Source organism: Anser brachyrhynchus (genome assembly GCF_964034855.1).
Source record: "Anser brachyrhynchus genome assembly, chromosome: 2".
In the NCBI taxonomy this organism is placed as follows: domain Eukaryota; kingdom Metazoa; phylum Chordata; class Aves; order Anseriformes; family Anatidae; genus Anser; species Anser brachyrhynchus.
The window spans coordinates 44,280,702-44,569,059 of NC_137695.1; the positions used below are offsets into that span (position 1 = coordinate 44,280,702).

Below are 288,358 nucleotides of genomic sequence, written 5' to 3' on the forward strand. Positions count from 1 at the left end.
ATAAAAGCAAAACCTTTACTGTTCTAAACTGCTTAGATGAAATATCTCCTCGAGACGGTATTTATCTATTACCAGAAATCCGTCAGGCTACATTTTGAGAAATAAGCATTTGGAAAAAATATCACTAAAATACACTGTTCAATTTATAGCCACACTGACAAAATGAGAGGGCAAGGGGGCTTTCACTCCAGTAAAAACACAGGTGGGAGGAGGGCAAAATCCTCCAGGCCAGATCATTTCAATCCCAGGATCATCTTTGCCCTCTTGTGGGCAAACTTCTCTCCTGCAGCTTCTCAGCAGATTTACCAGCCGTATGCAGGCAGCTGCACCGTGTGGACAGCACAAACAGAATGCAAAAACATTACTGGACTTCCTCGTGTTCCCTTTAGCAGGCCAGGAATAGCTATCCTGAATTCAAAGGGAAGTCAAACCCACAGCCCAGCCACGTAGTTAACCTCGCTCGGTTCCTGCAGAGAAGTATGAAGAAGGCTGTGTGATAAAACAGGTAGCTGTCGTGCTCCTCGCTCTAAGGAGAAAGCCCACCTGAGAGCAAAGAAACATGGATGTGCATTGAACAACAGGCAGGCAGACAGCAGCAACCAGGTGCTGCCTGTGCCACTCACAAAGGAAACCTGCAGACTACTAGCCTGTGTTCTGCCCTGCTGTAGTGTTAATTTACAGCAAATTAATTTGGATCACATTGCTGAGAAAGGAGCTGCCACAATTCTAGCAGTAACAGGACTGAAACTGTGTGATCATGCTCCAAATTATTCAATCTTTCTCACGTTTCTTAGATCTTCTCAGTTGTCTTCTCAGGCTTTGTAAATCCACCACTGACGTACCCTTTTAACACAACATTTTGCCCTGATTGCTTGCACCTCATTTTCAAATTAAATTTAATTAATAGCATTAGAGACCTTTTCCCCTTACAATTATGTTCATCTCTGGTGACTTCATCAAGAGAATTTCACCTTTAATATATGATATACAGAAAAATATACTGTGTCTTTCCAATTTCAGTGCTGACAATTAAAAAAGTGCCGTTCTCCTCCTGCTTATAAGATATACAGGTAATAAGCAATCTGTAGGATTATAAAACAAAAAAGCTACCCTGCCAGAAAGCACACAAGTTTATTTCCTTTTCCTCACCCCCCACTACTGACAATCAAACAAACATTTTAAAAAGATCCAGTGGCTTCCCCTCAACCTAGTAACTCAGTCACCTGCATTTTTCTACACCAGAAGATAGGATTTGCTTGTGACACCTTTTCCTGGTTTGTGCTACTGCCTTTAACAAGCCCACCAGTTTATTCAATTTCTCAGCTCCAACTTATCAAGACAATATGAAACCAGCACTTGAATTACTCTTGTTGCAGTAACATATAGACCATGGTAGGTGTAAAGTCTGTTACAAACTAGTTTGGTTGGACCCCGTGGGATGAGACAACACCAACCTTATTGGAAATTTCCTCCTGGAAACGTCCACTGAAAATACTCGGCTTTGCAGATTTGCAAGTTGGACCCTCTCCCCCAGTAACAGGCAAACACAATGCAAGCTCCTTCCTCCAAACCAGGAACAAAGAATGATGTTATTTCCTATGGTTTGTTCTGGGAGAACTATATACTGACACCAAGCACTAGCAGTAGAAACGAGAAACACATATTTAACTAATATTTTATTTTAAAAATGATTACAAAATATTTTTAAAAGCTCTTAAGTCCAAAAAAAGCATAATACATCAAAAAGACCACAGGTTTAGAATGGAAAAGCAGTTAAACATTTCAAAATTATTTTAATGGAAGTTCAAGGCAACACTGACTACAAAACTGTAAAAAAATTATTTTACACAATATATAAAACCACTGTGTTATCATCCTGATTTAATAATCATTAAGTCACTTAAATTCTCAAAGGTATGAAAGCGATAGTTCTGAACAGCATAAGATTTAATCTAGATGATTAATTTAGATTTAATCTAAAATTTAATCTGCTGCTGCTTACAGCAATAAAGCAGAACAAAGATGAATTTCCATCTTGAAGGCACTACCAGCATTTTGATTGGTGACAATTTTATATAACCTTTCTAAAGTCTCACCAAATGCTTCCCTTCAGTGTAGTAAGTTTGGTATTTTTATTGCACAAATTTGAACAGAATGAGGATTACCATGATGGCCATTATGCAAAAACATCTTGTGCAGAGCTCTGAGACTTGTGTGAGACAACTGACTGCATTTTCAAGTCGGAGGGTGCAACGGCAGAACTGAATTGTAGAAGACCTCGATCCTCCCCTGCTGTTTTTAAAGCACAGAGCACAAGCAGTAGGGCACAATTCCTTCACATACTTGAATCCAAAGGGCATTGCTAGCATCATGATTTTAATGTGAGCCAAATGCAGAACACATAAAAAATTAATAATAATCTACATAATGCACATGCAGATTTTCGGAGAAACTCTCAGACCAACCTCTTCACAACAAGTCCTCACACGTCCTGGAGAACCCTCTGCACCGATTCTCACGGCACTGTAAACAAGGCCCGAAATTCAGTGCAGAGCCTTTGAGTATTTTTGGACAGGCTCAACTGGAAAAGGCTATAGCTTTTAATGTGTCTGAGCAGGCTCACGACACCACTGCCAAGCACTGCGGTGAAGACGGGAGAAGACAACCCTCAGCTCGATGCATGCCCAACTGCTCCTTTCCGCAGGTTTTACTGTCAGCTAAGATTGTACATGGATGGTTGCTTTGCGAACAGTAAGAGAAATTTAAGACAGTTCCTCGTAACTGCCCTTCTGCCAAAGCTCCCACCACTGTCCTGAACAGTCCCTCATCCATTTCAGTCAAAATCAGCCGACTTAAATTTAAGCAATTAAAAAACTGCTTCAAGTAAAGCAGGCTGGTTTCATCAGAAACAGGCTGGGAAACGTGCAAACCACTTTGCTGACAGAGCACGGGTGGGTAAAAGGCATCCAGCCACACACACACCTCCCGCAAAAACAGACGTTTCATCCAGGTCCAGGGCCATCCTCTGGGATTGGTCCAACTGAGAGACACTCAAAGCCTGGATCCAACACCAAAAGCATGACATAGGGCACTTCAAGACTGCAGGGGGCCACTCTGTACAGCCCCCACCCCACCTAGCCTGCGAGGGCAGAGGTGCCAGGAGGGACACGGGGACAGCTTCTGCCCCTTCATCTTGTGGAGCTGACAAAGCAGCTAAGGACGCCGCCTCCCAGAAGCAGGGAACAGCATACATGCAAGCAAACTTCATTCTCAGCTGACTTTAAACAACAAAACCCTTCAGCTTAAAGCCTGGGATTAATAGTACCACCACATAGAAACCATGTTGTTAGCCAACAGCTGTTTTGGCAGCAATAGTTTAGCAGTTACCTTAAGCCTATAACCAGCATGTGGCTCAGCTGCTTGTGGTATTTAACTGCTACACGACAGGTTAGTGCCAGGTATGCAGTGTCTGGGATGGAGCGCTATGTATTGCTTTAAGAACAACAGGTTCCCCGTTAGTAACTGTGACATGGAAAACAGAAGTAACCAGTTTCCAAAAAAACTACCCACTTGTCGTTTTCATTAGCTGACAGCAATGCATCCCTTTCAGTCAGCGACAGAATTGGATCCTCAAATCCATACAGGGATCAGTGAGTCAGTGAGAAAATGGGTAAAAGCTACTTGAAACAGCTACAAGGAAAACGGCACACTCAGTTTCTTTGTAAAGTATCATAATAATAAGCACTTAGGTGGAGAAAAGTCTTACAGAGAAAGCAGTCAAAACCCGTAATTCCCTTCACATATTTTCAACGAGGAAAAAAAAAAGGAAAAATTACACCATGACACAATCCCACCATAGTGCTGCATCATTTAAAAAATATCAGCAACACTGTGTTATTCTTACACCATATTTATAGCTTTTAATTATATATCAAGATTTAGAAACTACAGGCATCTTGATGTGCATTGATTAGGTAGAATGCCAGGCAATAAAAATAATTATAATTAAGAAAAATAAAAAATAAAATAACCCACAAAACCAACCAAAACCAAACCCAAACTTAAAATATTAATCATAGCTGTGGACACAAACCCCAAAGTAAGACACTGCAAATTGCAGCAGAGATATTTCCCACTGTGGCCAGTTTGGTAACCAGTAACGTTGCTTGTAAACAAAAACATCGCTAACCTGCCCAGTTTTCAGACACAGCTACGGCAGGCCCTGTACACCTACACCAAGATCAAGTGTTAGTGCAAATGGACACTAATAAATACAAGGAAAATCAATTCCAATCTAAGGAACATTTCATCCTCACAAAGCAGGAAATGACATGAAGGAAAGTATCTATTTTATGCATGGTTCTGAAACCAAGCTACAGCTTAAACCTCATGATTCACACCAACTGTCAAAATTGTACTCTGCCCAAGCGACGTGTAGTGTTAAGGTTAGGTCTCAGAGCTTAGAGAGAGAACATCACAAACTCACATTCATCAGAAAGTAGCAGTACTGGGAGGAAAAAAAAAAAAAAAAAGGCAACCAAAAAAAAAAACCTTTGACCTTCTTTTACAATGCTTTGTCTTACAATGACTTCCTCATCCTTTTCCAAATATAGCTCTCAGACAATTTCTGGAGGGCTTACTCTCAATGCTGCCACAACAGGTTACAGGACTATAAATTTGTCAGACAATGGTATTGATGAAGTGGAGTTAATGCCTGGAAGACACGACAGATGTCATGAGAACTCAAACAAGAACTGTTTTTGCATAATCAGCTTTTTCTCATTTGCTTTGGTATTTTGGAACGTCTCTTGACTCACAGCAGTTCGCCCTACTTTTGAGGGCTTCCCTCTAAATGAGGTTTAGCAATTTTGTTTCTACCTCAGACATCTGCAAAATGCCTTTTTTATTTTTTTTCTACCACTTCACTTTTTATACAGTAGCCATCAACATCTAGTCTGATAGGTCTCTCACTGGTCTGATACACGTTGCATCAGTAGTGTTTCTTGCAGTCTCAGGGCCCCTTGCTTTTAAGACAAATCAAGGTTACAAGTGCTTATTTACCTGTTCACCAACTGAGTTAGCCAGCAGCAAGAAGTCTCATACTAGTGCCATAGATATCAGCACAGAAAATGGTGCTGTCCATAACCATTCTGGTAAAACTCACCATTACCTATGCATAAACAAGCTGTGCATGGTATTAACCCTGCAAATTATAGCTGATATTACAACATGCTGTAATCTTTCTCCCACTGATGTTCAAATTGCTACTTCTGGGTGACTTTGTGAAAACACTTAAACTTTTTCCTCTCACAGATGCCACTTCATTTTTTTTTCCCCTGTGACTTTTGTCACTTTTGAAATAGTCTGAAGGAATATTTTGGCATACAAGTCTGAACTTGAATAACCATGGGGTGCAAAGCTGTCTCCTTAAAAAAAAAATATTATATTACCCCCTGCATAAAAACCCTAAGCTATTTCATTAAATTGATCTCCACAGACAGAACTAAAAAGTGTAATTAGTAAAAACAAACCAAAAACCCTTACATAAAGATAAGCATTTTTGTAAAGCTGCAATTTGGTATCCCTTTTACACTTACCATTTGACCAGTAAGTACAAGAATGAATTCTACCATACTAACTTGTAACTAGTAGAAAATATATTTGGTCCAGTTCATATACAAAATGTCTTTAAGGCATAACTGAGACTTTATGCACCACAGATTATCCTTTAGTAGTCACTCCTTCCAAAATCGAATCAGCACACTGTTGTCCTTGTGTTATTCTATTTGTTATTCTATTTAAACTTTTTTTTTTTTTAATGTATGCCACCTAGAGAGGTGGCAGGACCAGTTACCTACAAAATTAAATAGAACATGATGTTCAAGATGATGTTACTTAACCTAAGGATCTATAAAAATTTGTGATAAGCAACATGTAAAAAATTGATTTGAAGGAAGAGACAGAAGTTATTACCTACAGAACACTGAAGCTTCATTTTAGTTTTCTCCACTGAAAAAAAAAAGGAACTAATTTCAGAAAGTTCAGCTTTACTTATTCAGTAGGGAATCTTCTGCAGTACCCTGAGTGTTGCCTGAATTTTGAGGGTGTTCTTTGGTGCTTCGTTTCCGACTGCCCCAATACTCCATCACAAACTCAGCTAAAAATGCCCCACTTGCAAAAAATCCAAATACCTGTGAAAGTGAAAGAAACATATGAATTTAAAAAGTACAAACATTGACAGTATTCTACGATTTTGGAGAGTTTTGCTGCACTATTCATATATGTTAATAATGCTCATATATTAGATCAATGGTTCAATTTAAATTAGCAGCAGATCAGAAATCTTAATTCTAGCATATTCAATGCAAAAGTTGTTACAATTCTCGTTCTCTTAATCAAGCGTGAATCTTAGGATATGTTCTAAACAGATCTTAATAGCAGAAGTATATTCGTTATTTTTTTTTGCAGTAAAATTAGTAAAGAAGCATGGCACTAGTGGTATAGCAGACTATTTATCCAAGAGATATCTGCCGTTTAAAGGGACTAAGTGAAGAAGAGTAACCCGTGGAAGGTGAAGGGAGATAAATAAGCAGAGCTTAAGCAAGTCCTTACTGCGTCAGCAAGGGGGGATGACGTGACCTTTTGCTAATGACAACTTTCATTATTAGTCACAGCAAAGTAGTGGTAAGCAGACGGTTGGTTTTAGCAGCTTCTTTCAAGCAAGGATGTAAACGCACACGTTTACACTAACTTTTAAATAAAATTAAGCAGCAGGTTTGCCCCAAAACAGTTAGATACTATGAAGTCTTGAATCCCGATATTTTTGTTTTTCCAGCTCCAGGAGAAAAACAAACAAAAAAAACCCCACCACCACCACCAAAAAAAAAAAAAACAAACAGAAAAGGAAGACTAATCAAACCATTAGGACTGTATATATCAGCATCACAACAGATGACCATACAAAAGTGTGTATCTTCAATAGCTCGCGCTGAGTATGAAACAGAATTCAATTTTTATTCATTGAAGAATAAAACAAAAATTTGGTCTTTAATCTCACATATTCACAATTCCAAAGTTATTCAAAAAGAGCACCAAATGAGTAAGGAACTATGACCCAAAGCTTCTACAGTGCCTTGTCCTGTGCCTCTCCAGTGTTCCGTGGGAGATGCATAACCTGTTGCTCTTCTATTTTTGTCTCTGAGGAGCCTAGCATTCTTATTGCAACCTTTACAAGCCAGCATTCTCTACATATGCTTTATAACGTCTGACAAAAGATGTGGTTTCTTGCTGACTTTGCGAGAGGGCAGCATTACAGGAGCACAATTAAGGAAAAAAGTTGGCATTTCAGAGAGGCGAGTATCAGAGAGCTTGGGAGGCTGTGAGAGATGGCAGTGCCATTAACAGTGACAGATGACAGGGAACAGTACAGAGCCAAGGCAGTGAACTTCAGTGAGGAACCAAGAAGCGAGCCACAGCTGCTGGGGAGCCACAAGCAGGACTGCTGGAAAGCCCTGCATCCGAGGAATGCCTACTCTTCGGATTTCCTAAGCTAAGTTTCAGAAGCTCTGAAACAGCTAGCTCCTCCTGAAACTTGTAATGCACTGAATTCTCTTCCCTGCCCAGTTTTTTGCCCGTAGACTGGGTGAGGTTTAAAGGGTAGAGAAATTAAGATACAAGATAAATGCAAAGTAAATGATACACTTGTAAGACTTACGCATGCAATAGTTTCAGAAGCCGACGCAGAGCTCGTTGCAGCAAGAACTATTGAAGCTAACAGGAAAATGACACCTATGGCTAGCATGGCCCACAAATTCTGGAAATATAAAAAATAAATGTTACAGAATTGTAGATATACTACCTGAAAAAGAACAAGCATCCTAACAGCAACCAAATTAATCTGCCAGTGAATTTACAATTTGAAACACTGATGCTCATGGGAGCTTCAGAAAATCATAGAATGGGTTTGGGTTGGAAGGGACCTTAAAGATCACCTGGTTTCAACCCCCCTGCCATGGGCAGGGTCACCTTCACCAGACCAGGTTGTCCAAAGCCCCATCCAGCCTGGCCTTGAACACTTCCAGGGATGGGGCATCCACAGCTTCTCTGGGCAACCTGTTCCAGTGCCTTGCCACCCTCACAGTAAAGAATTTCTTCCTTATATCTAATCTAAATCTCCCCTCTTTCAGTTTAAAGCCATTCCCCCTTGTCCTATCACTCCACTCCCTGACAAAGAGTCCCTCCCCAGCTTTCCTGTAGCTCCCTTTAAGTACTGGGAGGCTGCTGTAGGTCTCCTTGGAGCCTTCTCTTCCCCAGGTTGAACAACCCCACTGTTGGATTTTACTGCTATGTATGCCAAACAATATTCAATATCATCAACTATTTTTAAAAGTCTAATTTACACACTCCTTTTTTTTTTTTTTTTTTTTTTTTTCAGTGTTTCATACATTACACCAACATTCATACACCAACATGGGGCTTTGGGCAACCTGGTCTGGTGGGAGGCGTCCCTGCCCGTGCAGGAGGTTGAAATTAGGTGATCTTTAAGGTCCCTTCCAACCCAAACCATTCTGTGATTCTATGATTTCTCACAGTCAAATTCAAGTGCAGGTCAATTGTGCTAGCATTATTCTATACGTAATACATTTGGGAAACTACAAACTTGTAAGTAAACTTGCTCAATCAAACCTTACTACACTCCCTTTATGTATGTTCATGTAAAAACGCTACTGTTTGCACTGAAGACAACCAGGAAGGGACATTCATACAACAATACAATATCCTCCCTGACTTTACAGAGCAACTCTGTGCCACCACAGTATCGTCTGAAATATAAAAGCATGAACAAGTACAATTATTACCAAAAAGGAGGTAGGATACACACAGGAGAAAAATAGATACCATAAACAGGCAAATTCCAAGTATCATGCTGGTAGTAAAGTGTGTTCCATATGCATACATATATATTGTGATTGTAGTAGTATAGGTCTTTGTGAAAGACTTTCACACAAGTCCTAAAATCCTGCATGTAACCAACATGACAATTTAGGAAAAGCTGCCAAAAAAAAAAAAAAAAGACTCTTAAAGTTAACTTATTTATTAACTGTAATATAACCTATGTTAATCTACCCTTTAATTAGAGAATAATAAAAGATTCACTCTGCATTGCCTTTTTACTCCACAGTAGTCTTTAAGCACTTGCATTAAACAGTTTGTTTAAAAAAGAAAAAAATCTTACCACTCTCTTTACTTTATCTTTCCCAAAGGTTTCATATGCAACAGTGCAATACACACAGAGGATCAGGAGGCTCAGAAGAAAAGCACTGCAACTTGTGAATTCAAAGAAGTAAAGTCCACCACAATTGATACAATCGTCCACAATTTCCTCAAAAATAACAGCCAGAAGAGAGAGAAACTGCAAACAAATAACATACTTGTGTTAGATCAAGTCACCAATATCTTAGCAAACAGCTGTCTCCAATATTAACATTAATGAAGGCAGATGTAAAATTTAAAAAAAAATCTAAAAAGAACTTGGTAAGGTTCTGCACTATTTTATGGTTATTTACCATTACTTACCTATGGATAACACAGGTAGAAATATAACAACACAGTTTAGGCTTGATGTTAACGTCAGTCAACAAAGTCCATTGGGTTAAGCTGAGCACACACCACCAAGCACACGCCTTTAGCTAAAGACTACCACTCGTGGCTTTGTGCAGTAGGAAGCAGAGCAGGCAGACAGCACGAGACACACAGCTTCCAGTCAGAACAAGCAAAATGCTATTGCTTACCACTTACAACCACATTTAGTTTTACATGCATTTGGGATTGGGGTGGATCGGAAGACTCTGACCCAGTCAGCTACCTCCCTGAAAGCCTGCAGCTGGTGTTATCTCCCTCGATAAACTTCAGAGAAAGTATAGCTAATGGCTTGTGTGTTTATGACCAGTAACAACAGAAGCTCAATTGCAGGAATCAAAACTTCAAACTATGTTTAAACCACGTTTAAGCTATGTTGGACAGTGTTTAATCTCTGCAGAAGCTTATGTTAGCCTCCCTGCAGCAGTATTTTTTGAGGAAAGAACATGAGTTAATTCCCGTACAGACACCAGGCATCTGCTGCTGGATCTTCTACCATCTTACTGTACAAGAAAGGATATTGCTTTTTTTTAAAATAGTCTCTCATTTTGGCCACTTCTTGCTGATTTTCTTCATCCTAAGAAGTTGACAGAGGATATAGATCCTTGCAGTAAGGAGTTCAGTGAACTGAAACAATTATTAGGAATCAGAATCAGCTGTAAAATCAAGACTGATACAGGGATGATGATCCTATTTTTAATGATAGTATGTGGGCAACAATGGAGTTGACAGCTCTTCTATGAAAAAAATCTAATTCTAGAATTCAGAATTGTCATTTTCCAGTTACTAGCATGTCAAAACAGCTGCAGATGCTATATCTGCATCTTATTTTGGAAAAAATGACCTGTCTTCAGTTTCAGTTTTCGGACAGTAAAAATAAGAAAAGTGATTTAGCACGTGGGAAATGTAAATTCACCAACTAAGCAAGACCTCAGAAAACATCGTGCTTTGAATACGCATTGGTGTAAAGTAAACAGGCTCTCAGAAAGGGAAAAACGCACGTTGGGAAACTGACACATTACAATCAGGCCGCAGCATACTTGCCTTCTCTCTTGTGCTTGGCTAGCAAAGCAAATTTCTCAGAAACCCTCACGCCTAACACAGTGATTACTACAGATGCCCGAGGAATATTTTTCTCCCCCTCCCTTCTGGGATTTATATTTCTGCCTCCTTATATCAGCACTGAAAACTGAATGCCATCACTATCACCAGAGACAGAACAGAAAGGAAATAAAAGGTCTTTTTGGCAACCTGCCCTTAAAAGGCTTTAGAAGCCCAGGTAACCATAATATGGTCTAAGTAACCGCAAACAACCCTCTCCACTGAGTGTGCAAATGAGTGGGGAAAAACAAATCACATTCAAGGAGTACTTTTAAAGGGTTTCACGTCAAAAAAATGGAGAAGGGATGATTGAGGGGTTGATCTGGCGTCCTTTGTGGGACTTCTCCAAGTCAGTATTCAAATTTTTATTAATGAGCCGAATAACAAAGGAGAGTTCTTCACATCAAAGCTTTTTAATGATGCACTCTGATTGAAGTAGTATATCAGCAGCACATCTATAAGCTGCAGAGAGTTCTGCCTGGGTTTGTTAATTTGCTTCTTGACATCACCACAAAAAACATAAGAGGGCTCTGTTGTTACGTTTTATTCAGTTTCCCAGTTCTGCAAGCACAGCCACCTTAGGTCATTGTTAGTCCTGGGATCAGCGCAGACTTGTACAGGCTTACATTAAGCAGTAGAAGCTTGTTCTGTCGTATTTTTATGTTTGCCATCTCCACACTGAGCCTATGGAAACTTCCTAGTGGCAAGCACACAGAAACTCACTATGGTTTTGTTTGAGCTGTCAGTAACAAGCGGAGAGAGGCAGCTCAGGAGCTCCTCATTTTCTTCAGAGCTAAACCTTCAGGGCAGAGCCTCTTCCATGCTGAAGACCGAGGAAGCACCTGAAGACACAAACAGGCAGCTGCTACCTTCCTTCCCTCTCGTGCAGAGCCCTGCATTGCTGTGGATGTGTATTGCTGCAGATTAATCCCAACTGCCCATACATACACCAGCAATTAAATAACTCCCTCGGTCCTTTGCCGGCAAGAACTTTTCATTGACACTGACGTTACTGCAAGTTTCTGCACAAATGTCGCGTTTCTCAAGTAGATTTAAGAAGCGAAAGGCTACAAAGGAATGCTACAAAAATAAAGCAAATCAATGAACTTTCCAACAGGCCTGTGAAAACACAGAGCAGTGGTGTTCCCAGTACAAAACCTTCCCGTTTAGAAGGGTGCATGAATTAATTCAGTTTAGCAGTTCACCCGTGTGATTATCAGTGTGCAGTCCCAACAATAACAAACAATCACGGTTCTAACACAAGGCTAATAGATGTTAATGACCACCACAGTCACTGGGACTTCCAGTCCCAGGAACATTTCCCAGGAAATTTCCCAGGAAAACAGGAACATTTCTCCTACTGGAAATGTTGAGGCTTCCACCTTCAGTAATTTCTGGAGCTTGCTGTAAGTGCTTTGGCCAAGATCTGAAGATCTGTGCATTTTGGTAAAGGGAAAAAAAAGGTGGGGAGGAGTGGGGAAACTGTTGGAAATGAGGAGGGTGAATGATGACAATTCATTTTTTTCTCTTATTGAAGGACTGCTATAGGCCATAAACTCCTACTTCTTTAGGAGCCTATCAAGCAGCTATCTGTCCTTGCTAAGACAGGCCTTAATAACTTACCTTTTTCCTTCCTAGAAAGCTTTTTAAATAAAGCCTCTGCTCAGGTAAGCAGTTGAAGATGTTGCTACACCAGTAAAGTTGCATATGCAATTGTTTTATTCCATTAAACTACTGATCTGTAATGATCTGTTTGTTTGGGAGCAACACCCAGCAGATCTTAATTAATTAATCTCTAGAAGATGAAGTAACATTTTACATCCTGTTGTATTTACTTATAGCATTCTTGGGTGTGATTAAAAAAAAAAAAGAAAAACTCTTAGAAAGCTTTACTTTTGGCAGCATTAGCATTACCAGCACTGCTTTCTTAAGCTTTCAGCTGGGGCTTTTGACTCTGCATGGGATAAAGTTTAAAAACTGAACGTCCTCTTTTCTGCACAGGGAGTTAACAAGAAAGGGTTGGAAATCACCTATGATTCCTCCCAGCATGAGACATCTGACTGAGAAGCCACTTCGTTGGAAAATGTTCGCTGACACATTTACAGTCAGCGGCCCCTTGCCACTGCGGTTTCACTACTCCCTGCTGGTACGTAGGACCAGTGCTCCTCACATCACTACCAGCAAGCCCACACCAGCGTGCTTGGGAAGAGTCCGTCACTGAGTATGGAAACAAACAGGAGCGTGATTCAGGTGTCCCGGTGCTGAGCACATTCAAGAATAAACGTTATGCGTGGCAAAAAGCAAGCAGAATTATAAGCCCCCAATTCCAGGTGAGCATGGGACCGCCCGGTATGCAGCGAGGCACTGCAATGTCACACGCACATCCAGGCCGGCCACCACCCAGGTCGCATGTTTTGGTGTGATTTCTGCTGGGAGGTTTGCTGTGGGAGATGTGCTCCCCGAGGCGGTGGCGCACGGCGCAGCCTAGTACGCTCACAGTCGGGCTGTGGGGGCGATGGAGGGGGACCCAGCAAGCCCTTCCCAGTCCCACAGCCTTACAAAGGTTTCTACTGCCTGTTTTCATCCAGCGAGGCCCTAGGACGAGAGTACTGTTTTCTGTGAGGATTGCCTCTGATTTTAAACCCCGAGGACACCGAGCAGCGGACCCACGCTGGCCGCAGCGTTTAACCTCGGTCACGCGAGGCACACAACCACCAGGTAGGTGCTAGTACGTGCTCCTGCAGCCAGGACACGAAGAAGAAGAAGCAAGCCCATTAGTTCCTCACCACAAAACAACCTCAACCCGTCCAAAAGGCAGTGCCACCGCTGCCACCTCAGCCTTCAGTTACCAATTTGTGCAGCTTAGCAAACAACAGCAAGCGCAGACTTTGCCTCTCCTGCGCTTGAAGCCAGGCTTTCTGCTCAAGCGAGCTCCTTCCTGACCCACAGAAATAACCCCTCTGAGTACGGCCACCTCCGTTAGCCTTCATCGGTGAATATTTTAATTTTTAGGCTCGGGGGAGCCTAAAGCTGGAGGTTATGGGAAAGGGAAGGGAAGGGAAGGGAAGGGAAGGGAAGGGAAGGGAAGGGAAGGGAAGGGAAGGGAAGGGAAGGGAAGGGAAGGGAAGGGAAGGGAAGGGAAGGGAAGGGAAGGGAAGGGAAGGGAAGGGAAGGGAAGGGAAGGGAAGGGAAGGGAAGGGAAGGGAAGGGAAGGGAAGGGAAGGGAAGGGAAGGGAAGGGAAGGGAAGGGAAGGGAAGGGAAGGGAAGGGAAGGGAAGGGAAGGGAAGGGAAGGGAAGGGAAGGGAAGGGAAGGGAAGGGAAGGGAAGGGAAGGGAAGGGAAGGGAAGGGAAGGGAAGGGAAGGGAAGGGAAGGGAAGGGAAGGGAAGGGAAGGGAAGGGAAGGGAAGGGAAGGGAAGGGAAGGGAAGGGAAGGGTCTCACCGGTTGCAGCACTTTGGCCGGCAGCCTCCAGCCCTTCAGGTGCTGCCGGGTGCAGCCGCAGGGCCGGTGGGGCTCCTTGCAGTGCGGCTCGGTGGTCTCGTTGTACACGGCCCCGTTCTCCATGGCCGCGCCGCCGCCGGCTGCCGAGTTGAGGGAAAACCGAAAGCAAAAGGGCGAGGCAGGAGGGCGGGGAGGGAAGGGAAAGGGAAGGAAGGGGAAGGGGAAGGCGGAGGCGGTGCCTGCCGGCCGCCGGCCGGCTGCCAGCCCGGAGCGGTCCCCTGCCGGCCTTCCCCAAGGGCCTGGCCCCGTCCCCGGCCTCGCTTGAGGAGGAGCCGGGCCGGTGCCGGGCGCTGGAGGCGGCCTGGGGCTGAGCAGCGCCTTGGGGAGCGCGTGGGGCCCGGGATGCTTTTTAGGAAGGGTTTGAAGAGTTAGGAAGGGGTTGAATGATTGTTTAAGAAGGGTTTGAAGGACTGCTTGCCTCCCTGTTGTCACAGGAGGGTGTGGGTTGGAAGGATTTAAACCACGGCTTTTGGTGCTCAGCCACCGTGCTGGCAGTGAGGTAACCACGGGTGTCCCCCAGGTCCCTGTGTCGATACGCTCCCACGCCTCTGCCCAGCTCAGATTTGAAGGGAAGCTGCGGCTTGTGGTGCCTACAGAGGAGCACGTGAAACCCACTGTATATAAGCACAGGTGTACTGCGTTCACCATTATTATACTGTTAACCTGTCATCCACAGAACTGCTACCGTCCATCACAGTCAAATTCGGGTACACTTCACTTATTTAAGTTTCTGTCAAATGTAATATAAATGGCAATTTGCTTACTTAACCTCAGCTTTGTACGCACTTCGGTTAAGTGAAGTGTATGCTCAGGAAATCAGGTTGCTCAGCCCCGTTCCTGTTCCAGAGCCAGCACAAGGAGCGGGGAGGACGCGTGCTGCCACCTGTGAGCCCCGGTGCCATTCGTAACTCTGCCAAGAGCCACCGGGACGGACAGGTAAAGTAGGATGGCCCTGTTGAAAGCGGTTGGTTCATGCTCTGTGTTGAACATTCACCAGCAGGCCATAAGCACGATCCCTCCCAGTAAAGAAAACACAAGCTAGAGGAACACTGCAGGGCCCCTGGGCAGGGCAGCACAGACTTGTTTGTGCCAGAAACAATGCCTGCTGCAGGAATCGGCTTCAGAGGCAAATGAGGAGGGCAAGGCCCATGATTCCCAAGGCATGGGAGTTTCCAGTAAAATAAGTAAGGTACCGCCACGAGGGCAGCCTAGCTTCTGCCTGGGGTTGGGATGAGTTTAATGTAGTTCTGCTGGCAGCATCCCCAGAACGCAGGGCTAGGCACATAACATTTACTGTTACCACTCAAGAGTCTGCCTTGCCTTTATTGCTGTTTTTTACATTAGTACACTATAAATAAGATTATATTACAGAGGCTGGCATCTCGTTTCTGAAGGAATTTCCCTTGTTTTGTTTTCTTGCTAATATTTTGTGTGCGACTAGACTGTACTTTGGTCTGAGGGAGACAGGACTTAGGGAGATAGAAGAAATTGTGAGTTTTCCTTTTAAGGTGTTCGGTAGCATCTAGGGATATTTGCATTTGTTCCCATCTGAATCTTTACCAGTGTCTTACTGCAGCATTACTAGATTATGAACAGAGATTTAACTATTGATGACAACTGTCCGAGTCTGCTTTTCAAGGAGTCATATAAACACTATACAAGTCAACAAAAGATGAAATATATTGCAACCTTTTTCTACTCCCTGTTGTCTTTGAGTTGGCTTTTCTGTTCAGGCCTTCTCCAGAAAGTACATATCAATGATGCATGAATTATAAAGGTTAGCTTGCCACCTAAATCCTAGCTTATTTAGCCCACTTTATTTATTTATAAGGGAATTTATGAAAAGCAAAACAGTAACAAAGTTCCAGTAACTGTAACAAAGAAGGAACAAAAAGCAGACCAGGTAGGGCATGGTAGCTTAAAAATACTTCGGGCATTGTGTTAAAACATACAAATGCTGCTATGCACACAAACTAAAGGCCCTTTTCATTAGAACTGTCTTTCAAGTACCTCACTCTCCTTTAGAGAGAACGCAGATCAAAACAATAGTTGCGATACATAACATGCCTGTTTAATGCAAATAACTGTAATTACCTGCCTGTGATGCAATGGAAATCCCATTCCAGATGTGCATCTACTTCCTTCTGTTTACGTACTGATGGAGTTTTCCCAAAACAAAGTCTTTCTTACCCACACAACCTGTGCCAGAATGGCAGAACCAGAGCTAAAAGCAGGACATTGCAGCAGAGAGGCAACCCTGGAGTTAGATCCTAAACTACCACAACATCTCCATTCAGCCAAAGAGCTTGAAGTTGGTGGAAGCAGATCAGTGATGAGTGACCTAGTTTTCTCACTCATTGCATCTTCACCACCATAGTGGCCAAAAAGCAATACTTATTAAGTTGAGAAAGCTACCTCATTAGGGGAGATTATAGTATAGCTTTATGACACGGCTATCACCCCTTGCTGCACTGAAAAAAACTTACTTGTGTGACTGGAGCTCCTTGAAGCAGTTGAGTAAGTGTCAGCCACTGGAATATAATGGACACAGACCAGGGCTGCATCCCTATTCTCATAAAGTGAAGCCCCAGTGACCCTTCAGAACTAGCTTCGTACTGTATTACAGATTTACACAAATTAAGCTAAAACCAAAGTCCCTCACAAACAAAATTAGCAGCAGGGCTCCACTGACCTGACTTGTCACAAATTCTAATTTTCCCATGTTCATAAATACAATTGTGTCTTTTTGTTTTCCTTCAAGGAGGGCAAGAGAGAAGGAACTATAGGAATGGGAAAGTAGTTTAAAAGTCCAAAGAACTGAAGGAGACAGGCTCCATTTCATTTGACGGGCGATGAGGTTCATCACCACTGAACAATTAAATCAGCCAGTTGGAGGCACAGCTCTCCTCCTGGTCTCAGTTCTGGTATTCCCACGCAAGCATCTAACAGGTTTCTTTCCTGACTCTGGCCCTTCTTGTTGCGAGCATTAAGTACAGTACAACTAGCTAGCAAAGGGAATAACATAAGTACTGTGACAAAGAACTCAGAAAAGACTTGCACGTCTTGCATCTGCTGAAGATTCCTCTGCTCTCAAGGCTGTATTTTTGGGCTCAGTATTGCAATTGAATTCACAACCCCTGATCTTCATGCTGACCAGCTAGAGTGTGTGATTTTTAAACAGCTGAAGGTTAAGAATTAGCATTTTTAATAGCTATGTCTAAGTATCCCTTATGACACAAGAAAACAAACCCTCAATGCTCCACATTTCCCAAATGTTGGGTTAAGGTAACTCGTCACTGTTTTTCCACATTTATCTGCATAAAGAGAATCACAAAGCCATGAGGTATTTGACAAGTAATGGTTCTACAGGTGCAGGTGTCCTACTGCAAGTTAAGTTTGCTCCCCATAAAAGGACTGCAACCCAACGGGTTGGTACTTAAGTTCCAGATGAACCACTAGAAACTTAAAAGTTAATGTGGTATGGTAGCTAGTCCATATAGCCCAGGTAGCACATACACATTTCGGAGACTGCCATATTTTCAGCTGAGAACTAAGAATTGTCTGGAAAGAAAGTGGTCTATTAACCAAAATTTTCAAGCTTAAAACTGGTAGAGTAAGCTTATTACAACCAGTATTCTCAAAGAACTGATGTAGGAACATGAAGGAGAGAAGGAGGAAGAAGAAATTTGTAAAAATCCCCCCCAAAACATTCATTTTGGGGCTAATAGTTCCTTATCTACAGAGAACTAGCTCTGAAAGTACAAAGGAATTTACTTGGTTTATTTACTTTATAGCATTTTTGCAGTATTCCACAAAACATTGATTTTATTTTTTTTAAATGAAAAATCATCTGTTCTTCCAATACCATCTCTAATTTCTTGTGTACTAGACTAAAACCTTGGACCCAATGACACTAAAGGCATTAAAGGCACACAGAAGTGATTAGAAGTTACTCACGCTGTTATTCCTTTTAGAATCAAGGTCATAACAAACCTAACACATCTACAGGTAAGGCATTAAAGCACAATAAAGGATAACGAAGTAGTATCCTTTCCAAGCATCCTTCTGTTGTTTTACCCAACTGGTAGCTTTGGTACCTAAAAGAATGAGGATTAACCAGCTCTACATTTTCTGAAAATAGCCTTCTATTACATAGGTTTGTTTTGCATGATAGTCCTGGTGACACCTTCATCTTGACACTCTTGTCAAAGCAGTAGACAGGGAAATTTCAACTCGAGGCCAAAGCCAGCAGCCAAGCAGTCCTGGTCTCACTGAATGGAAACACGAAGCCAAAGCCACCAGGCTAAATAGAAACAAGTTCTCATTTTCCTTTTGTCATAAAAAACCTTTAAAGTCTTTTTTCCAAAAAGCACAAAGAAGCTGTGGATAGTGACAGCAGCTTTAAGAGAATTTTAACTTTAAGGAGGTAGGCTATGTCAGTATAGTAGAATATAAAGGCCACGTAGAGAGAATGTTCTTTAAAGATTTTTTTTTTTTTTTGCAAAATAGCTAAAACAGCTAACAGGGGCTAGGGAAGAAATAAATTTAGAAGTTTTAAATTTGCAGAAGTGACATTTATTTCTAGAACTTTGTTTTATGAAGTGAAATTATAATGAGTCATTAGTAAGGTTTTCCCCTGTCCCTGCCTCTGAAAAAAAAGCCACCTAGTTCAACAGTTCCTAATATGTTGTCTAGTTTTCCAGAAATATACGGAAATAAAACATGTCCGAGTTTCCAGCTTCAAAAAGGATACTGGGCTTTGACAGATGCTCAAATGAATAAAAAAAATGCAGAAGCTAAAGTTTTGTTTCCAAAAACCTGAGCAGTACGAAAGTTTAGGATATTGCCCTAGAGTTTCACTCCACAAACACTTACCACTGCAGCTGCATGTATGAAAAAGCATGCTGCTGATGTTAGGAACAGCACCTATTACCTTGAGCACACTTAGAGTTATGGTTCAAGAAGTTTACATACATAAGCTACTATCAGAAATGTACTGATAGCGATGCATTTCTCCATGTGTCCCCTTTGCTGAATCACTGCCATAAGCAAAAAGTTTCAGTACTCCAGTTTGAACAATTGATCAATAGCTAACAATCCCTACTGAAACGTGGGATTCAGTCCACAGTTCAATACTCTGAATCAATTGTAACAAGTATGGTTAACAATTTAGGGAGCTTAATGAGAAACAAAATATGTTGTTCTTAAGTGAATTTAGGTATTTGGAAATAACAAGAGGAGATTCACTAGAACCACTACACTACGCAGGTATTTAAGGAAAAAGAATATCACCATATTCACAACAATGGAGATCTACCTCTTCTTCATCAGGAGGTTTCTGAAGTTTTCTAAATAGTTGGAGAAATTAATGTAAGACTATTTAAAGACCTAAACCTAAAACAAACAACAAAAACCCACCCTGAACACAGAAGAAGTCACATGGCAATTATTCGATAAGGTTATTCTTTTCACATTTACTATTCTGTAGCTGCAAGTAGGAAGCGACCATAAGCTTAAAAGAGATCAGTAAAGGGATGCTCAACATCTGTGTACTGAAAGCTGAAGTAAAGCCCTAACCTCAGTCAACTACTTCTTGTACAACATACCGAAGGCATCAGCAGGATTCTTAGTGTAACTAGGGTGTTCTCAAAATACATTACAGCAGAATCCACACACGTCTGATAAGCTAGTGTTACTCCTAGCAACAAATGCGGCAGACTTCAGGCAGTTCCTTCCAGAAACAACGTTTTAAGGAAGTTTAAATCTGTCCCAGTGATCTTATTCACAGAGAGGTAAAAGATAAAAAGCATGCTTTAAAAAATTTAATTATGTGGTGCAAAACATAACCGTAAACAAAGAACACCGTGGCTTCAATGAAAGTTATTTAAATTTGAATGCAGAGAATACTTTATTAACTGATTACAGTTTTGATGACCAATTTTAAACCATAATTCATGTGGGAAACATAGTGGGGGACATTAAGGCTGAGCCATATATATATAGACAAATCTGGATACTGATTATCTGTACATTTAACCTCTGCTTTTTCTTTATACATCGTTTATTCAGTGTCTGAAATTAATCAAACAACCAAAAAAACTGGCCGCTAATTTGAAGTCTTATATCTGGAATGAAATTTTTGCATGGGTTTTTGAACGCAGTGTTAATCTCAGGGGAGATCAAACAGATTTGCAAACATACTCCAAATAAAGTCTTCAAATATATTTGGAGTTTATTGTTGTTGTTACAGTTTTGTGCAATTCATTTTCTCTTACAAAAACTAGCAGTAGTTCTCTCCTTTAGAGGTTAAGCTCTACTTAAGATGGTATTCAACCTGACCACCAGGTCAGGAAATCAATATAAATTAAGTGCCTGTGGTGTGTATCAGTTTCCTGCTCTAAGCAACCTTTACCTGATAAGTGGACATACTTGCCAGTTTTACAGAATTATGCTGACTTTTCAACAAAACCGAGAAATTAAATTTACTATTCTTGCACTGTGAACAGCAGTCCTACATGATGTGATACCATTTTCCATCTGTACAGCTCCCTTTTGTTAAGTTGGGCAACACATGAAAGACAGACAGACATAAACTGTTTGTGTTCTGAAAAGATCTTTCAGTTCTTTAGTTCCAGTCACTGAAGGAAGAGGCAGAGGCAAGTTTGAATTATCCCAGAAAACTGAACAATTGGTTTTATTTGGTGTCTTCAAGATGCTTCACCTTCTGTGGGAGATGTAGGGGTTGTAGGAGAGACCATGTCAGGTTTCCGTGAAATTCTGTCCAATTCTGCCTGAACATCTGTTAAAACTGGCTTCTGACCTACAAAAGAAATGCACGTCATTCAGTCACGTTTATGAAATGGTTTTGGGAAAGCCTGTAGTATTTAATACTCAAGAAGCACCTGTTAAACTAAACAAAAAAGCAAAATGGAAGAACTACATTTTTGCTTCAGACAAATCCTAAAAATTGTTACTGGATACTTTGGGTTGCAAAGTAAAGACTTAAGGCCAAAAATCAACAGAGATAAAGTCACATCCTTCTGTATTTCAGATTTCTCAAAATGACTTCCATAATTATAATATAAATTGTCAGCATATGAAGAGTTAATGGGAGGTTAAAAATACGTATCATTGTTTAGAAGGATTCATAACTGCTAGAAAATACAGTATTCTGTATCAGCTGTATTTTACACTAATTCTGAACGGAAATCAAGGGTTTCACCACAGACCAGTAAGGTCAGTTTCACACACCCCGTCAGCTTAAACCTGACACTGCTGCAGCTCGGCGCATGCACGCCCTCGGGTGGCAAGTCCCTCTCTCTCCTCACCTGCTTACCTCCTTCGTATCTTGGAATGGCACAGACATTTATGCAAACACACTTAAGACCTGATTCAAGCTTAACTCACACCATTTTTTTCCACCAGGTCACTCTTAACTCTCATCGCCCAGTCTAGGTTTCTATCCTGCCATGTTCTACCACAGGAGAGGAAAAGACAACATAGGAAAAGGCAGTGTAGAACTAGAGGCTCTCCACAAGTAGGCACAGTACCTCCATCTGTAAAGGACAATTCTGACATACATGTCGTTTTAGCAATGTCTCAGCATCCTTGCTGAAGATCCAGCTTCACAGGAACTACCCATACTGCTAATCTAAATGTACCCTGCTGCTCTTCAAATCATACTCAGATCCCAAACCACCATCTTAACACCCAATTTTCAGATGAAAAAAAAAAAGTGAGTTTTATCAGTAACACTAAACGCAAGACAGGAAGTACTGAGGAAGGTGAGAAGGTGACATCTAAGCCAAGCTTACTTGTGTTTACGGTAACTCCTTGAAAACCTAGCTGCATGCCACGTTCAACTGGCTACACCCTAACCCTTCATTTGCTGCACAGTAGGATATTTCTGAGAACATCTTTTCCTCCTTAACAGTTTCATTTTATTCTTGAAATTTGTGCCACGGCTCTGACGCGCCACTTCTCTGGAGTGCTGCCCCCACCTGGCTGAATTCACCCAAACCACCTGTCAGCCTCTCCCACCGGATTTTTCAGCAGGTGCTCGCTGCATGGCACATAACAGCGCTTGTTACGACGCTCTCCATACGCTGCAGACTTCCCACTTAGGAAGTACTTCTACACTTTGCTCAGCAAACTGAGCTTTGCATACAGAAAGAGGAAGTGTACACATGGAATAAGGCTTATCACAGGGTCAATCTACACAAAATGTTCTTGGGAAGCCAGGGTTTTTTTTTACTCTTGCTGTCTAAAACATTAACATCAAGCACCAATGAAACACAAGCATTCATACTTCTGAAACTCTACTAATAAGAATGATGCATCAGTCACAGTTTAGGTCAGAAACTGATCTTTTATCATACCTGACTTTTTTGCTGATGGTGGTAAATTGCTGCCAGCACCTCCAGTGCTGCCACCTCCAGGACTGCCACCAACACCCCCAGGGCCACCAGGGGAACCAGTTTTCTTACTCAGCAGACTGTTGAAGAAGTTAGCCAGGACTCCTTCGCTAGTAGCTCCAGCTACAAGGCGGAGGGGGAACACAAAAAACACACACAACATTTCTTAGGTTTAGGAACACTGATTTTAGTGTTTCAGTTATTTATGCTAAATAAGCATATTAAAGAAAGGAAGTAAAACAGCTGTTTTATTTCCCCAAACGCATTTGTGTTTTCAAAAGAAAAGGTACCTTTCATATTGGGATCAATTTTTTTGGACCCAGTAGGGATAGGTGTAACACTGGCAACGTTTGATGACACAGATCTATTTGGTGTTCTAGGAGATCCTCCAGGAACTCTCGGTGAGGCATCCTACGCAAAGAAAGAGGATGAGAGAAAGAAAAATAAAGCCAAAGCTTGAAGTAGTCAATTTCCTACAGAATTAAATCATGCAGCACATGAAATGAAGCACTTGTTTTGCAGTTCTCTTTTTTTTGAAACAACGTAGTATCCCACACAGCTGAAATGACACAATTTTCTTGAAGCATGTGATTTCTTCCACACTTGTATGACATCATTAAAAACATTAACTTCAGTTCAACTAAAGCAACTAGCGAAGCTTACTCCCTCCCCACCTCAACAAAAAACATTAAAATCCACACGCTACTCAGTAGTGCCTCTGACCATAATGAAAACTGTACTGATGAGATCATAGAGGAACTATTACAACTTCTTGCAAAGACAACGCATGCCACTGATATTGTGGAAATGACTAAAGGTAGTCCAATTTAAAAAAAAAGAAATACTGCTTCAAAGATAACAAATCCTGTTGCTGTAAAATCACAGTTCATCTAAACAAGATAAAGCCACCTTTAAAATATCACATGCTCTCCATTAAAATTACAACTTTTTAGTTATTTTAATAGCATTTTAAATGTAGTAGTTGTCATAGTTCTCATTTGACTTTTCTTTTCCAGAGTCTCAATATTCTTAGAGAGAGAGTGCCAAATTTAGGAAAAATTTCACCAAGACAATTCAGCTGACATACCATTTGCTCTCTGGCACGCTCTTTGGATGGGAAGGTCAGTCAAGTAACTGCTTAGATGTGCTTTAACATATGAGAAGTAAAGCCCTGATGTTTAGCCCTTGCTGCCAATACAAGTTATGTCTAGCTGTGAAGAAGTGCCATGATTTTAGAGCAGTGTAAGATGTAGGCTTTCAACGCTATGTAGTTTAAAAAAAAAATCAAAAAATATCTGATAGAGAGTTGCTTGCTTTAACTGCACTAAACATATGAGTGTGGATCATTTTCATGTATGGTATTTAAAATTCTTATTACTAACCACTGGCCTTCCTGCAGCAGTAGGTGGTTGTTTCGCCAACTGTGACTGCAAAAGAAAAAACAAACAAACCCATGTAATGTTAGATATTACAGTGACTAAGAATACAAAACCAAATTTCTATCAAGGATCTTGTTAAATGGCTAATTATTTTATAGACAGAAAGTTACCTGCTGCTTCATAAGAAACACTTGGTCATCCTCTGCAACAATTTCTTTCTCATGAACAAACTGCAATACAAAAACCATTAACGTCATTTTAACTGAAAGAAGTATTCTTTTTACACCTCCAAGTCAGTATGACCAAAGCATTCAATAATGAACAAAATGTGATCACCATGTTATATTACACATTTTCTGTATTTAAGACTGCTACCTTGTAATTCCATTAAGTTACATTAATTAGAAGTGAAATGGAAGGATCATTTAGTCCTTTGACCTGGCTGACATAAATCTGTAGATATATCTATGGAAAGATCCATTTTACGTTCAATAAAAGAGGAATGACACAAGTGACTACAAGGTACGTTCAGGGGGTGTCAGGATCACCAAGAATACAGTTTAAAAAGGCATTTAAAGCGTGATACACAGTTATGTTTCTGGTCACAGATGCACACACTCCACAACACACTCCCTGTCTCTGTTAACTTATCCAAGCCTGGTGTTACTGTTAGTAACTTCTGAAAAAGTGATTCTTCACCTGTACTACATTAGACTGGTCTATAAAATGGAGAGAGATCTTAGATCCCAGTTTATGCATCAAGTCGCAAGCACTTTTCCTCCAAATAAGCTCACCACAAAAACTTTGCCGAAACAAACATGGCAAATACCAACACCAAAATTTATAATCCATGCCTCAAGTTTAGAAGCATGCAAAAAGCCCGCCAGTTGTATTTTCCTTGGACACTTAGTATTTTAGATACTATTGTATGTCTTGATATCTCCCCTAAAGATTACAGAAAGGACATAGTATTAATTTTCCTGGCTAAAATAATTCACATACGGAAATACCGATCCCAAATTCTTAGCTTTGTTACAAAAATTCACAAAAATATTTGCCTTGAATAACTTCTGTACACATGGGGTCCACTGCTGCTGGCTTGTAATTCTGTCAAACTACATACTTAAACAGCATAAGAGAGAAAACACACTGATTATATTGTGGCAGCTGCATAATCACATATAGAGCGTTTTGTTTTGTTTTTATAAATAAAGAAGAACTTTGAGAACAAGATAAGCAAAAATAAGTTTATCACAGTCTTGCCAAAAACTGGAAGCGAAGTCTCAAAGAAACACTCCAAAAGCTGACAGAAATAAATTAGTACAAAGCTGAATGCCAAAATATTAGGAATATTTATTCTCTTTTTAAAACATTTTAATTTACCTTTCTGACTGGTGGTTTTCTTATGTTATCTTCAAAACTGTCTTCTGCTTTTAGTGTTTGGAAGTTCTCGTGCAATATTCCTATCTTCTTGTCATTATCCCAACCTGCAGGACTAGAAAAAGGATCATTTGGCTTTAAATTCTATTGTTACTGCAGGCTATTCTAGTATGCAATCCTCAACGGCACAGAGCTGAAAGCCAGGAAAGTTGTCATCCTTCCCTATCTTCCATGTAATCGGGTAACTGACTAGTACAACTGGTTGTGGATTGGGGCTGGTTCACCGTAACAGGGACGAAGCGTTTCCGGGATTAACATTTCTTTTTGGGGCACTGAGTATTTCTGATTTCAGTCCACTGGCACTCACCAAACCCCTGCTTGTGAGAATGTTACACTGAGCTTTAAAAAGCATAAAACAAAAAGAGGTTCTAAATGCTGTTATGCATAACAACACAGGTAACTTACATAAATACTGCATCTTTTTCCACAACAACAGCTGGAACATTGAAAGGAAACCCATACAACTTCTGGACTATGTATTTATACACTAAATCAATGTTTTTGTTCTCTTTTACTGAAGTGTAGATAAGTGCTGCCCCATCTGAATAACCTTGTTAAAGAAAATTCAGTTTTAGTGGTTAGTAAGAGATAGTAAAGTGACCCTTTTTTGTTGCTTTAAAGGTTATTTCCTCTGTAAAATTTAAAGGGGGAACGTAAAATCATACAGGTCAAACAACTACCAGCACTATTTTTGAAATAAGCTTTTTAGTAATTTAAATCTCTCTTCCTGCATTTATTTTAGGGCAGCTCATCTGTCGCTTTTAAAGTACAGGCTTTTCTCACTTTCAAAGCTTCCCTGTGATGTCTTCAATACCGTTTTTGTTTTTCGCGTAGGAAAATTTTCATGCCATATCCTTATCTTGTCATTATCCCATCCTGCAGGACTACGTAGAGATGTGATGCACACACTACAGCATTAACACTCGTAGCTTCAAAAATGCAAAAGGTCTTCACCCTCCCAGCTGTGTTTTTAGAGGACTGAGCTCTAAGAGAGTGCTTAGTATTCCAACTTGTTTCAATATTAAAATAACACTGTTTATACACAAGATTAATAAAAGCAGCCAGAGAAATTTTAAGTAATTTTTACATTGGGATTATAAAAATGCCCAATACCCTATCCTAACACGTATGAAATTCAAATTCTGAAAGGAGAATGCAATCTAATGTGATCCAATTCCCATTCAGTGAAGTTATGTATGGCATATACAATTACTGGGACTAATTCCTACTTGTCTTTCATATTCTTCCTCCATCTACAGGTAATTATAATCAGTTTTGTAACTCCATTTTGAAAAATAGGTCTTAAAAGCTTTTTGAATGAAGTGCCATCTCCGTACTTAACTCAAGTCCCAGGTTCTTGAACTATTTTTTCGATCTGTTAACTGCTCTCTCCCCCCACTGCTATTTAAACTTCCCTCTACCACAGCACAAATGATAACATAACGAAGGCATATTATTAGCATTTAAAATCTAGTTCTTGGCATGTCTAGCTGACTAAATAACACTAACCAGTGTAATATACATGTTTAATTTAAAAAAAAATAAAGTAATAATATCATAGTGACAGCTTATGTATGTTGCATCTGCACCAACACAAAAGCCAGTGGATCTTTCTTACAGTAATTCAAACTTCTTTTCCAACCTTATCACCTTATCCTGTGGAATCACTGAACACTGAAGGGACCGCATATTTGGTCAAAAAGAGTAACATCTTATGCACATCTGATGTGATTTAATGCTTATGTGAATTTTCTTGTGTTAGGGATGTGTTGGCTTAGTCTTGTTGGCTAAGACTTGCTGATTTAGGAAGTGACTCCTAAATATGGAAACGAAGGCAAGTAAAGAAATTCATGGTAGGGGGACGTGCTAGACTCTTGCAGGACTGTAAAAAAATTAAAATCAATCAACAGAAAACAGAAGAATTTAGGTCAGCAATGTCTGCAGAGGGGTAACTGAAGCAGGCTTCCAGCCACAGTAAAGGAGTTGTGTACTACTTTGGTACAGATGCAAATACTCTTTTAAGCTGGTCATAATGAAAAGATTTGAGTCTTTATCGTCTTTACGATGCGTTTAAGGATACATTGTAAGCAAAACCGTCTGATATGTGATTGAATGAAGTCAAAGTGTTCATCTCTGTAGTCATGCTCTTTTTCCAGAACACTGATGGCATCACACTGTTGAGATAAGCACAAAATTAATATACCACCTTCAGTTATCTGTTGAAATAGCAGTGCTGCTGCACGTCCAGTTCACAACTGGGGAATAAGGGGTAGAGTGGGGTGAGTGGCAGAGGGAAAAACAAACACCAAAAACCTGCTGAGATAATTTAAAAGCTGTAACTGAGCAAAATCTCTTAAACCAATACATAAATTGGCATGCATGTACTGTGATCAACATTAAATTGAGAGATTAAGCATTTGCCACTTTTCATTCTCTTACCTCCCGCCACACTATATGATAAAGTCTCTGTTGAACACCGTCCCATTGAATGATACCACCGTTTTCTGCACAATGTTTTTACACAGTGGTATTACAGATCATCATCTTTTTGTCCAGTTACTTTGCAAAAGGAGGCAAAAGCAAGAAATATGGAAGCAAGAGGGAAAAAAAATGGTGCTGGTGGGGAATAGAGAGAAAACGTGCTTTTCAAATCAGAGGGTTAACCTTCCAGCAAAGTAACAGCATATGCATCTAAAGGTTTACTTTCACTGTGGGCCAGAGGCTGAAGATGCAGTATGCTTAATGCCAATGAGAACTGAAGAGCTGGGGGACACACAAGAGAACCACGGCACTTTCTTTTTAGCATAAAAATGTTACGTTTTGAACACAAACCAAAACAGGTCACAGAAACACCATAAGAACTGAGAAAAGTTAGTACAGCAGCACCAGAACCCTGAACCTTCTTCACAGAAAGAACAAAAATATCTAAAAATCCAAAACATTGTTTGCAGAATAAAGGAGACCGTGGAAATTAAGGGGAATTTTAGTTGTTTACTGACTAGCTCACTTCCGTGCACAAAACCAGGGCTGAAAAATTTCTCAATTCCCTGAAAACTGGCATAACCGCAGGAAAAACTACTCCCAAATTAACATGCAATCAGGGCTTCCAGAAGATTCCCAACCTTCAACATTAAATGTGTTTTAAAGAATTCTTATCCAAGGTATTCAGAATGAACTAAGAACCATGCGTTTCCCCACCCCAAATCCAGAACTGACAGAGTTCCTTAAATAAAATATGCAGAAAAAAACCTAAAATGTGAAACAAACCTTTGTACAAACTACTACTACTGGAATGCCTAAGTTACATGTTAGTGTATCTGCACCCAGGGGTAAAATCACACTGTCATCTTTGTCTTCCTGTAATGAAGTATTTCTTCTCTGTGGAGAAGCTGGAAAATCCTCGCCTGGTTCTACATATTCCTGGAAGTCTCTTACCACTGAAAGTAAAAAAAGTTATATTAAAAGATCAGCTACTTTATTATTTCAACATTGATTTCCACTGCCATTGAGCTCTAGCACTATTGATTGTATAGTACTTCTGCTTCTTTATGTGGAAAAAATTGAACATGCACTGAGCACCACCCATTTCTTCACTTTGCGTAGCACGAGAGAGAACTAGGAAGTCAGATCTGCTTTACTGACAGACAGAAGAACATGACCAGATCAGTGACCACAAGGACAACACTAACACATTTTTATTTTATCACTGTGGAACCACTAGGCAGTTGCTATTAACCATTATTGCTTGATATGTCTCCTAAAGAACATAAGTTTCCTTGCATTCATCTTGGTGAAATTAATGAAAGTCTGTTAGAATAAACATAAGAAAGCCTTACACATTACTTAGCTGCTATCTTATACCAGGTTTGACCTAAAAATCCCTTGTCCACACTTCCGTCTGTACAGTCAGTCTACACTACTATCAAACAAACAAAAAATTAACTATTGACTAGATGTATTATTAGCTAACAGTATATTAAATATTTGGCATGATTTTCACAATAGATCAGATACTACTTCAAAATTTAGCAAGGAGGATAAGTTGGAATATAACAAGCATTAGAAGGAAAAAAAAAATGAGGTTGTAAGTGTAACTTTTGCAAGGTTCTTCTGCAAAACACCCCAGCCTCTAATTACAGGGTCACTTAATAATCCTACTGTCAGGGATGCAATATTAGGCATCAGATGTTGTACTTTCACATCATGTGTCCAGTTTCACATGGCAGCAGCAGTATTTTACCCAAAACCACCACTGATTGCTTTTCCATGAGTAGCGCTCCCTGATTCAGCTAAAAACTCAGGCAGCAAGACAAGTTTAGCTGTATCATGCAAACCAACAGCTAGCTGCTCTAGTACTTCCTCACTGCTTTGTCCTGATTTATGTTAATCCATCCTTACTTCCTCTGAACTGATTGCAGCCCTCTGAGTTCATACCTAGAGAATTCAGTTGACTTAACAGAACACGGAATTATTGGAGGCCCTGGAGGAAGACATGAGACTGAGGTTATTCCACTCTTCTACAGGTCTCAAAGTTCACACTAACAAAAAGCACACGTACAGATTATCATCTCTGCTACAACAGTCAACTCAGGCTCTTATTCAGGGAACACTGCTGCTTCAATCTGATCTGAGCGCCTCCCAGATCGATCATATCTTAAATCCTGGTATCTTCTCACCAAGATACGTCAGCAGTTCACGGGAGCCTCTCTCAAACAGCATCCTGTCTGTTCTGGGAAAATTACACGCTAAAATAAAAATCACACTACTCCAGTGCTGGCAGTCCTCTGGCAGATTCCCAGAACTGCTGCTGTGTGATCATGACATACTCGTCTTCATTTGGGTACAAAAAACAGGAGAAGAGATTAACATTATATTCCACAGCCTTTGAGCTGTGAGATGTTATCTCAGGTCCTCCTTAGAGGCACAGTTAAAGCAACTAGGCAATGGGGCTGCTGAATTCAGCAACAGGAAGAGCTCTCACAACCCTTCACATATAGCTGCTACATATCCCTTAATGCCTTCCATACCAGTCTTGGTTCTCACAGGGTCCCTTCCTTGAGTAGGGTTCAGTTGCTAAAGCTGGAAGACAAGCACAGCAGAACACCTTCAGAAAACTAGACGCGCAACCCCCTAGTAGATTTCAGCCCCATTAGCAAGTTAAATCAGCTCACAGGAGCCTCTCATGAGCAATGCGCCTAATACAAGAATAGGATTATGTAGCCAAAACTCAGGCAAGCAAGATTCCTCTCTCCTCCTTTTGACAGCAGCAGCCTGCTACCCACCTAGCGATGCATGAAGTCACATCACAGGAGGCTCAAATTCATATTCCAATTCATGTCTGGATTGTGTCCAGGGTTTCTACTATACCCTGCACACAGACCATCAATATCTTTGAGTATTAGACGAGAAACCAAACTCTTAATGGCTAGCTGGTTTTCTTGACTCACTTAATCACTTATATTTTCTAGATTTTGTAAAATTTCACTATTCTGTTCATTGTTGATGTTAAACTACCACCTACACATTTTGACAGCAACGTTGTGCCCTTACTTTCATCCAGTAAAATCATACCCTGAATGCCTCCCAAACTGAAAAACAAATAAAAAAACAAACCTAAAGGTGCTCTTCTCCTCCAAAACAAGCTCCCATTGTGGAAGATAAAATGATTCTGAATGAAACTCCCTTTAGAATAATCGCTCTCTTAGAAGAATAAAAGCTACCTATCCTCTCCTCCTCCATGCCAGAGTATCTACCACCGTTATCTTAAGGGCTATTTTATCACAGCACAGCTACATCCTGCATGTCTGAAGAAGCTATTCAGCAATCAGGCCATCAGTTGCTACAGAACATTGTTCCAGAGGCCAATTTCAGACTTACAAACAAAGTTTAATCATGCTATTTGATCTTGACATACAGCTCTCCCAACTGTTCACTCCTGTAGGAATTTCAAGAGGGGAAGGACTCATGCTTAGTACCCCAAGTGAAATACAGTGGATGCCCAAAAGTAATACGTAGTCATGACGTTGGTCAGTTCCGTCAAATAATTTAAGGAATCCTGCAATAACTTTGTGCTCTGTATATTTAAGCTGAAGAGACATGAAACTGATAGAGCTACATAGTATCTATGCTAAAAAACACACACCATATAGCTGCATTAGCATCAATAATAATATAACTCTTCAAATAGAAAGGGCCCAATCATTACTAGGCTATAGTGAATCCTTTCAACATCTACACCTTTTGTTAAGCAGAGAAAAGATTCAAAATTCTCTAAGATTGACTAGTTACAGGAACAGGTAGAAGACTGATGTAGTGTAGAATGACCAAGATTTGCCTCTACAATAATTAAATAAAAAAATAGAAAGCTATGATTTTTTTTCATTTGTCAAATCTTACCTGCAAAAATCTGTAAGAAACAAGATTGTAAACTCAACCTAGCTGTGCTTGCTCTGAAAGCCTTTTGTTTTTTTAAAGTACTTCCATTAGAAAGAAACACTAGTATTGAGTACTGTTCATATAGTTACTTAAGACTTATCTGAAATTTGACTTGCTTGGATCTCCTAGCTTTAAGTCACCTTTCCGAACAAGAAAAAGACTGCAATGGAAACATTCAGTGGTGCAGAAAGCATTAAGCATATTTGATTTAAATGGATTCCTAAGTATTTGTGCAATACTCACACTTCTGTTCCATTTCTTTCATTTCTTCAGGAGGAATTTTTAACTTGTCAATGTGTTCTCTTACAACACTTGCCCATTTTTGTAAAGAATCCAGTGCAGTCCAAGGTCTAGACATGTCTACTACCAGCATAATTAGAGTGTCCTTTAGAGAGCTTGCATCCATTGCAAATTTAAGAAGACCTTTGTGATACAGGTCACCATCCAAAATCCATACATTACACCTTGTTTGGTCTACAACAAAAGCAGAAACATTTTATGAGATTTACACGAAACAGTCCACTACATAGTAGCTATTAAATCTCCATTAGACGTGTAAAATACAAAGAAAAAAGAAAATGACATGTTTTATCAGTCAGTTGAACACACATATTTAACAACAGAGCAAACTGCAGCTTGTGGAGACCTGCCCCTCGAAAACCCTGAAGTTAATAGAATACAGTTTCATGGTTGATAACTGAAGATCTGAAACACATTACCTGAAAGTGAAAACCCAAAGACAGAACTCAACGTTTCCATTTGAGAGGGAAAATGGGTTGCTTCAGGAAACAACTTAGAAAGGGGAAATTGGAGTTTTGACAGGGAGATGGCAGTCTTTGACAGATGAGCAGACCAAGGGCTGAGAAGAGATGGCTGAATTCACCCAATGTGATATGTCTATATAACTCTTAAAGAACACAAGGTACCTTGACCTGTCAGAAACCTAGAGCACAACTGCAAGTTTTTCTTTTAAGATTTAATGAATTAGATGGAGAGTGAAAAGACAACGAAGTTATTCTTGAGGTTTGCAAAAGGACAATCACCATACGAACAGAATATCTTCCCTCCAAAACAGTGTACTTCTATATCCTATAGACACAACTTCAGTGATAAATCAAGAGCTGGCAATTCAAAATTAGATAGCTTAGTATAATTACATTTTGCCTTCAGTTAAGCTTTTATCACTCATTACACAAGTTCTGGGGAAGACGTTCAGAACAAACTCCCAATACTCTTAACCTTGGTCAAATCACCTTTGAGACCAATACCCAGACACTATCCATTCCATCAGTGTAGGTATTTGGCGTCTCGAACTTAAAACACCTTTTCTTCTAGGTCTGAGAAGTATGCTTTTGCCTAGCATCCATTCAGAACATCACAATAACACTGTTTTCCTGGTCTTTTCAGCCTTTTCACTGGCTCCTCTCCTTTCATGATACATACTAAAGGAGATTAGAATGAGAAACTGTCTCATGCTATAAATCACTCATGTGGACTAAGCTGAACTCCTGCAAATTATCAAGAAAGCAAGCCATCCACTTTCATTCCAAATATCACACTATTGAACTATTACTTTGGTTTAAGGTGTTATTACAAATACAAACTTACCATCTCGATCTTCATCGTGCACATTTAAATACAAATATTCCATTCCTCTTCCTTTCTTGTATTCCTCTATTCCTTGAATTTTTCCTATTAAGCTAGTTTTACCTGCTCCATCTTCACCTGGAGAGACAGAAGTTAGAAACCACTCAATCTTTAATCTCAGTTACATATTAAAAAACACTTGTGGCAAGAAGGAAACACCGTGCTAACAAGATGACTGAACTCATTAAAGTTTCAAAATATAGAGGGTTTTGCCCAACTCATCCATTTGTTCAAAGTGCATGCTCTTCCTTCAAGTCTTACTTCTAATTTGTTGTAAATGTAATTATGATAGTGACTACCCTATTTGAAACAAGGTTTTATACACATTTTAAAACTTGTTTAACACTCCAAACAACTTCATTCTTTTACCAGCAACTGAGGTAGCAACAAAGTCTTTCTCGAGTTCATGTAACAGTAAGCTCATCTTACAATCAGAAGAATACTATTTACAACTCTCCCCAGCAAGCAGGGCAGGACACCAGGCTGAGCAAGGCAAAACAGTTTCCTTCTCATTTTATGGGTGCTTTCTTTGAACCTTCTCTTCTACAGCTCTGAAGAAACTTTAAAGAGGTGACAAACTGTAATCCATTATCTTACATTCTGACCAGAATTCATATACCTTGGTACATACACAGCCTGCAATCCGCATGCATTCACCCCACTGTTAATGCCCACCTATTCTCTCCCCCAAAAGGGAGCTCAGATAACTAGTGAACCTTACACCATAAGCAAACTGTAAGCAGCTCAACTCCTGCCAAAGACTCTTCTTGAAAATCTTCTAAGTATACGTCCTAAAGCTCAAAAACTTTATGTGCTATTTTTCCAGTTTGAAAGAGTAATCAAACTAAATTTGAACTCAGATCAGGGTTCTGCTTCTCTAATTTAATAGGAGGATGGGTACATAAGAGTTACTGAAGACAGACATTAGTAAGTTCTCCGAACTCACTCACAGGTTATAAAATTAAAACCAGGTTCCTAAGAAGTACCTTATCAGCTTTATGCCAAACAGAACATTTTTTTCCCCAAGACTCTCCTATACAGCAAAACTGTAACTGTAAACACTACATAAAAAAAGAAAAAGTTCAAGGACAGTAATTTTCACTGTTACACATACTGAAGTTTCCTCTTTAAAGGGACTTGACCATCATCTTCTAGACAACATTATGGCTACATTAAATATACCATAGATATAACCACAGAAGAGAGCAGAAAAAGATAGCAGATAGACTGGCATTGAATTTACCCAACATAAAATTCCAAAGATAATCACATGAAATATCCAATTTAGAGTTCAGGCTTTAGGTTCAGACTTGACTAACAGTATAGAAGCTACCAGAAAGCATAATACTATTTACTCTAATTAACCTGAAAGACTTTTCTTTAAATACTAATTCTTTCCATTGAGTAAAGAGAAAATATGACCAGAATTGAAATTTAAGATCTGGATAACAGCAGAGAAGTTAAAACTGAAATATGAAGTTGTATCAGTTAAACTCTATTTGAAAAAGTTAGCTAGCTAGGTCCTTAAGTTTATTAAATCTAGATGCACCTAAGATAACACAATCACAGGTAATTTTCAGGAAACGCTGGAAAGCACAGCTATTTTCAGTTCATCAGTGTTCTTCTTGTGAGAATATCCTTTCAAATAACAAATTCTGCCTGAAAAGTGAAGAACTCAAGCTTCTTCACCACAGATGAAATATAATTCCTGCCTTACCCTCACCCAAGTACTCATCCAAATTTCTTGTATTTGTCATCCAGAAATAACTGAGGAGACGCTATCAAGAGCTGTTACACTGGCAAGCTATGCTGCTGAAGTTGCTGTTACTTTTGCCAAGGTATCTGTACGAGTCATTCTGTCGTTTCACCAGGTAATAAAAGCACACAAGCAGGTAGCTTCAATTCATTTGTGCCATCAGACTGCTCAAGAGACAAAACAAAATGTTATTCCTTTTAAAGAGGATTGCACTTCACAGCTTTCCTAGTTTCTCATAATAGCTGACATCTAGCTAAGTTCTCTTGCATTCTACTTTGTTTTACGCACGTGGTAAGAAAGATTACAACTTGTTTGTGCTGGGAAAGTTTAGCACTTTCGGCAAAGTACATCTGCCAGTTCTTAACAGAAGTGCCTGAAACTTAGATCTAAGAAACATCTGCGGTTATGAGAAGTTCTAAACATTTCCAAAGGTACACTTCAGCAGTCTAAACTAAACCATACTTACACCGATGCCATCCATACAAGTTTGTTGTTTTAAAGAGCCCAAGCTAAACAATACAGACAAACTTGATATATCCATCCCACAAGCCCCCTTTTCATGGCTGGGTGATCTGCACACACCCCCGTATTGCCCAACAGCTGAAGTAAAGAGGAGTTCAGTGCTGTTAATGCTGTTAAGGTAAATCTCCTAAGGGAAAAAAGATACGTTATTTTATTTTCACTCCTAACGTTTTTCAGTAATTATCTTCAGAGCACACACACAAGTATCAGAACAGCATAGGACAGGTTGACTGGATGTAAAATTAGTGCCTTTGGACACATGTGCATGTACAGTATGGAAACATAGAATCATGAAGGTCAGAAAAGACCTCCAAGATCACCTGGTCCAACCACCCCCTACCACCAATGTCACCCACTAAACCATGTCCCCAGGCACCACGTCCAGCCTTTCCTTGAACACCCCCAGGGGCAGTGACTCCACCACCTCCCTGGGCAACCCGTCCCAGTGCCTGACTGCTCTTTCTGAGAAGAAATGTCTCCTCATTTCCAACCTGAACCTCCCCTGGCGCAACTTGAGGCCATTCCCTCTTGTCCTATCACTAGTTACCTGTGAGAAGAGGCCGACCCCCAGCTCCCCACACCTTCCTTTCAGGTAGCTGTAGAGAGCAATAAGGTCTCCCCTGAGCCTCCTCTTCTCCAAGTACTTACTTCAACCTCTCATCATGGAATTAGTTAAGCCTAATCTCTTCTGCAACAGACTCTACTCTCTTCCGCTTATCAAACATCCACCCATTTCAAAACACCAAGATCAGGCAGGTGAATCTCTGGCATATGTAACTGTATCTTACAAGTTTCTGCATGCAGAGAGTAGTGCTTATCATTCACTACAAAACCAGAATGATGCATCAGTGGGGCTTGAAGGGTTCACGATTACTTTAATTCAGGTAAATGAAGAGAATAGTAAAGTTTGCAGATGATATAAGGGAAACCAAAATATACACGGAGAAAAGCATTAAAAGGCATACTGACAACAGTTCAAAACAAGCAATGCATAAACTAAGTAGTCTGCAAATAGGACTACCCACTCTCAAGGGTGCAAGACAGCTGCCTACCCAGATGTGCCCTATTCCACAGGTGACCCAGAGTTCTCAAAAGACTCATAAACCAAATTACAATCAATATTCTGAAACAGCTGTCAAAGTAATAACAGGACCATCACATATTACATAAGGATTTTCTCCCCTTTGCCTACACAATTCATCATAACTAGGAAAAGGTTACTTAGCCTTTTAACAAGAGAGCAAACTAAGACTTGAGGTTCCGTCTACCTTTTTTTTTTTAGCACATTGCATACACTTTTAAAACCTGTGATAGCTGTAAAAGCATATTTGTATTTTTGCTGCTTTTTTCCGACCTAAAATCTTCAAAACAAATCTCCTGAAAATTCAACACGTTCTGAATATACGAAGTCATGCTGGGAAACAGCAGCATATAATTTTGCTTTGTAGTTAGTTTTCAGCATGAATATTAGAAAGGAAAAAAAAATCTTAAAACAATGCTACTCTAAAACTCCTTATTAGAAACCTCATTAGCAAATTAATTCTATTTGTATGCAATGCTAACTTTTAGGACCTCTCAAAACTCAAGTTTTTTACGGTAATACTTTTAGTATGTATGAAGCTTCTCTCTGCCAGAGGGAGAGGAAAGTATTTGTGATGAAATTAAAATCTATTAGCTCTTTTAGGTTTGATGGGTAACGCACTGTAATGCAATTAGTGTAAATGCTGCCAGGCACTTATAAAAAAGTGTGCATATACTCATTTATTCCTAAACAAGACTACGTATATAAACACACACATATGGCATGACGTTATGAACGCGAATATACTTAAGAATATCTTTTTTTTTTTTTTTATCTCCGGATGTCTATGAAGTACATGAAAAAGCAATGCTGCTTAGTTTCAAACAAAAGGGAAAGTTTGTTCTCCTAGGACTTAAACAAGTTGTTTCACAGTTGTTTTTAAAAGCTCTACTGAAATACTACATAAGACTAAGGACTAAGCACCTCCAAGGTGAGTAAGCATCACACTCCTCTTCCAAGATTGAGACAGAAAATCCTTTGGCTTCTTCTTTATTTCTATAGCATGCAACAATAAGATTAACAACCAACTTCTGCATGCAAGCTCACAGAGCAAAACATTTCCAACACACAATTCCTGACATAGAACTGCAAGGTAGAATAAAATGCAAGAAGATAGACACAAATTTAAGGTTTCGCATCCTGTTTTTTTAACAAAGATGATCTTCCTTTTCCAAAATAAATCTTTAAGAACTAAAGCTCTCCATCACATCAAGCTGCACTTGTACTTTAATAAAGCAAGGAAACAGAAGCCATGCTTGCCAGCAAGCGGTGCTGCACACCAAAGCAGAACACAAACATGAAAGAGACAACAGATTTAATTTTTCTGGAAAAGTCAGACTAGGAAGCAGTTGAAACTAAGTCAAAACAATTTGTTTACACGGTGTTTCACTGTCTTGTTAACAAAATGGAAAGTCTTTCATTCAATTAAACAAAAGCCGTTTCACTTCTCACCCCATACTGCTCCTTTACTCCTCCAGCTTGGTTTTGTGCTTGTCAAGGCCTCTCTCTCCACAGTACTGCTCCTGCCAGGAAGGGCGGTGTGGTGCCCATCCTTGTGCTCCTGGCCTCCAAGAGAAAGGAAGCACACCACGAAACCCTACCCAGCTCCCTCCTTTCGTGCCCACTCCAGGTGAGATGTGTGTGTACTGAGCAGAAAACGGGCTATCACCAACAGTCCTGGTACAACACACAATTTGGCAGTGGTCACCCGCAAAAGGAAAGGCCAGACAACGTGGAGAGCAAATTGTCTTCTCTGAATATGGGCAGACAAGCACTCACCTAGGAACTGCTACTTATGCTCTTCAACCTTAAGTTCTCTCTGATGAGATAGTCTGAGTTCTGTATTACAGAACTTCCCCTCAATTAAACATTTTAAAATTAACAGTGTTTACTACTCATACTATTTAGTTTAAAAAATAAAAGCAGAAGTAGATTTTCACTTGTCTTAAAACAAGCAAGACATTGAATTCTCACAGAATACATGGAGCTGCCATAAATACATTGATTATCTCCAGGACAGCCATTAGACTTTTCATTTAGATTTTCTCCACTGTAAACTGTCAAGTGTGATTAAAATATGAGAAGGCAAAGAAAAAGTGAAAAATTTCCCTTCTGTCAGTGGCACTGTTGGTCCGTCTTTCTTCCATTAGGGGCTCTGATTTTTTTCAATAACTTTGGAAAGCCATGGATACATCCAACGTGTGTAATCATAACGGCACTGGCTCCTTGATGGATTTTGTTGTTGTTGCTTGCTTTCTAAAAAATATCAATTAAAATCCAGCCTGATATGGGAATTATACAACTCATCCCTAAAAACAATGTTCAGGCACAGACAAGCAAAACTACAGACAACAGTCCTAGTGAATCCTCTCCCTCCTCTAGAAAAAGGTTATCGTTTTCTTTTTGCAAACTATCTTTACGCTTTTACAAAAAGACGACAGCTTCTGGGTAGAAAAATTCACAACATTTAATAAAATACCAAATATTTGTACTGATAGAAGAAAACCAACCTTACCTAAATGTGATAGAGCAAAGTCGTCAAAGCTGAAACTGAGTTATCAAACAGCCTTCCCAGAATCACAGAGCGACTGATCTCTGTTCCACACCTTGTGGAATTTCTGAAGCTTAATCCAATGGAGTGGAGACACAACAGCCTTCCCGCTAGAGTCAAGGGCATGTGTACTACAGCTATGTTCAAGATAAACACTTCTCTCAAGCACAGGCTAATAACTGCCTTTTCCACAGCCTCATATTAGTGGAAGAGACTTGTTTACACATACTATACTATTTGAAGAATGCCTTTTGCAGAGCAAGACCAAAATAATCAGAGTAAGCCAAATTTAGTTTGCTTTCAGAGAATTGAAGAACAAAATTAATTATGCTGATGAGATTCTTCCCCAGAATTCCTCAAAAATGACACACAAGTTCGCAATAAATAGGCCCTATCAAGTCTTCAAATAACTTGCCACTAAATTAGAATTTGTTAGACAAAAACCTTCCTCCTCTGAGTTTGTTTTACTCCACTGAACGCACCTTTTTCCTCACACATCATTCACTTGCCTTTTTTTTTTTTGTGGCAGCACAAAATTAAACCAGGAGCACATTAATTGTGCTTCTGCGTAACACAATAGAAAGCAGACCGTAGACAACTGTTCCAGCATGCCCTTTGTCAAGTCCTGCAACACAAGAATACCTGGTCTGACCGTGGAAACAGGTACAGCAGTGTTACTTACTCTTGGAAAAACCTAAGTCAGAGAAAGCCAAACATTGTAGAAATTTCTGGAATGAGTATGAGCAGCACACATCTTGAATGCAAGCACTAAGCCACCTGTAACATCATCTACTAAGTCCTGTAAGTCATCTAGTGCATTTTACCCAGGCTCGCTACTGAAATAGAATAATCCTGTGCTACTATTGAAGGGATGTCTTTATTGGTCTTCCTGCCACTATCCTACCTGGAGAACTCAGAAACACAATTCCTTTCACGGTCCTCACCTTCAGAGCTATTTCTGAAAGAGATCCAGTAATCAGCAGCACCTCTGGCAAAGCAGGCAAATTAAATAAATGCAATTCAACAATTCTAAAACTTCCCATGCTGTTCTGACTAAATACGGCTTACTACACAACATTCATTTAATTCTGGGTTTTTGGAAATGTATTGTAGCAGGAAGAACATTCCCCAAAAGTACATTCTAGTTCTAAAAAACATAGCTGCAAAACAACTGAAATACCATCTAGGTCAATGTCCCATCAAAACAATTGACACTTTAGAACTGTAACTGTTGACTGAAATAAAACTTGTCTTACATCTGGAAGGCTTTCATTTCACACAGAGGGTGGAAAGGTTGCAAGTTCAGATTTGAAGAGGAAGAAAAATTATCTGACAAGATAAAGATAAAGATCTGACTAGAGAATTAAGAAGCATTTGAGATGAACAGGAGATTGGATCATTGAGATGATCAGGATTCTATCAACAAGCAATGTTTCATCAGCTGTAATGATGAAACGATCACAGTGAAACTTTTAGCTATTTGAACAGGGGAAAAATCAAATGGAAAAGTAAATTTGTGCTCAACACTAAAAAAATAAGTAAGCAGATTTCATATTGATTTTATATCCTCTCATAACAATTTGCTGTTTACAATTAATGTTGAAGCGTGCTACAGTTCAAGGGTCCGCTAAAAGAAAGTGGCAAGTTGGAACAGCTCCTTGAGATGCGCCAGCTTTCTACAATAACAGAAATTTCCCAAACACGTGCACACAGAAAAGTGTACCTGTAAATTAGCTGTGGACTGCGGGAACTCCTCGAGCATCCTGACAGCCATTGGCCAGGAGCAGAGCTCAGAGATTCAAACAAACAGGCCTGGCCCTGCAAAGTGAGATGTCTGGGGTAAAAAAGAAAATGCGTAGCCTGATTGAAAGCAGCCATTCAGTTCACTCGCAAGCGAGGGAGCCTGTTTTCTTGTGCATCCTGGAATGATTCTGAATATTATTGCTTGAATACATGCTGCAATTGATTAAATTATTGATTAGCCTCGGTCTCTGAATTCATTCCTTCACACATTGTGTAGTGCTATGGATTCCATCCATAACACCCAGTCTTGACTTTTTAGCTGTTTCATCTATTCCACCTGCTGATTCAGGTGTAATTATAGCAGGAAGGGAATGAGCAAGAGCGCTGCCAGTTGGCAGCATCAGTTTTGTCATCATACTTGACAAAAAACATCGCTCTCTTCTATCAGATACCTTTAGTACGCAAGTGAGCAGAAAAAACAATCCAGCAGAAAAGGGAAAAAATATATCCCAGCAACAAAAGCCACATGCCTTTGGCTATCTGCAAATAGTAGCTAGAAATGACACCCCATTTCCTTAAGAGAACAGGGTCTGTCGTATGTTCTCTACTGGTATAATTTACTAAATGAGGCAGCTATCGTCACTATGACGGAGCTGCCTATGAATCAGAGCATGCCTGCTGTACAGAAATGTTTAGGAAAGATTGCATTTTTATTATTTGGTCATACAATAACAGAAAAATGCTTTTATGCTACATGTACTGCCAATCAAAGTTTGAAGTCTCCACAGAAAAAAAAAATGAAACAATATCAGAGATGTACAACTGTAAGTTGGCCTTTGTTTGCTTTTTGCCAGTTTTGAGGAGAAAATTGCCAGTATTATGTTGACTTCACAAAATTTGTCCTATCCAGAGATTAACATTTGGCATTCTGCTTTCCTCTAGTTACTTCTGTGATGTTTTAAAACATTTTCCAGGTTCTTAAAAATGAGATGTTAACAAAGCTGAAAATAAATAGCTGAAATAGCAGAATTAACATGCCTGCCACAACCAGGTTCCCAGAACAATTAGGCGTACAAGTATATATAGTGTTTGAAAAATATAAACGCTGCAGGCAAATAAAAAAAAAATGTCCTGGCAAATGAAAAAACACTAAGTGTGGGTTGCTGTTTTTTTTTTTGTGTGTGTGTGTTTTAAGATGCAGTTTGTATCAGAAAGCATTACTTTGTTACTACAAATCACGTTCCAACTGGGAAATTTTGACAAATACACTGTTTATACTGTAAATACTGCAACTTCTCTAACACAAAACAGTGAGAACTATCAATTCTCATCATCAGCTTTACAACTCCTGCTTAAAAGTATTCCAAGAGTGATGAAACTGGAAATAGCCATGACAAGAAGTGATCCACACTAAGAACAAAAGTTAGTATAAAACTAATTAAAGGAAGAAAGCTTAAAAATAGAGGAAGTGTGAGATAACAGAGAAATTGCAAATACACAGCTCAAGAACCTGAAGAGACAAAACTTCACGTACTGTACACCTGAATCTGGCCAGCACAGAATATATATGATCTCTCCTTTTCCAGAGGCAGTGTACTTCAGGGCCAGCACGCTGGCTTGCAAATGAACAGCCAAGAGAATACACAGATTACATATTCATACAAAAAAACACGACCACAATCCTCATTGGACAGTCCTCAGATCTGATGCTCTTTTTCCTAAATACATGCCAAACTTTTTTTTCTGGACCGCATCCTTCTAGAAAATACAACTCTTGAGAAAGCACTAGAATTTCTTCTACAAATCTGCACATCTTGTTAAAAAAAAAAACACAAGAAAAGCATGAGTTAAGTGCTACATTTAGTCATTCTGTAAGCTCTACATAAATGAGGGAACAGCATTTTTCTATGCAGCAAATTAAACATAAGCTAAATGAGTGCTTGAAAACATTCTATGATACCCTCTTTAGTTTTGAAAGAAGTCCAGTCTCCATTTGAGAATTACAGATTGCCAGTATCCCGTATGCTAGCCTACGAAGAGCCAAAAAACCAAGAATGTAATCTTCTTGGCAAGAATCACTGCTTGAAGAAAAAGGAAATTCAAGTTTCAAGAAGGACAGTTGTCCAATTTAATTTCAAAGTATCGCATAAAAAGCTGTCAATTGTTATGCAACCTTTCCTTTAACATCACCAGAACCTTTCAATCTCAAAAGCCTCCTTAGCTGTACCATATAAAAAGCAACAAATAGAGGGTGAGGAGTTCTGTAACAGGTTCACTAGGCCATCCCACAGTCCTTGCACAAATTTCTCCTTCACAAGAAGCTTCAGGCCTCCACTTGACTTCTCCAAATAGGAAGAAAAGGGTCGCAGCGATGGCTTTAGGATTGTGGAGGGAAAAAAAAAAAAACACACTTGAAAGAACTCAAGAACATATAAACCATGAGGCTACGGAGAAACAGCGGGCGCACAGAGCCCACGCGACCGTGTGTGCAGGGTTGCGAGCGTGTTCCCAAATACTGCCCCAGAGCTCCCTGCAGGGCTGGGAAGGCTGACAATGGAGGGGCGAAGCAGCTGACTAACTAATCCGTCCAGCCGGATCCACCAAACTGCCTGCCGACAGCAGCATTCGGCAGCCCTCCCGCCACCACACCCGCACGCACACACAGACAGACCCACGACCGAGGGCGCCCGCTCCCCCCCTCGCCCTCAGCGCTCCCCACATCGCCTCTCCCCCTCACGACACCCCCTTCGGCCACCCCAAACCCGGCTGGGTGCGGACGGGGGCGCACGGCGGCTGCCGGCGGCCGCCAGGGGGTGAGGAGGAGGAGGAAGGGGAGGAGGAGGAGGAAGGCACCGCAGCAGGTACCCGGGACGAGCGGCCTCACCCAGCAGCAGGACGTTTTTCCCCGAAGGAAGCTTCGAGCGGGAGCGCGTGGACACCTCGCTGAGGATGCAGGACCTGGTGCGGGGCGGAGAGACGGCGCTCAGCGGGGGGCCGCTCACACCGGCCCCCGCCGCCCCCCTCAACGAGGAGGGGAACGGGGGGCCGCGGAGGTGCCCCCCGCCCGCGGGAGGTTTGGGGTTTCGGGGGGTTTCGGGGGTTTTGGGGTCCCCCCGCCCCGCCCAGCCGCCCCCCCCCCGTTACCAGAGGTTTTGCCCATCGTCCTCATCGCCGCCCGCCCGCAGCTCCGCGGGGCCGGCGGTGGCTGCCCCGGCGCCGGCCGAAGACGACGAGAAGCCGGCGGCCGAGCCGAGGCCGGCCGCGGAGGCACCGAAGGAAGCGGCTCTCCCCGCCGCCGCCGCCATCTTCGCTGCTGCTGCCGCTGCCACCGCCCCCCCCCCCGCCCAGACCGCTCCTCCCCGCCCCGCCGCCTCCCCGAGCCGCCGGGCGGGCGGCGGCGGCGCCAGGAGCCCGGATGTCGGCGGGGCGGGGCCGGGCCTGGAGCCGGGTGCTCCCTGAGGCGGCACCAGCCCAGGGGGAGGCACCGTGCCTCCGGGGGAGGAGGGGTGGTGTAGGCTTCAGGCGCGGCTTTTGGGGGACGGGGTGCTCGCACACCGCCTGAGAAGTAGCACGTGAACCGCTTAAACGCCACGCAGAACCACCATACGCATTCGGCAAATGAGTCTTGGCCCTTCGATTCAAGGATGTAAACCATGGACGTTGCCTTGTTACACCTCTTCACTCTTTCCAAGAAGGATGCGTGGTGGTGTCGCCATCCCTGGGGTTGTTCAAGGAATGGTTGGACCTGGTGCTTAGGGACATGGTTTAGTGGGTGGTCCTGGTAGTAGGGTGGTGGTTGGGCTAGATGATCTTGAAGTCTCTTCCAACTCTAATGATTCTGTGATAGCGTCAGCATTAGCAACTTACACGTGCCATTTGTATTTTTTTTTTCTCGCTGACCTGCTTAGTTGTTCTTTTTTGCCCTGAAACAACTGCTTTTTTATCTTCAGAAATAATCCATATTTTTACCCGTTTCTATTGCTTTGCAACCCAAGCTATGGATCATAGAATCATTAAGGTTGGAAAAGACCTCCAAGACCATCTGATCCAACCGCCCCACCACCACCAATGTCACCCAGTAACCCATGTCCCTAAGCACCACGTCCAACCTTTCCTTGAACACCACCAGGGACGGTGATGCCACCACCTCCCTGGGCAACCCATTCCAATCCCTGACCACTCTTTCTGAGAAGAAATTTCTCCTAATTTCCAACCTAAACCTCCCCTGGTGCAACTTGAGGATGTTCCTTTCATATGTTGTTTTAGTAGAGATCAGGTGCAAACTGGAACTTACAGGTCACAAATCATGACAATAAATTTTGACAAGGTCCCTTAGGTAAAAAAATAACTGAAACAATGAGACCGGCATACTGAGTTCCAGGTACTTGTCATAATGGATGGCCAGTTATTGATTAGATGTATTTTGTTGTAGACAGAGTACAGAAAATGGCAAAGTTTCGGTGGAGGTGTGTCATCCATTAAACAGTGACCAGGAAACAGAGGAATGCTGCTGAAAAGCCACCAAGAAAAAACACTTGCTGCATGAGCTAAAGTTTTCCTAAGAGAGCAGAGCATTTTAACATTTCACAACCAAAAAAAGGAGTTTCTGCTCCCATCTGTTCCCCTCCCTCCATATCATTTGCCATGAATCGTCTTCTGTTATTTCTGGTTTTCTTCACTGTTGTGTGAACTGATATAAATCACTAAAATAGCAGAAAATTGATTACTAGAATGGCAGAACTCTTCTAATTTTGTGAGTTAAATCAGCTTGTGGAAAGGGTTTGACAAGTGGTGGAGCCAGAGCAGAGGGCAAGGAACAGAATTGCCTAGAGAGTAAGGAAAGTGGGAAGAGCAGAAGGCAGAGGGAGGGATGAGTTAAGGGAGCAGTGGGGTGGGGATGTCCTTTCAGTGATGGCGAACATCGGCTCAGCTCAGCTGCAGGTGAAGTTGCAGTTTGCAGCGAAAGGAAGGAAGCCGTAAGAGTAAGGTTTATCTTATAGAGAGAGCTGGAACTGTAAGAACATAAATTTCTTGTTTGATTTCTGCTTTACTCAGAGAAACAATTCTCTTTATATCCTTTGTAAATAACTTAAAACAACAAAACAGCAGGTCCTGTTATACATCTCTTAACTGAAACAACTTCCAAGCACCCAAATTTTAGCTATCTACTTCAGCCAAAAGGGATAATACTGGTTTTAACACAATTTGTGTTTTGTTTGACAAATAAATTGCTACTTAGCCCGTTGCATGGTCTTGGAATTTTGTGAAGTGGAAAATCTCTAAAATTCAGTGAGGTAGGTTTTAACGCCTCACTCCCAAAGACATTGAAAATAACAAGAGTTTTAAATTTCTTTGTGTTACTCATTATTTTAAATGATTTCCCATATATTGTTTGCATGTGACCTATATTAAATTGAGGTATGTAAATGATATTCCCCTAGGGTTTTTTTGTTTGTTTGTTTTTGTTTTAAACAAAATGTGTATGACAGCAATCAATACTTAAATATGTGAAAGTTATAGAAAATAAAAGACTACATGGAGGAATAATAATAAGAACATATTGTTTTGTGCTGAGCAGGGAACATATTGATGTTGAGAAAAGATGGTGCAGTTTTCCTGCCCTTCTGTTTTCATGGAGGTTAATGTTGCTAGCTGGAAAAAAAAAATGTATCTGGTGATTGCAAATCTGCCAAAGCTTAGTCACAGTGAAAGAAAGACCACCTCTTTTCTTTCTCCCCTCCTCCTTCCCCTGACATCCATTCACTGTGGAGCCTTTTTAAGGTGGCTTTCACCGTCTCATCCTCTTGTAATGGAGGATTTTGCCGTGTGCCTTTGAAAGAGATGTGTATAGTCAAAATTCTCTGAGGATTCACGTACCAGATTTTCACACCTGACAGTTCTGATCATGGTTGACTGGTGTATTTGCTACCTTCACCAGAAGCAATCCCTCCCTCCTATTATTCCTCCTCTCCGTTTTATTTCACTCTCAGGAAATACAGAAAAGGTGAAAAGGGAAATGCTTGGTCATTCTGCTCTCGGGATAGTTTGGGAAAAAAAAAAGAAGAGCGAGGTTGAAACAAACATTGATAGAATCAAGTCTTCATCGACTAGGTGGTACGCTGATACAGCATCTTGAATAAAAAGCAGGGCTGCTGTGCAGTGAGTGTTATTCATACTCAGCTGTGCGCATGGTAGGAGGAGGAAATTTAGCAAAAGCCTGTAACAGAGATGAAGCAGTGACAGAATAAGAAAGAAAATCTATAAAACATTATTTCCTTTCTTCCCCTGTAAGATAATTTTCTGTCTGCCAAAGATGATCTTGTGAAAATATGTGAACGACCACTCCGTGCAGCTTTTACCCCAAAGGAAACTGCAAATAGGAGCTGATGATAATGATGTCCAGCAAATGCAAAAGCCTCATTTTCTGTTGCCTCACGTAACCTGTAGTGATTTATCCAAGCACATTAAATATCTTTCCCCAGTAACAAATTGTAAGTTTTTATCAAATTCTATTTTTTTAAGTTACATGTTTGGAATACATTTTCTTAAAATATTATGTCTATGTATATCCACATGGAAAATTACCGTTCTGATTTGGTATCTTATATCCAGTCACTATTATACTTGCAGGGGTAGCTCTGGCTATGCAAGATATACAAAATGAAGAATCACATCCATCAATTATGATGACTATTTCATTTCAGATGTTGAATGTTAGCAACAGTTTTAACGTGAAAAAGGGTTTGTCCATGGCTTAACAACAAGATCCACATCCCTCTGTGAGCTGCCCTGGGGTGATGCCAGAGTGCAGACCCTGAGAGGACTCAGCTGTACAGCTTTGAGCGAGATGCACTGCGCTGACCAAGGGGGGACCATCAGGGGAAGACACCTCCTGTGCACAGTTGTTAGTGTTCACAGGAGTGGGGTCTTGGTTTCTCATGTATTCTGTGCCTTTCCCAGTTTCTGATGTGCGCCGGTTATTCTGTGTTCCTCTGCTTGTTCTTAACACAGGGCTCCTCGTTGGCTCTCAGTCTTCACATAAAAAAACTTTTGTCTGAATTAGCATTGCACAAAATCCCAAAAGTAAAGGTCCAGTTTCTCTGTCTACATGTATTGTCAGCGGCCAAATACTATGAAATTGCTTGCGAATTTAGAAGGCATCTTTTTTCATAAGCCTATGGAAATGAATTGTTACAGTTCAATTACATTTAAAAGATCCGTTTTAGGTTGTTGGAGAGATTTTGCCTTTAAGGCAAAACTGTCTTCTTAGCAATGTTGACCTTGTTGTTGAAATCAAAATCATAAAGGTCACAGCGCTCAATACGCACTAGTAGTTCGCTGTGCAGAAAGCATCTCTTTGAAAAGGCAGCAATGAAGAAATAAGTAGAATTTCCAGCAAGATATGTTGTTGCCTTTGGCTATAGTTTATATAAAAGTACAAAACCAAACCTTTAAAAGAAAAAGACGAGTGTGATTTGTCATCATTTGTTGGTGTGAATTAGTGTGTGATTAACATTCAGGCAGCATTCATGAAGATGTTAAATGATTTTTGAAAGTGCTTTTTTGTTGTATTAACAGCTAGTCATCTGAAGCTTAATCTTGAAAGTGAATCACTGGTTATTTTCTTGTTTACAACGCTCAAGTTGTTCCTTTAGGAAATGAAAAAAAATACTGTTTGACTTAGCTGAATAATTAACAATAGCACAAATTGCAAGTGGACAACATCAGCACAGAATGAGTATTTCAACCTGAATGCTGAAATTTACTATTGTGAACTGTATGGATAATGCTTGGGAATAACAACCACATTTGGGGAGACTTAATGGGATTAATCCATAAGAAATATGAGACGATGACCAGTTTTGTCTAACAAGTTTATGTTTTTCTTTTGACCAAGTACAAGTTGTGTTACTCATCCAGTAATGTGTTTTTGCAGGTTGGTGATCTAAGTTCTGTAGAGCGTGCAGCAGTGTGGCCACTTCTGCATTTCTTCTCTGCATACTTTATCGTGAATTTTTTAAAATGTGTGTGGCTAATTGTAATTTTATGAAGCAGAGTATTATGGTGTGCTGCAAAGGAGACAAGGGAGTTTCCTTTCACAGATACAGTGTTTTATTTCTTTAATCTAAGCTAGTTAGCATTCTGCAGCTGATGTAGTGGAGCACCTTAAACATAGTACACCCTGAAATTTACTTGGAATCAGTGGGATTTAAGATGTGCCTTACATATCTGTCTGACAAGTATAAATATGTGCTTCCTATGCATGCATAGAAGACAACCGGCCAAGAGTTGAGTGCCTTGCCTGCCCTTTGGGACACCCAGTACATTCCCCCTCAAGGCACATTCAGCTCCTTCAGGGACACCCGGTATGATTGCTCCTTTGGTCTGAGCAGGATTGTTTCTTCAAAGAGAGAGATGTCTTTGTTATATATTTTTTTCTGAATAAACAGTATTATGTAAAGAAAAATATATACAAATGAGAAATTTCTCTCCTTACTGTGGAGACAGTCAGCACTAGGCACTTCCTTGTGCGTTATTTACAATTCTGCTCCTTTATTTGGTTCTTTGCCCCAAGCAGTTTAGTGACTGCTTCTCAAGTAGCTGGTTTGCTTTGTACGAGCCTTTTTGGTTCTCAGATGGCACGGCTACAAAGACAGGTTACCGTGAAACAAGGAAGGTGTTTATGGGCGGTGTGGTAGCTACTTCAGGCAGGTTGTCTCAAGGCATCCGTGAAGAAGTTTGTGTTTGCTCTGTCTTCAGTGGGAATGAGGTAAGGTATCTTCCAGTTACTGCAGAATAAAAATGTTCATAGAGATGACTAGTACAGAGAAGCTAAAGAATTGTAAACCTGTTCTCTGGCTACTTTGCAATAATTAATGCAAACGTGCCTTTCCAAGTAGGGGTTGCCAAACCGTCAGCCAACTGCTCCGTTGTGCGGTCTGAGAATCTCTCATCCACAGGGCTTAGTTTCTAATCGGTCCTTTTCCTGGCCCAGATCTTGGCTGGTATTTCCAGGACTATTTAAAAAAATCTTGAAAGGAGCTAATGCTTCAAAACCCATAGCCCTCCTTAGGAGATAACGAACATTTTAGCTGCCACCAAAGCAAGCATTCTACAGTGCTGGAAATAAATATTCTAGTTACATATTCCAGTTACGTATTCTAGTTACATAGTACTGTATTAAATGTGTTGGGTTTATATTTTCATCATCTCACTACTATGATTTTATCCTCTGCACAGGAAGCTGTTACTTGCTGAAAGACATCCCTATTTTCAGTTTGGAATACATTTAAAAATACATGTAAAATCATAATATATATATATATGTATATATAAATTTTGGAATATGTTTATTTTATTTACACAAACCTGTGCTGTTCCTTCCATATTTTTTTTCCTTTAAAAGTCTAGTCATTGGAGGTCTACAGAGCTCAGAAATACATGTCTACTTCCTTAAATTCCTGGGTTAGAAACTGCTATTTTAGCTAAGTGGTATGTTGTTTCATATGGTGGCGGAAGATACTCTTTTCTGTATTTCTATTTCTCTGAATTGTGAGTAATATCTCAATTAAGAATTATGTCCTTTTCAGTAGAACTGCCTGTTAAAATCATCTTCATCCTCTGAACTGAACAAATGGATTACTTTGGTTAATATAAACAAATTGTGAATGTAATCTGATAATTGATAGAAAAAATATAGCCCAATAGAAAACAAACAGAAAACAAAAATTGGCAATATGGGGAACGAGATGATTAATAGTTGATTTAGAATTGCCTCACAGTTCTTAGGAAGTGTTTGGGTTTTTTTGTTTGTTTTTTTAATGCTTTTAATGTAATAAGAGAAGTAATACTAGCAGTAAGAGTTCTCACTTGAAAGCAAACCTTGAAATATATCTCTATATATTCAGTAAACAGAACTATGAAGGTTCTTTAGGGTGGAAGGAGGCTTATGTTTTTTTGGCTTTTATTTAAATCCTGAAGAAATGTATCCTTATGTTGTATCGAGAGGTGCTATGTGCAAAGTTCTGCTATGTAGCAGGTTTGAACCAAGTGCGCCAAGAAGATATATATTAGAAATGTGCCTGGCAATGTAAGATAACATTTACAAAGTAAGGGGGAAAAAAATCAAAACATGAGTGGGAAAAAATCAGATCTTAGCACCAGGCGTTTGTAGCCATCCTTGAGACAGAGTAATGTGATGGCCCTTTGTCTGACTGGCTAAAAATAAACGCTGTGCACTCTTCGTATGCCTCTCTCCCCTTAATGTGTGGGAGGACAGAAAAATCCCCACAGGAACAGATGCTTCGCTCTTGTCCCTTTCCTAGCACCTGCCAGTTTCTTCTCCCTGCCCTTCTCTCGGTGAAGCTGCGCTCAAGGAAAAGGCCTGGGTTTAATTCTTAAACCCTACATGATGGCGGCAGGTCTGTGGATGTGGATGAGGATTAACTGGTCTTCTAAATAATGTTATTTTTTTATCTGAATTTAAAGTTTTCAAAGGTATGTGATTGAATGTGGTTTCAAAGGTATGTGATTCAGGCTTTAACATCAAACACCCCCTTTCCCCCACCCAAACCAGAATATTTCATAGATTTATTTACATTTATTTACTCACAATAAAAGAAAAGATCTTGCACCTCATGGCAAAATAAAATAATTTCACCTTACTTTGGCAAGAATCTTGACAAGGTGAAGAAAAAGGATCATAGGATTGTATTTTACTTCAGCGAAGTACTGTGCTATGAAACTCATTCACAGCAAACCTACCTGACTGAGTAACAGTACCAAATCAAATAACGGAAGGAAAAAAAAATGTTTTATTCAACATGACATGTTTATAAGAAATTCGCTTTTTTTCCTGCATTCTGTTTCTCACTGGACGTTGCTGAGTATACTTTTTTTTTTTCCCTAGTTGTTTACAAGACGCCGTGTTGCATTTGTGTTTAAGATGATGATTTATGGTGGAAACTTGCTGACCCCTCACTGTAGGAATACAGTAACTGTATTTCAGCCACATATTCCTAAGGTTTTGAAACAAATATTAATGTTTATTAACACAATGTTCAATGTTTTGGAAAGAGATTAACAGCAGCACTTCAGCTGAAGAATTTGTCTGGCTCATGTCATTCAGATTGCACCTGAAATCTCTGATTGCTTTGTTTTGCCTCTGAACAGACATTTGAAATGCCAGTCGGGAACATTAGGGGTGTATGCATAGGTATATGGATTCAGTGGCGGTGAGACACATCGTGGGGCTGATTTTTCTCTTGTACTGAGTCAAGTGAAACCTCCTTTATGGTAGATATATTGCAGCAATGCAAAGTAAGCCTGAAAGAAGGATTAATCACAGAGAGTTTCTGCAGGCTGCTTCCTCTTATTCATTCATTTCTTCGGCACGTGAGGAACACAGAAGCCAGATACAGTGCCAGGAGGACATCCATCACGACAGCAGAAACGGAGTGAGGAAGGAGCACTACACTGCTTCCTCTGCCAGGCAAACACAGATCTCTGTCTAATTACATAGTCTGATTTCAGGTATGTGTTACAAATTTCCAAAATATATGATAAAGCCTGCAAGTTGTAGCCATAATAAATTGCTTTAAAAATAAACATTTTGTGGTTTTATATTGTGGTAAATGTATGCAGTCCGCGTATGTGACTTCAGTAATATTTTATCTTACTTCTGTAGGAATAAATATTTCATATACAGTATTCTTGTTATGTGGTTATATCCAGTACCTACATTTAAATTTGAGCAGAAGGCCAGATTTTTAAAAATGTTTCTCCATTTAATTCTTTTCCAATATAACCTTTTTCTTATTCCACTGAGTCTTTCACAGCACTTTTCCTCTCACCATTCTAATTAATCTATAAAACATAGGAATGTCCCTCATTTCCTTGTCCACCAAGTCACTCTGAGCCACTGGCGTCCTGGAGCTTCTTGTGCTGTCTTTGCATTATGATAAAGTTCTTCCTGCTTCCCTGTGTTTTGGAGCCCTTTTCTGCCCTCAGATTTTTCTTTTTTTAATTCTTATTTTTAACATTTATGCAGATAGTCGTGCTGGTCTCCCCTTCATGATTGTGTCAAAATAGAGCCTGCTGTCCAAGCAATTGCTCTCGTTCCCACTCCTAGACCACTGCCCTCCCTCAACGTGAAGGAAGCACTAGCTATGTGAAAGTGAAGAGTTCATTCATGTAAGCGGCAGGCTTCCTGAAGCCTTGCTGTCTGTGCAGTATCTGTTAGTAAGAGTGACTCGCAGTAGCAAATCTGCAGTGTGGAATAGAGCCAGAGAAGGAACTAGCCTAGTCCAGGCTAGCTTGGCAAAATGGACTACGTAGGGGAAAATTGGAACATGTGAGGAATTAAGATAGACTGTGTTTTTATTTGTAAGTAAAAAAAATAATTAAAAAAAAAGCAGAACCACTGACAGGTGTTCAGTCAATCTTCATTTCCTGCTGCTTTAATTGCATTTCTTCTCATCTCAGGCATCTGTTAGGAACCCTGCGATGATGATACCAGTCTGCATTACTATATTAAGGAGGTGTTTCTTCCAGAATGGTAAGAAGTGATGTAATTCTCACAGTAGAGTCGTCACTAAACTTCAGAATCATTGCGGTGACTCATGGGGCTAAGATTTCCAGCAAAGCTGTCAGTTCAAACTCATTGAAGACCCAGGCAAATAACATCACAATCTTTTCAGTCTTTTTTGTATGTCAGAGATTGTCATAGAAACATTAAGAACTTGATATATATGAGAAAATTAGAATCTGTTCTGTGGAAATTCTGCATTCCTGAAAGACAAATCAGAACAGAGGCAGTAAGGAGAAAGACAGCGTGGTGACCCATGGGATTAGAAGGGTACCACATGAGATAAGGAGCATAGTTGCACTACACAGTGAACTGTGATACAGAAATAACTGAGCTAACCGCCACTGAACTATTTCCAGATGTGAATCTGTACGGTGACACTAGTTTGGCATTGAATACACGTTGAGAAAGGCTGTCTGTCTTGGTGACGGGGCTTATGGCTTGAAAGGAATGTGCTAGCACATCTACACAGCTCCTAGAACCAGAGGTGCGTGAGTACAGAGTATCTGCACTGTGCTGCATTGACTAGCAGGGTGTCCTGATGTGCTTGGACCTTTTCACATCACGTACCATGCTGTAAGATAGTTATGCTGTAAAAGTTTGACTTCATTACCCAGACAAGATGAAGAGTAACAGCAGATATGATTTCTTTCTTTTAATATACCAATAGAGAGAGATAAAAGCACTGTTTAAACTAGGGAACAGAATTGGTATAAGAGCATAAGTCATAAGCATAAGACTGACTAGGAATACGCTGAGTCTAGAAATTAGAAGACTTTTCTATGAGGGCAGAAATGCTCTGGGACGGCCATCTGATCGAGCAATTATTAAAGGGGATTTGGTCGGTTTCTGAAAGGGATTAAGTGATATGACTGCAAGCATAAGACTGGATCATTCAAAGTGATTCTGGAGTTCCCTTCTGACCCTATGTTCTCGTGTTTCCTGGTTATGTTCAAGGGGCAGAGTCAAAACTGAATTCCACTATTGAATAATCTGAGAATAGCAGGGTCCTAATTATAATCTTAATAATCTTCTTTTATCATTTTACATATATTTCAGTCATTGTACATATATTTCATTTAACAGAACTGAAAGGTGAAAGAAGAGGGTTCTCTGGTAATCAGACTATACAACATTAAAAATATGTTGGACACTAGTCTTCTTCAGCTGTACAGTTCATGAGACAATTTTGTTCATTCTTGATTCTCTTTAAGTAATAGTGAGAGAACTGGAGAGGTCCTGGACAAATTTCTTGTAAAAATATGCCAAATGGTGTAAGTCATTATTTCATTTATTCTAGTCACGAGGACTTGAGAACTGCTGAATTCAGCCAGATGAAAAGCCCATGTAACCTAGGATCCCATCTGAGTAAGTAGGTATTTATTTCGTAAAATAAGTAAAGTTTTGTAAGGAGGCAGTCGTGCTTGCAGTGTGTTTTTTTTTTTCTATCATGTTCTTCTAGCCTTCAGTGGCTAGGAGTCTCTTTTGTTTAATAGTTACCCTGGACTACTGAACAGAACTGCTGAATTCATGAAGTCATGATTTTTTTTGATTCATGTACAGTTTGGGCCTTCATGATATCTAGTGGAAGTGAGTTCAGTTAGTTTATTATTACTAGAAAAATGTTCATGCCTTCCAATGTTTTTATTGTGAAAGCTAGTGGATAATTGTTCCCAGTTCACCTTTTCCATAAAATTAGTGATTTAATACATCTTTATCATATTTTCCCTTACTTTTTTTTCTAATTCAACCACAACCTTTTTGATAATTGAAGGACCAAAACTGCATATGTTATTCAAAATTTGTCTGTGGCCTGAATGTATACAGGGCAAAGACTTCTTGTGTTTGTTCTCTGACAATTTTTAGTAATTTATAAGTATCTGTTTGCCTCTTTAGGCACTGAGATATTTCCAGATTTCTTTCCTGGTGATGCTGACTAATACCACATGTATATACATATGTGTATTTTCCCTTCCTCTCTTAATGTGCACTACATTTACCGATACCAAATAGCCTCTAGCATTTTATCACCATTCAGTATTGAACCATCCTCTGAAGCTTTTCATAGCCAGCTTTAGATTTCCTCAGGCTAATAATTTTGTGTCATCTGAATTTGTCTTTTTGTTATTACTTGTCTAGTTTTCATTTATGAATATGCTGAAGAGCCCAGATTTCTCATAGCTTGGTCACTGTCAGTGAATCCCGATGCATTATAATCTGTGAATTTTTCTCTGTGAAGAATAAAAGCAATATAAAATCTGACCTATTAAAATCAGTTTCTTCCTTTTTTTTTTCCTTCTTCCCAAAATAAATCTTTACTTGTTTAGTTTTATTTTTTATTAAGTGCATAAGTAGATGCATTTTTAAATTCATTTTCAGGATATAGTTCTGTTTTTCAAAGGATTTACAGGATAATGGGAAAATAAGACACCAGAAATTCACTGGTATTTGATGATTTAATTATCACACATGTTGAGTTTAATGTCTCTAATTAACATTTTTATTTAATCTCAGTAGGAGATTCTGGCACATATGGACAATCAAGAGTGATTGTCAGGCAAGAGTATGTATATATTAAAAACTGTTCTTTTTATTTTATTTTATTTTATTGAATATGAGCATGTAAAGGTTGTCTTTAGAAGACTGGCTACAATCTTCTATTGGCTTAATCCACTATGCTTACTTATTAAGCTATGAATACCTGCAAATCCTTTAAAGGATTAACTGTATCTTCCTGCTAAGCTTTCAAGGCAGTTAAAAATAACTGCAGGCTGATTCTACTGACACACTAAAAATTGGACCTACTCTACATTTTATGTTGTATTTGCTGCCGCTTTGACAGATGAAGTCCTGTCTGTAGCTGCTGAAAACTGCTAGGAAGATTCAGGTTGACCAAGTACTCTTGAAACCCTCCTTTTAACTAGCAGCCATTTTCCATTACAGCCTGTAGAGAAGCAATGTTTGTTTGTCTCGTGAAAAATGCCAGTGACCAAGGACATATAAGGTGGAAACAGAAATTCAGCTTCATACAGATGTGTGAAATAAAGGTGTCCTTCTCTGTAGGAAAGGCCAGGGCTTACAGAAGTTGGTCTGACCAGTTACTGCAGCGCAGTCCTTTGTGTATGGTATGGCTTTTGCTAGCTCCTGGCATTGACCTCTGAAAATGTAGATCTTTTCCGCATTTGTAGGATTATCATCACATTCTAATGCAGTATGAGCATGTGTTCTGGATGCTGCTAGATATTGTTAGGAAAGGAGCCAAACAGACAAAATGCACTATAACAGAAGACTTAAAGGAATGTGCAGTTTCTCGTGGTGCTCCAGTGAGCGCATGACAAAGCAGTACATGGAAATGTGTACTGTCTGGCTCTTGGCTCTATAATTCCTGCTGATTGTCTGGGAAGAAGAGTTGGCCATCCCTTTCTTCATAAGTCAGAAAAGTTATACTGTGAAGTACATGAATATGGAAGCTTTGAGACAAGGCTTTTTGCAAGAGTGTTAGAAGAAAGCAGTGTTTGTGCCACTTCTGGTTCCCTGGGCTCCCTTGAGCCCTAGGTTTTAGGTCATCAGGTGTTACTTTTTCTCCCTTGGAACCTGGCCTAACGCTGTCACATGGCAGAGGGATGTAAGCCAAATTATTCCTTAGCATGACATAAAATATATGTGCTAACAAAACTAGAAGGCTGCTCTTCATAGAAGATGAGGTTTCTCTTTGGAAAAAGCACTGAACTCGAACTACATGATTTTAGCTCAGAAATGAATAGAAACAACTTTTGTTGCCAAAACGAAATGAGACATGCTTATCTGTGGTGAGAAATATAACTTGCTCTTGAGAAACTGCCAATCTATTACTCTTCATAAGTGCAAACATTCCTACCAAAGACAGAGGATGAGCAGAAATCTTAAATCGGGACACTTGCTCCCCTGTGCTGACAGTAAAGCCCTAAGAGTGCTTGCTGTCGCAGCATGGTTCACCTCATTTGCCAGATATTTTCTCTCTAAAGTCTTGTAGTGGTACAACAGAAATTCTGGGTTGTAAACCAGTATCGTGCATGCTGGTACCTTCCTTCTTGGCAAAAGACAGAATGCCTGAGTGTCTTCCTTAAAAGATTCCATAGGTTCCTGTAAATAAATTGAAGTTAGAGTGTACATAGCAGCTGAAACTGGCTCTAGTAATTATAAGAAATGAATGAGCATAACACTGCACAAAGCTACTTTGCTCCCAAATTATTTAGCTCTCAGGCTAAATAATACTTAGGTGGAGGCAAGAATCCTGTGTTTGTTGTGAGATGGTGAAGGAAGAATATTGAAAACCAAACACAGTGACATGTAGGTATTCAAGGCGTGCAACTCTGTCGGCATTGCTTATCACTTATTACAGCTCCTGGCTGTAAAGCAATACATAGGTCATGTCTTGACAGCTCTCGGTCAGAGTACAAAGCGTTGACACAGGTACAATAGGAAAACTGGATTCATCAACGCTGATTCAACTTTCAGTCCCCAGATTTTTATTTATTTTTTTAATGCAGAAAGGCTGATGAATATGAAATGTTTAGAGAACAGCTACTCCAAAAGCTATGTACTAGTTAGTTACTTAATTGTTATACTGTTTATCAACTGAAAGGCTGTAGATTTACCTGCTTTTGTAAAAATGTGAGCAAGCAAATACTGCACAATCCAAGCTGAAGGATCTAGCTCAGATACAGTAAGTAATATAATCTCATTAAAATTAATATGTGCTACTATATACCTAAAATACTTCTGGAGACTGATTAAAGTTTGTACTGAAGCAACTTCATGCTGAACTGAATTGGAACAAGTTTTCCTTTCTACACATTCTAGCTAGGGGAAATCAACAAACACTGGGTGACTGATAACATTTTACATTCGTATTTGTAGTCATTGCTTGCCAATGGCCTTAGCCTGCCTGGAGAAGTGCCATGTTTAAGCAGATTCATTGCTTGTGATATTTTGATATTTCATCTCTTTAGTCTCTTAGCAGTAGCTGCAGAATTCCTACAATGCACAGCACTGCACTAGGCAGGCACTAGCTGACACTGAGTAACTGGGTAGATTATTTGGTTCCACCTGTTTCAATGTCAATTGTTCTAATTAGGCATTTGTTGCTTAATGTGTACTTTTGTCTGAAGTTGATGAAAAACTGTCAGGTTAAATTTTACGCTGTGCATTTTGGGGGGAGAAAATGGACTTTTATAAAATGCACTTCCTAATATAAACTATTTAGTACTTTGGTATGAATAGAATCTAGAATTTTTATGATGTAGATAAGGAACCCTGTGGAACCCGAGCTTGTCAGATTTGTGTCAGAAACTCTCTGGTTCCCTGCCAGCTCATCTACCCATCCGTTTGGCAGGTTGCCCGTCCTTCCCAAACCTGCAGCTGCCTCTGTGTCAAGGATGGCAGCACTTCCAGGGCTGCTGGCTCCACAGCGGGTGGCTGGGTGGACCTCCTCGCAGGTGCCACCCAAAGGGTCCCCAGCATCCTGGGGTGACGTGCCGTGCAGACAGCCTCCAGGCAGGGAGCTGGGCTGAGGAACTTTTGGGTCTGGGGATTGTCTTGTGACAGCTTTTAGTAGTTTTCTGAGGAAGAGGTTTATCCGTGGACATATCCATTGCTGTCACTAAGGAAGATCTTGTATCTGAGAAGAGGGGTGTATGCATTCAACGTGCTGCTTTGTAGCAGTCTTACTTTCATGGAACATGTAGAAATGACACAAAATGCAATTGCATGTCTAGAAGAATGTTACTTTTTATATCATAATTTGGCTTCTGACAGAGCATTAGATTTTGCTTGGATCTTGCTTTTTTTTTTTTTTTTATCCTAACAGACATTCCTGTTTCTCCTCAGCAGTATCTTATGGACTAACATGCACTTTTTAAATCAGAGATTCATGGTAGTTGATACACCATTTATATTAATAATGTGCTGTGGAAGGAATGTAATGATAAATAAAAACTGACCTTAATAGATTTTCTCCTGTCTTGTCAGTGCTGAGAACAGTACAGTTTAATAGCACAGAGCAATGCTAGTGAAATTTTGGGGACCATAACTTTTCGTGTTTGTATAGAAGTAAGTACTACCAGATGCACCTATAAATTAAATAAATAAATAAATAAATAAATAAATAAATAAATAAATAAATTTTACTGAAGTTAAGTAACAATATTGAGAGACACAAAATTAGTGTAATGAAGCAACTATGATACAGCAAATATTTATAGACTGTTGTCTGGAGGTGATACATTTTTTATAATTACCCTCAAGGAAATGTAATAAAGAATTTTTAATTAACGCAATACACTAGAGCATAAGATAATGCATCTTATAATTAATTTGTCCATTAGAAGTGACGATGTTAAAAAAGATGAGATTCTGACAGATCTGCTCCATCTTAGTATTAATTTGCATCATATATTGTCCCAAAAGTTATTAGGTCCATTCCTGAAGTTCCTCATCAGGCAGAATAATGGGTTCAGAATCTAGATGGATAATCTTTTCGCTTTATGTAATACTGAAAAATCAAACCCTGCCTTCCTTGGTTGGAGCAATGACTTATCTAAATCAGTACAGTTTGAAGGATGGAAGCACTACAGTTTAAAAGTTAAGTTATTAGTTCTTGTGTTTCATAGCTAATGTGATATGCTGGAGTGGAGAGGGTTGACCTTGTTGTGCATTTAGCAGATGCTTTCAATAAGTCGTCAAAAATGAAACCAAACTCAATCGATTTGAATCTGTGTTACCCCAGCTTGATGTGTATTGAAAGCATTGGACCTGTGCTAATAATGAGAATGAAGCAGAGATAAATCATATCCACCGGTTCTTGCTGAAATGATGACAAGTAGTTTGCCCTTGATTTTATTTCTTTTGTACCAGTTAATATCAACATTTTGCTAATATGTTTCTCACAAACCTACATACCTCAACACTTACAGACTAAAAGTAGTTGCATAGTTGTTTTCTGCCTGCAAACTTAATAACAACATGACTGTATAAAACATTATCATGACTGTCATGTTTTCAGCTACAAACTGGCATAGCTCCAACTGCATAGCTGTTGACTTCACGAGGATTTAGATATTTAAAGTTAAGCATGGGCCTAAGTGCTTTGTTTAAGTATCTCTCTCTCTTCTTCCTCTCAATATCATATGCATGAAATTTAGCTCATGCCAACATAGAAGTGAACGTTCAACAATTTCTATACATTTTTTGAAGACCAAAGTGTGATTGATTTGCTCTTGTTCCAAGCCTAAACAAAAGGCTGGTGTAATGACTTGGTATATCCACCGTGACTTCCACCGTAGTGTGTTGTGAGTCTTGTATGTGTATTTATATATATGTATGTATGTATGTATGTATCCATTCTCAAAGGCAATGTATGGGCTGCTCATCTGACCAAAGCCTCTGTAATCAGATAGATTGCATTTCAGAGTAAATCCTTTCTAGCGTATCTGCTCCCAGACTCATGATCTTTTGCAGCAGATGTAAGTGAAGTCCTCTTCTTTTGTGGCTTTTGATTTAAATCGCTTGATGTTTTTCAAAGTTATTAATACTTGTTTTTTCATTGTGTTTTAGAAAGTTTACAGTAAAATTATTAGTAATAGTAGGAAAGATTTAGAAAGTGAATTGCATAAGAGCTATTTTATAGCCTGAGACTATGTCATCTTCTATACAAGACATAAACGTTCTTACACAAAGTATACTATAATTATGGCTGTAGGCAGTGGCTTTAATAAATAGTGTAGGTCTGTCTAATACTTAATAAACTAAGAGATTTTACTGGAAGTGTAACCTTATATTTCTGTGATTTATTTGCCTTCTTCCCCAAAATAGTATTCATCTACAATAATACTTAGCTGGGCATTTATGCCTGACTAAACTAACGAGTGTGATATTAGACTGTCAAGAGATTCATGAATGTATTCAAATAGAAAGATTCCTGAGTGCTTTAATTGTCTTGACAAATCAGAGGCTAATTGAAAATATTAGGAAAGATTAGAATAAAAGATGTTTTAATCGTATTTCCTTAGATTTTATATCCTAAAAACATTGATAGCATGTCCATGTATCTCTTCATATTTTTAGTATTTGCTAGATATACTGTAGTTTCTCCTGGCATATGTGTCCCATAAGGCAAGGGACAACGGAATCAAGAAATAAACATATGACCATGTCACAAATCCAATTAACTCTGACAAGGCTAGTAAAGTCAAGTGAATAACAAGCAGTGGTGTCTGGAAGCAGCTTTGTATTTCAGATCATACTGGAGATGGTAGGACACCAGCTGGACAAAGCAAAACCACTCCAGGCAGCTGAATTTTCTGCATCCAAGAAGACCATCTTATACTCTGACGAGATCACAAGCACTGTAATATTATCAAGTGTCAGCTCTCATCTCCAAGTGGTAGAGAGGACAAGAGAAGCATTCCCCTCACAGAATGTAAAATATGTGCTAATGTCGCTGCAAGGTAATGCAGTGAAGCAGAAACCACAGTTAACATCACACAGCCTCTCCTCCTGAACTCCCAGCACCATGTTTGGTTACGATAATAGCCTCCATTTCAGTGCAACAATCTTCAGACAGAAATTCTGCTGAAATACTGGTGATTGTCTAATCCCGGGATCTATGCATGTTAAAAGCAGCTTTCCTTTTTCTAGCTGTTGGCATGTAATTACTCTGTGTCCCATTTAATGAAATTGAATGGTTAAATGAGTGCTTCAGTACTTGTGCTTGAGACTCAGAAATGTGAGTGAATTTCTCATCTTGAGTGTAGCAGTGTCAACCTAATGATACTCCTTTGATGTTAGCAAAATTATGTGGATTTAGCCTGAGTTGAGAATCCATTCCCTGACCTTCTGACTAGAAATCTAAATTCTTCATTGTTTCCATATAGAAAGGAAATAAATACACCATTTACTTTATTTTCGTAATCAGTCAACACTATATTACACTGGAAATTCTACAGCTTTATCTCTCTTCTCACTCAAACCTAATTCACAGTCATGCAGTACCCTCAACTAAAACACTTGCTTTCCATTTACACTGGAGTAATGTAACAAATAATAAAGACCCATCAAATATTACACATCATTCACAATTATTACTGTTAACTGTTGATATTTGCAGCTCATAATAACCTATTTTTTCTAGTTGTCAGAATAGTCAAACATATAGTTTGACTCTAATATGGGCCCTAAAACTGTAACCAAGAGCTATCCTCAACTTTGAGATGTAGGAAGGAATGTTTCTTTTGGAAACAGCATGGGAATTGAGGTTAGATCGTATCTCGCAGCTAGTTTGTGGCTGACTGGTGTTGGAAATTTCCCATCGCTTTTCTTATTTTCTATTTGATTGAAACTTAAATTGTACTAATTTCAAAAAATGTTTCCAAAGGGAGATTTCTCAGGTTTAAAATAGGTTTTCTAGTCTATAAATAAGAAACAAATGCTGTGACTTTGTTGTTTGGTTATTATATGATTAGATTTGGAATTGAAATTGTCCTCTCCCTTAATCCCATATTTCTTGCCCACAGGGTACATGTTAGCATGCACTGCATCTTTCGAATCTTTTTTTCTATGCAACTGAGCTTTGTTCTCACATAGAGGCCAAAAAGAGTAAAAACAAAAGTTTTTCCGGAATTCTGTAGTGTTCGTTTTCTGGTTAATCTTAGTGTTGGTCCTGTCTTTCCTGACACTGAGAATTTAACAGGGGGTGAGATGGGTAAATTTATTTTAGCTGTCAGGATGTTCTCAGAGGCCACAAAAAGGAGTAAGGAAAGAATAAATTATGTGTAAGGTTGCTTCTACAGATAATTAAAAATTAAACATTTTGTCATGCCTGTGCATTTTTCTAACTGCACTGAAACTTGATCTTCTTGCTACAACTATGAACACAAATAGAATTTAGCAAGGGATATAGGCTGTACGTGCAGCACAGGCATATGCTGACATATGACTCCCATATGTCAGTCCGCAGAGATTCTACAGCTCCTGAAACATGTTTAATTCCTTAAATAGATTTCCATCTTTTTAACATTTTGGACCATGTGACTATTTTCATTATGTTTTTTACCTCCATCCTTTAAGGCTGCATTCATTTATAACTGACTTGGATTAGGCAAAAGGACAGACAGAAAGAAGGTAAAACACCTTTCAGAGATTTCTATTACAGTCATATATATTTGGAACTTGAAAGGCCAACATGAACTGTTGAAACAAAATCAAAACTGCATTAATCTTTATAAGTAAATAAATCATGATATGGATGGAGATTTTTGTCCTGGATTCATCCAGGGTCATACACAGTATTTTATTTGCAAGTTAAATTGAATCAGTTTTTAATTATTAATTGTTGATTAATTTACTCAGCAAGTTAAAATTTAATCCAAAAAAGATAAAGCCTTTGTATTTAATAGCGTATCATTACATACGGAAGTTTCAACCTGAACTGGAGGCTGCCTGAGTCTTACAGTCTTACACAGAGTTTAACCGTAGTAGCTGCCAATAGTGTATTTCCTGTTGGTTTTCTCAACAAAAAAATTGGGTATCTTCATGTGATCTGCAGATGTGCAGTACGAAAGCATTTAGATGCGAGTTGTACAGAGGCCTACTATTTTAGGCAAAAATGGATAAGCAAACCTTCTCTCTCTTCAAAAAAAAGTTCCATCAGAATAGTCTAACATCTTTCAGCAAATTGTGTGACCTATAAAATATACTCAGGCTTACATTCCTAAACTCATAAAAGTTTTGGAAGAAAAAATATTTCAAGTTTACTTAAATGCCCTTGAGAATTAAAAAAAAGAAAAATAAATAGTATTTGTCAGCAAAATACTTAATTTGTGTCTTTGGAGAAAAACAAATTGCTTGAAATGTCTCAGGAAATAAACCATCTCTTTCTGAATGCTTGGAGCAATGCTAAGAATAATAACTACCATAAATGTATAATTAGTAAGAATTTACTTATCTTTTCTGATTTATAGATTGCTCCTGTCTGGAGATATAAAAGTTTCTCAACAAACACCAGCTTCCTAACTGTTGCAATAGCAAGGACATCGAGTGTTAGACTTCCTGCAGTGTATGTATGAGCTTAGGCTGGCACAGGAAGAATTAAGACTGGGCTAAAGAACCAGCATTTGCTCAAGGTCTCTGATTCAACACACGTACATTCACTTTCTATTTCTGCATCTCAGGGTCAAAGTACTCTGCAATGTGGAAGGGCATAAAGTAGTGCTTGGTGCATTGGACAGTAGTCAAGCAGACATCTTACTATGATGAATAAATCAGTTCCTGCTTGTGCTAAAAGTCACTGATGTAGTGATAAAATGATTTAAAGGCCTGATCCTTTTCCTCTTAGCAGTGTCACACTGGAAAATTTGCCCCCTGTGAATTAAGGATTGGGCCTCAGTATGCTTCTGTTGAAATAAATGCTCTTCTTGTCAGTTTAGGATTTAAGTGGAAATTAAAGTTTCATAAGCTTTAGAGTAGCCTTCTCTACAGAAAAGTAAATAACCCAAAAAGTACAGTGATATGCGTACAGTTTTCCTTCCATGACCACGTTGATTTTCAGAGAATTGTAATTAGATGCACAATTGTTTTCTGGATGACAATGGAGAGGGGAAGTGACAAAGATGGTGTAAAAAACATGTTTCATTTCTTACCTTAGGAAAGAAAGTCTGACAAAATAACGCAATTTGGGTGAGCCCAAAACTTAAAGCTATTAACAGAAAAAGATAACGAAGCTATCACAAAAGCCAAATGGAGAGAATATACATAAGAATTGCCTACACAAGCAAAATCAGAGCCGAATGAGGCAAGGGGGCGTTGAGAGATGCCATGAAGGAGTTATTTATCAGGTACTTCAACGTGAGGAAAAAAAAAAAAAGGAACATCTTTTCAAAAGGAGAATCATAGAAATTTCTTGGGGATATTGTAGCACTGTTCCTCCAACTGCCTTAAGCTGCACTGTTCTCTGTTTCCCAGTGGTACCTCCTGCACCTAGAAGCTCTGCACCCACTGCTTCTCTTTCCACACCCCAAGGATGCTGAGGTCCTATCAGCCTTGGCTTGTCTCCCGGTATCGTCATCTATATTTGACTGTGAGCAAAGATGTCATAGTGGTAAGTGTTGCCTTAAAGGTATTCTGCCTCTCCTTTTTGTCTGTGGAAACAAGGTGTAAGAAGGGTTTACTCAGGGTATTTTTGGGGTACTGCTGCTGTGGCTGCAGGATGAATTCTAACATTCTTCCCCTGCACCACCAAGCAATGCAAATTCCAGCATCAGTGTGAAAAGCAGGATCAGGAAGGACTAAAACAGTGTCTTTCAGAAACTGCAGGAGTGAGAAAAGTTAGAGGACTCCCACTTTTATGTGGGGAGTGAAGGCTGATGTGAAACTTACCTACGTGAGGCAGACGGAAGGGGAGCATGCTGCTCCCTACAAGTCCCGTGGCTGAGGATGTAAAGTTTTGTGAGATGGCTGTACCTCAGGGAGTTTCAAAATGTGCACTGGAGATGTGTGGTGCTGGGCCAGCCTCCACCTGATTCAAAATAACCTGTGAGAATATACGAGAGATGTGGGGAAGCTCAGCACCAGCTGTTTACAGCTATCAGTCTACTGTTGCTCCAAGCGAATTGCTAAACACAGCCAATGCTGTTTTATTCACTGCTCACAGAAAGAACAAAAACTATAATAGTTTGCAGTGCACCATAATTTTCCAGGAAATATATTCCATAGCACTCTGAAGGCACAAATACTGTATTTAAATGAGATTCATAGCAGTATATTTTATTGGCTTTGAGAGGTAGATTCAGAAAAAGAGGATTACCAAACTGAGACTAATAGCTGCATTCAACATACTTAAATTTACACTAGTTTACATTTTAAATAAGAACTCCATCTGTGGGGGGAAAATATAGTGCCTAAACATGCCTTATTTTATTAAATAGTGCCACCTAGGGGTTAAGCGCTTTTTAATGTTAGAGGGGCAAGGGATGGGAAGCCCTATTAATAGCAGAAGATGTATTACATAAAATGATCTGTATTTTGGAATTTACTAGGAAAACAAAGTGCTGCCGAGATTTCTATATGGTTGTATCCGGATAAAGAACTGTAACTTTTACATTTCCCTTTGGAGCTGGCTATACTTTTCCCCTTCTTCCTAGCCTAGCAGTGGTGGGGGATGTTGTAAATCCTGATTTTCTGCTCTATGAGATAGGTTTTGCTGTATGTGAGCAGCAGAGAGGTTATCTGCTGCTGCAAGGCTGGGTAGGAGACTGCTGTCTTGCTGGTTTTGAGTATGCAAGAACTTAAAGTCTTTAAAAGTTGCTTGCTTAGTGAGGCCAAAATCAGAGAGGAAACCCTGGCCTAGTTAACCTCATATACTAAAGGAAGGTACTGCATGGGAGAGGAGTGAGATGTTGGGACTACACTCTGGCCCTAAGCAGACATGATTTATTCCTCTGAAACTGCCTTATTCCACTTATGCATTACAAATTACAGTTGGGTCCTTTTTGCTTGTTTTGACATAACCTAGAAATAGGCAAAAGAAACCTAGAAAAATCTGCCCATCTCTGTTCCATGCTTGTTTTTTTTTCAAACGGAACTTTCAGCTAAAAGCCTGAATTGGGACTATTTCTTTCCTGCAAAAGTAAATATTTAAAAAAAAAAAAAAGTGTGGTGTTTTTTTTTTTTTTTTCCACACGTTTTTTATTCTCTCAAAGGGTATTTGAGTTTATTCGGTATCTTCCACAGCAGATGGCGTACCTGTCTTACTGAGCCCAGTCACAGGTTCTATTATCTGCTCACTTGACAAGATCTACTACACCTCAGGCAGAATGCAAATTGTATGTACATGCATTCAAGAAATTCTCTCCCCTACCCTTACAGGAATATAGTGATGTTATCATAGTATTCATTTCTGAAGGAAAAATGTCAATGACAATTTTGATTGCATGACTGTGTGCTTGAACTGCAATGTTAACAAAGGGCATGTGTCTCTTCCCTTCCTTCAGTACCTTTCATGCACATAAGCAAGTAAGATCTGATTATTAATAAAAGGGGGAAAATTATTTTCTTTGTGACAAGTTCCTTTTAAAAAAATCATCCATATTGATAAATGGGGAAAAAAAAATCAAGCCAGCAAAAATATCTGTGCCTTAGAAATTGAATGAATATTTTGATTTTGGAAATACAAGCCACAAACATGGGAAAACAATGCTGGAAGTATACCAAAAATTGCTGCAAGTACCCCTCAGGTAAAGAAGCCCCGCAGTAAATTCATAGCATGATGGATAAAGCAAATTACTTTGACTGTCCTCTAGACATCACGTTGTAGAAGAGATGAGAAGCTGGATACCAGTGCTGCCATGCTTCAAGCTGAATGAGCTTTGACAGGACTGTCAAAGAAGAGGTATAGTAGGGAACAGCGAATTCATCGTGGTGCCCATCTATCTCGGAGCAGCATGCCCTGGGACTAGCAGGCTGCTGTTTTGGCACTGGTGACAAACACAGTAGCAAACCTGAGAGAGATGTACGTTCACATTAGACATTCTTACTCTGGGAGGGTGGATTTTTGGCAACTTTCTTGTTTTAATAATAGTCAGAGAGAATGCACAGTTACACTAGTAGTAAAGTGCTTTTGCTTTTGTAGTTTCTACTGCTGCTTACCAAGCCAGAATATACCAGCATAAATAATTAATAAGACTAGTAAATATATACGCACATCAGGAGGGCTTGCTATTACAACTTTATTGGCAGTTGTTGTCTAATACAGGTACGGGCTAACAGCATGGGCCAGCCGCTATTTCTCACAAAAGAAATTCAACAAATTCAGAGGCTTGGAATAAAATGCTTATGTATATGGACTGCAGGATTTTCTCGTATATGTGTACACATGTCCATAACAAAGTCTGAAGATCAGGGTAAATTGAAGAGGATTTGCAGAAGTTGTGATTAACAGAACTCATAAAACAGAAGTTGGAATATTCAGAATTTTAACTACAAAATAAAAAATTCACCCTGATCTTGAAATTCCCAAACTAGCGTTTTCAAAAATTTGTCAGTTTACACAGCTTGGCTCCTTAAAAGCAGTCATAGTCTAAAGGTGTTCAGAGCTGGTGTGTCTACATGTGTGCTTATTTCTTTCCAACTGTATCCCCTTGTTAAATAAAGTATCACCTCTCCTTACAAACCATGCCTCTCCCATGTGTGGAACAGGAGAGTTAAGAAGAATAAAGTTACTGGATGCTTATGACAAGAAGACCAGTAAGAAATCATGCTTCCAGCAAACCAGTTTTGCGGTCAGCTTCCCTAAGGACAGATTTCATCCTTAAATCTTTATCTAATGTGTAACAGGCATGCAACAGGTGTGGTATGCTTTAGATAGCCTGGTCTCTCTTGACAAATACTGTCAGCTGGCAACAAGGTCAAAATCATATAATGTGGATCTACAAAGATCCACACTTACTGTTGCAAGAAGAAAACAAGCTGATGTTTAGCAGGAATAGATGTGGATGGAGGGAAGTCTTGGAGAAACAGATCCGGAGAAATAATACAATAAACTGTTCCCATATTAACAGATGATAAAATTATAGAAGCAGCATCTTAGAGGAACCGCCCTGACACAGAGGAAGCAGACGGGGAGCCCAGCGATGGAAAGTCACGTGCACAGAGTGGCAACTAAAGTGGACTGTCCGTGTGTCCCCAGGGACACCAAGACAGGGCCGCCAGGCTGCTCGCAGCCTTGCCCCCCGTCCTGCAGGTACCTGTGGGTGGAGGTGGCTCCTCCAGGCCTGTCTGCTGTCCCTAGGACAGGTCAGAGCTGTGCATAGCTGCTGGGCATGCAAAGACCTCTCTTGGGGGTCTTGAAATGCTTCAAGATCTACAGTATGTCCAAGTCTTTAAAGACGTTTAAGAGTCTTTAATATTTATGACTACTCCAGACACTGCAAATCACATTTACCTCATGTCTTTTACCTCTTGTTGTCTTGTACACCTTGTACTTTAATTACAAGGATAATGGCAATGATAGCAAATGTTAATTGGAGTCCTTTACACCAGAGGACAGTGGCCTTGCAGCAGGAGGGGCTCCCAGCAGGGTTAAGCTGCTGCCCAAGCAGCCATCCAACAAGGAATGCAGGCCGCAGGCGCAATGCTGCCTCATCCGCCCTAATGGCTATGGCGATAAGCACCCCAACAGCACTTCAGGTAGCCAGGCAGATAATCCACACAAACTAATAAATATTTTGAAGTGATTAATGCAAAACCAAACTGAAACTCAAGATGGATTCTTCCAGGAAAACCCGCTTATTTGTTGCACTCCTAGGCAAAGAATGAAACAGCAGCGTGAGCAGTAGGTAAATAATTGAATTTTGTGCTGGAGTGCTGAGGGGAAAACCCTTCTCCTGTGCGATGTGGGAACAAAAATGTTGTGTTTTTTTTTTTGCATCGGAATTGGTAACATAAGCATAGGAAATGCAAGGCATGTTGCTTCCTGGGATTGCACAATGTATGGGGGGAAACAAGTACTAGATTGATATGGAGCGGAAAAGCACTGGCTGGGTGTACGTGACCAAAAGGCTGAAAAGCTGTTGAAAACAGTAAGGAGGTTGCAAAAGATAAGAAAAACAAAGGGAAGAATTAAAGGTTGATAATGTTTGTATGACACTAGTAACAAGCGTGGATAGGTTGTGAACCTGTAGTACTTGGCCAATGGGGAACCAGGGGAGTTGGGAACCAGGACTTAAAAGGTGTGAAAATTGAGTCCATAAGCGCTCTCCTGCTTGTCAGATGCCCACCACTGCAATCGCGAATAAAAGGTTACTTCACTGAGATCCTTGCCTGAGCCTGCGTTATTGGCCAACGAGTGTTTCTCACAACTTGGGAGCTCATCTGGGATCCAGTGGCCTACCGTGGACCCCGTCACCGCAGCAGCAGGAAGGTGCACCCCGCTGATTTCAGTGATCCTGTGCATCGACAGCAGTGGTTCTAGGGAGAGCTGACAGAGGGCCCGAGACTGGTTAAAGAAGCAAGATCCATGAAGTACTGGGGAAAGGAGGCACTCTGGGTTTGAGAATTGACCCAGTAACTCTGTGCACAGACCAAGGTAAGAAATATTAAGTATTGCTTTGGGAATTGGGTGAGACTCTTGTGTGACGTGATTGAGACGTACTTTTGTACGAAGCGAGTGTGGAGTCCTGATCTGTGGTTCTGTAGCTCCATGAGGGGCACGGCCAGAGACAGACAAAGTGTGAGAAAAGAGAGAGAAGGGAAGAGTTTGGGAAATCTGGTGTATATACCCCTTGCACAGTAAAGTGCTTGGCAGTACACCAGGGAATCTGGTAAATCCATAGATGTACAGTACCCCTTGCATGGTAAAGTGCTCGGCAGTACACCCCCATTTTTTAGAACCAGAAAGTTAGTGTGTGGTACCCTGCAGGAGGAGAATTTCTGTAGCAGCACCCTAAAGGGGACTAGGAGAAATGGCAAATAAAGATTCCAGGGAACAGGGAGATACCCCTAAGGTAGTGCCTACTGACAGTCCTGTAGGAAGAATGCTAAGAAATTGGAAGAATAACCACAAAACTAAGGGAAAAGATAGGAAGAAAATGACAAAATATTGTTTTAGTCTGGACAAAAGAACCAAACAAAGGAACTGCAGTATTTTGGCCAAAATATGGGTCCAATGAATATTGGGTATGTCAGGCCTTAAATTTATACGTTAATAACAAATCTCCACTTTCAGAAGAAGAATCAGATTATGCTGCTTTTTGGATACAAGAAACACATTTGTTTTTGAGCAAAGATCAGAATAAAGAAGAAGAGAAAGAAGAATAGAGAAGTAATGAATGGGACCCCTTAGAGAATTTATCTTCCTTGTAACCCCCAAGCTGCAGCAGCAGCAGCGGCTGCTGTAGTAGCTGCTCCGGAAGAAGAGGCAGTAACTGTGAACAAAGTTAGCTCCAGAGGCAGGAGGTACCCCAGGCTTGTAAAAGAATGAGAACAATGTAGAAAAGATCTTGAGAATTTTCCATTCCCTAATACTAACACTATTAACACTACTGAAGCTACTGAAGCTGCTATGTATCCTCTCAGGGAAGTTCCACTAGGACCTGGACAAATAGAGTATGTAAATGCTCCTCTTACTAGTGGAGAAGTACAAAATTTTAATAAGGAAATGAAGTCCCTCATTGAGGACCCCATTGGATTAGCAGAGCCATTTCGTCAATTACATCAATTACATCAATTTCTGGGACACAATTTATATTCCTGGGGAGAAACGATGGCAATTCTGAATCTGCTATTCTCAGGCGAAGAATGAAGAATGATTAGAAGAGCAGGAATGCAGGAATGGGAAAGGGATCATCCTCCAGGAGATGGGGTGATTCCAGCAGAGCAAAAATTTCCAAATGTGGACCCTAACTGGGACAACAATAATGCTCAGCATAGGGTTAATATGACAGACTTGCGAGAAATGGTATTTAGAGAAATTAGAGAAGCAGTACTTAAGTCTCAGAATTTTATTAAAGCCTTTGAGGTTCAGCAGAGTAAAGATGAAACTCCGAGTGATTTCTTGGAAAGGCTTAGAGACAGGATGCGAAGGTATTCAGGAACTAATCCTGATGACCCTGTAGCACAGCGGCTTTTAAAGGTTAATTTCATGATGAAAGCATGGCCAGATATACAAAGGAAACTTCAGAAAACAGAAGGGTGGAATTAACAACTATTAGAAAACCTTTGGAATGGGAAGACCTAGAAATAGTCCATAAACCACAATGTAGATGGACTGTTTTGCCTCAGGGATTCACTGAATCCCACCAATTTGTTCTGGCAAGTATTGGAGAAGATTTTAGAAACATTTCAGATACCAGAAGGGGTGGATGTTGTTACAAATGTAGGTGATTTTTTGATATCTGTGGTAGAAAAAACCAAAGGTAAAAGAAGCCACAAATGAACTCCTGATTTATTTATTTATTTATTTATTTATTTATTTATTTATTCATTCATTTATTTATTTATTTATTTTAGGAGAACTTGGGCTAAGGGTATCTAAGAATAAATTACAATATGTGGAAAAAGAAGTCAGATATTTAGTCTCTGAGGGCAGATGGAGAATAAACCCTGAAAGGATTCAAGGAATTGTGCAACTTCCTCTCCCTTGCACAAAGAAAGAATTAAGAGAATTTTTAGGTTTAACTGGATATTGCAGATTATGGATAGAGGCATATGCACAGAAAACAAAGGTATTATATCACAAATTATTGTAGGAGAAACCCAATATATTGAATTGGACAGAAGAAGAAAAAGAAATAGTGGAAAAACTAAAACAGGATCTGATTACAGCACCAGTCATAGCTCTTCCTGCCCTAAATAAATAATTTTATCTTTTTATAACTGTAAATGAAGGTGCTGCTTTGAGGGTTTTAACCCAAGAATGGGGAGATACCAGAAAGCCTGTAGCATATATGTCTAAATTATTAGATCTTGTATCCCAGGGATGGCCAGTGTGTTCATGCAGTAGCAGCAACTGCCTTACTGGTAGAAGAGAGCAGGAAATTGAGCTCTGGGGGGCAATTGATTGTTGTTATCCCTCACCAAGTGAAGACTACCCTTACTCAAAAAGCAGGAAGATGGTGGACAGACTCTAGAATACTAAAATATGAAGCTATACTGATTGAAAAAGATGATTTACTGAATCTATTTTGAATCAAATAGATCAAAGAAGCCATTTTACTTCATATATTTTACAAGGATTAATGAGAACTTTGGGAATAAAATGGGAGTTTCGTACTGCATGGCACCCTTCCTCCTCTGGGAAAGTGGAACAAATGAATCAGATATTAACGAAACACCTGTCAAAACTGGTTTTAGAAACTAAACTTCCCTGGACAAAATGCTTACCTTTAGCTCTTCTCAGAATTCAAACTGCTTGTAGGAAAGAATAGAGGAGTCTCACCATATGAGATGTTTGGATGACCATACCTGGGTAGGAGCAGTGAAATACCTACTCCTGAAACCAAGGATATTTTTCTCAGAAACTGTGTATTCAGGCTGTCTTCTTCTTTGACTTCTCTTAGGATTCACGGACTGTTGGCTGAAACACCGCCCTTGGAATTCCCAGTATACCCATTCATTGCAGGAGACTGGGTCCTGATACACACCTGGAAGGAATCAGAGCTCCAGCCTGAAGGGGAAGGACCATTCCAAATACTACTTACTACTGAAACAGCTGTAAGAATGGTGGAGAAAGGCTGGACTCATTACACACGAGTAAAGGCACCCATCAATCCCAATACCTGGGAAGTTGTGCCTACAGAAGCCTCATTGAAGATCAAAATCAGAAGGAAGGCTTCATGATAGACTCTGGGTAGAAGCTCATAACTGTAAATCAACGCATAATTATTTGAGACTTATAGCTTAAAAATGTCAATAGGGGAAGGCCAATTATTAGCCTTGATCCTGGTGGCTATATGCCTTAGAGAGAACTTCTGCCAAATAACCACTTGGCAAAGAGGTGATCGGGAAATAGGAGCAGTGGGTTATCCCGTCAAGATATGGGTAAATGTGACAAAGAATGAATTACCACAAAACATCACGTTTGATGCTTGTGAGGTGTTGACTTGTGGGAACTTAAATGCCCAACGGCGATTGAGCAGTGAGAACAAATATCTTTGTCATGAACCTAAGACTAGTGGATTGTTTAAAGGCCTCCCTTGCCCAGGATGGAGTAATGTATGGTGGACGACCACTTACAAAGGGTGGACGTATACACCCAGCTCACTTAATAGCCTAGAAGGGTTAAAGAGCCAAATTAGCATATTTAAAGGAACTGCTCAGCCCACCTGCCAGCCTCTACAATGTAATCCAACAACTATAACAATTAATAAGGCTGATGACCTTATTAACTGTACCTTTGGTCTTGGAGCAGATGTGACTGGGAAAGACCCAACAGTCAGGTTCAGGATAGCTCTATGGGAATCGTCCCCTAAAGTCACCCAAGATGGGCAGAGACTCTAGAAGGAAACCGGAGGTCCTCTTCAAAGTCCTGCAGTTGTCACAGTTAAAGAAATAAAAAAGGATCTCAGGCAAACATTTGAAATTGAAACAGGGTATGGGGATGTGAATGCCTGGATAGAATGGGTCAAATATTCCATCCAGAGTCTCAACCGTAGCAATTGCTATGCTTGCACCTCAGGATGACTGACTGCCCAGATAGTGCCCTTTCCATTGGGGTGGACCAAGGATTCCCAGGGGATGCAATGTATGATTGCATTGTACCAAGAGAGGACTGCCTGGGGAAATGAGACCTGTATCATAGAAATCACAGAATGGCTTGGGTTGGAAAGGACCTTAAAGATATCTAACTCCAACCCGACTGCCGTAGGCAGGGATGCCACCCAGTAGATCAGGTTGGCCAAGGCTCATCCAACCTGTCCTTGAACACCTCCAAGGATGGGGCATCCACAGCTTCTCTGGGCAGCCTGTTCCAGTGCCTCACCACCCTCAGTGTGAAGGATTTCCTCCTAATGTCTAATCTAAGTCTATCCTCTTTTAGTTTGAGACCATTCCCCCTTGTCCTATCATTATGTACCCAAGTAAAGAGTCCTTCTCCATCCTTTTTATAAGATCTCTTTAAGTATTGTAAGGCCACAGTGAGGTCTCCCCAGAGCCTTCTCTTCTCCAGGCTGAACATTTCCAGCTCTTTCAGACTTTCTTCATATGAGAGGTGCTCCAGCCCTCTGATCATCTATGTAGCCCTTGGTCCTGGTTTTGGCTAGGATACAGTTAATTTTCCTCCTAGTAGCTGGTAGGGTGCTGTGTTTTGGATTTAGGATGAGAAGAGTGTTGATAACATGCTGATGTTTTAATTGTTGCAGAGCAGCGCTTACACTAAGCCAAGGACTTCTCACACTGTCCTGCCAGCGGGCAGGCAGGGGGTGCAGCAGGAGCTGGGAGGGGACAGACCCGGGACAGCTGACCCAAACTGGCCAAAGGAGTATTCTATACCATATGGGGTCATGCTGAACAATTATATGGGGGTCTGGCTGGAGTGGGGGGACTGGCTGCTCGGGGATAGGCTGGGCATCGGTCAGCAGGTGGTGAGCAATTGTATCGTACATCACTTGATTTGTACACATTATTATTAGTAGTACTATTATTATTATTATTATTGTTTTCCTTTCTGTCATAATAAACTGTCTCTATCTCAACCCACAACCTTTCATTTTATTTTATGTGTATTTGATACGGCGATAAGCAAACCAACAGCACTTCAGGTAGCCAGGTAGATAATCCACACAAACTAGTAAATATTTTGAAGTGATTAATGCAAAACCAAACTGAAATTCAAGGTACGCTAGCAGCAAGTGTCGGACAGGTTGTGAACCAGTAGTACTTGGCCAACGAGGAACCAAGAGAGAGAATAAACATCAGGAACCAGGTCATAAAAGGTGCGAAAAGTGTGTGTAAAACTCCTTGGGAGATGGGGGTCGGCCTCTTCTCATGGATGTGAACTAGTGATAGGCCTGGAGGGAATGGCCTCAAGTTGCGCCAGGGGAGGTTCAGGTTGGCAATGAGGAGACATTTCTTCTCAGAAAGAGCAGTCAGGCATTGGGACGGGTTGCCCAGGGAGGTGCTGGAGTCACCGTCCCTGGAGGTGTTCAAGTAAAGGCTGGACGTGGTGCTTGGGGACATTGTTTAGTGGTGACATTTGTGGTAGTGGGGTGGTTGGACCAGCTTATCTCGGAGGTCTTTTCCAACCTTCATGGCTCTATGACTGTCTGCCGGGACCCCCCGCCCCCCGCAGCCCCCCACAAGATGGCGGCGGCGCGGAGGCGGGGAGCCGCCCTGCCACCATCACCGCGCCCCGCTCCCCCGCCCCTCCCGAGGCGGAGCGTTTCGGCGCCCTGACGTCAGACGCACGGTCCCCAGCAACGGCCGCACGTCGCGAGCTCGCCGGGAACCCGGAAGCGGCGGCGGCGGCGGCGGCGGCGGCGGGCGGGCAGGGTCCGAGCGGCGCAGGCGGCGGAAAGTAGTCCCGGGGGCAGCGCGGCGCCCGGCGGGAAGCGGCGGCATCCTCGGCAGCCCCGGCCCGGTAACCCCCCACGGACCGCACGGCGGCGGCGGGGATGGCGGCGGACAAGGCCGCGGGTGAGCGGGTGCGGGGGGAGCCCGGGCCGCCGCGGCGGAGGGATACGGTCGGCGCGGTGCTGCGGCCGGGGCGGCAGGTGTCCTTCCGAGGGTGCCTGAGGGGGCAGGAGCCGGGCGGGGGGGGGCAGGCCGTGAGGTGCGCCCGTCACCGGCCTGCGTGCTCCTTACGCTCGTCGAGCAGTGCCACGCTAATGCTGCTATTCGCAAGTACTCGGTGGCCACTTGCAACCCTTGAGAGCAGGAGTGCTTTATTCCCTCCCTCGTTGGGTAGCGGGCTTTAGTATCTTGCACCAGTCAGGTTTTAGGCGAGGTACCTCTGGTGGTGCTCAGCTGGAGTAACAGATTCTTCTTTAACCAGGGGCGGTAGGGTTGCAGTGGGTTAGAGGGGCCTCTAGCCCTTTAATGGGTGTTAAATGCATTTGGGCAAAAGGGGTGAAGAGTGGCCAAAGTGGTGTTCTCAAATAAAAAAGCCGTGCTGTGAATTGCTCCGGCTGGACTTCAGTATTGGACCTTCTCGATAAGCTTCCAGTTCAGATTTCACAAACTTGCTTTCCTTAATGCGTTGTAGTAGATGCGCTTCATCAGTTTATGGCCATAAATCACAGAATCACCTAGGTTGGAAGAGACCTCCAAGATCACCGACTCCAACCTCTGACCTAACACTAACAAGTCCTCCACTAAACCATATCTCTAAGCTCTACATCTAAACATCTGTAAAAGTGACTTTTTAGAAGGAACAGCCCCGCTTTCGTTGAGAATAGTCTCTGCTTTCTTTTCTTTCTTTCTCTCTTTTTTTTTTTTTTAACCTGTGAGCAGATTTAGAGGCATGGTAAAATGCGTTTGTAGATCCGTCCTGATTTTTCCCTAGGAGATGTGCCAAGCAGCATCTAACATAGTAAGTGGTGCTTGGGCAGCTAGCGGTCTCTGTGGTTTATCTTTCACTTCAGACATTTTACTTAAGGATTCAGGCCTCTGTAAGACCACTATCACTGGAAATCTTTGTTCGATAAGCTTTTATAGGATGGTAGCAGTGGGCAATGCTGGTTTGGATGGCGCTCCTGAGAGGTGAACCTGTACGTGAGGAACCTCTTGACCAGACTGAGTCTCATCAACTTCAAAGCTTCTGGCTTCTCAAGTCTCTGCATTGTCGTTACTTGTACTAGCGTAATCTTAAAGGCCTGCTGAGCAAGTAAAGCAGATAACCTATCTGTTAGCATGAAAGTTGGAGGGTAAAACCTGTTTGTTTATTCACTGCTGTTCTAAAGGTCCTTGGAAGGCGATAGGTTTTTGTTCAGCTGCGCAGCTGTAAGGGTTTAGATCTTTAGATGTTTAGCTTGAGGAGAAGTGCTTCTTGTTCCTTTTCTCTTTTGCTGTGGGAAAACCATGGCATGCCAAAAGTTTCCTGGGCTTTTCTGACTTTCTATTTTCTGTTCTGCCTTTCCTTTCTAAGGAAGAGGCAGCACAAGTGGCACCGATAGCTGCATAATGTGCAGTTGATTTTGTAGCAGGTGTGTATAGTTCTGTAACACCCTAAGGATCCATCCCTCCTGAGTGCTGAAATTGCTGAACCCCAAATTTTGTCCAAGTCATGGTAGGTTGCTTTGTAACCAGCTGGTGAAAGATTGTTGAGATTTTAATATCTTCTCTGGCATCTTGATGCAGGATGAGGGACACGGTTCTTGCGGAAATGTGTTGTTGTATGGGACAATGGAAGGGATCTTGCTGTCCTCCCAGCAGCAAGCACAAACCATGAATCAATTTTTAACTCTGTTTTATTCCTACCCTGGATGTCACCTGATGAATATTCGGAGGTCTGGTTAACCCTTACTGTCGTTGTCCATAAACATTTACGGTTTCATGGTTGGTCAGTAGCAGATGATCTAGGTACACTGGTGATGAGGGGGAATGGATTTTGCAGTGGAGCTCACAGGGAAGTGAGCATCATTTGTTTGATGTAAGAATAAAGTTAGCAGAGTTTGCATTACCCCCTTTAAATCTAGGGAGAGAAAGAAGACGTTGAATATACAGTGCCCACCTACCCTACTAAAATGGAAAATGTAGGTTAGAGCAAAGCTCCTGCTGTGAAATTCAAGAATTGTCTGCAAAAGTGGAAACCATTGCAGGTTTATAATCTTTGCTTCAAAAACATTAAATTACTTAACTCGTGCTGAAACATAGGAAATACTTCTAGAAGTATTGCTTCTAGATACAAGCTGCTCTGGTGTGGTGCTGGTGATTGTTTTATTTTTTTTCCTCCAGCAGTTTATGTTCAGTAAAAGGCAGGGATTGGCTGTTATTTTCAGCTGCTCTAACATGGAACATCTGTGCTGTAGTTCAGTGCAACTTCACTGAACTCTTAATTACATGATGTCAAAAGAGTTCAGCGAGACTCCTTCCTGAACAGTAAGCTCAGCAGTGACCAAAAGGTAAAAACACGTTAGAAATTCTGTATAAAAGAAATTGAAGACCATATAAAATGAAAACTATTATGTAAGTGCTCAGAGAGGCCACCATCATAAATGCTACATGCTGTTCTTCTCGTCTTGATCCGGAAAAGATATAGTAGAACTGGAGAAGGTGCTGGGGGAAAAAAAGTGTGAGGAAGATGCAAATTAAACTATGGCTGCTCACCTTGGAAGAGACATGGGTCAGTGAAAGACCTGCGAGATCAGGACTGAAGCTGATGAAGCATATGGGCAGCATTTGCTTATGGCATCTTGCTGTATAATCACTGGATAGCATTTGATAGGGTGGGCTTATTGAAGAGTGCAAAAGTATAAAAAGTTTAAAAAATAAATACTAGGTCTGTTGATGAATATTAACCATGGTGGTTTGATTGCAGCCTTTCTTTTAAGGAGACGTTGTTCAAAAGCAGGGAGCTGGGTAAATGATGCTGCGTGTTCCTTTATTTTTTAATGTTCTTCCCAGAAAACATCCCTTCCTTGCTGTGTAGGAGGCGGTATACGGGATGCATGGGTTTTTTGACTAATGCAGTGGGGTACTTATTTTATGGTATGTAATCTTCCCTGCAAACTTTTATGTAAATACAGTCTGTTTCTAGTGTCTGGTTGCAGCTTTTAAGATAAATCTAAAATGTGTGCATATCCAGTTAGCTTGCAGGACTTTGGTTATTGATTGAGAGCGCGGTAATGTACTTAGGATCGTTGAATAACTGGAGATGTTTTAGTGAAGTAGGGACAGAGTGCTGCGGTTATTTGGAATATTATTCCTGCTGGCAGGTGGATCTTGAGAACTGGCAGAAACAATGTTTGTAGGCTGAATAGCTTTTATCACATTTGCAAACTTTTCTGTAATCGTCTGTCCACTTTACAGATCAAGGTACTGAGAAACATGAAGGAGCGGGTACTTCAGGGATTACTGATCAGGAAAAGGAGCTGTCGAGCAGTGCACTACAAGCTTTTCTGGTAAGACAAAGTCAAACCCATCCTTCTAACTTACCACGTAACTGCTAAACTGGCTTATATAATTGTTGTTCCTTTTTTTTTTTAGCACAGCTGCAAATGTATTAACAAGCTATTATAACAAAAGGGGCATTGGTTGTGTTATAAGCCAGTTCTCGTTCTGTTACAATGTAAGACAGGCGGGGGGACACACTTGAATGAAGTGTGCAAGTGCATGTTTAATCTTGATTCTCAAAATTTAGTAGCCACAAAAGATATATGATGAGTTAATTAGAAGCAGGCTGCTACCCTGTATCAGCATTGGACATACAGGAAGAATTAATGACTTCAAGCTAAAAATGTTGTTAAAGGATTTAAAGGAACCAAGTGTATTTAAAAAACAACAACCAAACAAATCTGGGTCATTTTAGGCATCTTGCTACATTCTAAAAAGGTTGCATGCTATTTCCTCTCTTTACATTAAAACATTCAACACGTGATACCTCTAGGCAGTATTAAATATGTGACTTGTGCCTTTTGGAAGATTTCTTTTGTGTGTTAAAATGCAGGTACCAGGTCTTTCATTTTGCTTCTTTCTTTGTGTTGCCTCCTGATTTTATTTAGTGTAGCAGGTGACAGGAAGAGTAATTGCTTTTTCTCGTAATTGTTGTGTCTTTATCTCTACATTGACTTACATAGTTTAGTTTTGGATATTTTAAATAGATTTCAGGTAAAAAGTTAAATACTGCTTTCTGAGATTCCTGCTTGTGTGTTTTATTCATCATTACTTTTATTTTTCCTTTTTTTTTTTGCTTCATCAAGTGCGTGTAGTTGGTCCTTAAACTGACTACAGCTGGTGTCTCGAGTTTGTTGCTCAATTTTTCTTTTTCAATACTTTTTTGCTGTTTGACTTTTGATCCTGAGAACTGAAGGTATAGGAAAGGGTTTCCTGTTTTCCAGCTTAACTACAGATACCTAAAATACTCTTGATCTGTTGACAGCTTCATCTTTAGTCTTATACTGGTCCAATGCACCTTGTTTATCTCATGATCTTTCTCTTGCTTTAAGAGCTCTCTAAGTCTGCAATGCTCTGAGGAGGTGGCAGGTGGGAGCAGAATTAATAATGTGCCTTGTTTGTCAGTTTTACTTTGTATTGAGTTGCTCTGCGTATCCTTGTGGACTGTCTTGCATGCTACGTTATCATGTTGCACTTGCAATTTCTGTCTTGAGAGAATTACTATAAAATACATGTATAGTATATTCTAGATCCTATCTAATGGAGTAGAGTAAAAGGACTAGTGGCTGAGAAAAAACACCACAAAATAAGCTGAGCATTTAAAGGTTCAAGGTGTTTAGTCAAAGCATGTTTAGAAGCCTTGTGGCTGTGATCTGAAAGCAACTCCTGTTGAAGCTCTGAGTGTGAACACATGAAGAAGACCGTTGGGAGGTGACTGTCCCACTTACAGAGCATGCCAGCAGTTGAGTTGTAAATTCCTATGTTTATGTATCTCCTCAATAGGAAGTCCATGGTGTTGATACAGAGTTGTGGAAATACTTTGTGTCAATGTCCTGCTACATCTCTCCACAAATTGTATAATTGCTGTCATAGTAGAGTGAAGGGACGGGGTACGTCTCTTAAGGGTAGCTGCAGAACGGCCGCTTTCTCAGGAAGAACAAAAGGCTGGGCTCCTCCTGAAGGCCCACGGAGGATTTCTCTGCAGTGTAGGTTTCCTCAGCAGAAGGAGTTAGGTGCACGGAAGAAGCTCAGTGTAACAGCACTTAGAAAAGGAGGAGAACGTGTCAGTGGGGAGTGGTGGTGGTAATCAAAAGACAGTTTTGGGTTGTGAAATGTTGACAGCTGGAAATGATTCTATGTATCTGACTGACCAGATTGGAAGCTGACCTGATCTGGAAGAGGTGAAGGGGATTATTTGTGCATATCAGTCAAACGTTAGAAAGCAAAGAATTATTTAGGCTTGACTTAGTTGAAAGACTCTGGAGTTCTTTCACTACTCAATATGACTAAACTCTTACTGCCCAAAGGAGACTTAAAAGACAGAAAAGACTAAAACTGAAATAGATCAGGTGTTTCTGAAGCCCTTAAAAATAATTTGCCTATTCCTGAGGTCAAAGAAAGGAATGTCTTCATTAAATCACATCTCAGGAGCGTTATGCTTGGGTCATGGTTTCTCTTAAGCATGTGTAGGTCCCCAAATGTTTGAATAATTCATTGAACAGCTAAAATGTGTACGTGTTTATATATATATAAACCTGTCCTGGGAAAGTGACCCTCCCCTCTTTTGCCAACCTGTCTTAAGCAGACTTCAACAGACTAAATCATAATTTTCCTCACTTCCTCTGGAATGAATGTAAAAAGGATGTGTTGAGACTTAGATAAGAGCTGCAGCTGTTCAATGTACACGTGATGGGGAAAGATTAAGAAAACAGAGTAAATGATCTTGAAACTTACTATGATGAAGTATCAGAATAATGATTTTCATAGAAACATCTGTTTATAACCGTTAACTAATCCATTGTCTTCCTCTACAAAATTCTTTTTCAGGCTTTGTTACGACCTCAACTTTTTACCTTGCTTCTCATACCTATTAACCTGAATAAAAATGAAGTATGTGTGTAGCTGTTTAGCTTTAGTTCACTCCCTGTTGATGAAGGAAATACATTTGTAGACTTATACAGAGGATACTTTCATTAAAATTTACAAAGTCTAAACTGTCTTCTAATACCTTTCTGATATGTGCCATTTCTAGGCTGGAAATTATGATGCTTGTTTGCAACACCTAAATACCCTTCAAGACATTAACAAAGATGACTACAAAATAACACTGAATACTGCTGTTGCAGAGTTCTGTAAAAGTAACCAGACTACAACAGACAATTTGAGGCAAACCCTTAACCAGCTGAAGAACCAGGTAATGCAAACATATTGATGTGAAAGGTGATATTTGAGTACTATTAATGGTGATGGGATCTTCACAATTGAAATAGAAAGAAAAGTTCTGCCCCTTCTCCCCTTGACTTGATAAATGAATAGAAAAGTAACATTACTTTTAAACCTTTGAGTCTCTTTAATCATTTAGGACACTGCTTTTATAGTTTTCAGTTACTGTTGAAATTGATTTGGACCTTAAGCGTTTCAGAGGTTAACTGTAGAAAGAACTGCTACGTTCTTTGAATAGATAGTTTTTTAGCCGGAAAGTCTAACTACTCTCATATAACATAAAAAGTGGAAATGTTACTTTACTACTCAACTGATGGTTTTCTATTTCAGTATAAATCTTTCACTGCATATATGTTGAACAGTGAAGTTTATTAGCTTGTAACTCTAACCTATCTTCAGATGAATTAATACCTTTGGATTCTTTTAAGTAAAATATTTGACACTTTAAAATCATAAATATGGAAAGTTCAATGAAACAAGTGTTTTTTTGTTTTTTTTTTTTACAGGTTCACTCTGCTGTTGAAGAAATGGATGGTTTAGATGATGTTGAAAATAGTATGCTTTATTACAATCAAGCTGTTATTTTGTACCATCTGCGTCAGTATACTGAAGCTATATCAGTTGGAGAGAAGCTGTACCAGTTTATAGAGCCTTTCGGTGTGTAGACAGAAGAGTTTTCTTCACGCAGTAACAAGAACGAGTAAATGATCTTTCTGTAGTTATCAGAAAAGTGATTTGTAAATCTGCCTAATTTAAAAAAAAAAAAAGATAAACTTAGGAATGAAGAATATGTTTTACTTACATCAAGGGCAACATTTGAGTTTGGGGTTCAGAAGGTATTTCAGAGATATTTAGCGGGCAATAGTGAAACTGAAATGGATATTTGACAACTTTAAGAGGTATTTATGAAGTGACAAGTCTGAAGTATATGTTGTGTGTGGATCTCAATAAATCTAGTAAGTGATGGTGTTTTTCTTTGGATTCCTGCCAGTTCTTGGGATACATATTTGGAACTTACTCAGTGAAGCCTGAAATGCAGAGATGTATGGAATCCTCTTAAGTAATATGGGATTCTGTGTAGGCATATGGCTTCATCTGTTTAGACATTGGATCTTTGGTGCTGATTTACTTAGACCAATTCTCAAAGTCTATAAATGTTAAATACATGTTAAGCTGTCTATAGCCTTTGCTTCCATACTAATGTCATTTGAATGAATTCCTTTTTTGTGTTTATGTGCACATCCACAGTATGTTGGTGTCTGCATTTCATTTTTCTTATATAATTGTAAAGTCATTTCTACTTCTTTGCTTTGCACAGAAGAGAAGTTTGCACAAGCTGTGTGCTTCTTGCTCGTGGACTTGTACCTGCTAACTTACCAAGCTGAGAAAGCCTTGCATCTGCTTGCTGTTCTGGAAAAAATGATTTCACAGGGCAATAATAACAGCAAGAATGGAAAAAATGAGGTAAGCTTACAATCACATGAATGCTGCTGCCTGTTTATCAGAGGTATGTTTTTACTGAATCCAAAATTAGTCTTTTAAAGTAGTTCAGAATTTTAGAACTGGTAGAACATCTGTAACTTCAGACAACTTCCACGTTTTAGTAGTGGAGTTAAGTGTGTACAGCAGCTGCCTATTCCTTCCATTCCACCGTTTTCTCTTACCGTTAAGGAGCTAAGAGGCATCTCTGAAGTCAGAGACTTGCAATAGCAAGATGGTTGTCTTTGGTGTCAACTATACTTAGTTTTTCGTATGTGTCTTGGATTATGACCATGCAAAACCCCCAAGTTTGAAAGGAAAATCAATGTCAAAGGAATTGACATAGTGTGTCATAGTATGTGAAATCAAGCATCTGTTTGATGTAGTTCCTGAAAGGATGAGGTAAAATTTCAAATGAAATCTTTGGTATGTGTCTTTTGGAAAAAATAATAGAATGAGTAGTGGCTTAGAAGTGAAAAGAGGACATTTTTTGTCTTTTCCTATTGATGTCATACTTATATTTTATTTCAAAGTACATAAAAATTCTATTGGAGATAATATGAAAGAGAGAATCTAGAATGTACGTATTGTCCTTTTGGGTAGGAGAATTCTTAAAATGTCTGAATGCCATAGCAGCATAACACTATTGTTAACATGGAACTACGTGCTTCATAGGCTGGTGTGGTCATTCTGTGATTTTGATCACAAAGCTCATGTTTCAATATTTGGTGGGATATGTGTTTTTTATTATTAAATAACTTTTTTGCCTCATGAGTGATAAAAATAGCTGAAGAAGGAATCTGTAGACTGAATGTTAAGAGTGATTAATATTAACACTTTCTCTTTTTTTTTGTTTGTTTGATGCTCAGTCAGGTAATAATACAAATAAAGACTCCTCTAATCAAAAAGCTGAAAGTGGAGCTTTAATAGAAGTTGCTAAATCTAAGATACATCAGGTAGGTGTCTACATGTGATTTATACAAGAGTTATCAGTTCAGTCTTTCTTAAAATTGAGTACCACCTGCATAAAATCTAGTTAAGCATGAATTGTGATACCATCCTTGAATTTCATCTTGTAAAACAAAAGAATAGATTTATCTAACTCTCCTGTAGTAAGATCCATGTACAGGAGAAACTGACTTAACCTCAAAAATCCCGACTTTAGTTCCTGCATCTTAATCATAGTTTTGTTAAACTGCAATTAGCTCTGCTGATTTTTGTATCAGTTTGCAAACAGTCTAAAACAGCTGAGGTTTTATTTCATGGTACTGTTCTGTGGAGAAATATGTGAAGAAACAAAATGCTTCTCTATCAAATTTTGCTTACTGGCATTGTCAGTTGAGCAGGTAAATATCTGGAATTAAAAAGCTCAGTTATTTTAATCAGTCTCATTTTAACTGCTAGTATCTTGGCATTTGAATATAGAGTTGCTGTTGACCATTGAACAAAACACACTTCTGCTTCTTGTAAATGTGAAGCCTATAAACTTGTTGGTACTCTGAATAGAATTTCTTCCTTGGAAGGGCTTTTTGAACAGCTTTTTACTGCCTAATTTTAAAATGTATATAGAATGTTTTGTAACAGATCTCTAGCTATGGTTCATCTTGCGAACCTGTATAAGTTACTGTTTTTAATTAACAAAATTATTTTTTTTAACAGTATAAGGTGAGAGCCTATATCCAGATGAAATCACTAAAAGCATGCAAAAGGGAGATCAAGTCTGTTATGAATACAGCTGGAAATGTAAGTATTCTTAAAGTTCTTGTTTCTGTAATCTAGGTCTGTTCCCTCTTTTAAAGCTGAGTTTACTAACTTGTTTTACAAGGAAAGTCGTCTTGAGGATGGATGTCTGAAATAATAGTGTATATAGTCAGTTGGGCTTGTAATCATTTCTATAAGTGTAATTAATGTAGGATTTTCTTATTTGCATTGTTTTCAGTTGCTCAGAAAATTGCAGTTTATTTTTAATGATAGGAAAAGAAGTGAAACTATATAATAAACAGGTCAAGTTTGGTTTATAATTTAAGCAATGGGAAACAAGGTTTAGTTTACTATAAATGCTATGGGAAATAAAATCTGAAGTCACTGATTTAAACTACTTAACTTAATTTTTGGGGTACTCGGTGTCTTGTTTTTTTGTATTTGAAGTTTTTTGGAGGCTTATTTCTTGCTAGAAAGCAGTTTCCTTTTTTACGTAGGAGTTCTTAACTCAGAATTACGTCCAACATCCCAGATATATTCTACATTAACTGAGGAGCAGGGAGTAGGAGGAGAGCACTTCCCTTTTGTTGCCAGTCTCAACAGCTGCTAGTTTGACAGAAATCTTTCTGGATCATGATGTCTGTGGCAGGCCAGGAAAATCACAGCCCAGGAGGAAGTTGTTGAACTCCGCAGGGAGGGAAGCATGGGGAGGAGTGTACTAGAAGACAGGCTGGAGAAAGATCCTCTTAAAAGGGAGATTCTCTGCACTTGGCCACTGCCATGACAGAGTTCTGTAGCATAACGTTTGGTTTTAGAGCAGTAACAACAAAAAATCTGTATAGATTTGTAGTTCAGGAGAGGTAAGTGTTCAACAAAGAAATGCTGCTTCATGAAATTGGTATGGCCTAAGCCCATCTCTCCTTAAAATGGCAGCAGGGGCAAGCTGATTGTGGAGTGATTTAACATTAGTAGTAGAAATCATAAAATGAGATAATTAACTATTGTTTTCTCCTTCACAGTCAGCTCCTTCTCTCTTTCTTAAGAGTAATTTTGAATATTTGAGGGGCAATTACCGTAAAGCAGTCAAACTTTTAAACAGTGCAAACATTGCTGAACATCCAGGCTTCATGAAAACAGGTAAAATAAAATAAAAAAAACTTCATTCTGCAAGTACTTAAATGTGTGGTACAAATAGGACTACTTGTTGATATTAATTTTAAGCATATTAATAGTTACTTAGAGGTAGACCCTAAATGTCATGGGTTTATATCCTAGGTATGTTTTCAACTATATTGTTGTGCTTCTGCACTTAATGCTGTTGTGGTTTTCATCAAATGTTCATTTAGTCACTGGATTATGTATCTATGCATCATGTATTATTTATCTAAGAATTTTTGAAGCTGTAAATGTAATGTTTGCAAGGCTTATATTCAGTTCTGTAAATCAAGACATAAAACAAAAGGCAACATTCTAGATCTAGAAATGAGATTTTTAGATTGTACCCAAATATGAAATTATAGCAGTTATGATGATTATCATGGGGAAAAATCAAATGTTTCATGAAGTGTTAAGGTTTGGCTTCTGTTGAATGCCATTTCAAGTTACTTTTATATCTAGAAAGTATGTCTGTGTATACATGCACAGAAGGCATGTGTATGCTCTTAGATATAGAGTTATTTGTATAATAGAAATACATACATTGTATGCATACACACACTGTATACTGACTTAAATATGTTTGAGATTTTTAGATGTCATCTGTTAAAAAATAGAGAGAAAGCTGTCTTATATTAATAGAGAGTGACGGTTTCAAAAAATACTTAACCTAAAGCTATTAATAAAGCTACTAAACATCTTTACTTCCACTTGCTGGGTCAGTGCTGTTTTTGTGATAGTACTCTTAAAAGCCCTTATAGCACAAGAAATTATGTACGAAATGTTGTTGCATAGGTTGCAATTAGACGATAGAAGTCGCAGAATTGGCCCTGGGTTTATCATAGGACTAAAGATTTTAAGAAAGTTCTGTATTTTCAGATAAGTTTCATGATTTAGAAAACATACAAAATATTTGCAGTAATGCCTATTCTGGCATTACATTTTGAAACTTTGACATTCGCTGTAACTTATTTTTTGGCAATTTTTATGCTTAAAGTATTTTCTATAGTTCAGCATTTTATTAAAAATATAAATATATTTTAAAATTACTATTTTGTGTAAGCAACAGTGTAATGTTCACTTAAGTCTCCCAAAATTATGTTTAAAATAATGTCAGGTTAATTTGTTTGTTTGGAAATTACCTGGGTTTTCGTTGTTTTGATTTGTAGTGGTGTGGGTTTCTCTTTTCTTTTTTTTTTTTTTAACAATAGTAACACACTAAAGCTTCAGTTACCAGCAGATAAGTCAAAAGTTTATTTTTCTGTCCTTTATTGTGTAGAAGGAGCTTCTTACAGTGTTATGTCAACATGATCTATGTAGGAAGGAGAGCGCATTTCCTGCTTGTAAGGTTAGCTTAACATGTTTGTTTATTTTGTAAAATGTAGGTAGATAACGCCATTAAAGAATTTCCTTTTTACAAGAGCCATCTGTTAGGGAAAAAAAAAACTAGAAGTGTTTATATACACTAAACACTGAAAAAAATCAGATAAACTTACTTCAACTTGCAGTTTGTCAAATTGGCTTTATACCTGGGTGTCCTGAAACATGATGCATAAGATCTGAAGGTCTCTGGCTGCTTACTTGTAGGTCAGTTTGGGTGAACTTTCCCAGAGAAGTAGAATGATACACAGAAATGCAGGTTATTACAATACTTGAGACAGGGACATAACTGCATAATCCTTGAACATCTTGCTGAAGAACATATTTAATAAGCTACCGTAATAATACCGATGCATGAGTGGTAGAAATGTTTTGTGGGTTCGGTGATGTTTTTCAGTTTATGAAAACAGTCTTTTGCTCTTCTTTCAGGTGAATGCTTAAGGTGCATGTTCTGGAACAATCTTGGCTGCATCCACTTTGCAATGGGAAAGCACAATTTAGGAATTTTTTACTTCAAAAAAGCCTTACAAGAAAATGATAATGCGTGTGCGCAGCTAGGAACAGGTAGCTCAGATCCAGGTAAGACTTGTAAGAGATGAAAACAGATGGTGGAAAAGAGATGGGAAAATGAAGAAAATAAAAGCTTTCATTAATTGCCACCAAAATTCCTGTTCCATCTCTTTTGAAGTGTGTTCATTTTTCTTGTTTTCTTTAGCATGCTGTGGGGCTGGGGCAATTATTTCTATCTTATTTTTAGTCTTTGACTATCAGTCACGGAGATCTGACAAAACCAAAGTTTCTGTGGCATGGTATACATCACTAAAGACTACGTTACTTGTGGTCCTGCTAACAGCAGATAGAAAATGAATACTGTAAAGTTTCTTGCTTTGATTAGTAATACTTAATCTTTTCTCTTCCAAATGATACTGTGATGAAGTGATAGCCTGCTCATTTCTTGTTTACGTTATAATCTAGTTCCTATCACACATTTTATTATTTCTGCTGTTTCCCCCTACCTTTTTAGTGCAGTCTTAGATACCAGTGTGAAGACAGAAAATGTTTTATGTTTGTTAATAGCAAAGTGGATTTCTTCTGGAATTTGTAAGAATAACAAAGACGTGTATTCTCATAAGTCTGGAATTCAATAATATTACCTAAAATTTACAAGGTACCTAAGTGGTTAGCATTTAATTTCTTCAGCCTTTATTGATATGATGAATTTGTCTTGAGTATCAGCTTTGATGTGGAAAGATTTATTTATTTTTTTTACAGAGGGAGGCTAGTGAATTCTGTAATTAAGTTTTTTTTGTGTGTGTTTTTGTTTCTATTTTTTGTGTGTTTCCCACAGGCTCCCTCCTACTTTTCCTTCTTGTCCTGCACTACAGGAGGTCACAGTATCAGCTCTCCTGAGCTGCACATCCAATATTATATATCTTTTTCTGCAGGTAAAAAATTTTCAGGGAGGCCCATGTGTACGCTGCTGACCAACAAACGGTATGAGTTGCTCTACAACTGTGGAATTCAGCTCCTGCATATTGGGAGGCCTTTAGCTGCCTTTGAATGCCTGATTGAGGCAGTCCAGGTTTATCACTCAAACCCTCGCCTTTGGCTGAGGATAGCTGAATGCTGCATTGCTGCCAATAAGGGGGTAAGTGGATTTGCAAATTCCTTATTTTGTAGTTATGAAATTGTAAGATTGTATAGCAATCTTAGAGCAATAAGATTGTAGTTATGAAATATATTTTGTCTTTGAACATAGGAATTAAACTTTAAGCCCCCTTCCAACCCTAGCCATTCTATGATTCTTTCTGAAACTTAAAAAAGCTATTCACAGCAGTTTTGTAGATTTACTTATGCACCAATTTCACAGACGCAACATCGAAGTTTAGAGAGTGTGGGGTCCAAAATGCCTTTGGTTGTGTATGTGTTGCCCTATAGTTCCAGGTATTAAAGCATAGTGAAAGCAGGAAGAACAGCTTGCTTCATAGCAATTCTGCAGTTTTCTGTGTCTACCTTACTGGTAACAAATTATACCTAAAGAACACAGAGCTGATCACCTCTAGTGGAAAACTGGGCATGGGAGACTTAATTAGCGTAGATTTAGTGGCAAAAGAAAGAAAGTTAGGAGCCTGTTTACAAGAATAGTGTTTAACAGTTTGGAACAGGGAAAGAAAGTTAGGGGTCACTTCTTCACTTACTGTAGACCAACTAAAGCAGTAGATCATGTCAAGCACCTGGAGCTTAACGTTCTTCCTCCTACAGTTGTAATATTGTATGGAGTACCAGAGAGAGTGAATTTGGGTAACAAAAGCAGCTTGATGTTTCCCAAATTCGTAATCTTATGAGGAAGAAGTTAACTTTGGGTGCTGTTAATATTTAAAGACAAAAGGGAAGTGTTCTTAAATTATAAGATAGATTTGCGACATGACAAGTGAGGCCTTAAAACCAATGGTGTGTTTAATTTGACCTTGTAGCTCAATTTACAATAATATACCTTGATGTCTGTGGATTCATATTTATGCCCTGAACATCCTACAGAAAACTAATTTCACTGAAGCTGATTTTCACTTGCTTTAGTATTTTAGTTTATAGGATATAGATAGATGATTCCCTCACTGCATCTTTTTAACATTTTTTTTCAAATTATTATTTTATGGTAAATGCCATTAACACGTTAATATTCTTCTTTGGATTCTGATAACTTTTTCTGAAAAGTGATGCCTATTTACTAGCATAAGTTTTCCTTACAACTGCAATTCTTTGTCACTAATTCTACTTACCAATGAAGTTGTTAAGATGGCTTATAGTTTTTTTCTGTTTGTTCTTTTAAAATAAGTGTGGTGTGGAGATGATTCTTGGGACTGATACTTAGTGTGTTAAATTCATTTGATCCCTAGAATATCTACATACACCAAAATCTGTTTAACAAGTTAATTTAATGTAACTTTACATATGTTGTAGTTCAGCGTTATACTCCCCATGGAACAGTTTGAGAGCATTTTGAATGTTGCGTAAGCAGGGACAGAAGATGGCAAATTATAGTGACAATTCTGATGTTATTTGGCTGATCATATGATTTTTTTTGATATCCTAGCAATTCTTCTAATGCGACTTAGTTCATTGTTCTTCTGCTCTCAAAACAGAGGAGAAACTAGGTCAGTAGGCTATCAGACAAGCTGTCAGAACTAATCTGTGAAAACACTGTGTGCATTTAAATCCCTCTGCAACACAAGGGCAATAGAAAGTATCTGATCATTCATGGTACTTAAATTTAAAACTGTACCCATATGGGGGGGGGGGGGGGGGAACTATTCTTGCATTGTAGCTGGATTTGAATTCTTCCAGTCTTCATGTATTTTGCAAAGCTCTCATTCAACAGCCATGATATTTTAGTCCTCCTTTTCTTTCTTTTTTTCCCTTCTTTTTTAGACTTCAGAACAAGAGACTAAAGGTCTTCCAAGCAAAAAGGGAATTGTGCAATCTATAGTAGGTCAAGGCTACCACCGTAAGATAGTCCTGGCATCCCAGTCAATACAGAATGTTGTTTATAAGTAAGTATGTTTTCCATGGGTCGTTATTTTATCACAGCTTTGTTAAGGAATTTGTATTTGTTCATCAGGACTCTTAAACTGTCACGGAATAATTGTGTGTTCATTTTGGAATTACTCATGTAATGAAAAGAGAGAGGTATTTAAAATGCTTGAGTCCTACTTAAACATCATTTGGATGTCTCCTCTGTTACGGCCAGCAGAGGGCTTAATTGTGTATTTATTATAACTAAGAGTCATTAAAGCTTAAAATTGATTTATCTGAAACTTGCGTTTCTAGTTAGCTAAATCAGTCATCTTTTTCTCACTTTAAAATATATATTTTTGGTAATCCACTCTAGAAAATTACAGGTGGAATGTAGTTCCTCTGTCATAAGACTTCAAGAAGTGAATTCAAGCAAAACAAGAGAACTTCTTGTAATTGCCATGTAGTTGAACCCGCGTACTTTATTTGGATGTCGTGGTATACTTTCCATATATAAGAATATCAGGGTGTATATATCTTCATAAATAAGATTTTCTCTGCATCCAGGTCTTTCTGGAGCTCTGCTTTCCCTTTTAAATTTAGTAGGATTGGTACTCACGAGCTATCTTCTGTCTCTCTTTAAGTGATGGGCAGTCTTCAGCAATACCTGTAGCCAGTATGGAATTTGCAGCGATTTGTCTAAGAAATGCCTTGCTGTTACTTCCAGAAGACCAGCAGGAGTCAAAGCAAGAAAATGGATCTAAAACTAGTAATCAGCTAGGTGGAAATGCAGAAAACAGTGAAAGCAGTGAAGCATGCAGGTAATCAGAATTTTGAAATACTTTGAATTACATATAAAACTTTCCTTTTGTCCAAAACAACTGTAGGCTGTGTGCCTGCTCAGTTAAGTTGCTTGTTATTTTAATTACTGGTAGCTAATTTAAGAATTAAATGCTGAATTGATTCCTGCCATGAAACCACTTTAATAAATGAGACAGTGAAATTTTTTTTTTCCACTGGCCATCCTTTTTTTTCTGTTTTGTTTTCCCACACACCCCTGCATTACCTACTGGTATTTTTCTAATCGTAAGTGAAGTTTCACATTACGCTGATTTTTGTGTGCTGCATGTATGTTATATGATTTAATATATAAACATCTAGCAACTCAGTTGTAAACGTTTCCCTGTGATCCGATTTGGCATTCATCAGCCCTAGTATGCTTTGGTTTTGTTTCAGAGTAGAAATAGGAAACAAGATATAGAAGATAAGCAACACCTCTACACTATTTTCCTTAGTAATAAATTGCATTTTACCAAAAAAAAAAGTTAAACTCTCTTTCTTTAAAGATTCAGAAAAAGTAACTTACATATGTCAAATGTTAAATAGTGAGGAAGCGTTTAACTTTTTCACTGCCCCTGAGCTACAGATACTCTTCAGAAGGAAGTTCACAATGTATCTTTGTCCATATCCTGCACTTCCATGAATGACCCTTATGAGAAGTTAAACCGCTAATCTGGAAAAAGCTTTGAAGCTTTACATTAGAGCTTGAACTGAGAATAATTAAAAAACATAATTTTTTTTGTCAGTCAGGAGTACAGCTAAACTTTTAAAAGATCTTTGTCAGATGGCAGGATTTACTGCACGAATGTTGTATTGTGTGGGCACAAGGTGCATCCCTGTGTATTCTGAGCTTGCTTGATGACAGGCTAGAAATGGGAGTCAGTGGCTGCTGCTGCTTCAACAATATTTGAAGGTTCTTCTCTCTTACCTTTCCTCCCAATGATCAGCTTTCCTGCCAAGAGATTAAATGATTTATAAAAGTCTGGGCTGGTTTTGTGTGGTTTTTTTTTTGTTAATATTTTTTTGCTCACCAATGGTGGTGAACATTGTGAGCTAACTTACCTGTCAAGCTTTATGCAGCCCATTGAAATAAAGCTCCTCTGACTTAAGCTCACAGGGGCCAGTGAGGGGCAGCAATGAAAACAAAATGGTGGCCCAAACACAGCCAACACCTACTTTTTGTTTGGTTTTGCTTTGCTTCCTCCTTGTAGGAGTAAGGAAAGAAAAGCATGCCCTGTACAGGAAAATCCCTTACTACCTTCTGCTTTCAAAAGCAGATGCTTCTTCAGCTTAAAAAAAACCAAAAAAAAAACAAAAAAAAAACCACTCATCTCTGTGGTCATTGCTAATTTCAAAATATCCAGGCTCTTCTTGAATTTGTGTATCACGTTCTGAAAGGCTCTAAAAGGATTTGTTGCCTCTGACAAGGGACCCTCTGTGAGAGAGCAGTAAAAGATATAAGGCATTTGAAGCAAATCCCACTAATTGAACAGGCTGACTCTTGGGCAGATTCCTATGTTATTCACAAGACAACTGTGAATACTTCCAGTGGTTACAGGTATTTTTTAGATCTATGTTTGGCAAAGGTGTCACATGAAGTACCTTCACTACAACAGTGTCAAGTATAGGTTCCCTTCAGTGCTGTTGTTTGAAGGTCTAATTTGGAATTATCTTACCTGTTTGTAACAGACACAAAACTGTACTTCAGTGGAAAAAGCTCTGTACTTGTTAAATGGACAGAACTCATTTTCAATTCAGATTGTTTGATCTGTTTGTAAACCATCTCTCTGCCAAGGTGCCACTGTTAACCTTCTCTTCCTGTTTTTCATTCTGGAAGGAGGTTGTCTATCAGCTTACTGGGGAGTGAAATCGCTTATGTTTAAAAATAGAGGGAATATTTGCTCCCCAAACAAACCCCAAGCCTAATTTTAAGAAAGTGGTGTTTCGGTTTTTTTTAAGGTGTGTATTTTGAAGTAATAAAAATAAAGGGTAGCTAGAAATTTAATGGAAGCTGTAGTACTTCGTGAGTTTTTTCTTTATAGAATATGTATCTAATTACTAAGGTGTCTAGGACAGCAGCTAGTTTACTGCTTTTCTTACTGGTTGAAGGAGAAGGTTACAAATGCAGTAAGTTCTGCATCTCTGGAGTTTAAAGTTGTCATACTACATGGAACTTCAAAAATAGCTCAAGGCCGTGGAAAGTGGCATGTGTTGTTTGGTGTGTCAGTCAAGTCTTTCCCAGTAAATGCTCCTGTTTTTCCTTATCAGATAGAATGGTTAGGATAAGAGCATTTGCCTCAATTTTTGCATAGCTTCATTTCCCTGTTTTTTAGGGTATAGAATTCTTGCAGTCCTTTTAAATGAAGTGAATAAATATCAATGCTTATTATGCTGAGATTTTAAAAATTATTTACAGTCACTCCTTCTAATTAATATACTGTTTTTATTCTAGCAATAAAAGTCATGAAGGGGATAAATTCATTGCAGCTCCACCTTCTTCACCTTTGAAGAAACAGGAATTAGAAAATTTAAGGCAAGTAAATAACAAAAAATATTCACAACTAAATGAGCCCCTTCTTGAACTGTGCTATGATTCTGGAGTCATTGCTAGTTTTTTTGTTTTTTTAATGGTGTGGCACTTGCAGTATTGCATTGTAGTTGTTGATGTAAGGATGACTTTTTTTTTTTACGTGTGTGTTCTTCCTTTCCTCAAGGCTTTGAGTCAGAACAAGTAGAAACCCTGCAGAATTTCAAATCGGATTATAGATAAGTCTGTTTGATCCCGCTATTATAGGCTTGCCGTTAAATATTTGGTAAAACCAAAAAATCAAGGTCTATAAATGACAAAGCTAAAAATCTGACAATGGCTCTTCTGACTAGCAGAAGAAGGGGAAATTACAGTATAGTACCTTTACCTTTTAAAGACTTGGTAAGGCTGGTTTGTGAAGTCAGCCCACAATATTACGTTCTTCAATGTTAAATTCTTGCTGAATGGAACAAAAAATCGAAGTGGTAAAAGCAGCTATACTGCTTTCAAGTCAGAGTGGTGCTCACAAAGAAGCTGAATCAAAAGCTGACTTTTTTTGTGGAAGTTAGATATTAAACAAAACCATGCATTTAATTGAAGAAAGAATAAAAATCTATTGAAATAATCCTGTTGGTGACTTTATTTCCTTTACTGTAATAGATAAGGCAGGATTTCTAAGGCCGTTTCTAGAGTAGGGTTTAAGTTTGATTTTGCCGTGTGTGGGGAGAAGAGATAGGATGTAGGGGTGGGGTGTTGCTGTTTGGTTGTTTTTTTATTCTCCCCTACACAGTTCTCATCAGGACTAGGGATGAAATCTTTAATAATCCACCCTTCCCATCAGTTTATTCTTTCTTCCTTCTCCTGAGTATGGCTTAGACTAAAACTTTTTTATTTTTAATTAACTTACTACTATCACTTTTTCATATGTTACTTGGCTTTTAAAGTACTAAATATTCTAGAATTACTTTAATACCACCCCAGTTACTGAATAGCAAGTGATGGCAGCTTTCAGGTTGCTTTTATACTTTTTTAGATGTTTCGGTTCTAAATAAAGTTTTTCCATGAGCGATAATGAATTACTGTAAGATGATTCTTGGCTTGTCAGATCTCATGGATTCTTTGTCTCAGTTTTGACTTTGCATTTTGGAAGAGATACTTAAGAACAAGGAATCTTGCACTAAATATTTGCAGAAGTATCTGCAGTTTGGAGTTTTTATCTTCCTAGAATTTATTCAACATTATTTGGCCAGCTGTTATTTTATAATCTAGATTTTATAATCTATAATATTGTATAATTTTCAGTTCAGATAACCTAGTCTTCTCTGGACTCTTCACAGCTATTTTTTTTCTTTGCTGCAATACTGTAGAGACGACTAAAAATAGATCTAAGACAAATGTGCGCCTGACAACAAGTTACAGGGCTAATTAGACAAAATAAGCCTAAGCTAGTGTGCTTGGCTTTGCTTTTGTAGCAGGCTAGTAATATGTAAATGCTTCCACTGTTCCGTGTGATAGACAATAATTTGTGCTGCAACTTGATCGTTGTTCTAAGCCTTAAATTTCTTGGCATTGTAGTGCAAACAGCCATTTTGTCATGTAGTTTCTTTTCACAGTTTAAACTGTTATTGCATGTTATGTACAGTTCCTTCTGTCCCAGGTGACATTGGACAGTGATGGCAAAACAGAAAAATCCCTGTCATCAGGTAGCTTTTCCACCTGAACCAAATCCATAGTTTGCCCAGAATAGAAAGAAAAATTGCCTTTGTCCTGGCATTTGACTTCCTTACCATGGAAGAAGATGAATAAAACTTGACTGCAGTGTTTTTGCATTCCCAAAGATCTTTGAACTACTTATTTGGAGGAACGTAGACTACCAAACACAATAACTCCTATTTGTCCAAATGAGTACTGTGTTATCTGAAATCTCTTTATATTTCCCCAATAAGATCATCATATGCTGAAATGTTAATGACATTGTTCAGGTGGCTGCTAGCCCATTGAGGATCGCTTACTATAATGCTCGCACCACCTCTTAAAAAAGAAATCTGTTTTAAGTTTCCATTATGGACAAAGCATACAGTAATTTCCCACTTAAACTCTTGAGTAACACTTTGTTCCAGCCTAACCCCAGGTAACCTGTGTTTTATAATGACCAGTGTAACCTTTACTTTGCTGCATTGTATATGGCAAATCTGCTTTTATTTGTTTAAAGGCAACTTAGCAGTAGTCTGTGAGGAGACGTTACTGAGACCTTGATTATTTATTCTGCAGTGATGCAAGAGTATACTCCTTGAAATAGAAGGCAGTGGATTAAAAACAGTGTTGTGGTGTGTTTTTGTTTTTTTTCCCTCTCCTGACTTGAAAATGTGGTTGCCACATGTCAAAATTACACGGTGTCACATCATGGTTTTTTTAAATGCATAGCCTTTTCTTTCACAATCAGCTGTTATCTACTGATGAAACCTGACAGCCTGTCAGGAAAAACCTACCAGTTTAGCAAGAGCTATACTGCTTCTGGTAAAGAACGTCATGTAAAGAAAGGAAAAGCATTGATTCTGGTTTTTTTTTGCAATACTTGCTTTGACTGCTGGTTAAATCTGTGAGACTAGACATCCTTAGAGTGTGACTGTGCTAAAACTGGTCCTAGGTTTCTGCAGATAGCTATGAAAATGTGATAGGCTCAAATGTTAATGTATTACTGTTGGCTTGCTCACTGAGCAGCTAAGTGGGAAAGTTAAAATCCTTGTCCGGTCAGGAAAAATTAAAAGAGAAATACTGAAATGGCAAGGATTGTTCTGAGGAATAGTTTTTCCCCTTGCTGACAATCACTCGATTGAGAAATCTCCACTGCTTCTGGTACCGACATGGAGGACTTAAATGTTTGGGATTTATTTACAGGACTTTGTACAGTTGCACATCCTAATACGGGTTTAAAATGACTGACTTTGCCCCTAAATGACTCTTCAAAATTAAAAATAGCCTCTAAGCAAAGCTTAAGTGTTGGGTGTATTGTTTGGCACTTGTGTGCAAATTAGTTGAACAGACTTCTCAGGTTAGAGATGTTCTCCAAATGATTTGGAGGTATCATTTTTACGCCTTCATGGTAAGTTTTGGAGGAGTGGATTTGCTCTGGTTAGCCTTTTTTTCCTGTGGAGTAGGCTACACTGAATATGTAGGTTAGGTTGTACAAACTCACAGTCAGTGTGGGCTGACAAATCTCGTTCCCTGAACCTCCCAGGAGGTTGTTTGACATAATCTGGCAGTTTAAAAAAACATTTTTCTTTTTCCTAGTGCAAAGGCAGTTTTATTTAGGGAATGGAGGGGCTCAGTAATGCTGGAAGTCTCCAGTGCTTAAAGACGACCTGCGGAGTTTTGTCAGAATCCTGACCGGGGTGAAAAACTAGTTTCTTTTCCCTTGTGGTGCAATTCTTCTGCTCTGATTAGCTGTCAGATCTCGAGTGTTTGGTTTGGCTGGTTCAACAATGAATCCAAGTGCGCAGTAGTATTGCACGTAAGAAAATGTGAATGTTTTCTTCAGAAGACTTGTGCTGAAGAATCTCTTCAAGGTCTTAAAGGGCTTAGCTGGCAATGAATCCTTCGAGCAGAGGAATAGGTTTCCATTTTGTCGGACCTATCTGCTGTGTGATTGGAGCATGCCTTTTGTTGGAATTTATGCTTTCAAAAGCAGAAATAGTTTTAAAATGCTGTGGTGAATAGAAGGCTTGTATTGACTTAAAGGGTAGGAGCAACCAACTCTGCAGGCCTTGACTTGTGCATAAAGGTATTTAGCATCTCTGCTTGTTGAAAAGTTGCACTTCCTTGAGGTCAAGAAGAAAAGAAGCTGGTTAGAAGCAGGCCATTATTTCAGGGATTTTTTTTCCCCGTTTCCCTCCCCCTCCCCACAGTCACAACCTTTCAGAAATATTTTAGGTTGGGGACTTGAGCTGGGGAAGCTTTCCCCTCTTTCTTGAAAGCTTTTGTATGTGCTCAGATTTGATGTGACATCTGGGCATGGTAAAGAGGAAGTGGGGGGTAGGGAGAAACACTGGAGAAGTTTCTTATCCTGCTTGTGCATAATTAAAGAGCATGCCTCCTGGGAACCAGGAATAAAGGCACCCCAGGCCCTGCCATGAATTACATGACTTACTGCTGGACTCAAAGTGGGCTTGACAGTTGCCAGAAGGTTGGCGCGGTAATAGCCCACCTCCTGGCAGGAGAGTCGAAGGCTCTTCTTGCTTCTCTCCCAACGTGAGACCTCGCTAAGAGGATCCACTCGTCCTCCCCGGAGGAGAACAGAGTCCGTGCTCACAGCAAGGCGTCGCAGGGCAAAGCGGGCACAGGTTTGTGCCCTGAGGGAGGACAAGGCGGCCTGCGCTCAGCGGTGCCTTGCCAAGTGGAAAATAGCCCCATGTGCCGCGCTTGGGGAGGGAGGGGGGCAGGGACACGGAGGGGAGTTATTACCAACTGTAAAGCTTGGCTTAATGATGGCATCCTGACGTGGGATTCTTGTTTGAAGATGGAAAATGGGAGTAGTTCAGATTTCGTTACAAGAACTGTCAGATTTTTGGGCTTTTGGAAACACATGAAAGTCTGTGACGGCAACAAAATGCCACATAGCAAATCAGGCTCTTGGCAGAGGATTGCAACTCTCAGTGTAACACAGAACTGGAAACAACAAAATTTCCTACAGTTTTGTCTCCTTGTGTACAAATGTTGTAAAATACAAGAGTGAAATATGTTAAAACTTAATTGACTGCAACAACGCAGCTGTAGTTCAAGGTGATTTATAGGATTGAGAGCTACAGAAATCTGTTACCCTTTGTTGCTGGAAGAGGGGGAGGGCAGAGAAACGCAAATGAAAACCTAGAGTTTAAAGAATAAGAAGAGGGCAGGAAAGTCCATGAGAAAAATGTCATGTGTGGTGAAGTCCATCGGTTATTAATGGTCAAATTTCAAAATCGTACTGTGGTGATCGCAGTGGTGATCTTTGGTTTGTACGGGTAGAACACAGCACATGCATCTCCTCATTCAGGGAACGAAATTGAGGCCCCAGTTAAAGAAAGAGCAGCTCCTTTACTTTGTAGTTTGATGTGAAGATATTATTGAAGAGTTACGATTTATTTCCTCAACACTTAAATGTCTTTCATTTTGAGTTTCTGGATAGTTGGTGAAAAATGGAGGTCTTTGCATTTTATGTTAGTAGAAAACTATTCCATCTAGTGACTAACTATGTTAAAGCTAATGTAATCTTTTGCATGTTTGCTGTTGCTGGCTTCTGGAGCATGCTGTAAGTTTTTTTTTTTGTTGTTGTCTTTTGGGTTTTTTTGAGGTATAAGTTAATAATTCCAAATATTTTTCCTTGAATGTAAAATAACTTCAAGTAAGAGCTGAATGTGGTGTTGCTGTATGGCTGTTAAAATTTATATGTAGTTAAACACTTGTGTATGAGTAGTTAATATTTTAAGCTATTTGTATTGTATATGAAGTTTCTTTATTGCTTTTATCCTGTATAAATCAAATCTGAAATGTAGTATGAAAACAAAAGTTATTCTTAGTAAGACCAGAATCATTTTAAAGATTATAGACTGTGCTGTTTATTCCTGCTTCCGTTCTTTTTATACTGTGTGTAAGAAATGTTATATGTCTTTAACAAATGTCCAGCAAATCCACATAAATGCAGCTGTAACATTTCTCCTTTGAAATCACAGAATTTTCTGTTTAACATATTGGTTCCCTCCTTTTTTTTTCTGTCTTTTTCCCCTCCAGGTGCTCAATACTTGCCTGTAGTGCTTACGTGGCTCTGGCTTTGGGTGATAACCTTATGGCATTGAATCACGCAGATAAACTCCTTCAGCAACCAAAGCTGTCAGGGTCTCTTAAGTAAGTCTGACGTGGCCGTTTCTTCTTTCTCAGCCCTGCTTTTTGCTGGAGAGTTCTGAGTTGAAGCTTCCAATGTCTGTAGCTGCTTGCCCATTCTGTATCTGATGCAAAGAATTGCTTGGCGTGCTCCTGTTCTTGCTGAAGCTCTGACTAAATGTTCATTGACACGCAGGAACGTGAGTCCCCTTGTTTGTGTATGAATTCCGTGTAATTCAGAATCTATTGCTGCTCTTGTTGCTATTTGTTAATCTTCAGCTGCAGTTCCCCTTCAGTGGCAGGACTGTCAGGTCTCTGTCCTGGTTCGCTGTGGGGCAGCACCTACTTGTGTTGGCATAGCACAGGGGGCAGGAGTAAGCAGCTAGGTGCGGACAACTGCTTGAGCCAGCATGCAGCTGAAAACTCGCTTACGAAGCTACAGCCTCAGAGGGGTAGGTTTGCTCAGAGAGCAGGGCACCAGGCCTTGGATGTGCAGGATTGTCACTTCACCTCTTGCTGTTGCTTATACAAGTTCCGTTCTTCAATTTCTGTTTTTCAGTTCTAACTTGGCTGTTATCTTTCCAAAAAGATACACAAACCTCTTCCTGTTTCTGCTCACCAATTCTGATACACCTCTGCAAATTTGAAAAAAGGAAGCTCTGGCCCCATCCTTCTGATCTTGTTTGTGCATTCAGTTCCTGTGTATGACAGGAATTGAATAAAATATACAAGAGGCTTTTATGGTAGTAATGAAATTTGGCAAAACTGTTCACATACTAACAGAGAGCAAGCTAACTTGTGCTTATGTATGCTGGCAGCATTCTCTAAAATTGTCCGTGTCAATTAATTTCTTTGGCTCCCATGCTTCAAACTACAGTAGAAGCTCATCTTTCTGCGCAGTCTTTGTAAAAGCAAGATTTTACAGGATTTGCAAGGTAACCCGTAATTTTCTAAAGGCAGTGTTACTGCTATGTGATGCAAGAAATTCAAGGTGACAGTTGTTTGCAAAGATGTAGAGCCATGTATCTTGGTCTGAGGAAGCTAGGCTTTTGTGCAGACTGGGAATACTGAGTTATTCCTGTTTTCTTAAGCGAAGTAAGTTAGTTACGTGTAGGGAGTTTTGCTTGTTTTAACAGTTCTAAATTAGAGAAGTTACTTTGGATGAAATTTTACTTGTTTTTTAATAATTCAGTACAACCAACTGTACAGTTAAATTGAAATCTACTGTATGCAGCTACATACTCAACTTTTGTTGCAGATTAAGCATCAGCAAATGATGTTCTCAACTAACAGGATTCTTTCTCTTCCAAATTTGAAAAGAAAAGCCGCTGATTAGCTGAGGTGAATGATAAATGTCAAAACATCAGAATTGTTTAGCACTTTTGTGAAGACTTGCACTTGGAAAGGTGTTTGTGCCCTGTGGATAGGTCTGCTTAGTTGGTCTTCTTAAAAACCTCCAATGCAGATATTTTACAGAATTAGTTTAACTTTTTATTGAATGTGAAGTCACTTACACCTCAAATTTGAGGTGTATCAATATTGTGAGGATGTTTTTGTAAGCATTTCTTTTTTAATTCTTTGAGATGAAGCCATACTGAAGTACTGTCTGTCTAGAATGGCTGTTCCTGTGCATGAATTAGTTGGCGTTACTCTTGTACAGAATTTTTTGGAACACTAGGGTGTAAACAGCAGATGTCAGAATGGGGTATTACACAAGCAAGCTTACTTCATGCATGTGCATTAAGTAGTAGTCGTCTTGTGCTTAAGTTAAAAACTGAATTAATTTGGTCTTGCATAAGAACAGTGAATTTTGGGGGTGGTTATGCTGACATTTGTACCTGACCCTTTTCCGTTGTAGGTTTCTCGGGCATTTGTACGCAGCAGAAGCTCTCATCTCTCTAGACAGAATATCTGATGCCATCACTCACTTGAACCCTGAGAACGTCACTGATGTTTCCCTTGGGATCTCTTCAAATGAACAGGATCAAGGTTAATGAACCCACACTTGATTAGAACTGGTCATGTTCTCAGCTGCTTTCTTCCTATAACTTTCTGTGTATAAATACAATGATGATTAACACTGCTTGTTTTAAGATGCTAGATTGTTTGGGGTTGGTTTGTTCCTCCAGGCTTTTGTTCCTGCTTTGATTTTGTTTTGTCTTTTGCATGCCCGTCCTTCCTTTGGCATGTCTAATTCTGTAATATAAATAGAACTGTATATTGTAGTATTAAGCATAATGTTTTAGAACTCCTTTTGCTAAATATGCAGTTGTGGTTAACTTGTACTTCATAGTTTCTCCTCAGGCTTTTTAGTCTCTAAGCCAGGGCTTGTGTGAGAGATAGGAGTAGGGAGAATGTAATCTGTATCTTGCAGTGCTTCCAGTTAGGAGTGTGTAGTCTGTAACAAAAATACTTCAAGAGCCCACCTGCATAATTAAGACTACAGCAGCTCTGATTTCAGTCAGATGACTGCAGTTTACACTTCATTGTTCCTATTTGCAAATCTAAAAGTTCTTAGGGAAACAAAACATAACTATGGGAAGCCTCATGTAGCTTAAACTGTAGAGCAAACTGATGTGTTTTCGCTCTGCCGTGTCAGACCATGAAGGAAGAAGCAGATTTGTATCTGTTGACCTGTAACTATAATTTTTGTAATGAGCTTTAAAAAAAGCTCACAGAAAATGATATCTTTGTGTCTGTTTTTACTTTGTAGGGTCTGACAAAGGAGAGAATGAGGCAATGGAATCTTGTAAGTACCAGCCAGCATATTCAGCCAAGTACAGGAACTTATTTGGCAGCTCCGAATAAAGGTCTTAAAAAAATAAATATTTTCTTCAATTGCAGCTGGCAAGCAGACCCCACAGTGTTATCCCAGTTCAGTCACATCTGCACGAACAATGATGTTGTTTAACCTCGGAAGTGCTTACTGCTTGAGGAGTGAATATGACAAAGCTCGAAAGTGTCTCCATCAGGTATGAAAAACAAATCTTAAGAGAGCTCTAGGGACAAATGTACGTCCTTCAAAGTGCCATTTAGATCACAGCAAATCCCAGTGATTTCATAGCTCAACATTTATTTGTTGACTGCTGAGATGGCAGCTCTGTTCTGTCGTAATGAACCAACCTGTATTAGTAACGTAAAGGAATTCCAAGTTATTACTTGTAAATAGTTCAGTACTGTTTTTGAAAGCATTTCTTTTAGATTGTGTCAAAACAGTGGAATATGACTACGAAGCCATTTTTCTAAATTTTTTAACAATCCAGTAGTAATTGTTATATTCTAGAGGAGAAGGTTCTTGAGGGCCTTGAATTTCCTTGTCTTTAATTAGTTAACTCACCATCTAAGCTATGAACTTTAGGGCTGAGAGAACAACTACAATCTGTTGGAGGTATGGTTCTTGCCTGCCTGATCTCCTGGTGAGATCAGGTCTGTTGGGGGCTGCTCGCTCCCCTTCTTTCAGTGGAATAGACCCAGGTTACTACTGGGTGCTGAATTTGAACTGTTGGATGTGAAACAGTATGTAGACCACTTTCTCTTGAGCAGGTTTAGTGGATGGCTGGATCAGCCTGTATTTTATTTAGCTTGTTAAATAAGTGGTTTCTCCTTGGGGAGCATCTCCACCATCTGCTTCTTGTAGAAGGATGCAGATACCAGGTGCCACTACCAGGTAGCCCTGTAGCAAATGATCTTGCACCTCTTTTTGATTAGGAATCAGTCCTGTTAGCTTTTCACATTTTGTGCAGATACATCCTTTCTCAGGAAATGGGGTTGATCTCAAACACAGTTTACTTCTACAGATGTATAGAGACAAATATGTGTTTTTCCTGCCCTCTGGGTTGGGCCCTTATAGAAAAGATAAACTTTCAGGATTCAGCCTTACTGTCATCATAGGAGTCATCCTCGTACTAGGATTATCAAGTGTTCACATTTGATAAATAACTGAAAATAGTAAGTTTCAGAAGTGGGGACAAATTCTTTATTATTTGTCATTTTTCTTGTTGTTCAAGGCTGGGCTTTACCCTGCAGAACCGTTGGCTTGGTACTTACATACCAACGTGATGATATCCAGTGACCTGGGAAGAGGGAAGGCAAAGGATAAGGAGAGAAATAACATTTTCCTTTGAAAGGCCTGGTAGCTCTCCTCCATCTTCATACATTCTCCTCCCTCTCCTGGTGAGATTCCGGAGAGCCCTTCTGTTTGAACCGAAGGGAAGGAGCAGCAGTCTGATGCTTGGCATGACTCCCGGCATAGAAGCTGGTGAGACAGAAAGCAGGGACTTGTCTGGGGACTGCTGGAGGCAGTTCTGCAGGGCTCTGTTATTCTGAAGGCTCGTGGCTCTGGGCACGTCTCAGCTGGAGCGCAGGGACTTACCTGCAAGCCAAACGAAATCAAGGGCATGTACCTAGTGTGCAGGAGATCAGGAGTAGGGAGTTAGATCTGGAGCTAATATAGAAAACAGCATCATTGACTTCATAGGTGAAAACACTTGTATGTTTGCTTATGATGATCCTTGTTAACTTTGTATTCTGAACTTCGGAGCAATGGAGGTTACCTTCACCCGTCATCTCAGCAGGAAATCGCAGTAAATTGGCCCAAGAATGACAGACTCGTATTGACATAAGCATACAGCAGATGGTGCTGCTAATTAGTGTGAAACAATCTTGCAAGGCAGACAATCTTTCAACCTCTCCTTGCATGCATGAGTCTAATGGTGTGTATTAGTTTGAAAAATCTTACCTTATGGATTGTTATTTGCTTTTGTCAGCTAAGGTGATGATAATGGTTTTGTCAAGAGGCATTTTTTGAGCTGGATATTTCTCTTAAGCACTCTTTCTTCCCTCCCGCCTTCTTTTTCAATAAGGCTGCTTCATTGATCCACCCCAAAGAGATCCCTCCAGAGGCTATTCTGCTGGCTGTATATCTTGAATTACAGAATGGTAAATATTACTTTTTTTTTTCCCCCAATATTAAAAGCCCTAATTTAATACATAAAATTAGTATGTAATGTTGAGTGTAACATTTGTTATTTATAATGTTTTAGATCTTTCCCTGAAGTTCACAATTAACACAGGGAAAGCATTAGAACACATTTGTAAAGTTGTGAAGTGTTCTGTCAATTTGTTCTGTAGATTTGGGATGTATTGGGAAGAACAGTTGTCATCATTCCTAATCTTTAGAGTTGTGCCAGCATTTTGAGTGATATCCTTTAGGCCCTATCTCCATTTTACACTGCTATGGATCTATGTATCTGTACCCTCATTTCCATGGAGCAATTACTTGCAAATGGGGGTTTTATAACTTCATAGTGGTTAAGTGTTTTGACAGAAGGCAGTTTATCTTAGTTGGCTGGCAATTCCTGCTGTTAAACCTGTAAAACACACACGTGTATAAGAGCAGGACTGCAGTAAACACCTGACATTCTACAAATGCATCTTCTGAGCCAAAATCTCCTGTACTTTGTCCAGAAATTAGCAGTCTTGAATAGGCACAGTAAAACCTGTGATGAGGTTTATACTCTAATAAGAGGGCTTCAAAGGTTTTACAGTAAAAGAAAACTCAAGTCTAAGTTCCCAAAGAAGCTATGTCAAAGGCTGTGCAGCAAGTACTCAATGAAAGAAAGCTCGTACTATTGGTAACTCTTCCAAAATCCATCCTTTTCATGAAAATGCAGTGAACTTTAAAAAAAAAAAAAAAAAAACATAATGGGAAAGCTTGTACTTGGATTCTGCAGTGTGAGCAGATTGAATCTCTGTACTTGTTTCCCTTTAGGTGTCTTGCGTGACAGGGAATCAGAGGACATGAGCTTATTTATTCTGAAAAAAAGTTTTCCTTATGAAAATGTTTCTAAATTGGAATTTTGGAAACGTTTCTTTTTGCAACAAAGAAGCACAGAACAGAAGAGAATACCAAAGGGGCTAAAGCTATGTTTTGTTCTAAGAATGGCAACAAAAAGGCACTTCTCTTCTGAAACTAAAACGTTAGTGAAAGTAAAATATTTGGGAAGAGGAAAAATGTTCTTTTCAGAACTAAACAGGTTTCCTCCCACAATTATAGAGCTCCAAGTACATATTTATTTGATGGGCCATGCATACAGTTGAAAAATCACACTTTTTTTCTTCTAAAAACAGATTTTTATATATATTCTTGACACTTGCATTCCTGTTCCTTAGTGTGACATTGTGAGGGCATTTTGTGTGAGAGAATCTCTCTGCTCTAGCTATAGGAGTGCGAAGAGGTGCCTTCAGAAGTTCAGAAGGGGCTCTGGCACCTTCCATTTCCAAGGTTAAAGCTTGATGTCTTCAGCCAAACAGAGGTAGAATCGAGTACTAGGATTCCAGATTTACTTCTGTTAGTGCTTTTAATGGCTGTGTCCTTCACTGAATAGGGAGCTTGCTTGTGTATGTGGTCTGGCCACAGGGCTGACAGGAAATGATGCCAGGGCTCAGGCATCACTGTTGATGCACAGGAGCTGAAAAGTCATACAAAGCTCTTACAACTTTATTTTTGAATTGCAGGTAACACTCAGCTGGCATTGCAGATCATCAAGAGAAACCAGCTTCTCCCTTCTGTGAAAACACTCTCTGACATGCGGAAGAAGCCCGTTTTTCAGCCAGTCCATTCAATCCAGCCCATTCAGATGCCAGCTTTCACCACTGTTCAAAGGAAGTGAGGGTTTGATCGAGCTTGCTGCTGCCCTTTCTATGAGGGCTTGGGATTTTGTATATTTTTTTAACCTAGGACACCTGCATACCCGGGGTTGCTGGAGTGTGTTCGTTTCTGTAAATTTTTAATAAAACACCTAAATGCCTCTAGTCATGTCTTTTTGTTTGCAAAGCTTGTTTAATAGAGGAAGAGATGTTGGTATCTGTTTCAAACAATGGCAGTTGACTTAGCAGGAAGGGGGGGGTGCTGCGGAACAGTGTTGCTTTAGCTAGTCCATGTGCCTTTGTCCTAGTGGAAGATGCGATGGTGCAGGTACAGTTGAAGAGTGCCTGTCTGTAAGAAAAAGCATGGGGTTTGTGCGTGGTGGGTCTCTTGTTTGTTTGTTTAATGTTGGGGTTGGAGGACTGTATTTAAGAAAAAGTTTTCTGCCTTTTGCTCAGATGAAGCAGGTGTACAATAGCCAGCAGTGTGAACTTTGCTTATATACTGTGAACACCAGAAAGCAGATGCGCTATCCTACCTTGAGCCTTAATCCAGCAGTAAGATAATCAGGGCCCAGTGTGGAATGTAGCCACTCTCTCCCTCCCCCGTTCCTGGCTATTTTGTGTTGTTTCAGCTATGCTGAGGTGATCAGCGAGGGAGAGCTGGGATAACACCGTATCTCCCTGTGCTGTGTCTCTGCTGCCATTGTACTTTGTCCTCAGGCCCTTCAGAGGGCCCTTAACCCTGCCCCTCCAGAAGGTCACAGAAACCAGCGGCTACGGGGAGGGAGCAGAGCCTGAAACGCCTGCTCTCCATAACATGAGTTGTGCAAAGGCTTTGCCACAACAAAACAAGCCACAGCTGCAAGCATGTCAGCAAGTTTATTGAAAAATGTACTAGTTGCAGAATGAGTATAGCAGTGGCTATCCCTTCAGCGGGAATACTGAAGCAACCCTGTTAACATGTCTCCTCTGTTAGATGACAGCCTTCCTTAACATCATTTTAAGGCTTTCAGAGTACTGATGCAATGGCAATTTCAGCAACTTTTTTCATCAGTTGACATAAGCGGTGGCACCCTTACTGGCCTCATGTAGGGGTATAAAATTTTTTTAAAATTCTTTAAATTCTTTTTTAAGAAAGAGAACATCTCAGGATCACCTTTCTAAAAAGGCAGGAGCCCAAAACCTGATCCATCGTTCAAGTAGAGTGCCTGATTAAACACAAAAAGGTTCAAGATGCTCGCTGTGTGGTCTCAGGTCTTGAATAGAGTAGATTCTTCTCTGCCCTTCCCAGCCCCCCGAGGAATGCAGGGCATTCACATGCAAAAAATGCTAATGCAGCGCCCAGCTCCACCCCGCGGCATGCAGCGCTGCCCTGCGGCTCGGGAAGGAGGATGGAGGTGTCCTGCCCCAAGCCCCGCGCCGCTTATCGCAGCTGCATTTGCATGTGAGCAGAACCATTCATCCCCTGCTCTTGAGAAACCAGCAACGGTGCCTCTGCCCTAGGGAGGGCTTCGGGATTTATTTTTTTCCCCCCATCAAGAAGGGTGAGTGGTGGCAGTTTTCAGCTGCTAGGAGCATGAAGCTGCACCACCACGATGGAAAAAAATTATCAAAAACACCGGTGGCCAGGGACCTCTCTTCTCTGGCACTGCCATAATCAGTAGTGCCCTCCGTTTCTTTTTAAGATCCAACAAGTAAAAAGTGAAGGTTAAGTAAAAGAGCAAGCTGGCCTGGAGTGAAAGCATACAGTCCCAATTGTGTTTGAGTCTGTGAAGTCAGTGCAAGTTACTGTTTCCTGAAGGGTGCCTGTACCTGGCGCAGGAGCCCAAGCAGGGCCTGTAGAGACCCCTAGCACCAGCCCAGGAGGAATGGGTCCCACCTGGTGCTGTATCAGACCCCTGGAGCTTAGGTGGAGATTTTGTCAAGTAGCAGCTGCATTCAAGGGGGCCCAAAGTCCTCACAGGCTGCCTCTTTCATTTCCCAATGTTTTTCTCCACAGCTGGATCAAGCACAGAGCCTGGCACAGTGGTAATCTTGAAACTCACCTAACAGCCTTTTCCTCCTCTGCCAACTTGTTGTGATCTCTGTACCCCTGCCATGGTGCCAGCTGCAGAGGGATGGTCTGGGCAGAGGGCGAGGAGCACAGGGCACTGCTGAGCAGCCCTACAATTGTATACAGCTCAGAGCAGAAAGCATTTCAGCTCAAAAGCGTTTTCAAGTCAGTGCTTTTAGAGACTAGGATCTACTTACACTTCTTTCCCCACTGGCCATTCAGTCCCTGGCCTTAATTCTTGAACCTTTCCTCCCGTCATGACAAACTGATTTTTAATAAACCAGACAAATAAGAACTTGGCAACACATCAGAACGTTTCAGGAACAGAAACAAAAAGCCCACACTTTCTCCTTAGCACTTAATTTCTCCTTCCCTTTCCACTCAGGCACCTTTAGTTTAAGAATTTGAACCTGGCTGTCTCCAGTTGGTAATAGTACTTTTTACATCCTGGAAGAAGAGAAGACTGGTTGATTAATACAGAATAAAACATAGACAAGTTTGCCATGAAAAAACTCATCACATTTATTTGATTAAACAAAAATAAAATAAACTGCATAGGAACATTTTAAAGTCCAGAGAGACACTGACTTTGTTTTAAGGCTGCCAGTAGCTGATACATCATCTCCTTGCTACATCCTTCAGCCTTCCCTATGGACCACAGAGATACATTCAGAAGCCTCCATTAACACAAAAAGAGTTCTAACATTTTGCTCACTTACTCTACATAAAAGTTTGCACATAACCTGTCGTGCTTTCCTCTCTGCAGTACTCAACATCCCACATCCAGGAATGTTGCTTTTTGTCCAAGTAGAAATGTGATGCCCTTCCTGGAGCATGGCAGTTCTTGTCACAGCCTGTTTCATTATCAATTAGATATAGAAGCTCTGAGCAGCTCATTAAAAGCAAAGCACTGTCTGTCCTGCTGAGACATTTTTATTATTATTAGGAGAGCAGCATGATTAATCACTAAAGAGAAACAACTGCAGCAGAACAGGAAACTACAAAACCAATTGTCTCAAGATGCCCAACATCCAAGGGCTGACAAAATCATTCTGGATCCCGATGTGAGCCTGCGTCGAGGCAACACCAGTTATACACTAGTAATGAAGTTTTATTGGATGGGGCCATACATATACAGTCAATTAAATGAGGGGAGAAAATCCAAGTTTGTCGCACCGGTTTCAAGTGCGCGACCTCCATCTTGTCACAGGCTTCCAATTTCTACTTGACCAAGGCCAGAGCGCCTCACACTGCAGGCATGTGTTTGACACCCTTGCTGCGCCGACGGATGGCGCGCCAACCCAGCAGCACTTGACAGGTAATGCACAGCACGAACAAGAGTCACGTACAGTAAGATACCCCCACCAACTTAGGTGACTAACCACACCTTACAACCTAGTTAAAAGCTTCAGTCATTTTAGAAAGGAAACTAAAAACAAAACCCAGAAACAGACATATCTCCCTCTGAAGGAAAAAACTACTACGTTGTCTGAAAAGTACTCTACAAACCTATAAAAGGACTTTTTTTAAACTAGTCTGGTAGCTCAAAAGGAAGTTACTTAACTACATCACTACACAGACACTTAACATTCAGTCAGTAAGGCTCCAAGAAAAGAGCTTAAAAAATTATCTACCTGAGTTTGTAAGTTGATACAATCATTTAATAGAAGGTCTAAGACCATGCAGGTACACAAAGCATTTTTAGAACCATTATTGGTTAAACAATGATGGAAAAAAGATGCCACTCTGGCTTGTTAACCCGTAAGATCACTTAGAGACATCAATGTACATTTTCCACCATAACATTTACCAAACCCAACACAGCCTATCATTATTAGGGAGTCTCTGTACCCGCTTCTGTCACCCCTGAACGTGGGGAGGAAAAAAGATCTTTCAATACAGTGATCTGAAAATGTGCTTCTGCAACTTTACTCCACAGGTAAAACAAGGGGCACGTTGCGTGTTGCCATTAAAGTTGCGTAAAAACCCAACACACTGGTTTTAAACTGCCTCTCCTGAGAATATCTGAACTTAAACCGCCCTCCAGGAATAGGAACTTGGTTGCCTTGTCATGGTGGAAAAAATCCCATTGTGTCAAGAAAGCTACTAATACAATCACCAAGTCAAAAAATCAGTATCTTATTCCCTTCAAGCATTTGGTACAGCATTGTGTTTACAGCAATCATAACATTAGTCTTTCCACACAGGAACAGGACATACTTGTAGGCATGCATAAAAGTTTCTCTTGTAGAGAGAAGACCTTTAGGTCTTATCGACATAAGAACACTGCAAATAAATGTGAAGTATGTCAGCTAGTAGTGTCATAATACTGAAAGGAGGTTACATTTCCATACTTCGTAGTGAAAACGGATCAAACTCAAGTGTTTCAGGTATCTCAGTCCTGTTTGCCAGAGTATATGAACATTTGGTTTTATTTACAGATTCTCTAGCAAGGGCAGCTTAGTATTTCCATGGGCAGGCAGAAAAAAAAAACAAAAGCAAGCCACCATATTGTACACATTTAATATCTGTTTCAGTTAAATGCTTGTCCGAAAAGCAGGATGAATCCTTCCCCCAGGCAGATTCTCAAGTATTTTTTCAAACCTGTCTGATGCTAAATTGAGGTAGATGATTAACTTCTGCAAAGTGAGGTAGAACTTCAAGAAAAAGATAGTGGCATCTTTAGTTGTGCATTTTGTACCACAAACTGGGTTTCAAACTCCCAAGGACAAAGACCAAAGGTACAATATTTGTCTAACGCAAGTACCAGTGTTCATTTTTTATACAGCTCCAAACTGTGTCTAAATATCTCTATTTTTAAATACCCTCTTACCTTTTGGCACCATTTGGCTTACACTCCTTTAAAAAAACAAACAAAACACTTTGGCACAATTTCTTTTAAACCAGAACTGAACAGAAGTCTTATGATCAAAGACATGGCCAGATAAGCCTATAAACCTGCTCTCTTCCAAAATTAATTTTGGTTTAACTGTAACAAAACAGACCGAGCCCATTTTCCTGCAATTACAAAGGAAGGCCACATCCAAGTCACCTTGTTCTTCTTTCTCCCAGCTTGGTTGTGTCTGGCCCCAATATGCATTAGTTTTCAAGTGTTGTCCTCATTCACTAAATTTCTTTGTAGTTTGGGTTTATGGGCTTCAAATTACTTAAAGGTACTAAATAAAAGGAGTGAATTATCTGAAGGACCTGCATTATCAAGTACTGTGTCTGCTGCGGTTTGGGACTGAAGTTCCTGCTTAACTGAGAAGGGACAAGATTGTTTCATAGGCTGAACCTGGAACAGCCAAACTGACCGCTGATAACATTGTCAAGCAAAAAGTTTGCTTGAGAGCCACTGTTTTAACCTGGTGTAGTGAAATTCCTTTGGGAGTTCTAGCAGACAGGTCTGTTACCCACATCTCATTTGCCAATGCTAGAGCTAAGAGAAAGAGGCACAAGCTCACCTTACCCTTCTCCAGGCCATCATCTCCACTGGTTCAGAAGATTACTCTGACCACTTAGGCTTGTTTGGTTTGCAATCAAGCTTCAAAGCCTTGCTTTTTTTCCCTCTGTACACTTTCACCATGTATATTATGATACCGGGCCATTAACCTTAGAACATTCATAGCATGAGAACATGTATGGGAAAAACAGGACAAGGTTTGAATCTTGTTAATTAGCTACATATTACCCTATAAGGAACTTTAAAAAAGTGTCTGATGTTGGCATTGAACTTGTATATTATCGCTACTCATTTTCATTGCATATAAAACACTCCATTTTATAAGCTACACTACTGCTTTTCAGTGAGACCAAGTGTGCTTAGCACTATCTATGACAAAGATAAGGAATTAGTTTGGGTAGCTAAATAGTAGTGTTTTTAAAACAAAAAAAGCTCCCCAACACGTGAAGTCAAACGCTTGAGGCCTAATGGTTTGGTTTGTGAGCAAGTCCACCGAATTATGTAGACAACAACTTAAAAGTTAGCTGTTCTCCCTGACAGAGCTGGACTGGTGGTTTGTGCAATGGCTCCACACCAAATAGCAGAGGGCAACTTCTGTGTGTCACCTTCTACACAGTGCAGGCTGGAAAAAGGCAAGAATATTTCTGTTCAACAATGCTGAACATACGCTTAGCCTTTTTTTTTTTAAGGCCTGGATAACAACTCCCTTCTCCCAGCCCCATAGAAGAAACCCAGTAAGCACTAAAGCAAAAGAGCATTTCTAGCACACTAACGTCAACAGCCACTCAGGTCAAGATATCAATACACCTGGCATTTTTATTAAGACATGATAGGTTAAATGCAAGGACACAGCAAACTAAACATTAAAGCTTTTAAAACCAATTTTCTTTGGTATCTAGATCCTGCAGATATTACTTTTCACAGCCCAAAATTGCAAATAACTCTTGGACTGAATAATATGAAGCAAACACTGACATCTGCCGTAAATGTTGGCCACCCCCAAGACAGGAGTCACGTACACAAGTAGAACTTGAAGTTGAAGGTAAACTAGGTTTCTCTCATACCCATATGATGAGTGGCCACACAAGCTTAATGACAGACATCTGTATAAAAGATTATCCTTTTGAAGACTGTTTTTAAAACATGCTATTCTAAGATTAAGCCCAGCTGAAACATACTGCCTTGAAGAATTTGCTTCCTTGAGGCTTTGGCTGAAAGGCAGCACAGTTATTTAATTTAGGTGTTTTTCCTCACCCTTCTTTTAAAAGGTTTTGCCATCTCATTGAATTTGTCTGTTTCTTTCTGGTCTTTTAGTTTAAGCCTCCTCTAAGTGGAGGAAGTCTATATGCAACACATCAGGATTTCTACAAAACCCAGAAAGTTAACACTCCTTGGAGGGGAAAAGCAGCAAGAAGGAAAGTGCACCTTGTGATTTCTCACAAATTTATAGAGAGCCTTTCAATCTCAGGTTACTTTTGTGCATGATAGTTGGCAAAGGGATGAACCCTTTCCTCAGAGGATGGTAAAGGCCCTTCAGACATTGACCATGCTTATGCTTCAGAGATCTTCTCTTGCAAACAGTAATATAAATCCCATAGCATTTCCAAGGCAAAGACTACTGATACATGAATCCTTCTGTCACTGAGTGACAGAAAAGCCCTGTGCTCCCTAACTTTAACCATTGCCACTAAGTGCCTTATCCAGAGGATAAAGCAACAACTCCAGAGACCATACCTGCACTAACAGCTATATGTGAACTGAAAAATTTGAATAAAACTAAAGCTTCCAGGGCCTCAAAGTCCCTCATTTATTAGAAAGATATCTATTGTCCCAGAAAGTTTCTGCTTCTCAAAAAAGCATTTTTTTATATCCCTGAAAGGGCTAATTTCCCCCTGCCTCCAAGCTTTTAAGGATCATTAGTTTATTTTTTTTTTTTACACAGAATTCTTTGGTACTGCCCTGGAAAAAAAAAAAAGTTTCATCTTGATACAGTTTGCCTTAGGCTGGAACGGGTAACTTTTCATTTGGATCTGTAGCAAGAGCTACATGGAGCTACAGGCTCACCCCACCTGAAATACTGAAGTAGAGCTTCTGGACTTTTCCAGTCCAGCTCCCTGGGAAAGCCAGAGGATGAAAAAAAGTTTCATCACTGATAGTTATTGCAATCCTCTAAATACAAGAGACTTGATTTTTCCAAAACTCACCCTGAATCTCCAAAGCTGTGCTTATTTCTTACTTTTGGAAATAGGTACCACTTCTAACAAATCCATTGAACTTTTTCCCCCTTAAAGTCTCTCTATGGGGAGGGCCAAAAAAAAAAAAAAGCTAGTCATTTCACAAAAAATTAAATCAAGGGCTTGATTTTTCCCTGTTTCAATGCTCCTCATAACTTCTTATCCAGATCAGGCATACATACTGATAAAAGAAAAAAAGAAAAAACTTTAAAACTAACTTAACTTTCAGATGAAAAGAATAAAAAGAAATACTCAAGGACAAGTTACACTAAAGGAAGCCTTGCTTTGTCTAAACTTTTTGACAACTGAACTAAGCCACTAAAATGAACAATTTGGTTTCAACTCAAAAGAATTTTTGTGCATTTTCATCAGCTTCTCTTTGTGCTGTTGGATTACTGTGTTTCAGAAAAGTACACAGAAATGCCAAAAAGATGCAAACTTGCTCTTCCTGGCAAGTGAATCCCACTCACTTTCACAAAAAGTTCAAAGTCTCCTGGGAACAAGACACTGTGCTCACCAGTAAATCAAACACACTGAGGTATAAAAAGGAGAACAGGAAAAAGTTCTCTGCTGCAGCAGCAATTCAAAAAAAAAATCCCCCTCCCGTGTCCCCACCCACAGAACTGCAGTATGGTCAAGAACACAAATTCTCTACAAATACCTACTACCATTTTCTCCATTAAAAAAACTTATAGCGCCTTTTTGGCTTAGCCTACAGAATATACCACACAAACCACCTAATGTGCACAGCAACATGTTTGTGCATGAAACCCCATGGGGGGAGAGGTAAAAATTTTCTGAACTGTGAGTGTGTTGGGACGGGGAGGAGGAGAGAAACTGGGGATGGAAGGGAGGACAATGAGGTAGATAGAATTTAACTTTACAGGCTCACTCCCTGCAGAAAAGATAAGTACATTCATCTGTAAAAAAATTAAAGATGAGGTAGGTTTGAATTAACGTTGTATTTTTTCATTTTCTCTTAGAAGAATTTCCCTGAGACAGTTTCTTCCTAATTCAAACACAGATTAGAAGACGAGAATTCGATTGTTTCCAAAGTCGACCACAACAATCATGCCATCAGGGGTGACGGCTATACCTGAAGGACGGTCCATCTGACCGAAGCCGCTTCCCTGAGTGCCAAACTTGCATAAAAAGCTACCATTTGACTCAAATATCTGCACCCGGTGGTTCCTGGAATCGGCCACAATGATGCGCCCCTCTTGATCCACCGCCACTCCCTGCGGGCGCAGGAACTGGCCGTTCCCGCTGCCCTCTGAGCCCAGAAAGCGTGCTGACTGGCAATCTGCGTGGATGACCAGGAGGCGATGGTTGTTGAAGTCTGTCACGACCAAGTGGCCCTCGTGATTGAAAGTCACACCTCTGGGGGAATCAAAGTGCTTCCAGAGTGCCCCTTCAAAGCCATACTTGTTAAGAAATGCACCATCAGGCCCAAACAGCTGAACGCGATGGTTCCTTGTGTCAGAGACCAGGATCTTGCCCTCTGCATTGACAGCCACATCCCATGGGTAATTGAATTGTCCGTTCTTTGTTCCTTTTTCCCCAAACTTCAGAATGAACTGCCCTTCGAATGTGAAGATCTGGATGCGATGATTGTCCTTGTCAGCCACGACGATCCTACGCGAGATGTCACAGGCCACACCAGCAGGCCGATCGAACTGGCCAGGCCGGGAGCCCAGCGTGCCAAACTTGTGGTGAAAAGTCCCGCATGGTTTGAACACCTGGATGCGGTTATTGCTGCGGTCAGCCACAATGATGTAGCCTTCTTTGTCTACACTAACCCCCCAGGGGCGACAGAGTTTGCCATCGCTATCTCCCTCACTGCCAAACGAGAGCCCAGGTAGCCCGATACCTATGTAGCTGCGCCCAGATTTCACCATGACTTTGAAGGGACTGTTCTCAATGTGTTGGTTGCACATCATCACGGATACCAGATGCTCTCCCTCTAGCTGTGGACGGTAGCTGACCAGGTAGGTCCCATTCTGTTGATCACTGACATCTGCCCCAAAAAGGTTTCCATCTGGACCCATCACCACTGCAGAGATCATGTCACCTCCTGAAAGGCGAGGCTCACCATCGTGGTCATAGCCTATCACTGTGAAAGAGGCTACTTTGCCCTGCAGTGCGCGCTTGAGGCCTTCCCCAGTGGCTTTGGTCAGAGGAGCAAAAGCCCCACTGCTAACAAAGCCCATTGATTTAATGGCCATATACAAGGCCTGGTCAGGGGGCGTGAACATGATCCTGTCATCCTCCTGTGGCTGGAGAAGGCCCCTCACATTCTTCAGCTCCTGCACCTGAGCCAGCATACGGTCCCGGGCCAGAAGAATATCCATGGTACGACCTTCCTCCAGGACCTGCTGAACAGCACTAATGGTGTTGTCCAGCTTATTTAGGTTCTGACGTAACTTTTCAACTTGCAGGTAGAGTGACTTAGCCTTGACTTGACGAATCTTTTCCACCTTAGGGGAGGAAGGGGGAAGAAAAGCACACTTATCAGGGAAAGACAACCCATGACACCCAAACACTTCCTAATGTTACTTCTACATAAACAGTTATGTAGTTATTGCAGGATGCTGACACAGGATGTGATAAGATGAACTGTAGAACAAGCCTTTAGAAACTATGGCGCAGAAGAACAGAAGTGAGGAAAAGCAATTATTTATCCAAATTCAGATGATTGTTTTCTCCAGTCCTCCAGTTAAAATCATACATTCTTGCTCTATGGAACTGCTGCATCAGTATTCTATTTGTTCTATTTGAAAGATTTGCTTCTTTAGTAGATAATGACGACTTGCTTCCTTAAAAGCTATTCTACCCCCTACCTGCAAGGTACTTGACAGATCATCAGAAGGCACATCTTATTTAGATTCTGAAGACTGAAGTTATTGCAGCTCTCAATAAAGAGCAGAGTCCAAGGCATCTCCAAGAGGAGAATGGAGAAGAATTTCAGAGTGTGGGCTGTTATCACACAAGGCTGATGCTGAGTTGGCATCAGCTAATGGATATGGGCTCTCCTCATTCCCTTGCCTGCCCAAACTGTTTCCATGGGACTGGATAATATCAGACACCTATCTCCAGGAATTTTTAGGATCCAATTATTTTAATATTTTCTTCCAAATACTGGCAGTCACGCTGAGCTACTACTTTACAACAGGATGCCATAACGTCACTTCAAAGGACAGACAATTGCTGCCAGCCCCCACTTGGGCTGGAAGCTCAACCAACAATAGTTAGTTGTTTTTAAAAAACATGCTCATGTTTGTCTTTACTTGTCAAAATCACTTTTGACATCTGGCAAATACACCTGCCTTGTAAAATTAATGAAATAATTGCTTTATTGTTGCAAAAATGTATTTCTTTATGCCTGATACTTGTGTGGCTGCAGAACAATACCAGTGTATCTTGGTGAGGGACAAGTCAGTGTATAATGAGTCTTCAGACTTCACAAAATGAGCAGTTAACAGATGTACAAACACGCCATTTCATTTAAAATTAAGGGATAAATGTTTTTACATAACTGCTTCCAAAAAAGTATCAAATATGACTGGTAATCTTTTGGAAACTGGTGACTTTAGTGAGATATTGGAGGAAGCATAAGTACTTTGACCTCAGCTTTGGTACCTAGAATTATTCACTACCACTCTTCACATCAAGCCTAAATATGCATTCTGCTTTTTCTTTTTTGCTAGAATCATTTCTCACACCAGTATGCTATCAAGACCCATTTTTCCTTCATAAAAAGAAAACACTGTTTTTATAACTCAAAGAGAACTTGTTCTCAGTGCAGGCTTTTTTTTTTTTTTCAATGCACGTATGCTGGGATACAAACAGCCTAGGAGCATCTCTTACTTCTGTACTAGTAATACCTCAGAAGAAAAGGCTGCCAAGTTTCTTGGGAAAGGCCAAGAGTGGAAAGTGAACTTATCTCCCTCAATCCAAGTATCTCAAGAAAGCAGCCTTCAGACAGTAACTATCACGTTTGTTTCTATAAGAATGTCTAAAACCAAGAGAACTACAAAAACACAAACCTCTCCTTTAGGAGATTAATCTCACTGTGCCTACAGTACAGCCAAGAAATAACCCTTACCATTAGAGTGGTCATTTTGCAGGCAACAGATTAAACCAGAAAATTACTGTTCCAGTCTGTTGCAGGAGAAGAGGCAGGGCAGAAATAATTTAGCAGAATGTCACTGCCTCTTGACATCCAGTACCTCAACCATGTGTACAGGCCATCCTGACCTGCACATGCTAATACAGGCAGTGGCCACACAGGACTTTTTTTTTTTTTAACTATACTTCATCCAGTGCACCTGCTGGTTTACACTAGCACTTGAAATTTACTTGTAAGCTTTCCCACCTCTTTGCCACACATATTTGCTCCTTCCTCTGTACCAATTTTAGCAATCTTGCTGTCACAGAGAAGTTCGTTTGACTGGCTGGTCTAAAAGAACTAAGCCAACAGCAGAAAGAGCAGGTTTGGTTTCTGCTCAGTTCTGCATTGGGACCCAAAGGACCACTGCTGAACACTAAAAAAGCATGACCACTAAGTTACCTTTCTGGGTACTTCCCCCGTTGTTGTGTTCCCCCACCGTCCCACCCTGCACATTTATCACAGCTGAAGTGAATGCAGGAGTCTGAGATTACTCAAAGTACTTGAGTGCAGATACTGTTGCTGGGAAATATTTTTATTCTGCTAGTAAAAAAACCAAAACCCTGCCATATTACCTAGTTTCATTAATCAGAGGGGCAACTACACTTTTTATACAATAAGCAAATTCTTGGGTGTGTTGAGAAAGCCAGTCTTGCCAAATTTATACTAATTTGTTTCTAAGGACACAGCATATACAGCTTTACTCCTTTTCCTTTGTGTTTGAGAAGTGGATCCTTCTATAAGAACGCCCATATACTACGTACTTAGTTATACAGAAACCTCTAAAATGTTTTAAAGGGACATTCATTAAACGAAGTGTGAAGGACATTCTATTTGTTGTTCAGCACTGGAGATGTGATGTATTGCTGCTGAGCCAGCAGGGGGGGGTGCCCACCTTACTTGTGACACTGAGCTTGCCTCAGGATATAGTAGTTCCTACCAAAAAACAGGTTTAAGAGATATCTCCAAAACAAAATCAACCAGTGCCAGAATCCAGCATCCTGCTTCCTAGAAAACAGTATTTCAATTGAAGTGGTATTTCAATTCAGTGTTCCAAGGAAAGATATTTGAATCTAGCCCTGTACTGTTAAAGAACACATTTCCAATTTCAAGTGTACGAAGCACAAATGTTTAAGTACATACCTTCCAGAGCAGCTCGCACTCCCGCTCTTCCAAGGCCTTCTTGTGTCTAGTTGTCACTGCTTTAACTTCAGACTGTACCACCTTAGCTTTCATCTCAACTTGCTCTGCCACCGCCTGGGCCTGTTCAATACTCAACTGGAAAGAAAAAGACACATTTAGGGAACAACCAAACCTGTAAGAACTGACATTTAACTACACCTTCAGGAGAAGGCACAAAGTGACACTTCTAAAGTTTTACCAGGCCTTCACCCATTTTGCACTTCAAAGCCTGAAAACAGATGTGATCTTTTTCTTTTAATAAATTTATTAGGCTCCAATGTCCTCCTTGTGCTGGGGGTCCCGGAGCTGAATGCAGTGCTCCAGGTAGGGTCCCACAGGAACAGAGCAGAGGGGGAGAATCCCCTCCCTTGCCTTGCTGGCCATGCTTCTTTGGGTGCAGCCCAGGATACGGCTGGCTTTCTGGGCTGCAAGTTCACATTACTAGCTCATGCTGGGCTTCTCATCAACCAACACCTCCAAATCCATCCTCCACCCAGCCTGTATTTGTGCTTGAGATTGCCCCGACCCAGGTGCAGGACCTTGCACTTGGCCTTGTTGAACCTCATGAGGCTCGCACAGGCCCACCTCTCAAGCCTGTCCAGGTCCCTCTGGATGGCATCCCTTCCCTCCAGTGCGTTGACAGCACTGCATAGTTGGTGTCAAAGTTGCTGAGGTAGCACTCAATCCCACTGTCCATGTTACTGACAAAGATGTTAAAATTGACATACACAAAAAATCCAACGCCCTACCAACAATACACACCACTGTGATGGCTTGACAAGGAAGAATTTTACTTGTTGGCAGATGAGAAAACTCAACTTCATTTTCCACATTGCATACTGAAAGCCATGGAAACATCCATGACTATTTGTTTTTGAATGCGGAATTCTGATAGATTTTATGATTCCTTTTCCTCACTTTGGTTTGAAAGACTGGTACATTTCAGAACTTCCCTAAGCTATTTCAGACTAGGTGGCAAGGGAATGCTCTGGCAGAAAAATTTAAGTTGTACTTTGTGTGTAGTGTTACTCAAGATACCTTCTGAAATGCAGAAGATTCTGCATTTCAGAATCTTTTTACAAATTCTTTGATTTGTGATGATGATCTTTTTACAAATCCTTGATCTTTTTACAAATCCTTTTAAAGAGCACCCTGTACGCCATGCTTCATAGCATAATTATTCCAGTGCTTGTGAATGCAACAGTTAACAAGTTCACATGCTTCAGAAACTGGAGACAAGGACTGTGTTTAGGAGACCATCCACCAGTTCAGTTATCCATCACAAATTCAGTTACAACTACCATGGCTTCTGCTGTTGGTAGATACAGTAAGTTGCCTAATTGCAGCTTGCACTCACGTGAGTACCCAGGGGCCAAGGTAACATGACCAAGATATTTCCCATTCTGTTACAGATGTCACCAATGCCTTTTGTTGCTTAAAATAAAATTAAAGAAAGGACTTTGCAACGTATCTTGCAAACTTCAGACTGAAACTAGTACTTCCAATTTGTCGTATTAAAATTCAAGTAATGACGGAGTGTGTTTAAGAGCCACAACAAATGGAAGCCTTGCAAATCAAGGTTCCAGGGGGGCAGACAAGCATGCTTTCACGATGGAATGCAATTCAACCCTGCAAACATCCATCACTGGATGCTGTTACCAACCCATTTCAGAATTTCTTGTTCTTCTCTATAAACCTACCCAAAAAGCAACACAGAACACATTCAGCGGAATAGGACAATGGCATGCAGTTCTACCTGTACTTTCAGATTACAAAGCATTTAATGAGGATTATTAAGTGCACAAGTCTCCTGGTCTCCGGACATTTTGTACAAGCTGAAAAAGACAACTCCATTGAACCCTCAAGGTAGCTATACCTATCAATTCATACAGCATTTTACATCATATTAGTCCTGGCTCTGCACAAACACATCAGTGACAAGTGTCACTGGCAGCCAGGGTGCCAGACCTGCATACAAACTGCTAATTCAAACATTCCTTTTCAGGGCTAAACTGGAAACACTAGAAACCCAGATGTGCCTGGCTAGTTTCTATATGCTCCAACCTGTCCTGAGTAAAAAGGCAGAAACAGTTGTTTTGAATCCCTGGTGCCCTTTAGGACACCTCTGCGAGCTCCCCTTTAGCTACATCTAACAACCCGCAAAAAACTTCCAGTAATGATCTTGCTACAGCGGTTCTGATGTGACAACTGGTTCTGCAGCACAAAGTCACGAGGAGCTGACTGCAGGAGTCAGAAGCAGAGAAGTAGTATGAGAACTTGGTTGCGTTTCTGGATATCTGGGCTGACTGTGGAGGGCCCCAAAGCAGGATTTGCCATTTTCTGTTTTCAGCAGTTCTCCAGATTTCTTATCTTCTATTGTACATTAAGAATTGGTTCCACCAGGAATCAGAGCCTAATGTTAATGAAAAGCCTTCTGGAATTTCATCTTTGCTTAACTTAAGTTTTCCTATAACACATTTAGAAGTATTTTTCTAGAAATCACTGCTTAAGTTTTCACTAGTGCCACTTTTTAAAAGTTATGGCCAGAAGTGTGCAACACTCAGTGAGAACCCTCACTGTATGAGTTTCTGCAGCCTGCTACCCTAGTTATCTGGGTACACTCACAATTAGGTCCGCACAGTACACAATTAATCAAAGAGGCCAACCTAGGTCTCAAACAGAAGAGCCTCTTAATCCAGATGCTTAGCCATGATGTTGCGTCTGATCAGTTCAAAAAGTTATCTGTTTGAACACAGCTGTACAACACTGCACTGTGTAGAACACGACTGTGGCAACACCATGCAACATGTAAAGGAGGTTTATGGTAATTGAATTGCTAACCATCAACGCTAAGCTTGCATGAGTGTTTAAAAGGTCCTTTCACAGATAGTGGATAAAGAACCTTAAATACCCACCTCAATATGGAAGACTTAAACCTTAAACACTAAGGAACTTAAGAGCAAGTTTATCCTACTTAAAGGATGGGGGGGAGGGGCTTTTTTCTTAGGAAGAAAAGCTTTGAGATACTCTGGCAAACCCTCTCTAAACTTTAAAAGCAACTTAAAAAAACCTAGGGAAGTCTTTCTGCATAACTCAGGGTAGCCCTCTTCTACCACACGCTAAGGGTGTTCCACCCATAAATATTTTTTGTTACCACAAGGAAGTGAAAACAGATAGAGGGCTGGTTTTACAGGATTTTTCCAATTGCTTAGGCCATAACAGCCAGCTTTCTCCATCAAGAACTGGATATAAGCTTCCTAGTGTTCCTCTACTACAGAAACTAGCTGGAGATCTTATACAAAGTATAGCTACAGTAAGAATGTTAAGATAAATAGGCTTTGCAGTTGCTTTGAAGTAATATTGGTGTGGCCATAGCGCAAATCAGTTATTGGGCCAATTTTAAAGTTCATCGTGAGAAGTGTGAACGAACTAAGATATTCTCACTTAAAGGGGTTAAGGAATCTGAAAGAGTTTTGACACAGGGAGGGCTAGAGCCTCATGTTGCTGAGGTTAGCTCATGGCAGACAAACTAAACCACTTCAGTTGTAACGGGATTTTTGCCTAAACTTTAAAGGTAGAGCAGTAGCATGGACTTACAATGTAAAGTACCATGGAATTAAAACATGAAAGTCTGTCTTCCCTGGTAACTATCTTCTTGTATATTAAACTAAGAAATTCACTAAAACAAGGTGCAAAATAACGAGTACCTAAAGAAATTCAGCCTCTTGATATAAAGGCTAGATTTACATTAAGGACTTAACCGACCATTTGTGAAATTGTATTCTGTTCTATATTTCCTTTCATCTGGGCTGCTGGAAAGAGTCAATTGTGCTTTTCTGTTTTGTTTGCTAGGCTTCATTTTTAGATTCTCCACCTGGCAAGCCTGAGTTCAAAGCCATGCACTGGGGTGTTTGAGCTTACTCAGTGTGATAACACCAAAAGGATGCCTTGCAGCACAGCAGTGCCATCCTTCTCAGCCAGCGGCCTCCCAGCAGCAGCACAGATTCCATATGGGAACCCACAGGGAAGCTCCCACTGAAGGACAGAGGCTCAGGATAACAGATCAGCTTCCTCCTCTGAAGGACCAAGTTTCCTAGTTACATCTCTCCCCCCTTCTCTGGAGGGAAGGTGCTCAAGGTCCACTTCATCTATTTCATACCACCTCCCCCTAATTTATTCCTGCAAGAAGAGACACTGCCTTAATGGCTGGCCCTCCTTACCAAATATCAAGCGTTTGATGCTGGAAGGCAAGTCACTTCCTTCCACGCTCTGCTAATGACCAGTCCCATGGCAGGCTTCCACATTTAAATTAAAGCATTGCCAAATACCCCAGCAAACACAGCCATAGGCTCAGCTACAATTAAAAAAAATAGCTATTTTTAAGACAGCTGACATACAAAGATCAAACTGTATTTTAACATGTTCACCTGGAAATTAACCCTAAATGGGAGCAAGCACTCAATGCTTTACTGTTACTCAAGTGCATTAAATTACACACACATACATACGTATATACAATTACACATGTATAGATGTATTTTAAGAACATGACATTTTGAAGAAGCCATCTATCTATCATCATAACAGATTTACGTTCAGTTTGTGGCCCACTCCTTGGAAAAAATTCTGAAAGAAGACAGCTAAGTGTGCACTCTGATAAGGTAAAAGCAAGTCAGCAGGACAAGCTGATGGGTATCAAAAGGGAACAGTCCAGTGTGACACCCCCACCCCATTAATCTGATGTCAGCTTCAGCTTTCAGACCCTTATATGAATCAAGTCACTGAAAATGCTAGAAAATTATCTCTGCAAGGCGGATAGCTTTCTGATGAGATATGCCTGCTCAGAAAGAGGTCCTACAAGCAACAGGGCTGGGGGGTTCTGCTCTACTCCTGGCATCATCAGTCCCTGTAGCACTGTAGTGAACCGGCCTAGGGAGCTGACTCAGCCAAAAGAGTAATCCTACCGAAAGGTTATCCTCTCAGCTGGATCGGCTCACCACTCAGTTACACATGCACAAGTTCTTGTGTTGCGGATGGGCTTAGAAATGTACGCTCCAAGCCAGGACCAGGGCAGCACCAGGCGAGCAGCTTTCCTTTGCTGCAGAATCAATAAGGGGGGGGAAAAAAGCAAGCCTCATGTTGCCAGGCTTACTGCTTGTTTTGGAGAAATTTGAATCCTTTGAGGAGTCAGGTTTGTTCTTTTCAGCATCTTGATTCACTGAAGCTTGATCTGGTCAGTCAGTCCTGAAATGTATCCTAACTCACAGCAATTCCCCCCACCCCACCCCCCCAAGTCTGAAAAACAATCTTTCCTCCAAAGCCACAGGAAGAGTTTAAATAAACATTTCTTCCTAAAAGCCTTCAACTTTGGTTAACCAGATACTCTCCAGCCAGTTGACTCCTGGCTTGATTTCCCCTCTCCTGCAAGGCCCTTAAGAGTCCACCTTTTTGCCTTTCCTCCCAGCCACCCCTCTTCATCCATCCTCAACACTGCATGTCCAAGAGGTATCACTTTCCTAGCCTATTAGAAAAGTTACTAATACAGCATTATGAAACAATCCCACTAAGAAGTGTTACTGCACCATATTACTTTTCAACCTGCCTTAGAACGCCAGTGTGTTCCTCATATTGCAGCTTATATTGGCACTTAGTTCTACAGACTGCTTCCAAGCTTTAAGAAAAGCATTCAAGCCAATTTATTTTAAATTTAGAGTCTAGTTAGTTCAGGGTTTGTCCTAAATTCATGCTGACATGCTGTCTCCTCCCTGGGATAAACACATAGCTTCACAGCCCTACTGTCCCAAGAACAAGGAAAGCTCTGCTCTGTAAAATTGCCTTGTGTAGCAGGCTCACTGCACCAGCCCTTGAGTCAGACACCTCTGCCTTTAACTGTGTCACAGTTCTAGTTGCTGCTGCTGTCACTTAGGTAGCAATACCAGAGTTGTAGTCTTCCCACATTCACTCAGATTACTACCTCAACTTTGTCACAGATATGCTCACTCAGTACCCCTTTTTTTCTCTGCAGAGTGGTCCAGATTAAAAGGACCACTGCATTAATAAGTCAGTTACTGAAAAACATCGTTTATTTCACAGAATTTTTCATACAAATCGCACAGTTAGCACTTCCAAGATGCCTCTTAACCTGCATGGACAGCATCTGGACCATGGCAAAACTAGACAAGCGTAATTCAACTGAGCTATTTGCTTGAGTTACATGAGCAGTGTTATGGCCACCCACCCTTTACCTGTGCCATCATAAAGCAGTCAGCTCATCACAATAGCAGAAGCCTCCAACAGAAAAGCCAGAAGAGAACTGGGAAGAAAGGAGGAGAGTAAACCCAGTAGGAAGCGCGGAGGCACAACATCATGCCTGCAATACTAGCAGAGTGATACTCAGTGTTATTCTGCTAGTGTGTACTCCAAGAGACAGTCACTACTTAGATGATTTATCCAGACCAGTTAAATGATTAAGAGCCCGGGAGGTCAAAAGCAGTAATTTAATTACTAACAGACAAGCCCTTGTCCAGGACAGCCTGGAGAAATTTAAAACACTACACTACTGAGGTTCTTTAAACTAGTATAATCCCTTCCTTCTTGCTCATTCTGGGGACATGCTAAATGTTTCAGTATGGATTCTGCTTAAGAGCCTTACAATTCAGTTTAAAACAAGTCTTGGAAGGTAAGGTTTGCAGGATTCTGTGTTGACATGCAGTTTTAAATTAGCCATTCAGTTCCAAAACTTTTGCATTTGCTGTTCTGGTGTATGTAAGCTGTTAACACCAAAAGTTGAAGGGAGGTATCAACAGTTTAAAATCTATACCATCACAATACTTATTTCATCCCACAGGTACAAATTACAGAAAATTTAGCTGCTCCTGATCCACTGAACAAGCTTCCCTAGAAAAGGTTATAGCTATATGACAGGATAAAACTTCGGGTTTATTCTTACTTATCAGCGAGGCAGGAAATTATCGTCTCACATCACAGAAAGGGATCCCAACTTCAGAACAGCCAGCCCTCTAGACACACAAGTCCTACACCTGCCCAGAGTACGCAGGAACTCTGTAGCACCACAAAAGAGCTCAGGAACACTGCTATTAGCAGTGACCACTCCCTTCAGAGGATGAGATTTAACAGATTTAGTAAAAAAAATTTAAAAAGACCCACCCAAATACTCGTCTACTGGAAATAAGCAGTGATGAATGGAAAGCTTTTTCCTGTACCATGTATTTGCAAGGAAAGCACATCCAGTTGAGAATGCTTACTTCCTTCTGGTAGCGTTTACTCAAAGAAAAGGTCTTGATGGTTAAATCTCACATAGAAGTGTTGAGTATCCAGCTCAAAATTAAAGCATTTAAGGCTGACAGAACTAGATGGTAGTAGAGCAGAGAGTAGCATCACACTAAGCCTACCCTGTCCAAAGCCTCTTCTTGCAAAGAAAACTACTGATAACATTACAATTACTAGATACTACACAGCACAAGTTAGTTATCCACATATCCTCAGCAGGTTAATTCCCTGTGTAAATTCCTTCTGTAGACTGAAGCACTGTGCTATGATCCTTCTGGTTCTCACTCAGTATTTATATTTGCATTGTAAAATAGCCGAGGTAGGATGCAGTATGCACCTGTGTAGTCAGAGCAGTCCTTGTATAGAGATAACCAACCCCTTCCCCAGGCAGATTAGAAGTTCCACACTAATCCAAACAGCTGATTAGTACTTTACATTTGGTGGCAACATGAACACACATCAGACTTACAGGTAGTTACAGTACAGATGCCGTACAGACAAGACAGACATCTGAAAATAAGCCTCAACTGTAAAAACAAAAACACGCTCAGCACTGCTACGTAAGATCAGAACTTGGTTCAAAATGCTTCATGCTCAAGTGTGTTTGGACAGATCTTCATATATGTTATGATTTGCATGACAGGATTACGCTGCAAGAATGCAAAATTCTTAACAGCACTTTTTTCACCTACACAGCAACTTCTGTCAGTTCTGGGAGAACAGAAGGGGTGAGAAGACTGACAGAAGAAGCAGAGAGCTTTTTGCCTGACACCTTGCCCTGTAACAAACAAGCTGTGGGGGAATAGAAGAGAAAAATCAAGCACTTCAGTTGGGAGTATCTTACCTGAATAGCTTGTCGTCCTTGCTGAGCATCTGCCAGGAGCTGGATGGTAAGAGTCCTGGAGTCCTGAAGAGCATCTTGGAGGTAGATAAAGCTGTGACCCACATGTCGTCCCATGGTACATTCCCGACATATGGGGACAGAGCAAGTATCACAGTAGAAATGCAGTACCTAGAAGAGAAAAACCTGTATCACTGTCTGATGAAGACTTGAAGGCAAAAAAAGGGACAGGAAAAAAAAACAGACAATTTAAAAAAGGTGGTTGAAGGCAGTAGCAATGGGCAAAGACTTCACAATAGTTTCTCCACAGAGGAAGAGCAATCCCTCCTAGTAAGCTCCAAATTGTACTTTAACAGTTAGATGGAAGTGTCATTGTTTTCTTTGCAATACAATACTAGGAAGAATGTCCACATCAGCTCCTCTTAAGAACGGAAGCCATCTGCCAACACTTACAGATTGGAGATGTCATCTATGGCAAGTTTCAGATGAAGACTTTTCCTGCATACACAACACTACATTCTCTGAAGTGGTCACAATAATCGCTGCGATGGAGAATAAATAGAGCATCCCCACCTTTCCCCCTCCCAGTGGAAAAACATTACGCATGCCAAGAACCATCCTCTGTTTTCTGAAAACATGTAAACCACTTCTACATACTCAGGGCAGCGACAGTATTAGGCAGAACTCCCTCCTGCCACTCCCAACTGCAAAGCAACAAAACCTTTGCTCTGCCACAGTATTTCTACACTAGTGATACTTGGAGATGCTTGAGTTGGAGGAGAACAAGACAAGACAGTAGCGTGCCCAGAGCATTTTTGTGTTACGGGGAACTCAGGGTAATAACTAAATCCCATTCTACTCACAAAGCACTTAAAAAGTATTTTGAATTCACAATGAAAGTCTTACACAGGACATCAGCCCAGCCTAATAGGTGGATCCATTCACCAGCCATAACAGTTTCCATTCCATCCAGTAGAGGGAAGCAGCACACAAAAATAGCATCTTCCATGGAACTGTTTTCTTAGAAGAAAACATCAGCTGGTTTGTTTCCGAAGACACAAGTAAGGAAATACAAAACTTCAACACAAGAAAGTCTCTAAGAAAGTGTATGTTGCTAGGAGTAAGACTTTGAATAGTGTTAGAAAAATCTAGGCTACCACAGAAGAGTCAGAAAACCACTATGAAACCTTATTTGCCACTGTACAGTACAAATAATTTTTCCATCACCAGCTATTTAAGGTCTACCTCACAAAAGGCAGCAAGAGTAGAACAAAGCCTGGGCAAGTATTCGATATGCCTGTCTCCTCACAGCTGTCATCCAACCCCTCTGACTCCAGCTAACAGCCTGTGATACAGCGCATGACATCCCCATTTCCCTTCTCCCACAAAAGAAAGGGGGAAGGGGGACAGGTGATTCCCTCAGATTTCCTGTGTTGCATGAACTGCCATTTTAAGCTCCTGTAAGTGCAACAGCTGAAGTGGTATATGGATTAATTTCTCAAAGGGGTATGTGTGCATTTGTGCACGTGTCAGATTTTACTAAAATCCTTTTCTTGAAAGTTAAGTTTTGCTGTAGGGAAATTGGAACAGACTTCATTTTGCTTCTGTTCAAATACTAAACCCTTAAGCAGCGTCTCAGATCCTCTGTCTTTAAGGATGTAAAAGCCGCCTCGGTTCTGGAATGCATTTTTCTATATACATCTTCCTCAACTACAGGGTTCCTTGTCTTTACACTGTGGTTGTCTAAATCTGTATACAATGTTCACTTGCTCATGCCGTTCTGTAATTTTGCTGTTGAAATTACAGGGAATGTTTATTACATGTTGCTGAATGACTCCACTTAAGCAACTGAGAAGTTGAGAGAGAATGAAAACCAAGACAGGGTATCAAGTTAAGTCATATGAATCCGATATACTTTAAAAACATACAAGAGGGATTTGGGGCCTCAATCAAGCAGAGCAGCTGAAAGGAAAATGGTGACCATATGAACAGAAGTCCAAAAGCAATTTAAATCTGTTGTGAGCCCTCCAAAGTAGGCAACACCAGAAGCAAAAGCTAGGGTAAACACCACAGACCTGTCCCGCCAGCCAGGCATTCCTGTAAGGTGACCACGTCCACTGCAAAGAATCATCCTGCTGTTCAAGCCAAAGAGAAACTCAATTTAACGTTTACAGTTGCCTCTTGCCACCCACCATCATGTGGTGGAGAACATCCCTTTTTCAATTTAGAACGAGGAGTGACAAGAGCCATAATTTCATTTCAGAAGTGTCCAGACTATGTAGGATGTGGGTTACAGTATTTTGGGTAAACACTACAAAGTCACTGACAAAGCCTCCTGTTTGTTTCTTTGTAAGTAGAAAATTTGTAAATAGAAAATGGTGAAATTACTTAGATTTAAGTCTGGGAGCAAAGGAGTTAACAAGATTCGGTAAAGAGAAGGGGAAGAAGCAGACAGATGGACTGATCTCCATCAGTATACTGTTGTTTAAAACAATTTTTAAATACACATGTGAGAAAAAACAATTGCCTAATATCCCTAGGGCACTCAGTGGGGAATGAAGCTGGTCACCAAAAGACTGGAAGAGTCCCTCAACTCCTAGATGAACTGGGAACTGCCCAGAAGCTCCCCTCTGGACACACCAACCCCAAATGAGAAAACAACAACAGGAGCACCCAATAGGATGCACATCGGCTCTACCAAGCAGAAGGACTCTCAGCAATCCAGAGTTAAATTGGGAAGTACTCAGTTGTGCAGGGAGAAGGGGGATCTATGCCAGTCAGACCAACAGAGCTTGGAGCACAGCATCCAGTTTGTCTATGCTCACATCCACAGCCACTCATTTATTGTTACACTCGAGTCTTTTCGCATCCCAGTCCCTAGGTCACGGAACAAAGGTTGGGTACTGTTAGGTAAAGCTTCTATGCATGCTTCAAAGTAGAACGGGGAGAAAAGCAAAAACACAAACAAGCAGCCTATCCAAAAACCGGTATACTGATTTTGTATTTTCTTGATATTGGTATTAGGACAATACAGGACTCTGCTCTCAATTCAGCCTCAATGCATTTGCAGTGTACCTAGAAGCTGGCAAAGCCTCCCCTTCTGCCTATCTCAGCAGCAAGGCCACCCTGAATTTCACTTGCGCTGTTAATACAGCAACATACAGCTCCTTCTATGCCCAGACCACCGCCTTTAAAACAGCGAGAAGAGTCTTGAACTGTGGTTGGGTGGGGGTAGTGGAAGGGAAGAGTACAGCCAAGTGCTCCAAAACAGGATCTGCTTATGACACACAGCCTGGAAAACAGCACTTAGAGCAAAGATGAAAAATCCCCCCCTCCACCTGAAGAGGCAGGGACAATACTAAGCAAGCTAAGGAGAAAGATCTAAACTAAGCAACCATTGCCCTGTTAATTTCAGCATTTTCCTGAATGTATGAAAACATTTTGAGAGTGAAGCCCTTCAACCGTACTTTTTTTCCTCTAACACGAGTGTTCTGATAGGAAGGAAATAAGCGAGGAGAAAGCAGAAACGGATTGCTTTCAAAGAATTTCTGAGTTGTGCTAGTTGTTGTTTTTTTTTTTCTTCTCCTATATAATTACCACAATTGTTTTTAGGAGAAAACTTACCTCATCAACACTCATTTCAGTAAAGCTTTCCAGTAAGATGCATAAGCAAGTTTAGTATATTTTAAAAGAGCTGTTTTGTTACATTAAATAGTATTTTAGAGTTTCATCAAAATTAAATGAAGAGATAAAAGTCAGAAGCAAAACCAGAATAGTTTCAGAGATAGTTAAAAGTGATTTATTTTAAAGTAAATCAGCTATGGGTTGATTATTTCCCAAACAGGAAATATTTCCTGAATTGGTGGCACACAATTTTAGACACAAAACAATAAAGGGAGCCTACTTCAATTTAAACAGAATCAGTGAACCATATTACAGGGCTATTCATCTTTTACAGCCACAGCAGCCCAAGAAATACAACAGCAAGGCCATAAATGTGATTGCTTCAGGAAAGGCTGTACAGTGCACCGTAAAAACATTTTACAACAGCAGGAATTCCTGGGTGTCGCTCTCCCCATTTTTTGGTCCATCTGCTTTCAAAGGGGGCAGGGGGATGGGCGGAGATGTTGTTAAACGTCCCCTGGGACTGCACAGCAATCAATCATCATCTGATGAATGGCCACTAAAGTTAAACCCTGACCCCACTCCACAATTCCCACAGCAGCGCTCCTCTCCTCGCTGCTGACCAGCTTCCAGCGCGCCCCCCCGCCCCCACCTTCCAGCCCTCACCAAAATTTCCCAAATACCAAGGCCAGACAAAAGCAGTGGAATGTAGTAGGCACCGGGACAGAAGAAAATGCAGCAAAAACAGCAGTTGAGGAGGCTTATCCTTAACCTGCATTTAAATAAACGGCCTCGCAGCGATCCTGCCGGTGCCGTTCATCCCCCTGCTTGCGAACACTTGATTTCTCTCATTTTAGAGCCCCTAAGAGCATGTATGCACACAATTGTCGGCAAAACATGTGGAATATGGCTGCATTGCACAAAAACACGCCGTCACGACATTTCAGAGCCCTGACAAGATTTTCTTTAAGCCTCCAGTGTTAGGAATTAGCACAAGGCAGCAACACACGAGGCTATGTTTTAAAGCACAAATGAAGTCTGATGCTCTGAAAGCTACCCTGTAATCTTAAACAAAAAACCCTACAGACAAAACAGTAGCCTCTTGGTTTTACCTTTTGGAAAAAGTAGCCAGTCTGAAATTTTCCATTAGTAAAGGTGTTTTATTATTTAATTCCCTTGACAATAACTCAAACACCAGTGGCTTTGTTAGGTACTATGCGAGGCTTTGAGCATTATGAATTTAGCATAAACTTGTTTTCCAGTGAATTTCAGTCCTTCTCTTCCACTATTTTTTTTTCAGAAGATCTAGAAAAAAACTGTTGCCCCACATCATTCAAGCAGCAATATATATACATACATATAAAATACACACAGGCTTTCACAGCATAAATACATCACTCAGGAGAACTGGATCAGAGCCTGATGCAGACAATTGTTGTGGAGTTTAAATGGAAAGAGGTAATATTGTTCACACTGCACAAAAAACCTGGTTCTTAGTTCCCATTTTAATGGCAACTTTGGAGAATGGACCTGCAACAAATGCAAAAATTAGCTTGTGTCACACCACGGTCGGAGTAGCATTTTAGGTACCTTAGCTTCTCCACTAATAACGCCTGAAATTTGAATACTAAATATAAATACTGAAGATTAGCGTATCAAATAACTTGCTCATTTCCCCGCTGCATTTGGGATAATTAGCTTTCAGAGAGGTTTTTAAGAATTATGTATGCGTACCAGTGAACGAACAACAGCATGATTAGTGAACAAATACACAGGTCGCTCTCGTGGCCCAGCACACGAGGGGGAAGACCGAGCCCTGCCTAACCAGCAGTCCTCCCGGTGTGGAGCCGCAGCTCAGGGCTGTTTCACCCTACAATTACACCGCCCTGGTAGCTGGCAGCCGCTGTAAGAGGAAGCCCTGTACCTCCTGCATTCTCCTTTACCTCCACCCCCCTTCACCGCTCATGCCTTCCATCTCAGTTAAGAGATGAGGGGATCTTTATAAGCGGCAGAAAACTAGTTTTAGAAACTGGTTTATTCAATCTGACCTTGTGAACTTGAGATGAACACGAGCCAACCAGATTTGAGTCTGACAAACTAAGAGGTTTTAAAACCAAACGTATTACCGTGCCCCTACACTTCATGATTTTTACCTTTTCCAGTCTTGCTACTGTGTCATGAAGCCAGTAAAAACAGCTGCATATTTAGAGAGAGCTGATGTGACAATGTTGGTAGTTAAATCACTTACATTAAAAGGTTTTTTGGAAGATGCATAGTTCCACTAACCAAGGTCAGAAAAATCCATTGGTATTAATAGTCAGCTGGGAGTAAACAAAGACCATTTAAGTCGTCTTTGTGGTGGAAAGCAGCATTTGCAAATTCAAAGTGTTAGAAGGGGTTAGAAGCGACAACCAAGTTCCACTTTGAAGGGCACATCCTCAGTGGCACAACAACGGTCTGCACAAGGAGGCAGCAAGTCACGCCCTTGGCAAAGCCAGTTTAAGGATCCGCTGGCTCCAGCACGCTACAAAATTTAATCCTGTGTTTCAGACCAAAATCTTACAACTAGAACTTAGTTACAGCCACCCGCCTGAAGCCCTGGAACCGCAGCATCCCAAACACCTCACAGCAGCGCCTCTGCCAGCTGCAGGACCCCGGTCATCCACTCCAAACATGGGCAGCACCACACCACTTGCCTGGTATCTGCCGGGCATTTGGAGATTAACATCTCATCAGCTAGCTTCCTTAAAGCCCTTGGGTGCAGGTTAACTGGGACATCTGATCCAACATACTGCCTCTGAGATTCTGGTCATCAATAGACTGGAAAGAACATTTCACATCCGCCTTAAACTCTTTGCTCCAATTCTTCCTAAACAGGGATAAGCTAGGCTTAAAGTTGTTCTAATATTAATACTGAAGTGGCACAGGTACAATTATCACAGTGGGTTATCAGTGTGTAACAGTAAATCTACATTCCAGAATTTTCTTCTGAAGAAATTGTTTGGGGTAAGAAAACTCCGTTTCTTTTGTCTTAAAAAAAGTCACGGCATCTGCTTCGGCAGTAAAGCAGGTAAAGTAGCCAGTCTGTGGGCAAATGCAATAGTATCAATAGCTAGTAGATTATGCAGCCAGTGATAAGTCAGCTCTTTTAGAGCTTTCAATAGGGTAGACCAGCCTGTGCTTCAGCATTCAACTCATTAGCTGTTTAAATGCAGCTTCTATGCCAAATCTACATGACACGAGTAGCAGCAGGGTGGTCTTGGCACAGGGGACAGTGGGCGGATCTAAATATTCAACAGTTCAAGAAGGCACATTAATAGCGCCTGCTGTGGACGCAGATATTAGAGTGGGTCAGAACCCAGTTCCACTTCAAGTCTCTTTTGTCCAATCCACTGTCATGAGTCCCTACAGGTCACTCACTCAGCATCCCTGCCTCTTCAGCTCTCTAAAAAGAGAGCCTTGTTCTCTGCCAAAGCTTGCCCATGATTTCAGTGATGCTTTAAAGTTGCAATGGATTGACAATTATTCTTTTACTATCACACATGAATTTTTTTTTTTTTTTTTTTAAGAGAAAACCCACAAATCTCAACATCCCTATGAACTTAACACGCTTCCCTCTTCTCATGCACAACTCAACATCAGAGCTTTTCAAGTTCTCCTCCATGCCCAGGAAGAGCTAGAAATAGGAGTCAAGATATGCTGGAGCTCCCAATTCCTTACCTGTGGGTAACATCAGTAGAGTCCTCACCCCTTCACATCTGTGTTCCTCAGCTCTGTCCTGCTCCTTGCCTTACAGAGAACACCACCTCCATTCAGGTCCTTGGCAGCTGTTGGCCATTATGGAGGGCCGACAGCAAGGATGCTATTATATGCCTTGCAAACAAATAGGTAGAAAGCTTTGTCTCAATGCACTAGAGAAACACCTTACCCCTTTTAATTTGATGGAGATGAGAAGACAAACTCCAAAGTTCCCAGCTTTCCTTCAAAGGCCAGCCCCTCCTCATGCAAGAGACAAGCCAATTGGGGAACATCTTAAGCTGATTGACTGTGCACAGCTTGCCCGAGCAGCTTCCCAGACGCAGCACAAACAGGTCTTTTGCAGGATTTTCTTACAGACCAAGCCTGTAGTCAAACCACTGCTACCTAAGAAAATTCTTTGGTGAGCTAAGTCTTATTTACACAACAGATTCCTATTAATATTTTTAGTGGGCTTCACTGGGGGGGGTGGGCACACATGGCAGAGAACCTACCAGGCTAGACTTCTTAATTTCATAATGCTCAATTGTTAGGTAGTTGAGGAAACCAGCTGAGGGAAAAGAACATTTATCCAGAGAAACTGTGGCTTTGCAGATTTTTTATTTTCTAAAATACTGACAAAGATGCACACCATTTTTTTAAATAAGCAGTACTAGGAGTCTTGATTCAGAAATGCATTTAGAACACAAATTTGTGCTTTCTCTTTCACACTGTAACGCTTCAACTACAGCATATAATATTTGTTGCAAGAGAGAATATTGTAGTGCATATTTGAAAAATCCAACTGTTTAAACACCACATGAATTTAACCTTTAACTCAAACTACAGCAGCTATGGAATACTAGAAAACTATGCAACTATAAATTCCCATCTCCAGTTGAATTCTTAGCCTCCTTTGTGGCTTTATAGTCTAGTGGTTCCCCCCTCTTTGCTTGTATGGCAATAACGAGCAAGAGAACCCAGAGTCAAAACAACTAAGAACAGATATCCAAAGTAACAAATTTCAGAGATGACATTTCCATATAGAAGTGACATTGAAAAATAATCTAAGTATCAACATCTTTAATTTCTATCTTGAAATTTCTCTCTCCCAATTGGAGGGAGATTTGTCTGTTCCAGTTTCTTAAAAAATATTTTTAATAATATTATGTAATCTCTAGAGAATTCAAAAAGCATCTCTGTGCCTTTTTAAAAGGAGGATTTTTAAAAAGAGGATTTCTGCTAGGATGGAAGGAAAAATGTGTCAACTTTTAGGCTAGCTAACCTCAAAGCCGTTTTAACAAAGAGGACTGCTGATATAAATTTAGCAAAATGAAGCAATTCTGCTATCTAACAGCACCACTACTAAACTCTGCTAAGAGTAACAGCCTTGTAGGCAGTATCAGCCCACATACTTGTGGACAACACTGTCCCTTCCCCCTTTTCCACTATCAGCTCTCCAACAGATTTACCTAGCATTATGCAAGCTAATATCACTACAGAGATAGCAATTACTGAAGGGATTAGGCTGCTTGCAATGACGCCTTGTGGTAAGACTCAAACACTTTTGCATATACAAGAAAGAAATACCTCCATCAGCTTAAATTTACAAACAACACCCTATTGCTACCCTATGACAATTTAAGCTGTGCTGAGTAAAAAACAAAGAGCAGCACTACTGATTTATGCTTTAGGGCATAAGCTGATCACCTGGATATTAGGAAGGAATTCCTCCTGCCTCTCACATTCTCAGAGAAACTGCCTGGTTGGCCAAGTGTGCACATGTTTGAGGTGGACAGGGGAAGGGGAAGTCTCACCCTTCTCTTCTTCTCAGCATTAGGCATTGTCTGCTACTGCAGATTGGACACCTGATGGGGAACAACAATTTGGCTGTTCCTCCTGCTTCTGCCTTCCAGCTCGGCTCTCTTTAGAGGAAAGCTGTAACAAGAATGGCCGTGGTACTGAACTCACACACAGCAGGAGCTGTTAATTTTTTTCTTTAATTGTGAAACAATCCATGCCTATTAAACAAGTCCAGTTACCTCCAAGTGCCATATGCACATCAAACTCAGGTCGAAGCAAATATGACCGACTGTAGCCTTTTATTAGGAAACACAGGCAAGACTTGTCTGGGAAAACTGACATATAAACCCATTCCAAGTGTTTTATACTGCAATGTTTTTAGTTACTGCTTATGTGGAACAGGTTTTGTGGAAAGCACAAAGGCAGCACTGAATTGGCCCACTCTTCTGTTCTTTGCCTTCTCTGCTCCTCTTGCCTCACACTGTCCCAATCACTATTTTTATAACTGTATACCCACATACAAAAAGTCCTTATTGGATGAGGTCTTTGAAGAAACTTACTGTTCTTCGCTGAAACCTAAAAATTGCTAACATGAACATTTGGAAGAAATCTTCTTTAAAAGCATTCAGTCTCTCCCTCTCTACCATCATCCTTCCAAACGCTCACACTAAAAATATGCAAGTGTAAAAACTTTACTAGCTTACGTACACATGTTTCAGAGCAGGAAGAAAGATTACAACATGTTGAGGTTTTGGTTGGGATTCCTCATAAATGAGGAAACTTAATTAAGCAAAAACAAATTTGGACTGCGTTGAAAGAAAAAAGTGGTGAGTCGCAGAGCCAGGCAGTAGCTTCTAACAGCATATTATATAGGCACCGTATCGGGGTTCCTCGGCTAATGCCATCTAATTGTACCATCCACGTCAAAATAATCATTATCTGCTCTCAGCATATGACTTGGCACATGTCTGTGTATCTTATTCAGAGAAATGATGTTGAACTTGAGGATCAAAGCTCTGCTGCTAGTAGTAGAATGCCAAGACCAAATTTATCAGATGAGCATGCTTGTTACAATTCCCCTTAATTTTAGAGAGGATTATACAATCACGTTTTATGAAAGACTCCTCACAAAAGCGTTACCCTTTGGGTGCTAGCGCACTATTACTTCCAAATGAACTCTAGTATTTAGTGTTTGTTTTGGAAGACCTAGCTGTCTTAACAGCCACAGGGCATTTCAATAATCATATAACAAACATTACTGCAGGTTACTCTTTAATCCCTTGTGAGTGAATGAGTAAATTCTTGTCCATCTATCATATAATGACACAGCTCTGCAGTTGCTGCCAAAAAGGTACTGTAAATCATAAAAGAAAAACAGATCTAAGAATAAGTAGATCTGTTCCTAGAAGGCAGATGTGTTTACTCAGAATAATTTTATCTCCATTACAGAACTGTAAGAACCGAAACCTTTGCTTACAAGCTGTTAACACAGAATTCAACATATTTCTTTCTGAAGGCTTCAGACAAGCCCTGATAGAGAATTCAAGCATGTCTTTATATTCCTCTAGCCGCTTGTCTCTCCAGTGACAGAGCAGAAGCAAGACCTCAGAAGTTTCAGAACTCTAAATTAATCACTTACCTGCCCTACTCTTCTTTCCAAACTGGTGAAATACAGGAACAAACAAGTTCAAATCCTATGGCTTCCCTTCCCCCCTCCAAGTTTTTTTTTCTTTGACTAAAGAGACAACTATGACAGAAGTACAGAAAGTAAGTACTGCAATTTTATTTTTATTTGCCCTCATGGAGAGGGTTAAGAATGCTTTCTTTTTGAATTTGGGAAATGAGGGAAGAGACGTATCCCAAGATGAATATGATTAAACAATGGAAGGAAAGCAGAATAACACATTCAAACTACAGAGAAGATTTGAAGTGCTTACAAACAGTAAACAAATAATTGTGTTTTGTCATTGTGTCACAGATACGGTTACCGAGTAGTATGTTCAGTCTGGGGAGACCAAAGACAAGCCTCTGTCCCACTCAAGGTTTAAGTTATGATTCACACACTATTTTTAACCCATTCCATGAGGCTCTCATGGATCAAATATGTAAGTGTAGTATGTAGTGTATATGTTCAAACTGCTGCCAAATAAATTGTTATAGAGAATTATCGTTTTGGCCTAACCAAGCTAAAATTGGTTTAGGGCCACCCTGGCATACTTCAGCAATATACCTCAGACTAAGAATTTGAAAGCATTTTGGTTTTCTAAAATGCTTAAATACTTTGAAACCTTAAGTGAAAGCATCGACCTTCTCAATAGCAACATCGGCTGTTCCACATAACACTTACTAGCTTTAGATTGCTTCTGTATTGTTCAGGCAAGTTAACCTTATCTAAACTTCAACTGTAGCCTTGTTTGAGCTTTAAATCAGGATGAATGTAAATATAGAGGGTTTGTTCAATAGGCGACAGTAAAAACAAAAGAAAAGCTATCCAGGCAGAACTAGGGAGGAGAGTCAGATGCGGCTCAAAGGAAGAGGGGAGAAGGGATAACTGACACGGTTAACTCCTTGCTCAAGCCTGGGAAGAGAACAGAGGTAGTAGTCTTAACTCAAAAAAAAAGCTATGTTATGATGAAAATGTTATCTAACATACTCTTAAAAGGCCTTTTCTACTGAGCAAAGACGTGGAAGATGTGGAAGCACAACATCCACATTATGTCAAATATACTATTTCTGACAAGCACCAGGAGTTCAACTGCATTTGGGGTACCCAGTTTCACCAAAAGACTGGGTTTACACAAAGTAGGGTTTTGTCCTGTGGGGGAACCAGATAGGCAATGCTGAATAATTTTTAAAGACTGAGCACAATCAAGTGGGAAGTCTTTACGAATGCTCACGTACACACATCATGCACTACAGCCAGGCATAGCTGGCATTCAGTTACAAAGATTTTGACAAATGCATCAATTTGTAAAACACAAGTTAAGCAAAAGCCAGGATTCTGTTTTTGTAGTGTATTGCCAAGCTAGCCCTACATGTACCCTGCCTGCTAAGAAGAAAATTTCAGGGGATAGATTAGATTTTGTACAAAGATTTTCTGCAATCCTGGCAGAAGAACAAAACGTGTTTAACCACATTTCCAAGCACAGGTAAATTAATTTACTAAATTAAGTCTGCTTGGTTAAAAGACTCAAGGAAGCTACCTGCCTTCCTCTGCTTTAGCTTATTCATCTGTTTAATCAAGTCTAGCACAGGAACTCCTAAAGACAGCATGCTGATGAAAGAAAGGAGGAAGGGAAAGCTCCAGGGTTTTTTGACAGGGTCCTCATGCAGCTCTTTCACAGCAACTTTGTGCATTAAGCACTCTGCTGTGATTCCTCAGTCAGTTCTGAGGTTAATTTAAGACAAAAGGCTTATTGGGACAGTGTAATGGGGGTGCGTGATCAAAAGCGTGGGGGAGAATTTAAACTCTGTAAATTAACAGATGCTCACAATAGGTATTTCAGGAAACGCTGCGCCTCTACCTTTGTCCCCTACCAAGAGGTTAACTTGCTGCACCCTGCATACCACCTTCACCGTAATCAAAGTAATGGAGCAACTTTAAGAGCCACACACACAGGCAAGTACCTCTGGTAGCTTAGTACCAAGACAGACCTACTGCATCAGGAACATCGCTTCCTGTAACTCCCCTTTCAAGTAATAACCAGACCACTGATTCACTTAGGATTTAATGAGATTACAGCTTGAGGTGATTTGACTGGAGACCATAAAAGTTTTAGGAGCCCATCTGCTCTGCAAAACTAACCTCTCACACACAAGGCCGGGTACGAACCGACCTCTGAAAGCTGAAAGCTGTGCTGTAAGCTCAGGCAAGAAGCAAGTCCTGGTACCTGATGGGCAGCCGGGTCAGGCAAAAAGGATTGCTGAGTGCTTGGAAAGATTCCACTCGAGTGCTGATGCATATGGAAATTCCTCTTTTCAATAAAAGACTAGTCAATTCAGGGTACTTTCCCCAGCATTATCACACCATTAATAGCAAATTCAAACTGTGCCCGGTGCGGTGGTTGTAAAGAAACAGTGCAATTTTCACCTCACCATATACACCAGAAATCCATGACAAAGCACTGATACTTGATCAAGCATTGCCGTGCTTTGAAAAAAGGAAATTCCTAATCAGTAAAAGCAAAGTCATCACTGCCTTCCATCTCACACTTTCCCCCCCATCAAAAAACAGCACACACGTTTTCATGAGCCTACTGGTTTCTCGTGATTCCCACTATCAGATCAAACATTGATTTTTCTTCCAATAAATATCATGAAGAAAAAAAACGATTTGAAGAGATTGAGAACAGAATGGGAAAGAGCTACTGTTTTTATTAAGTTACCTTTTACAGAGCTGTAAAAAGTGGCTTTTTAGAGACTGCAGTTAAAATACTTTTGGTCTAGATGCAAATGCTGGACAAATATTCACATTTTGTTATGACAAACCCGACTCTTCTACAGCCAGCAACGTCAAGCCTCACTGGGCAGCTGTATTTTGTAGTTTAAAAGAACTTAGGTGCTGTTATTTTTCCTTCCCCTTTTAGGCTGAGATGTTTTGTTGTTTTGTTCTCACTTCAGTAACAGGCCTCAATATGCAAGTTACATCTGGAAACAGACAAAAGCCAACTGCCCAGCAGTATTGGAAAATTAAAACATTGGGTCAGGCTCAAACGGACTAGGAAGCCAAAGGTCAAAGCAGCATTAAATCATTAGTTTCCCAGCTGCCACCAAGGCATGGAGTTGACCTTTGATTTTGTAAGAAGTGGTCCAAGCAATTTTCTGGTGGCAATATGGGCAATCTGGCACAGTGGAATATTATCCTTGAGAGGGGTGGGGGTGGAAAGGAGTTTACATCTTGCAGGCAAAGATTAAACAAACCCTTCAATCTCTCCAGACAAAATTTGCTCTGCTAAGCTGTAAGAGCAATTACAAAATTTTCAAACTTTAAGGCAGACAGTCAAGCATTTGAATCATTCAAGTAGCTTGTATTCATCTAGTAGGGAGAGCAAGGAGAAAGAGCAAGGAGAAATTAAAACCGCAATTAATACATTTTAGAGAATATCAGAATATCGCATTTCTTTCCTGGAATGATTTAAGTTCAGAAGTCACAGATTAAAGTCATTTACTTGGCTATGTATTGCTTAAAAATACATTTGTGGCCAACCATGGTTCTTTGGACTGAAGAACTAGAACACTTCATTTAACACAGCTAAAGTAGCAAAGATAGAAACAAAGGCTATCATCTCTCTCTAGTATCCAAAACCTTAAATTTTATCTGCTACTGCCCCCTCTGGTAAGAGGTCCCAACCTGGTCCTGACACACAGCCTCGCTGAACACCAAGGCTGTGCACGCTCAGCTCTGGTCCGTCAGCTTCCAAGCTCCTAGAATGGGGTTGGTGCTACTGCTGCTTGGCAAAGGGCAGCACAGGTATTAAAAGGGGTTTCTGACACACCCGAGGTATATTTGAAAAGCATATTTGATTCTCCATTAGCAGCTGAGCACGTGCACACATACAAAACACTTTGCAGGCAATCAATTGTTAATATGTCTACACATTGCACAGTTTTAAAGCAAGATCAATCAATTTTAGTCTAGAAGGCCACACAGCCCAAACCCTAGTTCTTACGGTTGTCATAATAAAAGCTATTGCTTTCCTCTGTTCTAGGGAGCAGCAAGTTGTCCAAACAAAACAGCCCTCTCCCCAGCATTTGGGGATCAGCCACTGCCAACTCTTCCCACGAGAACCTAAGAGTCACAGCAGTGTCTCTAGGCATGGACTGAATCATATCCACAACCCTTAATGGCATGGGAGAAATATTTTCAGAAAACTGCAAGTAAGCACTAATGACTTGAGTGAAAATATACCCTTTGCTGCTAGCTACCTTGGTCTTTTTGGCAGTGAAAATACTGATTGCAACGGGAAAAGCACACCACCTGAGCAACTAAGGGTAGGCACATCAACCCCTCTGCTCACACTATTTCTAGGAAAGGTTCACTTTCAGACAGCCAGCATGCATATAACTGGTTCTGAACGCAGGTTTGTGTATGCAGGTCACACAGCTCATCACAGGAAATGAGACTTCTATCCAAACCTACTGTTAACTTTCTTAAGTCTGCTTTAGTAACAAATCCTACCAGAACAGAACGCAGGAAGACCATACCAGTAATTTCTTAAACAACTTCAAAGTTCATCCAGCTGGTAAATTAAAGAGCTACAGATGGGCTGTTTATCTTTTAAACCTTTTTGCAGGTACCCAATTTGGGTAGCACTGAAGGAACAGAATACCACAACAGATGTCTCCTATACAGAGGCTTGAGGGGACAACTTTGTCAAGACATCTCAGAGAAAGGTCATCTGAAATTCTTACTTGGTCAGCACTCCGGTTTAACCACATTAGCACATGCTCCAACCCACTCCTGAGACACCATGGTAGGCTGTTTGAAGTGAGTGAAACGTGCACCCACTGTTTGCTACAGGGAGAATAGGTTTACCACCACTGCTTTCCTTTTAAGAGGGACAGAGCAAGGTTTACATCAGGTCTGCAAGCTACAGCAGAAACAAGAGCTAACTCCTATGGCTGTTGCTGCACTGCCTTCCTGTGCCATGGTCCTGAGTGTAAGATAAGCAAAGCTAGAAAAGGCCTTGCTAAAAGTAGCCATTCCCCACTTTTCTAGCTTTCCAACTTGTAGTCCTCTTGTAGTTAAGTTTTCTTGTATAAAGAGGTCAGATTATGTTAATGTAGGACTGGATAATACAGCTATTTTAGAATTGTAATTCTGGAAGTGGGTACCATATTGTGATGCAGCTTCTGATCAGCCCTGAGAAGAAGGACCTGGGGGTGCTGGTTGATGAGAAGCTCAACACAAGACAGCAATGCATACTTGCAGCCCAGAAAGCCAACTATCCTGGGCTGCACCAGAAGCAGCGTGGCCAACACGGCAAGGGAGGTGATTCTCCCCCTCTGCTCCGTTCCCATAAGACCCCACCTGGAGCACTGCATTCAGCCCTGGGGCCCCCAGCACAAGAAGGGCATGGACCTGTTGCAGCAAGTCCAGAGGAGAACCATGAGGATGATCAGAGGGCTGGAGCACCTCTCCTGTGAAGACAGGCTAAGGGAGTTGGGGTTGTTCAGCCTGGAGAAGAGAAGGCTCCAGGGAGATCTTAGAGCAGCCTTCCAGTACCTATAGGGGGCTACAGAAAAGCTGGGGAGTGACTCTTTGTCAGTGAGTGTAAGCATAGGGCAAGAAGTAATGGCTTTAAATTAAGAGACAAGTTTATATTAGGTATAAGGAAGACATTCTTCACTCAGAGGGTGGTGAGGCACTGGCACAGGCTGCCCAGAGAAGCTGTGGATGTTCCATCCCTGGAGGTGTTCAAGGCCAGGCTGGGTGGGGCTTTGGGCAACCTGGTCTGGTGGGAGGTGTCCCTGCACATGGCAGGAGGTTGTAATGAGGTGATCTTTACGGTCCCTTCCAGTCCCCAAACCACTGATTCTACAGTTCTGTCAAAAACCTACGGAATCCAGCTACTTAATATACTTTCCTGAGAAGGCCCTTCTATTTGAGATAGATACAAGACAAAACTATACCGAAGAGCTCTCCAGGGACTCAGGTATGCCTTGTGGACCATAAGGAGCAGCCTAACACTACAGGCAGCCATTTGCTCTTAAACAGAAGGTGCTGTGGGAATGCAATGAGAGGGTAGTCATCCAGGTGACTGACTGCCCTGACCTTACCTCAGCCCTATTCTGGCTGCTATGTGAAAGATAACTTTTCTACTTATACTAGAAAGATTTGCTTTCCATTACACCTCCATTCTCATCTCTACAAAGGGATCAGAGACAGTATTTCAAGATAGTTTCAAGTCCACATTTCAAGTTTACAGTGGGAGAAAACACCCTAAAACTCAAGACCATCCACAAGGAACTCCCAGAGAACCAGTAATATGACTTGCTCAAGCACTCAGTCTGAAGGATGAAAATAATCTATGCATACCCCTACAGAAGTTGCTCTGAAAGAAAAAAAATAGAAAAGCCAATAGGAAATTCTTAGATTGACTGATAATAGTAATGACTGCCAATACAGGCCATCAAGATAACACATGACAAGGGCACAATGTTATGCAGTATCCCCATGCACTCCTCAGCTGAAGCAGTCCATTATCACCGAATTACAATGAAGGACCTTGTAGCCTTCTACAGGAGAAGAAAGGGAGAAGACAGACAGGCCTGTGGGAGTGAGACCAGGGGTGACCAAAGAGGCCCCCTTTCTGCAACTGCATGTTCCTCTTTGCTACTATGCCTCTTATCACTAGAGCCAGATACCGGGGAGCTGCTGGAGAGAACAACAGGCAGCAGAAGCCGGGGACAATAGCCTGGATGTTTGGGTGTGGTGGCCAACAGCAACCAAAACCAACTATTTATGCAAAGTCTTGGGCATGGCTGAAAGCACCCTCCACTCACACTCTTAACAGCTTCTGCAAGAAGCAGGAAAGGTGCAGCTCCCCCAGAGCTCCTATGCACAGTGATCAGCCTGAACTCCCCTTCAGTGCAGGTAGCTTGTTTTACTTGGGCTACTACCAAGCAGGCAGCAGGCCCACTTCCTCCTCCACAGAGGTGCTTTTATGAAAGGACCTCTTACCTCTAACTCCTTTGTGAATGCACACAAAGCAACAAAAAATTTGTTTTTGTAATGTGGTCTTTTTGCTTGGTCTGAACACGCTGCTTGTTTGGAAAGGAGAAGACAGTTTTTTGGGTTTTGTTTTTTACTCGAAGGACGATCCCATAACCCTACCTCAGGGCAGGAACCAAATTGGAATTCAGAGATTCCTCCAAAACAAATGGTTAATAAAAGCTAATAACCCCCACAGTTTCAGGAACACAGGGCTATTGTCTCAGCCTCAGCAGACTCCATGGGCTTAGAGGATGGGCTTTCTAGTCACACTGACCTCTCTTGCTCCATGGGAGTAACAGTTTCACTAGAGACAGAGTTTACAGTCTGTTTTTATTAGAACCACACTGAGTTACTTCTCAACTCATGATCCACTTCGGGCACGCTCATTTCCAACATTCAGAAGTGTATCTTCAGGTATATGCTTTGTCACATTTTCTTCTGGAGCCACTCCCCTGAGGAGGCCAAACTGGAGTGCCAAGACTGATCCCCACATAGTCCGGGCAGCACAAAGTGGTCCTGGGAGTGGCACTGGCATTTAGCACTGCACTGATCTTATCAAGGCCATGAACTTAACAGCTTACCAGCTGGCATCACTATTCACAGAAACAGTGACTTATTTCCCGGAAGTGTTAAATCCTACCTTGCCTTCTTTCCTGCTTGGAGAAGAGCAAAGGCCAAGATGCTTTCACCTCAAAGGCTAAGAGTAGAAGACTACCTAGGACATTACAGCTGCACAAAGAGTTCTGATGAGAAGCAGAGCTTTGTTTTTAAACCACACCGGCTTTCTTCAAGCCTCCTTCTCTCCGTGAAGCTGCCATTAACACTTCAGACAGTGAGCTAGAACAGAACAACTAGCTCAGCCAAGAAGTCTTAAGCCTGAAGAGGACTGCTCCTGGGAGCTTGGTTTGGCCACCAGTAACAGGCAGTAGGGGAAGACAGGGACCCTTGGGCAGTATGAACAGAGCAAGTATTCCTTCCTGCTGCTGATGTAATTGGGACTGGCTAGCAGCAGACCTTTGTATCTAAGTCAACAGCTCCCTTAAAGGCCTAACAGATGCCAGCAAAAACAAACATCGAATTTTCTGTTAGGAGGTACCCTATACGACCTCATTAATACCCTTCTCTGCTGGCATAAATAAAACAGAAATGAGTTACATGCAGTATTCTTGATGCTGGCTTACCTATGGTAGAAATACTGCAGATAGAGAACATTAACATAGTGCTCTAATCTGGTAGATCAGCAGTGGATAGCCTCAGCTAAGTGAAGTTTAACTGTGACCTTTATAAGCAAAGTTGATCTTGCAGGAAGTTGCATGCTCAGAAAACATAATTCTAGTGAAACAGAGGCACTCAAGATGCTTGAGATCTGGAGCTAATACAGACCAGGAAGGGATTTCTTTTCTTGGGGGAAGAAGGGAGGAGTCAAGAAAAAAGGAAAAAAGCTTACTAAGAATGTTAACAGCAGACATTATATCTAATTTCTTTGCATTCCTTCCCCCCCCTCCTTTTCCTCCCATTTTTAAAAAACAGGAGCAAACTTGTGAGTTAAGGATTCTGATCAATGCAACATGTTGGGAAAAGAGAGCAGGAGGTCAAGAGGAAATGATTAATCCTGTGCAGAAGACTGGCAGGATGGGTCCTGGAATGGCTTACCAGAACAATGCCCCCACTAATAAAGCAGGTCAAAAGACCCTTACAGTGAACAGAAGCCCCAGTTACACTGTACATTAATATTCTTCCCTTATCCCAAAGTTACATTTGTTCATTAAAGCCTGTTTCAAAAAAATAAAACAAGTGTTGACTTAGACAGGTGAAAAGCTGTGGTGCCAGACACAAACAACAAATCTAAAAGATAAAGGACAACAACTTAACAACTAAGCGTTAATAGCGACATTGTAAGACCTACTTACAGAGAGCCTATGTAAATGGACGAATGGGGGAAAACCCACCAGTATAGATTTCAGTTGTAACACTTCTGTTCATGCACTGGACCAATGCTGCTGCTTCATAAAGACTGAGCTTGTGTTAACTGCACAGCTTAACGTGGAAGAAAAAAGGCCAAGCAAATTCACTGCAGGCAATGCTTTGGATATGAAGGTGAATGCGGTTCAAGGTTTACTCTAAGAGATATTTTTTTACTCCTGTGGTTTTGTGGTGTCAAGCAGATCCAATGCAATCCTGAGTGATTCTCACCCCCTGGCAATTACCCCAGTCCCACAGTTTCTTCTGTCTAGTTTCGTCAGCATTGCAAGTTCCTAGGGCTGCTGTGTAGAAGCAGTCAGGGAAGCTTTAATTTCAGAGATCATGGACCTATAAAACAACATTACTCTATTTCATGATGAAAGCATGACCTCAGATTTATGCTTGCAAATACACAGCTGAAGTTTCACAACTGTTTCAAGGTACGACTCTCCTATTAAAGAGCAGCCCCACAGTTCTTAGTGAATCCCCTCATGCAGGCATTAGCATATCGCAATGCCATCGAGGAACTGATCTGGCTGAAAGCTGCCCTGAATCTATGAGTTGCTGACAAGTCAGCTCAGTTCCCTGATATGGCTTGCTGTACTGATTGTTGGAAGTACTGGGGAATGCTATTACAGGTACAAAAAGCTGCCAGAGTAAAGGCAAGTTGTGTGAACAGGCAGCTAGGAGCCGGGGGCCAGCCTGCCCTGCCCCTCCTCCCGCGGCAGCATGCGCTTCGCTCCGGCCACTGCAGAACCACAGCCTGAAGGAGCAAAGTGGTGGGGAGGGAACGCCCTCCGGCAGCATTGCTGATTGCCTTTGTATCAGCAAACAGCCTCCATTTTGAGGAGCTGGAGGCTTTGGGGGCAGCCTGGAGAGGCCAGACATCAGCTTTCAGTGGCTAGGAATACAAATGGCAGGTCCGTGTTCATGCTTCCCCACACGGGCTATCATTATTGCCAGGGGGGTTCTCTCCAGTCACACGCTGCCTCTGTGCACAGGGAACATTCACCCTGCAGGTCCACTTCTCCAGCAACCTGGGTGCTGAGCCCCTCCTCCCACCCCACACCAGAGGAAGAAGGCAGCACACAGGGCTAAGGGACAAGGAGAGCAGGATTTCTGCAGCCAGACCAGTCCTTACAGCATCCTCTTGCTAAGTCAGGAAACGCAAACATTACTAAATTGAAAATGAAAGCAAGTGCTAATCATTTTAATTTATACACACCATTCTAATCTGCACTCGCTACCCCATCCCACTATTTCTGCAGGGCAAAGCCACAGATTGTAAAACAGTGCACAAGTCTCAAACTGGGGAGGTCCTGGGGATTAACAGGTCGTTTCAGCTGGGGAAATCCACTCCTCTTAAGAGCAGTCAAGACAAAGCTCCAGTTTATTTACAAGCATGTGTGACTCTGTGGGCTCCACAGGTCTCTTGGTCATGATAAAATCCAGGTAGTATACACATCAGTTTGTGCCAGCACCTGAATCCTGCCAGTTTGGTGGGCACAGCCTATTCTAGTTTGTGGCCTCTCAGGTCTGCTGAGAATTAGATGTCAGGCCACTAATTCTTATTAAATCAGTGAATTAAGTTGAAATTTACCCCTTCAAGTGAAAAGGCTGTTGACTCAGTTATTAAATCCTTTTTTTCTTTTTGTAAATCGAATTCCCTATTTAATCCACATTTTATTAGGAAAACGTTTTAAAAAGCATTTTTATGCCTACACTACTGGTTTACAACATTCTGCACCATGTATTAGGAGAGGCTGCCTTTTTAAACACATTCCAGTCACAAGTTTCAGGGTCTGTTCACCAAAGCAAGAAGCCTCAGAGCAAGGTTAGGTTATTTAGGTTATGCACCAGCACAGAATCACAAGCTGTTTTTCAGCAACACACAGTAATGAAAGGTAAAGCACCTGTGAGCTGACCAGGTTATTTTTCCTACACCTAGTGTGCCAATACATAAGACAGCCTTGCACTGCTGGTTCAACACGCCAAATACACAGATGTTAAAAAGCCAAATTGTTATCTGAAGCTCGGTGCACGTGCTGAGTTCAGTGCAAACATCCATTTTGCTCTGCCTCCCCACACAAAAGCAGGGAAAGTGGATTCCAAAGTTCAAGCACTTACTACAGATGAAACCCAGAAGAGTCTCACCCTCGCAATGGTTTGCACAAAGTTTAAAGAACCAAGTAACACACAAACCATTTAGGCTGTATCTCCTAACCCTGTGTAATTTGTTTGTACTCCATGAGTAACACACTAACAAGTGACCCTAACCAAAAGCTAGCACCTCAGAAGAGTCAGACTAACGTGCAAGTTGGGAGGTAAATAAATGCCTGAGAGGCTTGTTATAAGACAACCTCCTATTTTATATGTAACAAGATTTTATATGTCACAAAACAAACCCATTTCAACTATAACTACATGTGAGAAACACTCCGTAGCCAATAACTTAGGCTCAGGCGAGGATCTCAGTGAAGTAGTAATTTATTCGCGATTGCAATGGCGGGCGCCCCACAAGCAGGAGAGCGCACCTACTAGTTCCAAAAACACAGTTTATATACTTTTTGATGACAGGACCCTCCCCTGTTTCCCCACTGGAGTGGGTAATCCAGGTTCACAATCTACCTGATGCTTCACAGACAATGCCTGGCCTTCAGTTGCCGGCCTGTTTTTGAGATGGTAATGTTTTCTCCCCTTATCTGGCTTGACTTAACATAGTGATTTTCACCTGATTGCTCTAAGGAGTCTGGTTGTCTGCATTTTATTAGGTCACCTGCTGAGCTTTCTTATCACTGTAAGCATATCTCAATACTACATTCCTTCCTTCTATACAATGTAACACTGCAAAAACAACATTTCTATTCCCACAATTCCCCCCTTTTCTCTTTTTATAATTTGTTGATTTTTGCAAAATTTTTCTCTAAGATGTAATCTGGTAGATGTCTTCCTCTTCTTTACTTTCTTTGCTTTCCATTTCCTCTAATATCATCATCTTATCTGAGTAGGGTGGTGGATCCATGGTCATTTGTTTCAAAAGTGCAGTTTCAATTAACCGCTGGACAAGTCCCCTTACACAGGGGATAATGCGACAACCAATGGCTGTCAAAACTCCTGCTACTACAATCAAGGATGTAAATATGGACACTACCATCCCTTTCCATTTACCAAACCAAGATTCCAACCATCCTGTGATGGAAGTGTCTGCTCCTGAGTTTTCTGCCAATTCATTGGCAAGGGTGGTAAGCCCTTGCAATGCTCTAGTTACTGTGCCATCCGGGGCAGTATTGTTAGGGATAAAAGTACAACAACGGTTGCCCAGCATCATGCACACACCACCTCTCTCCGCAAGAATCATATCTAATGTTATTCTGTTTTCCCAAGCCATTTTGCTGGTGGCATCTAGTTGTTCAGCGATTCCTCGTATCGCATCCCTTGTATAATTTATGAATCTCTGCTGATTATAATAAATATAAGTAATCCAATCCACATTCTTATTGATTGTTACCCACCAGAACAGTGACTCAAACCCTGCAGCAATTTGATTCCTGGCTTCCTGTTCATCGGGAACTCCTCTAGGCACCCCAATAGAATCTACGTACGCTCTATCATCAAATGATACTCCTAAGCTTCTTTTACTTCTTCTGGGTATTTGTGATGTTTCTCTTTCAAATGCCAGGGTGAAGGGTATAGCTAATTGAACAAGTGCACAAGTGCCTCCCCAGTTAGATGGTAGGGTGGACCGTAAGATCTTCCCTCCACAGTACCACCAGAGATCTGCCCTGGGGATCTCAAATCTTGAATAGTTTCCCATCAAGTCCTCGGTAGCATTCAAGGTCCTCGTGCACAAGGCAAATTCTCCCAGATGCCAGGTAGCACTCACACCCTGCCGTGAGAGGCAAGCTGTATGGTTACCTATAGCTGTGGAGAATACAGGGGGAGCCCTGATACTGCTATCATGCAAGGAAGGGAATAGCAAAGAGAGAGACTTACAGGCCTCATTTCCCCAGGCAGTCTTTTCTTGGTACAATGCAATCATACATCGCATTCCCTGGGAATCCTTGGTCCACCCCAATGGGCAGGGCACTATCTGGGCAATCGGTCATCCCGAGGCACAAGCATAGCAATTGCTATGGTTGAGACTCTGGACAGTATATTTGACCCATTCTATCCAGGCATTCACAACCCCATACCCTGTTTCAATCTCAAATGTTTGAACTGCCGCATTTCAAAGAGGGCCTCCTGTTTTCTCTCCTGTTTTCTCCTTGAGTTTCTCCCTTTCTCTGATGGCAATAGAGGATTGTTTCCATACAGCTATTCTCAATCTGGCTGTTGGGCCTCTCCCAGTTATTTGTTGTCTCTGCTCAGTTGTCATTGGGCATTTAAATCTCCACAAGCTAACACCTCACAAACATCAAACATGACAGATTGTGGTACATAACCCTCTGTCACATTCACCCATATTTTTATGGGGTATCCCATCTTACTATTATCTGGTCATGCCTTTTCCAAGTTGCCAATTGACCAAGGCTTTCTCTGAGGCCTATAATCACTAAAAACAAAATTAATAATTGATTTTTCCCTGTCATTATTTTTAAACCTTAGGTTTCCAAATAATTATCAATACAAAGAATAAGATATACACTACTACCATAACAAACCCCCCTTGGGAACACTTCAATTCACTATAGGCCAGTCCTTTCTCTCAATCACAAGTCACACTCATTAGTTACCTGTGAAAATAAAAGGTTAGTTTACAATCGCAAGCTCTTATCCCGCTCAGAGTCCACTATGAGATTTTTCTCTTCGATTTCAGCTTCCAACAAGTCTTCTGTAGGAACAGCTTCCCAGGTACTAGGGTCGACGGATGCCTTCACTCGAGTATAGTGAGTCCAACCTTTTTCCGCAGTTCCTATGGCTGTTTCAGTGGTTAGTAGTACTTGGAAGTGTCCTTCCCATTCGGGCCGGAGTTGATCCTTTCCAGGTCTGAATCAGGACCCAATTTCCCACGGGTCCTGAGAAATGACAAAGAAGAGGACAACCCCAGAACACAGTTCTTAAGAAAACTCTCTTGTTTCGAATTGTGGTATCTCATCCCTTCTGCCCAGACAGGGTAATCCGAACAGCATCTCATACGGTGAAATTCCTATATTGTTTCTTGGTGCTGTTTGAACCTGGAGGAGTGCTAAAAGTAAACATTTTACCCAAGGAAGTTGGGTTTTTAACACTAATTTAGTTAATTGCTTCTTTAATGTCTGGTTCATTCGCTTTGCCTTCCCAGAAGAGGAGGGGTGCCAGGGGGTGTGAAAAGCCCACTCAATCTCTAAGGCCTGCATTAACCCTTGCAGTACTTGTGAAGTGAAATTATTTCCTTGATCTGAATCAATGTTTTCAGCTATCCCATATCTAGGGACTATTTGCTCCGGTGATACCTTAGCCACCGTGTTTGCAGTGGCAGATAAGAGGGGAAAGCTTACACCCATCCAGTCACGTGGCCAATTAGGACAAACAAGTACTTAAATCTCCCTCCTTTACGTAACTCAGTAAAGTCTACCTGTATACTTTGTAAAGGTCGAATCCCTGGCTCCCGTCCCCCTCTAGGTTAGTTACAAATGACCTTTTTATTTGCTTTTTGACATATGGTACATCCTCTGCATATTTGCTTCACTAAAGTGTATATTCCTACACAGACATACTTTCTTAGCACAACATCACACATTGCTTGCATCTCCCAATGACTCTCTTGATGTAAAACATCATATTTGCCTCATTGGTGCTTTATTCAGCATTTCTCTCCCATCAGGGAGTATCCATTTTCCCTCAGGCTTCGTGGCTCCTGATTCCTTACAGAAATCTCTCTTAAAAACTTTTTAGTTCTTTCTTAGTTTTCAACAATTCCCTGAATCCTCTCTGGATTTATTCTCAGTTTTCCCTCAGACATTAGATGCCTTAAATACCTGACTTCTCTTTCTACGTATTGTAATTTATTTTTCAATACTCCCAAGCCCTGCTTTCCCAGAAAGTTGAATAGCTTGTTAGTAGCTTCCTTCACAACTGTTTTCTCCTGTCCTGACAATAAACAATCATACACATTTTGTAACAGAAATTCCTCCTTGGGAGGTTGGAATTGCTCCAAAATCTGTTCTAGAACTTTGCCCAAATTAATCAGAGGCCCTGTAAACCCCTGAGGTAAAACTGTCCATATGTATTGTTGCTTCCGCCCCCACTTCAGAGTCTTTCCAGTCAGAGGTGAATATATCTTTGCTCTCAGGGCCTGAGAGCACTCCATTAATACCACTGTTATTCCAGTCTAACAATTTACTATTTGAATGCCCAATTTCATCATCAAATCCCTTCCCAACAAGTTAGTCCCTGCCTTGGGTACATACAATAATTGCCCAGAGATCATTTTATCCCCTAGTCTCAGCTTGGTACCCCCCAAAGGTGGCACTGTTACCCCAGCCCCTTCTACCCCCATCACTTGTTAGGGTTTCATTAGTTAATTTAATCCCTGATACTTTACAGGCCAGTAATGACCTAGCTGCCCCTGTGTATTGTGTTTGATGGCAAGGTTCGGGAGGGGGCTGCAGTGGCAGCCCCCACGAGGAGAATCCAGAAACCACCCCGTAGCAGATAAGGGACAATTTCATCCGGCCCCAGAGGGGCCCACCGCTGCCCAGAGCCAAGCCATGAGCAACACAGTCCGTGCCTCTGTGAGAGCACATCCACGAAAACAAACATACAAACAAACAAAAACCTGCTGCTCAACAGCAGCTGGGAGAGCGAGGAGTGAGAAACCTCCCCGCAGACACCAAAGTCAGCACAGACGGAGGGGGTGGAGGCGCTCCAGGCGCCGGAGCCGAAGCCCCCTGCGGCCTGTGGAGAGGCCCCTGGTGGAGCAGGCTGCCCCCCCTGCCCCCCCCCCTTCTCGATACTTGGGAAACTGACCAAACACCACAGCAAATATACCAAAACCTCTAGACTGTTACTTAGATAATGCCTACATCCTCTTTCCCTGCTCATTCAACTTTCCCAACTCATTCAAAAAAACAGCTCTGTCAAACATTACATACCACACCTTTAACACCTTTAATAACCCTTTTTAACACTTCTTCCTATCTTTCTCCAGCCTGTACTTTCTCCAAAGTCTCAGTCATTAGCCAACTTAATTCCATACCTTTCTCCCTCATCCCATTTTCCTTCTCTCCTCCTTCTTCCACTCCGGATATTCCTACCTGAAGTGGCCAGCCTGCCCACACTTAAAACATCCTATCAAAGCCTGTCCCTGCTAAGATTCAGGCCACAACACGGGTAGCTTTCCTTGCCTGCCATTCCTTCATCTCTCTTCCCCTCTTTTCCATCCTGGCCCTGACTCCCCCTGAAGATTTTCTTCCTCTTTCTCCAACCCTCTGCCTCACTACCTGCTACACTGTCAATACCATTAGTTTCACTCTCTGCTTTTCCTTCTCATCTCCCCTCTTGACACACACGTTCAGGGCCTCCCACAGGAGGGCCCCCCAGTGACTGTTCACTACATCCCCCCCACCTTCTGGAGCATTTTTCTGTGCATCTTGCCAGGCTTCAATCACAAAATGAACTTTCAAGAGCCCTTGGGATACCGGGTCCTCAGGATTCATCCCCAAGTACTTTCTCATTCTGACCCCAAGTCTCTCATATGATTTCTGTGTTGCACACTATTATTCTTCCAGCCAGGATCGGCAAGTGGTTATTTCTGCCCTGCCGGTATTACCCCTGGTCCTGGAGGATGAGTTCTTTCCCATTTTTGTATTGCAGCTCTCCTCCTGATCATTCCCATTTCTTTCCCTGTAAACAACATATTTATATACATAATTCCCCCTCCTCAAGAGTATAAGTTAGGTCCTAGGAAACTCCTAACCTCTCTGCTGGTAAGGAGGGGGGGAAGTTCACTTAAGAGGATACACAGTTAGTGTTAGTGCTGTTAGTATCAGGGAAGGCAAAATTTTCAGTACCTCTTCTACCTTGTTCTAATTCTTTTACCAGTTTGGGGTACCTCCTGTTCCCAGAGCTAATGTTATCTATAGTTCCTGTTTCTTCTTTTGGAGGAACTGCTACAGCAGCCGCTGCTGCTGCAGCAACTTGGGGGTTATAAGGAGGAGGTAAGTTATCCAGAAGGTCCCATTTATCACTTGTCTCTTCCTTTTTCTTTCCCTCTTTATTCTGATTTTGCTCAAAACCAAATTTATTCCTTGTATCCAACAAGCTGCATACTCAGATTCTTCTTCAAAATGGAAATTTGTTATTAACATAAAAATTTAAGGCCTGACATACCCAATCTTTGTCAGACCCGTATTTTGGCCAAAATACTGCAGCTCCTTTAATTGGTTCTTTCGTCCAGACTGATACTCAATATTTAACCATTTTCTTCCTATCTTTTTCCTTAGTTTTGGGGTTATTCTTCCAATTTCTCAACATCCTTCCTAAAGGACAGTCGGGAGGCACTCCCCCGGGGATATCTCCCTGTCCCTTGGAACTCATATTTCCCATTTTTCCTATCCTGGAAAATGGGGGTGTACTGCCAAGCACTTCCCCGTGCAAGGGCTACCGCACACCTATAAGTTACCAAATTTCCCTGGTGTACTCCGAGCACTACCCCGTGCAAGGATTACCGCACACCAAATTTCCCTGGTGTACTGCCAAGCACTACCCCGTGCAAGGCTTACCGCACACCAAATTTCCCTGGTGTACTCCGAGCACTACCCCGTGCAAGGATTACCGCACACCAAAATTCCCTGGTGTACTGCCAAGCACTACCCCGTGCAAGGCTTACCGCACACCAAATTTCCCTGGTGTACTCCAAGCACTACCCCGTGCAAGGATTACCGCACACCAAATTTCCCTGGTGTACTCCAAGCACTACCCCGTGCAAGGCTTACCGCACACCAAATTTCCCTGGTGTACTGCCAAGCACTACCCCGTGCAAGGATTACCGCACACCAAATTTCCCTGGTGTACTCCAAGCACTACCCCGTGCAAGGATTACCGCACACCAAATTTCCCTGGTGTACTCCAAGCACTACCCCGTGCAAGGATTACCGCACACCAAATTTCCCTGGTGTACTGCCAAGCACTACCCCGTGCAAGGCTTACCGCACACCAAATTTCCCTGGTGTACTCCAAGCACTACCCCGTGCAAGGATTACCGCACACCAAATTTCCCTGGTGTACTCCAAGCACTACCCCGTGCAAGGATTACCGCACACCAAATTTCCCTGGTGTACTGCCAAGCACTACCCCGTGCAAGGCTTACCGCACACCAAATTTCCCTGGTGTACTCCAAGCACTACCCCGTGCAAGGCTTACCGCACACCAAATTTCCCTGGTGTACTCCAAGCACTACCCCGTGCAAGGATTACCGCACACCAAAATTCCCTGGTGTACTCCAAGCACTACCCCGTGCAAGGATTACCGCACACCAAATTTCCCTGGTGTACTCCAAGCACTACCCCGTGCAAGGATTACCGCACACCAAATTTCCCTGGTGTACTCCAAGCACTACCCTGTGCAAGGCTTACCGCACACCAAAATTCCCTGGTGTACTCCGAGCACTACCCCGTGCAAGGCTTACCGCACACCAAATTTCCCGAGACTCTTCCTTTCTCTCCCTTATCTCACGCTTCGTCCATCTCCGGCCGCGCCCCTCGCGGAGCTACGGAACCGCGGATCAGGACTCCACACTCGCTTCGTACAAAAGTACGTCTCAATCACACATCACACATCACACAGAGTCTCACCCGACCCCCAAAGCAATACTTAATATTTCTTACCTTGGTCTGTGCACAGAGTTACCGGATCAATTCTTAAAACCCTGAGTGCCTACCTTCTTCCCTTTCCCCACTACTTCACGGATCCTGCCTCTTTCATCAGTCTCGGGCCCTCTGTCAGCTCTCCGCAGAACCGCCACCGCCGATGCACAGGACCGCTGAAATCAGCGGGGCATGCCTTCCTGCTGCTGCGGCGGTGGGGCTCCCCGGTAGGTGACTGGATCCCGGACGAGCCCCCAATTGTGAGAAACACTCCGTAGCCAATAACTTAGGCTCAGGCGAGGATCTCAGTGAAGTAGTAATTTATTCGCGATTGCAATGGCGGGCGCCCCACAAGCAGGAGAGCGCACCTACTAGTTCCAAAAACACAGTTTATATACTTTTTGATGACAGGACCCTCCCCTGTTTCCCCACTGGAGTGGGTAATCCAGGTTCACAATCTACCTGATGCTTCACAGACAATGCCTGGCCTTCAGTTGCCGGCCTGTTTTTGAGATGGTAATGTTTTCTCCCCTTATCTGGCTTGACTTAACATAGTGATTTTCACCTGATTGCTCTAAGGAGTCTGGTTGTCTGCATTTTATTAGGTCACCTGCTGAGCTTTCTTATCACTGTAAGCATATCTCAATACTACATTCCTTCCTTCTATACAATGTAACACTGCAAAAACAACATTTCTATTCCCACATACATTTCATGAAGATGCATTGCTGCCCCAACCCCAGCCATTTACCTTTAAAAAACAGCCCCCCCCCCAGCCCAACATCTAACACCATTCTTGACTGCCACAGATTGTCATTGTCCCAGCCTTCATCCTCCGCTTCAAAAATCAGAAGACTCCCCCAAAAAGGAACCACGCTGTCCTCCATCAGCCCCTACAGTTATTTTCTTGACAGCCACTATCTTTCTTACAACACAACCTGCCACAAAACATCAAGCAGTGCTCATACCCAAAAATCATCTTTTAATCCAGCCCTTTTTGATGCCCTTACAAAAGCCCAGCCTACTGTTAAGTGCAAACATTCTGTGGAGTTCCAGACCTCCCAGTCCCACCCCACTCCACTTTCAAGCTTTCCCCAATGCCTGTCTCAAAGAGAGCCCTTAAAAAGAGTTTATTTCATCCAATGCGAAGTGGTACAAGGGAAAATAGCCCTGTGAACACCACCATACTTAACTCGTTAGGATCTAAGTGTTTTGGAGTTCGAGAGAGGGAAGAGAAGGCATTTACCAGCCCTAGCTGTGATTGATTTAAAAACAGTTTAGGCAAACAGGCAGAAGCAAGTGCAGGGCTTCCTTACAGATCTGAAAAGAAACATATCTTGTTGTTGGCCCTCTGGTCATGGTCTGTGCTGTTTTTCCTTATGACCATCTAAGCAAGACAGATGTAGCCAGTATCCGGGCAGCAGCTGGAGCCTAAACACTAGAAAGGCACTCTGGGGTGGGGGGTGGAAGGGAAAAGAGGGAGAAGAGAAGAGGAAGCCATTTGGCTATAAAAAGGATCTTTCTTTCCTGTTGAAATGCAGTGGGGTAAAGAGTGTCAGAATGGCTTAAGGGTGGGGAGGTCAAACGTGTTTTGAGATGTTAAAAAACTCTCAAGCTTTGCCAGAACACTGCAAAGAAATCTTAAGGTAGGTTTTTGTTCTTCCATTCAGAAGACTTGCCACCAGAATAGCTGCAAGCAATTCTGAAGTTTCTGTGGTCTGCTTACTTTCACAAATGAACCAGAATTACTCAGTTAAGATTTTATCCTAGTGAATTTCTCACTAGGAAAGCATTTCCAGAAAACTAGTTTTTAATGCAATTTTTGCCAATCCTCTCCCCAGTAAGCCTCCATTTCAAAAATTAGTCTATCCTGCTTACACAGTATGCCTGACTCAGCAATAATGCTGCTGGGAAATGCACACTGAACAGCAGTTTTTAAGGACGTGGCAACAGTACTCTGCATAATGCACTTTTACTCTATGCCATCAAAACTTAACAATTCTGCTACTAAACACAATACAAATATGTTAGGAACCATTGGGACCATCATATGACTTACTATTTAAATCCAAGAATGAGATTTCAGAGCTCTCCTATACCTTATGACTCATGAAGACAGACAACTAAGCTCTTAATAAAAGTCAAGATGTGAGGGAAGGCTTAGTAGAACTTGGTATCTTTTACCCTTTACAATTTCCTCACTCTAAATCTGCAAAAAAAAGCATCTTTGAGTGAAACCAAGTTTGCTATGGCCATAGGGTTTTTTAAATAGCAACTCCTGCATATTTTGTAGTTTTTTCTGTAGTAACATGCTTTTTGTTTAACTCCGGTTAAAGAATTTAATGATGTGAAATAAGAGCCACTGGAGCAGAGTGCCAACCTAGACACCCTCCTTTCCTTCTGGATAGAAAACCATGCTCATCCTTGCTCTCTTGGAGAAGTTCCTGAGGTTTTGCTCTACAGCACTGAAGATCTCCCACAAGAGACCCTGACACCACCTCAGAAATTAGACTAGAAAATTCATTCACAGAACAGGAAATTTGATTTATGCCTGTCCCATCTTTGACAAGTGCATGCAATAGGGATACAACAGAACAAAGCTACTTCTCCACCATGACCTCCCACCCACAAGCCCCACACACTTGAAGGGGGTGGGAGTGTGAGAAGGAGACCTGACTACCTTTGGGAGAGAGTTTTAAGATGCAACTTCTGAACAGATGCTGGAAACCCATACCCGCTATTCCCCATCCCAGAGCTTAAGTTACACATCAAGAAATTAATTCCATTTGCTAATACAGAAGTCAGGATGTTATTAGCAACCTGACAATCCCACTCCACCAGTGCTGTCCTCTCATGTTCTATAAGCACCTTGTCTCTTTCTCAAGTTTCTGCATTCCCCTAAGACTTCCTACATGGGGTGGGGATTGCGCTGACTGGTATAACAGCCTTCAAGCCTATTCCCTTTGGGATACAGGCATTACTGTTCTTTGCATAGAAGAACTAACATAGTAGAGTCCTCAGAAGTGGTATGTCATGCTTCTCCCTCACTTGGGCAAGCATTAAGTCTTCCCAGCACCCAGCTGGACTGGCTACTCAGGAAGAGCCAGTGTCGGCTGTTCCTCAAGGCTGATTTCAGATCTGGTAGATCGGCCTGAAGTCACCCTTCTCTATACATTTTCAGGAAGAAGGCTCACCACAACCAAACACTTGGGTCAGCACAACACTGGACACATACAGGAAAAGATGCTGCTGCTCACAGCAACAAAGGCATTTGGGTAGAAGTGCAGCTTCCCTCTCACTTAGGGAAACTTCAAGAATGAAGAGCCAATTATAACCCCACTCAACACATGCAATACTAGAAGTGTACTATACTTAACAGTTCAAGCAGTTCCAGTGAGGCTGGCCATAAGAAACAATTAGAATTTAACATGTGCCTCCTTCCCCAACTCTAAATAATTCAGAATTTAGTATGTGATCAACACTATTTGAATTTGGTGAAAACAAGATCACTGAAAAATATTTCTCCAATCCCTTTTTAGGGAATAGAGACCAGATCCCCTTATGCCCGACATCATTACTTTCAGATGCCAGCACTACTGCCCAAATTATTTGGTCATCTAATTTAACAAGAACACAGCCCATCCTCACCTAATGTTTTTAAAGGAGATAACAGGTATGTCAAAAGTTGAGTTGCTAGAGGTAACACTCCCTCTTTCCTTTTGTTCCATGGTAAGATTAGTGATTAAGATTTCCATACAAAATCTCAAGCCTGTAGTATATGTTAAGCCTTCCACAGTCATCCTCATCCAATTACTCAGAAATATCAGAAAACATTGCAAGAAATTAGAAAAAATATTTAAAAGGTTGGGACAAAGAATAGCCAAGAGATGGCAGTGTTTCTATCTGGTAAAGAAGAATACTAATTGTTGTTAGCATTCTAGTAGGTTAGGAAGGCCAGCTACATAATGCTGTGATTGAGCACATGAGGTGTGAGTTTTAAACTGCTCTTCTTCCCATTCTTTCACCTGCAGACCAGTTAACCAAGAACTGGGTGTAGAGCTTAAAGAGACTAGTCAGTTAAAAGCAATTGTTCATAGTGATATTGTTCATAGTGATATACTACTGCTACTACTTAAAACATCTAGGTTTATAGTAACTGGATGCTTCTAGAGATGGCAGTGATATTTTGTGTGTACCAATAAATTAGGGCTACAGAAGGCTGTCAGTGTAGTTTTAACATGACAAAATTCTGTTTTATAGTAATCAGATTTTAGCTTTTTCATTTTTGACTTGGTTACAAAAAAGAAAGAGGAACTGTATAAATCGGTACTTAAATTTCACTCGGCATTTAAGCTAGCCTAAGGAAATCCCAAGACTGCCTCACCTCTGAATTTTTAACACGGTTATTGAACACTGGAAGATGAAGTTTCAGTTCACATGTTCAGTGCAAAGGTCACAAGCTCTGCAAGACCATGATCAGAAACATTCCAGGGCAGTGTTGCTTAATTCATGGCAACAGCTTTATTTAACAAAAGCACTCAAGGAATGGTTTCCCTCCGTAACTCCATATGGGATCAAACATGAAACAAGTCAGCTTACTCCAAGAAGTGGCATCTTTGACCACATGAGCACTGGGTGTTTTGAGAATTTATTTGGTTGGTTTTGATTTTTTTTGTTTAAACTTTGATTTATAAAGATATTTCATGCTAAAAAAAATTTATACATACCTAATCATAATAAAAAAGCCATGCCATACATATTCGGCAGGAATTTCTCCCCTGCTTGGAGAAAAACAGATACATGGAATAGGGAAAAACAACCCACACACCATGATATTCTAACTCTCACCAATTTAGGAGAGTATCTTTCAACAACAGCCATTTGCTCTTAGTGAACTGTTGGCAGCAGTTTGCCTGGGTCAGACAGGGGTCTCTGAAGACAGGAGTTTCCTTTCTTAGATTGCATGTGTAGTATTTTATATCTTTTCACATCATACTGCTCAAGAGGCACGTGCTACTTCACTAGAATACATGCACCCAAACCAAGTAACTAGATCTACAGCTGTGGAAGTCACCTTGGTTATTTCCCCTTCTTTAAGGGCAAGGAACTATATAGCTGTCTATCAAACCCAGTCTCTGCCACAGGAGCCGACTGGAAAATTGCCAGTACATTTCTAAAATGAGAGTCCACTAATACAGGTGGCAACTATTTCTTTACACAAACAAACCTTTAGTTTTCAAGAAAATCATAAGCCACAACATAGAATGCAATTTTTCTTCAAAGCAAGGAATAAACCAAGTTGTCAGGACTGACAGAGTATATTTTCATTACAATGAGTAGTTTGGCAGACTTTCATGCCAAGGTAAGCCATATCCAAATGCACATGAATTTCAGGAAGGCAGTAACTGCTCTTTCATATGCTAAGGAATACCTGGAAGAATAAATGATTTCCAAGACAGCATAGCATTTCAGTGAATCTCTCTCACCTGCTGATAGTATATTTGGATAGCACAGTCATCTCAGCTGGGAAGCATCTCTCTACTCATTCTTTATTTTGGTGTTTGTTTTTAAATACAACACTTCCTCTTTCCAATCTACCCCCTAGCTTATGAGAAATGTTCCAGTTTGTTTCCACCTTACATGGCATTAAAAGGAATTTAAATTTCAAAGTAAAAACAGATGAAAGTGCTGTCTTCTAGAGAAGATAAAATTTCATTTGCTGTATGGTATTTTCAATTGAGACTATGTTTTTTGCTATTGCTCAGAAAACTGATACAAAAGACTTTCCAATGTTAATTTAGGATACAAATAAGTTACAACAGAAGGACGCCTTGTGAACTATTTACTTTAGAACTGTATACTTCACAGCTTCCCATATTTTCTTCTGAAGCATCTACATTGAAGATTTAAAACAGAAGAATGGTTCTAACAGGACTCTGGTTCAATATGCTACTCTTAGATTGATTAACTATCAAATTTTATCTTTTAAGAAAAATCAGCCTGCCTTACTATGCTAGCCAAATCCCCATAAATACTATATAAAATATTTATATAGGTATACTGATAATATACAATCAAGACAGATTAACAAAAGCATGTTACTAAATAGAAGTGGTGTGTTCCATGTTTAGACAGTGCCCAGCACAAGCAGCAGTGAGATACTTGATCACACTTCATAATAAAAGGCAAGTTACCGCTTTCAACAAAAATCCATGCAAAATATATTAGTTATTTAATTCAATTTCAATATTTGGGTGGCTAGACTCATGGAAGAGCCAGGGAAGAAGAGCAAGTTTGGACAAGAGACAGGGGACAATTTCAGTACGTGTTTGTCCTGCTTCCATACCACATTTACAGCTGCAGGGTTTTCCTACCTCTGTTGTCCAGTGAGTTCAGTCAGCCTGGCGTTTGCTTCCTTCCTCCTAGTTTTGAGCCAGCTCACCCTGCTGCTTTTTGCCAATGAATGGGTAAAGGGATCAGATACAGGATATACAGACTGAAAGAGGCTGAAGCACAGGAAGTTCAGATTTAGATGACAGGAGATACCTGTGCCAAGTGAGGCAACTGGCTGGTTCTGTGTTGGCCTTCTTGCTTTGCCTGCATATTAAACACCAATTCACTTTTTCCTCCCCAGAAAATACACAGCTTCCTCTTCCCACACTCCTCTTGGAGTCCACTCACCGGATGGTTTCATCAGCTTGAACGCCTCAGCAGTCCTATTCTTTGCTGAATACATACACTGGTACTAAGAATAGATTTCCAAAATGTTGTCATTTAGAGAATGAAGATATCCTCGTTGTTTTTACCAACAAAATGAAGCTATTAAGTTATTTAACATAATGACTTCTTGAACTAAAATATGGTCCTTTCTGCCAATACAAGACATTCAATTACTGTGCAGCATTTATGAACTGAGATATAAAAGCAAAACTATTAACTGAAAGAGTGGTTCAAGGTGAATTTGTGTTCTAATGACAAAAAGCATACTTTTGCAACACCTGTACTTATAAAACTAAGGTTCTCCCCTTTCTGCTCAGTGTCACAAGGTTTTTTGGCATCATTGCCAGGAGACCAAGCTACGAGGAACACCAGTAAGTATCTGGAGTTGAAGTACTCTATGATTACAGACTTTGCTAGCTCAGACAGCAGAGCAGTAATGAGAGAACAGACAGGGAAGTGATCAGGTAGAAGAGCAGCCTTTGGATCTGATCCAAACCTGAGTGTATAGTATGCCACTACAAGCTTCAGTGGCCAGAGAACCCAACTACTCAAGTCTTCACAAAGACATCCCCACCTTACCTATATCCAGTTGATGCCAAGGGCTCATGCAAGGGAAAACAAATGTGTGCACTGTTAATTCAGTGCTATACAGTTTCCAGCAGATTCTCTAACATTCCTTTGAAGGCTTATCATCTTGGATTGTACAGGAATTATTATAACAGCACCACTCAGTTAAAACCTAAAACCTACAATCACTCCTTGAAAAATATTTCACACCAAAGTGACTCCCTCCCATCTAGTTCAGCTGTTTGAGTGACAAAGATGTAAGATGCCAGCACTGGTAATTCTCAGGCTGCTAAGTGTTTTTGTGGTGACTGGTTACCTTCAACCTAAGCAAGGACAAAAAGAGCTAAGTAAGGAGAAGAGCAGGTGCCAGACATAGTTAGCTAGACATACCTTGCAAGCAAACCCCAAGGATTTAGTCACCTTGTTTCACCTTAAGACTGCAGCAATTCCTGCCACAAGCAGCTCTTCCCTCCCTTCAAGCCCACATGGAGGAGAGATTTCCTACCCTTGGTACAAAGACATAACTTACTACTGCGTGTCTGATCACTTACGCTGGCTCGACTCAACTGCTACAGTTAGCAGTTCAAATTCAGAGGTGCTTACTGAACTACTTTGACAAGATGCAAAAATGAGATATCACATTTACTAGGAAGGCAACAATATGAAGATAAATTATGTTTATTTTGACAAGTGACAGTTGTCCAAAACCTATCCCAGCAAGTATATCAAATTCATAGGCATCTGTATGCAGTTTCTCCCTGGCAAAAGTAGACCTTAAGAGCGGCCTGAGGTTTGGAGCAGATGGCCATCCAGCAGCATGCCAGATGTGCATAAAGAGTCAGTTCAAGACCCTCCAGACTTGTTTCCATTCACAGCAGCCTGCCTAGGCTGCCTGCTAACATCTATATGCCCTTCCACCTACAGCTATACAGCACACCTCAAGTAAAGGAGCCATGCCTCACACCAAAGAGCTCAAGGGTCATACACATCAGTTATCAGTTATTTCCGCTCTGGTAAGAGACCCACACTCCTTGAGAAAACAGGTGATGCTAGAACTACCACAAAACAGTATTGCCAGTTAAAATATACATCGTCTAGAATGTAGAAAGCAGCAGACACCTCAGCTCTAAGGAAGGGCACGCAGTTACCTTTCTGGACATTGTGAACAGCCCCTGCTTTAACCTTGACCTAACGCTTAATCCTTGGTACCTCCACAATACTCCAAAGGGAGGAGGAAGGGAAGCAAGAAAGTATTACAGTCCATCCCCACCCATCCTCAGTTGCCATTTTATTATGTAAAAGAGAAGCACTGGAAAAGACAGGGATCTCACTGCTCCAGTAGTTCATTCTTATTTCATTTTCTACAATTTTAAGATTGCCTGTTGTTAGTTTGATTATTTCTTTGAGAAATTCATCTACTCCAGACCACCGCCAGATCTCTAGTTCTGCTTTAGAGTTTGTTTTTTTAAATAACAGTCCCTCCCTTCTCTTCCAAAAATATTTGTCCATCCACTTAAACCCCTGTAGCAGAAGTTGACACCAAATGCATTGTGTCGGGACACCTTTGTCATGTTGCAGCTTCTTCTACAATAACTGGAAATTATATTTGCCATTCCTTTGGTCTTTTATTCAGTTGATTCAATATAACTCAGGAGAATTTCTGTGTAACAGTTTCTGTTACTTGCAAACATGTCAGTGGCAGAAGCAGTTTTTATTACCCCTACAAATAATGACCTCTCTGCAGAGATGGTTCTCACCGGAGTTTTGGCGGTCCTACCTATCAGTCACCAGTTACAGAAAGCTCGGCTGCCAAGCTGCCCACGTAGCCAGAGGAACGCTGCGTCTGACACACTCGGGCAGCTCCTTTGGCGACCCGTTTCTTACAGAGAAGTGCCTTTCTCAAGTAACATCCTTGTATGGATCAAGTATTCCTGAAATCTGAGTGACTTTGTCTAGCAGGCTGCAGACCCCCTTCACGCTCCGACTTCAATGTATTAAATCCCCAGCGCCTTTGGGCACACCATATATAGCGGTGGGGGCGGGGGCGCTGCTGGGGGAGCTTAACCCTTCACCAGCAGGCCTTGGGAAGGGAAGGGGCGGCTCAGAGGCGTGAGGAGTCCTTTTGTTCTCTGAGGTTCTTCCTCGAAGGAACAGATGCACTCTGCTCCGTGCGCCTACGTGCTTACTAGGACATTTTAGAGCTCAATAGTTGACTTCCAAACGACAAAGACACAGCAAAATGCTGGAAGCTACCTGATCTTTATCTTGCACCCCCCATCACCCGATGGGGCATTACTCAATGTTAGGGAAGATCAGGAATAGTTACCTGGTCAGCTGACAGGGACCGGTACCAGCTAGTTCCCAGTCCAGCTACCAGCCCTCACCTAGGAGGGCAGCATCCTCTCGCTCCTTGGTGCGACACTGGGTTGGGTTCCGAAGCTTAAAGGCATCTACAGAGCAGACAGCTTTCAAGCTTTGCTTGCACTGAACATTCAGGGCTAGGGATTTTATGTTGTACACTTCAGTGACGATATGGATGGCATGAGTAACAAGAAGCCATGAAATGAAGGGAAGGGGTGCGTTCTCCTAAATAACAGTTTGCCTTTTGTTCACCAAGATCAGCTGAAGAAAAAGCTGTATAAAAAAAAATCAGTCTTCTAGCATATGCCTGCCACTCTGGACAACAAGTACCCGAGTGTGCTAACAGAACCCAAGATGGCACAGGACAAAGGGAAGATACAGCAACAAGCTGGAACGTTAAACTGGTGGCATTATAAGACGGTAGTTTCTGAAACAGAAGTCCCCGACAGTCCTTTAACCCAGCCAAATATCCTTTAGTAGTTAGGTATGTTGACAACACCTTAACCAGGAAAAGGAAATATTTACAGTGAATTATAGTTTATAACAACACTGCCTACCCACAAAATGTATGGGATGAACATTTAAGACCAACAGAAAACCATAAGGTTTAGCAAACTTGACAAAATACCTTTAAATATTTTGGTTATGCACACAGGCCAACATTAAAGGGAAAGTGATGCAACACAAGCTTATCTATTACCTTTAGCTCACCAGAGCTATCACCAGAGAGCATACACTTTTTTCTTCCCAGAGCACCAAGACCCTTGCAAGGGCTGGCAGTTGCTACTTGGCAGTCCTGGACAACACTGGGACCAGCCTTGGTGGTGATGGCGTGAACTTGGTGAGGATCATACCACACGGTAACCGACAGGAGGAAGACTACTGAGGTAGCTACAGGAATGCAGCAGCCTTTGACTATTCATTTGCTGCTTATTTCAGACAAGATTTTTCCACATTTTTCCACATTTCTTTGGTTAGAAGAGACTATTTTCACAACAGTACTGATGGCATACCTCACCCTTCCCCAGATTTTAAGTATTCAGCCCTGAAATGTTATTTTTGCCTATTGCTAGTGACACAAGTTTAGAGCTTGCCTCAGGTAGGTGGAAAAGCCTACGTAGGTGGAAAGCAAGCCATTTTCTGAGTTGCACCAAAGCAAATGCATAGCACAAAGCAAGCAGAATCATTTAATGAGAAGTTTCTCATTTAAAGTTTCCAGCTGAAGTCTTAGTCACTTTAAAAAAAATTCACCTACTTTGAAGACTGCTGACTGGATATATCATCCTATCCATGCTCACCATCTGAGATTTTAGAAATGCATGCTATACACTCAAGTGAAACAGAGGGCTGGAGCTCTTATTTCCTGCAGCTGAACATATAACTATGAATTAATTGTTCTGAAGTGTCAGTATTGTCCACATAGCCAAAATGTAGCACAGCAATACAACAGAACATACATTCATAAGCCTCATCTGTGGGTACCAAGTTTTTCACTCCTTTTCACACTGAAGAACTAAGGCATTCAAAACTGTTCAGCATTTTTAATTCACAAATGAAGTGATTAGCTATAGATGCCATAGTTGATAAATTATTTGAAGGTTGGTAAAGGAAAGAAAGGGAGAAGTAACTTAGACTCAGCAAAAGGACTACTGTATGCACTACATACAATTTGTCTTTAAATTGAGAAAAGGAAGAACAAAACTAAAATTGTCCAATATCATATTGCACTGTAAAGAAGCTTTTGAACTCCAGTTAGAAGTCAGACAGCATCACTGATTCTTTATTAATCTTTCTTCTATTTCTGTGACTTGTGAAGTTGATTTGGATGCACAAACAACTTATTACATGAGAGGACAATACCATCCCTTCCCCATAGCCCTTCAGCAAGCACAGGAATGGAAATTAGAGAGCAGGTCAATGGATTTGTACATGCACTTGGCTACAGCTCCTTCCATGTACAACATGGACATACTCTAAATGTTTTAGAATCAGGGATGTCCATTCTTTAAATTTAAAGAGTTCTTGCATTACCAAGCAGTATTTCCATTCCCATCCAGTATTTCTACACTTTAAAACTTAGTGACAGTGTACAAGCATTTCTAAGAATTATGTACTACATATTTATGATCCAAGATTATATTTTTAATTACTCTGTTGAACATGGATTACAAGTAAAGACAATAACCCTGTGAAATCTTATCTTTGGTAACAGTCCTATGTTCAGCACATCATTCATACAAATTAAGATCTGTGCTCTCAACACATCAAGATCCTTTGGAAAGACACAAACAGCTTTGCAGGAAGGAAGGGAGCATGGCAGGAGAACTAGGAAGAAACAGGGTCAAGACAGTACGGAAAGAAGAGTGATACCTTCTTAACTTTAAAAGAGATAACTAGGTAGTTTTCCTCTAAGGAAGCATGGTCTGGCACACGTTTACACGCTGGAAGGATACTCCTAAGCATGCTACAAGATTTGTTTGCCAAACTGATACAAAATTCAGATGCTCTTGAAGTTACAAGATACTGTAACCATGATGTCTCCAAGGGTGAAAATGAAATTACAAAAGGAATTTTCCCCTCAGTATAGAGAAGATTAGTTTCATGCCATTCTATATGCACGCATCCAACCATACTTTCTAAAGTAAGTTATTATAACCTCATAAATCTATGCTGTAGTCTGTATGCAAGCTTCTACTGTACTGATACTGTTGGTTTCTGAGAAGTTTTCCAAGTAAAAACAGCTCATGAAAGTCCCTCAAACAGACAAGGCATTTATATTTATTCCAGTTAACTCACTGGAAAACATCTGAAGTCATGCTTAATTAGGCCAGGAACATAATGGTATCAGATTATCACCAGGAAAGGCTTCACTGTATTTTCCCTAAATGTTGTGGGTATTTGAATGTCAGTTGTACCAAAGTAGAGGAGAAGAGGGTAGGTTTTATTCTGTCCCATATGGTATTGCTAACTTTACTGGCTATGAAATAGGACTTACATTCTCTTACAAAAGAAAACAGTTGAAGAAAATACCTTTTCATACAGGGAAGAGACAGAAGTTGAGTGCTTACTGAGGGAAAGTGCAACTGGAAGGAAAGCAAGGCAATTTAAGAGGTGAGCTGCTTAGCACCATGTATCTGAACACTGTCTGGAAGTAAAAAAAATAGGTACATGTCAATAGCTGTGTCAAATTAGAGATTTTTAAAGCCCTTCAACATCCAGAAGATATTATGTCCCCGTTACATGGGCCATGTATGAACAAAGTAACTCAGGCATGTTCTGCTTTCTTTACTAGGAAAAAAATAGGAAAACAAGTGTCAGGAATTGAATCTAAAGTATTATCTTTAGATGGACACTTGCACATGCATTTGATATTTGAAGAGATGCAGCAAATATGACAAATGAAGGGTGCAGCAATATATAAAGTCTGTGCACAATTTATATAGTGGAAATACACATTTCTCTAGGTCACGTAGGAGTTGTCCTATAAAGCTAAAGGTACAGCAGGCACTACTATAAAGTACATACTAAAACTGATGCCTCCAGGATGTACTCTTAAGAGTTTAATTATTTGTTAGGAGGTAAAAAAAATCCCAATGATCAGCAAAGAACGGACAGGAAGATTCTGCATTTGAATCACATACTGCAGTTCCATACAAATAGACTTTGAGAGAGAAGTGGGGGGACAGGCATATTTCCCTTTATGCCAGCCATTCTGGTGAGACATGAGGGTGGACAACAAAGAGTGCCACAGAGCAAAGCTCAGTGTTGGCAGTGATGGCAAACCACTACAAAGGGGGACCATATCTAACCTACACTTCCTTCCCAGGATCACTCTTCCTCCTTTTCCCTTGTAAAGTTTCAGTTTTAGCCAGATTCTTCTGTGATTCAAATTTGAAGTAATGCTAGAAGGAGGAAGACAAGTTTTCTACCACGTTAATCAGCTAAACTAGCTCAGACTCACCTGCTGAGCACATATAACCAAGCCTGGTGGGAAGAGGAAGAAATGAGATTCTCTTTGAGCAACCACGAGATGTTACAACACAGCTCGATCTTGTTGTGGAACCAGAGAAGTACACTAATAAGAGCAGCTTAGGTATGAATTCAATCAGCAATTTTAACCAAGGTACCAGACTTTCAGCCGAGATGACAGTTGTTTGTATTCCTTCCCCTAGGCATACACAAATTCTCAAAATTTTCTTTTACAACCTGCAGAACAATAAATGTAATTCTTTGTTGTCTAAAGAGACAAATTATGAATATACGCAACCCTAGGATTCAAAATAGCTGCCTAACTTCAGCCAGTCTTGCCCAAGAGCACTGATATCCCCATGAATCCATTTCAACTCACTGAACTGATAAGAAACTGCTAATGAGTTTGTGAATTAATCCAAATCATTAAAGAACCTGACCGAAACCATAACTGATGCAAGCAAAAAGAAGGAACAGCATGGCTAAGTAAAAGGGGAAAAAAATTGAAATCCTTTCTTGCAGCAGGGGTAAGCCATGGTGCTACACGGTTTTACCCTATGGTCTCTGAACCACTTCAGAGATTGAACCTGTAAAGCAATATGAGAACCATGGGGTCACAGACCATTAAGTTGACTGAATTTAGCCACTCTGCACTTTCCCTAGAAAGTGTTAGAAGTCTGCTATTGCAGTCTTTTGACCAAGCACCAAGTGATACTAACTAAACCATGTAACACAGCTGAGGACTGCCATAAAGGAAACTCCACATCATTTGACTTGATACTTGCTGTGTCTTTCACTCTTTGCAATAGTGAAGTCATTTGAATCCAGATACTTTTTCATCTTAAGAAGCCAAACGTCCTATAGCAATTCCAGCATTTTCTAAGCACCTAGTTTGGTTTGCAGTCTCATTGATAATTCTACAAAAAGAAAAATAGATGTGATCTTTCATGCCAAGATATGAGACAATCAGGTACACTGAAAACCAATCAGCTTATTTGATTTAATTATGGATTAGATTGAGGTTGAACCTTTTTCAAGGTAAAGTCCTATTCTACTGGCTTTTATCACATCATCATCCAGTTACTACTGCAACAGTTTTATCCACACAAACATGATCACACAGAAGAAAGCTTCAGGGCTGCAACAGAAGTATTGCCACCTTTGTAGAATGCCTTGAAATATCTGACCGAAATTAAGTATTCCCCTTGCTGTCCCAAAAGCATTTTATACCAGGCAATGAGGTTCCAAGTGTTAACTAGCCCAACTGGACCAGGTATCAACAGAAGCTCTATTAACAAACACAGAAAGACTGGCCTTTACTTTTTCCCCAGGAACACAGTTCACTTTCCTTTCATGCATCTCTAGTATTTACAGGCACTATCCACCTTGAAAGCAGTGCCTGGAGTTTTGTTTTACTTAAGGAAAACAAAATATTTGCCTCCTAACAATAAGTTGTTACTGTTACTATTGTTGTGAGTGAAGTTGAGCTGTTAACTCGTGTTCTGTGAGTGCCTGCAGTCACTTAGAATTTACTGACAAGTAAGAGCTGAAATCTTCATCTTTCTGCACTGAAAGGATAAGCAACTATGTTGATTTTGTCTAGTAAATGCGTATTGGTAGCCTTGTTCTGAGACTTGGAACACACCCAGCAAGCAGCCATCGACAGTGCTGTTTCCCTCCTTTCACTTGAGGGGGTCTCAAAATGGGGATATGGGAAGCAGGGAGGATTGGAACTACACAGAACTTCCCAGGAGAATGGGAGGAAAAAACACTGAAGACTAGAACCAAAAGGTGACAAGTGATATACTGATGTTGGAAGGACAGAGGAATATCACGTTAAGAGAGGAAGAAGATAAGGGAGCCAGCTGCTTTGGCCCAGAGAAGCTGCAGGAACAGGGTCAGAGTCAAACTCTTTGCAAATTATCTCAAATAGGATGAGAAGGATACATCCTAGGGAAGCAGCACTCTACATCTGAGAACTACTGTTCTAGCAGCTTACAGATTAGATTGCCTGTGCCTAAACTTACCTGCAGGACACACATCTTTGAGGGAATATCCTGCTCTGTCACCAGCTTTTTCTACTTGCATACCAAGTAGAACCACAGTTCATAGCTATGGAGACCAACACTTCAAGCTACCATTCCAGCCTTGCATTTTAGGTTTGCTTTTACTTTGTTTGGCTGTCTAATAGTGCGTTTAGTGCATCACTTAAGCACTCTCTTGGAAGGCTGCCTTTCTATTTATCATACCTTTTATGAGGCTGTAAATAGCATTCTTTGAATTAAACAAGCAATAACCCTCACTGTTTTGCAGCCACCCTCTCTCAAAAGTTGTACATCTTGCATCCCAGATTTTTTTAAAAAAGAGAGAAAGATTTACAGTATAAACTGTTCTCATAGTCCCTCCCAAATGTTTCCCCTTGAGTTAATAATACTGGCAAATACTAATCAGGCACACCCACATTAAGAAACCACCAAAACTCACCAATCAAGAACAGCCATAGATCATTAATTTGCAGAATAAAAGGTTCTCAACAGGGGCTGAAGGCTTGAAAACATTCACTTGTTTTAAAACAATTTCTCGGTCTACAGGACACAAGGACACCCAAGACCAGTCTTGACACATGTACTCTTCTCCAAGCACACTTTTGAAAATAAAGTTACATAAAAGTTAACAAGCCTCCTTAGAAGTCTCTTCTAGTTAAGCTGTACAGTTTGAAGCCAGCCTAGGATGTCTTCCCTTTGGTGTTTATGCTTAAGAAGTCTACAAAATAACTTGGAGCTCCTGCCCCTGCCACTTTTTTGTTGGGTGGTAAGGACTATTCAACATCTACTCTAGGAGCTGCACACTTGTGATACAGCCACAGCTCATGCTCCAGCATGTCACTTCACACACTCCAACAAGAAGTTTTGGGTTCTGCAAACACAAGAACGAAAAGTTTTTAGCCCAAAGCTGTAGTCCAAAATGAAGGTAAACCGCAACTTTTTTTTAAGCTTATTAAGAACCCTGTGTCCCTTCATTCCAGCATTCCCTATTACATATAGTTCCTTAGGAAATCCACTGCCAGAAAGATGCCACAAAAAGCTGTAAAAGCAGCCCAGTGGCCAGTAAGCCGGTTTTTGAAAACAAAACCTAAAAAGTTTCCTTGCCCCTCAAGCATGCCCTCTGCCCCCAGTGCTATTTTAAGTTTTTTCCCCTTTCTCCAGTAAACTCCTACTTTCCCTCCTCAGTCACTGGGAGCTTTAACAAACAAGAAGAGGTCTTCCAGAGCTTTCTAGAAAGTTCAAGATACAGGAGCATTAGAGGAGTTAGAAGTGCCTCTGCTTTCAGTTTGCCCTTAAGGACATCACCACTTTTCACTACATTAAATGCTTTTGAGCATTTATTAAACAAGCATCCCACAGAAAACTCTTATACCTCTCATACTAGCCTGTCTTCAGCCAGGCTTCCCCTCTGAAGCAGCTTGTTGTGCTGATCCTGTACCAGGAGGAAAACCACTTCTAGCGCTGAAACGACTGGAAAATTCTAGCAAAGCCCCCCATCTTGACCCCCCCACCCCCCCAAATCAGAGGGGGGGACAGCAAACCACTATTTTCCACTTTAAGACAACCAAGTTGCAAATTATTGCAGCGACAAACCACATCCCAAGGAGACTTAACACACTTCCAGCACATTTTGAAGAAGCAGCGGCATTAGAGTGCTTAAAATCATTTGGAGGGCAGCTTTCAGGCAAAGCGCTTTAAGGAGCGACCACATAAAGCAAGCTCCCATTTTTCCACAAGAAAACTCTCCTGTTAACCACCAGCGGGAGACGGAGGCGGGATGCACAGCGACGGACAACTTCGAGTCAAAAAATACGAACGACTTTACTAACTTCACAAGGAATTTTTTTTTTTTTTTTGACTCAAAGGGTTACCGTCCCCTCTTCACCCTCTCGGTTAGGATGTGCTCCGTGCCCACCGCCCCCCGAGGGGCTCGGGGAGGCTCCGCGGCCATTTTCCCCACCCCTCCCTTCCTCCCTCCCTGCGCGCCCACCCGGTGCCCCCACCACACACCCCGCGGGCCCCGTAACGTCCATTAACGGCTCTTAGCGCCCCGGGGGGGGCCCCCTGCGGCCGGCCTCACCTCGTCGTCGTGGTGCTGGCAGTAGCTGGCCCGGTCGGGGAAGACGGAGAGGATGTTGTAGGGCGAGGCGGGGTAGGGCGGGCTGAGGGCGAGCGGCGCGGCCGGCCCGGCGGCAGCGGCGGCGGCGGAGGGGGGCGGCCCGGCGGCGAAGCGCTCGATGAAGTGGTCCTTGGTGAGGCGGACCCGCTGGTGCGCCCGCACGCAGTTGTCGCACAGGTGCTCCTGGCAGTCGAGGCAGCGGGAGCTGGCGGCGTTGCCCTCGTCGCAGGAGCTGCAGCGCGGCTCGCCCTGCCGGCTGTGCGGCCGCCGCAGCAGGAGCGCGGCCGAGGAGCCGCCGCCCGACGAGGAGGAGGACGTCGAGGAAGGCGCGGCGGAGGACGAGGAGGAGGACGAGGAGGAGGCGGCGGCAGGCGAGGAGCCCGGCGCGGCGGCTCGGTGCGGCGGGGGGCGGCCGTGGTGCCGGTTGTTGCCGCCGCCCACCCCCGGTGCCGCCCCGGCGGCGGGCCCGGTGCCGGCGGGGCGCCCGTTCTTGTGCTCGTCGGCGGCCGCCGCCACCACCACGACGTCCAGCAGGTTGCTGAGGAGGAAGTTGGAGGAGGGCAGCGCGTCCATGCCCGACGGCTCCGAGATCACCACCTTCTGGTCGCAGATGGGGCAGCGCAGCTTGAGCGCGTCCCCCGCGCCGGGGTGCCGCTGCGCCTCCAGGCACTGGCGGCAGAAGGCGTGCAGGCAGGGCAGGACGTGCAGCCGCCGCGGAGGGCCCCCGCAGGACGAGCCGCCGCCGCCGCCCCCCCCGGAGGAGCTGGAGGTCTGCGAGGAGGACGACGACGTGGAGGAGTTGGAGGAGAGGGGAGCCGGCGAGCCGCACATCTCCTTGCACAGCGGGCAGATCTGGAAGTCGGACTCCGGGAACGAAGCCATTTGCGAGGGGCCTGATCCGGATGGAATTAAGGGGGAGAAAAGCCTATCTCCCCTCACACACACGCAAAAAAAAAAATAATAATAATAAAAGGAAAAGTGAGGCGGGGGGCGTGCCGAAGGTAGTTTTGCAAACGGCTTACGAGCAAGCTGGCATCGATCAGTCGTTTTGCCAAGTGGGATCGATTGGCCGGGTTTGCAAATAGGGTGTCATCGATCTGGCGGTCCGCAGGGAGCTGCTGGATCCTCGCCTCGTACCTCGCCGCCGGGGGGGTATTTTTGGTATCAAGGTGTAGCCGTCCCGCTCTCCCTCAGCAAATGGATCCTCTCTTCCCTTCCATGTACTTAACCCCCGATCCCCCGCTGCATTAGACAAATTGTATCGATCCCCAGAGCAGTCAATACCTCACGCAGTCTTCTCATTTCCCCCTCGGGTCAGCAGTTTGACAAGGCGCTTTGGTTACCCGTCTTCTCCCTCAACGGAAAGTGCATGGGCGCCGGGCGCCAGGTCCCCCCGCGGCCGCCGGGGCCCGGGCTCAGCTCTGCTTTGCTCTGTCCTGGCTCTGCTTTGCTCTGCTCTGTCCGCTGCGGCTCCCTCCGGGCTGGGGGCAGCAGGGCTTACCGCGAGTTTCGCTCTTTCTTCTTGGGGCGTTGGGTTTTGTCCTCTTTTCCTTTAAACCTGTGCTTGGCGGGGGGGAAGGGGAAATTTCGTTTCAGTTCCCCCCTCCACTTTTGCAATCCAGAGCAGCTCTAGGAGAGAGAGAGGCACTGAAACAGAGCGGCCGGGCAGACTTCTCCGGCTCCAGTCCTCCCCCGCCGACGCCTGCTCCGCCACCGCATGACTGGGGGTGGGGATGGAGGGCGGCCTCGGTGCCCACCCCACCGGCGGGACCCAGAGGAGGAGGAGATGGATGGGGCAGGGAGGAAGAAAAAAAAAGGCTCCGGGGACGGCGAGGGAACGGGATCCGGCGGCTGCTCGGAGCCCCGGCTCCCGCAGGACCCTGCCTGCCTCCTTCCCTCCTTCCTTCCCAGCGGGGCTCCCCCGCGGAGGGCAGCGGCGAGCCCCCACGCGGTGCCCGGCCCCCGCTCAGCACCGCGGGCTGGGCTCGGCTCGCACACGCCGCGGCCGGGCAGAGGAGCAGCGGCAGGTCCCCGCCGGCCGCCCTGAATTATTCATGGGGGGTGGATTATATTCGCTCGCACAAATTGGAGCCGCTGTGCAATGCTATCCGAGAGCGCTCCGCTCGCCCCCTCCTCCTCCTCCTCGGTTCTCGCTCGCTCGGAGCCCCTGCAGCGCCTGGGATCACGTTTCCTTTGTCATCTCGCCTCTTCGCGTGGGGTTTTATTGAGAAAACAAAAATAATATAAAACCCGGGCAAAGGGAGGGAAGAGGAGGAGGGGGAGAAAAAAAAAAAAACAGCCAACCCCCCCCCCCCCCACACACAAGCCCACCTCCCCCCGCAAAACGCCGGGCCGGAGCCCGGCGGCCCCGGGGGGCGAATTAGCAGCAATTACTCACTGATGCGGCGGCACCGTCCCGGCAGCCGGGGAGAGCCATCGCGCCGGGCGCCTTCCCCGGCCCGGCGGGGGTGCGGCGGGGCTGAGCCCGGCCCCGGCGGGCGGCTGGGAGGTGGGGAAGGGTCCGGGGAGAGGGGGGGGGGCTCAGGGCGGGGGGCAGCGCATGGCCCGGCCTCGGCAGGGCTGGCGGCGCTGCCTCTGGCCCCGCTGCGGCCGCCGGCACTGGGGCGGCGCGGCGTGCGGGAGCCTTTTAAGCTCCGACGGCGCGGGCTGACTTCCGCCCGGCTCCGGGGGGCGGCCGGGGGGCGGCGGCGGCGGGCAGGAAACATTCGCCCTCCTCCTCCTCCTCCTCCTCCTCCTCCTCCTCCTGCTGCTGCTGCTGCTGCTGCCGCCGCCCGACCTGCCCCCATCCGCCCTGCCGGACCCCCCGCCCTTTGCCATCGCTCCTTTCGGAGCCGGGAACCCCCAGCCGCGGTCGCCCCCCAGCCCTTTTTTCCCCTCTTTCCTTTTATTTTACGTATTTCTTTTCGTCTGGGGCTTTGCGAAGGCATCGGGGCGTTAAAGTGGCTTCAAACCTGCCACATCGCTCGGTCCATCCTTGCGCCCAGCCCGTTCTGCGCTGCTGCGGCCAGCCCCGGCTCTGCTGCTGGCCGGGGAGCGGCGTTTCCCCTCCCGACGCCGACCCGACGAAGCTAGCAAAAAATCAGCGTCCACCCCCCTTGCACCGCCGCGAAATCCCGGCCGTGACAGCAGCGGGGCGAGGGGGAGTTGCGCCCATCCCGGCTGGCTGCCGGGGCGTCGCGCCCCTCGCCAGGGGAAGCTCGGGCACGTGAAACCGGCCGAGGGTTGGAGAGCGAAGAGCTGAGGGTGGGAAGGGTACGCACAGGATTGCGGATGGAAGAGGTGGTAAAACAAACGAGAAAAAGGAAAATGAACTCAAAGCAAATGCGCGCCGAGCAGTGATAATAAATAAGGAAAAAAAGAGCGAAAAGGAAAACAGTCTATCAAACTACACGGAATGCCGTTCCTCCTCTCTTTAGGCCTTAGACATACAGAAAACGAGGCACTGACTGAAACTGTCTACTTAGAAATAAAAACGCCTTTTGTCTTTTACTGACAGGTCCTAAACACAGCATTGAGCCATGCCTGCGAGCATCTCCAAAAGCTCTTCAGAGACCCGAGAAACTCAAGAGCACAGTGTCCTTATGCCAGACCGCGCACTGGGAATCGCTGAAGAAGTCCACGGGGCAACTCCCGTGCATTAGGTTATAAACAAGCATGAATATTTATCATGCCCCTCAGTAGTGTATGCAGCTGGGAACTTGCGTTATTTATCAGTAAAGGATTCGGCTCGGGGGCTCTGTTCTTTGTATCCCGTATCCATATGTTCACAGTGGAGCGTGCAGGTGAAACCCACCACGGCTTTGACTAGCAGAGGTTAAAAAATCATTGAGCCTTGACTCGACTCTGTTTATTTGTACTGTGGTTGACGCAGAGGATTATGATGCTGTGGAGCTTGTCCTTTTCCAGATGAAGCCAGTTAGTTGCGAAGAGCAGTAAGTCCCCGAACAACAAACGCCCAGCCGGTCTGTTTGGGTTTCCCAGATAATGCCTTCCGCTAGCCCCCTCGGTTGAAATCCTCGCCTTTTGCATTCAGAAATATTTTAATTGGGCAGAAATCCCCAGATGCGTGTCTCCAGGCATATCTGACACCCCTGCCTTCCTCGGTGACAGCTGTTTGCTTTTCAGCTAGCCGGCTGAAGGGGGAAATTCTGCGCCTCCATGCTTCAAATGGCTCCTGCGGGTTCACGAGGCTACCTGCGTGTGGAAGGTCCTTTTTGCTGACAGGATCCACTGTGCTTGCGCCAAAGCTCCAGCACCTCGTGTACCGCTTAAACCCTCCCCGAGCTTGTAAAAATCTATAAGCAAATCCCTGTCCCCAGACAGTGGGTCCTTATTCCCCGACTGTCATCCTCGTGTTTGGGCACCTCTGTCTTTCTAGATCTAAGTCCCTCTTTTCTCCTCCTTCCACCACCCCCGAAGGAATGCAGTGTTTTGAGGCTTCTTTTGAGTATGGATGCCTTTCTATTTTCGTTATGAAAAGCACTGAAATAAAGGAATACACCACCTCATACTCGCTTCTGAAACATCAGCTGCTGGAGCACTTGTGTGCTCAGCGTCACTGCAGACAGCGCTGAGCATTTTTCTGCTTAGTGCATTGACTCGATGCTTTTCAATCCTATTAACTTCTTCTACTATAAAAAAACCCTTGGCTCTCCTCAGACAGAGCAAGGCCTCAATATATTTCATTTGTTTTCTAAGCCGACAAACACGGGGGTGAGTAACAGCGCGAGGGCCATAGGTGAAGTACGAGGGTCCTCTGGTTCCTCAGTAGACAGCAGGATGAGAACTTATTTTTATGATTTTTCCCTGGGAATCTCATGCTTCGCATCTACCCTTTTTGTTTCCTAAAAACAAAAGAACAATAGCTATCCTGGTTAGCAGGGCTATTGTCCCTCTGTGCCAAATAAATGAAATCTTACTGCTTACGTGAGCGTCTGAGGCATTTCTTGGCATTCTGCTCATTCTCCTTTGTGTCACTCTGCTGAGGTTTCTCGCATTTCTTCCCTTCTCTCCTGTATTTTTCACGCCCGTTTCTCCCATCTTTCTTTTGTCCCCCATTCATACACTGTTGCCATCTGAATTTGAAACGGCGTAGCTTGTTCTCGGGGCAAGTCCATCACTTAGACTGCGTTGAAATCACAACTGTGCTGTGATCGCATCGGAGCTGTGTTAAGATATGAAATGTTAAAACGTTCTGACAATGTGAAAATCTGGGGACTGCTGGCCAGATCTTCAGAGACACCTACCTAGCCTCAAAATAGCTCTAAGGATTTTGGCCAACTTCTGCCTAATTGGAAAATCTCTATTTGGCAACATTTTTCTGCCTTTGACTAAGTGCCCAGCCACTGCAGCTGACCTATGCATTAAAAATACTTTTTTTTTTCCTTTTCCCCTTTTATTTCAGAAGAAAATAAGACTTTAGGATGGAAGACTGCACCTGAATCATTCCCTAGCATCTGCTTCAAATGTCGGGATGTGCTTTCCACACTGTCCGTGCTTGGAAACTTTGTCTACTTGAAGGAAAGCATCTGCTTTCTGCCAGCAGCACGACAGGACAAACAGAACAGTGTTCCTGCCAAAAGCAATACAGCTGGAAAAGCCAGGGGTCTGAAGGTTAAAAGCTTTGTTAAATAGAACCAGGTACAGTAATTGTGGGTTTGGGGATATTTTACTGTAATTTTAGAGGCAAACATTCACATAAGGAGCTCTCCCCTATACCACCTGCGTGAAACGGTCCAGCAGCCGGGCGGTTTTTGCCCTGCTGTGTTGAGCACTACGGCAGCACGCAAGCTCAAAGCTCATTATGGCATGTGAACAGAAGAGGATGAGCAGCTGGTGAAAGTCCCTGAACACGTACACGTAATAATAATAAACGTATAGAACCAAGCTTCTCTGTCATTGTGGCTTTTTTTGCACCTAAGGACCTGGAAAACATTTCTATCCCTGATATTGCTATACCAAAGGAGTACACAGACATAAAAAGCCAAGCCAGTAGTTCATCACTTACACAAGTGTTGTGTAAGATTTTCTAGGGATTATAAAAGCCTTAAAACTCTCCCTGTCCTGGTGCACCTGAGAATCCCCTTCCTTCTTCATTTGTTAACAGTGACGAAGAGGTAAGAGACACAGTGCTGCATCCTCCATGGATCTTTGCCTCCTGTGCTCAATCCAGGTGTGAGGGGGTCACTTTCAGCAGATCTATCCCAGTAAAGGCTTCGGCAAGGCTTTGATGCTGCCTTCTTCTTCGGGGATTTCACATTTGTCAAATAGTCCCAAATAAGTGAAAGGGGAAGGGTTTGCTGTTGTTCCTTAGCTCACTGTTAGCAGCTTTTTCATTACACTCAGAGGAATACCCATCCTTTTTTTTTTGGCTTTCACCATGACGGTACTCCATGGACAACTGTGCCACTTATATCCAGCCACTTTAGCACTGATTTGTGCTTTTTTTTCCCCCCCTTTCCTCATTTTTCCTCTTGCAAGCACAAACTTCTAAATTTGCCTCAGATTCCAAATTTGCCATGCCTGCTCTTGCACACTGACTCTCGCTCAACCATATATCTGTCATTGGATCCATTAGTAAGTACAGTAGTAAGTTCAACTTTCTGCATGTGTTGCTGAGCTTCCTGTATGGTATGCTGGGTCTTGAGCAGGGTGGAGGGCTGGGGAGTAAAGAAGCGGTAAAGTGTTGTCCCCACGGTATAAATCACTGGGAACTGGCTTGCGCAGCAATTTAATTCAAGCTCTTGATGCCCCCTCCTCCACCCATCCATCTCCCCTACAGCAGGGTCACCTTGAGTTTAAGGATGTGCTTGTTGGGATGCGGTAGGATCCAGAGGGGAACAGAGAGCCTCCCCTGTTCACATGTGCCAGTGACATTTCTAGATCTTGTTGGTGTGCATGCAACTTTGCGTCTCTGCACCCTTCAAGGGCTGTTGGGAAGCAGGGATATTGTGCTCGAGCAGCTGACAATGCTTTTAACCCCAGACACAACCAGGTTAGGGGATCGATGTTCTTCTCTCCATTCCTGAGAGCAGTAAGGCCCTGCTGTCATGCCTGAGAGCACAGAGCCGATGAAAAGGTGTCATTTTTGCATTTGATAAAAGAAGTTTTTTCCACTTGCGTTGATAGTCTCACCTTTTATGCTTAGCTCTCCTGCTACTCGGTAGGAACCTGAGAACATTTTTTTTCCCCGTGCATTCTGATTCCTTTCTTCTTCCTTTCAGAAATTCTCGCTGAAAATCATATATTTCTAACCACTCAAAGGGATTTACATACCAAGGACTTTTAGCACCTTTTTCTCCGAATAACTGCGTCTCAAAAACTAGTTTCCTCTTCCAGACCTCTCAAATCTCTCTGTATTCACCATCTGTTCAATCAGATCCCTTGCTCCACTGAGTACCTGCATTGGTTTTAATCTCATGCTGACAGCACAACTATTGCCCTCCAGGATGGGCTCAAGGCCAGAAGATGAAAATGTCTGTTCTCACCCTAGCCCTGCCCTAATCCTATCATGGTTTTCAAAGGTGATGCTTGCCATTAAGAATGGTCTAAATCCAGGTTTGGCTGCACAAGAAAGTGACTGGATGTTGGACTATATAAAACATGCACAAAAACTGATGCTGGAGTGGTATTAAAACAGCCTCTCAACTCACCTTCAAAGAAAAGTCCCATCGGGTCCCCTTTCCCTTCAGGAAAATCTTGGCAGAATAGACACGTCTTGTAAACACGCTCTGCAGGTCAAGGAACACAAGCTCCGCGCAGCTGGGGGTAGAAAGCAGGTGCCAACATTACGGGCTAATAATTGCAAACGTTTCGTTATTAGTCTCCTGTTTCATGACAGCGCCGCTGCCCCGATACCTCCCTCAGAGTTTATCCTCTCTGCATGCTTAACTCGGCTGTAACTCCCAACTCAGCCCCACCTTCACTCTCCTGCATGTCCCCAGGACCCTTTTACCGGGCTGGGGGAACGCTTTCAGCTGCAGGAGGTGGTACACACTGCTGCTCGGGGGAGAATGGCTTGCCAGCTGCTAACACTTCCACGCAGCTGTGTAAACTCAGGGTGCAAGCAGCTGCTCCCTCCAGACCTGCCGGCAGGAGCTGGGATGCTTGGGCACCTCGATTCTTTGCTACCAGCCCCCGATTTGGCCCCAAACACCCCGCAGCACTGCCACAGCCAGCCCTGTGCAGGGCAGGATGCGGCCCTTGTGCAGCCTGCTCAGGGGGATGCTCCCATCTTTGGTCTCTCCAGCTGTCTGCAAAGAGACATCCCCTACATCTCCAGGATAACTGAGATAGAGTGCTGCAAATCCCCTTACACCTCCTCATCATTCCCCAGGGACCACAATTCCTGGAGCATGGGTGGACCACGACCTGTGTAAACACCCGTGGCACCGATCCTGACCCCACTCTACCACAGGAGGAGCTCTGACCAAGGCAGGTCTGTTGCAGAGGTGTGAATTAGATGCTGAGAGAGAAAAGCGGAGGCGTTTTTGCAGTGTCCTTAGCAGAAAAATAGTCTTAGAGCTAACCCAGACCTCAAACGTTTAGGGTTTTATGTGTTGAAACCAACTGGTCAGTGACAGTACAGCAATGGTAACATGTTCCTTTACCAGAGGGAACGAACAAGCCGGCAGCCCCGCAGAGTGATAATCGAAGTTTCTGCTTCACTCGAGTATTGTAATTGGCTATAATTGCATTTCCTGTAGGGAAAGCTGTAAGATGGGCTCAGAGGAAGCTTTTGCTACCTTGCATCATGCGGTTCCTCCAGACTCAGGTTACACGATGAGGCTCTTGTGCACCCGTGGGACGTGTGAGAGATTCGAGTCTCAGACCCCAATTCCACTGGGAAGGCTCCGACGCCCCGGGGGAGGCAGCTCCTCTCCTCACAGCCCTGTGAGGCTGCCAAGGAGGGAGAAGCTCTTGCTCAGACAGCTCTCCCTGGCCATGGGAAGCTCTTGGGGTGGTTCCTCTCCTACATGGGACCCTGACAGCACTCATACGGTCCTTCATAAATGCCTTTCTTGCATGCTGATGGTGAAACATCCAGATTAGTCCCTTTTTTGCTACACCCTCCTTCCCAAAAACGTGCCCTGAGGAGCCTTCGGTTTCTTGGAGGCTCTCTGGTGTCCCTTTGCAGTGCGCCTCGTGTCCGCACACAGAAGGGCATGTTGGTGTAAATCCTTCCCAGTATACCTCCATCACGGGAGCTATAAATAGGCCGGGGGATAAGACAAAGGGAAGCTTTCTTCAAGCAGAGGATGCCACAGAAACTGTTTGCAAGAGCGGGAACTTTAAAGGGAAGGTGGCGACTCGGGGAAATTTTAGAGCCGTTGAGCCAGGACGCCAGGACTTGGCTGATGCTGAAGGTCTCACACAGGGGAACTCCACAGCTCTGAGTATCTTTTTCCTTTTTTTGCTCTGCTGAAGCAGGGTGTTGTCTCTCCTTCCAAATAAAACCCACGTACGTTAGGATGATGAATGGCTGCTGGGAAGAGAAGCTTGTGTGTCTTCTGTTTGCTCGCCACGGAGCGCTGGAGTTGTGTTGAGGCTGACAGCCCCTTTTGTGAGCCACTGCCTCGCTGTACAGATGCTCATTTGTTTAAATAAAAGCAGCCAAGGGGCTTGTGTGGTCTCTGCGGTGCGGACCCTACCCTTCCTCAGCATTTCAGAGCTACCAGCCTCTGGATGCTACCGCGAGGCGGAGAGGTAAAAATAAGGAAGGAGGGAGCGAGCCTCAGGAAGCCAAATCAAACGGCGGAGGCAGCATCTCAGGAAGCTCTCCCAAGGCGGTGGGGTGCAGGGCAGGTGAAGAAGATCAGAAGCGTAGGAAATCAGGGAAACAGATGTGGCTGTGCCAGGCTTAGGGGAGGGAGCTCCCGAGATGCGGGGACGGCATTCCCATGCCTTCCCATCTGGCGGCGAAGGAAATTATGTAAAGTGGAGGGGCGAGGGGCCCCCTTTCTTTTTTTTTTTTTTTCCTTTTTTTTTCTCCCAATTCTTTTCTCCCCTCACTTCCCATGATGCAATTAAACATCCATTGCTGACATCACCATGTATGCATGCTGAATGCAGCCATTGTGTCTCGGCCGCGGCGCTGTACTATATATAGATTAGTTGCCAATCTCTGCTATGTATCAGCAGGGAAGACACCCAAGGAATTAAGCGAGCGGTTGCACTGGAGGGCTCCTGGCTTCTGTCCCGTGCCCTCAAGACACGATGGACTGCACGGTGGAACTAGAAATAATCAAAGATAAGTGATTTGGAGGCTGCGCCAGGAAACTTTTTCGAATGATTGATTTGCAGCAGCTCTTCTGTGGTGGTAGGAAGGCAGCCTTCAAGGTGGCGGTGCAGGAAGCAGAAAGACAGTTTGACCTGCAGGTAAAAGTAAATGGTTTGTCAGTAATCTCCCCTGGCCAGTCGCTATGCCAGGCATCAATACGTAGTTGCAGATCCTGTTTCCTCGATGCCAGGTGGATGGAGGAAAACCAGCTGCCTGGGGATTCGCAGGAGGTGACAGGAGGTGGAGGGCTGAGGTCCTGGGCTGGGGTCCCTGAGCCACGCAGCCCCTCCCTGCTCAGCAGCGAGCTGTTAGATTGACATACATTGGCGGCAGACGACTCCAAGGTGTAAATTGACCCTGAGAGGAAAGCTTTGATGTTGGGGGTTTTATTTCTTCTTTCTTGTTGACTTCACTCCAGGCCAAATTCCAGCTATGCTGTGGCCAGTAGCAGCTTTCTCCATCGTTTCGTAAAGTCCCATTCCAAGGTGATGAGACCGACTGTTGTCTCAGCCCTAGGCACTCACCTTCCTGCCCTCGTGCCACCCTTGGGCCAGTCACAGCTTCTCCATTCCCCAGAGGTGTTCAGCTCGTCACTCGGTAAATGGCACTTTTTGTTGCTCTGCTCTGGCTACGCGTTTAAGAATAAGCTGGGTAAAAATGTTTGCTTCTTGTAGTCCCTGGAAGAGTGGTGTTACATTGGTAGCAGGCAGAGAAAAAGCTATGGGGGGGGTTGAAAATCTCCGTGACAGAAGTCCCCAGCCTCTGTGCCCCCTGCTGCCTCCCCTCCACCAACACAGAATTTTTCCTTATGTCCAGGCGTGATTTCCTTCCCTGCAGCTCGTGACTGCTGCCTCTTGTCCTTCCAGCCTTTTCAGGCGATGCAGACCCAGATCCCTTGCCTTTCCTTCACACATCATGCCCCAGTCCTCTAACCACCTCAGAGACCCCTTGCTCCCCTGAGTCTGTATCTTTTTTTTTTGTACTGGGAGCCCCAAACTGGACATGGTACCCACTTGCAGTTTCACTAATGCTGAAAACAGGGAAAGGATCACTTCCCTTGACATGCTTGCCAATCCACCAAGTATGGAGTTAGCTTTCATCATTGTGCAGGTTTTTGGTGATGGTGGTATAAAGTGGTTCTGGCCCATGGCTCATACCTGGCTGCCTGATGGACTCTGAACCACTGACAACTCCCTCTGGAGCCCAGTTTTTTGTTCACCTTGTAGTCTGTCCAGGCAGCCCATACTACCTTGGTTTGGCTACAAGGAAGCTATGGGAGACCATGGTGAAAGCCTTGCTAAAGCTGAAGAAATCTACCTTCACTGCCTCCTCTACCACACAGATGGGTCACATTTTCCATCATGAGGGCAGGCAGGCTGCTCCCTCACACTTTCCTTCTGAAGAACCCAAGCTGGCAGTTCCTAGTCACTCTCCTGTCCTCCATGACATGGAAAGAGTCCCTTAGAGCTTGCTACATAATTTTCCTTGGCACAGGGATGAGGCTTATCGGCTGTTCCTTCCCCACTTTCTCCTTTCTGCCTTTCATTTGAAGGCAGGCATCTTTCTCTGGTCATCAGGGACCTTTCCTGGTTGCCATGACCTTCCAGATATAAGAGAGTGGTCTCGCGGCAACATTGACCAACTTCTCCAGCATTTCAGGTGCATGCCATATGTCCCATGGACATATGTGCATCCAGATTGCTTCTTTGGTGCTTAGCTTGACCATCCTCCAGTGTGGGGAGTGCTCCTCTCCCCTGTCTGTGGCACTGAGCTCAGACCTTGCCAGTAAAGGCAAGGAAAAGAAAGTATTGAATTAGTTTTTTTCCAAATCCATTGTCAGATGGCATCTAGGTAGGAAGCCATGTGCCTGGACACATCACAGCTTGGTGGGGTTGGTCCTCGCTCCATATGAAAGCCAAAAAATTAGATGTAATTTAAATACAAAGTAACTCACTGGAGTTCTTGCCTGAAAGGTGAACTCTGCCTTTCTCTTAGATGGTAGTTAAAGCTGCTACTGAGGAATAAAAACGTCTCATATATGGGCTGAGGGCATTCCTACTGCAAGCTGGTATGGCACCAGGGGATTCATTGCTTGGGTCTCACCCCAGCACCCAGCCCCCTCTTGCTGTGTGCTTCAGATGCTGGGACATAGCAGAGTGCTCCCCAGTTTAACTCCAAGCTATGGTGACAGCGAATGACTGCAGTTAAAATGGCAGAACTTTGCAGGGAACTCTCTATGACCAATCCACCGTGCCGCAGTCTATTTGTCAAACAAACACTTGAGAAAATCACCACATATATTACAGAGTGAGAGACACAAATTTGGACATGAGAAGCTGGTCTAGTTTAAGCCCCTGGGATGTGACCACCTTCACCCCTCAAAACAAAGGCAGCATCAGAGCAGACGGAGAGCACCGCGGTATTTCTGGAGGTACCAGGGAATGCTTTGTATTTCCTGGATGCAAAGACTATTTTTACTCAGCTATAGCAATACGGGAACCAACCTTTCTTTCATTGTCTATTTTAAACCCCAGATATGACAAACTTAAATTCTTTTTGTATTTTGTCTCAACACTGCTTGACACAGCACCCTGAGAGCTTCCACCTAACTGGGGAGCTACTTTTTGTTTTTAAGATGGAAATGTTTTAAGTTTTAAACTTCCTGCAATGTTAAGCACCTCCCAAAGATACTTTGAATATTGGTCAAAGGCCTGGCTGGGGGATGGCTGACTACGTGACTGTCAAAATAAAACTCCCGGTGCCCCTGGGAACCTGTGCAACTCAGAAAAATTAAAACTTCCAAGCCCCGCAGCAGTAGCTGAGAGTCCTGGCAGTTTCTGCCCTGTCCTGACTGCCCTTGGGCATCTTGCCATGGTGGCCGTGGCATGGAGCTGCTCTGAACTGAATTCACATATTTGTCATTTATGATGAAGTTTTGTTGGACTTCTATCACTGTGTGGATCCAAACTGCAGCAGAAACCCCAGTACAAGAGGTGGTTCCTCAGTGGCTAAAGAGACAAGCCCTACCTTTTAGCAAAGCCTGAAGTGCTGATTCTCTCCTGACATGATAGACTGGGGCTGTCTCAAGATAAGGTAAATAATTATCTGATCCCAGCACCAGTGATCTGCAAGGTTCTGAAGCCATCTCTGCTTTACAGGTTTCTGATAAAAGCACATTGTGTAATACCCCTGGCTCTCAGGTATAGGAACCGTGGCCAGCCCGTGAGGCTGAATGCATATCTTATCCACCTTGAGGCCAAAATAGCCTGACCTTTAGATGATCTTCGGAAGATGATGAATAATGTATTGCATCTCCCAGAAGGCTGGTTCCTGCCCATACACTAACTGGCAGTTTTCCTGACATCAACCAAGCATGTCAACTTGTATCTTGTCAAAAAGGGTTCTGAGATTACTGAGGGGAAAAACCTGTATGGAGGGGGAGGACCACAGCAAAAAGAAGTCAAAAACTACCGCAGTTATAAAGCGGGAGTGAGTCTCGGGGCAGCCTTGCTGTTATGCAGCATCTGCATAGCTGGGATTCTCCTGAGTACAGTAAAATCTATCAAAAGACCATCAGCAGGTCTAGAGAGAGATGGCAGGAACGGAGGGCTACGAGAGCACTTTGGAGAAGTTAATTAGTCTTCTGTTTGTGTTTGTGGCTGAGCAGACCTGTGAGTAAGGGTACTGATGAGATCAAGTAGAAACTCCCGTTGGCAAATGATGGCACTAAGCCACTGCTGACAAACCTACTAGCTGCTACAAAGGGTAATTTAGATGCCAGCCGTTCCAGAGAAGATAACTCTATGAGGTAAAGTCCGAGTCCCATGGTTCAAGGCGACCTCCAGAACTGCTTCATCCTCTCATCATCAACCTTTTCCCGCTGAGGCCAAGCCTGTGCCCAGGAGCCTCAGCATGCCTGGGACAAGAGAAATGTGTCCGTGTGAGAGAACATCCCTGCGGGTGGTGGACGAGCACCCTCCCGAGCCAGGCGAGGCTCCTTCCCTGGGCTGCCACTAGCAGGGTCCAGGAACAGAGGCTTCCTGTCACGAGTCAAATTCTCAAAAGCACCAAAGTGACTTTTAAGCCTAGAGGAACTTTCAAAGTGATTTAATGCTTAGAAGTTTACACCTGTTCAGGGTACGGGTAAAGTTCCTAAGCCTCACTTTGGTGCTTTTGAAAGTGCTGTGCCATGCCAATTAGCCACAGACGTGTTTGCAGGGTAAGAAAGACGCTGCTGGAGTTTCACCTGCTTCTCCGGGCTAGACAACTTCCTGCAAAATGCCTGAGCTCTCGCCCTCAAAGCATGGGGGATGTTGTGGTGGCAGGAAAGGACATGGTTTGGGGGCACTGCAGCCCATTGATGCTCTGCCCTGCTCCCCTTGCCATCTCTCATGGTGCTCATCGCTGCTCCTCACGCTTCCACAACCAGCTCTTCCACCACCAGCCCTGCCAGGCTGTCCCTGTGGAGCCTTGTGCTTGCAGTGGGGGCATCTTAAAGGCTTTTAATAGTGGGTGGCTGCAGCGAGATGTGGCTGGTTCTCCAAGGGCATCAGCTGCAGTCAGAGCAGCACTTGTGAATGTAGTGACACAACCCCGGCGTGCAGCTCAGCGTTCACCTCTACAGTTAAAATACATACTTAGACCTGGAAAATGTCTTAGCAAAGGGGCATTTTGGGGAACAGCTACATTGCAGGGAGCCACATTTTCTGTCAGTATAACTTCACTGAAGGCAATGCAATAATTTATCCTAAAAAAGCCTGTGTGCCGGGGCTTGTATCCATCAGCAGGACTGGAACTGCTTGGAAGTGATAGCAGTCTTCTTTCAAACAGTAATAAAAAGAATGCTTCTCCGTGACTTATTACATATTCCTTTTGCCTAAGCTGACAACACTCATAATCCTTATGCGCTTTGCTCAATTACCATCTTAAGCACTTGCATGATTTTAAGCACCTGGAGAGCTTGGCTGGCTTCACTGGGTGGTGTTTGTGTTTAACGCAACGCCTCGGTTATGCTGCTGACATGCTACAGTCCAGCCAAGTCAAACTACTGGTTTTGACTCGAGCGTAGGTGGTCTCTTACTTCTCTTGGGACTTTATCTTCCAGCATGGCTCTCTGAACTGAGCATCGCTCCAAGGACTTCTCCACGCCTTTGGAAGATAACATCCATCCTGCTGGGACTTGCTGCTCGGGCTGTGTGGGAATGAAGGGCCATCTGCCCCAGGGCTGCTGCCATCCCTCAGCACAGCAGCTTGGGTGACAAAACAAGAGCTCCCGGGGTGTCCCGTGTCTGTGCTGCTCTGCAGAGAAGTGAAATGAGTAACTGGAGCAAAGTGGGCACCAGGGAGCTGGGAGGGCAGAGTCTCACCTCCGAGGCTGGTGGGCAGGAGGACAGCCCCAGAAATAAGGCTCTGAGTATGATGAGCAGTGATGGCAGAAGGTCGCTGAATGGGCTGGGGTAAAGCACACTTTGGGGAGGAGGTAAGGTGGACACAAACCTGCTCGCAGCCACTCTTCAGCCAGCACCTTCCATCACAAGGAAAGATGACAAATTGTTTGTTAAATTATTTAAGATGTTGCTGACTGGTTATGAATTATTCAAGTGTTTATTACTTACCATTGGGATGGCAACTCGGCCCAGAAAATCACAAGCCTTTCAAGAAACCTGAGGCTGGCCATGGCTTGCCAGGCCTCGCGGGGGTGGCCTGAGGTGGTTGGCACAGCAGTGTCGGCGTGAGGAAAGGCATGGCTGACGCCTGGAGCGTGTTGCAGCCTGCGCTGCTGCAGCAGGCTCTGCTGCAGTCTCACAACCTCCCACCACTCCTCCCAATGCTATTTTTATGTAATATTCACATGATGGCAGTGCTAGGAGCCAAGAGCCCATGGCACCATGTGCCATATACCACAGAGGCAATCCTTGTTCAATAGTTAGCTTCTATTACTGTGATTTTCTTCCAAAATTATCTTGAGGGAAGAGAGGCGCTAAAGCAAGAGTATGCTAATTCCCACCCTTAAATGCATATGTTTGTCTTACGTTTCTGCTCCGTTGAAGGTATTTGAAGTTTTTTATACTGGCCCTTTTTCCTCCCTTTCCACCCTCCCCCATGTTTTGGGCTCTTCCTTTCTCTTTTAGTTTTCTCCTTGCTTGAAACTGTAATCATGTGCTGGCCATTACAACTTCTGTTCAATGCATACTTATCCTTTGTGGTCACCATTCAAGAGAAGGAGATTACTGATCAAAGAAAGAGTGTACCTTATCTTCCAATGTTATTTTGAGAAAGACAAAGCAAGGAGATAAATGCAGCCCATTTTGACTCGCAGCTCTGCTTAACAATACCCTCCCGTCAGTGTTGAGACAGAAAGGATTGGGCATGTGGTTAAAATATAACTCTTTGGAACAAAAATTCTGCTAATGAGTTCTGACTACACAACACGGCTGTTAAATAATGAGAAGAGGTTCACAATTACACTTGTGAATGAGCAACACAAGTTTGATTTGCAGGGACACACACATCATGGCATCCAGCATCCACAATATAGTCAGCGATGGCTGGAAATCTCTGAAAGTGCTTGTGACTACAGTCAGCTTAATATGTTTGTCCTTGAAACGCACTGTTTCTTATTTAGTATCCTGTGTTCATTTTTCCTCCCTTGCAAACATTTCAGTCATTCAGCCCAGGAACTGATTAAACCTCCCAATAAACACAGTACAGATGTCAAAGTGAAAAATTCACAAGCTATTCATAACAAGCCATCTGCTGAAAATAATTTGTCTAAACTATTTGGTGAAAATTGACAAAGTAATGAAAATGCTCAGAGATATTTGGGAAGATTCTAATTACCAAAAATCGATAGAAGGCCTAATTACTTGTTTTGGATATGACTGAAATCTTCACAGCTTTTTGCAGGAGTTTGGATAATTATTACTCTTCGGCCTGCCTTGCTAGTTTTGCAGTTTTGAAGCAGATAAGTGCATTTCAAGTTCATGCTTATCCTATGAGAACGAGCAGTTTAGGTGTAGTCCATGGTCTGATTTATTGTCCCAGGGCAATAAAAGGCAGAACTCCCACTCATGCTCTATTTGGACTATTTGGTAAATACAGTCTTCAGAAATTCAGACAACCCAAACAATAGCATTCATTTTTCCTCAAGAAAAGGAATACCTAATCTTCAATATCCTTTATTCTTCTCATTATCATTATTCAGGTAAATAATTTCTTCTGTGGTCTTTCAAACTGTTTTTGGTGGTGCTTTCCCTAATGCCATGTCCTGGCTTTCAGAGCTTTGTGCTGAAACCCAGAGGTGGGCTCTTTCGTCTGCCTTGGCTCCAGGAACACATTTTTTTAGTTCTCTGCATCTCTTCTTTTACCCTGGTTTACATACTGGTGCTTTGACAAACACCTGAGATAGCTAAAGTGTTTTTTTGTGGGTGAAGTGCGGATTCTGGCCACTGTGAGATGTATTTGCTGGTAGATCAGAGATCTCACATTAAAATCACAAGAAAATTCCTGAAGAAGGCTTAAAGTGAAATATGGCAAGAAAAAAAGGAGAAAGATCGGTGTCTTCAGGAGGCAACATTTTCCAGGACATTGCTTAAACCCTCCTCTCCCCCATAGGGGCTGACTAGAGATTAATTTCACAGCATATGAAATCCCATACAATCCACATTCCCTCAATATTCACATTTCCAGGAGGGATTCATCTGACTGAGCATAGCCCGCAGACACACAGGAAGGTGTCTCAGAGTTTAATGATTAGAAGTCAGTGGAGACCTAGGTCCATCCATCTCCAGTAGTCATAAAAGCAACACGGGGACACTGCCGTGAGGACATTGCTGCGGGCTATGGGGACCCTGCTGCTGTGCACATGTGGGATGGGGGCTTCCTTTGTGGGGGATCATGTGGCACAAGAAGAAAGACTGCTCTGAAAGCCTGCATGAAGAGGTAGTTGTCAGGGCTTTCACTCTGGGATTAATAGTCTTGGGGTCAAACAGAGAGGTAGGTAGGTACCAATGAATTTTTCAGTAGATGTTAAATCTGAAATCTGTACTTACAGAGTCATTCCCATGTCCTGTTTCTTTTCTTTTTCTTTCTTTTTTTTTTGTTTTTTCTTTTCAACCATCAATGTAAATATCTTAAATAATCTGAAATTTCTGTGTATACTGCTGGTAGGCATAGAACTGAACAATAATTACCACAAGACATTTTATTTGACAGTTGCAGTAAGCACTTGCTTCCCATTTTTTATGTGAATTCTGATATTGTAGTCTCAGCTATGTACTTTCAGTAGGAACTGTGGGTGCTGTATGGAAAACAAGAGGTGCAAACCTGACAGTGCTCTCAGCTTGACGAGACGATGTCCACCCCACACAGCAAAACAGACAGTGGGTGCATCGCAGACTGCAGTCTGTGCATCCTTGTGAGAAGACAAAGAGGTTTTTTACCCATTTGTGCAGATTTATTAGCTACGGCAGAGCACGTAGCTGCTCCCCAGTCCGGACACCACAGCCCTGACCACACGAGAGCCCTTTGGGACGGTGGTCGCAGGAATCTCCTCAAGGAAAGCATCACCTGGTGGCCTACGCCTCGGCACCTCACGTCCCTCATGGACAGGCCCGCCGCCCGCTCCCTGCCAGCCCAAGGAGAAGAAAGTGCCTCCATCCATGCCTTGCCAACCCACACCCGGTGGGCATGGCGGCCCCAAGAAGCTGCTTTTGGGGTTTTCCTCCTCCTCGGCAGCTGTTCCGGCGGGGTTTGGTAGGACAAGAGTGGCACCCAGTGGCTGGTTCCTCCATCACACTGATCTTCCCCTCAGCCTCTCCAGGCGGTGGGCGAGGGGGGACCACCGTTGCGAACACCAGAAAGAGAGGTTTTCCCAGCCTTTGGTTTTGTTCTGAGGAAACCCATGCGAGACGGGGACATGGGATTGCAAGACACAAACCGAAATTTTGTCTGCCAACAAAAGAAATGGAAGAGGAGGTAGTTGCAAAGAAACTCTGTCAGACTTCACCCCAACTCCTGATCCTCATCAGGAGCTGCCGATCCTGTCAGAGTGCCTGCGCTGAGACTGCTGCCTTTAAGAACAGATGTTTGGCAAAAATCATGTAACCCGTTGCCTTAGAGTAACAAAGACCACATTAATCATGCCTAGCAAGCAATGGTCTGCAAGTCCACGTGAACCAGCCCCAAAGCCTGCAGCAAGCACTGGTGGTATCTGCTGGAGGTGTGGAAAACAGCCAGAGCAACGCAGCCGCGGGAGCCCATGGGCCACCGAGCCCAGGCAGGAGGGAGAGCAGGATCTGGCCCATCACTCGTCTTCCTCTGTGGGTCTGATCCATAAGGCAGCTCCAACAGAAACACTGCCAAATTCTGCCGTTTTTAATTCCTGCTGAACTCATAGGGTGAGCAGACCTCAGCCCTACCCCTATTTAGTGCACAGGATGTTGCTGTCTTTGTGAGGACAGACTCTTGACAAGGATGATCTGGCTGTGTTGTTAGAAACGTGATAAATAAATGGTGCTCAAATGGCTGCATTTCAATACAAGTGGGGTTTGGTGGAAAAAATGTTTTAAGAAAAACTATATTTATTATTGGTTTTAATCTTTTTAGCATGACTACAGAGCAGCAGACAATCTACTTTTCTTGTGGTGTAAGAGAATCCTCCTAAATGAATAAAATATGGGGTATGTTAGAACTCAGCTTAAAAACTAGAGAACAGGGCAAAGGAAAAAGAAGAGAGAACACAGTCAGGTCCCTGTCTCAGTTCTCATTGCCATCTGAGAATTCATGGCTGGAATCCTATGAAAGAACAACCCCTGGTGGGACAAGAATTAAAATTAGAAGAAGAAGAAAAAAAAATACAAAGTGACCCATGAAACCTAGCACAGAAACAAGGAGGGCCACCAGAGGAAATGAAGTTAAGGATATGTTTGGAGGGAGTTTGTTTTCTCAAAGCCTTCCGTTTCACTGCAGCTGATTTAATGCGAGGGTTGTGTTTCAGCAGAACCACTTGTAGGAGGGCAAGAGGGGAGCCTGCCACCTCGGCCTCCGCCGGCACGCGTTGCACGTAGCTCTTTCTGGGACTAGGCTCAGAAGGTGTTCCTGGGACCAGACCCAGAGCAAAAGCTGCTCCAGCGGGTTTCATCGCCTGCAGAAATGTCCGTGAGCACAGCAATTTGAGCTGCACAGAAACCCAAACAGATTTCACGTGCCTGAGGAGCTGGTGCCAGCCGTTGAAACCTCTCACGTGATAAATGCTGTCTTGCCACTCATCGTCTCAGCTTCGTCCCTCCCAGATTAATGGTCTCACACATGTGCCCATGTGCTTATTTAATGAAGGTATTGGATGAAGGCATGGTGGTGCCTGCTGCCACGTCATGATGCAGGGACCTTTGTTTGCTTGTCCATGGCTCTGCTCCTGCCCCAGGCTCCAGCCCTTCTTGGGGGCATGATGGGGGTCCTAGCGGTGGAGGTTGCTGACACCACTAAGCAAACACATTTCAAGGGATGGTTTAAATCATAGATAAATTATGGGGAACTTTCTGCTTAACAAGGATCTTTACACTTGAAATACCGGTACTAACTGGGTCTGAAAATAGCAGCGTGGATGGGGAAAAGTAAATTACGCTCTCAGAAGCCGAGCTGAGTAAATGCTGCAGTGGGGATGTTTCAAGTTCATTAGCTCTTTACAAAACCATACTTATATTGAACAGAGTAGAAAAATATCTCCAGCGAAGGGCACAATCCTGCCAGTGTCATCTAGGGACCCAAGAGCCTGGTCGTCCCTCGCCACAGCACAGGTGCCTGGGTGCTGAGCGTTCGCTTTGCCTCCAGAGTACAACATCTTACTGCATGTCATGGCTGAGGACACTTTATTGCTTTCTGTCAACACCCTAGCACCGAGCTAGGAAGTAATATGTGCTTCTAGTGATGCGATCCCTCAGATGACATTTTAAATCAAGCTCCTGTCTGCAGGGAGGCATGAAAGATCCCATGGCACCATTTTTATTTCAAGAAGAATAAAGGCATTCATCTCTGCAACATTGGCGAGATTCACTGTGTTATCCCAATAGGGCATCTTCACATAAACACTTGAATTAAACTGCAGTCTGGAATAGCAGTCAGGGGTAGGAAGCGGGCTGTATCAGGCCAGAAACTCATGAACTAATTTTACCTCTTCACTAAAACTGTCTGTGTTTTATTACTCTGAAGGAGGGCAACTGGCAGTTTTTGGTACAGCTTCCAAATAATGGTTGCATTTTTCCTTGGACTCCAGAGTCATTTTTATTTGAATGTGGATGGCTGGTATTTATGTTTTCAAACCCAGCTGTGGCCAGGAGTGTGAGAAGAAAATCAAATGCAAGCTCCAACCCTTGTTTTCAAGGAATCTGGCCAAGTTGTGAAGGTCAAATTGCAGTTTAGAGCTTTGAAATGCAGTTTTAGTTCTAAAAGGAGAAAGATTACACCCAGGCAGCTTAAAGATGTGATAACGATTCTAATACCAGTGGAGACAGCTGATTTTACTTAAGCTTTTTCTCTCAAGGGAGAGACAACAGCCCTTATAAGGCCCACATCTCCCAGTAGTGGAGCTTCTCATGACCATTAATAGTCACTATCCTCCCAATAGCCATGCAAACTTTGAAAGCGTTACCCCCATTTTACAGCTCTGGAACAGTGGCCCAGGACCTCCCGAGGACACTCAGCAGTCCTGCAGCTGAGCCAGCAGTGAAACTCAGGGGAGTTGCTCCCATGCCCTGCTCCCTTGTCCTTGCCCTCCACGAGCATCTTCTGAACCTCACATCCTACCTCTCGGGCTGCTCAGCACTCCCAGCTAGTGAAGACTGCTTTGTGCAAGGGCAGAAGAACCAGAAAGCTTATTTGGCCTGGCTGATTTCAGTCTCCAAACAGCAGAAACCAAAAATGAGGAGGAAAAAGAAATCAGTGTGAAAGTTAGAAAGCAAAGTTGTTGAAGGATGTAGATATGTATGCTAACCACAGTCTATGGAGTACTTAAATAATGTAGCAAAGATTTAAAAAAACACAATCTTGATTCTATTATTTTGAAAGTAAGCATCACTTGTGAACATATGGCTGGATGAGTTAATCATTTTGTGTTATTTTTAGTTCTTTGAGTTGTTTATACGTTTTTAAAGATGTTTCAGCCTCAGTGGGTCTAAACAACTCAAGAGGACAGGGAAATGCAAAGCACATTATTCTTATATCTATTCCTTAAAATTTTGCATTGGTTGACTGATTTTTTGTTTCAGGTCAATTGATATTGCTGTTAGTTTGGGTCTGCATGTGTGCATCCCCACATTATAAAGATCCAAAGCAGCGATCCACTACTCTACAAGCCTACATTTAAGAACCACTTGGAGTTTTTTCATCTCGCCTTTTCACGGACTCATCAATTTCCCTAGCTGTTTGCAGCAACTGGGGAAAAACATCTCCAGATGAACTGCACACAGCATGGCCTGCCCCATTCCCTGCATGGGACAGGGCTTCCCTGCCTTCCTCCTCTGTGCTGGGTGCTCAGGACATCGTGTTCCTCCTGGACCCCAGGAGGTCCAACCTTTGGGGTGCAGGAGACCTCTCCTTTGCGCCACCGCTTTTCCCCTCTCCCAAGCAATGCTTCTGGAGGGAAACAGAGGTTTAGCATCCCCCACCTGGCACCAAGGAGAGATGCTTACATGAAATATTCCCTCTCCGTTCTTCCAGAAAGCCGCATCCCTCCCTCCCCAGGTCCGGGGTGGCCCCCAGGAGCAGAAACCCAACCCTGGGGCGCCGGTCCCGCAGAAACCGTACCTTGCCGGAGACGAGCGCTGCAGATCGCAGCTGTCGGAGCCAACTGGGAAGCAGCCGCCGGCCCCCACACGCCAGCCCCGCGTCTCAGGTGTCCTCAGGAAGGAGAGAATTAGCCAGGACTTTAATGCTGGATTAGGCTGCCCCAAGTCTTCCCGTCCTCTCCTACCGCCGGCTCAGGCCGGGAAAGCGAGCAGGCGGTCTCCGGTGTGGGTTACAGCCTGGGGCAGCCCCTCGGGCTGGCCACGTCCTCTCCTTGACCTGAGGCCCTGGCTCTCTGAGCAGCAGGAGGTGGCTGATATGAGGGGACCTGTGCTCGGCCCTGCAGAGCTGGCGGGGAACGTTTTGGGAAGGGGTCCTCCCCACTTTGTATGTGGGGTGAACATCAGCTGGGGCCCAAGTGCCCGACCAGACAAACTATCCTCCCTGGCATTTTCAGGCATTTCCCTTCCCTACAAAAATCTTAGGGATGTTTAGCCCAGCTGCAGCGATCCCTGCAGCCACTAATGGTCCTTCAGCCCCCGAGGACGGAGCAACACGAGGCTGCGGCCTTGCTCTCACACCGCAGAGGAACACGCGCCGTTCAGCCTGTGGTCACTGTCGCAACCATTAATATAACCACTAGGAAGCTGGAGTTAGAGTGACTTGTTGAGTGGTGTCTCGTGAGCTTCCTGGCTGGATTTGGGTAGCCTGGCAGGCTGCCCTCTCACAGCAGTCATGTGGCAAGCCGCACAGAAGATCTGGCTATTGCGATAATGCCGTCTTTCTGAAAAGCCTGCTCAGTGGCTGAATGAGCTCATGTGGATTCGGGACAAAAATCCCACATTCATGCATCACAGAAACAAGAATTAGAGAAGATCTCATATATATGATTTTCCCCTGGCACTCACAGCTTTGCCAAAAGCACTGTGTGCCGAAAGCTGGGAGGACGTATAAGGAGAAGATCACTTTGCATTTACCCTGCTTCTCATCTTTCCTTAAACATCTGCTACTCGTTGTTGCTAGAGAGAGGGTTGGGGTGAGGAGACACATCAGATCTGTCCCACAGTCACCACTCTTGCTTTCTGCTATGTACTCTTCATGTTTTACCCCGATTCACTTTCTGAGAACAGCCAGATGAGATGTTTTCTTCCAGGTAATTCATCAGCATTCCTAAAAGGTAATTAAAGAGTTTTTGTTAAAATATGCCAGGTCTGTCTTGCGGGACTGAACAAACATTAGAGGTATTAATTTGTTGCACTGTGGCTTGCAAAACATATCCATGTCAAACAAATGCAGCATGATGACCTTGCTTTTGCTCAGGAAGAGCAAAATATCCAAAGTGGATATTTCCCTGATTCCTCTCCTAAACACCCTTCACTACTGGATCCTTTTCAGCCCAATTCCTCTGATCAGGTCCAACATGTGGAACAAAGTACACCCAGCCCCATTTTAATTTGCTGAGCAAGGGTCTATGCCCATGGTAAAGCCAAATTGCCTTTAGGAGGGCATGGAAACAGAGGCAAAGCACCCATACGGGCATGGGCCGTACTCTGTGCCACACCACCCAGCTGCTAAAGGGTGAAGTTTCTCAAGGACAACCAGTGCAAGACACATAGCTTGGCAAGCTGGTGGAGCTTAAGGAGCTCATGCCAAAATGCCATGAGGAATCAGTGCTGTTCACGGCAAACAGACGTTTCCAAGTGCGCCCAATTCCCCTTTAGCTGGTGTGGTTTATCTCTGATCCCACACCACGACCATTCCCCATCTTGTCTAAACCAGGCTTCTCTTGGGAGGATTTTATTTCCAGCATTCACTCTCTTCATAGAAAGAGAATGAGGAGGTAGGGAAGCCTCATGGTACAAGCCCTGGCCTAAGCTGTAGGATACAGGAATCAACTGGTAGCTCGGGCAACAGCGCCTGTCTGTGCAACTGTGCCACTTGGAGCAGAAATTCACAGCAGGTGTGGCACAAACATGTTGGACATGTGCTGGGTGTGCCAAAAGCCCCGATGTAGCATTGACACCGGTGTGTGCCACCATGGCGTGCCAGAACCCACTGCACCACCCGCTGCCATCTCTTTGCCCCCTGCCACGTGCTGTCTTTGGTGCTGCTGTTTGCGGGTGAGCGCCGGGGGCCCAGACGAGGCCAGCCAGCCCTGGGGAAAAAGCCTTGAGAGAAGCATCCCGAGCTCAGTTCCCCTCATGGCTCCTCATCAGCCTGCAGAGGTCATGCCACGCGTCCTGAGGTTTGGGTCTGGCCTCCTCACGTCGGCTCTGTGTCCATGTTTGAGCTGCCCAAGGTGCTCAAATGGGGCAGACACAGAGGGATTTTTCCTTGCATGAGTAAGTCAGAGTTGGGAGGAAGTTTTCCTCAGCTTTCAGGAAATGTTGCAGTCTATGCTTGTATAAATCCGCTTTTTTGGGGGGGGCTGAACACATGGTAGCCCTGTGACTGCCACAGCACCGTGCACTTCAGCCGTCACGTGGCCAATACGATGCAGTTTTGTGGGTGCCTGCTGACACCAGCTGGAAATGAGAGCCTATGGCAGCCCCATCAGCTTGCTGAAAGCAGGATTTCAACGCTAAAATGGCATTTCCTGCTAACCAGCAGTATTGGGCCACCAGGACATGGTAATCCAACACACAGGAGAGCTCAAGGGCATCAAGGCAGCAGCCAAAGTCTTCCTGCAGGCAGCCCAGGGCACTGCTGTCCCTGGGGGACCCTGGGGACTGGCAGGGTCTGGTTTTGGGAGTCCCTGCGTGGCTAAGGAGGGGCGTGAGCCCCTGTGGCACCCTGAGCCCCACGTCCCTCCTTAGGCCTGTGCCTGCTCCGGCACTGGTTTTGTTTCTGGTTGCTCAGAGGCGCATCTGAGCGAGCAGGGGAGAGGGCAGCAGCAAAACGCGTAATGCCATGAACGAGCATTCAGAAATAATTACAGAAATTAGAAGAACAACGCTGCCTTTCTGGCTGGTGCTGGTCCCCGGCCCACAAGGCTTCAACATGACTGCACACACGCCAGATTTCAGCACGTGCTGAGCGAGGACCTTTGTGGGGAGGCTGAGGGAAGACTTTGGTGCAACAGGCCTCAAAAAGAGGCCCTCAGTCACTCAGGATGCCCAGCAGTTCCCCACGGGATTTCACCAGGCACAGGCGGTGGCAAGGCCGCATGTGAGCCCCCGGCAAGGGCAGGGGTTTTGCAACCCCACAGAGCTCACCACGATCCTGGGTTTGAGCATGCCCACGGCCTCACGTCACACTTAACCACAGTGCCAAAAGCTCTTGCCACCCGCCTGGTCTCCAGGCTGACACTCTCCAGGTGTCAGCTGAAGTGGCACTGCCTCCTACAGAAATTTTTGTTACCAGTTTGCACGGCAGATCCCGTCAGGGCCAGTGGAGCTTCCCACTAGAAGGGATTGGCTTTGTAATTTATTTATTTTTTTTAAAGCAGCTCTTCGATTTATTTGCAGAGCTGAAGTCTTTCCAGGACCCTGAGGCAAATCGCGCCTCAGATGGTGGATCCTGGTTTTGCAGAGGAAGCAAATAAACATCAAAATGACACGCACCAAGTTTTCCACACATCATTACAGATACAGGCACGTGCCCGGAATAGATTTAAAATGTACAGAAGCAGAAAAATGCAGAACTGCAGCTTTCAGCCGATGAATGTTTTACGCAGAGACTATGCCCGCTTAGTAGATATTTCCTCTTGTGTGAATAAAAAGGGATATTACTCTGAATATGGTATTTCAGAGTGATTTTGCAGTGTTAACATTGTGAATTTTAAACAAGTATTGACCATCTAGTTGATATATGTGATATGTATGTTGACCTACTGTATCCACACAATCACAATGCAGTTGAAGAGCACAAGGCGCCACGCTGGTCCTGGAAAAGTTTTTTCTCCTGTACGCCGGCCACCACCTCCCTGTGTGGCTCGGTTATTTTGGGCGAGGATGGGTGGACTGGCACGGAGACGCCTGTCTTTGAAATCCTCCGCCGTGTTTTACAGGAAAGGATCGCAGGTATGCAGGATGCGGGAGGAGGCTGGACACAGGCAAGCGAGAGCGGAGCGCTGGGAATGTGGCGGCCGGAGCTTTTAGGACAAAGCAAGGGACAAGGACAAAGCGAGGGGACAGCAAAGCACTGAAGGTACAGTGCAACAGCTGAATAGTTCACATGGTTACGATAACCATCCAGACCATTCAGACCTCAGAAATACTCCTGCTGCAGTAAAATCAAACCATGGAGTAAAATGCTAGCAGATGTGATCTGCAAATGAAAAAAAAAAGCAACGTCCTGTGTTTTTGTTACTATGCCATCCTGCTGTGCACCAATAGATGGTTAAATACTGTCTTCTGCTGCTACTTTTGTGCATGCAGACTGGGGCTGGTGACTCTCGGAAGCACCGAAGTGTTCCCCGCCCTGTCCCCGTGCCCTTTCCCCAGCCACCCAGGACTCACTGCTGGTGGAGGCAGAGGATGGGCTAAGCGGCTCTTTGCTTGGACCCAGGCGGTGGCTGCTGTGCTCCTCCCTGCTCTGCTGCAGAAGGAAACACACAGCAAAGCATGTTAAAAAAAAATCACCCCAAAAGTTTAGAAGTTATTTTAGCAGGGAAAAAGCCAAGAAGGATGAAGGTATTTCTCACCAGCTGGGAAAAACAAGGCCGCAGTTGCCAAGACACTGTCCTCCGCATTCCCCATGCTGGGTCCTGAGTTCCCAGCACTAAACACGCTGCTTTAGTATTTTAGGACTTAAACAAAGCCCGTTGGAGCAGCATGGCTGCACAGGCACGCTCAGCCATCTGACCCTATAAATGGATGGGCTGGCTTTAGGAACCCGTTGCTTGTGTGCTTGCAAAGGGAAAAACCCCACATGGCGCGGGGCTCCAGCACCCCAAAACCCAAACCCAACCGGCTCCAGCAGGGCTGGGTTGCAGCTGCGGGCAAGGAAGGACAGGCTGCAGGAGGCAGGAAAGCGGATGGGGAGCTGGGGAAAGGGGGATAAAAAGGAGGAAGCCCCTGGCCAGAGGCCACTGCTGACGGCCGTGCCCAGGGCATGCAGCTCGGCCACTTCTGGTCCGGAAACAGTGCCGGGAGGCCCAGCGGAGGAGAGCCAGGGCGGGAGAAAAGCAGCCTTGGAGCATGCCTGAGGTCACGACACTTGACCCGTTCGCTTCGCTTCCTCTTTGAAACCTGATTATGTCTATTTTTAGGCCCGTGCTCTGGGAAGGAGGGGGCCAGGGTGGCTGGACCCTGCCCGGCAGTGCGGCTGGCCTAGCGTCCCTCCCCTGCGGGTGCCCCCAGTTGCATGCCGAGCATCTCCGAGCCCGGGGGCACTCCCGGACCGGCGGCCGTCTCGTACAGGCCAGGCAGTGCTGCACCCTGCCTTCCCTGCAGCTGCGGCCAGAAACAAGCCGGGACCAGTGCAGGTGGGGATCAGGGCTGTGGGCTTTGCAGAGCTTTGTGCTGTTTTGTAAATCGGGGTTTTGAAAAAAAAAAAAAGCTCAACACCCCTTTGGTGTTGCTGGTTGGGAGAGGAGCGGCTTGGTTCTCAGGGCTTCAGTCCTTGTGACCGTCACAGGTTTTCAGGCAAAGGCAAAATCACATCCTGAAGGGACCCTTCAAACCCAAGAAGTTGCTGTTTACCCTCACTGACATGACACAGTCTCTCTCTGGCTCTTTCTCTCCATCCTTACTTTTATTTTAAAGCACAGGTTATTCTGTCTGCCTGAGACCTGGCATCACCCATGCAGTAGCACCTCCCAAACACATTCACCAAAAAAAACCAAATCACAGTTCTTCAAGCTAACACAACATTTACATGTTATTTAACATGCTCCTAACACGTGCACGTGCACACACAAACACACACAAAGCTTTCTGCTTTTTTTTTTTTTTTTTTTTTAAAAAAAAGGACAAGGGTATGGTCAACCAATTCTCTTGGCTGCTTAGCAACAGGCAATTGAAACTGCCTATCAATTCTCAGTTTATAATAACCTGAGGCAGACCTAGATTTTTGTTTTCCCTTGAGCTTTTGTCTTCCCGTCCCTCCGTAATAAATACCAGAAATCTATGGGCAGCGTGTGTCAGAGACGCCCTGGTGGAATATCTTTCATCGCGCTCGCTGGGCTGCTTCTCCAGCAGGACACAGCTCTGGTCTCAAGCGCCGCTCCCTTTGTTAAAGCATTTGAAAGGTTCGTTCTGCACTGGACCTCTAAGTAGATTTATGATCAAAATAGATAAATAAATGTTAAAAATATATATATTTTTTACTTTGTATTAAAGAAAAAAAAAAGACCCAAGGAGTTCATCTGTAGAAGCAGACTGAATGCAATCCTCAGTCACCGGGATATACAGATAATCCAGGTATTTCTCTTTTTGATTGCACCATAAAAAGAGTCAGAATATAACTCATTTTACCAGCTAATGGAGCCACACTGGTCCCTAGGCAGTGTCCCTGCAGTGGGGCTGGTCTGGGTGTGCTCCTGGGCAATGCAGAGGTGGTGGCAGGCAAAGGCAGGAGGAGCAATGTGGAACAGCTCCACAGAAGTTAGCAGGGAACCTGCCACCTGAGACATTACTTTGCTGCCTGTGTTGGCCCCGAAACTGAGCTGAACTCGGTCCACACTCTCTGCTAGCAGGTAGAACATAAAAACTTAAATAATAAAAGACTCCCAGTTCAACCCTGCTAGTGAACCAGGTGCTTGTGGGGATGGTGAGAAGCTCTGTCCTGCAGGCAGATGCTGATCATTGCCTGCTCTCTGCTGTACGCTGCAGGACCAAGGGCTGTTACTCCCCAGAGCTTACGGCCCGAACGATGGTCAGAAACCCAATGGCTTTGCTTTCTTGATCATTCTGTACAGATCAATGGGTACTTCAAATGCTGGGTCATGCTCTCCCTGGAGGCGACAGAGGTGAAAGATGAGGGAGACTGGGAAATCCAATAATATGCACGAATCTCCTCCCGCAAGGACCAGACTGAAGGATCATCAAAACCTTCCCCTTGCAGCAAGAACAGAGGGAAGGGCCAAGGTTTTTGATCCATTTGCAAAGCTGAAAGGGACTAAGACTGGCCAGGAATATTGAAAACTCCTCCCCAGTTTGAAAAGATACACATGGGAAGTGGGAAGACTGTGTGGGCAGCAGGTCATCTTGAACCATACTAACTTCTAATATGAATCTGGATCAGTAAGAAAGTATGAGGTCTACAAATCCAGAGCTTCTTCCAGGAGTACAGTGGGGGCAGGTGCTCAGCCCTGGCACTAGAAAGCATCAAACACCATGTTTGCTGAGGGGAAAAAGCCATGGAGGTCATCTAAGATGTATGCAGAGGTTACACTGTGCATGTATTCCTCTGGATCACAAAGTCAAGCAGGGCATGGTCACTGCAGCCAGACTGCCTCCAATCTTAACCTCTTTAATGAGTTCATCTGCACCAGGCCCAGTAGCGTTTGTCCTCTGGTTGGTTTGTCCTGGAAGTTATCCTCAACGCACCCTAGGAGTCTCCTGGATTGCGTACAGCCTGCTGTGTAGCTTTTCCCGCAGACACCTGGGTGGTTGAACTCCCCCAATGAGAATGAGAGTGTGCAAGCGCGATGCTTCTCGTAGCTGAAACAAGAAGGACTCAAGAAGCAAAAAGCTCTGAGTTCCCAGCTCGTCCAGCTTAAAAGTTGGGAGCTTGCCAGTAGGCAATGCTCTGGGGGGAAGTGCAGTGCAGCCTCTGTCACCTCCTGCAGAGCACGCCTCTCTTTTGGTCCCCTTGGGCTGCACAGCCCGTGCATTATCACCTTGCCGCTATTGATCTGCAGATGCTGTGGCGAAGGAGGTGGATAAAAGCAAATCCGCAGGAGAAATGAAACGCCAGCTGTGCCAGCCTCCACTTCTGCCTCCGGCAGCCTGAGGCTCACCCCGGCGGCACCTTGCATCGACCCAGCCCTCCTGCCTCCTTCCCGATGGAGACCCCGCTGATCTGCTCCCCCAGGCCAGCGCTAAGATGTCACCAGGCTGTCACCTTATGGCACCGGGAGAGGAGCAGGCGAGCAGCAGCAGGGCCGCGGTTCAGCTGGGTTTGGACGCATCAGCTTTCAGCTGAGCACTGAGCAAGTACCCAGAGGAGACGTAAAGGGAGGGGGCTCAGCGGGCTGAGCTCTGCTCTTGTGGCAGCAGCTATCCCTGGCAATGTGAACGGCAAAGACCTTGTGTGGCAGCCCTGCAGGAAAGCTGCACAGAAGCACTAAGGGCCAGGGTCAAGCGACAGTGGAGTTTCCTAATGATGATACTCGCCTTCGCAGGGGGAGCTCACTGGTGTGAAGTTCAGGGTACGGTGCTCTCCTCTGAACCTTGCTGAAGTGGGAGGGAAAGGTCACTTCTGTGGAAGGTCCAGTAATAAGTGTGTTGAGAATTGTACCAATCTGTGCACGCCCTCCATTAGGGCAGTAAAATCACAGGAAGAAGAGAAAGCGCTACCCTACAAAATAAGAGGTTAATATATATACACATATATAATATATATATATATATCACAAAATTTGTGCGTCAGATCTGCTTGTAGCAGGAATTACAAATCTTTTAGATTAAAAAAAAAATCTACGAAGAGAAATCCGGGATATTTGGTGTTGTATTGTTTGAGCAGAGATTGCTGAATTCGAAGCATCCAAGGGGGATCATAGAAGCACTGCACTCTAATGCCACGCTTGAGGAATGGGGAAGTATTTTAAAACACATCAGCTGTGGTGTAAATCAAACACCTTCGCTGAAGCCACATAAGGGCTCATCTAAGCAAAATTTACAGCATTTTAAGTGTACGTTTAACTTCTGATAACTCTAGTGCAGTTCTGCCTGGGAACAGCGTTAGAGCAGTTAATACTTTTTCAGCTTAGTTATGACAAAATGTATAAGTTTAAGGAAATACAGCAACAAAAAAGAAATACCAGAGCAAATATCCACACGAAGTTTTACTGGTTTGGCTATCCTGAATTCAACCTTGGCTCTCAAAACTTTTTCCCAGATAAACCCTTCCTATAGACCCCTTTGCCTTTGCACCTGTACCTCCAGCAAACCAGGTGGAACAAGGCCCCTTCCCGGGGTGAAGATGCAGCACCAGCAGCTCCATAATTAAACAGCTTCCTTGAGGAAAACAGGTTTGCTTTTTAAAGCAGTCTCAACAACAACAGTGTCTAAACCAGAACAACACTGAAGATAGAAGAAACATAATTAGCAGTGCAAAGAGACGAGGAAATGGCTCTAGTGCGCAAGAAAATGATTCATAACGATGCTGGGTAATTTGTGTTGAACTATTTATTATGCTCACACACATGGTGATATATTAAAATTCTTGTTGGCAAAATGTCCTTTCAAAATTAAATGATGCTTTAGCCTCACCACCAGGATTTTTCTCATCCCAAGTCATGTTTGTAATAAACTTTATTAAATGTGATAAAATATTACACAGTTCAAACAGAGAAACCCAATGGGGAAATCATGTCCATTTCTGTGAAACTAAGTAGCGGAGCTTTGTTGCTGGCATTAGGAGAACAGCTTTGTGCTTTGCTAGAGATATGTTCTAGAAAATCCCCATAGTTCTCCATGAATAATTGAAGACAATATATAACTGAGATGCTTGTTTGCTACCTCCAGAGTTGGATCCTCGAGGACCATTAAATTAATTTTTAATAACGTACGCTACGGCTAAAGTTATGGGACACAAAATTTCACTCTAAATATGTTCATCGTAAAAAAAAAATAAAATTAAATCTCAAGGTTACAACCTGGGTAGCAGGAGGTTTACAATGACTAATAAAGCAGAAAGGGAGACATTAGGAGAGCTTACTGTTACTCCAATTTGTTTCTCACATCTCATTTGTTATGCCTTAGGTAAGAGGTACGCGTCTAAAGACTTATTCCACAACTTTAGCAGTGCAGCACGACAGTAACACTCAAATTTTCCAGCCCTCTTCACTTACACAGTCAGTTTTTAATTTTTTCCCCCCAGAAGCAAGGAATCGTGCAGGCCTTTCAAGTGTGCCGGGCGCCTGCACGATCCCATCCGTTTGAGTTATTTGTCATACACGGTCAGCGACAAGGCAATTTCTGCCAGCGCCTCGGGGCGATGCTGGAAACGTTTCAGAAATTCATTAACCAAGAAGAACTCAGTATAATAAATTGTCTGCAGAATAAATTTGCACAGAACAAAATAACCATTAGGAAACCCAGCCCACTTTAAGTAGTTGCTAACTGCACCTAGACTGCCATTAATCGCTGCATAATAGCATTTCACCTAGTATTAACTCCACCCTCAAGAAAGGCTGGTTTATCTTTGGAAAGAAATGTAATAAAGCAAAGTAACAAGGAAAAATGGCAAAGCAGCACGATCTTTGGAACAAAAAGAGAACTTTTCAAACACCCTGTGTCACGGATAAATCAGTATTTCTACAGACTTTCTACAGAGTACCACTAACAGCAGAAAAGTGCTGGGATGTATTTAAACACAAGCACATTTTGTTAAGCTATGGTGGAGTTTTCTGACGTTATCTGAGCATGAGGTTTTAAGGCGCAGGATGACAGCCTGTACCCAGAGCAGCTTTTATTTCACCAGAAGCAGAAAGCAATTCTGGAAACTGCAATTTCTCGACACTCTTTGTTCCAGGCGATGGTCCCCATTCACTCAAGAGAGAAGCCTTTGCCCAGCAGCACCAGTGCTGAAGGAGGCAAATGGAGGGGAGAGGAAGGAGCAAGACAGAGACGTGCTCGACACCTAATCCCTTCCTCTCTATTCTTAAACGTTGCTCTGTTTGAACATACATATTTAGAGCAAACTGGTGCATTACCAGTACCTCCCAAGAATAATCTGAGGGAGAAAACCAGCACCCACACGCCTGGTCAGAACTGTGCTTCTTTTCTCCAGAAGGAATTTCTAGAACCCACCAGGTCTGCATATACAGTAAATTCATTATATATTCTAGTGCTTTACTTGATGAGAGGATCTTTTCAAAAGTGACCTTTGAAATTAAGACATAATTAAGTTTTAAGGCTTCTCGGGGGGATCTGTGAGCAGGGAAGGTCTGTGAGGACTTGTTCAAGACATCTGAAGATACTTCCAAAGGCAGTAAGGTCTCTGCGACTGCTAGAGGGCTGGCCACCCAGGTAGCATCACCAAGAACAACCACGTTTCTTTGGAAAGCCCTACCTATAGCACATGGCCCCAGGGCCAACCAGTGACCAGATGAATGGAGATTACTAGCCAAGAGGAGGGAAACGTATATATGAAAACACACAGATAAAAGCTTGATTCAATTATCACTAGGTATAATCTGGGATTAATTCATCTATTTGTGATCTTCTTGATGTTTCTTGTAGTTTGTCTATTTTCATGCCATGTCTTTCTCAACTTATTATGTACCTGTATCTTTAATTTAAATAATGCCTCATAACAACACTTCGAGTAAAAGCTTTAAGAGGTTTTTAGAAGCCTCTTGTCCAGATCGGTATTAGGCTGATGAATTTACAGAACGCAAATAATTTGTTGGAGATAGATCTGGTCTCAGGCAAAAATGCAAAAACCAAGAAACTAACAGCCACAACAAAGAACAATTTTTTTCTTCTAATGCATTATAATGTTGTCAATTTCAATATATTTACCTTTGAATATTAATGTGTTAATACACAAGTCAACAACAAGCTACCCGTATTTGCTGGTTGAGATACCAATAACAATGGGTATTTCAATTGACAATTTCATTTTTATTTGTCCAGGAAGGTGTCAGACCAGCAGGGCCTTTTGGTCCACCCACTTTTCACCATTTCAAAATTGAGATATGGGATTTTTGGCTTCTGCACAGATTTCTGGCCAAAACCAGAATGCATGTACGCCCTGATTTATAGCACAGCTTATTTTTACTCCAAAATCTGTCATATCAGGACAGCAAAAACACATTTGCAAACACAGGCTTTTAAAGTCTGGTCCATTAATTTGATTTTTCTGGTAACACAGGGTCGAAGAGACCCAGCTCTTACAGACTATCACCTCACTGCTCCAGGCATCATACGAATACAGTCCAAGACAAGATTCCCTCTTGCTTTGTAAACTGGTTAGTCGTATTTAAATTAAAGCTTCATGACCTTTACAGAAAGGTCTCACAAACTCAAAGATTAAACAGAGAAGAATATGCACGTGATCACGCAATACACCAACTGCCCTGTGTTTAAATACCACCTGTTAGAGGGATTGTCCATTTTGATAGCATCACCCAGCAATCTGCCCTTATTTGAAGTGCACGAAATTGCACCAGAGAATTGGCTCATAACACGATGAACTGTTACCTTCTCAACACTGCCACAAAACCAGAAATTTTCAGAATGGCCACTCCTCACTTTTTTTTTTATTTATATTTTTTAATGGGCCAGATTCTTCAGACCACTCCACCAGGGAGGTTGCTGCAACTGGGTCTGCTCCCCAGAGCTGCGTAGGCAGTCCTGATGAAGACAGCATTAACTCACCTTTGGTAGCTCTGGGCCAACATTACCTTTGCAGATCCCTGCTAGCAAGGTGAGGCCCAAATCCTGTGGATTCTGTGCAGTGCTCCTCTAGTTACAGATTAATGAGAGAAATCAAATTAACGCTACCTGTAGTGCTCCCCATTAAGCACTTTCTAGTAATTTTAGTTAACTGTGAAATTTATGGATTTGCATTTACTCTTAAATTTTTTTATTTTTATTTTTAAGCATTCTTTGTGTAGAAGTCACAGCTCCAGCTCGATGGACTGTCTGAAATCAATGCAAGTGGAAAACTGGAGTCATCTATGCCCTTAGGTTACAAAACAAGTGCAATTCAAAAACAGCCTAGAACTATGACCCACTGACTTAACGAACTAGAAACATGACATTAAAAAAACAGCCCCGAATGAGAGGTTCCCTGGAGAATGACAAACCGATGGGTAAAACAACGTGCGGGTTGGACAAAGCGCTATCAAGGAAATGCCTTGATCTTGAACTGTGGCTGTCAGATCACAGGGCGGTCTTGAGGGAGGACATCAGGTTCTCATCCGATTGCTGCTTTTAGTAAATGGTCCCAGAATATCCAGTTACAGGCTGAGGGTGTACACAGCTACCACAGGCATGAGCTGACTGCTCAGCTATGGCCCTACAACAATCAAACAGCAAAGCAGATGATGAAAGAGAATTAATCAAAAAGAAATTAAAGCTGACTGTGATCTTAAGCTACGTCAAATTGCCTTTTGTTCTCCACAGCAGCTAGGTGGGGATGTTGGAAACGAATTAACAAGAAAATTATAACCCTGCTCTTTTATCTAACCTCAACATTAAACATCATTTCACATTGCTGTTGCAGCCAGCACACCTTTGGCTAAACGCTGGCCTCTGCCACAGTTCCAAAACCTTTTTACTTCTGCTGTAGAAATCCAAGAGAAGTTTGCAAGGGGGTTAGCAGCTCAGTCTGGGGGGAGTAGGGCTATAGTTAGCACAATCCACAGCACAGATAGAGCCAGTCTAAACCTGTTCTCTTTTGATAAACACATCAGGAAAAGAAAAAGTGTTCAAAAAATATTTAAACTTACCAATATATGGAAACACACAACATCCAAAAGCTATGGAAACAAGACTGCAAGGAGACTTTCAGAATGTAAAAGCTAGCAAGAAAATATTAAATTTCAGCTCTACTGAATAAAATATCGTCAAACGCCTTTTTTTTTTTTTTTTTTTTTAAGACATTACTGAGATCGCAATCAATCAGTCTGGCTACTTAGACATACAGCGCCCCATCAGAGGATTTAGCAAAAATGAAGTACTAAATTATTCAGTATCTAAGCAATCATGTAAGGAATATGTAGCTGTAAAGGACAAACTGCAAAAGAAGATTATTTTCCCTGTTACTTCAATTTATACTGCAGTTTTAACAGGGCCTTCCAGGTAAAAATCTAAACATTTTTTCCATGCACAGAATTTAGATCCCAATTTAGCCACATATTTCAGTCAAATTCTTCCTGTATTTATATGCAACAGAAGAGCATAATCTGTATCTCTGAATTTAACTTATTATTTTTACTGCATTTACAGCTACGCTCTCTCACAGCTGTGTTGCATTTGATTTTTATTTATTTATTTTAAGCCTCCTCTGCTACAAACTCCCACACTTTTAAGGTTATAAAGAAATACTAGGGAAGTCTTGTCTTTGGATACATGTACTATAAACATACAGTATATGTGTAAGCCCAAGGAATCACAAAAATAACCCTGTTCAGATGCACACTGTATTCTCAGAATGACAATTTTAAATGAATAAGCTTTAAAATTTCACCTTTTCCTCAAAAAAAGCTTTTTAGCTATAATGCACGCAAACTAGATCAGAACCATTCATGCTCTCCAAGAAAAGCTCTGATGCATTTTGAAACACGCTTAAATACATCAGCTCTAACCTTCTGCAATATTTACCATTTTAAGTCTTTTTCAAGATTCATAATCAACATTTTGAATATCTGGTAGAATGTGCATACAAGCCAATCAGTCCCTGAAAGTGTATCACAGCAATTAATAGCCAGAATAACAGTGACCAGATGGGTATTATTTCACTTATTTCATCCAATTTTTATATATAGCTCAGAGAATCAAAATTGCATATTAAGCTGTTAAAATACATGTAGGAAACTTTAACACTGGAATTCATACAGAACTGATACCATAAAATGTTAAGCATACACCTGACAAAATGGAAATTGATGTTTGCCACTGCATGCATCTCCAGATCAAAGTATTAAACAGCATCAAAATAACGCATTAAAAGTGATTTTATTTTTTTCTTAAGTCCCCATGTCTTTTATTCTAGCACTGAATTTTTGAATTTCCTTCTGGCAACTGCGCTAAAACAATAAACCATCCTGAGAGGCTGAATGACATGATCTGAGCATCGTGGTTTATTAACTCATGACGGATGACCAGCACACGTTTCAAGTCTTTGATCACTGGGAAAGATTTTTACTTATCTTTCAAACGTTTATTGCAAATTTCTAAACAGGAGGAGGAAAACTCAAATTAAGCCAAACATTAATGACTAAAACAGCAAGACATCAACTCCACCTAATTTGATATTAGAATTTGTTTTTAAAACAAACACTTCTTGAAACTTCATACTGAGCATGTTTTCAGTTGTTGGTCACAGAGCAAGCAGGAATTCTGTACCAAAAAACACCATGGTAGATGTTAACACTCATTTAAAACTATCACCACAACGAGCTGATAGCATACAGTCTGTTGAGCAGAATCAAGGTGTTCTGCCCCATTTAAAAGCAGGTCAAAGTTTCAAATTCCCATTTCCACTCTGCCATTGTGATGAAAGGCTTTCAGAATTCTAGCCCCCCTTTTCTCCCCCTCATTAAAATACTGTAACATAAAATATAATTCTGACAGATTTAAACCATACACAGCTACCTAAACGGACAGTTCTGTTACTTTCAGGACAGTGTTCAAAATAAATCAAACTTGTCAAAAATAAAATAATACCTATAACATGCACGTTAAGTTCATTTTTTTCCCCACTGCTTTTCTACATATATTTAAGGAAAAAAGGTTGTGAGGACAGTACGTTTGTAAACTCAACTCAACCGTTCTGCAGTAAAATTGAACTACAGAAAGCGTGCTACAAAATAATTCAGCTAAGATACAGAACTTACAATGTTGAATTACTGAACTAGAAAGAATCTTAATTTTGCCGTTGCTCAATTTTTGAGCAGTTTTTAGAGATTTTAGCATGCAGCCCCCTTCTCTGGGAGGATAGCAGCAGAACTGTGACTGGCTTATTGCACAAACCCAAGAACTCAGCCAGGCAGTAAGCATCCAAGAAGCAGGCTGCCAGCCTTTTGGGGGCTGACACGTTTTGTCAGAGGATTTTAGCTACTTCCCTGCTAGAAGGAATGGTGAGACTCATGAGATCTATTCCAGACTGGAAGCGTCTAATTGCAATTATTTTCATTACTTCCACATTTAAACTCCATCATCCCATTCCCTCTCGCCTGTCCTTGCCTACTCCTATCACTGTGCCAGGCCGGGGTCCTGACAGACCCTTTAAACTTGCTGAAAGATCCCACATTATTTCATAAGGGCTCTTTACAGCTTACTTCTCCTTCTCCAGCCAGTTCTAGCTGCCATCTTTAAGGCTCAAAGAGAAGGTCCCTAAGTCTAGTCACTGCTTTTCTATGACATTAATGTCAGCCCTCACTCAATCCCTAGCGGGATTCCTGTCACAATCACATCAGGATCTTGATCGAGTCTACTAACCTTCCCTCATCAAACATTTTCTCTCTTCTACAGAGATTGGAGAGCTGCTTCCTGCCTGAATGCCTGTAAAGGGGCATTCAATTCAAGGGAGAAAAAATTGCTACACAGCTTTTATTACTGAAGCCACCCTACTTTCAAAGAGCTACAAGGAGTATTGCGAGGCTACAGGTGACAGGACTGGCTCATTTGCACAGTTCAACTGGGACACAAACATTATTGTCAATACTAGGTGGACAGAGGGGGAAGTGTCATGCAATAGAAATTAACTGTTTAGTCAGAAGAAACTATCAACTGAACTTTATAACCTATACAGGAATTGCTAAAAATTTGGCTGAACTAAAGGCCCAAGAAACTCCAGTTCTGCCTCTCCATTTTAAAACAGACGCATTTGAGATCACAGTGGTTTTTTTTGTTGTTGTTGTTGAAGTTTGCAACATCATAATGTGAAATTGAACCTTTCAACTGAAAAACTAGAGAACCGCAATAATTTCCTTCCTCAGTACAGGTGTAAATATAAGGCAGGTAAACATCAGACAAATCCTTTTTTTTTTTTTTGCCAGTTGTTATAGGTGAAGTCCATAAACATTAAGCTGTTGGATTCTCCTCAAAGGACATTTTGCAAAGTAGTAACCCAGATACAAAATACATCTTGGCATGTATTACAATGAAAAAGTGTCGACAAATTCACACACTTTCATTTTGTTTAAGCAATAAAGTACCAGTAAAGACACGTTTGCTCTACAGAGCCTTACTGCAAGCTCCTTGCTCTCACTGAGAAGTACTTACACTTGCAGACAATCCCACTCAAATCAATGCTTCCTTTCCTTAGATGTCACATTAAACTACTCAGGCAGTAAGTGCCGTGAATGGGATTTGCAAACTGTTAGTAGTGTACAGAAAGATAAGTCTTCACAAAATTTGAATTGTATTTGCTTCACAAATACAGGAAAACAAAAATAGAATGACATCTCCTCTACAGTAAGCGCAGACAGTACAACTGGTGTATTTTGAAATTCTAAGGCAACAATATTGGACCAGCATATGAAACTGTACTACAGAGACCAAGTTAATGTACTGCTTTCTTCTGCAGAATAGAAGTACTTTTTTTTTTTTTTTAATTCATTAAGAGGTAGCAATATGAAACACCAATATTGCCACCAGATAACTTATATACTCAATTTCTGCATTGAAAAAATCCATTAAGGTGATATGTAGTGTCTGGTTTGAGTAGTATACTCTATATTCAAGGAAGTCTGTCTGGCAATATTCGTGTGTATTAAAAACACACATGCACATTTTTGCAGACTTGCAATTTAATATCTTTTCACCGTTAACTACAAAAATGCAGTTTGACAACTGCTTTCATACACTGGGACTCCTACAGTAGTACAGAGAACATACAGCTGCCTTACCTAGAACTTGCAATACTGCGCATTGTGCAAACTGTCTAGGACTCCAATCCTTTCTGAGCAGCAGTTAGAAGAAAATTTGAGGGTTGAGCACAGATATCAAAATACAGATTTAAATAATTTACTCTTAAAAACATTCATATTTATAGCCTCTTACAGAAAATAAACAATTCATCTGATTATCAGATATGTCCTCAACTTTTCCAGTTCCAAGGTATACACAGGTCTCCATCCTGCAGCACAGAGTAGAAGTGTGAAATGCAAAGGTGCATGCCTTGTAGGTAGGGTAACGATTCTTCCAGCAGTCGCTTACAGCAATCTATCATCTGTGCACTGGAAACGCTGGGTTCCTTATACAGCCGATCCAAAGAAAATTTTTCAGTGGAAGTACCAATTAGCTCTTTTTCTGTAATCATCATCCTAGCAAATGAAGACAACATACAGGGACAAAATTAGAGTTTTCAAAAATCATTAACTTGAACCAAACTTTAAGTAACTACATTTACAGATTATACACATGTAAACAAAGGTAATGCTTCTTCATGTACAGGTATGGTACTGCTGTAATTTTTGTGCACGTCAATACCCACATCTGCCTTAGAAGCTAAATTGCATATGCTTCCATGACCATGGGCAACAGCATGCCTACACACTTGAAAGCCCGCATCATTAATTTTTTTGCTAACAAGGTAGTCATAAAAATACCAAAAGAAAAATTCTGTGGGGTCTATTTTTAATATAAGGCACAGAAGCACTCAAATAACCTACAAAGTATGAAGTTTAAGAGTAAAACTATGTTAGTAACTACTCTGTCTTCTTAAGAACAGTACTCTGCATGCCATCAAATCTAATGGATGACAGGTACAGTCACTTGATGTGTATTAAATGTGTTAATAACTTACTAATTGTAGGAAGTATACGGAATATCAAATTCATAGCTTGCAGATGATTATTTCCATTCACTCCAAACAAAGAGTAGTAAGACAGATCACACAGTAAAATTCAAGCTCCTCAGAAGTAAAGTTAATTTGCAGAATGAATTAAGATCACTGAAACTATGGATTGTATGATGCAGATTCAGATCGGATTCAGCAGGACTTACTAGCTCAGGCACTGTGCCACATTCGCATAGCTATACTTCTTTCAGAGCCAGCTTGGTTGTAAGAACAGCACCACTGCTGCCCTACAACTCGGACTCTGAGCTAACAGGCCTCTGTGCTGAACCTGGAAATGGAGAAGGACTGGAGAGTGTTGCTGCAGTTGTGCTGCACCTGGATCAGCTTGGGTACGGGCTAGGTCTGACAGTGCCAGCTGCAGAGGTGGGATGACTCTGTACCTGTTTGGTGAGGCTACATACTCCAGAAGGGATGAAGCTGGACACTACCACAAAAAGGCAGATTTGACAGACCCGGAGCAAGCCTGCCCACTCCACTGAGCATATCTGCACCACTCTCCTGAGCATGTTCTCTAATACCTGTGAGCCAAGCTTTCCTGTTCTGCAAAACCCCAAGCTCCCTTGAAGGATATAAAGTCAGCTGCACGTAATGACAACCGCAGGCTTATTTTTAGTCACTTCCACAAGGAGGCTTATACCTCTACCACAATACGAAACAGATACTTTCTGAAAGGGAGGAAGTGGATTCATACTAGAAGACTGACATTATCCACACAGGTAACACCATTTTGTAGAACAGCAATGTCCAAACTCTCCAGCACAATGCGTCATAGAGAATTAGAATGGAATAGCTACACTATGCCATTTACTGCATGTAAAACAATCACCTGCATGTACAAAGTATATCCAGTACATCTCAAAATATTTTCCTTTATCTCAGATCCCCTTTACAACCACAGGATGCTAAGGAAAATCAGAAGTACAGAAAGGGTTCTGTTCAAGGAACCATTAAAAGGAAAAAGGAGTTTTCAGCTTCAATAAAAGGACACTAACAGAGAAATATGACATATCCACACACTAAAAGAACAGGTGATAAATACAGAGTGACTGTTCTCTATTACCTACAGCATAAGAACAAGAATGCCAAATCATCAGGCCATGGTCTATAAAATAAAGAATACCTCTTCCCTCCTTCAATATACACGTGGTAAACCTAATTCAACTCTGCAATTTGCTGCCACAGGATATTTTGAAGCCACAAAGTGTAAGCTGGCTCAAAAAATAATTAGACAATTAAGAAGGGAATAAAGATCTAGTGAATGCTTTTAACATGAGATAACACTTCCAGCTTCAATTACTTAGTCAAGTACAGACTGTTAGAAACTGGAGAGGAGTACAGAGTAAAAAGAACACCATAATTTTGCCCCATTCACATAGCCTTTCCACAAGCTAACAGATGAGGGGGTTTCAACAGACCTTTGATATGACCGAGTATAGCTGTTCTCAACTATTTCATACAAACCAGCAATCATCCAACACACAGAAGAGCTGAGATATTTAGCTTGCCTCTTACATTGTTACAACACAGCTGCTTATACTCTGAGGGGAGCCCCACAGTTCTTTCACTGTTAACCTAAAGATGTCATTATTCCTGGATGAGTGTCTTTATGATGTGGGGTAACATGAGGGTTTTGGGGGGAGTGAGTTACCAGATGCAAATGCATACATTTGCAACAACATCCCTCCCAACCTCTATAGACAACACTTTTCCAGCTGTCACATACAGAAAGCTGGATAGAGAGCTATTCAACAGTTACCACTGGCAAAAATAACCAACCCTTCATAGCTGTGCTTGGATTATGGAAAAACTCCAAAGAACCTCCATGCTTTACCAAAGTCCTCCCAGATGAGTCCTCCCAAGGAATGAGATCTTAACAGAACTAAAACCATAAAGTTTTCAGTAATGCTTATGCCTAAAATAACCTTCATAAAACTAGCTGGATCTTATAGATCATAGATGTGCTCACAACAAAGTGTGAGGTTTCAACAATTCATTAAAAGCAGAAGGATAAGCTTGCAGTAATGACCTGTAAAAGGATAGTAACACCCAGTTATCCATCACAGTGTTTTATTCAAAATAAAATCAGCATCTCTACTTCACACTCTTCTTAATCCTCAAAGACACACAGAACATACAAGGTCAACAACAAAATTTACAAGTGTGCTGGATATTACATGTTATGGACTTAATATTAAGTGCTGGTACTGAGACTCACTGTAGTCACTCTCATCTCACAAGCATCTGTGAAAAAGTACCAAGGAGGTATTTTTTTCCATCATTCTATCCCTAGTTTTTCTCTTCCCCTTATTATGTGCTACCTAATCTTTTCCTCATCTGACTGACAAACAACTAGATATAATAACTCTCTAGTCAGTCTCAGCTGTTTTTAGTTTTATTTTATTGTTTTCTTTTTGCAATTTAAGTAACATTAGTAGAAGTATGTTGCTTTTCTTACTCTATAGAAAAGAGTAAGAGTTTTTCTTTGTTAAAAAAAAAGAAAAATTCTTCTTTTGGGATGTCATTAAAAATTGTCTTGTAGGCAAGGATCTGAATTTCTGAATAAAATTTCTGAACAAAGTACAATTTCTGAATAAAGTACAACTATTTCTACCACCTGAAGGATGGGTATTTTCTGACAACTGTTTGTGTTCACAGAACACTTGAATTTTTAACTTAGTAAAGCAGGTAAGCACAGCTTTACTTTAGAAACAGAAGTTGGTTTTCCACCAGAAGAGCACAAATACTTTCTTCAAAGTTCTACAACAGCTACAAGTATACAAAGATTTTCATAAGCTAAATGTACCGAGTCATATAAACACTTACTCTTCCTTTCTTTTCAGGTTCTCTCTTGCTTCCTGTGCTTTGGCAACAATAAACCATTGAAGGGTTGCTGGATCACAGACTGTTGGGATAGTAAAATGTCCAAATTCATGTAAGCTTGGTGTATATCTATCACTGTAATGAAACATGATGGAAATAAAAACCAAGGTATTTTTTTCATATTAGTATTGACATGAATTACTTTCAGAATGAATTCTAACTATGAGTAAGAATATCACTAAATCACATTCAGAATAGCTGGTAAAAAACAAATCAAGTTTGGCTTATGAGAATATAGAAGCATCATACATAAACCTTTTCATTACTTTTCATAAGCAACTCAGTCAAAAAACATCAAAAAATACACACCAACACCTTTATATGTAACCGTGTGTTGTTCTGACTGCACAAAACCTTTTATTGGTGGAATTACTCTTTATGTGAGAGAGCAACTGGAATGTATGGAGCTCTACCTCGGGGTGGATTACGAGTGAGTTGAGAGCTTGAAGGTAAGGAAACAAGGGCAGGCTAACATGGGTGACACTATTGTGGGTGTTTACTACAGGCCACGTGATCAGGAAGAGGAAGTCACCAAGACTTCTACAGACAGCTGGAGATAGCCTCACAATCACAGTTTCTGGTTCTCCCAGGAGACTTCAACCACCCTGACATCTGCTGGAAAGACAGCACAGCTAGGCACAAACAGTCCAGGAGGCTCCTTCAGAGCACTGATGTCAACTGATTTATGGGTGGTGGATGAGCCAACGATAGAGGTGTGCTGCTGCTCCTTGTAACTAACAAAAGACAAGTTGGAGACGTAAAGGCTGGTGGCAGCCTTGGCTGCAGTGGCCATGAGATGGGGGGGAGTTCAGGATCCTGTGTGGAGGAAGCAAGACAAGAAGTAGGATTGCAACTCTGGACTTCAGGAGAGCAAACTTTGACCTCTTCAGGAACCTACTTGGAGGAATCCCACTGGTTAGGGCCCTAGAAGAAAGGCGGGTGCAAGAGAGCCTGTTAATATTCAAGTGTAACTTCCTCCATGCTCAAGATTGCTGCATCCCTATGAGTAAAAAGCCAAGCAAAGTGGGCAGGAGACCTGTACAGATGAGCAAGGAGCTCCTGGCAAAACTCACAGAAAAAGGAAGTACACAGTATGTGGTAAAAAGGGACAGGCCACTTGGGAGGAATATAGGAATGTTGTCAGGGTACGCAGGGATGCAATGAGGAAGGCTAAGGCCCATTTCATTTGGAATTAAATCTGGCAAGGGATGTCAAGAAGAAGGGCTTCTTCAAATACATCAGTAGCAAGAGGAAGACTAGGGAACCCTAGAGACAAGAAAGACTGTAGAAAGAAAGATTTTCCCTTAGTTGAGGAAGACGGTGTTAGAAATCATTTAGGCAAAACTGATACCCACAAATCCATAGGCCTGGATGGGATGCACCCATGAGCGCTGAGGGAGCTGGCTGATGTTATTGCGAGGCCACTCTCCATCATGTTTGAAAAGTAATGGAGAACAGGAGAGGTGCCTGGGGACTGGAAAAAAGCCAGTGTCGCTCCGGTCTTCAAAAAGTGCAAGGAGGATGACCCACGAAACTACAGGCCAGTCAGCCTCACCTCTATCCATGGAAAGGTGATAGAACAGCTCATCCTGATGTCATCTCTAAGCATAGGGAAGAAAGAAGGTGATCAGGATTAGTCAGCAGGGATTCATGAAAGAGGAAATCATGCTTAACCGACCTGATAGCCTTCTATGATAGAACGACTGGCTGGGTAGATGAGGGGAAAGCAGGTGGATGTTGTCTACCTTGACTTCAGCAAGGCTTTTGACATGGTCTTCCACAACATCCTCATAGGCAAGCTCAGAAAGCATGGGTTAGATGAGTGGACAAGTGAGGTGGACTGAGAACTCGCCGGATGGCAGAGCTCAGAGGGTTGCAACCAGTGGCATGGAGTCTAGGGTGAGGCCAGTAGCTAGTGGTACCAGTCTTGTTCAACTTATTTATCAGTGACCTGGATGAAGGGACAGAGTGCAGTCTCAACAAGTTTACTGACACAAAACTGGGAGGAGTGGCTGATACACCAGAGGGCCGTGCTGCCATTCAGAGGGACCTGGACAGGCTGTAGACTTGGGTGGAGAGCAACCTCATGAAGTTCAACAAAGGCAAGTGCAGGGTCCTGCACCCAGGGAGGAATAACCCCGTGCAGCAGTGAGGGCTGGGTTGAACCTGCTGGAAAACAGCTCTGTGGAGAAGGACGTGGGAGTCCTGGTGGATGACAAGTTAACCGTGAGAGACAGCAATGAGCCCTTGTGGCCAGGAAGGCCAGTGGTATCCTTGGGTGCATTAGGAAGAGTGTTGCCAGCAGGTTGAGAGGTGATCCTCCACTCTACTTAGCCCTTGGTGAGGTCACACCTGGAGTACTGTGTCCAGTTCTGGTCTTCCCAGAACACGAGAGACATGGAGCTCCTGGAGACAGAACAGCAGAGGGCTATGAAGATGATCAACAGACTGGAGCACCTGTCATGTGAGAAGAGGCTAAGAGAGATGGGCCTGCTCATCCTGGAGAAAAAAAGTCTGAGAAGAGATCTTATCAATGTATATAAATATCTTAAGGAAGGGTGTCAAGATGATGGGGATCATATTCTTTGCAGTGGTGACCAGTGACAAGACGAGAAGCAAGAAGCACAAATTGAAACACAGGAAGTTCCAACTGAATATAAGGAAAAACTTCTTTACTGTGAGGGTGATAGCGCACCAGAACAGGTTGCTCAGAGAGGTTGTGGAGTCTCCTTCTCTGGAGATATTTAAAACCTATCTGGATGTGAATCTGGTGCAATGTGCTCTAGATGACCCTGCTTGAGCAGGGGGGTTGGACTAGATCTCCAGTGATCATTTCCAACCTCAACCATTCTGTCATTTAAACCAGCACAACACTGTAAGATAAAAACTTTAATTTTGATTCTTAAGTTGATTAAAACATGCAGAATGTCTTTCAGTCTAACTCCTTCTGAACCCAGAAAAAGGCACACAAAACCTTGAGAAATAAAAAGACTGACATCATGAAAATCTGAAATTTAGTTTTCTTCTTAGTGAAAGCAATAATCAGTTTAACAACAACAAAAAAAACCAAACAAACAGTAAAAGTTCTAGAAGGAAGAAATCTTCCCTATAAATACCTACCTTTCTAGAATCATTTGCAAGCCTCGCAGACTGTGAGGATGAAAACGTAGCCTACTGTCAAGTAATTTATTATAGAAAGAGTCCAGCGTCTCGTAGTACTCTTCTAGAGTCAACAGGGGTTGCAGCTCTTCTATGTATATAACTTGTATGCCTCCCAGAAGTTGGCTTATCTGATCTTCCAAAAACAGCAGCCTTTTCTGAAGTTTATAGTAATTTGGCAGTCTTTCAAAAATCTGTACAGGCACACACACAAACAAACATTTCCTACGTTACACAGCACATTACAACTGTAAGAATGAAAAAATTAACAAGAAACTATAAAAGGAGACACTGAACAGTGCAAACATACAACCCAAGGGAAAAATTAATCAAAGGATATAAGAAATCAGAAATATCACATATATACATTTTGGTACAAGATATAATGGAAAAGGTTTGTAAGTATTTTCAATATTTACACTATAAAGGCACCAAAGGCCATAAAAAGATAGATGGATGTCCTTTATCTCTCTATCTATGAAAATTAATACTCCCAGATCCCTAAACAACTATAATTTAAGGCCTATGTAAAATGTTTATTACCACAGTTACAGTGGTAGAGGTATTCTACATACTGTCAACAAGAGTGGTTCTGACAGACTGATTTATGTCAGTTCTAAAAAAAGGCAGTCTCTGTTGCAGGAACAAGCACTTTCTAAGGATTTGGTTGATAACACAGTTTGTCTGGAGTCTGAAGGGAGGGGAGGGAAGGATGAGGCCTCTGATTTACACATCTACACCAGAAAAGATTAACAAATGTTCAGAATTGTGAGTCAAGACACAGAAGGTAGGCGACAGGGCGAAGGCTGGAACAGGGAAGAAAGTGAAAAAGGGAAGTCCGTTGCAGTCACTTCCTACCACCTACCCAATTATTACTAGAATGCCGCTTTTCATACAAAAAAAAATACTGCCACTTGTGAAATTGTTCCAATCTCTCTAGAAATGACAGAGTAGTAGAATCCAAGTAGCTTTTGGCATAACTTCCACTGGCTCAGCATTTGCAGTTGTATGGAAAAACTGCAAAAATACTCTAGTTATCATTATCTATGATAAACCATTTTACGGACTGACATGGACACTATTCTATTATTTTCTTTTTTTTAATAATTCCTAAATAAAGCACTAGAACCTAGGAATGCTTCCTAAAATGGGTTAGAATGCAACATAAGTTTCTACTCTCTAAAAACCAAGTAACTAACCAGTCTCATGAAGATCTTCATCAACTTTTTCTGTGTATCGTTTAATCTTCAGTGCGCTTTAAAATCAAAAGCCCTTGTTTTCAGGTTTGAATACAGACCTCTTTGACTTCCAAAGCGAATACCATCACCACGTTTGTTTTGCATAACAAATTAGTTTGATTTACATCTAATCAGGAATATGACTGGTTTGTTAACAGGAGCAGCGGTAAAGATCTGACAGAGATTGTTAGTAAGAACACATCACAGGATTATATTTGGGATGCAATATACACAGTTATGCTAAACATAGCAGCTGCGTTATTTCCTTTAAATTACTCATCAGTGATCTGCAACAATTAATATTTTGGTTACAGTTTAAGAAAAGGATGTCAGAGCAGACAGTATTACTTGCTTTGAAATCTTACTTTGGTCCAGTGATGGTGAACATCCATGGTCCCCAGCATTATGTGGCCTGCCGCACTCATACCTGAACGGTCTGTGAATACCACTGTGCGCCCTGAAGAGTGAAGAAAGCTCTTTACTAAGTTTGGTTATTGTAATTATTCCCACAACTATTTAAGGTTTAGCCACGTATGTCATAAGCAACGCGTTTTCACTGCACAAAAATAAACAGGTGCTTTCCTTCTGCTCAAAATCTGAAAAAGTGATTCTTGAAAACTCTGCTTCCAGAATTTTTCCGTACCAACCTCAACTAGCTTTTATCTTTTCCCAATTTAAACAGATAGATTTGATAGATTTTTAGTTAACCAGACTTTTTCTTACAAAGACAGTTCTTAAAAAAAGAAAATTGCAGCAGACTGCATCTTCAAAGAACCTGTACAAATAATATATACCCAAAGAAATATATGCTGTATACTTAAAGTATGTGGAAAAGGTTGGTCGAAGAACTATTAGCACAACCATTCAACACTATTTCCACAAAGCTGTCTACAGCATTCAAGCCATCAGGAATGCCTTCATATTAGGTTTTTTATTGGTTTGCTTTTAAGAAAGAATAAAAGCAACATAAAAGTCTAATGCTATTTTTAAGTGTAGCACAAAGATTCTCAAGTATTCTCGAGGGTAACAGCACAGGCAACTATTTACCAAAATAAGCTTCCAACAAAAGTCTTCAGTGTGATGTATTAGTCTACAAGATAAGGCTTAAATAGAAGATCTGGAATGTACCAGACACCAAACCTAAAGAGCGCAAAAACCAAAACCAAATAAAACCACAACTTCACTGCAGTAAAACAACAGATGACAATTTCTAAGTTATGCAGCATTAACACTACATGGTTGGAAATGTCTAAAAGCACTAAATAAAATGCTGGATGCTGAACAAGCCGTAAGTTAAAGTAATGCTACCAGTAACTCCACAATAACTAATTCTTGAGATCAAAAGGGCAGGTGTTGTCTTTGTAAGGAATCATACCGGGTAACTGTAAAAAGGGAGCATCATTCCATCTTTGATGTTAAGCTCCACAAGAACTACAAGGATGAGATTGAAATAATTAGGCATCTCTAAGACAGGAAAAATCAGACAAAGAATAGAACATAATGGCTTCCAATTATGAGACCAGTTATTACTCTTCAAGAGTCTAGATGGAAAAGGCAGCTAATTATGTTGAAAACGTACCTAGGGGAAGAAAAAAAGCTTCTCTTGAACTCGCCTCTCTACCTCAGCATACAGAGGCTTGAACGTGCTCTCAGCAATCGTGTTTCCAAAATACTTAAGAGCGAGCAACACTGACTTCTAGACATCTAGTCCATCCTCTTACCCCAAGGCAAGACCAACTGTACTTTTAGGTACTCACTATTATTTGTCCAGTATATTATTAAAAACATTTGAAAATGGAGACTACAACCAGGTCACAGGACAGACCTCTCTAGCACTTTACATCTTTACCATGCTTAGGTAAAGAAACTAATTTGAAATTTGATACAGTTTATACTTATTGTCCTATTCACTCTGTCTTTTGACAAAGGATTAAGTGAACCCTCAAATGAAAGCCACTCAAAACTGAGTATCTTGAAACAGGCAAAAAATGTGGAGTTACAATTATAGCAAACAGCTACTGCCAAGGCCAAACAGCTGTATCAGAATAACAGTATATCAGATTTACAGGATATTTTACTTTTTTCTGAGAAGAGACTTAATTGTGAGTGTTTTATTGAACACGCATGATCAGAGAAGCTAATACGATTTTAAAGGGATTCTATTAAGCACTCCTTATATTGAATGTTTAGACAACCACTAGCATTTTTGTCTTGAATTTACTATGAGTAACAACATGTTGCTACTCACTATCTTTTCAAAGACACAGTCTGGATTTTTTGCATTTGTTTTTAGTACTTAGTCTTGTGCCCTCACCTCACTCCTCTTGCATTTATCAAGTAAAAAAGCTGAGTGTAGAGAATACATTGTAAGGAAGAGTCACTAAAAACAGAAAGTAGCTTAAAATGTAAATTCTCACCAGCTTTTTAGTAAGCTTGCAAGTTTTTTTGCAGTTATCAGAAGCACTCATGAAAAATACTACAGCTCCCTTTTCACAGAAGAGTCATGCTAACCTTTGAATCAATACTCTATTAGGATATATGAAACAAGTAGTGGAGATATACCTTTAACATTCTTTAATACTTCAGGTCTCTGTTGGACTAAGCGACCCAGACTGTGCAGTTGGCTACAGCGATGAGCAATACCCCAGCTTCTCTGCCACCTGGATAAAAACACAAATGAGAGCATTTCATTTTCAACTTTATTAAAAAAAGAAACACAGAACAACAACACACAAGCTGAGATACAGACAAGAACCTTATAAGTCAAATGATTCAAAGTAACACTTCTTTGACAGTAATAAAAGCAAAGACCTATCGAAAAGCTGTCCATGTCACGCTATTTGAAGAGATAAAAGTCTAAATAAAATTTCACAATCTCTCTTGAAATAAGTGCCAAGAACAATATAGGATAAAAACAGATAAGAGTAAACTTGTCTAAGAAAAATAAATATAAAAGCTGGTGGACAGAACAGAATTTGAAAATTAAACCTCTTGCCCAATAAGAAGGGGGTTAGTAAGCAAATAGCAACATACTAGCCAGGATTTGGTCCACTCATGTGGCATGCTGTTTCTGTTTGCACACTGTGTAATGTTTGTCTAGAGCAGCAAATATTGTATATAAAGGAAGCTGTCTTTTAAGTTCCTAGCTCAAAGTATCATGATTCTAGCAGTAAGTTGCCTTTTTTTTTTTTTAAACAAACAAACATATTTTAGAGTGGAGTAAGTTTTGTTTCTATAACATCATCTTTGTTAAACCACTCAGTAGCCAGGTGTTACATTAGTGACTTTAATAAATGTAGTTTTGATTTGACTTAAAACCGTAGTTTTGATTTTGAATTTTGATTTTCTTGATCAGGAAGAAGAGACAAGCTATTAATTAAATTTCAGAAAGTGTTTAAATTAAAAAGTTGTCAGTCTATCAAAAAACGATGTTTTTCATCTTTGGAAAAATTGCTGGCTGATATCGAACTGTATCAAAATGTGAAAGTGGCATTCCAGTATTGTGCTGTGCCTGGCTGGGATGGATTTCCTTATCTTCATAGCAGCCCTGCGCTTTGGATTTTTGACTAAGACCAAGGACAACGTGCTGATGTTTTGGCTATTGCTGTGTAGTGCTGGCACAGCGCTGAGGTTCTTTTTCTTCCACTCTGCCCCTGTCGGGGAGCAGACTGGGGGTGGGCAAGACACTGGAAGGAAACAGCCAGGACAGATGACTCCAAATGAGCAGAGGGACATGGCCATTTCTGGTTATGGCATTTGTCTTCCCAAGCAACCATTATGAGTGCTGAGGTTTGCGCCCCAGGAAGTGGCTAAACATGTGCCTGTCAATGGGAAGTAGTGAATTAATTCCTCATTTTGCCTTGCTTGCACACACAGCTTTGCTAAACTTTTATCTTGATCCATAGATCTCACTTTTCCTCTTCTTATTCTCTTCCTCCAATCCCACTGGTCGTCTATGAGTGAGCAGCCGCCTGCATGCTTAGCTTATTTACTGTTACCCAACAATACCATTTTGGCTTTCAGTAGCACCAGACAAAGATATAAGATAGAATCTGTAAGCCACCTTTTTAACTCCATCTGTCCTAAACTTATACATGGAATAAAGCTAACAATCTCATTCAACCTCTGAACACAGGCATTAGGCTGGAGGATCACAAATAGTAGCTTCCTATTAATAAATTTATTTTTCAGATTCCTGGTATTTGAATCCTTTTCTAAATGATGGAAGGCTAATATAACTCCTAGAAGGTGCATAACTCCTCAAAACATAGCAAACCTATGTATTTAGTTACAAATGTTAGGTCTTTTGGAGCAGATTGTAACAAGGAAGTTCTGTCCTGCTACAATTCTTCTGGAGAAATCTTATTCAATGCAATAACAGTATCATACGTGAAATACAGCTGCTGTGCCGGAATAGGCCTTTAAAACTCATGGCATGGTATTACACAATGCCTTGGTTTGGCTGTCTTAATAGAAGTAATTTATTAATAGAAGGTAATTTATTACCTGATATCTGAGAGCTGGAGTTGATGAGAAAGTTCATTTTTTAAACGTTCAAGTTCTTTTCTAAGTGGCAAACTCTTCTTTAGCTTTTTAACTGCAGTTGCTTCATTATCATCTAGCCAGGATCTAAAAAAAAAAAAAAAAGGAAAAAGGAAAAAAGTAGAATGTTGAATTTTCTCTCTCATGCAAACAGTACATCTAACTGAATTCTTACTGCTAACATCGATGTTTTATTTCAAGTTACAAGGTAAAGAGATTTTTTCTTTTTTAAAGTAGAGGTCAGAAACTGAAACCACTAACTGCTTCCCATTAAAATATTTACAAAGGTAAACCTGGTGCTCTCTATCTTCAGGGGGACTAGGCAATCAGATTGAATGGAAAGACTTTGACAACGTTACAACTATAAAACTTTGAGAGGCGTGAAAGGTGTAGAGCAGCAGATTAGTGCTATTTATTTAGGTGAGCTGCTTCAGACGTCAGTGCTTTAATGAAAGAAGTTCCCAGTCATCTGTCTTTAATAAATAAATTATCCTAACAGACTGTCAAATAAAGGAGGTGGTACTAAAGGGCCAAGTTACACAACTCTTACAGAGCTGGAATGAGCACAGATTATACAGGTCAAAGTTTTACCGTTCTTTTGTCAGTAATCACAACCCTGGAAACACGACTTACAGAGCACATCTAAGGCCTTGAATAAACAGTTCATTCTATTTTTAGGAGAAAGCTACTCTTTAAGAGATTTAGCCTTGGCTGATAGCATGAGCTTATTCTCACACACTCGTTTTTACAAACGAATACTTCAATTCTCACAAAGTATTCTAAGGGAATACAGCAAACAAAAAAGGAGCCCAGCGCCAAATGGCTAGGTATTAAAACCAGACTGTTAATAGATAACCGTTCGTGTCATTTCTTGTCAATGTGTAAAAATAAGTAGAAATGTTGTCTACTTCCTAAATCCCAGTTGAATGTTTTACAGTAGTATGTAGTATAGTGATTTTCTTTGTGAAATGCTAGGTAGGGTAACGGGTTATTTTTTGCTCAGAAGATACCACCACCATAATGCTGCGTTTATTTCAAATGACAGAAGAGTCTCGTTATAAAAAAAAAGTTTTTGATATGCTAATTTTAACCCTTCCCCCAAAAGGAGCACATAAATACAGTTTATACAGTTTATAAACAACCAACTTCTAAATCATAACATGCTACATATAACACAAGTTTAGTATTTATAATTGATGGTACCTTTAGAAGCACAATGCTATGCCATCTGGCAACTTAAAACATTCTGACCTTAATTTTCATGTATTATCTTTCTTCATGTATTACTAGGTTACAAAAATAAAATCAAATACAAGCCTTACATACGTTAAAGTAGTTTCCACTCTTTGGGCTTGTTCTAGGTCTTCCTCAGGATCCTTGAATCCAGTAAACGAATAGTAAGTTTTATCCCATTTGATCGGTCTGTTCTGTGTGCTTTTTGCTTCCTTGTGGGGCTGAGAGTTCACATTCAAACTCTGAATATGCTCCGTAGATAAACTGCAGGAGTTGAGAATATCTAATACTGTGCTCAGGAGATCCCTAGTGTGTAGTGTAAAACTGACAGCTCGAAACCCTACAAAATACAATTAGCATTATTTAATTAAATTACTTTAACTGCATTCACATTTCTCTCATCTTAAAAGAGCTAAAATGAGGATGTGCATAGGCAGAAATTATTGACATTGTTTTTTTCAATATTCACTGCAAAATTCAAAGCAATTTAACCTTTACAATTGACTGTTTTGAAAACTATAAACATTTTAAAGTATCTGAATCATTGGACAAATCGAAAACCTAGCCGCAGATGCAGCAAAATCCAAGAAAATATTATTTTGCTTTAGCAGTGGCAGTCCAACAAAGAATTCGTATTATTACTGATCATCAATTTGCATGGAATTTGCACTTACACACTGGCTAAAACTAAGGTCCAGTAGCTAAATGACTAGACTAACTACCCAATAAGAAAGCAAGCCAGTACTGGAGTCAAAAGCAGAATGCTGCTGATAGTTCAACTGGCATAAATAGACTGGACATACTGCTACGATTTTCTTGAAACACAGTACGATTTTGTTTTCTGGCACTAGGGTACCTGACAATTTGCTCAAGTTCTTTGACTAGCAGAATACAGAACATAAAACTCATCTGTTAGATAAGGCCTTCTGATTCATCAGAGACAAATATGTAAAACAAAATTAATCAAAACCTCTATTCCAAATTTGGCAATATTGACTGTAGTCTCAAAGCTAAGAGAACACGTGGTAAATTAAAGCTTTAGATATTACATATGGCATCTGCTTTCAGAAGAAATTCCTGCCGATCCTACAGGCACCCTGATATTGAGTACTACATATTGTCTGCAAAACAAGGACCCTGTTGTTGTTCGAGTTAAACATAAATAACGTATTTAAAGCACAACAATTATCACTTACATCAAAGTGCGTTTTTTTATTTCATCATACTGTAATTTGACCTCAACCTCAAATTCTCATTCTTTCAATACTTTTAAAAGTTCAAGATGTTTAATTATTTAAGATGGTCTTAACTGGTCTGATCTAATACATATTTTCATGGTTTGACAGTATTTTATTCAGTTGAAAAGTCATCATGACTGCACAAGGCATCAAAGACTGCACAATGGTCTTTCTTAAAGAATTTTAATACAGTAAGATACATTCTGCATGATATAAAAGCACCTGAAGTACTGAAGGATTCTTGAACATTAGAAGAGTTTGGTTCTCTTTCTCTTACGTAAAAAGTAAGCTGAGTTGGCTTAAAAGAGCGAAATCCTGGTTTCTGTAGATTCTCCAAGTAGCCATTTAACCTCTTCAGAGAGTTTTCATTTACTTCCTGTTAAAAAAATAACAAATATGGCCAGTTCTCATCTAAACCTTTTTAATCTCAAATGCAAAATTAGTGTTATTTTTTTTTAAACAATCTGCCAGCTGCTCTGAATGACACAGTTCATATTCTCAGCATAAATGAATAATTACCTTGCATGAACACACTGTATGATGTACATACTTGTACATTCCTGTAACAGATACCCCAACCCCATTTTTAGGGCTTTCAGAAAAAGGGCTTAAGAAAATAATCCATTGATTTCAAATATGATGCACAGCATTTCAAGCAATATTATACGTTAAATGGGAAAGATTCCGTATTTTCTTTACAAAAATTGTATAGAAAATATGACTAATAAAAAAATGTTTAAGGATCTATCCTTGCTAAAAATAAATTAAGCAGTGCATCTTTTTGTTCTTTTGTAACTGCATTCAGTTATAATGCTACCCCACCCCCACCCCGAAAGCAAGGAAAACAGAATGCTTTCACCCTTGATGTATGCCACATTTACAAAGAAATCCCATTGTAAGATTTTTACCCTTTCTTTGGGATGCTGGCCAAAGAAATCTGGATGCACAGCAAAATAGAAAGGTCTGAGAGCATTGATGGCATCAGCTCCTGACAACGTTCTCGACTGAATAATGCATTGTAGCAAAATCTTCTCCAGACATAACCTAACAAAATAATAAAATGTTTATGTATGATGCAACCAATCAAGTGACAAACTGATATAAATTACACTAGAATGTGACAGAACGGAGTAAACATTCTCAATTGCAAGTATAATCATTTAAAAGTGTTATTAGAAGTCTGAGTGCTGTTTTTTTTTCCCCTTGGGACTCACAAAACTGCATTTATACAGAGCAAACCTAACAGGTTCCAGACATGGTGGATGCTAATGGCTGATTAAAGACATTTAAGTACAATAACATTTTCCTCTAAAGTAGGCTCAAATGATAATTTCCCAGTCAAGTAGTCAGAATGATAAAGACTGGCTTTAGTGGCATTTTTTGCAGCTGTTCCTGAAGCTGTTCCTGAAAACCAACCCTTACATACTTTTGAACCTCCAAGTTAAAAACCCAGCCCCGCTTTTTTTTCAAGCAGTGCCAAGGACTATTAAATTTTTCCCAGAAATAATAACCACAATTCAACCAAGAAGTTCTGCATTTGTTCGAGGGTCACAATCATGTCAATTTTGAAACAGATTCAATCTAATTTCCCCAAACATACTCCTTTATAGAAGACGTCTAGTAAGATGACAGTACTTTTTTGTCCTTTGATCTTCACTGAAAGAGAAGGACAAAAACGAATTTCAGTGGTAGGAAAAGAAGAGTGTTTCAAGTAAGACCAGAAAGAAAAGTCAAATTAAAGTTCTAGGAAGCAGAGAAAGTGCAAAAGATTGAATACCTCCAATTATGCATAAATTAAACAACAGTTCTGCAAACAGCACATTTGTGTAACAGAAGACTGAAATGGAAGAAAAAACAAGATCTGAATTAAAGACCACCACCATTTCCTGCCGTAGCTTAAAGTTGATATTCAAGTCAGCATACATTACAGTGTATTTAAAAATGGCAAGAAGAGGCAAAGTGTGAATATTGAATGATTTCCTTTACCTAAAAAAGGTAAAAAAAAAATTCATCTGACCAATCATTTCATCTGTGATTAACATTAATTTTATTTTGCAACTGTGAAAGGTAGGGATTCTGCTCTCTTAAGCAATATAATACTGTTTCACTCCTCACAGTAACATTCATTCAAACTGCAGGCAGTAAGCAATATATGGAAGGTAAGAAACAAAGCTGCTTCCAATTCACATAAAAAAAACCCAACTATATTAGTAATAGTAAGCAAGACTGCACAGAGAGCTATCTGCTCAGCATCCTACACCAGGAAATCATCTTTGGACACAGAAACATGTGAGACTGTTTCTGACTGCTCTCATTAATTAAAACCCACCCCCCAAAAACCCTAAGCCTGTGCTCAGATGGTCTTTCTCATACTGGCAAATGAAAACAGCCGAGTTGCTAAGCTGATGCTATGACCCTTACTTTACCTTTCTTCTGTCAACCTTTCCAGCTCTTCAATTAGAAACATAAAGCAGTTAAAGCTAATGGTTTCTGCCTCTAAAAGGAAGGCAAATATTGAATTAGCAGGTCTTAAAAGTCAGCTTGCTGAAAACAGGAAAAGAGTGTGTAGAGAAGTGGGAAGGAAAACCTGTAATGTAAGAAGAGTGATGAAATTTCCAACTGCTATGACTAAAGATAATTTTTGTGAATGCAATTTAAATGGAAGACAAAAGTCTGTCATTTATTACTGGCAAACATTTCTACCTCCTTGCTGGACACGTCTGAGGAAGGCTCTAAGACTAGTCATCGCTATAGCTCACGACCCTACTCAAAATAGCAGGAGATGGTGAAGCACTATGGCAATATTGTGTTTTTATGGAGAGCGAAAGCTATCAATAACAAGAACGTGCCAGAGGTGCTCAGTGACAGAGGAAAAAACCTCTGCCTGCCCTGGCAAGAAAGGAAACAAAGCACACCAGATGGAAAGTCCACTTGGTCATATGCTTTATCATTTTGAACGCAGAAAGACAAATACAACTGTTTTGCTGAGAAAAAAAAAAGTTTTCTTCATATTTGTCTTCTGTAGCAAGTGGACGCAACAGTGAAAAAAATTATTTCCAGCAACAACAACAAAAAAGTAAATTCAGCCAGTTACCTATCCGATGGCAGCTTTTGATTAACACCCACGTAAGAAACCCACATCCTACTAGGCCCGGCTGCTGGGAAGAAAGAAGCAAGGGGTTCAGTTCTCTCTTCACCTTGTTTGTACACTATATCCCACGTTTACCCTCCAGCTACATTGCATGCTGTGTCCAGTAGTTTGGGGAAAAGTTCCAGTGCACCTGGAAATTATTAATCATTTCCATCTGCTATTCTACAAGAAAAATGTCCAAGTATGGACACCTTCAGTGCACTTGTTTTGTATCTAAACAACTCTGTCATGCTAGTATGAAGGCTCAGGATGCCAGCCAAAAGTCTATTTTGAACTTGCTTAAAAGAGAAACGCTCAAAGGCCAAAATTAGTCTGCGTGACAGAAGGAAGAATTCATTCACCGAAAATGAAAGACAGAACTCTGAGGCATCCTTCAAGTGAAGTGACAAAATATATGAATTGAAATGAAATTAGGGAGAGAAAATGCAAGGAAGATGCTTATGGCTTCTTTCAGAAGGGACAACAGATTGTTCCGAGAGCTTCATGCTGATTTGAAGAGCAGAAAAAGGCTTCATGTTAAAATCAAGGTCATAACCACTTCGAGGGCAGCCGTCTCCACTCCGTGAAAGATGTGAAACACAATCTCTCTTAGAATATATTATGCAATCGTACTCTAGGGCAGATTTAATTTATTGATTAATTCCCTTCAGCTTTCTTTTTACTTTTTCTTTACATCTCCCTGAAGTTTAACTTTTTGCACTGAAAAGCTTTGTTAAATTAAGCTCACTACTACAGATATATTCGCTCACTTTTAAACACTGAGCTTTAATAACTCAGTAATACAATAACATATTGGATATCGTATTCAGGTTTAGAATACCACTTTCTCATAATTAAGCTATTTTCAAGGCCTTGCTTTGTTTAGAGCCTTTTTAGCATCTTGCTTGAGGACAAGCATATAGCTTTTGGGGATTTTCAACTCTGGATGCTCTGTTGATAGCTTCAAGCTGTACAGATGAAAAAGCCAAAAAAATAAGGATTAAACAAAAAATACCTCATCGATGTTACATACATGCAATTCATAAGCAAACTCTTAAACACACGCTTATTAAGTCAGCAACATGCCTTACCTTCTCACGACTCTCAAGCAGCAAAACATTTCAACGACTCAATGCTCAAGAAAGTTTTTGGCCATCCATTCACTTAAAAAAATAAAAGAAAAAAACTGTTTAGTAGCGGAGATGAGTATATACCGGTATTTCTCTAAATCTTGGGTGATAACTTTTAAAGTCAGAATAGCAAGACAAAATTGAGAAATCGCACTAAAAAAGTTTCACAGAGAACAGTTTCCTGCTTTCTCTGCAAACAGACTGCAAGGAGTCTAACAAACATCAAGAGTTTCTACTATGTTTTGATTAGAAGATGAATATTTAAAGATGTTCTAGTTAGGGGAAAAAAAACAGAAAAAAATCTGTATTGGAAGTGTATCCCATTTCTCCTGATGTTCAGTTTTTGACATAAGTATGGAAAATAAAAAAAATAAAGCTTTTCAAGCATTAGCACACACCAATTAATAGAATTCCAGGTTATTTTTCACTCCCCTAAGACCAAAACTTTCAAACAAGTGATAGTATTTTAAAACTTATATGCCAAGTATTTTATTGGACCATGACATGAAACCAAAGGGAAGGACTGTTACGCAATAACGCCTGTTAGTCTTTTGAAAAGTTTGCTGGCATTCACAATAATTAATCAGCATTTTCTACCAGCGAGAGGAGTTATTTCTGGACTATGCATCTGTAAATGGAGCGTTTTCAAACAGGAGATAAAACACTTAGCTCGTCAGACTGCAGCCACGCGCCTAATTACTGGGGATCAAGGGGGAAGATCCATACGGGCAATGTTTCCTCGTATGTTTTCGGTGCGCTTTTAAAAACACTTTATTTAAAAAACTCGGTTTTTACACTTTTCAGAATAGCGAGCACCCCAGGTGCGTTAGCTTGAGTCACCTGGGGTGAGCCGCTACCAGGCCGACGCCGCCCTGGTTTCCAACAGAGCGTGGAAGTTACTTTGACTGTTTTGCAAAACAGCTGAAGTTTGAGAAGTGCATCTTACTGGGACAAATATAGTTTATTAAGAGTGTATTATCACATGCAGGTAGAGGCAAAATATGTTGAGCTAAGATTTCTCCAGTTTTTAAATTGTCTCCTGATTTTCAACCAGGTGAGCGAGACAATGGTCCTTTCATTTTTTAGTGTCCTACCAATGGTATTAAGCGGGAACCTGCCCCAGGTGCATTAGCAGGCTCTCTGGTGCTGGGACAGCTTTCTCCCTGTAAGTTTAGCTCCAGTTATTCGGACAGGGGATGGAAAAACCCCCGAATCTCCCTAATCTGCGGCGACACTTTATATAACCAGACAAAAGCATCATTGTTTCTCGCTTCAAACGCTCCAGTAACTGCACAGAAGTCGTTCCGGTCCTCGTTAGAGCCTCAGGCTCCTGAGGGAGCTTCACCCGCAGGACACCTCAGAAGCACGGAGCCCCCCACGCCACGCCGCAGCCCCCCGAGCAGGACGCCGGGGGGTGGTCGCCGCCGCCGCCACCCCCCGTGTGGGGGCTTACCTGCGCCTGGCTCCTCGGGCAGCCTGCGGAGAGCCGGCAACGAGCAGGGGGCGAGGCGGCCCGGCTGCCGCTGCCCGCCCAGCCCCGGCCCTGCCCGCCCTGGCCCGGCCGCGCGGCGCCCCCCGCTCCTGCCCCTGCCCACCCGCCGGGGCCCGGCCCCCATCGCCCGGCGCAGCCCCGGCCCCGGAAACGGCGCCAGGGGGCGGGGCCCGGCGGCCGCCCAGGGGGTTCCCGCTGAGGGCGGGAGCAGCGCATGCGCAGCGCGGCGGCTCCGAGGGGCGGCGATGGCTGCCCCGCCCCGGGGGGGGCAAAGGGGCCTGAGGTGGGCGGGGGAAACGCCTGGTTTCGGCTGCTGGTTTTGAGTAAACGCACTGGGAACAAATGAAACAAGCGTTTTTCTTCCAGAAAACTAGAATGGTGTGAAATTTGGGGGTGGCGTTGGATGCTTTTACACAAGTTGGGACCAGGTGAAACCCACGCAAGGGTTATGGCGATCACGCTTCTCCTGGTGCTGGTGCCTTGGTCACAAACTGCATCCCACCCTGTAAACCTGAATAATAACACTCCATCCATTCCACCCCGTAACACACAATGTAAAGATGCCGTCCCTTTCAATGTGCAGCATGTCCCCAGCCCTTCCATTTCCCATTGGAGGAATACCCCGAAATAAATCTGCTCTTTCCCAAAGAGCACGTAAGTGTTATCAAAGTACTCACGTGCACCTCCAATTTCCTTCGTTCTGCAGGAAAACAATACCAAGTGGGCAAAGAATCAGCCACAAGCTCTGCAGTAACCAGAGGAAAATCAAAAGCTATTTTCCTGTGATTTCCAACAGCAGACACATATGCACATTTATACACCTATTTTGCTTCCAAGGTAGTTCATGTCGCTACAGAGACATTCAACCCCAAAGCAAAAACATCTGTGGCTGATGAAAGTATAAGAACAAAAAGAGATTAACTATTACGGATTGTCACTATTTCCATACAATCTATTGCATTTCTGGGCAGAAAAGGCTAAAAAGAGGGCTGACAAGGTTTAGGAACTATGTGTAGCTCAGTGAAGCTTTAAATCAAGTTAACACTCGCACAACCCTTGGGGGATTTGCATAATTTTCATAATGCGCAGCATGTTTTTGCCTCCTGATAGAAGCCATCAGTTATGTAAGCAAATTGGTTGCATAATTATGCAGATGGGAAAATAATTTTAATTGATTCAACAGAAAAGTGTGCTGTTCATTTGTTCATTTCACCTGGGACTTCTTTTTACTCAGTGAGGGAAAAAATAAATTGGGAGAGATAATCAGGAGGTGATGCTGCCAGATACCAGCTCCATTGCACAGGGTACCTATTTCCAAGCAGATCCAGGACAACAACCTCCTCCCACCTTTCTGAGCACAGGAATGAAATTCCTACTTTTTGGCCAGAAGGTCTCACTATATATTGTTTATGAATATTGTCACAATATCGCATGGGACTAATATTGGGGCTTTATCTGGTCTCATTCTCCTTTATAGGTTGGGCTTACCTGTCATTCTGCATAGTTCCTCCCACTGGCTCAGCAGGAATGGACTTCAGGTGTGACTGTATGTCAGCAGAAAGGCCAGAGGTCCGTAAATACAAATAGGTACTCTACACCTTCAAATAATTTCTATAAAGTGGCACACGCATTTCTGAATGGAAAGGTTGCTGTACAACAAAGTTACCATCTGAAAGAGCATGTATTTTGACTACCTCTTGACCCCTAACAGAAGGAAACATAAGCATCACAATGTGAGAATTATGAGAAATGTGAGAATTGAAGTCATGTTTTTGCAGTGGAAAATTCCACTAGCCTTGCATATTCCAAAGTGATTGCGGAGGCATAAACAGTGGCATAGCAGTGGGGAGACAGTATGTTAAGCAGATAAGGGGACAGTAGAAGGTCCCACTGTCCCCAGATAAGGAGGACAGCTAGGAAAAACAAGACGAGCAGTGCAAAATTGGTAAAAACAAAAAATCACGGGCCCTCTAGTCACAAGAGAATGAGGAAAAAAGGAAAAGGAGAAATAAAAAGTTGGTCAAATAAAATTGTACATATATGGAATAGTAATAAGCGTTGAGTAGTTTGTGAACCTGTGGTATTCAGCCAATTAGGAAATGGGAGGAATTAAGCATCAGGTAATAAGGAACATAAGGTTATGATACACGTTTGCTGTGCACTCCTGCTTGCAGGACGCCCACCACTGCAATCATGAATAAAAATGCTAGTTCACTGAGATCCTCGCCTGAGCCTGTGTTACTGGCTGCAGATTGTTTCTCCCAACAATGAAGTCGCTATGAAGAGCAAAAGAGCCCTTCTCTCCTTGCTCCTTTATTTCTGTCCTCATCCTCAGTCTGCAGGGAAGTCGAAAAGTGGTGTCAGTTTCTCCAGTCCCATTACACGCAAAGCACAGAAGCTCTGAGGCCAGTAACGTCACTAGCAGTTTTTGATACTAGACATGATACCAGTCATTTTAGAGGAGATGCTCAATGATTAAAGCCTGAAAAACGCAGACCTGCGATTTGCCACAAGACAAAGATACAAGATACATCCAGAGAATGTGAAAGGACAAAAATGTGAACTAGCAATCGTTCTGAATGTGGCCGTATTTTCCTACGCTGAGGAGTATGGCACTAAGATTTTGGTAATTAAATGCTTGATTGCTTCACCAGAGACGTTTCATTTTACTCTCTCTCCTCACGTGAGAAGTCTCACTAGCATCCCATTAGAATTATTCAGTGAGCTGAGCGCAGCACGCAGGCCGTTCCCCCAGATCCTCCACTTGAGCCTGCAGTTAAAACTGGAAGCTGGCCATGTCCACAGCTGGGAGCTTCAGCCCAATTTATTCATGAGCATTTGCTACATTATGTGCTATGGCATGGTGAAAAAATGCATAATCTGACTGATTTCACACATTCTTAACCTCTTCACACAGTATATCATACTTGAGATCCTTGTAGTTGTTACTAGATATTAAAAACTCTACGTCTACAGGCCATTGGCCTATCCTTTCACATTTCCATGAATATTAATTATAGAGATCTGAATGGAATTAAATATTTTAATGACAACACTGATTCACAGGTGTTTTGGATATTTCGCATAAAGAATAAAACACAACATTTATTAACATCTTAACAATTCCTCCAAAATGATATCCCCCCTTTTACTACATTATAAAACATCGTAAAACTATCAAGCTTCTACCTCCAGCTTCTCACCTCCATCCAAGATGTGGGTTAAAAAACTCTCAAAACTATCAACGCTTCAAAATAAAATCGTTGCAAGTCTTCCAAACTACGTTATTCTGCTTTAGTTACAAGAAACTGTCCATACCTAACAAAAGTCATCTTTCCAAGAGCATAGCTTGTCATCAGTGAAAACTGAAGATTTCCATGAAGAAAAGGGGCATTTCTCATACGTCATTAACTAACAACATACTGAATAAGGATACCTTTGTCTAGATTTAGCTACTGAGTGCAGCGTAGGATTTTTTTTGAAGCAGTCTCTATCTCCAAACATCTAGAGTATACATTTTGTCTCCTATATATGGCAAAAAAATCTATCAAATGAGTTGCTTCTCTCTAACAGAGAAGTTCTTTCAGCTATTAAGAAACAGTAACTTGTATAAGGGGAAAAGCAAAAAGAGGGATATTTTCTATGGTGGCTAACTGCAAAAATGCATCTTCTCTGTTGTCCTTAACTTTAATCTTTGGAATATTTCTTCCTCTTTTCAGGAGCATTTCCATTCCACAACAAAGTTTTCCTCACTTGCTATGTCCTTTTAGCACATGGAATTTCTGTCACCAAAAGGGTACTAAGAACGCTGATCAAGAAACCTTTTTGGAATTTTGATACACAACAAAATGACCAGATTTGTACAGTATTTCAAAGACCCAGAAAGTATGGAAGTGTGAGATATAAGGCTTGCACTAAAGCTATTTAAATTGCCTACTGGTTTATCATGGTGATAGGGAGCTGTTTCTGTATTGACAGAAACAGCTGGATCCTGATGCACCCACTGGTTTTAACAGAACTTCTTAGCAGTGATGTGGGGAGGTTGCTTTGCCTGTTAATATAAAATATGACTGAGATTGCATCACATCAGCTGAAGTTGATACTCAGGAGATGGAGCCAAAACATTGCACAAACTTTCCACAGTTCCAAGCTAACCTGGAAAGTCGATGGCTAATCTCTGAAGAATAAATCAACATTTGGATTTTTTTTTTTTTCTGGGGCTGATCTAAGCAAAAATTCAAGGTTACTTATAACGGAAAAATAATGCTGTCCCTAGAACATCCCAAACTTTGAAGCCATAAGGATTATTAAGAGAATTTTGTCCTCCTGCATCTCTCAAACAGTATTAGCCACATCTGGTACTGCTTACAGAAATGTGGGATTTAGCTGAGGTTCAGATAGCTTCTGACTAATTCCAAGGAAGATTAAGCTACAAAGGATCTTACAAGACGTAATTAGCAAAAATGACTTAGTTTCTCACTGTTGACTACACTGCCAGTTTTAATTTGTTGAAATCTCCAGAAATTGCTCTTGCCTGTAATGCTGGAGTGGCTGGAAGAACGGTCAGTTCAGATTTCTCATCTGAAACCCGATCGCTTCACATCCAGCAGTCAGCTACTAGGGAACAAAGCAGCAGAATGCTAGTGGATTTGACTAAGTGGACAGCCTTGCAAATGGGAGAGCCATCTCAGAGAATACCAAGTGGCAGAACCCAAAGTCTGTTTGAACTAGCACCAATTGTTTCTCAAGGACAAGGATTTTAAAGAAATGCCATCTGATTGTTACTACTGAACCTGCTAGTTTTTGTAAGGAAAGCAGGTGAGATCCCTACAGAAGCATGGTAAGTTGCAAAAACTTAAGAGCTTCTATCCCTGTATTTTTCTGTACAGGTGGGACAGTGATCTCAGAGGTCATCAGACTCGAATCTTCCTTCCTCCAGTAGCAGTTCCAAGATAGACTGGATGAGCAGTGGTATCAGATGAAGAGGGCCATACAACAACCAAAGATCAGATAAATGACATCAGATTAACGAGACAGACCCCAAGACTAGAGTACCACCCCCCTCTCCCCCAACCAATAAAACACCAACACCACTCCAAAATCCTCAACAACCATCCAGCTCTAAAATCATGATAGCTTCATGACTCAAAGAACACCTGCAGTAATGCTGTGAGAACTGAGACTCATGCTGCCTCAGAAGGAAAGATTTTTAAAAACTTGAGGGTTTACACCACCACCTTGGCTGTCACTAATGATGGAACAGGCTTTGAAAAAACACGTTAAGCTTCCATAGCCAAGAGAGCAGAAATTCTCAGCACAAGAAGCTCTAATGCGGATGGAGAGCAGGACCAAAACAGCCGCATGTCATGTCTGTGAAGGTTGGTACTGGAGATCTTAACGCTACGGAAGTGGAGAGCTTGGGCAAGTAACAGCTTTGACAAAGGTCCCACTGATTTGCCATTCAGTTCTTCCTCCTCAGGTTGCAGATCCGTAAATAAAGTCTGACTTAAATATTCCATGCCCCAGATATGACTCACGATTTGCAGGTGAAAAAAGAATTCCTGAAGAAATAGGAATGCTAGAACCAGCTTGCTACAGGCCTCCATCTTCTCATACTGTTGGCAGAAACTTAAAAATGGTAAAGTCAATTATCAGATGTGAAGGCAAAAAACACTTCCCACTGAGAGCAACCATCAAGGGAGAGAGAAAGTTTTCCTTTTCAGTGAAAACGCACAGACACACAAATGTGAAGCCATATACAAGCTGTTATCTAGACACAACTAAACCTTCAGCTGTGAGCAACTTGCACAGACCTTCAGTTCTGTGAAGGAAAGGTATCCTAAGTCAGGCATGCCTCATGCAGCAAATGATTTTGAAGATAATTTTATTCTCACTGCTTTTTACTGGGTGTTTGGAGTAAGGAAATGAAGGCCTAAGGGGCCTTCACTTGGATGGGACAATATCACAAGGTACTGTAAGGAAGACAAAAGAAAACGTATTACTTTTACAAATTATGAAACGACGTGGAAAACTTCTCACTCTGGAACAGCAGAAACAATCAAAGCTGTTACCTACATAATAGCACTTGTTGGGAAAGTAGTAACAGCTAGTGCTATGTTCTCCTTAAAAAGGAGAATGCAGATTCTGAGGCTAGAACTTTCTTGTCATATAGTGATGTCATTAAAATACACCTATGTAAGCCATATAGTTAGGAAAAAAATTGCTCTTTTTGTCCTACTATCTGCATTATCATCAACGTAAGCACTTAAAAACACAACTTGAGTTTTGAAGCCTTGCTCTAAGTTAATAAGGCTGAACACAGTGGCAAATACCTTTAGTAATTTTTATTGGTTTTAACAATGATCACTTATACCACTGAACACCCTCCCCCGAAGTCTTTGTTTATTAATTACTGACTACTGAAACAGCCAGACCTTTCCAGCCCATTTCATATTCTCCTGAAGCCATTTTAGAGCAGATGTATGCTCCAAGCTGTAAACTTCTTCCATATTAACATTCACTGTCATACGCTTAAGAAAAAGCTTTGGATCAGATACATGAGCAGCCAGGCTAAGTCTCTCCATTCCCGCTTGATAGTCACTGTTATTCTGAACTGTCTGGTCTTCACATCTGTAAGTGAATTTTCACAAATACAAAATTATGCAACATGCAGGCCGTCCCTCTGCCATTTGCCTCATGGTTTATGCTGGCAACAAGATCACAAAAACATTAACGCCTTGTGTTCACTTAGGATAGATGTTAACTTCTAGACAAATTTTAGCTGATTATTTTGAAGAATTTAATAAGTTAAGACTTTAGAATTTAAGAAGTTAAATTTAATAAGTTAGAATTTAATAAGTTAGACATCTTTTTAACATATTTTACAGTACTGAAACGTAATAGGATTTAATGCCAGTGCAAAGCAGGTCTGCAATATTCACATTTCATGAAGAAATGCTCTAGTCTGGGCTGGCAAATTCAGTAAAGGAATGTAAACCATTTTATGAATTGGATATTCCAAGAATTTATGTAACATGCTTGAATCCAAAAGGATTACTCATGCTTGGCATGTGATCACTTTTGGAATAAGGATGTGCCTAAGTGACATGCCTATGTTTTTGCAAGAGCAGAATTTACTCTTTAAGCAGACAAGCAGAGGTACGATAGCATACTAGCAAAACTGTCATCTAGTATAGGCTGCAACCTCTACATCAACAAATTTTCACAAAAAAATAAATCTCTCTATGGTGTTTAATTTCCTTGTGTGTCAAATTAGCTGAAGAACATATCCTAAGTATAATCAGAAAAATTCCTCTGAAGACAAGAATTCTCAAAACGATACTGTTGTTCTGGCCGGTACCGTTTTCCTAATAATTTGATCATACTTGAAACTGAGCATGATTTTTCTTTTCTGCTGCATGCAACATATACATTTCTTATTTTACAGGACATGATTGTTTTGACCTGAAGTAACCACTGTTCAAAACATAAATTTAACGTTCCCTTAAAAGACAGCAGAAAAACTTAAAGAAAACAAATTGTGTGTCTTTAAAGGTAAGATGTTCAAAAAAAACAAGGTAAAAAAAGTCATTTATCAAAAAAAAAATTAAGAGATGTATTTCTTGGGACGGGTAGAGCTGAAAGAAGACACAGTACTCAAGTTTGAGATGCCCTCATTCATCCTACTTAACAAATGCAGCTTTGCTATGCAGTTTCACATCTTGATACTGAGCCAAATAATCCCAGAGAAAATAGGGTCTCGAAAAATAAATTACAGGCATAATCCAGTGACAGTGGTTGGTGGTTTATGGACAAGAGGGAAAAGCAGTGAAACAAATTTTTGTCTTGCAGTTACTCAGTCTCACAGGAAGGGAAAAAAATCACACTTAATACCAAGATACTCCCTAGAGAGAGAATCAAATAAAATGGTTCCAAGCACTTTCCAAAGAACAGCCAAAGAAGTTGCATTTGCTTTATGAAAGGAGTTAACATTTTGACTGTGCCTTTCTCCTCCGATGCTTAACCACAACACAAGACTCTGTATGCTGAGATGTGAACCTATCCTGTTTTTGAAAATACAGGAGCACACCTGTAGCATGCTAGACACATTCAGCTAGGGAACACAGGCCAGTATAACTCAGGAACAATTATTTTTTTGCTATACATGTAGAAAATAAAAGCAGAAACACTTACTGTTATATCATCAGTTTGTAAAAAAAGGATTAAAAACAAGTTTTTAAACAATTCTCTTTCCTAGCCAATAGGAAATCAACTCTCTCATTAATTACATGTTCACAGTGATAAGTACAATAAATAAGGTACACGTCTGACACAAACCTTTTCAGTATTATTTGAAGAGACTGAGTAGTAGCCCCTGGGCTTTGAATATCGCTGGCATTTGAAACGAGGAATAATTCAATGGCCAACAGCATCTCAACCTCAGACACGTAAAAAGGAATTGGCAAAATTTTGTGATGTAAATTTCCCTCTAGCGGCGGGTAGCAACCCAATGATAAAGCAGCTGTGAGTAAATGCAGAAACATAAGAAATTAAGATTACCAATACTGAACATGGATCTGTTTTCTTCATGTCCAGTAGTAGCCACTGATTCATATTCCCAACTGTCGCTATTTCCCAATAAATATTTTGGTTACAAATAAATTCCTGACATTGACAAAGAAAGTGTTGTTTTCTTCTTACAAGGGAGACTCATTTCTCTCACCCGTTTCTCCTGAACACACTGAGCTGCTAATGTTATCCACAGAACATCATGGAAGGATGTTTAAAAAGCTACTTACTTTTGTAGTAGGTTCTAGCTTTACTCCACAAACAACTTCTTCCCAAACCTGTGATTAATCCTCTAAGTAGAAAAAAATCAACAGCTATATTTTTTGAAAGCATGAAGTCTACTGCAGAAGATGAGACCCCAAGGTTCTTGCTCTCAAAACAGGCTTTTATCAGCAGGTTAAAATCGCAGCTGTACTGAGAAACATCAACAGTATCTGAAATGAAAAGAATATTTACTACTGAATTCAAATCAAATCAAAGCCTACTTGCAGAATCGCTTCTCAATGTTGGGGACCAGCACCAAGATCAGGCTTTTTGCTTCTATGAGCAAAATGGCACAAGGTTGAGATCATTTATGGTAGCACTTTATTCATCAAAATTCTTTTCATACTCATTTAATTTACATTGTGAGAGAGGAAGTATTAAAGTCCAAGTAATAATTTGCTGTGAAAACCAAGAGGATCAGATAAAAATATATTCACTTGCCCAAGTCTACAAACAAAATCCTCACCTGACCTCTCAAAATCTACACCAATAAAAACATCTTGGTGTCTGAAGTCCTGCTTCTAGTCTAGATTGTCTTCTACTTAAAAGCACACACCGATAATAGGACTGCGACCTACAGACAGGAGTCAGCTGAGGCTTTCTCAGTGGAGCCTAAGTAACTACCCATCTCAACCTAAGTACACATCTGAACTTTGTCAGATAAACTGAGCCTAAAAGAGCATTCAATTCCATGTACCGATGTCTAGGGTGGCTTGCTCAGTTTTCTATCCTATTGTACAGACTGTGTATGCTCTTTAAAGATTTATTGGATCTTCCTTGTAGGCCTGTGTAACTGAGCCAACTGGAGAAAGAGGACAGGCATGCAAACTGTGTGCATGAGTGCATGTGTGTGAGGCAAAAGCTGCAGAGTTCAATGACACTACCCTCTTTGGAAAAAAATGAGCTTGTATAAATCCATCTGCTTCAAGAAATGTTACCAGGAAAACGAAGAAAAAGAACAGTACAGAATAATCTGTTACATTTTTAGCTCTTAACACAACACCTTTCCTTACTTACCAGAACTATTTTGGAAACCTGGTAAGTTCTGCAGAACTTCCAATGCCTGCCTGTATAAGCTCTGCCTCATGTACTTGTGCACTAGTGAACATAGCAGATTATGTCGATTGAGGATGTCCTCTTCATCACAGGGCCACAATGGTGTATTTGTGGTCCATTCTGACTCTGCAGCAAAGAATGGCATAGTGTCATTTCTGTGAACTAGAACTGCTGGATGCTGTGACTTCTGGCCATTAAGAGTATGCTGTAAACTCTAGCAGAAAACAAACTTCAAAACTTATCATAAATGCAGTTTTTGTTATTAATAACTTATTCCTTATCACTAATACTTCTCAGATGGATTCTCAGAACCTTTTAATTTTAAATAATCCCTTTTATTGAGTATCACGATAGTAAAATGAACTGTCAGGGGCATATCTAACTATATATGTATACAGATATGTATGTATTTATTTGATTATATAAAACAAACGTGAATAGAAAATTTTAGATCCTCAATGTTACTTTATAGAACACCTCCTGTTCTTGTTTATACTTCTGAGTTTCTTCTTTCAGTAGGTCAGAATTCCAAAAAGCCAACAACTATGTATTATTTTAATTTATTTTAATAACACAGACCAACGTAACTTGTAGCTGAAAGCTTTCACAAAATGGGACAGTTCAAATTTAAATGTCAAAACTCCGTTCTTTGTAAGACGAGTTTACCTCTCAATACCCATGTCGCTCCATCCAAACTTCCAGTTTTAAGAAAAATTTCTGCAGCATTATTAACAATTTGACATCTTGATGCTAAGTTCTCTGCACCAATAAGTCCTTTCAAGACTGTAAAATTTATCTTTAGCTCCTGCAATTTATCCAAAACCTTCCTTCCCTAGCATAAGAGTGAGAAAGGAAACAAGGAAGGTCTGAGAAAGCAATGACATGAATGAACACAGAATGTCTACACATTATACGGCACATTTAATTTAGTGACAAAGTTTTGTATACATCAGTTTAGGGACATTATCCAAACTAGGGGGGAGCAAGAAAAGGATCACATAGTAAAAATTCTAATGAATAACAGCAGATTTTTTTTATTTGTGATTCTGTAGACAAAATAAAACAGTCACTGTTCAACAGCTCCCAGCACACTATTCCTTTCAATATGTTCACAGTATAATGTTCCTAGACAGTATTTTAATATGCTTTGTAATTTATTTGCATTTGCTTGCTTTAGCATATTAATATTTTTACTCTTGATTCTGTTCAGCCCTACATAACTTGTATAATTCTAAGAAGATCATATAAGGACTTTTCTTTTTGCAGTAGAGACATAATAGTTAACCTGAAATAATTACTCCAGCATAAGCCAAACAAAACAGATAATTCTACCTAGCAGGACAAAAAATGGAAGAAGTCGTGCCTATGTGACCAACAGTAAAACAACCGACAACTTTATCATCATATACCAAGCTGATTTTTAGTCTGGTTTCCTAGAAAAGTTTCTTGTCAAACTTCTTTTTCTTCTGCTTTTTAGCTGGCTTTCTCAGTCAAAGATAAAAGAAAGGTAGCAATCTCAAAGATAACGAGTATCTGACCAACCTAAAAAAGTACTGATGAAGCTGAAAAGGGATACTAAATTAATGTCCCCAGCAAGGCAAAAACAGGCAGGATTTAGCACTTGTCATCTGGCAGCAGTTTGCTGGTCAAGCAACACGAACACAACTCCAGCCTAGACATGTTCCAGCTCTTGCTTAGTGGGTGCATCAAAGAAGAAGTGACTTATTAAAAAGCACGGCCGTGTGTGTGTGCACGCAGGTGGCATGGGAAGGAAGGGTGTGGAGGCAGAGGGAAAGGGAGGTTTAGGGAAACAAGAGATGTTGACAGAAAATGAAACATACTTATTAAGACGCTGTTTTTTTTTGAAAATGCCTTGTGTGTATGCATGTAAGTACTGTGAACTGGCACATGCCCCAAATTCGAGACTTAAGATACCTACAGGTTATCTGCAATGGTTTATCTCAACATAACCTGTAAAAGAATACAAACTAAATGATTACAGTTATCGTTTATGGTTAGATCAAATCCTTCATCCTGTCTTATTTTCTGGACTACTTTTTTGAAGAAGCAAGACAGGGCATCAAGAAGATAGCCCCTAATCACAGGATTACGGACTTATTTCATAGATACAATGGAGCAAAGCCGGTTGGAAAGAAGTAGTAATGACAGTTCTAGTTCATCCCTGAAGCAGAGATCAATTTGGAGGTTGTCAGTTCCGATAAAAATCACTCAGAGCACAACCTCATTCACACTCCAATATGGTCATCACAGGTTGTCTGTGAGGCTATTTGAGGATCTTGGAGAGCAGTCTATTGAGAGAGGGATTTGACACCCTGTCAAAGGAGTGATGATCTTTTGCTCTATACATAAAAAAAAAAAAAGTAGTAACGTAAGAACTGCCTGCTCTTAGTAACCTCTATCATACAAGAGAAACAATACACATGCTTTTGACACCTTGCACCTCTGATGTCAGGAAATGAAGATGAACTTCCTGGGAATATGAGATCCTGCAACCAAATATCAAGATCTCTCCTTACAGGAGATCTTGAAAAATAGCTCAGTATGAAGGTATTTCCCTGCAAACACTGAATATATGCTGCCTCTGCTGAAGACGACAGCCAGAAAACAAGCCAAACTAAGCTCTTAAATGAGAAACAAGAGCGCTAACCACTTCTCAATGACAAGAATTTAGACCACCTCAGCAGAGGCCAGGAATCTCCCAAGGATTCTACAAGCGAGTACTGTGGAACAAAAACACTTTAAAAATTCTAGTGCGGTACTAAAAAACTGCTAGTGCAAAGCCCCTTTCCTCCCCCTTACTCTCAAAACAGTGTCACACTGTGCTGTGGCACTCTTTTGTGATGGGTGCAACCAGCGTGCCGTAGCTCGATCAGGACCTGTTAGAGACCCTTCTACACTACACACCAATGCTGCAAAATTTCTCGTTCATCAAAACGTGTGAACCATGTCTAAACCAAGCACCTTTATCCGGTATCCCCTGGGACTTGGGGTGGCCCTGGAAGCAGACAGCAGCGCATGGGTTTCACGTAACAGAATTCTTCAGGGTCATGCCTTACAGGTAGTAGTTCAAAAGACAATTTAGTTCTTTAATGCAAACTAGAAAGGGTTCCCCAAGTCTAAAAAGACAAAAGGGGACAGGGAGAGTTTAATTTTGTTTGTAAAAAAAAACATCCTGGAAATCATGTATAGGATGAGAAGTGTCCCAGTACAGAGTAATTATTACTTGTAAGGATCAGCCCTAATGACAGAAAGGCAAGTTCAGAATACAATCACTGACCAAAATACATCCCAGAAGCACTGGTGCTTCAAATTCTCCCTCCCATTCGCACTGGTCACGCTGCATTGCACAGGGGAGGCAGATTGGTATAAACTGCTTCATTCCACGATGAAAAAGAAGAATATAACATCGGAGCAGAGCTTGCTGCAGTGAACTTAGGATCAATTACTGGATGAGTCCTAAAGAGTGGAAAACATCCGGTGAAAGATCTAGTCTCTTAACACTGGCTCGTTGTAATATTGGACAGCAGGAAAGGACTGTAAAGGGTATTTCTTTGTGAGGTTCAACTCTCTGCAAGATTCACACAGCTCATAAATCCAAATCTGGCAAGATGTGTGAGATGAAGAAGAACCCCAGAAGAAAAGCCTTTCCAGTAACATTCTGGGGAAGCACTACCAAGTGCGGCAGGAGCCCTGCTATGCCTCTCTCCTGTCTTCTCGACCTTAGCCATTCCATCTGAGGTCAGGCTCGTAAGAATTGGTGCAGGAAATATTTCTTGAGTTGGGCGGTCTTGGAATACAGCAGTATTACCAGGTGGAGGAAAATGGCGTTTGTGGTAAACCAGGTTGGTCCAAAACCTCAGGAAGATTGATCTCTTAACCCTCATTCATCCCTACCACAGAAAATGCAAAGCTGACCCTGAGCAATCAAATTTCTAGGTTGCAAGACCGATTTACGACAGACTACCAGACAGAAATGTCTTCTACCAAACAGAAATATTTATGTGCTTTTATCTTGAACCACACTGCATTCTTCTACCAAGCAGTACGAATACCTTGTACATCCATCACTACAAGGAAAACAATTTCCACAATCCGTGTATATTTTGCTCATAGAAAAGCTGTAATTACATAATGTATGAAAAAGAAAAGTGTATTCATTCTCACAAGCAACTTCCTCCACTCTAATCAACAAAGCAAGCAAGAAAAAATCCCCACACATGCAAAGCTCAGAAGACTACTGCCCAGAAAGGCACAATAAAATGCTTTGATCCAGCTGGACAACTAAGAAGCACTAAGATTGTGGGGAGGCAGGTGGCACATCCAGATACTCTACTAGAGAAACAGTTTAGCATCTAGCAAGGTAAAGACAAATGGTTTTTCTTCCAAACAGGTTACTATAGTCCAGTGTACCTTTCTCCATTGTAGTACGTTGCGATAAGAATTCATCATGCTTATGCCAGTCCTTCCAATGAAAATCCTGTCTGCTTCATTACATGTCAAACTTGTTATTACTAGAAAGAAAAAATATGTATTATTTTTGTTTTCACATGTAAATGCAGTTTCAGAGAACTTGATCCCAGAACTTACACTTGAAAAACACAGTCATTGTGAAAATATTAAATGCATTTAATGCCAAGTATTTCAGAAAATACAATAATTTCCTAAGTCTGACAATAACAATAGTTTATTCGGACGTTATTTTCTCTAGTTTATCCATAAGATGCTTGGACAAGTAATGGCATAACTTAGTAACATCATAACTTAGCAACATCATTACTTGTAAAGTATGCTCTCAATTTTCTGGCACTGTGAAGAAACAATGGCAGTTATAGATCTGGGTAACTGCAAGTTTTTCCAAGCCATATTGTTTACTTTGGAAGCATTGCTGGCACTGTAGAACAGTGGTTTCCAGTGTGGGATGGTACACACACAATTCTTCCCACACAGGTGCAGGAAAGTATTTTTTGTGCCATTGATAAATTAAATAAAAAATTTAAAATAGTGTTTATTTCGTCTTTATTTCATCCTTTTTTTACATTTCTGTTTTGATGTATGTTTTATAATGCACATAATGTATTAGTGCAGTAGTACATGTATATAATTTATAAATAAATACACATTAAGTAAGCGTTCAAAAATTTTTTACTGATGGGGTGTCTATCAGTTTGGAGACCACTGCTCTAGAGAAGACAGACCAAGTTTCAAGCTCCATCAAAGCCTTTTTTCTGTGTCATAAACGGAAGAAGTTTTATACTATGAAAGTCTGTAATCAGAAAGGTCGTGTCACATAACTGAAATAAATATTCATCAGGTTTTAGTAGTTAATACAGGTTGAAAAAGATCTGACTCATCCATTATACAAAGCTTTAATATCCCACTGACACTTCACTAAGCCTCCGTCTTCTACAATCTTATTAGGAGGAAGGATGCAGATAAGTAAATGAAGAGGCACTGAGTGGAAAGTGGAAAGAAAACCTGCCAGAAATACTAAAAAACTAGGTGTTTTGAGGACCCTGCCCTTGCAGAAATTCTTGGTTCTTCAGGGGACTGAGAAATTCTGAAAATCCAAATTGCTAAAACCCAAAGAAACCAAACTAACCAAACGAAAGATATATACCTGATGTACTAGTACATGCAGCTGTATTTACAGCTCTGAAGTTTATTTATGCTATTAAGAGTGTTGCATTCAGATGACAAAAATTAAACATGCTTGCCTTTGTCCTGAAAACAGGACATTCTTTCTTAAAGACCAAGAGTTTTGGTTTCTCTTTGTAATCTGACAGAGCTCAAGCGTGCTTCTTTCAGAACAAGTAGCTCTTTAAGCGTAAGCACCACAGACTTCACTTCTACCAGAAAATGACTTCTGTTGATTATTTCAGCTGACTGTATTTGCATGTAAAGAAATTCTGAATATTATTAGATAAAAGTAACTAATATGAAGAAAAGTCAGTACATGATTTTGTTTTTCACCTCGAGCAATAAAGCATTTACCCCATCTTCATTTTACCTGCATCAGCAAAATCGCAAAAAGGAACTCCTGGTCTGTCTTTCTCAGAATCTCTCGTTAGTATTTCCGCAATACATAAAGACAATTTCTGAAGGTCATCAAAATGTTCACATCCAGTTCTTGCATTAACATACAAAGTTCCCATCTTACTCCAATCATTTTTTTCCTTGCAATGCTATGAAAATGACGAGTGACAAATATAAGCAAACCTGCTTCCAGAACACCAAATAGAATATACTGAAATTCAAGAGAGAATCCTGAGACAGACTTAAAGCAGAAAACAATGCATCTAATATATACCCTGTGTCCTACGACATTACTGAATGTATTCTGATTTATGACATTTCACTTAACAGAGTATCACCCATTTCTTAAAGGAACAGATCAGAGCCTAGAGAAATTAATCTGAAGAGATTATAACCAAATACAGACATTTCTAATGGCACGATGATTAAACCTCAATGTTTTATATTCTTCTCTCTCAACACTTGTATTTTTATAACATATTACATATTTTTATAACATATATCATTAAAATTTTGTTAGCATCACCAAACCCATTTTCTTTCATCAAGGATTAAGTTAAGTTGAATCCTCCTGTCAATATAGGCTAGGAATAATCACACGTCTGGTCCTCATGACACACTCACCACTCTGGTATAACTTTTCTGAGAGGTTTAGGGCTCAGGCTACATTTACGTACTGTAATCTAGAGGCACACGCTGCATATGCACATGCACTTAGAAAAAGTTAAATTTAAACCATGGGGGTCAGGATACCATTGGTAACAGCATAGGACTGTGTTGCAGGGTCTGCAGGTAAGCTAACTGAGATGAGATCTGTGCCAACAAGGAATTACAGAGGTTTTCAGGAACTGACTGGACAAAATTGTGACCAGTCCTGGTCACAGTCCCGGTTCTTGCCTTCTTAAATTTAGGTTTCAGGATCTGTGCAATAAGTGTAGTAATATGTAAACTATACTGTAATTGTTCATAAGAAGTAATTTGTCTCTCAGTGTGAAAAATGCAGTAGCCTATTAAAGAAGTTATGCTGTAATATTTTCTTATTCTTCAAAATAACCTGCCTTTCACAATTATGCCTTTTTATATAAGGTATTGATTCTGCTAAAGTATTAAGTAATTTTTGGTGAAAAATGATATATCATTACTAATTACAAGCACAACAAAAAATTGCTGACAATTCTAAGATTTTTGAATTAGATGCAGAACTAGGATAAAAGCTACAAGTATGTAAATTAAAATAAGTACTGACATCACAGAAAAGCCAGACAGTTTTTCCCTGCATGTTAATCTTTCCCAAAAACTGTTTTACATAGAAATGTATTATCATCACATTAATTTAAAATGACGTACAAATTGCTATTTTATGTAGGTTTAAAAAAGTCATGATTTAAGCATTCCAAAAGGCTTAAAAAACACACACTGTACCTGAATTTCAACCATTACCAAATTGCAGTCAAAGAGCCAGTTGCTTTTAAAATGTCTTTCCTGAAATCTTCAATGGGAAAAAAATATCAAAAATTAATTTTAACACACCCTATTGAACTAAACTATGAACTAGCAGGTGATCAACAATTTATCATATTTGGATCGCAAACTGATGTAATTTTTTATTTGATTTACTACACATAATATACAAAATGGACACTGAAAACAGACATTCACAATCGTGCCGAAGGGAGTCAGTACATGTGTTATGCAAATAACTGAAGAGAGCTATTTTCCACAGATAATATTCCCTTCTCTTGGTATAAATATAACTGAACAGGCAGGAATAAGACTTGCAATACATTAAGTAAATGCAGACCTCATTGTGCATGTCTGACAAAAAGGTTAAAAAAAAAAAAAAGTTAATTACATGAACCAAAGTGTAATTCAGCTTCAAATACCTCAGAATGAAATGGTTTATTCTGATGCTGCCACTGGAACACTGAATCCACCTACCCAGTGTGATGCTATCATGCAGATACACTTCACCTACACATGAATGAGCTAGCACGTGTAGTTGAAGCAGTAAAGCTGCTCAGACTTCACAGGTACAAACTCTTTCTCAGTTTCTGCTGAAAACACAATACATACAAGGCAACTTGGAAAGGGTCATTTCTTTGTGAATGAGATTCCTGATCTGAAAAGTGAAATCACCTCCAACATATGGTAAACTGCACGTATAAAACACTGAGATCCGTAGCTGAAAGGTATTCTATGGGAAAAGTATGAAAAGCAGCAAACAATTTCTAGAGTGCTTTCTCTTGAAACAGTGATGGCTTGGTTTTACAGAGTAGATGCCTGCCACGTGTTTGGTTTCCTTTAAGAATCAAATCTTCCTTTATGAACCACAAATTTAGTTTCTCAACTTGTGTGTACATATGTGATGCAGAAAATGGAAACGAAAAAACTTGGGCAAGTGATGGGAAACATCAACAGTTTTGGAACAGGTGTGGGCTCTTATTTCACATTTTGCCCAGCATAATCTAGTGGTACTAAAAAAAAAAATCACCCTCCTTGACACTTGTCTTGTGGAGGCACATGTGTTCAAGATGCACAGTGAATGAAACTAGAAGACTACTTCAGATTATAACTAACAATTTACTGCCTACATGATTTTTATTGCAGAAGTACTGTTTGCTTATGCTGGCCTAAAATATATATTAAATCATGACATTTCTAATTTGACTACGCTTGTACAAATTTCTCCGAATAGTTGAGAACAGCATCCTATCAGACTGTACTATGACAATATTCAAAAGGCTAATCATAACTGCAGTCTGAATCTAAGTCTTGAGTAATGATCCTTGATCTTTGAAGCACGGCAAATTGACAGCATTTGAAAATACAATTGGGCACAATATGGTTGTATTTTACTCCAAACCCCTAAATTTACACTTTCTAATCACCTTGTAAGTTTTTACATAAATTTATGGAATAGAACCTGAAGAAGGAACTAGACAGATATAACTGTAAAAATAGCTCCTTAAAGGCATACCTGGATTTTATGTTCAAAACAACATTTATTTCCTGGCTGGAAACTTGCAACTGTTGAAGGAGTTTAGTAATGTAATTAAAATGTTCAAACTCAAGAAACATACCAGCATCAATGAGCTGTAATATCAAACAGGGGGAAGAAAAGTAAGCATACAAGAATTGTCATCGTGTATTTCCACAGCCAAGCATCAGTGAAAAACACGTCACACTGAATCTCAGTCAAAAACCCATACCAAACATTCAGCTAGCCACAGTTTAACTTTTAAAAAATACCATTGAAAGAATATTTAAAAAATATCTTGCATTTTAAAACAGGCAAGCTATTTTCAGAAATTCCTTTAAATAGTAGTACAAACTCATACCTTACGAAAGGTACTGATTAATTTAGGCACAGCATTTCTTATATTCAAAGAAGCCACATGCTCGAAAACTTTCAGAAGAACATCCACAGCCGGCTATAATTTAGGCAAAAAAGCACAATTAGTTTTATGTCTTTGTTCAACTAGAAAGGTTAGAGTTTTTAAAATAGGAGATTACAATTTTTTTCTTCAAGAATTAAGTACCGAAGTAAAAACAAACTTAATACTACAAATGGTATTGCCCCCAAAACTGAGAAACTATGGATCAAAAATTTTCAGAATATTTCAAGGTCACCTACCAGTGTATTAACCTGTACAGCTACATGCAGTATCTCAAATACTTCTTGCAACAAACAGTTCTTGAGCAAACAAACGAGAAGATCATTCAGCACTTGAAAAGCAAAATCCTCACCAGGAGTAACTTCTCTGTAATACCTAACAAATATTTGGACTGAAAAAGCAATTAAAATAATTTCACTTCGGGGGCACTGATACTTTCTAAACAAGTAATTACCTTAAATTTTAAAAGCAGTGTAACAACTCTTAATTATCCAGGATATCATGGCACTGGGATATGGAGAAGAATAGGTAAAAGGAAAGATTGAACACAACGTTAACATTACTAAACCAAGACTGACTGTTCTGAAATACCTCCCATCATTGAGCTGAACTTCTGGAGGTTTCAAGAAAGCTTAGCTAATTTAGTGCAGCACAGGAATGCACAAAAAACAGGTTAGATGTGGTAGCACATGAAGGTAGTAAGCTCCTGCCAGACATGAAGCTCTACGCAGTGCAGTGCTGTCACGGCGGTTGGTGTTAATAGTTCTTCCAGGGCCAACCGTGACAGATACGCACTGTAGCCTGCAAGTACTCAGTGTTACCTGCATTACAGCACTCAGTATTTCAGAAAGGCAACATTACTACAGAGGGTGCAACAGGATCCCACGTTCATACTGTACTACATCCTCCTAAGCTTTCAAAAACGTAGGTAAAAAGAGAATGACTGTCCAGACTAAAATCTATCCCTTTCTGACTCAACTCATAGGCTCACGTGGATTTGAATAAACTCTGGTCTCTAAAATGTGTTGATTTTAATTGTCTGTATACGTAACAGTGTGAAAGGACTAAATTAAAGCTGTTTGGATGCTCTAACAGCGCTTCATTTAATGCGCTTAATTCTGAAGTTTTGGGATTTGTAATATTTAGTTAGGGTGTAGTGTAAAACTGCCTTAACAAAATCTTCGTCCTGATAAACCTTTCCCCTTGCCCCAATATCTATTCTAAAGTCTAGATCATTTTCTAGGGAAGTTAAGAATTTTAACAACCTCCTGAGACAACTGCATATCAAAACACACATCCTCAATGGGAAACTGGTACATGAAAAACATAGGGATTCCTACTAAATGAGAACTTTATTCATTGTTGGAAGTGTCATCTATTTTTCTCCCAAGTCTACTTGTTTTAATTAAGCTAGATATCAGATATGCATAAAAAGATACTTATCATACCTGCACGTTGTAGAAGGCCTTTTTCTTTGATACTAATGTATGTCTTAAGTACTGCCATGCAAACCTAGAGGAAAAAAAAAAACACACAGTAAAACACTACCTCAGTTTATGCCAAACTATCCACAAACGTGAGTTGTACCAGGAAACAATCTTTACATTGCTTCTAACTATTTGACCCATACGTACCAACATGTGCTGTAAGAAGGTAATTGGGTCTGAAGGCAAAGGCACTGTCAAAGGACAGCAAATCAAACAGAAAATGACATACATGAAATGTTCGGGAGAGGAGCTGCTGGAATCACAACTGCCTGCGTGTGTGTGTATACTCGTAGCAAACGAAAAAAGGATTTTGAAAATACCTGGAATTAGTAAAAATGTGGCACACTGAACAAACAGAACAGCAAAGAGGTGAAAGTGAAAGCACAGTAAAAATTACACGAATGCACCAAGTCATCGAGAACTGAAGTTGCTAATAGATGGCTGAAATGTTTTTGTCTTAACATCTTAAGCTGCTTTAAAAATACATTAACCTCAGCTTTGTGATACACGTTCTGCTGCATGTCTCTGTATGTCTCTGCAGATGAAAAAGTAAAAACTACTTAGGTTAAATCTTAGAATTCCGAGATTGCGAGTTAGGAAAAAAAAAAACACAAAAAAACACAAAAACAACAATACCCTTTTGCATCCCCTTTGTCACTTCTGAAAAATTTACAATCTTTCTGCAAAACATTTTAAAATGGGTCTTATATTTAATACTATTTTGTGAAATAACAACAATCAAGACACACAACCCCCCCCGCCCCCCAACTGTAGATGTGTTATTGCAGAACTGAATTGGGTTTATTTTTAAACGAAACTTCAAGATTAGACAGGATCCACTCATTGAGTCTGTTACAGTGAATGAATTATCATGAAAGCAGGAGATACTGGCTTGTGGCCAAGACATCTTTAAGATTATTAACCTTTTCAGATCACCAAGGCAAACAACACAAAATTGTACATTTAAATACATTGACTATAAAGGTTATTATTTTTATTTTCAAACAGCATCATGATGTTGTTGAACTGTGGCCTAAGCTATCCCTTGCGGAAAATCATGCGGTATGTTTGATCTTTAATATGTATGTGCTGTCACTCTGCAAGGGGTTAACTCTTTTAATCCAAATCCAAACTCCCAGGTGGCTGAGGGCATTTCCAAAACAAACTTTAGCACATGCTTACAGTATGTAAATTAGTTTGCTTTCTTTAGGAATCTGTTTTCCTCCTCCTTTGGACTGACTGCCAAAAAAAGCCAAGATTGCATCTGGAGCTCTGACTGTTCCAACTATTAGTGAAATTGCTTGGAAAATCCAGTTGTAGTAGGATTTAATCATGGGACATGTTACACTACATGCATAAAAGAAGTGAACTGTGTGCTTCATTTACAGCTTCTAGGAGGCTTCAGTTGATTTAATTGTTTAAATTTAAAGTTATAACTGAATCTATAGACCACATAAAATGTGAGAATCTCTAAACTTTGAGTTAATCGTAATAGGTTTAAAATGAAGGTACATGAAACTAGAAAAGAGACAAAATTACATTAAAAAAAAGTAGCACGGATCACACTATTCTGTCACCCACCAGCTGATTCCAGAAATCACTTGATATGACAATTTAATAAGAAATGTAACAAAATGGCTGTTTATCTTCTAAAAGCAGCTGGCTGCCCAGTAAAACAGGTTTACTACAGTAACACAGAGGTGCTTAAATTACAAGAACAATCATCAAAATTCATGAAATCTTTCAGCATCTGTCAGTGTGCGTGCTGATGTTTAGTAAGAGGGAAAACCTCATGCTGCAGCCCTTTACTCATTGAGATCAAAACCAGGATCCTTTTTACAAGAGGTTCTTTTCTCGCAGGATACTAGCACCTTTAAGATGTACATTCCATAATAAACGTGGCTGAAGCCAACCAACAAAAAATTATTTAAAGGCCATTAGAGATAGCAATAATAGGACAGCACAATTAAGTCTTATTTCTTTAAGAAGCCTAAAAAAAAAGCATCGGCCAGTTCTAATGCTTTATTGGGACAGAGTTCCCAGCTCCTCATCTGCTACCTGGACCCTGAATCTGATGTGTTGTTGCAGATCATCTAATGTGGAGCAGGGACTGTTCTCATGCTAACAGAAGTCATGAGCTCCCAGCCTTTGCTATCACGGCCGTCTCTTGTTTCCCAGTCTGCTATGCTCAGACTCTGGCTGCACTTCCTTGGGGGTACAATCCCATCTTGTGTCTGCATGGTCTCAGAGAAGACCCAGACAACCTCTTTTTTTGTGCAGCATTAGCCTCTGATACTGTGCAGTCTGTTGCCCTCAGTGTCTTGGTGACACAAATCCTCAATCAGCACAGGGGACTAGAAAATACACAGCAAAAATCTCAACTGTCAAATTAAGGTATCTCATCAGGATGTGATATGCACCTACCGTCCTTAGAGGCAAATGCTCAACCTCTTTTTTGCAACCAAAGGGAAACAAATTTAAGAAGGAGATTCAAGCTAATTCAGGGAAATAAGTCAAAAAGAAGGATGCTGGGCACCTTTTTTCCTCCAAATAACACAGCTTTTTTTCTTTCAGTAAGTGGTAGCAGAGAACACATCTATACTGCAGAACAAGACAACTGATACAACAAGAGAAGACGCTTCCACATACTAGTAAGCCACTATTTTAATCAACTAGTTTTGCATTTCTGCATAAAAAACACCCTTAACTGATGACAATACTGCCACTTCAATCACACCAAATCAGCACTATCGACTAACTATTTTTGCCATTTTAATTTAAATGTCAAAAGCATTCCTTTTTACTAACAAATTCTTAAATTGGAGTGAGGTGCCTTTGGACAAACACAGAACCTTTTTTTTTTTTAATTTATTTTAAAGATAGCAACTCCACTTAGCTTTCTGAAAATGCCCGCAACTACTGAAGCTGTTAGAGCTGCAGAGACACTGATGGTCCAGAGAGACGTATGAAAATCTCAGCAAAAGCATATCACTATTCAATGTCGAAGGATGCTCCAAAACCCTTTAGATTTATCAGACATCTGAATCAATACATTATTTAGTTTTGTATGACCTCTTAAATATTAAGTGATCGGGATTTTCCAGCCTTATTTCCTGTAACTGCTGAATGGACAGGATGAAGCAAACTGTACACACTCTGAAAGACAGCTATTCTTGGAAGGCTAACTGATGTCTAAACCTAGTTAAAACCGTTACCTTATCTCTGGGGAGTATTTAAAACGGTCTTAATAGTCTTGTTTACTTTGCCTAATATAAAAGAGATTTCACTGTGTGAAATGAAAGGCAACTTTCTTTAAATAAATAAAACTGGTAACTTGCAGAATGTGCTGAGCTTAAGAGTATGCTGATTTCCAAAACATACGATGTTTTCATGAATTAGATCACTGCTTTGTTGTGTTATTAATCACAACTGTGAAGAGTATTAAATCCTAGTAGGTTAGGCCATCGGGCATCAACACATTACCTAATGAAAATGAAGGAAGCTCCATTATGGGGAAAGATAGTTCTCTTCAAAAATTCTGCTAACAACCACCACTGGTAACTTAATACTGAACAAGTAGACTGCTAGTCTGCTTAACAGTTCCTAAAGAGATTTATTTTGCCCTAAAACTGACTAGATGACTTCTTTGTTGCTGCTGTACCTGTCTTCCATTTATGTACTTTGGTGCCACCATGAGGTGTATGGCCTATTATCATTTTACGTAGTTCCAAAAAAAAAACAAAATAAAGCAAAACAAAACAAAATGAAAATATGCTTCTGGACTACCAAGAAAGTTAGGCTATGTTTGGTGGGCAGAACTGTACCTGTGCTGGGGTGCTACACCATAAATAAAATCATATGGAAAGGATTTCAATACCTTAACACAAATAATTATCGTTTTGCAATGTGTATATATATAGAAAGAAGCTCTACAAATATGATAATTCACATAAACTAGCTGAAAATCACTGATATTCAACACAGCCTGCCAAAAACATTTCACAACTGAGGCAAAAGGAAAACATACCATAAAGAATTATTTTCAAATGATCTTAGTATTTTTAAGCTGTCATATAAACTTTCAAAGAGGTTGCAAAGCATCAGAAAAAAAGGCAGCTTTTTTCAGAACATAAAAAGGAAGGAAACAACATCAAGAAAAATAACACCCAATTACAGGGACTTATTTTTAAAGTTCTGACACAGTACATTTAATTAATTAATTAATTTATTATTTTTTATATTATTTGCCTCTATCAGGTTCAATGAAAAACACACCAAATTATTTTTTACATGCTTATTTTGTTATTTCTTACTTAAGGACGCTAATGATAAAATTCTAACTCATATCAACTAGATAAGAAATAATCTCATAAGACCTGATGAGGACAAGTTTAGGCATTTGTTAGTTGTTTTAATGTTTCATTTCTTTCTAAGTGACTTACATAACCACCAAAGTCTCAGCTAATGCCAAAATCTTATTACGTGACAGCACAACGAGCTTGCCTTGCACAGTTCTTGGAAGAAGAACTTGTTAAGGGGTTTGAAAACACATCTACTTTGCCCCCCACCAGAAAAGTAGTATTGCTTGCAAATATGGGAATTTCTGCTCCACTGGAGGAGATCACAGCATCTTTAAACAGACAAGCACCCATTCCACAAAACTTGCACAAAGTAATATATCATATATGGCTTTTGATTTTAAGAACTTATACAAAGTCTGTGTTTGCTTACAGGTGTCTGATGCTTGGCATGGAAATTTCTCAGAACCTCCCCATCCTACCACTCCACATCAGTATGGCCTAATTCTTGCTCTTTTGTTGATGTTTGCACTCAGAAAGTCTGCAAGTTCTAAATTCTAGCATATTTTTAATAGAACTTCAGAAGATCTTCTGAACATCTTTTGATCCACCGATATCTGACATTTACTCTCTCTCAATATATAAATGAACACAGGAGATGTTTTTTGGCTTTAAAAAGTGTTCACATTTACAGTCTGCTTCTTTCTTCAATAAATCTCTTTACCTTTTCATGTCTTTGTTCAGGAACATGCCGAAACCAACATTTTGCCCTTTCACAGCCACGCAAAGTCATGAAATAGTATCTGCAATATCTATGGGGCAAATCAATCATCCCCAGGATCTGCTGGACTGAATGAGAAGCCTAAAAATAAAATTAAAACAAGCAGAAAAAAAATATATATTTTTTTGAAAGCACACGTGCTCTTTTTTTTTTTTGAGAATTTCAAAATATCGAAATGTTAGAAGAAGAAAGATGACAAACTACTGCACTGTATGGGTCTGGATAACAAGATGACAATTCTGGGTGGGTCAGATTCCTTTACCCTTTTCAGTGCCCAGCATAATGGATAATGCAGTCTCTCCTAAACATACAAAACTTTGTCTGCTTTTCACATCTACAAAAACAGTAAAACAAAAAGCATTATTCATTTTTGTTTAAGCTGGAAACAGAAATCATCGAAGCTCCACTGTGAACAAATCACTGGTTTTGTTCTCAGAAATTCTATTTACTCATTTATAACATTTTTAGAGGAGCAGAAACATAAATCTAACAGGTTTGTTAATTTCTTACTGGACATGTGGAGAATTATCTCAACATCCGTAACAAATTTAGTGCCAAAGTATCAGAAATCACCACAGATTCTGCAACTCACTTTTGCATTTTTGTCTGTCGTCCATGGCTCAGAATCTCCATGGTTTTGCAATGGCAGTGAAAGGCCTTTTTCTGAAAATGTATGATCTAAAAATTAGGATGAAGACAATAAATGGATCATGTAATAAAATGAGTCATACTGAAACCATTCTCATTTATCTTATTTTCCCTTATATTTAGAAATCTGTCAAGTCATGGCAATGATTAATGAAAATTTGATTAATACAATCTAAAACAAGTAATGTAACTTGTACTTTTCTTAGTTATCCTGAAACTGAGACTTTAAACAAACTTCAAGAGTAAGGGCTTAATAGCAAACATTCACAATTAAACTTCACAACGTTATGCAAGGTTTCTTATCTAACTTACAGAGATGAGAAAAGAAATGGAATGAAAATATCCAGAAGTTTTAATTTCAAAAGGAAAAAAAATGACGACTTTACCAGTAATCTTTGCACTGCCACATCACTAACAAAAAGTTTAAACTATTTTCCGAATTGAAATAAAACCTTTCATAATCTGTATGTTTCAAGCACTGCAATATCAAGCTCAAGCCCAGTGGAAGTAACTGGTTTCTTAAACATGAAACTTGAGTTTAGATCTTTAATTTCTGCCGATAATGGAGATTTCTTTTTCTGAAGAATGAATAATGTTAATAGAGGATAAGAGTTCAATTTCTTAAACTTCACATTTAAAGAGAAGTAAGAGCTTTTGAATGCCTTGCTTTCTACGGTGCCCATCTGGCATCTTGAAAGAACTGGGTATTCAAAAGGCAGGGTGCTCAGTGCTTTCTGAAAAACTACAGTTTAAATAAAGAACGTCCAATAAAGAGGCACATTCTAGTAGAGGTCTGCGCTAGGCTCTTCATTGGTATGTCATTCTAAACAGACAGGGCCATCGCAGGATGGGAAGTGGAAATAGAACAATGTAATATGTAAATGTTAAGTACTACCATGGCTGCACGATTCTGTGCAGTGATGATGGGGAATTTAGTATATTTAGGAAGGGACGGATTTAGTGACAGGAACAAGACTGAGAAAACAGCCAGCAGCTGCAGAAAAATGCCACGGTGAACTTCAGCTCAGAAGCCTTTCCTCTAGATTCTTGCTGTCCCCGCAGCCTAGAGATTCTGGCCAGGTCCTTTCAACAAGAGTTTGTACTCTCCCTGCCACCATAAGCCAATTTCATAGGGGAGCAGGCACTAGAAAGTGAAGCAGCTTGATCCTACCCGCACTGTTCTTGGGGAGAAAAGGGCTGTTTTACTCTCTCCCAGCACAGAAGCTCTTGCTTTAGTAACCATTTCAACTGATACTAAGAAGGATTACAAGAACTCTTCAGAATATGAGTACACTTTTAAGGCCAAAGACATGAGCAATTTTAAACCACTGTAGTCTGGAGACATATTTCACTGCTGCTTTTTATAGCAGTTATGTTTCTTGCACTTCCTAAAAATACTGTTAAGTGATGTGATGATAAAATTGTTCTACAAACTCCGACTGACAGTATAATCTGAAATAAAGCAAGAACGTCTGCCACTGATCTCAATTCAGAAAATCCGCATTTATAAACATCCACATTAACCAATCATTCTAAAAACATCAGTTCCCAAAACAGCTGTTGCAAAGGAACAGAATGACTATCTATCCATAAGTAATCAAGTCCTGGTTTTTCTCTATCTCGTTTGCCAAATAAAACTATGCATTTATGTAAGGCTAAACATCAGAGTTCTCATGTGCAGGGAAAAAGATAAGGAAGCTATGACTACAGTTCCATTATGTTATGATTTCTCTGGTAGCAGAGACACTTCAGCGGTACCTGTCCCAGTTGTGAAATATACCAGGTCAAAATGAAGTGCTGCTTATTAAATCTAGATCATTTCCTTGATGCACTTTAGCAAATGCTTCACAAACGTTTGAGTTGGCATACATAAGAAATTTCTGATCTTCGGCAAGGTGGGCAAATTGCTTTGCCAAGCATTGCTGACAGATAACAATCAATCAAGAAAACCTGTTGTCACATTCTCCGACCACAAATAAAGAAAAATAAGTTATTTGCTAAAAACATGGTTCAAACACAAGCTGTCAAAATACTAAGAATGCAGACATTATTGTACCATTAAAGTATTTGAGAGCTATAAATAATAATATAAAATGAATGATATTTCATCTAACCAAATAGGAATCTGCTAAAAAATCCAGAACAAGAATCAAGAAAACAAACCTAAACAAACAAAAACCTAGCCTTTTACATGAGCGTGTTTATTTTTGCTTCCATGTATAAAAATAAAACAAATTTCAGCCAATGACTTCAGGAATTGAAGAAAATCCTTATGGCTTTATAGGCAGGTAACACACACGTAAGAATAAATTCTGGAGGGTTCACTAATACAGCATACGATACCGTTCTTCCAGGGTTTCAGCACTGTACTTTCACTGGGGACATTTACGTTCGGGACATGCAGTGGCAGTCTTGAGAGCAGCTCACAGTTCATAAGGTCTGTGTATTTACAGTCACTGTTGAGTGTTAAAAAACAAACATTTGGTTAGCCAAATTAAACATGTGCTTCTCTCATATACTAAATACCTATAAAGGGGGATTAAGTATATAAAAGATGAGAATTTCTGCAAAAATTAAAGCAACACTTAAAAACTCACTGTATATTTAAATGGCTAGCAGTCCCAACAACTTTATTAAGGGGCTATTATAATAAATCCCCTTTTAGCAGATCTTCTTCCCTTCAATTAAGAATCTAGGTTCAGTATGAACAACAATTCAGCATGCTTGCTGTTTGGAGAAAGCAATAGTCTTGCTATCCCCTATGAGAAGCACATTCTAGCTATTTATTACTTCTTATAGCAAGGATAAACCTTTCCGAAACTGCAGACTGTTTTTAATACAGTTTGAAGCAAAAATGCTAATGCAGAGAAGAATAAATTCCATAGAATAAGCCTAAATTCATTAATATCTATCTTTACTTTTATTCCAGTCAATATACTGCATTAGTCCTCAGAGGAAAAAAAATCTGTGGATCTCATCACCCAGAATTTTCAAGTTACCATGTAAAAAATTTTTTATGCTTCTTCACCACACCAGCCTCAGATGTGATACAACAGGATTTTTGTAACAACCTACCTTCAGGATAACAATCTCAGATTGCTTTTTAATCTAGATGTCAAACTACACAATTCAGCCAAGAACTCTAAACTATATGGCTGAACAACCAAATCATTTTTTTAACTGACATCATCACTAGAGCCAGAGTTTGCTAAAAAGGGACAGTAACCATGTCTTCTTCTAGGTGAAACTTTGCAATAGTAACATTTTTGAGTAAGACTAGAGAAGAGTTTTACTCTGAATGAAGGACTGGAGTTAAGCACAGAGTGCTGTGTTTCAACTAAGGACGTTTATCTCAGCTCTAATGCTCTGTTAAGGAAAGACGTGAATTAATGTGCTACAACTTGCACAAATATTTTTATCCAGCATAATCTATTTTTTCTGTAGCATGAAAAGCCATTTATGGCATATAGTAAACCTAAAATACTTTTAACAGGAAGAAGAGCTTGAAGCTTCTAGCCGATTAAAGAAAAGACATAATATTCTGTGTATAATGTACTTTTGGTACACTTCAAGTCTCACAGAAACGTGACTGGTACTGGAAAAAAGCAGTACCCTCTTCTATGCCAGCTAAACTTTCTTGACTATTGTGAAAATGACTCTGAATGTCTATGACTCACTTTATCTTTTATTTACTTGAGTATTCCATTAGTTAAGTTTATTTTTTCCACAAAGTTGTCTTCTGCTTTGTTTTTGGGCTGATGTTGAATGGAAGCGTATTACTTTGACGCTTCAGGTTGGAAGTACAATAAACGAAGTAAGCACAGCTTGAAGCCAGCATAGCAGTTAAGCACATGCTTAACTCCACATGCCATTTTTTTAAGAGCCTTTTTCTACTGCTGCTCAAATATCTGTCAGTCTGAATTTGAATGGAATCTTTAAATCGTCTCATGAATTTATAAAGTCCCAAGAGGCAGAAAAGAAAGCTGAGAGTTTCTTTTATGTTATAGTAAATGCTATTGTGGCTGGAAATCTATCTTACATTGTATTTATATGGAGATGCCAACACAGGTGAGACGCCGGTATAAAGTGGCTATATTTAGTCACCAGTCAGAAGACAAAATACCAACTGTTGTCTGCTAGGCTACTACTGCAATATGGCTATATTCTTCTTGTACTTACCACTATGAATTATACTATTTGACACTTTTTTTTTTAAATCAGTCATAATATAACAGAAAAAGAGAATTAAAATGCCAATGGTGCTTTGGCAAAAACGTCACCTTTCATTTGTGAAGTGACTGGGGAACATCACAGGTTACTTGAAGGACACGGTATATTTACCTTTTTTCTGCTTCACCTTTTTCTTCCGGTTCAAGAGCAGCCACTCCGTCTGCAAACCTGAACTGTGAAGATATTTAAAATGTACTTTATGGCTTAACTTTGGTTAAGATTGAGGTTTGGGTGAGATTAGTTGTAGATATTTATTGTTGTCCAACACGGCACAGAAAAGCACACATTAGGGCACTGATTTTATAAAGCCACAACACCACAAAGTAGCCCATCTGGCGATTGGCCTGGCAATACTGCAGCAAGTACTGCTTCTCCAGCAACCTACACAATTTGACATACCCTTTCATCCTCTCTAACACGCTGGGGACAAAAGAGTGCCGTTCACTTTATGAATCACATGTTAGACGCACCAATTCCATTTGCTGAAGGAAATGCTTCTATTCTGCTTTTAAAAATCGTTTTTGCCAGGGAAACCCATTCCTTACTGTTCTATCACCTCATAATTGCACTTACCGATTTTTAGCCATCTGAACTTTGTAGTTTAACTTACCCAGTTAAAACCATTATCCACTCCAGATGTAATGGAAAACAGTAGACACTATCAGCACACACATCTGAGTGGCAGTGAAATATAAATTCCAATCCATTATCAAATAGGTAAATAGCATAAAACTTCAGCAACTCTTAAAATACCTGGACTTATTATCTTGAGGAAGGAGGTGAGAGAGCATAAAGGTCAAATAAAGTTGTTGAGCATGAAAATTGCTTAACATTCCCTCAGAATTGCAAGGAAATCAGTATGTTACTGTCATGGCACTTCTGCCCAAGTGATCAGTCACATAATGCTCCTCCTTAGAGGCAGGATGGCTGTGCAGCTCCCCAGGGTTCAAATGCCATCCCTTCCTCCTGCGGCTGTGCGGTGAGAAATACTTGACACCTACTTTTACTAGGTGTGTTATCTAAAAATATTACATATGCACAGTAGTGCTCTTGTGTGTCCATTGAAATAGTATTTTTAATACAACTGGTAAAAGAGAATTATCTTAACAACTGAGATGACAGTATCTTGTTTCATTTCAAATTTGTAGGTAAATTATTGATGTCATGTTAAAAACAAAAAACAAATTCCATCAAGCAAAACTTAAAAATGTCAACGGCATACAGTGATTGTAAAACTCTGGATGTAATATCTTTTAATTACAGGAATTTAAAACTTAGCAATGAGAACTATCCAAACACATGAATTACCATTTCTTAAACTATTCAGCAACAGAAAGAATGATTTCTCGGTACCTTTTCATTAATTTCAAAACTCTTTAGAAATCCATCTTGCTTTCTCAGTTGCCCATCTTCAAGAGAGTCCTCAGTAACACCTCGCAAAGGACTGTTTCTACTGGATGAATTATGGGTTTTAATATCTGTAGCTGAAAACGTACAAACACATTACTTTATGTTTCCCATACTACTAGACAACAAAACTTTTATTTCCTAGATATTACAAAGACTTACAACCTATCACATTTAAGAGCTTTTAGGACTTCCTAAATGCAGAATTTACGTGTAAAATTATTTCACTTTAAAGCACAAACCCTTTCAAATAAACATTAAACTAAATCTGCAATTAAAATTCCAACCAAGCTGTATGTTCTGCAGTAGTCCCTGTAGAACAGTGTAACAGGTTTATTTATATCACATTGAACTCAATATTTTAAAAATAAATTCAGTTACGATTTATTATTAAAACACAGCCAAAGACATGTATGTTAATTTGCTATGCAAATAAAGACTTAAGTCTCTGCTGGAGAAGAGGCTAAGCTAATCATAATGACATGATGTAACTCAGCAGTAAATACAGATAGCTCTGAAAAAAATCAAATTCCTGTGATACAGTAAACTCGATGAGAATTCAGTGCAAGGGAATTTCAGCACCTTTTGTTAAGTGCCACAGGAAATGAAAAGACCACCTAACTGCAGCTCTCTGAAGTGGTTCTTCAAGCACAATAAAAGAAAAGAAATTCAGTATTTCATCATATCACATAGTCACCAGTGTCTGTGTCATCATCAGGTCATTTATCTTTTAAAAAAGTTACAGTCAAAAATCATCAAGGACAGATCAATATGCATGTGGTAACTTAAGTGTGCGATTGGATCCTAACTTACTCAGACCTGTGAAGAACGAGCTGCTGAAACCTTTTTCTTTATTTTAAGCCCCACAAGAAGACCCATAGACTTCTGGCCTCTAATTTCATTAGAATATGATGTAAAACAACAAACAGATTATGCAAAGTAGAAGTTACTAAAGATTACAAGACTGGATTCCAGGTTTGGGTTCAAACACGTCAGTAGTGCAGGTGCCATGCTCCATCCTCTGGCCCTTTATGTAAGAAGAGGCTTAGCTGTACACTTGCTACCTACTGCACCTCAGCGGTCTTGGTATCTGAGCTCTTACAACCCCATTACCATTTATTTTGCCTTCTGATCACTGAAGCTTGAAACCATTCCTCCCACAAATGCTCACTATTCCCACAAGGAAATTCAATCCTTTTTCTCCAAGATGCTACTTCTGCTCCAACCACTCACTCTTTCTACATGAACATAACACATTAATATAATAACACTTAATGTCTTATTATTGTCTCATCAACTAACAGAGTTCCTTTCCTGAAGTGCCAGAGATGTCAAAAGACAGAAAAAAAAAGACAGAAAAAATAAAAGGACAGAAAAAAGACAGTACTATCAACAGACAAGAACTACAGGGAAAGACATGTTTTCTGTAAGAGGTTTGTACCATCTCAAAAGACGTGCACTTTACATAATTAGGAAATAAATCACTGTTACAAGAAGACACTATTAACTGACAAGTTCTCATTTTATATGGAGAGCCAAGATCCTAGATTTTCCCACTGAACATCTTTGTGGTTCCTTTCTCAGACGCTTACCTTTTATTGCCAAATCCTGTGAATTTTCAGCATGATTCAACATTCCAGATTCCTGTACGGTAACGTCTCTGTTTTGAACAAAAAGTACATTTAAGATCTCCGTCTTGCAAAAAGAGAATTAATCTAACCAGTTCTGTAAAATTAAAGTTTTCAGTAATACTTTTAGCTACAGACAGAATCCTTACTTACAATACGCTATCCTCATCAGAATGTTCTTAAACCTCTTTTGGCTATCCTATGTCCATTGCTACAGACATACACCTAGACATGTCAAGTAAAAACAAGACATTTCAAAATCTAAATTTCCTAGTAAAAGCTCATCATCTCATTTCCCCTTTGCTTAAATCAGGGAAAAAGAGAATCTTCTCTATACAGCGAATTATGGAAATACTGGGCTAATAAACCAATTCGTAAGTATCTATAAAATGCGATTTATAGCAATTTTACATTCAAGACACTTTGCATAACAACGAATCCCAAAAACAGTAAGAAAAAGGTTTACGGAAAGTTACTTAGTTCACCTATTTAAAGATAAGTTAGAAGAATATCTTGTATTTACGCAGAAGGTAAAAATAAATTAAAAATCATATATAGAATAAATAAAACAACAAAGTCATCATCACAGATTTTGGAAGCTTGTACCTGGTGAATGAGACCAAGTATAACAGCAGCAAGCTACCCAGTAAAATGGAACAATGGAAATTTGCAAGAACCTAATGGAAACGAAAGCTTCCCAGGATGTGTAACTTTGAACTACCCGATATGCAGGCGCAGACACCTATGTAGGTCTATTAGAAATACTACGAAACAGAGTTTAATCAAGTTACAGCAAGTCTGCAGAGGTAAGGTGGATTTTTACTAGAAGCAGGCTCTCGGCAGGCTTATTTCATCTCTCTCCTACATGGCCATACATTTCTATGAAATGAAGAGCTTGAGTGATTTCGCCTACAATTGACTTTTTTTTTTTTTTTGTAAAATCGCAGTGCAGACATTTCCAGAAAGCTGTCATCTTCATACAGGCTTTTTAAAATGGAAAATATGTAACAACATAAAGAGACTGAAATCTTCATGTTCAGGTCAAATGCCATGTCCAAATCCTTACCAGATTCTGCTGTGTAGTCTGAAATATTTATGAGAACCACTTTTCAAGTTCTTGCAAAGAAAGTGCCTCAAACATCTACAGAAAGCTACATTTATTACAACACTTGGGTGCTGCTCACCAGCCTGATAAATCTGGGAGCACTGACAGAACCTGCAGAAGTCAAAGCATTTTTGAGTTCGGAAATGGAAACAGACTGATCACGTTAGGATTTTTTTGAGTAGTGAATGCAGGATGCTCTTGTATGCTGTTGATGATCAAGTTTAAACAAATCTCTCTTTACAGAACAAGTTACACGAACCAGAGTGTTGTTCAGTTTGCTGTTTTGCATTTGAAAAGGGATTAAAGTTTATAGATTTTATCTGAAAGGAAAACAATAAAATGCTTGTGTCCTCAGAGCAAGAATGGCTGGCTGCTGATGCTCTTCCAAAGGTAGCCACCAGATCTTCTGGCTCTGAGCCGCTAGATCTCAGATTTTTGTGTTTGGAGGAAGAGCACAAATGAATGCACCAACGGTGTCCTTTCCAATTACAATTTTAATACTATTAAACTTCTAAGTATTACTCAACACAATTTAAAAAGCTTTAACAACCTAGCCATGTACTTTCAGAATAACCTGCTGCTAGCAGACATACTGCTCTTACTTTCTGTATCTACAGAGCAAAACACCATCACACAAAAATTAATCTACTGAAGTCCATCCCCATACACAAGCACTGAAACAATTTTAGCAAAGATCCAGATCCTTTCTCTCATCATCTGCCTGTTCTTATCAGTCTGAAGGGAAATCAGAGCAAAAGCTATGTTCTGATACAGGTAAAGAAAACGGTTAGCAACAACCACCACCTGCAAGCATCAAGACCTTGCACCTCTGTTCTGGTTAAGATCATTTCGATTGTATTTTTGTGGAGTGTAATGGTTAGTATTAACCAAACACGAAGCAAAATATGCATATACTAGAGCTGACATGAGCTCGAGATGGCTGATGACAGTGCAGTTCTGACTCACTGCTCTATGCAGACAGATGGAAGCAGCTTTCCAAACTAATGTTGCTGCAAAGCAAAATTGAGTATGCATAAAGTAAGAAGCCAACAATGAAACACATACAATACCAGGATATTCCTAAGGAAACGCCATGGACAGAAACAGCATTTTGTTTTAAAATATGTAGTACGATATAAACAGAATAATGATATAAACAGCTTAATCACTTTTTTTGGTTGGGCAGATAAAATTGAAGTCACGGTATTATCAGGTAAATGCCATCAAAATAAAAAATGACAGCATGAACTGGCCACTCTCACCATCAAACCTGGTGGTATCTAAGCTGTCTCAGAAAGCTCTCGGAAGGTCTACTGCCTTGTTTTAATTTTCTCCTATTCAGTTCATTAGTATGTTCTTGACTGTTACCAACTACAGTCAGGAACCTCCTAATGATCTTTGCGTCAACTTATGGCGGGTACAAAGCAACAACAGCTGATTTTGCCGGCTTCTTAAGCAAATTAAAGAGAAATTCTAAGAAATCAGAACCGTGCATTTCAATTTTCCTTGGCAATGGCACACAAATTCTACAGATATGAGGTAGAAAGTTGAAATCTGGTTTCAAGCAAGTTCAGTCTTCATCTTATGGTTTGATAATGTTACTCCAACTCAATGTCATTACTTAGTAAAGGGAATATTTATCCTCCCTGTAAACTATTGACAAGGCCCAATAAATCTTCAGTTAGTACTGTACAAATAGCAAACTTTACACCCACATGTTGGTTATGGTAGGAAAGGGCTCGGAAGGTCTGGTCTTCCACTCTGTGCAAGAGCTGTCTGGACACAGTCAGTTGGAAACTCTGTCCATCTCTGAACAGCCATTATTACCCAGGGGCAATATATAGAAACCACTCATTCTGCTATATACAGCATGTTTAAGATATAATATACACTATACAAAAACAGAAAATGAATGCTCATTCTAACAAATTCAGTATGCTACAGCCTAATTGTTTCCTAAGAAGACTGGTGCTCCTACTAAAGACCTGTCTTTTGAGCTCTGTTCTTCAGAGGGTTTTTTTTTTAGTAAAAAGTATTATTCTATTTTTTAAAAATATATATATTCTCATGTCTAAAACCTGCTCAGCACATTGAAGAAGATTCCTGTCCTCTCTCACGCAAGTTTAATGACAGGGAAAGGATAAAGGAGGGAAAGGAGAGCAAAGAGACAAAAAATGAATGCTGTTATAAGATGGTGCAACTTTGAAAATAATTACATTTTTTATTTAAAATGAAGATAATGTAAAACAACCCACAAAGTGCCAAGGAAGAAAATCAAACACCATCCAATTAAAACAACAACAACAAAAAAACCCTTATCTTCAGAAGAAAAATCTCATGCAGTTGCTTTCTCAATTTTGGCTTTCTCTTTAAGATAAAAAATTCAAACTCAAAACTCATTTATCAAACAGAGGTATCAGAGCTTAGAGAAAAGAAAATGGACTAGTGAGTTGACAAGTTCATCTATTCCACAAGAGACTACTGCTTGTTTTATAAAAGCTTGTGGCTACTTTAAAGTGCTACCCCCTTCAGTGACTTTTATTATCACCTCAAAACCCAGAAAAGAAAAGGAATGCCTGATAATGTATACTAGGCTTCTGCTGAATGACGGCGCAGGCTTATAAACATCCAAAACGTGTTAGCCAAATTACAGATGTGAAAGCTATTCACATGTCCGGGGGTAGAAGAGAAGTGGGGAAGGAGAAAGACAGAATGGAAGGCTGCTGCAGAGACAGCCACTAACTCATACACAGACAGCAAAAGTATTAGCTACACCTGGAAAAGCAAGACGTATTTCTAAGTATCGTACCATTTCACAACTAAAAAACTACCCTCAAAGGGATACTGCTTAAGCCAGATACTTTAAAATATTGTTGTTTACTAAGAATATTACTCTTAATAATTAGCTTTCCTTATACTTTCATATTTCACATCATCGAGACCAATTCTTGAGGACTAGGCTTTTCTTCCATTTTGGATTTATCCTTGTTCTTACCAGGAAACCACAGCATAGTTTATCTGCACACAGAATCCTACCATATCTCAAATCAAACTTTGATGCTTAAAGCCAGCCCAGATACTAGCCAAATTCTCTAAGGAAGTCTGACAACTACAACCAAAGTATACTGATATGTGATCAAAGTAATTGGGATTGTTGTCATCGAAAAGAATGATAAGCATACCTAAAATTAGCATTTACTGAACCTCTATTTTCTGGAATAACAGCATACTCAGGCTTAAGATTCTGCTTCTCTTCTTTAATGAAGATGCTACTACAGGATGTCTTCATGGGCCAATTTTCACAGGCTGTGAGTGTAAGCTCCTCGTCGTCATTGGTTCCAAAAAGATCAGGGTCATCCTGAATCACATCAATGACAAGAACATCTTCTTTGTAAGCTTCAAGAATATCTGGAAAAAAATCACCTTTGGGCTGTGAACGATTCACTCTTGATTTGCCACCACCACGTATTTCTAATGCAACGGGATGGTCAACTGCATTCCCCGAATGCTCAGGAAAATTTGACTTCCATACACATTGAGCAGCGCTGAAGCCACATGGAGATGACTCCAGCTGCCTCTCAGGAGCAGGACACGGATGTAAGGAGGCATGTTCAGGGAGCGTGGGCATCTCATTCGAAAGGGTTTCAGAGCCATCATGATGCAAGTCCTTACCGTTGATCTTACCAGCATTTTCCTTCATGGAAGCTGCAGATGTAGCATCACTAACTACAGGAAGGGGCTGCTGCTCAGAATTTACCGAAGTCTCCTCATTTTTCTTCTGCCTTTGCGAAACACTAGAGCTATCCAGGAGCTCTAGTGGGCTACAGGTTTTTCTTTCTGATGAACTGACACATTCCAATTTCCTGGATTCGGATTTGTTTCTGCGTAAAGGAATTCTGAAATTCGTCAGGTTTCCGGTGTTTAATGATTTCATTAGTTTTACATCAGAAAGCGTCTGGTTCACAACTGATGCCTTACGGCTTAACTTTATTCTGCTTTTGTTACTTGTAGATGTGTTATTCTGGACTGTCACAGATGGGCTTCTCTTTGTTACAGCTCCTTTGTTTTTATTTTTTGGTTTTGCTGTAAAATTTGAGGTTGCTTTAACTTCTTGCATATCATCAGGGTTAAAAGCCACAGCACTTGTAACCATATTAACTGGTGATTCCACATTTTCATTGCTCATTCCACAAGTCTCATCAATATCCATAGAAGAGGATTCTGATGTTTCAACTGAAGTCAGGCATTTGGCATTTAGATCCACTGCATTATGTGCACGTTCCTTAACTTCTGCCAATGATGTACTTAAATCCAACTGCCCTGAATTTTCTGTCACAGCACTGTTTCCTACAGCCTTGAGGCTGCTTTTATCAGAGGATTCCTCGAAGACTTGACTTAGAAGTCTTTTTCCTTCTGAGAGGGACCAGTGATTTTTAGGAACCCATTCAGAAGTCCTGGCACAAGATTCACGAGGCCAAACATTTTTACCAGTCATAGGTACTGTTCTTTGACAGGTAAACTGACGCAGTTTCCTATTAACTTTATTCAGTTTTCCACCTGTCGTGCTTTTGTGACAATTAGAAACACCACGGGCCTGAGTTAGTGCTCTCAGACTACCCGAGGTAGCAGAGTGCCATTGTGGTGCCTCACAGCTTGAAGCTTCTCCTTTTGCTACTACTGAGAGCTTAGATGTCTTCTTAAAGCCACCTTCAAATGCAAGTGATTTGGTACTATTCTTCCGCTGTGCTGATGCCTCTTGTGCTTCACGAGTATTGTTTCCTGTATGAAGATCATCTGTACAATCCCATGAATCTGACAGAGCCATTTCTTCATGGTTTAGTCCCAAGACAGCAGAGGAGCTTGATGTGGCAACTTCTGTCTTTAATTCACACTTAGTGCATTCATTAGCCCCATTCGTGAAAACATTCTGCACGGCTGACATCTCACTGATTTTCATCTTTTTTGCACGCTTTCTACGCATATTCGATTTTTTTTCACTTAAAAACTTATTGCTTTGACTCTGATGGCATGAAAAATACCCTTTTTTATGTTGAGATTTCACTTCATTAAACAATAAACTACTTTTTATAGGTGAGCTTTCTTTTTGCATTGTATTAGTGCTGCAATTCAACTCACTCTGTTCTACTGTACTGTCAGGACAAGCAGATTTTCTCTTATGCTGGGCTAAATGGAAGAATCTACTTAATTTAAAAGTGCTGGCAGTTCCATCAAGTAAAGATTTTACAAATGTGTTGACGTAACTACAAGCCTCTAATCTCACAACTGGATTCTTTCTTGTTACGCAGAGCAAGCTGTTGCAATGCTTTAGGGTGTTTCTGCAGTGGTCAGCAACACGTTTTGCAGATTTATTTATCACTTTTTTTGCTGTAGTTACACTCAAACTTTGCAAGCTCGCGATACAATCAATTCTGGCTTTCCTTTTTTTAAGCTGTATAACAGACCTTTTTGCTTCAGGATGACAAAGAAAACTCTTGTTTTGAGTCCCACCTAAAGCAGCAACTGTAGGAGATTCAGAGTAGCAAGGTTCCTTTTCATCGAGATCTTCTGACTTAGTTAGATTTGCCTTACAATTCTTCACAGCCTGCGTACCTGAGTCTTGCTCATTTTTTTTCCATTTTTTCTTTGCTGCTTAAAAACAAAGTAGTCTCATTAAAGAATACACTAAGGGGAAAAAAACACCCTAATGCATTATTTTATAAAGAGGACAAAAACATTCAAGGCTAGTAAAGAACATGACACTGTGTAAGACTGAAACGTTTGTTACAATTCACCAAATCTTGTTTTTTCATTTTTAATGAGCACTATTAGCAGACGTAAGAGTACCAAATTGTCTTTAGAAAATGTATAAAAAAAAGAACAGAACCTGAAGATGTCACAGGGTCATTGGAAGCTGTGTATTTAAAACAGGTGGAAACCAATTAGAGCAAGTCTGGCAAGGAAACACTGATGTTGTTTGCACTATCAGCCTTAAAATCTTTTGTTTACATAGTACATTCTCTGTAATAGGAAAGCTTGTTTATAATAATGCAATAATTTATTTCAGATATATCGTCCGATTAAATCCTGGAAAATTCCAGGACTTGCATTTTTCTAAAATACTACTTTTTATTTGAGAGCACATACAGATTATGTAAACTGTACACATGAAAATTTCATATGGAGAACAAACTTGAGAAAGTATTGGTAAAATTTGGTTTTATAAGACCTCAGTTTTCAAACATAATTTTAGTATCTCAAATTTTTCAGGATTTGGTATCTAGATGAAATATTCATTAATAACCTACAGCAAATGTTTGTCATCTGAATATACTCATTTTGGAAGTAAAAAGAATGCCTTACAGACAACTGCATTGAAAATAATGAGAATTCCTAAAAAATCCTCTTTCAAAATTGTTCATTTGATACAATATTCTCTTAGCACACCAAAATGAAATCTTTGTTTCTGCATCTTTTAGAACTTCGCAGAGAATAGCGACAAAAAAAGCCGGAAGTTCTGACAACAAAACCCAGCATTATACAAAGGCAAGCACTAATGACTGCATGATACACATTTGAAAATAATCAAATAACATAAAACTGTCGAATTTACTATCTTTTATTTTAGCTTTGCTGGAACTACTGCCTCTGTTGCTGCTTGTGCCTTACCTTCTACATGTAAACGCGTACACTACGTTGGAGGAGAAAACAAGTAAAGAAAAATTCTTACTCAGGGCCTGCTGCTGATGCCCCTTCTCTCTTCCCCTTCTGCCCCCACCAGTTTATGTGGTCTCCTCTCCTTTGTGCTAAAGAACTGCTTTTCAACAAAAGCCTCTCCTCTTCCTAAAAATTTCTTCCAAGACTGGTATTCACAGTTCTGTAAAGTCCCTAGCTCAAGAAGCACATAGGTTAAGTGCTAGGTTACCAGCCGCATGCTGACAGTCACTTTGAGATAGGACACAGACCACCCCTTCCTGCCTGCAGGACTTTGTCCCACACATACACTAACCTACAGGAAAAAAAATAAATCTGATTTTTCACTTTCTAACAAGGTCTTACTGCAGCACCAGCCCCTCGTCCTGGAAGCCCAAATTCTCCACCTGTATTTCCACAAATGCTTACCACTTTCCCCCAGTCTATCTGCTCCTTTCTGAGGGTCTGAGCTCTGCTGCTGTTCTATCACGCAACGCTTGTGCAGCTTTCCTCTGGCTGTTGGTTGTTCTTGGCCGCTTACACCCTGTGCATGCAGTAACGCCAGTGAGTCCCTCTTCTTCAGACTCACAGCTCTCTTGGACTCTAGACGCTTTCTATGGAGTTCTACCAAGGCAGATCCACCTCTCTTTCTTGGCCTGTGTAGTTTTGATTTCCCCAAAGATGGCCTGGTTTTCTTTCTCAAGCATTTCTTTCCTTTTTTCTTGGGCTTTTCTGAACCTTTTAAAGAACATGGATTCATCTTCCCTGGGTTATCTACCACTTCCCAAGGTTGTGGTTCAGACAAGGCTGATTCCTCGTTCCCCAAATTCCTTTTAAGATCTGGGATTTGCAGTTTCAGTATCATTAAGGAACCAATGCCTTTAATTTCAGTACTACACGCGCTGTTTCTAGGCTGCAGCACCTCTGCTTCTGGCAAACAGGGAACAGTACTCTCTGTGCTGTCAAGTTCCTCCTCCGAGGTCGGGATTTGCAATTTCAGTTCCATATAGGAACGTTTGCGTTTTTTTCCTGAGCTCCTCGAACTCTCTGGGAAGCCTGAGCGGTTCAGCCCTTCTGGGCTACCGGTCTCTCCTGAGAATTTCTTCCGCAAGGTAACTCGCGAGAAAGATGGCTGCTGACCCTGTCCCGTCCTTCTGCTTCCAATCTTTTCCCAGCACGTTCCTGCCACCCTGGTTGCTGCTCGCCAGTCTTCACACAGGGCAGCGTCTGGTATCTGCACAGCGACACCCTTCTTGCTTTGCGATGCCACCCCGCACTGGATCCCCTTGTTTTTCTTACCGGGGAGTCTCTGACGGCTCTCGACTTGCTCCTTCTGCATGGGCAACAGAAGAGCATGCTGCTCAGGAGAAACTCCGGACAGCGCAGCAGGGAGCACAGAGGACGGTAAGGATTGCTCAGCTTTTCTCTCTGGTGCCAGGTGAGAGCTCTTCTTGCCTGCCAACTCCCCCGGCTCACACCCTACCCCTGCACCCAGACAGCTCAGGCTGGCGGCCACCCTCCGGGCCACCTTCACCTTGCCACCGGTCACCACCTTCCCCGACCTTAACTGGGGCATCACAGGGCCCTGAAAAAGCCACCACCAAGCCCACAAAGCCCACTCACCTGCGCACCCCTACCCGCACGCCGGCTACCCCGGACCCGGAGGCCAGCACCACCTCTTCCCGCCTCAGCCCTCACCTCAGCGGGGGCGACAGGCCGCCACCCGCGGCCACCCCCCGGCTCCGGGAGCAGCGGGAGGGAGGAGGCAGCAGCCCCGCACCTCCCCGCCTCTCGCCCCCCGCCGCCCCCCAGCCCCGTGTCCCTCGCCCCGCTCGCAGTGCACCGCGCCGTCCCTCGACGCCTCGCCGGGCGCCGCCGCCGCCGCCTGCCCGCACCGCACCGAGCCCGTGAGGGAGGCTCCGCAGCCGTCCCGGGGCTGCCCTGGGCGGCCGGGCGAGACCGCCGTCGGGGACGGGCCGGGAGGCGGCCTGGCCGCTTCGCTCCGCTCCCCCGTACCGCTCCGGGGCCGGCTGGAGCTGCCGCGGCGTTGTGGTGGCGTTGCCAAATGGCGGCAGGCGTCTTGCTCGGCCGGGCCTCAGTCACGCAGCCAAAAAACACAAACACCAACCCCCTAGCCCCACAAAAAAACACATTCATTGCCCACACAGACATCACCCCCCTTCCCTCCCACACACCCTTCCCTCCCCAAACCACATTGCCCAGCCTTTTTTTTTTTTTTTAGGTCTTTCATCCACCAGAATAACTCCCTCCAAAACTGGGAGGGAACATGCTTGTGTTTGTATCAGCACCTTACATAAGCTTTGTATTTCAAATAAGGTATTTTCTGAGGAGATACTAAAGTCAGAACAAAATAGTTCAAACACTGTGTAGCCAGAACACAGCCCAAACTGGTGTTTGGGCTTCAAATGCAGGAGTAGTTCCAGTGAAAATGGAGGCCACCAAAGCTTAAGGACCATTCACTGTGTGTGAACATGAACACATAGAAACTAGCTTACGAAAGCAATGTTGTACAAAGATTGAATTTTTGTGTGGTAAATGCTGTGAAAATCATAAATGCTGAAACTTAGGAAAGTGTTACTTTAACACCAGCAACTCGGTCAGCATAACGGCAGGTGTTCATAAATGGCCTCCTCCTCCTAGGCCACAGCCCTTTATCCACTCACGGATCAAATGGAGGCAGTCACCCTGACTTACCGCTCCCTCATGTGAGACCTGGGACCAGAAATAAAACTTTCTGTGTCACTCCTTTCCAGAAGTAGTGTTGTGGGTGTGAAAGAGGAGTTGAAATTAATAAAGGCATCTTTGGATTTCTAACCAGCTGGCATTGGCCCACTTGCGACTCTGGCTAAACAACTCGTTTTACCTTTCTATTTCCATCTACAGGTAGAGATAATACATCTCTATCCTAATAAAGTCAGGGACACTTTTTTTTTTTTTTTGAGGGAGAGAGGGGGCAAACCTCTAAATTAGTGAAAAAAAAGGCAGGCTTGAAAACTTCTTAGGTTGCACACATGTTCAAGTACAAAAAAGTCAGTGAGTGGCCAACTAAAACTCACCAAAGCAGAAAATACATTTTTTTTAGTCAGTTTTTGCTTCAGCTCAGTATAGTGCTTCATGTCCTTGGGACAGAAAAAAACTGATAAAAGGGAGCCGACTGTACGGTACTTACCATCCTCAATGTGCTGCAGGATTCCTGTTACATAAAACGTTCAGCTCTGGCAAAATCTAACCTGCTCTGGTTCAGATGTATGTAACATAGTCTTTTAAGTTTGGTAGCAAGCCAAGAAAGGAAAAAAAATATGCCGAAAAGCAGTATTAAAGGAAAACCTGAAGAACGGCATTTGATTTAGCTTACTGCTCTCCAGTATCATTTTCAAGATTTAGTATCTAGTCAGTTATTTACAATAATAAGAATTTTAGTCAGACCAGATTTTTATGAAATGAATAAAAACTGTACTTGAAATGAATACTAATTAAATACATTCTTCATGAAAGTCCTTTGAAAAAAGAGCTAGAGCCTCAGAACGGACATTTTGAAGCAGCTGCGGATTATGTTAAAAAACAGACTGCATTCAGTTAAAAATATTGCTAAGAAGAGGTAGTGTAAACATTATCTTACAAAGCAGAGCAATTTAACCTTCTTTTAAAAATGCTTGAAATAAGAGGCAGAGATTTAATACACAGACGTATTATTTAAGGAAATTCCATGTCAAGCGTTTATTAAAACTGCAGGTTATTAAAGTGTAAGTAACTTAAAAATCAAATAAACAGCTTAAGGGGAAACATGAATTATTGTCACATTCCAACAACATTTGAATTAGTAATACTACAAGCAGATGTTTAAGCTTTATTGTAAAATTCTGTCTTGTTTGGAAAAAAAGATAAATGCTTGTTTCTCCTGAGCATTGTAAATTGTGTACCTCAATACAATATCTAAGCTTTAGACTGAATTCAGCTTTTGCTGATCTGTTCCTTTGTTTCACTGGTTTCTTCTTCATGCTAGACACTTAAACAGTCACAGAAATGCTAGGTACCCAGTGTCTGAAAGTAAAAAGGGAACCCTGGTGCCTAAAAACATATTTTTTTCCCCCGAATAACTGGTACATTCAAAGATAACTGGCAATTTCCAAGAAGGAAAATGGAATTTATGTGACTACATTTATGTAAAGTCCATTAAATTTTTCTTTCTTTCTTCTCCCAGAGGAGCAAGTGTTTGCTCTTAGCCTCCCAACCAACTTCATTTTCATTACCGGTGTGGAGAAGCTGTAGCTGCAGATCTAACACGGATACGTTTGACCAATCTTCCAAAAGTTTTTGAAGGGTTGATATCTAGAAACCCGTAAATAACAGCTGCATAGGTGAGCAAATCCTACACAATTTTTACTGGGCTGTATTTCAGACATTGCTAATATACTCACCTAGCAACAAGAATTAAGTCTTCTTTTTGAGCTAGGGAACTGGAAGCAATTAACTTGAAAATGAATTGTCTTTTTTTTATTATTTTTTGGTGAGGTAATGTTAAAAATGTCCCCCTGGACTGCTTCCTTTTGCAGTCCTTACATCTTCATGCTTGGTTGAGGAATAGATTTGTTATCTCTAGCAAACCTTAGCATAAAGATTTTGTCTGTGCTGTGGTGTAATAGTTGAGATTGAGCTCTGAAGAATGTTCATAGTCTGTTACATTCCTAAAATATGCCAAATTAATACAAATAAAACCAAACAGGGAAGGGTTTTAGTCCAATATGTCCAAGAGAGTATACTTCTACAGCCCCGAGGATTATTTTTTAACAGTTCTGATGTATTGGTTTTGTGAAGTTAGCACCCAAAATATTAGCACAGATATGATTTCAAGTAACTTTTTTGCCCCATGCCTTCTATTCAAATATATGGCTGTTTTAGAAATAGGTTTATTGCTAGCCTGTTGAACTAAGGAGTTTTGTCTCAGGCAATATGTGTACTTCCCTCTAAAAATGCCTTTGCTTTCCATTCACCTTTGACATGAGTTGTAATGAGAATCGTGCTAACTTGCCTCATTATGCTGAGGTACAATGTGCATGTTGGACTGACTTCCTTGGTTGCTCAGCTGTATAGGTGTTGACCCAGTTCTTACTAGCAGCTTTTCTACCCTGGCACTACAAACTCAGTTAGACAGGGGTCATGTTTGAAAACCACTGGATGCGCTTGGAAACCAAAGAGCTCACTGCTGACATTGTTAGAAATAAATACAGTGATAATACAACAACAATTAATTGATGTGCAACCAGTATGGTGTTGGGAGCAGAGGTACCTCAGTGGAGGTATGTGATCCGCTTTGCAAAGTGGTTACACTGCGTGACATCCTGAGTCATAAATCCAGGGAGTAGCTGGTATTTCAACCTTTATTTTGGTGGCCGCTTTTTGTTATAGGGCTGTACAGAGTAGATTAAAGTAACTGCGTTTTCCACCAGTTTAAAATGAGACATTGGAGGGAAAAGGACAGCTGGTGTATTTCATAATGAACCATCTGGCTTCTTTTGGTAGATCCTCTGATTCCTAATTTATTACTGAATTGTGACAGCATGAAAATCAAAATTATCGATTGTGTGGAATCAGTGTTTCCCTCTGGCACATTTTGTGCTCCTTCAGTTTCTGTCAAAGGATGGTCCTAGGAGGGATAAGGACCTCTCACACTGAGGTTTTGCAAAGCTTTAAAGTCATCTATACCAATTGCCTTTTTTTGGTAATCATGCTGCTTGACATTTATTCTGGAAGACCTACTTTCCAGATGATCACATCTGATCTGAACCTTGTAGAAAGTGGCACTAATCAGTTTTAAGTTTCCATGAGGGAATTTCTGCCTTAGGTTCATACTCCGTTCTATTCACATTCTTTTTTTTTTTTTTTTTTTTTTTTCTCCTAGTTTACACTGCTAGGAGATTAAAAACTTAACTAGCTAACTGGAACTTGAAATTCAGAAAATACAGATGCAGTAGAGGAATTAGTCAAGTAGGAGAGTGAGACCAAGTCTCACTTTTATTAATTGAGACCAAGTCTCAATTTATTTTAAAATTCTCCAAATAAAGTATATCTTTGCTTTAACTATATAGTATGTAACCACGTACCTACTACTAAGTCTGCCTTCAGAATAAACTTGTTTTAGTGGCTGGATGAAAGAGATGTTAGACTTTAGAGGAAAGCATCTGCAAGCCAGCAAGTACATGACGCCTCCATCTCACTGCCAAAAAGGATTTTGAAATGTGATTTCTGAATGAGAAAATTAAAGAAGAAAGGAAAAGTGGAAATGGAAGTTCAGTAAATCAAAGCTAGAAAAGCCGTACTGTTAGAGACAGTAGGGGTGAATGAGACATAAGCAGTGTAATAAAACAGTAAATAAACAGAGGGAAGTGTACCATAGAGAAATCAGACAAAAAGATTATAAAATTGCTTCAGAAAATCACTCTTAAAATGAAAGAAAAATGGAAAGAAAGGAGAGCTGAAGACAAAACACGGTGGGAATTTCTTTGTGGTTCAGACTGAAGAAGCAGTAGAGGAGCATCTTCAGCAGTGCTCTAAGGAAAAGGAAAGAGAGCCTTGAAATTTGGATGGTGGCACTGATAAGCGGCAAACTAGAATCCAGATCTGAATCCTAATTAATCTTACTGCTGGACATTGAGCTATCCTCAGTGACTGGCTCCTAGCTTCAATTTCTTGTTCTGTGGACATCCATTAAGACCTTACATCTGTGTCTGTTTAATAGTGTCAAGGTGTCTGACATACCAAGTGTGGAGCCTTATAGTCAGAATAGCTTTCTGTGACTTTTTTTCTCCTTGGGTGCTTCATCCATAACCATCAGATCACATCCACCAATAAATTCTGTAGTTTATATTGCTTTTGAACCTGAGGAGTATATTTACAGTTACTGTATGTTTTCAGAACTTGAATATTTTTTCAGAGCTGCAGATCTATGAAATGGCTGCTGTTTGCCTTTTTTTTTTTTTCTCCTTGGAGACAGTATTACTCTCTAACAATGAAAATACCTTTTGCAGTTGAAACATTTTTTCAGCCAGGCTGACTGTACTGAACAATATTGAGCATGTCCCTGACAAACACAGCACACAACCATTTTAAAATGCGGTAGCATCACCACTGCTGAATGTTATGCAGCTGGCATAACCAGGGTAACCTATGGTAAGAGACACCCTTTCAAAAGCACTCTTTCAAAAGCTTACTCTTTGGTATTAAGGCTGGCAATAAGTGATTATTATAAATTAAATGCAGTGTCATTACCACCTAAAGGACAAGTCAGAACATCAACACAGTTTCTTTCTTTCTTGGTATTGCACTTAGTGTATGTGTGCCTGCTTATGACAGTCTTTCCTTCCTGGCCTCTGAGTAAGTATTGAATGTTGGGCAATTTCATCTAAATTTGACTGCGATGGGATGAAGACTTCTGAGATATTAAGTTCCTGCATATTTCATGAAGATAGACATCCATGTAGATGAGAAATGGTCCATGGAGGGAAAGGCTAATAGGCTCACCCTTTATTAAACATCAGAGAGTCCACAGAAGAAATGTCAGATACCAGGTCTTGTCCTACTGCTGACAGAGCCATGGGTTATAAGCTCTGCAGCAGGGTTTCAGGCAGGACTTTCTGTCTGGGGACATCTTGGTTATTAGAAGATCTGCTGGTGCAGAGAGCTTTCACGTGAATTACACTTGGTAACAGAGCCTGCTGACCAGAACACACTTCAGGGTTTCCTGAAGCTGGGGCACACAGGATACTAGCTGCAAAGTGGTATTACTCTTTGCAGTCTGCATAAACACTGCATGTGGATTACTGGCTTTCTGAGGAAGTGATGAGGATGTAAAGGTGTCTCCCTTGCTGGTGGTACCACTACCATTCAGGCTGTGCCTGCATCTGACAT

At 41.3% G+C, this 288,358-nt stretch overlaps 6 protein-coding genes and 1 long non-coding RNA gene across 14 annotated transcripts; 2 read left to right on the plus strand and 5 right to left on the minus strand.

Moving 5' to 3' along the window:
- Positions 1 to 1,663: 1,663 nt before the first annotated feature.
- CMTM6 (CKLF like MARVEL transmembrane domain containing 6) lies at positions 1,664 to 14,566 on the minus strand. The gene is made up of 4 exons (XM_080578307.1): positions 14,182 to 14,566; positions 9,236 to 9,412; positions 7,715 to 7,813; positions 1,664 to 6,191 (listed from the first exon to the last, which is right to left on the minus strand). Exons 1-4 carry the CDS (start codon positions 14,302 to 14,304, stop codon positions 6,048 to 6,050), a joined length of 543 nt encoding a protein of 180 aa, XP_080434433.1. The 5' UTR covers positions 14,305 to 14,566; the 3' UTR covers positions 1,664 to 6,047.
- A 5,558-nt stretch (positions 14,567 to 20,124) lies between these two features.
- On the minus strand, positions 20,125 to 44,570 carry DYNC1LI1 (dynein cytoplasmic 1 light intermediate chain 1). Of its 2 annotated transcripts, none has more exons than XM_080578305.1 (13): positions 44,354 to 44,570; positions 44,094 to 44,167; positions 33,518 to 33,634; positions 32,153 to 32,383; positions 28,742 to 28,911; positions 27,555 to 27,648; positions 25,880 to 26,015; positions 25,418 to 25,529; positions 24,205 to 24,264; positions 24,038 to 24,082; positions 22,946 to 23,066; positions 22,620 to 22,778; positions 20,125 to 21,061 (listed from the first exon to the last, which is right to left on the minus strand). In XM_080578305.1, the coding sequence occupies exons 1-13, from the start codon at positions 44,512 to 44,514 to the stop codon at positions 20,949 to 20,951; spliced, it is 1,593 nt and encodes a 530-aa protein (XP_080434431.1). In that variant the 5' UTR covers positions 44,515 to 44,570; the 3' UTR covers positions 20,125 to 20,948. The 2 variants fall into 2 exon arrangements, with proteins under 2 accessions (XP_080434431.1, XP_080434432.1); XM_080578306.1 differs by having other exon boundaries at positions 44,094 to 44,191; positions 44,274 to 44,530.
- A 3,809-nt stretch (positions 44,571 to 48,379) lies between these two features.
- On the plus strand, positions 48,380 to 67,458 carry LOC308188853. The gene is made up of 5 exons (XR_013945809.1): positions 48,380 to 49,979; positions 52,119 to 52,741; positions 53,693 to 53,765; positions 55,096 to 55,163; positions 65,793 to 67,458. It is a non-coding gene; the product is annotated as an uncharacterized lncRNA (long non-coding RNA).
- Positions 67,459 to 76,698: 9,240 nt separating this feature from the next.
- Positions 76,699 to 108,579, plus strand: CNOT10 (CCR4-NOT transcription complex subunit 10). Its single transcript, XM_080578304.1, has 19 exons — positions 76,699 to 76,955; positions 80,289 to 80,380; positions 83,125 to 83,286; positions 83,822 to 83,972; positions 84,634 to 84,779; positions 85,664 to 85,750; positions 86,454 to 86,537; positions 87,515 to 87,632; positions 89,460 to 89,609; positions 90,476 to 90,678; positions 92,460 to 92,581; positions 93,188 to 93,364; positions 95,836 to 95,916; positions 101,677 to 101,790; positions 103,625 to 103,755; positions 104,480 to 104,515; positions 104,611 to 104,738; positions 106,629 to 106,704; positions 108,283 to 108,579. Exons 1-19 carry the CDS (start codon positions 76,934 to 76,936, stop codon positions 108,435 to 108,437), a joined length of 2,235 nt encoding a protein of 744 aa, XP_080434430.1. The 5' UTR covers positions 76,699 to 76,933; the 3' UTR covers positions 108,438 to 108,579.
- Positions 108,580 to 110,967: 2,388 nt separating this feature from the next.
- TRIM71 (tripartite motif containing 71) lies at positions 110,968 to 179,708 on the minus strand. Of its 3 annotated transcripts, none has more exons than XM_080578301.1 (5): positions 179,450 to 179,708; positions 177,013 to 178,680; positions 129,649 to 129,816; positions 121,476 to 121,610; positions 110,968 to 118,641 (listed from the first exon to the last, which is right to left on the minus strand). In XM_080578301.1, exons 2-5 carry the CDS (start codon positions 177,931 to 177,933, stop codon positions 117,190 to 117,192), a joined length of 2,676 nt encoding a protein of 891 aa, XP_080434427.1. In that variant the 5' UTR covers positions 177,934 to 178,680; positions 179,450 to 179,708; the 3' UTR covers positions 110,968 to 117,189. The 3 variants fall into 3 exon arrangements, with proteins under 3 accessions (XP_080434427.1, XP_080434428.1, XP_080434429.1); XM_080578302.1 differs by having other exon boundaries at positions 177,013 to 178,609; positions 179,450 to 179,687; XM_080578303.1 differs by having other exon boundaries at positions 177,013 to 178,614; positions 179,450 to 179,687.
- A 35,404-nt stretch (positions 179,709 to 215,112) lies between these two features.
- TCAIM (T cell activation inhibitor, mitochondrial) lies at positions 215,113 to 238,945 on the minus strand. Its single transcript, XM_080583033.1, has 11 exons — positions 238,783 to 238,945; positions 237,291 to 237,362; positions 233,978 to 234,113; positions 233,292 to 233,445; positions 231,925 to 232,171; positions 230,563 to 230,685; positions 228,619 to 228,716; positions 226,422 to 226,513; positions 224,780 to 225,012; positions 221,603 to 221,734; positions 215,113 to 218,243 (listed from the first exon to the last, which is right to left on the minus strand). The coding sequence occupies exons 2-11, from the start codon at positions 237,317 to 237,319 to the stop codon at positions 218,018 to 218,020; spliced, it is 1,470 nt and encodes a 489-aa protein (XP_080439159.1). The 5' UTR covers positions 237,320 to 237,362; positions 238,783 to 238,945; the 3' UTR covers positions 215,113 to 218,017.
- A 2,853-nt stretch (positions 238,946 to 241,798) lies between these two features.
- Positions 241,799 to 283,932, minus strand: TOPAZ1 (testis and ovary specific TOPAZ 1). 5 transcript variants are annotated; one of them, XM_080583032.1, is made up of 22 exons: positions 282,449 to 283,932; positions 280,862 to 281,765; positions 276,925 to 279,391; positions 272,602 to 272,669; positions 270,956 to 271,086; positions 269,714 to 269,775; positions 267,716 to 267,828; positions 265,317 to 265,402; positions 264,668 to 264,805; positions 259,607 to 259,670; positions 258,398 to 258,549; positions 258,102 to 258,194; positions 257,741 to 257,856; positions 256,186 to 256,252; positions 254,738 to 254,912; positions 253,141 to 253,241; positions 249,376 to 249,541; positions 248,671 to 248,835; positions 247,620 to 247,823; positions 247,159 to 247,342; positions 245,256 to 245,451; positions 243,919 to 244,793 (listed from the first exon to the last, which is right to left on the minus strand). In XM_080583032.1, exons 1-22 carry the CDS (start codon positions 282,602 to 282,604, stop codon positions 244,722 to 244,724), a joined length of 5,880 nt encoding a protein of 1,959 aa, XP_080439158.1. In that variant the 5' UTR covers positions 282,605 to 283,932; the 3' UTR covers positions 243,919 to 244,721. The 5 variants fall into 5 exon arrangements, 4 of the variants coding, with proteins under 4 accessions (XP_080439157.1, XP_080439155.1, XP_080439158.1 ...); XM_080583031.1 differs by lacking the exon at positions 282,449 to 283,932 and having other exon boundaries at positions 241,799 to 244,793; positions 265,317 to 265,387; positions 280,862 to 282,048; XM_080583029.1 differs by lacking the exon at positions 282,449 to 283,932 and having other exon boundaries at positions 243,917 to 244,793; positions 280,862 to 282,048.
- Positions 283,933 to 288,358: the final 4,426 nt, after the last annotated feature.

Bases quoted from the DNA above. Each gene is read 5' to 3' on its own strand.
- TOPAZ1 (XM_080583029.1), bottom strand. From the start codon at position 282,008: ATGCCCCAGTTAAGGTCGGGGAAGGTGGTGACCGGTGGCAAGGTGAAG. The intron at 267,829-269,713 runs GTAAATATACCG...AACACTCAACAG, and splicing joins AAAGGTGAAGCAGAAAAAAG to TGACTGTAAATACACAGACC. The intron at 254,913-256,185 runs GTACAGTGTGTG...TCATTTTCATAG, and splicing joins TGGTAATGGTTGAAATTCAG to CATTGCAAGGAAAAAAATGA.
- CMTM6 (XM_080578307.1), bottom strand. From the start codon at position 14,304: ATGGAGAACGGGGCCGTGTACAACGAGACCACCGAGCCGCACTGCAAG. The intron at 7,814-9,235 runs GTAAGATTTTTT...TTATATTTCCAG, and splicing joins AAGATAAAGTAAAGAGAGTG to AATTTGTGGGCCATGCTAGC. The intron at 6,192-7,714 runs GTAAGTCTTACA...TCACTTTCACAG, and splicing joins CTTCTGAAACTATTGCATGC to GTATTTGGATTTTTTGCAAG.
- TRIM71 (XM_080578301.1), bottom strand. From the start codon at position 177,933: ATGGCTTCGTTCCCGGAGTCCGACTTCCAGATCTGCCCGCTGTGCAAG. The intron at 129,817-177,012 runs GTGAGGCCGGCC...TTTCTCTTCTAG, and splicing joins GCCAGCACCACGACGACGAG to GTACTGCATTTCTACTGTGA. The intron at 118,642-121,475 runs GTATGTACTTAA...TCCTCCCCTAAG, and splicing joins AGTGCGAGCTGCTCTGGAAG to GTGGAAAAGATTCGTCAAGT.
- TCAIM (XM_080583033.1), bottom strand. From the start codon at position 237,319: ATGTTTTGCTGCTTGAGAGTCGTGAGAAG. The intron at 230,686-231,924 runs GTATGTAAGGCT...TTTTTTTTTTAG, and splicing joins AGAGTGGAAACTACTTTAAC to ATCCTGGCTAGATGATAATG. The intron at 218,244-221,602 runs GTAAGTGTTTAT...TTCATTTGCTAG, and splicing joins AACCTGAAAAGAAAGGAAGA to GATGATGATTACAGAAAAAG.
- CNOT10 (XM_080578304.1), top strand. From the start codon at position 76,934: ATGGCGGCGGACAAGGCCGCGG. The intron at 76,956-80,288 runs GTGAGCGGGTGC...TCCACTTTACAG, and splicing joins GGCGGCGGACAAGGCCGCGG to ATCAAGGTACTGAGAAACAT. The intron at 93,365-95,835 runs GTAATCAGAATT...TTTTTATTCTAG, and splicing joins GAAAGCAGTGAAGCATGCAG to CAATAAAAGTCATGAAGGGG.
- DYNC1LI1 (XM_080578305.1), bottom strand. From the start codon at position 44,514: ATGGCGGCGGCGGCGGGGAGAGCCGCTTCCTTCGGTGCCTCCGCGGCC. The intron at 33,635-44,093 runs GTGAGGCCGCTC...CTGTCTCTCCAG, and splicing joins GAAAAACGTCCTGCTGCTGG to GTGAAGATGGAGCAGGTAAA. The intron at 25,530-25,879 runs GTAAGTTACCTG...TCCTTTTTCTAG, and splicing joins GAAAAAGATGCAGTATTTAT to TCCTGCAGGTTGGGATAATG.